At 41.1% G+C, this 243,499-nt stretch overlaps 12 protein-coding genes, 1 long non-coding RNA gene and 1 other non-coding gene across 24 annotated transcripts; 9 read left to right on the forward strand and 5 right to left on the reverse strand.

Annotated features, from left to right (window-relative positions):
* The first annotated feature begins 13,471 nt into the window (after window positions 1-13,471).
* On the forward strand, window positions 13,472-71,635 carry ripor3 (RIPOR family member 3). The gene is made up of 26 exons (XM_047582145.1): window positions 13,472-14,060; window positions 30,805-30,883; window positions 43,508-43,606; window positions 47,279-47,434; window positions 48,019-48,097; window positions 48,181-48,204; window positions 48,291-48,344; window positions 48,714-48,863; window positions 54,564-54,627; window positions 54,714-54,757; window positions 55,163-55,288; window positions 55,418-55,563; window positions 57,191-57,317; window positions 58,686-58,840; window positions 59,410-59,634; window positions 59,789-59,879; window positions 60,439-60,702; window positions 60,791-60,936; window positions 61,024-61,189; window positions 62,220-62,349; window positions 62,563-62,727; window positions 62,932-63,096; window positions 65,791-65,993; window positions 66,365-66,448; window positions 66,553-66,643; window positions 67,508-71,635. Exons 3-26 carry the CDS (start codon window positions 43,509-43,511, stop codon window positions 67,606-67,608), a joined length of 3,054 nt encoding a protein of 1,017 aa, XP_047438101.1. The 5' UTR covers window positions 13,472-14,060; window positions 30,805-30,883; window position 43,508; the 3' UTR covers window positions 67,609-71,635.
* Window positions 71,636-72,873: 1,238 nt separating this feature from the next.
* LOC125006249 lies at window positions 72,874-74,926 on the reverse strand. Its single transcript, XR_007112558.1, has 2 exons — window positions 74,803-74,926; window positions 72,874-73,025 (listed from the first exon to the last, which is right to left on the reverse strand). It is a non-coding gene; the product is annotated as an uncharacterized LOC125006249 (long non-coding RNA).
* Window positions 74,927-79,889: 4,963 nt separating this feature from the next.
* On the reverse strand, window positions 79,890-99,105 carry podxl2 (podocalyxin-like 2). 2 transcript variants are annotated; one of them, XM_047584214.1, is made up of 13 exons: window positions 98,733-99,105; window positions 92,186-92,529; window positions 91,056-91,401; window positions 90,153-90,262; window positions 89,139-89,352; window positions 88,421-88,582; window positions 88,076-88,320; window positions 87,904-87,978; window positions 86,281-86,437; window positions 85,482-85,543; window positions 84,696-84,875; window positions 83,369-83,572; window positions 79,890-83,278 (listed from the first exon to the last, which is right to left on the reverse strand). In XM_047584214.1, exons 1-13 carry the CDS (start codon window positions 98,761-98,763, stop codon window positions 83,219-83,221), a joined length of 2,190 nt encoding a protein of 729 aa, XP_047440170.1. In that variant the 5' UTR covers window positions 98,764-99,105; the 3' UTR covers window positions 79,890-83,218. The 2 variants fall into 2 exon arrangements, with proteins under 2 accessions (XP_047440170.1, XP_047440168.1); XM_047584212.1 differs by having other exon boundaries at window positions 88,067-88,320; window positions 98,733-99,104.
* Window positions 99,106-99,932: 827 nt separating this feature from the next.
* mcm2 (minichromosome maintenance complex component 2) lies at window positions 99,933-108,256 on the reverse strand. The gene is made up of 20 exons (XM_047584057.1): window positions 108,173-108,256; window positions 107,037-107,233; window positions 106,779-106,951; window positions 106,561-106,691; window positions 106,332-106,470; window positions 105,842-105,939; window positions 105,558-105,679; window positions 105,081-105,288; window positions 104,834-104,968; window positions 104,316-104,507; window positions 103,935-104,028; window positions 103,762-103,840; window positions 102,868-103,039; window positions 102,661-102,787; window positions 102,202-102,314; window positions 101,784-101,948; window positions 101,595-101,669; window positions 101,284-101,466; window positions 100,967-101,122; window positions 99,933-100,579 (listed from the first exon to the last, which is right to left on the reverse strand). The coding sequence occupies exons 1-20, from the start codon at window positions 108,176-108,178 to the stop codon at window positions 100,469-100,471; spliced, it is 2,676 nt and encodes an 891-aa protein (XP_047440013.1). The 5' UTR covers window positions 108,179-108,256; the 3' UTR covers window positions 99,933-100,468.
* Window positions 108,257-110,920: 2,664 nt separating this feature from the next.
* lmcd1 (LIM and cysteine-rich domains 1) lies at window positions 110,921-125,754 on the forward strand. 3 transcript variants are annotated; one of them, XM_047584231.1, is made up of 8 exons: window positions 110,921-110,970; window positions 111,059-111,251; window positions 117,698-117,792; window positions 118,544-118,799; window positions 120,762-120,911; window positions 121,535-121,780; window positions 122,260-122,478; window positions 123,775-125,754. In XM_047584231.1, exons 2-8 carry the CDS (start codon window positions 111,225-111,227, stop codon window positions 123,883-123,885), a joined length of 1,104 nt encoding a protein of 367 aa, XP_047440187.1. In that variant the 5' UTR covers window positions 110,921-110,970; window positions 111,059-111,224; the 3' UTR covers window positions 123,886-125,754. The 3 variants fall into 3 exon arrangements, with proteins under 3 accessions (XP_047440187.1, XP_047440188.1, XP_047440186.1); XM_047584232.1 differs by having other exon boundaries at window positions 110,946-111,251; window positions 122,263-122,478; XM_047584230.1 differs by having other exon boundaries at window positions 110,953-111,251.
* On the forward strand, window positions 117,342-117,413 carry trnat-ugu. The gene has a single exon. It is a non-coding gene; the product is annotated as a tRNA-Thr (tRNA).
* Window positions 125,755-128,593: 2,839 nt separating the features above from the next.
* LOC125007360 (monoacylglycerol lipase ABHD6-like) lies at window positions 128,594-139,137 on the forward strand. 2 transcript variants are annotated; one of them, XM_047584122.1, is made up of 9 exons: window positions 128,594-128,708; window positions 131,520-131,650; window positions 132,847-133,006; window positions 133,514-133,627; window positions 135,649-135,781; window positions 135,873-136,030; window positions 136,670-136,724; window positions 137,670-137,770; window positions 138,476-139,137. In XM_047584122.1, the coding sequence occupies exons 2-9, from the start codon at window positions 131,532-131,534 to the stop codon at window positions 138,653-138,655; spliced, it is 1,020 nt and encodes a 339-aa protein (XP_047440078.1). In that variant the 5' UTR covers window positions 128,594-128,708; window positions 131,520-131,531; the 3' UTR covers window positions 138,656-139,137. The 2 variants fall into 2 exon arrangements, with proteins under 2 accessions (XP_047440078.1, XP_047440079.1); XM_047584123.1 differs by lacking the exon at window positions 128,594-128,708 and adding an exon at window positions 128,711-128,732.
* Window positions 139,138-139,840: 703 nt separating this feature from the next.
* Window positions 139,841-145,470, forward strand: rpp14 (ribonuclease P/MRP 14 subunit). Of its 4 annotated transcripts, none has more exons than XM_047584076.1 (6): window positions 139,841-139,948; window positions 140,699-140,830; window positions 140,925-141,009; window positions 144,136-144,212; window positions 144,294-144,372; window positions 144,673-144,882. In XM_047584076.1, the coding sequence occupies exons 2-6, from the start codon at window positions 140,742-140,744 to the stop codon at window positions 144,727-144,729; spliced, it is 387 nt and encodes a 128-aa protein (XP_047440032.1). In that variant the 5' UTR covers window positions 139,841-139,948; window positions 140,699-140,741; the 3' UTR covers window positions 144,730-144,882. The 4 variants fall into 4 exon arrangements, with proteins under 4 accessions (XP_047440032.1, XP_047440031.1, XP_047440029.1 ...); XM_047584075.1 differs by lacking the exons at window positions 144,136-144,212; window positions 144,294-144,372; window positions 144,673-144,882 and adding exons at window positions 141,726-141,802; window positions 141,884-141,962; window positions 142,263-142,469; XM_047584073.1 differs by lacking the exons at window positions 139,841-139,948; window positions 140,699-140,830; window positions 140,925-141,009; ... (1 more) ...; window positions 144,294-144,372; window positions 144,673-144,882 and adding exons at window positions 141,729-141,802; window positions 141,884-141,962; window positions 142,263-143,060.
* An 869-nt stretch (window positions 145,471-146,339) lies between these two features.
* Window positions 146,340-165,125, forward strand: pxk (PX domain containing serine/threonine kinase). Its single transcript, XM_047583274.1, has 18 exons — window positions 146,340-146,711; window positions 149,149-149,199; window positions 149,655-149,702; window positions 150,658-150,844; window positions 151,063-151,140; window positions 151,733-151,806; window positions 153,068-153,142; window positions 154,751-154,855; window positions 155,204-155,305; window positions 155,386-155,547; window positions 155,645-155,762; window positions 155,870-155,948; window positions 157,044-157,092; window positions 157,182-157,259; window positions 158,701-158,787; window positions 158,894-158,957; window positions 160,092-160,187; window positions 163,863-165,125. The coding sequence occupies exons 1-18, from the start codon at window positions 146,610-146,612 to the stop codon at window positions 164,066-164,068; spliced, it is 1,761 nt and encodes a 586-aa protein (XP_047439230.1). The 5' UTR covers window positions 146,340-146,609; the 3' UTR covers window positions 164,069-165,125.
* Window positions 165,126-167,862: 2,737 nt separating this feature from the next.
* LOC125006943 (alpha-tectorin-like) lies at window positions 167,863-178,704 on the reverse strand. Its single transcript, XM_047583476.1, has 13 exons — window positions 178,630-178,704; window positions 177,491-177,590; window positions 175,647-175,884; window positions 175,098-175,254; window positions 174,772-174,865; window positions 174,471-174,533; window positions 173,767-173,969; window positions 173,012-173,149; window positions 172,372-172,562; window positions 172,138-172,289; window positions 170,400-170,645; window positions 169,285-169,447; window positions 167,863-168,693 (listed from the first exon to the last, which is right to left on the reverse strand). Exons 2-13 carry the CDS (start codon window positions 177,565-177,567, stop codon window positions 168,643-168,645), a joined length of 1,773 nt encoding a protein of 590 aa, XP_047439432.1. The 5' UTR covers window positions 177,568-177,590; window positions 178,630-178,704; the 3' UTR covers window positions 167,863-168,642.
* Window positions 178,705-180,269: 1,565 nt separating this feature from the next.
* pdhb (pyruvate dehydrogenase E1 subunit beta) lies at window positions 180,270-190,242 on the forward strand. The gene is made up of 11 exons (XM_047582247.1): window positions 180,270-180,368; window positions 180,465-180,524; window positions 181,917-182,024; window positions 183,353-183,415; window positions 183,569-183,604; window positions 184,483-184,673; window positions 185,316-185,410; window positions 186,026-186,136; window positions 187,402-187,493; window positions 188,420-188,561; window positions 189,251-190,242. Exons 1-11 carry the CDS (start codon window positions 180,330-180,332, stop codon window positions 189,394-189,396), a joined length of 1,083 nt encoding a protein of 360 aa, XP_047438203.1. The 5' UTR covers window positions 180,270-180,329; the 3' UTR covers window positions 189,397-190,242.
* A 90-nt stretch (window positions 190,243-190,332) lies between these two features.
* LOC125006309 lies at window positions 190,333-196,613 on the reverse strand. Its single transcript, XM_047582246.1, has 5 exons — window positions 195,606-196,613; window positions 193,923-194,084; window positions 193,665-193,843; window positions 193,316-193,556; window positions 190,333-192,928 (listed from the first exon to the last, which is right to left on the reverse strand). Exons 1-5 carry the CDS (start codon window positions 196,176-196,178, stop codon window positions 192,458-192,460), a joined length of 1,626 nt encoding a protein of 541 aa, XP_047438202.1. The 5' UTR covers window positions 196,179-196,613; the 3' UTR covers window positions 190,333-192,457.
* Window positions 196,614-198,482: 1,869 nt separating this feature from the next.
* kctd6a (potassium channel tetramerization domain containing 6a) lies at window positions 198,483-206,395 on the forward strand. Of its 3 annotated transcripts, none has more exons than XM_047582250.1 (6): window positions 198,483-198,617; window positions 200,375-200,640; window positions 201,381-201,506; window positions 203,031-203,283; window positions 205,308-205,466; window positions 205,566-206,395. In XM_047582250.1, the coding sequence occupies exons 2-6, from the start codon at window positions 200,621-200,623 to the stop codon at window positions 205,674-205,676; spliced, it is 669 nt and encodes a 222-aa protein (XP_047438206.1). In that variant the 5' UTR covers window positions 198,483-198,617; window positions 200,375-200,620; the 3' UTR covers window positions 205,677-206,395. The 3 variants fall into 3 exon arrangements, with proteins under 3 accessions (XP_047438206.1, XP_047438204.1, XP_047438205.1); XM_047582248.1 differs by having other exon boundaries at window positions 198,484-198,617; window positions 201,337-201,506; XM_047582249.1 differs by lacking the exon at window positions 200,375-200,640 and having other exon boundaries at window positions 198,490-198,617; window positions 201,337-201,506.
* An 8,294-nt stretch (window positions 206,396-214,689) lies between these two features.
* On the forward strand, window positions 214,690-231,986 carry ccdc71 (coiled-coil domain containing 71). Of its 2 annotated transcripts, XM_047584256.1 has the most exons (3): window positions 214,690-214,897; window positions 215,008-215,119; window positions 228,749-231,986. In XM_047584256.1, the coding sequence occupies exon 3, from the start codon at window positions 228,759-228,761 to the stop codon at window positions 229,830-229,832; it is 1,074 nt and encodes a 357-aa protein (XP_047440212.1). In that variant the 5' UTR covers window positions 214,690-214,897; window positions 215,008-215,119; window positions 228,749-228,758; the 3' UTR covers window positions 229,833-231,986. The 2 variants fall into 2 exon arrangements, with proteins under 2 accessions (XP_047440212.1, XP_047440211.1); XM_047584255.1 differs by lacking the exon at window positions 214,690-214,897 and having other exon boundaries at window positions 214,989-215,119.
* Window positions 231,987-243,499: the final 11,513 nt, after the last annotated feature.

The following is a 243,499-nucleotide window of genomic DNA, read 5'->3' on the forward strand; positions in this document are numbered from 1 at the left end:
TCATTGGATATATCCTGTAAAATACGCTGGTGAAAAGGGTAAGTACAGTTTTAATCATTTTAAAATGATGACTCAGTTTTTGTGTCTTATTGTGGTAAATGTAATTAATCAGATGAACTTTTTTTTTTTTTTTTTTACTTTTGCCATGTTTCACGAAAAAAAAATGTAAGTTTTTAGACACATCTACATGATGAATTAAATCTCAGTGCACAACCCCAACCTGGTTATCAGACAGTTTACTTACTGCAAGGTCTGTCTCCATAATATATACTGTATATAATACTATACTACTATATATAATATATACTGTATATAGATAATGTATATGTAAAAGAGAAAACAACAAAAAAAATAGGCAAACTGCAAATAGTTGAGAGTAAGATGAAAATAAGTAAATAACAAAAAGTTCCACATGAAGTTACTGATTGTTTTGATTTATTGTACAAGAATAATGTAGACTTTCAATTAGGGGTTGTACAGACTAGTCCTCTAGTTGGTTTGTTGACGTCAATGCTCTCCCATGACACTTTAAGCATCACGTCGACTAGTCACTGATCACGAAACAATGGACGACAACATGGACACCTCCAAGAAGATAGGAGAGGAGCCCAGAGGGTTATCACAGTAAACTAGCAGCAGTTCATCAAATGTGTGGAAATACTTCACTATAGATGAAGCCCACACTACTGTGACAGGCAGAATATGTAAGTCAGTCCTGAAATATAATACAAGTACCACTGCAATTCACACTCACCTGAAAGGCATCCGCTAACGCTAGAAGAAGAACGGTAGAAATCCTCTCAATTGACTAAATGTCCAAAACAATGATACTGGTCTACGGTGGGACTGCGGAGTTGAAATCCAACTAAACGTTTGTGTGATTCACATTCTGGGAATCATGAATATCTTGACAAAAGTTCATTTGCAATTATTGGACCCCAAACTGATGAAGAGATTCAGTAGCGACCTCTTACCTCCCATATCTGTTCTATGGTAAACTCAGCCTAGTGCTATTTATAAATATACATCATTATCATCATCATTTTGCATTCAATATCAAGTTATTCAAATAAAACACAGGTTCAGATATTTAGTTTTTTATTTCAAACATGTGCAACCATAGGGTGGCATAAACATATCTGAAATAAACATACCTAACCAGTACACATATACGTATATAGGCTATATATAATTGACAGATGAAGAAAATAATTGACAGATTCAAGTTAAAGTTTTAACTTTAAAGTTTTGAGTACTGACTGAAAGATGACTGCTGACTGAACATCTTCGGCCTCCATTTATAACTTTACTGAATTATGTTGCATACATTACATTACATTACATTAATGTGTTTTTCAAGAAATTTGAATTTGTTGGGGGAGATTTATATATATATATAAAAATGTCTAATCAACCATTTTTCCGTGCTACTGTGACAAAGACTTTTCCCATACGTGGGATAAACGAATGATGTCTTATGTCTTATATTTGATGACATTTAAAGTCTGATCCATGTGATTCAGAACCAGACGTCATTAAGACAAAACTGTTTATTAAATGACTGAGATAAGAAATGTCTCCCATCTCGACATTTTCAGCAGTATATTCAGTGTTTCACCATGATTTACCTCCACTGTCTAACCACTAATAAACTCCATTACACTAACTGTTATTATTGTGAGCGACATAAAAATCTTAAATTAGTTTTATGGCGTTCACAAACAACCTGCCCTCATATGCGTTCCCTTCTCGGTGAAACAAAAGAAGAGATTACCGACTCACAAAAACTGGCACAAAAATAACTGTTTTAAAATCCATCTACAGCTTTGCCTCATGTTGCATCATATGTGTGTGTGCGTGTGTGTGTGTGCAGTGTGATAATATCAAGTTGCAAGTTGGTTTTAACAGACCAGAAAATTTATGTACAGATAACACATATTAAAAAACTAAAAACACAATATCTATCTGTCTATCTGTCCATTTAACAAAGTGCCTCATACTCTTGTGTTATGATGAACAGCTTTTTAAACTGGTCTTTGTTTTACGTCTCTACGGGGAGAAGGGCCCTTAGCATTTGTGTTTTTTTCACTTCAAAAAAGTTGCTCTGTGCACAATAAGAAAATTAAATCATTAACTGAGCTTTAACTGAAGGCGACCGGCTCTTTGCTTAACAAACTACGAAACAATCTCATGCTCTCCTGTAAACAAATTTAAACAAACCCATATTCACAGCTAAAGACCAAGCCTTACCTTGACAGACTAATCCGCTGAGCACCGCTGACTGGCCTGTTTCCTTCACCGCTCTGCTCTCTTCTCTTTGCACATTTAGCCTTCTAAATAGAGTTCGGGTTTAGTCTTGACCGCATTGATGGTACGTTTCACACCATCTGGGTTGACCTACAGTAATTTCCACTGCTTAACCAACAGCCTTATCGATGTCATTCAGGACTTCCTCCGCTCTGCGTCTTGAAAGAATTGGTAGAAACTGCACTTCTCTATTTTATGTCCTGTTTACTGTCAGGTGCAAAACACTGGGGCCCTTTATTTAGATGAATTGAGCGATGTGAGAAGGTTTAATAAACAGAAGTCAAGTGCGTAATCGCTAATACCGTGTTCTTTTTGTGCAACAACAATGCCGATGTCAGTATTTGTTCATGTTTTGGACCTTTGTCTTATTTGAACTGGAGAACATGTGTAAACGTTCTGTAAACATTGAAATACTTTTCTGCTGCGGACATCTAATAATCACGCTTCGTGGGAGCTGGTAACTGAAACTGAAACACGCTGGAATAGTTGCGACGCGATACAACATGATGTATCGAATCTTAATTGTGTGCTACAGTAAGATTAACATCACATCAGCCTAAAAAAAAACAAAAAAAACCTCTCCTCCATTTGATGGTGGACAGCAGCTGTGAACAACAAACCCATAAACACACAACGAAGGACGTAACCAGAGTCCAGATATAGAAAGGGTTTGATGATTTCCATTTGTGAAGTGATTCCGTCGACTGATCCGCACGGAAAAACTGAGTCACTGCCTCGTGCGCATCTCGTGGAAACTTTGTGGATTAAGGCAAATTGCTGTTAAATGAAAGTAGCAGCATCTAACCGCGGCTGATCGACTCATCCGCACCAAGATTAAACGCGCGGCATCTGTACTGTAAACTCTACGACACACTGCTGCAAATGCTTCTGGCGTCCGTGCGTGCGCAATTAGCATGGCAGCTGTGGTACGTGTTAACCTGACTCCGTCTGATGTTTTTTTTTTACTAAATGATGTGCCATCCGCTGGAGGAGCGATGAGGCCAGCGCTGCGTCACGCATGTGAAAAGCTGTGGGGAATGTTAAGCACTGTCTTAACTTACGTCTTGATGCCTTTTTTGATTTATTAGCAGGAGAGGGCAACAGAAAAGGTTCTCGTGCGGCACCTTTTAGTATCATCTATCAAATGCAGACGCTGACATGCTGCTGTGCATCGCGCAGGCCTGGGTGCTTATCTTGGTTTTGGTTTTTGGATTACACGTGTTTCTCAACTGCAGTGCTTTTTACTTTAAGAGCTATTAGAGGTTTTACGAAGTTGTTTTCTTGTACTGCCTCCATTTATGTCCTGGGTTTTGCTGTCGAAAAGTTGTTCAGAAGAAGTTAGTTTAGAATCACCAGGCAGGATGCAACGGTTTATTTAAAAGTGAATTTGTCATTACAGTGGTTCGGTAATAGTAAAGAGCACCAGTATGCTAGTAGTTTTCTGCTAAATACAGACGTACTGTTTGCTGCGTATCGGAATTTAATTATAAAACAGTAATATTCTGTGAAATGGTTTTACACACTTAAAACCTAATTTACTGACAACCCTGTTGACAGTTGTATACTGTAAAGGCATTTACTGTAATTTATTGCAGGGTGTTTTTACAGTATAATATGGTAAAGCTGATTATAGTAGCACCATAAAGTTTACAGTAAATTACCGGCAACCATGCATGAGACACTTTGTCCACTTCAGACTCATTTAATAAGTGGTAGATTAGATCTGAAAAAGGCACGTTGAAAGTCGGATATGTACCATGAGATTCAAGGAAAGTATTGGTAAATTTTACACATGCAGTCTGGCGCGCTAGCCATAAAATGTCACCACAGAAGCATGAATATGATAATTGCTTTTGGTATAAAGGTAAATTATGTCCTTCAGCTATTGGCACAATCTCAAATGAGAACTCGAAGTCTTTCCTTGCTATAGAGCGCGTGACGTCACAGGCAGCAAGTCTCTATGGTTACGGCTACTGAGCGGCAAAAAGTGAAAGATGAGCGTGGAGATTAGCAGCATCAGTTTGATTGTGTGATTGACTGTACAAACAGATTTAAAAAGGTATGTTTTTACAGATATCTATTTTGGCGTAGTTACAGCCGACAGCAACTATTTCAGTTAAAATTTAAGTTAATTTAAGTCTATTTAAGTTAAATAAACACTAAAGAAATATTCCACTCTTCGTCATCCTTCTAACGTCCGGTCGGGCGGACAGTATTGTATGATCAATGTTACTTATCGGTAAAGCTCTTAGCCTTAGCATGTTTTATTTAGCTACACTTATCACAACTGAAATGACCTAAAACTAACTGAAACTGAGGCTAATCCACTTTTCCAAATCCATTCTACTTCGTATGGATCATTGTCGAATCCAGTTGTCCTTAATTTGATCTATATCTTGCTGTATTCGCTGCTACATTTCACCATGTTTTTGCCACTCAGGGGGTGACGTCAATGCATACCCTCTATAGATTATTCATAAACTGCATCAAATTCAGAGTTAAACTTCTGAATAAACTGCAGGATTTCCTGGAGTCTGAAAGGCTGCGTAGCTAAACTGGGTGGACGGGAATTAAAAAGAAACTAAAAGAATAAGAGTTTCTCAGAAATCAGGACACTGCTGTTGGCCTGAAATCAGCCTGATTTATCTCCAGCACGCACAGCAGTCACATAGACCTTGAAGTAATTCCACTGAAGCAAAGATGCTTTGCAACCAAGGACGTCCAGACTCATGGGTAATTTTGAAAACACGCATATTTTAGAGTTATTTTGGCTTCGTATAGCTTGTTACCCCCCCTCCATACAACAATTCAGACTGAATAAGCATTTGGGAAAAAAAAATGTCTGGTTACTGAGGGATGGGTGAATATGAAGTTTTTGGATTGTGCACGGACAATAAAACAAACCTCTCCAGAGCGAGTTTGTGAGCATAATCAAATTACTATTTAATGCTGGTGCAGTCCCCCGTCATCGCAATTTTAAATAAAAAAAAAACTTGGCACATGTGCTTGACTTGATTAAAATACATAATAAATAAACACATAAATAAACACAACGAGGATGTAAGGCACAAGAAACTAAGTCGTGACTAAGCAGGATCCAAGAGCACCGCGATTAGCAAATCTGTCAATCGATTAACGCAGTTTAATGCCAAAAAAAAGGCAGTTTTATCGGTTTTCTTTACATGCAGTGAAATGGTCTGTTGTTTCATCGTGGAATGTCTTTTACTTCGAGCATCACATATTCATACTTATTCTGAAATGCTTTGTCTCCAACTGAGAATAAATATTCCCTATACTGTATATAAGATCGGTATTTCACATGTGTAACAGGATGAAATCTGTTTTTGGGGAAGAATAAGTACAGACTCATCTCGGCGCCTGGAGAAAAGCTTTGAAGTGTTTCTAATCCGTTCAATTTAGCGGGACGGTGTTTGGCCAAGGAAGAGTTAAATTATTCTGCATCTGTTCCACGCACCCCCTGCAATCCCCGCAGATCCTGTCTACTCTCTCCTACTTTTCCTCCCTCCCTCCCGCTCCTATCCATCCCTCCTCCCCTCCTCTCCTCCTCTTCACCCTCCTTCCTTCCTCCAGCCGCTTGGCCCCGAGCCCAGAGAGAACTGGAAGACGGAACAGATTTTTTTTCACCCCCACCTCCAGAAAAAGAAAAAAGGAAAAAAAAAATCTTCAGATCTTGTGAGTTTTTGTTACTCAGCTGCAAAGTGTTGGTTTCCCTTTGAATTTCCTTTCTACTCTCGAAGCCGCCTCACCACGGCCTCCAACCGAAACACGAGAGGAAATAAACTACAATATGCGTCAGATTCTGCATCTTTGTGTGCAGGGAAGAGAAGCCCGTGAACTCGCTGGCCTCCCTTCCCACAGAGTCGCTGAGAATCACATGCATGGCCACACCGCACGCGCACATCGCTCATTAATAATCCATCCTATAGCGCTGAACCCCCACCCGCCTCTTCAACCGCTGCATCACCTGTGAAAACATCATTGTCTCTGATGCAAGTGATCAACGTCAGTGCTTCATCAAATGCGTGATTTATTAAAGATGATGAACTGAGGAGTTTAAAGGAAGGAAGGTTTTCATATAGATCAATGAAACACATCCCATTAACAGATTAAATCTTAATCTGCTCAAAACACAGATTTAAAAATCTGAGCGTACGATGTTTTTTTTTCTATTGTATGTTGATTTTAGCTATTAACTTGGTAGCTATGTGCATATGGTTTAAAACGGTGCAGATGATATATCTCATGACGTCTGTCAAATAGCTTATAAAATCCTTAAATTGCCGTGTGAGTGCCTTAAACCATGAATTTCTTGCCCTCCTTGGAATTTTGTTTAGGTTGCATTTTTTTTTTTTTTAAATGCAGTTTTCAGCTGCTTATTACTTGTCCAGTGCCTTTTCTTCTTCTCTTCACGCCTGCGTACAGTACTTGATACTGGATCCATCTCACCAGGGTCCCAACAGGGTAAAGGGGAGTTTCACAAGTGGCAGCAGATTCTAAAAATGGATGATAAATTAATAGGATCTAAACAAAACAATCTCACAAGACGTGTAGAAGTAGTGAGCTACTAAAAAAGAACTTCACCAAAGTTTCAGTAACCTGTTGCCTAAGATAAAGGAAAATCCGGGTTCCCTATGTGAGCTCTTAAAAAGAACCTAACATAAAACAGGTGGACAATCACACGTAACCTGTCCACCACACTCCACACAGTTGTTGAAGGAGGCTTTTAGACAGTTGCCCTGATGCTGACAGCGGTCTGATCTGTGGCTGCCGACACTAGGACACCAGACGAATGGGGGGAGACTGAAGGAAGATCAGGGGAGGAACCAGGAAGTCAGGAACTAATCTCAAATGGGAAGTCGTCCAGGTTTGTTGACATAAACGAGACAGTTCCTACAACTCTTCTGAGGGGTTGGTCTTAGCCACTCTTCTACATAAAATATTTAAAAACAAGCTCTGAGATAAAAGTACGTATTAAGGAGAGATTTGAAAGAGATCACAGAGTCAGCTGACCGGATCATTCCTCAGCCGTGGGGCCCTGACTTGAACGCCCTGTCAGTTTTTGTTTTCAGACCCTGGAACAGACAGAAGGTCTCTGCCTGAGGATCTGAACGTACGTGCTGACCTGTATGGTGTTAAAAGGTCAGCGAAGCACAAGGCAGACTATAAAGACCTTCGTGACCTGGTGCATCCCATTTGTACCCGGAATTTCCGTGTTCCGAGTTGGAATTTTCAACTGGAACGTCCCCCGGATTCCGGAGGCGGATTTTCTATTCAGAAAGTTGTAGATTTGTCAGTACCAAGGATTCTGAGTTACCAAGATGGCCGCCCCGTGTGTAAACAGTAGTTAGAGGCTCCTGAAATATTCCATTTATTAATACTTCTCATTAGTTTTTGTTGCACTAAATTGGTCGCACAGACAGTATTTTTCTACATACGTTCTGATGTAATTTAAGTTTTTCATGTGTTATATGGGAAACACAAGCCCATGTTGAGCTAACAACGCAACGCTAAAACCAATAGCCTGGTAAAACCACAACAGTGTGAAACACCATTGTGGCAAACTGTGATTAATAGTGTGTTTTTATTTCTACATTTACATTAAACAATTAAAACTTTTGAATATTTTTATAAATTTCCGCCTCGTGTGATCTTGTAAATAAAAACTGTTTGATTTACAATTAGTGTAACTTAAAGAGCTTAAATTTAGTTTAACACTAAAGCAATAATTTAAACTTTTTTTTTAAAAAAAAAAGCTTTAAATTCACTCTGTACTCAAAAAAAAGTAATTATTTAACACACCAAGTTATATTCAGACAACACAAGCGCTTTCATGGACACGGTCATCTAGCTTTCCGACTTCTGTTACTGGAAGGCAGATAACTTAGGTGTGACGTCATTCCCAGAGCCTGAGGTAAATGGAGCGCACCATGTGACACAGTGGGAGCTGGTGGAGATCAGCAAAAACTGGAGTGATGTGATCTATTTTCCTGGTTCTGGTTAAAAGCCTGTTTTTTTCACAAGTGGACTGATGCTGTTGCAGAGGGAACTAGGCAAGGGTTGAAATGAAGATGCCTTTATTTATATGGCATCGCACAATACGGACGGTCTCAGGATGCTTTAAGGTACCCTTAACCTAAAATCCCCACAATGATGAGCGCTATGGCAACAGCGGCAAGAAAAAACTCAGTTAAAAAAACTTGAAGTGTACTCAGCTCATACATGTCTGTGTAGAGAGGCACAAATGAATGAAGGACAAAGACAAGCAAATTAAAAACCATACACACAGTTTCCTATAAACATCATGACATTGATACCTGTGGGTGTCGTCTGACGCGCTGCTTCTCTGCCTGTGACCATCGGCCATCTCGACACCTCTTCCTCTCCCCCTGGTCGCCGACGCTTCATTCCAGATGTTTTGCATCTGCTTGTTTGTCCTCCAGCAGACTCAACCTCTGTTCATGCTGGAATTCTCATTTAGTGCAGCTTTACTGGTGGCTAACACAAATATGTGGAGCTTGAAGCTAAACCAATGGATGCTGCGAAAAACAAGCCCTTTTTCCTGTGAGTTGATTAAGTCGTGTTTTGACGTGACGTGTCACAGCAGATCAGTGATATTTCAAGAGAGGGTGAGGGGGGGCGGCGGCTTCTCAGCGGGACGTTCCTCAACGTCACCGTCAATTAGCATGGATGATTACGGGGAATATGCAGTTCCTGAAGCCAAAGAGTCATTAGGTTTAGATTTTGTGCTTCATCTGAGACTAAACAGCTAAAATTTGTGAAAACTGGCACCACGCAGGATTCGGACGATGGGTTTTTCTGTATTTGCATCTGCTTGGTTTGGTAGAGCGTGCTGCTAACGTGCTAGCGCTGCAGCGACGAGCTCTCACATTCAGATGCTAAAAATGTATGCATCCTGGCACCCAAAGTACACCGTATGTATTTTTAGTTAGCTGCCTGAGCTCCAAGCATCCCCCTCATGTCCTACTTTATTTTGAGTCACACCCCAGACCCATATTAGGGTGCTCATGTTATTAGGTTAGCTTAAAATTGAACATTTCTCATTTACGTGAGTTTGATAATAAGCTCTAAAACCTAATTGGTATGTGGCAGTTTTAGATTTCAAAGGTTGAGGGATCTTGACTGAACTCTTAAAAAATAAATAAATACGTAAAAATGCTCATTATCAGTTCACAACATGTGCTTTGCTTCAGCAAGACTTTCCGAGGCTGAACGTTTTGGACTGCTCTATTTTTACCTTGAAGCTTCTGGATATGTCGTCCTGCACGTCTCTCAGGTGTCAGGTGGGTAACAACAAACCATCATCTTTTCTTTTCTATTTTTTCACGTGCAGAAAAACTACAGTTTGCATGTGATGCACAAATCCGTGATCACTGAAAAGAGGGTTTCCCCCGAAGAGGAGGATTAAAAGTGGGGGTGCCAGGACGCTGTGCTTGTTGTTCATGTGTGAAGCCACACAGACGCAGCTTGGCCGCCGCAGTTCCCCTTTGGCAGCCATGTCGACTCCGCGGTCTGCTCCATGGCTGTTGCTATAGTAACTGATGCTGATCCGCCGAGCATTGGGCATCTCGCCCTGACACTGCCGTGAAGGACGTTGCAAATTATTCGCAGAGAGAGAGCAGCAAAATGATCGAGGAAGCGCAGTTTTTTTTTTTTTCTCAGTGAGATCCTGAACTCTGACCTGCCGAGCGCTTAGTGCATGTTGAAAGAGAGGAAAAAAAATGCCTTTTCCCTCTGATTCAGCGCAGCCATGTGAGAAGTTTTGATTTACTAAGGTTTGGCTCGGGTTCAGTGGAGCTTGGGATTTAGTTTTAGCTTCTCTGCACACACTGCATTTCAATTTTTCATTAAGTTTACTTAATACTTCTATTACGCAACATCCGGTGTAATTGTGGTTCCCCAACGTCTTCTTTTGCTCTTTGAAGTGTGCAAATGAAAAAGCAGTGATAACAGTATAGTAGACATTCATGCTGTGCACCGGATTTTTTAACGTGAGGTTAAAAACTTTGGATGTAAAAAAAAAAAAAAAGATCTTCACTTACTAGCATCACATTAACAGCAGAGGGCATCCTGCTACAGTGGTAGAGGACGTCTCTCTGCTCACACCAACACAGTTTAAGAGTCTAAATACATAAGAATTAACTTCATAGCTGACAAAACCCACGTGGTATTTTGTATTATTGTATTTTCATGGCATTGATTAGAAGATTAGCTTAACGTGTAGCTTTTGGAATTCATGGTTCACAGTCCATCGGGGAATAATTGCACTTTCCATGCATTTACTACAGTTTTCTCAACCAAACTTGCTTAATTCTGCTACATCCATATCTAGGAAAACACACAATATAGCACACAGGCTGACGTCCATGACAGACTTGTGTCAGGTGAGGTAAGAGGGCGGCTGAGTGAGAATCCAGAACATTTTTAAAATACTGTGTGGGACGATTTGGAGTTTTACCGTTTTCTTCCTGTCACACCGTGGCTCACAGACCCCAAGTTGGTGTCACCTTTCCTTCCACGCTACTCTTCTAGAGGAATGTTTTTTCCTCGTAAAGCTGGGAAGTTTGTGACCGCTCTAGGACACGGGGGGCCGCCGGCTGGACGACTGCATCTGCAGGAGATCTCCAGGGATGCTGGAGGTGTTGGTAAAATGTTGTGGCCAAATGTAGAAAACAGAGTTCTCCCACATTAGATATTAAGTCTGTGACAGATGTGGTGCCCATGTGTAAATAAGTGTGTAGTAATGAAACCTTGGTGTATGACTATAAAGGAATAAAAATAAATGTTTCAACCAATCTGTAATTCCTCTTGATGGGAGGCAGATGATATGTTAGTGGCATCAGTGCCTTTTGGAAGTGAGATGGACTGTTTTTATGAGCCTGTGCGTGTCCGTAAAGAGACCCGTGTGAATAGTTTGAAAAAGTGAACTCCAGGTAGATACATGTGGTTTGTAAATTTTAACGTGACGGGATTCACAGATCTCCTGAAACAACACAAGCAATGAGTAAACCTTCACCAAGCAAGTTAGACGACAACGGCACGAACTACACAAAACCGTCCTCGAATTAAGTCAAAGTGGTCCTCACAAAGATAGAAGCAGTCGCGTGCACACACACACACACACGCACACACACTCACAGAAATGCACAGTCAGCTGTTACAGCGTGTGCAGAGGGAGTGGAGGAGCAGAGGCCTCCAGATACACAGGATGCACTCATGTCTTACTCCTTATCTCTGCCTGCCATGTGTTTGCATGTGTGTGTGTGTGTGTGTGTGTGTGTGTGTGTGTGTGTGTGTGTGTGTGTGTGAGAGAGAGAGAGAGAGAGAGAGAATGGGCCAGCTGAAGTAAGGATCGGTATATGTTTCAGCATTTGCAAAGTGCTGATGATATATGTGGGTGTGTGTGGTATGTGCATGTGTACGGACCCACGGGTGCATTTGTGTAGGTGTGTATTACTGCGTCAAGAATATGAATGTTAAGCCCTCGTGGGTGTGTTTGTGAGTGACCAATCTTTCAAGTATATCAAATATATCAGGTTTTTTCATTCATGTGTGAATTTAGCTTTGCATGTTGTAGCCAGTGAGCCGCAAATCCTCTAAAACTTAGACAAGGTAAGTGTACTGGCCTAAGGTTTGGTTTCTATCTATCTATCTGAATTAAAATTTTCCCCAGGATAAGAGGGAACAAGTAAATACATCAGCACTGGCACCAGGCATTTAAAAAAATAATATTTTAAAGGCTGGTTAAATGTTACCTATCCACTTTTTATGGCCCATAGTTGTCAATTCCTACCTGAGTTTGCATTGCTAACTGTGATGACAAGTCGAGCAAAATATCATCTCACATTTTCGTGATCCAATTGATGATACCAATGCAAACAGAAAAAAGAGCCCTTTGAATGTTTAGAGCTCCTCGTTGTGTATTTACCCTCAGAAAAGTGCCCAGAATTGTTTTGGTCCAAAAAAAAAAACACCTATTAACGAGCTAAAACTAAAACCAAACACTCACTGGTGTCAGAGTCCCCACATCAGAGCTTCAGCCGGCAGAGCAGCAGGCCGATCTGGACGGTTTCACACAACAGCTTTTAGCTTAATTGGTTAAGTTCAAGGACTTCGGAGTATGCAGACTTCAGAAAGCTTCTGGACCCTTTTAACAACTCTGCATATTTCACTTTGTGCTCACAGGCTGCACATTTCTGTCAGATGGCTCTAATGTGGGAACGACCAAAACACACACTACAAAAACGAAAAAAAAAAAGCTCCGCACAGCTGGAGTGTTTACTCCACTCTGTTGTCCTGTAATGAGTCTTTACATAATTTCTTGGTGCTAAACATCACATTAACTGAATCTGAGAAACACGAATAAGTCGCGTGAGTTTTTGCTAATTAGGGAGAATGGACGCTTTAAAGATTTGTTGACATGCACAAAGCGTTAATATGAGGAGAAGGACCAATAATTAAAGAAACACTTTCTACAATGAAATGTGCTGTGTGATTTACGGCGGCCCCCTCCCAAACGATAATCCAAAAGATTTCACACTCTATTATCCTCTCGATGGATATTTACAAGCCTCTCCGCTCAGATCCAAGCGTATAGATGTGACGAGTCTCCTTTCAGTATGCAATGTTTGTTTTTACAAATGCATGGCCATCAATCAGGACGTAGGGCAGCGCTGTTACTGATGTATGTGGTCTGTGCCGGAGCCAAGTTCTTTAGTTTAAACCCAAACATGATACTCGCCAAGAGGAGCTGGGGGGAAGGGGGAAGAGAAAGAAAGGGACGGAAAAGGAGGAAGGGGGATCCTGAAACTTTTGCGTTTGCAAGGGAACACGAGGAGGAGAAGAAAGAGGAGTTAAAGAGGATGATTATGAAGCTTGGGAAATGAAGGGAGGGGAGAAAACGAAAGATCAGAGGTCAGGAAAGATGGGAAGAAAAGTATTTTAGGAGGGAGGAGGAAGGAGAGAATACCAAAAGCAGGGTAACATGGGAGGAAGTTAGGAGAAGACCACAGAGCAATTAATTCTCTACAATCTGAAAGAATGGCAGGAAAAGAAAGAAGGAAGGAAGGAACGAGTGGGAAAGGAGGAGGTGAGGGTGAAAGAAGGGAATCATAGAAAGGAAGATACAGAATAACAAGCTGAGACAAGGAGAGCAAGAGCTGGAGATCGAGCAAAATTAAAAGCAGGAGCGGCAAAGTGGAGATGGAGAGAAAGAGAAAGCGTCCCGAGTGTTTTAATTGAAGCTGACAGAATGAAAAAAAAGAGCAGATTGGAGGCTCTGAAAGAGGAGGAGAAAAACACAAAAAAATGGGAGTGGAGAAGAGGCTGAGGGGGAGAGAGCGGCGCAGAGGAGAGAGGAGAGACGGAGCTGACAGAGGAAGAGAGAGCGGAGAGATATGAGGAGAACTGAAGAGGAAGAAAGAGAAGAGAAGACGGGGGGAACTTAATTCACCGGTCGGTTTCAAGCTTCTCTGACGTTGCGGTGAAACCCTCGGGAGCTGCTGCTGCGGCTGCTTCTTCAAGACTGAACGCTATCAGGACCAAACAGGCAGCTGCCAAACCCACTGACACACACACACACACACACAAACACACACACACACACACACACACACACACACAAAGCTGTGTTGGATATGACTCGTCCGCTCAGGCAGTTTCGTGTGTTGGACTTGGACTGACAGTTAGGAATAACAGGTTCCCCGTCCTGCCAGGTAGGTTTAATACGCTTTAACGTCTGTAATGAATCAAATGGAGATGGAGCTGTATTGTGTCTCTTGTGGGGTTGGAACCCTTCATGTCCTCCACTTTGGTCAACAGCTCCAAAGCTTATTAATTAAATAGACAGTCATCACCGTGTTTTTCATATTTGCTGTGTTGCCTGCAATCATTGGAGATTTTACAGAAGGCCAAAAAGTGTACATTAGAAAGTCTCAGTTTATGATATTTCAGAGGAAAACTTCTCTGTTCATAGCTGCTTATATTAGAAGAGCCCAGTAGAGCTGCTTTTTAATGCTGTGTGAAATGTACCCTGGAAAGTTTGGCTTTCAGACAGGTGAGCATGAGTTTCCTTGGCTCCACCCGGCTTAATGGCTGAAAAGCCTTCTTCGAACACACACAAAGAGCTGGGCAGGGATGATGGTTTACCAGTTTCAGAGGCTGCTTGTTGAGTCAGTCTGTATTACAGTATTACAGTCATATCTGAGTGACATAAGTTGTTCTCCAGTTTATTTTCAGATCTTCAGTTTCAAAAAAAACAGCAGCAGCATGATTGTGCTTGTAGAAACTCTGGCTGAACTCAGTTCGACTTGTGATCGAGTTGTACATCATCTGTTTTAAGCTGTTGGTTCTTTTGCTCTTCTGTTTTTAACTTTAACAAAGCTAGGTTGCTAAGGTGTTTCCAACATGTCTAGGTGTTGATCTCTCATCTATTGTATACAGCGCGCTGGCACTCAAGCACTGTTCAGACTTGGTATTAGTGCGGCCTGATTGATGGAGTAAACATCATTCAGTAGAGGTGTGAACACACCCAAGATGCATTCAGAATCGGATATCCGATTACTCAAATCACATTTGGAGTTGAGCTGTGCTGCTTGTGACCACATTCCTTTTGTTGTGGGAACTAGAGTTTGCACGACTTTAGATTTTAATAATCTGTTATTTGATGAAAGTGAAGGTGACAACAACGAAATTTCTATTATGGACCTGAATACATATGCTGAGTACAGGCAGCTCATGTGCTACATACTGCGTGCTGCAGACATATATAGCCTGTATAAAACAGGCTGCAACTCAGCACCACCAATAGGATTTAATATTACTCCACAGCGTGATGTTAGTTAGTATAGCCATTATTATTTCTCTGAAGCGCTCTCTGTGTACTGCAGCTAAAGCGGTCTACTCTGGGGCGACATGATGCCTAAAGCGTCATGGTACAGCAATGAATTCGACAAACCTACTAGTCGACTAGTCTGTACAACCCCTAGTGGTAACACATGTCCTGGCCATTTATATTAAAAATATAAATAATGATTCTTTATTTTTTATCAATTTACATAATGCAATCACATCAATATTTGGTGTTACTACCCTTTGCCTTCAAACCAGCATCAGTTCTTATTGTTACACTTGCAAAAACTCAGGGATTTTGCAGGATTGTAGTCAGGTATATGATCCACCAATTATACCAAATAACATGATAACATGACACAGGTAAATACACTATGGCAAGACTGAGCACAGTAACAAGACACAAGGTAGTTGTACTGCATCAGCACAGTCTCTCCTAGACAAATATTTCAAAGCAGACTAGTGTTTCAAGATGTGATGTTCAAGTGCATTTGAAAAAGCACCAAGAAACAGGCAACGTTGAGGATCGTAGACTCAGTGGTCGGCCAAGAAAACCTAGTGCAGCAGATGAAAAACACATCATCTTATTTTCCTTCAAAATTGGAAGATGTCCAGCAGTGCCATCAGCTCAGTGGGACCCAAGTACACCCATCTACTGTCCAGAGAAGTCTGGCCCGAAGTGGTCTTCATGGAAGAAACAACACCTCTGACAAGTCCAAGAGACTCAACTATGCACGAAAACATAGAAACTGGAGTGCAGAAAAATGGCAGCAGATGTTCTGGTCAAAATGTGAAATATTTAACTGTAGCAGACAGCAATTTGTTCACAGAAGGGCTGGATAGTAGTACACTAATGGGTGTCTGCAGGCAACAGTGAAGCATAGCGGAGGTTCCTCCTTGAAAGTTTGGGGCTGAATTTGTGCAGATGGAGTTGGAGATTTGATCTGGATTAACGGTGTCCTCAATGATGAGAAATACAGGCAGATACTAATCCATCATGCGATACCACCAGGGAGGCGTATGATTGGCCCCAAATTAATTCTGCAGCATGACAAAACATACAGCCAAGGTCAATAAGAACTATCTTCAGCGTAAAGTAGAACAAGTCCTGGACGTGATGGCATGGCCTCCCACAGAGACCTGATCTCAACATCATGGAGTGTGTCTGGGATTACATGAAGAGACAGAAGGATTTGAGGAAGACTGTATCCACATCTGTGTTTAGTTCTCCAAGATGTTTGGAACAACCTACCAGCCGAGTTCCTTCAAAAACTGTGTGCAAGTACCTAGAAGAATTGATGCTGTCTTGAAGGCAAAGGGTGGTCACGCCAAGTGTTGATTTGATTTAGGTTTTTCTTCTGTTCATTCACTGCATTTTGTTAATTGATGAAAATAACTAAGTGAACTATTAACACTTTGATTTTTGAAATTGTTCTTAGTTCACAGCACTTTCGTTAGCCTACTAGCATAATTACCAAAGTCATACTTGAATGTGTTTAGAAACAAGAAAAAATGCGATTTTTAGTACGCCTTAGAATCTCAAGTGGGTTTTAGAGCAGACAAAGAAATATTTTTCCACTATGTCTCAAATTTTTAATTCCATTATACTCAAAATTACATCCTGAGGAGTTTTATTCTTCCTGGAACTTTTGGCCTCACATTAAACTGTTGAAACTGACTTTGATGTACAGGCTTTCTTCCAGAAGACGACTCTTCCTTTCATTTCATTCCCCTGCACCACTGTCAGGGATTCCCTTTTTTTCCAGTTTGGAGTGAAAATTCCTGTTTAAATCATTTCCAATGTCCAGAAAAAACATCATGTTCTTCCAGCAGTTATCCTCATAATCTCTTTTGCTCTTTGGTATTCTACCGCGTCCTGTCCCCTCTGTCCTCACTGTCTCTCCTCATCCTCTTCATCATTCGAGAGGAAGGAGGTTTCTGCTCCCAGAGTCAAAGCATCAGTTTCTCATGAACCCCCTCAGCGAGTGCAGCTTGAACTGACCAGATGCCAGAAAAAACATCAACTCATCAAGCTGGGTCAGAATCTGCTGCTGGCTCAGTCTGTGTCTCTATCTGTCCCTTAAGCTCCTCTCTGTCCCTTGTATCACTTTCTTTTCTTTCACCACTCATTTTTGTATCTTAAAGTTCCCTTGGTTCAGTGTGTGTGTGTGTGTTTGTGTGTGTTGGTCATTAGATGGGCTCAGCAGGAGGTCAGTGGTTCAATTGTGGCTGAATTTAAAAGCTAACACTTGTCACTGGGTAAAGTGTGTCTGAGGGGATCAAGCGACACCAACAATGGAAAAGCTTAAGAAAGCTCTTTGTTGTTCACTGAGTCTCTTCCACATTCACACTGATTCATGCTGATTGCTTCCGACTTCTCAACAATGGCTCCATTAGCAGCGAGGGTTCAGACGCATTATAACCATTACGAGATGAATAGTGTTTGTCTTGGTGCTCTAATGAGGCGTGCACATGTTTAGTATTGCTGCTGTCATGGCGGTTTTGTTACTTGTTGTATTGGAGGCCCCCCCTTTGCACTTTACACAAAATGCTTTTGAAAGGGGGGGATGAGAGGAGGAGGAGACTGAACGCGGGATTAAGAGGCCGACAAGTGTGTTTGTAGCAGTCAACTTTCTGAGACACGTGGAAAGGCAGGAAGTAAAAGGGATTTAGGACCAACCACTGCTGTTGCAATCTGAGTTGCTGCAACAAATAGTTACATTTCTGGGAAGGTGCCGTCAGGTTATGGCGTAAGGTCTGGATGCTGGAGCTACGATGTACCAGTGTATGATTCTAAGCTTTAGACCTTGGGTGTCAAACTCATTTCAGTTCAGGGGGGCACCTACGCCCCAATCTGATCTCCAACGGGCCGGACCAGTAATCTAACAGCATAATAACCTGTAAATAAAGACAACTCCAAATGTTTCCCTTTGTTTTGGTGCAAATAAGTAAATTATGCTTTTTTTTATATTTTTGGGCTCCAGTAGGGGGCGCAAATGGCTCTTGGCGATTAATATTAATGATTAAGGGAAGTAATCATTAATATCTATAAGTAGTTACAATGAGTAGTAAACCTCCCTGTCTCCAGTTACCAAAAGTTAAATTGCCTTATGAAGATACAGCCTCCAAAGTGGTTTGAAGGCTGGACGGCCAAGAGGCGGGACGTCCCATGGGCTCGTCCAATGAGAGCCAGGGATTTGACTCCACTGGATTTCACACCTAGTCTTTTTAAGGCTCCCGTTGTTTGGATTTTCTGGCGCTTTCCTGCGGTCAGGCTGTAGTGGAACCATGCAGGCCCCACTAACGCTTGTGGGCCCAACAATATATATATTTAACTAACTATCCTTCTACAAAACGTTTCATTAACCACCTGAAACTAAGTAATTTTGGTGTTTTTCGAGGGATTGGCGCCATCTGCTGTTTAGCTCTGGGTCTCAGCTGTTCTGTCCGCTGCTTTGAATTTGTGTGACCCCTAGTGGACAAATTAGGAATTAGTGCCAATTTTATTGATGAATTGCAGTTAAAAGGATACACCACCCCTATGTGAAATGTAGTCGCTCACTGTATTCCCCAGAGTTGGATGAGTGAGAAAATGTTTTTAAATCTGTCCAGGCGTCATCTAATCCAGCAGTGCAGCAGTTAGCATTAACTTAGCACAGACGCTGTAATGTAGAGTTGCCAATTAGCCAGTCGTTCGCAAAAATGATCTTCCTAATTACTTCTTGTGACCTGTACTTTCACGTCGAGCACATGCAAGTGCCACAAACAAACCTGGCACAACCATATCTAAAAGACAGATTTGAGTTTTAACTTTAAACATAGCTAAATGGCACACATGCTCCCGCATTAGTGAGCACATAACTGATGTAACCTTGGATGAATGGATGGTGATGGGAGCAAGCTGCACAGTTAGCTTCTCTTCTGCACTGACTTTAAAGTCAATAAGTTATTGTGGTGTGAGCGTGTTGTTTCAAAGAAAAACAAGACTCAAGTCACAGTTCACAAAATGAAATGATCTTAAAGGACTTGGGCAGATGCTAATGTGGAACGTTTAGTTTCAGTTCCACAGTTTTTATTTGTTAAATTTAATTCAGTCCAGGACACAGAAATCTGGAGCTTCTTCGTTTATCTCTTGCTGGCCGTAGTGTTGTCGTGTGGGGGGTTGCGTTTCTGTGCGTAGCAGTAGGAGTGCATGTGTGTGTGCCTGAAGTCTGTGTTGGATGAGTCATTTCTTGAAGAGGTGTGCTACAGTGCGTGTTTTACTCTGAGGTGCGCGCAGATTTACAACCTCTGTGATTTATAGCAACAAACTCATCCTGTCAACAAAGCAGTGCTATCCTCCAGTGGCTCCACTTCCATTTATTACCCTTAAAATCACAACCTGTGCTGTTTTCAATTAGTCACATGACGTCACCCAACAAAAACTTTTTCTGGACATGCGTGAGCTCACAGAAAGCTTATCTTGCCCCAGGCTCTGTGACCCCCAGGCCTGTGAACCCTCTGGAGGAATGATGAACTGAAAGAAAAATCCACAGCAAGATGAAATCCATCCCGGCTGCTCCGCATGAGAACGTTTCAGACCACACCGTCGGTTCGTGTCCTAATTGCGCCAAAAGATAGATCATTAAAGATGTTCATTTGCAAACAAATAACATTAAGCGCCGACCAAGGGAACCAATCCATTAGAACAGATGGAAGCACTATAGTGTGACTGATTAACAACAGCTCAGTGACATGTTACATTCTTTCCAGAAACATTTTTGGATGCGATGGAGCAAGTTTGGCCAAAAGAAAGTTGTGTGAATCCTGGCAGAGCTTCGACGTGAACTGACGAAAAAAAGCATTGTTGTAGTTGGTCGGTGGTTTGTCACCTGTGACGAAAAATTAACACATAAACCTCATTAATCTTTTAAGTTCGACGGTGCCTGAATATTATAGTGGCTGAAAGATGTCAATGTGGAGACGAGGCCAATGCATCCAGAGAGAGAAGACGCAATGTGAAGGTATATCTGGTACTGATGACCTTTGTGAAGCTTCGTATGTGGGCTACGTGGTTAAACGTCATGGTTTTGATGTGCTCATTGTTACAAAAAGCTGTAAAATCAGCAAAAGAGGGGCAGCAATGTGACGAAAACAGAAATGAGATTCTGGGACTTGTAGGAGTTGCATGCCTTCATATTTTTTTTTTTTTTTTTTTTTTTCGACTGTTATGTGGAGATAGTCAAATAGTAGATATCAGGTGGATTTCTGGATGGAAGTGTTTCCATTGTTCTGAAATATGTCTTTAGTTCTTGAAGTGGGAGTGAAGACAGAGCCAGTTTATTTTTCTTTTATTAATACATAAAGAGACTTTTGTATCAGGTCTCATGGGAACTTGAACAGAACAAAACAATTATAAAGAGATCTCTCTTCCTTCCTTCCTTTCTGTCTTTCTTTCTTTCTCTTTTGCTTTCTTCCTTACTCGCCATCTTTCTTTCTCCTAAACTCAACCTTCTCTCCTATTTCATGTCATAATTCACAGCAATAACGCAAGGGCGCTTTAAAAGTCAGGCTATAATTGTGTCCACTAATGTATGAATTGCTGATCTCATACACGCATTCGATATTATCACATGGCACATTTTTCTGCAGAGAAGTTAAACTATGTTTATGTTTGACAGTAAGATAATGAGTATTTTTCTTCCGTTGATGATGTTTATATGTAACTTATCTCTGCACATAGAAATAATATTAGTTATCAGATGGACCTGACAGCTTGTTTAGTGCACACAGACCAAGACATAGACAAATCTTCATTGCATTGGCCCAGCACAGTGTTGAAATATACAGAATTATATATATATTTCCTTCCAGACTTAATATTCACCCACACAACACAACACACCCACACAACACACACACACACACACCACGTGTCCTTCTATGTCCTTCCTTGTTTTGTCCCTGTACAGAACAGCTGTTTAATCAGGGTGCAGAACAAAGGGTCACATACAACATGCTATGAAATAATAGTGCAGAGAACCTGTGGAGCTGCCACTGTGCAAAATTCTTTCATATATACATGAGTATTTGAACAGATATGAACAGGATGTTCATGTGTTTTTAGGTGAAAAGATACTGAGTCCAGCATAAAGAGCAACAGTAGTTTGAACAGATATGAACAGTCACATCAGTTTAATGTCATAAATGTATTTTGTGTGGTTAAACAAATTATATATATATATATTTGTTAATGATGGCTAGTTAAACTTTCCTTTAGCAGTTTTGTAAAGCCCAATAATCATTATTGCTTTATGAGTGTAACTGGTTTCTTTAATTTTTACGTGCAGAAAGCATTTACAGCAGAGCGTATGCTTTTGCAGCAGCTGTACAACGCCAATCTGTGATTATAGGTGCACTGCTGCACAAAGCTTAGCTTGTGCTTGACGTCATAGTCACAGTATGGAGCGGCTGCTTATGTGCTATAGCTGCTATAAATCTGTCTTAGACGTTCATGCAGAGTGAGACCTGGTCCAGAGTGGATAATAATGCTTTTATTCTATGAAATGCGTGGCCTTAATACTAATTTCTTTATTTCCAGACTGCTGTCTGTCAGCTGTAAAAACTAACTGGCCAAGAAATTAGTTTTAATTTTATAATTTTTTTTATTTGGGATTCTGTCTCTGTATGATTATGCATTTTCCAAGAAGTATATAGTTTAAGAAACATTGCATTCACCAAAATGTAAAAATGAATCCTGAGTTCAATGCTTGTTTCACGTTCTGAGACGTGAATTTTTGCAGCAGTCAGTGTGTTTACATGCAGAGCTTAATCGAGCTATGCTCAAAATTCGACTTTCTCGCTACAATCCTTGTCCCAGTTTACATATAGCGCAAGAAAATCAAATAACTGTTGTCCTCTTCCACTCTTCCGCGCTATCCTTCAGACGGCTTTGTTTCTCTTCTTCTTCTTCTGCGATCAGCTTTCTTGGACGTGTTTGTTCCGGTTTCACATGCCAGCGCAGCGGTCGTGGAGCATGCGCACACGCATTATCCGATTGAAAACTCAGATTCAATCGCATTATCTGGGTGTCTCAATCGGACAATGAGAACTCCGATTTTAATCGGAGTAACGTGTTTACATGCACTTAAGTTCTCCTGTTATAGTCCGATTAAGGTAGATTAAGGATTAAGGTAATTCATTTTTTTTTTCACGTGCATGTAAACGCACTGAGTGAAGAACGAAGGACTACTGGACTTGTTTTAGGTTCCTCAATGACCCACTCATCTAAGAGGCTCCTTCAGCTAGAGCCTGTAAAATGAGCGGTGATTCGTCTTAAAGTCGTAAGTGATCTGAACTCACGGATCTCTCTTCTAACGTAGCAGTTCTCAAAGCGCTTTACAAATGCTTACAATTTCACACACGTCCTCACGCGTCAGTGTGTGCAACCTGCCATTTTGGAGCAACTCCTGGTTCAGTCCGTTTCCAGCAGCACTGTGTTGGCAAGTCTTAAGTCCATTTGCCTTTGTTTTAGATGTACTATGACGCAGAAGAATCTGAGACGTGTCTGTATGTACGACTTAAGTAAAACACCCATAAAACAAAATGCAATTACAAGTAAACTGCTGCACTCAAGACCATTGAGAAAGAAGTACAAATATATCCCAGTCAGGAGAGACTTATGTCTGAATGAGCAATGAAGATTAGATTTCATAACATACAAGAGGGAAAAATGTTGCAGTCTTTAGTGATTAGTCATAGATTTAAGGGGGGGAGCGGGTAAGACCGCTCTTAGTGTAGGAAACCCCCATGAGTCTATAGAGACTGATGGTGGTGATGAGAACAAGAGAATGTAGGAGCTGTAGATCATAGGTCCTCAACAGGGGGGTCCTGGACCCCTAGGGGTCCGTGGAGGTACTGCAGGAGGGTCGCAAAATCTTTGGTTGATTAAACTAAAAGAATCTTACTGCGACGACACACTGAAATGAAAACCACTCTATTATCACACACTCTTACTCTCTTACTGGTCGTGGTTGAGTTACTTTTACTTTAGGTAATGTCGTGTTTATTATAGAGCAGCGGTTCCCAGCTGTGGGGTTCCAAAGGGTCACATAATAAATCTGAGGGTTGGGAGGATTGTTACACAAACTTGTGTTCATATTCTGATCAGATCTTTCTCTAATATTTGGCTTACATGTATTCAAAAAGCCACTCTGAATGAAATAACCTGAAATAAATACACATACTCATGATTTTTGTTAATGTTCACTCTCTTGTGGCTAGTAAAACACGACCTCACACTCAGGGCACAATGTAACTCACACTTCAGTCCGAGTCTTGAGGTCAAACTAAGGGTGGTTTCTCCAGGCTTCACAACCCCCCTGAGTCCAGTCTGACACGACACACTGATCCTGCAACACTCCCCTAACTTCACCACTGACAGTCACTTAGGGTCGAAGGTCAAACCGATGTTGTGATCCCAGACAGGTCGGCAGTGTGCGTTCAAAATGCACCCCAGATACAACGCGGCGTCTACACATAATCCAAAACCCTGACGTTGTATTTCCACAGTATTGCCACTGAACCCGAATGCGCATTTGTGTTTACATGCATGTGTGCGTGTTCGGATGTAGGTTTGTCGATGGGTTTTATCATTTCCCAGCATGTGGTCTGCTCCCCCCCCATAGGAGCCGCAGACCTTCTTCTCTGTTCACTGCTGATAGAAGATAATGTGCTCCTCTGTGTCTGGCAGACGCGCGAAACACAACACGATGCTCCTGAGCTGAACTGTGAGCGCCGTTCCAAATTTAGGTTTGTTAAATTATGCACTCCAGTGTCACTGAGAACGGCTCGCGAGCTTTCGTCCAGCAGAAACACAGAAAGTAGCAGGCACCATAATAATAATTGATGAATGTGTGGGGGCAGAGCAACACCAGTGAGCAGGTGTTAATGATGATAGTAAAGATGAGCGGTGTGAGGACTTATTAGAATTATTAGAATTATTAGAATGGATCCAGATGGATGTGAATTACTCCTTGATTGTTTTTATGATGTATAGTGTACTCACATGAGAGGTCCAATTTTTATCCAATCTTTATGTACAAAATGATGCAGGACTGAACCATGGAAACTCCCTAAATTCATAATACAATCCCACGTGCTCAGTTTGAACCCCATGAATGTAAAACACCCTCTCTGACCAACCAAAAGCAGCTCATCTACTTTTCGTCTCCTGAGTTTGGCCGTCACGCATCTATCACCAAAGTATGAATACAATTCACATTTTTCACCCGCTCCACCGCTTCGAATCCACCAGGAGCTCCCAATTATGCTCACGAATGTTTGAGCGCCAGGTGCAAGAAGTCAGCCGTGCGTCTGCACTCATTGTAACAGGGGTACAGCTGTTTCATAACCAGTTTCCCAAAGCATCTGTTTTTGTTTTTTTGTTGTTGTTTTTTTTTACCTGCTGAGGTGAAAAGAGCCTGCTGAAACCTGGTGAACCTGGTCAAGCTTTCTATCTTCTCTGGTGAGCAAATTACAAATAACCAGTTTGAGGTTAAACGCATGAAAATGGTCGTGTCTGGATTTTCCTGAGCCAGGATGCCCCCCCCATCAGTGCCATTTGTCTAGGCAAAATGGTTGCGGCCTCGGGAGGCAGAACAAGAATTTCCATTTCACACTTGGATGGAGATCCAGATCGGCCAAATTCACACTACAGGGTCCTACATTGTGCCAAGTGAAGTCAATCGTGTAAAAGGGAAAACACAGCCAAAATGCTTCCCATATAAAGTATGAAGCTTATAAATCATTATATATATTTTTTTTCTCCCCGGAAAGTGGCCTCACAATAAGAAGAACGAGTTGCAAAATGCTACGATAATAAAAATGCTTTTTTTTTTTTTTTTTTTTTTGACATGCGGCTGATGTTTTTATCGACGCCTCCTACGGTCCAGTATTATGAATGCACACATTTTTAACTGCGGACCCCTGCTGCTGTGGCAGTAGTGCAGGGTTTGGGCCAGATTTTCCGAACGTTCACCTGCTGAGCCGCAGTGCGTCTCGTCTCGGTGAAGCCCTGCACGCTGGGCCACACGCCTCATATTTCTGCTCCATATGGGCACCAGCTAGTAATGCAAAGAAATACCTTGGCCAGTGGACAGAAATGCAAATACTAAAGCAATGTTTTGCAGAGATCGGGGGTTAAAGGAAGTTGAAAGGGCTTGTTGTTATAGTTTAGGTCTGAATATAAAATAGAGAATTCCCTAATCTCTGATTTCTTTAGGTAATCACCTCCATGTGTTCGTTCACTCCTGCTCCTGCATGTGTAGCTTCATGTGTGGATTCAAATTTATGGGGATTTCTGTGCTTTAGGATTTATCGCAGGTCCAGCTCTGAGAGAGCTATGTAGTTACTTAAAAGCAATAACTGTAAATGTAGCATTTGCATTTTAACAATCCGTCTTTTATGCAGTTGGAGTGATCAGCATCATCAGCAAATGATCCACTACTTGACTTCTGCGGCTGCTGATTGCGTCAGATTGGAGATGTCTGTACATTCATTTATAATTCATGGATCAAATTGTCCAATTAGAGGCAGTGAAAGTGTTGAACTCATAAATACCTCTCGATGTCCAGTCTGCGTGTCCTCCCTCGGCCTGCGTGGTGATTCTTGACTGGCCACTGAGTGTTGGGGCACGACCCAAACACAGGACGCGAGGGGAGGCAGGAGCAGGAAACACAATAACTTTAATGAAAACTTACAAAAATCAAACAAAAACAAAAAGCGCCGCAGGAGAGGCAGGTAATATCCAAAACACAAACTCAGAAACGGGTGAAATTCAATCAAAAGAAAGCAAAAACCGAGGTATGAGGAACTTGAGAAAACAGGCTGGAACACTAGGACACAGGTTACTGAGCAGACAACTTGACAAAGGGCAAAGAGGAAGACAAGAACACATGTGGGCCGAGGGGTGAACGAGGCACAGGTGAAACTAATGGTGGAGGAACACACAAGGAGAGACCTATCCTACAGTCAGAGGGACAGGACAAGAAACACAAAGACGATTACGAAATAAAAGCAGAAAATATGTTTTTATTTAAAGAATATCCAGAAAGTCCATACTATGACAAAATGTTTGTCTCTTTATGCGAGCCTTGTGTTAGGATACTGCATCCCTTCAACTCCAGGGGATAAATCATTATAGATGATGGATGAACAGTACTAACTGGATATTGTTAAATGTGTAAATCATGCATTTAAACTCTGATCTCTCGCTGCTCTAGTAGCTTTAAAGCGGAAAAAGCACAGGACGACGTCCACAGTGCTCAAAATTATTCACATCAACAGACACAGTAATTATATTAAACACCAGGTTCAACGAGAGGAAAGATGAGCTCACGTCTCTGTCTGCTGTTCAGTGATGGAGCTCCAGATTGTGGCCCAAAACAAGAGGCAGAGAAGAGATCAAATATGACAGGAACTCTTTATTAATCTTAACTGCGTTTGCACGCACTGAGCCACTACTGGATAATGCATTTATCGTGTCAGTATAATGGATGATCTTTGTATTTTCGACAAACAAATCAGTATTTTAAACACAAAGTGAATCCGAAGTTACAGCTGTGAGGCCCGCAAAGTGCATCCTTATGCTAATACCATCAGACTCAACGTGTGCAGGAATTTAAGAGCACGGTGCACAAACAGAATGCCTCAGAACAACAACACTGATTTTTCCTTACTGGTTCGTGTCCTGTTGTACTTCCTGTGGTCAACCTTTGATTGTTGGATTTTTTTTCTCCTTGTGTCTAATTGGTTTCACCAGCGTCTCATTAACCCCTCAGCCCATGTGTGTACGTACAGTCCTGTCTTTCCTCTTGTGAAGCTGTGAAGTTGAGTTACCTGCTCGTTCATGTGCTCCCAAGTGTTTCTTGCTCAGCTCCTCCTGGTTTCCTTATTTTTGTCGCGCCGCAGCACTCTTTGTAAGGTTCATTGAAGTTGTTATTTTCATGTCTTCATGAGGTGGTTTTTCAGACGTATCAATATTCATTATTACACAGGATAAGATGTTACAATGCCTCGTGCCAAGACCCGAGGGAAAACACATTTAGAAGCCCAGTCCGACTGAAAACCGACCAGCAGGCTAGCAGTCGGCTACCAGCTAGCAGCCAACAAGAAGACACCAGCTAACTAGCCTAGCCAATGGCAGTAGGCAGTATTTCGGCACATCATTGGGGTTTTCAAGTTAGGCCCTCGACACCTCAAGAAGACTTAACAGTGAGTTCCAGCGTCCTGGAGTCGCTCCCCTCCACGCTGCCCCCACACAACCGTGTGACTTTCATACGAGAGATTAGCTTAGCACTACTACTTACTACTAAAAGTGTATCACAGTGCAGTGGAAACACTTTTTCCGCATTTCCCTCTTTTAATTGTGAAGGACTGTAATGGAAACACAGCTAGTGAGAGGCTTTTAACGTCTTCAGGTTTCTTTATCGTTCAAATCATGCACCTATCTAATTTTTATATGTGTATATAAACATGGCGCTATGTGCTTTCGTTATTTTCCTCCCAACTGTAACTGGTACTACTAGCTGCTCTTTTAGTTCTCAAAGGCAGCTAATATTCACATCCAAACACATTTGCCTACGTGGAGCAATCTGTGTACAGGTAGTTTATCTATTGGTTTGTTAGTTTGTAGAACTTAATGAGTACACTTCCAAATCCAAACACTGGCTCACGTTCATGGAAAAAAAGACTAAATGTATAAATGTTACCACATCTGTTGGAACAGACTGTCCCCATCAGAATGAATCTTTTAACCACATTTTAAAGGGGTGGTGAAAAAGTTTGATAATCCATTCAACAGGGTAATATCAGCACCTCATCGGCGTGTAAACACATCCGTCATCCGATCGTTTTTCTCTGTTGAGAAAAAATTCTCTTCCTGAGCACGTTTGCCCCACGCGGGGTAAGGACGGGGCTGTGTGACTCGTTTCCAGGAGGAACAGAAACACAGAAAAAGCAAAACGATTAAGCCGCTGAAACGAGTGTTTAAAAAGATTAATGTAACTGGACTCGAAGTAGCAGCAATGTCTTCTAGAGACGAGGGAGACGAGAGAATAAATCTGGTGGCTCCAGGGCCGCGTTGCAAATTGTCCAACGTGAATTACGGTTTAGAGTTCTGGTTCTGGTCTTGTCATCAAAACTATTCTGATATACGACAACTTTAAATTCCTAACGAGCTTCCACTCAGTAGTAGAAATCATTTCCAGCCTATTTAACAGGACCCTCTGGTAATCATATCATAACATCTGCTGTGAACATCTTTTCTTCCAGGTTCTGTTGAACCTGTTAGCGTCTTATATCAGCCGACCTGATGTCTGCGGCACATGGACAGATCTGACCTGCAGCCCCGTCAGGCTCAACGCACTCCAGAGAGCCATCACTCTGGCAGAGGGAGTGCTGAATGAAAATGGAAAACTGTGACGATGTGCAGCTCGTGCAGTACTGGGCGCATTCTTCTTAGCTTAGCATGTTAGCGAGCTGAGGCTAAAGTGGGAGAACGTCATTTGTTTGGACAAAAGCTAAAGTACGGGACTTATTACGTACGACTTATTAGGGTTCATCTACGGGCTAACAGGATGTTTCATTAAAACAAGTAAATCAGATGATCCCAAAAGAAGCAGAAGTCATGTTTCGGTGGCAGTGAAAGTCAAACATTCTCCAGAGACATGCAGCGACAGTGGCTCAGAACGACTGTGCCCAATAATGTCGCACTTTCTGATTTATTTAAGGATTTATAAACTCTGTCAATGGATCTATTATAAACTGAGAGCAGCGTTTGGGTTGCCAGTTTGTGGATACTTCCTCTCCATCATGTCACTTGTCCTTTGAGCGTACTCATTCATTCATCTTTTATCCGCGAACCCATCAAAGAGCTGTTTCCGTGTGAAGGATTCGAAAAGTTAAAACATGCATTCTTCAGCCATAACTGATGTGTGCATCTATACTGCGAGTGCGTTTGATGTATGTGTGTGTTCAGCATGTTTAGGGCTCAGCTGAAGTGGTGCTGACAGCAGGACTGATGGAGGGAGGAGGCCGTGGAGAGTTTGCATGATTGCAAACCCAGAACTCTTCTACCTCCTCCTCCTCCTCGTTTCCTCCTCCACATGTCCCTCGCATCAGAGATTAAAAAAAAGAGAGAGAAAACATGAAGCTGACGGAAAGGCAAATAATAAAGGAAGTAGAATAATGTAGAGAGGGATGGTTCGGGTCTCTTATCTGTGTTAGTTTTTCCACTAGAGACGCGGTTAAAGGAGACGAATAAGAGAGGGAAGAAGGCGGAAGGAAAAACCGTGACTCCGTCTATTTTCCGCTCACAAGACAGGGGAACAGAGAGATGCTGAATGTCTGTGTTAGACGGAGACAAAAGAAACGCGTCCAGGAAGACAGATGGTGCCCAGACCGAATGTAAATCAGCCTTGGCTTGTAAATAAGACAGTAGAGAAGATGTAAATAGATTCAAACGGAGGAAAACACCGGCTCGCACCTGCTGCGTCTTTCTGCCAGAGTTTCTGAAAATGAATTCCCAACCAGGAAATTGAGTAAGTTCAAATTTTATTCAGCCTGACCGGATAAAGCAGGGGCTAGTTTACTGTCTGTACATGGTATTGTGCAATTGGTAAGAATCTATATACACAGATCAGGCATAACATTATGACCACCTTCCTATTATTGTGTAGGTGTGCGTGTGCCTCTAAACTGGTTGTCAGAAAATGGACATGGTCTTTCTGAGGGTGTCCTGTGGTATCTGGAAACAGGATGTTGTTAGTGGGGGGTCTTTGAGTCCTAGGGTTGAGGGGAGGGTCCTCTGTTTATCAGACCAGTTCCAGTGCATCCCAAAGATTTGACCAGTTTGGCATCCAGTGAATTTGGAGACCAGGTCAACACCTTGTGCTGTTTTTTAATTTTTTTTGTTGACCTTAGACTTTAATGATCCATAAGCAAAATTGCTTGGTCATAGTACCTTAGTTATTACAAAAAGATGAGCTGTTATAGAATATGGAATAAAAGAAGTTCTGTAACGTTCACTGTGGGAGCTGAGCTGAATCAGTCTGATGGAGATTGAGCTCCTCTGTCCCTCTAATGTTTGGTGTAGCGGATGGGATGGATTTGTCCGTAAGGGAGAGCAGTTTATCCAGTGTCCTCCTGTCCCTCACCGAGACAAATGACTCCGACTCCCTTTCGGATTAATTTGCTGATCCTGCTGATGCCTATTTTGCTGGTGCTACTCGACCAACAAACCACCGCAAAGTACAGGACACTCCCTACGACAGCCTGGTTGAAAAACACGTCGAAACACATTGAAAGACCTGAGCTTCCTGAGAAAGTAGAGTCTACTCACGCCCTTCCCGTACGACCATTTTTGTGTTTGTGTGTCTGTGTCAGGCTGCATCCTGCTGGGGATGGCGGCTGCCATCAAGGAGTGTCATTGCTGTGGGGTGGGGTTGTTTACTTCTCCTGACGGTGGTTTTCAGTGGTTTAATGTTGTGGCCGGTGTCTTTCAGTTTCACTTTTGCCTTTACTTTACAGCAGAAAACAACAACATTTCATCCTTGTTCCTTCTTGTTTCAGTGTGTTGCGTGAAGATGAAGTGACGGTGACGGCAACTTCACAGCTTGGATGTTTCCATCAGATGTAACAGAACAACAAAGTAAGAGCAGAAATGAAAACAGTTTGCCTAAGTTCGGATTCTGTACCAACACCCACAATAAAGCTCTTTGTCTCTTCACAATAAATACTCCCTGTATCTGAATGCCGCTGATGCTCTGTGAATTAAACACAAACAGCCTGGACTTTAAGAGTAATCCATATCTGGATGCCGAAAGTTATCATCTGCATTGCTCACATAGTTCCACCGTCCGCTGTTTATTGATCAACACAATCAGCTGAGTTCATCAAGATGCCAGCAGATGGACACTCAGTGTGTGTGTGTGTGTGTGTGTGTATCTGTGTTGGAGGCAGATGTTTTTCATCTTCTGGAGAAAAAGACGAGTGTGTCCGTGGACGTTGTTGTGTATGGGTTGGACAGTGCAGATGTTTGTATCTTTTGAGGACTTCTTTTGAGAAGCCAGGCAAGCGTGTGTGTGTGTGTGTGAGAGGAGAGCCCAGATGTTTGTGTGTCCTTAGGAAAACAGAGATGTGCGCTGTGTGCAAAAGAGTTCATGTCAATAGATTTAGGAGATTAAGTTACTTTAGAGTCTTTTAATCTTTGCTCTGGCTCGGCCTAAACACACAGGAACCCTGGATATCACTACATAACACAACACACAGCGGGGAGGGGGGGTGGGTGTGGGGGGATCGAACGACAGGCGGCAGGAGAGGAGAGGAGGGGGAGTCACAAATGAGAAAAGAGAGGAGTCTGTAGACAAAAACAGATCCATGAGAAAACAGAGAGTTTGATATAGTGTCGCTTACAAACAGAAGAAGATTAAAGTAAAAAATTCTTCTTTGCATTTGTGCAACATTTCAGCAGTAAATGTTGTTATTGTTATTTCAGTCATAGATAAGTTACTAATGTAACACCTCATTGTCATTTTAAGCTTGGTTATGCTTTTGCTCTCTGTACTCTACCTGTCCATGCATGAACCAATAGATAAGTCAGGGAAACAACAGGCTCTGGTTGCCTAGGTAACCCTCACGTATATCTGAAACGATTAAAACATGAAAACACTAATAGTTTATGGACGGAGCCGGCTCATCTCCAACAACCGCTCCTCCATCTCGCTGCTCCAAGCTCGCCATCAGCAAAGTGAATTTGGTCGTAGGAATCGAATTTGTGGAGGGAGTTTCCCAGTAGTAAACATCTGTGCCTGAATGATATGTCAGTGAACTGTATCAGACACTCTCATTGCTCGTTGCCAAGTAATTTTGGTTATCCTCGCTACAACTGACTGAATTTCATTAACCTTCCGTGTTCTCTCGTGGCCACATCATTGCTCGTCTCTTGTGTCCTTTAAGTTATTAGACCTTTAGCTGCTAGTACTATTATATGCTAATGATGGTGGTGAGTTGCAACCTGTTTTCATACAGGCTATACTTATCTACAGAACACAGTACGTAGCACATGAGCTATCTGTTCTCAGTATACGTATTCTGGTCAAGAACATGTTGCAAAGCATTACTTTTTACTGTGTTTTTATTGGTGACGTCATCAGAGGCTAGTCAGTGTCGACTTGACTTTCATCACTCAACGGACAACTTTATATACTTATATATATATACTTTATACGACTTTTATATCACCACTGGTTTAAAAGATATTCACAGTAAAATAACCTTAAAGGTTGAATTGTTAACAGCAATTAAGGCATTTGTTGTTGTAGGACTATCCCATTCCATGGAGAGATATTTTTTTCTTTCCTGAAACACTGGACATTGTAATGCTTCAGGAATACACAGCAAATACTGTGGAGTTAAACTTCTGGTGTTGGCGCAATTTTAACAAGAGTAGAGTTGTTGATGTTGAGGTTTTGCATACAGAGCACAAAACTGAGATGGGATCTGGGGAAGCATTTGGAGACGTATGTCAATGACCACACCTAAAGATGGTCACTTGCCTTCCAATAGTCCAGGTCAGATCTGAACATCTGAAGAGCCCCTAGGAAGCACATGACATTATGGAGGTCATGACCAAGTGGGGCTCTAAAACCCAGACAGGCACAGAGAGAACGTGCCTGTTATTATAGTATAAAAATACTATAAGGGCCACTAATGGCCTTCCACTGGATTGGCTGGGGGCTACACCGTAAGCATGAGCCTGGTGTCTTGAGGAGGCTGAGACCTCCACCTGCAGCCACAGTGGGCTGATCATCTGGCTGTTGGGTTGGACAGACCAGAGTCAGCGGAGGAGGTTGGACCTTTCAGCCCAACCTCCGCAACTATTAGTGACAATGAGAAACAGGACCTTTTTAAAAGCTCCTGCTGGCAAGTTCAAGTATGCTGATTTTGCTGTGTATAAACCCAGCAGTGATTTTTTTTCTTGGTAACATTTGTGTAATTTACACCTAAATCCCACAAACCTTTTATGAAACAGTGAAGACGTTTCAGGTCATTCACCTGGAAAGCAGGACCCATAAAATAAAGACATACCAAGATCTTCTAAAGGATCCTTCATCAAATTTTCCCATCACCCTGAATCCACTTCTCTCTTCCACTTCTTCCCTTCTTTGCTCTCCAAACTAAATCTAAACATTTTGACAGAGCAGACTGTTGAAAGCGGGTGTTAACAGACCTCGAACTCAGTGGTAATTCACTCACTTAAAACAACAATCGATCACATGACCCGAAAACAAAACCTCAGCATGTGGTCAAGACACAAGGGTCTGATTTTGCAAAAGAACATCAGCCACAGAGGATCATCAGATTGCGTAGCAGGCACGTTGGCAAGGAAACAGCCAAACACAGACTCTGTCAAGAGCGATGTACTTATTGTAATTATTTCTCCCTTCATCCTCTGATTGTGTGTGAGAAGTTGCGATCTTCTGGGTCAAAGCTTCACTATGCGAAGGGGTGGTATGACCCTCCCACTCTCCAAGCAGCTCAGCCTTACAGTTGGCTTCAAGGCGTTTGTAATGATAAAAGATAAACAGTAGAAGACAGTGATGCAACATTAAATTGAGAATACAGTAAGAAGGCCGTCTTTTAGGTGTTGCACGCTTTTTCAATTCATTTTTGTCACTAATAAAAACAGTAGAAATGAATGCTCTTCATCAATGACATCTATGTTCTTGTCATAAATAAATAAATATGCTGAGAAAAGACAGCTCATGTGCTACATACTGCGTGCTGCAGATATGTATAGCCTGTATAAAAACAGGCTGCAACTCAGCAACATCAATAGCATTTTTTTTTTAATAATACTCCGCTCCGTGTACTGCAGTTAAAGTTGTAATAAGTTTAACTATGAAATTCACCAGAAAATTGTTGATTTCTCTCTGACACCGCAAGGCGTTTGGTGAAGTTGTTCATTAACCTGCTGTTGAGAGAGTTTGTTCCTCTGCTAGCATTAGTGGATGCCTTTTAAGATGAATGTGCATTGCAGTAGTACATTTGTTGTATTTTAGGACTGACTGATACATTTGGCATGTCACAGTAGAATAGGCTTCATCTTTCATGAAGTATTTCCACACACTTGACAAACCGCTGCTAGTAACCTCCAGGTCTGAGCAATGAAGCCCATGCAGGAGTGTAAAAAACTGCAGTTCATCAAATGGCCATTTGAGGCTGGCTCCAAGAGGGAGCCCAACTTTACAGCATTATTAAACATTTTTACACCCTGGTACAAAAAACTCATTTGTTTATTTTTATGAAGGTTTAAAATTCAGCATAATTAAGGACGTTTCCGCCTTGAGGGACTGGCGGTAGCTTGAGCTAAGAGGAGTTGTGTGGGTGCATCTTAACATCCTGACCCTTATGTCCATATTTGGAGTATCAGAGTGTGAGCTCATCCAACATGGCGACTAGTACACTTCAGGCTTCATTTTCAAGGTTGAGAACCCAGTGGGTGATGTCACGATGGGTTTGTCCATAGTATATACAATCAGTGCTCCTCTCCTGTCTTCTAAGAGATCGTGTTGTTATTGATGATGTTTAAAGCATTATGGTACAGCTGTGAAGTTGACTAATGGACTAGCTGACTAGTCTGTACAACCCCTAGTGTTACCACAAGCTCTCTTAGGAATCTGGGTTTATGTTGTACTAGTTAGCTTTGCTGGCTAGGTGTCCAAGACCCGTGACATTTGTTGTTGCCAGACAGAAGTCATATAGTAATAGGAGTGTTTCATGTTGTCACTCAAAAGCATCTGGTAGTGTTAGCAACATAAGACAATGCTGAACAAATCTCCACTTCAGCCTTGAAGTGCAGTTCTATCTCTTAAAGACTTATGTGCGTGCATGTTCTTCCATCCAACATAGTTCTTCACCCTGAGGGACATGAGTCATCATGACCCCTAACACCTCCAAAATGAGCCTACCAATCACGAGTCTGTCAAGAAGTGCTGACCACGTGTCCACTGTGATTTAAAAACACAGAAACTACATAAATATAACAACGTTCTATTTCAAATATACAATAGTTAAATCCTCTAAATCCCTTCACACGCATACACACTCTTTCTCTCTTTCTCTCTTGTTTTGTTCAAGCATGTCTTTGAACCGATAATATATGACAACTAACTTCTCTGGCACAACAATGATCTGCAGAGATAGATTTACTCCTAAGACAATAAACGATGCTTTGTGGATTTCTGTTTACTTGGAAACTGGGCAGAATCCCAGAGAAGTAATTGAAAGCCCTCTTCTAATGATTACAATGATCTGTGAGCCGGAGAGGTTTGGATGTGAGCAGAGAGGGGCTGGTGGGAAGGTAAAAAAGACATATAAAAAACAGAGGGAGAAAAAGGAGAACATAAACTTGAAAGGGAAAACGAGAAACCATGTTTTCACTAAAGGTACGATGCAGGAGAGATTAGGACAAGGCTGCACATGTGCAAATAAGACCCCAGAGACACCCCCACACAAACAAGGAAACATGGAATGAGCCCATCAGGCCCAGAGGTACATGTGGTTGCTGGGCCCATCATCCATAAGTTTGAAGTGTGTGTTGATACATCTTGTTAGAAATTTAATAAAAGGGCTAGAAAAAGGGTCCAAAATGACCAATGTGACTGCTAAGAGACAATCCAACAAGTAGTTTCCCAAGAAACTCAAGACTTTAGACATGAGATCCCGTCTATGAGTTCTGATCAAGGTTTCTTCCTGTTCAACGACAGCCACCTTGGTACTTGGGGTGTTCAAGCATCTTGAAACTATTTTGATTGTTATCAACCCTATAAAATTGAAATGACTTGATCATTTTTTTTGGAAAGCACTGGTGTTCAAATAGAGGATATGCATTGACGTCACTGCTGCCTGGGGCCACGCCCCCCTGAGTGCCGCGAACTTGGTGAAATGTATCAGTAAAAACACAGAGACCGGGAAAATGTGGATTATCAGATCAAATTAAGCACAACTGGACTCAACAATGGTCCATACAAGCTAGTATGGATTTGGAAAAGTGGATTAGCCTCAGTTTCAGGTAGTTAAAGTTTGTTTTAGGTCATTTCAGTCATGATAAATGTAGCTAAACAAAAGATGCTAACGCTAAGAGCTTAACTGAGAAGAAACGTAAGCCATTTAAAACTGTAGCGTCTGACTGAACGTTAAAAGGAAGATGAGGAGTGAAGGCAAATATTGGTTTAGTGTTTTATTGTTATTGATTGTTGGAACTGAAATAGTTACTGTTCGCCATTTTACAATTTAGATGCTATTGAAGCCTATGATTCAAACTAATGCTGCTAATCTACATGTTCAACTGTCACTTTTTGCCACTCAGAGGCCGTAACCATGGAGACTTGGCTAGCTGTGACATCACGCGCACACCCTCTAGGACCAAAAACAATCCCCATCCCCAAAAAGGTCATTACACTTAAGTGGCAGAGATACCACATGGACTCCAGCATTGGAACTGAACAACATTGGTTGGATGTAATGATTATTTAAATAATCTATTGATAGGATGTGGCTCAGATGCCTCCAACTTTTGAGGATTTGGGGATTTAAACAGTTCTCACTTCCAAGCATGTCGCACTGAAGACCCTGAAGGCCCTGCTGCGACGGAGGGAAGGAACGAATCCTTGCCAAGCACAAACATGGAAGTGGAAATGAGGCTAATTATGGCGAGCAGAATGAAAGTGATAGCCAACGAGCCCACTGAAACCACATTTAAAACTCTGTCCCACCACCACACCCTGAGAGGGAGGGAGAGAAAGAATGAGGGGAGACGAGAGAGAGAAGAAAATGAATTCCTCCTGTTTGACTTTTACATGTTGTGGTGTGTGTGTGTGTGTGTGTGTTTGTCTGGCCTGGCCACAGAACTGTTAGCATACAGAGGTCTGCACATCATGTGTGGTGACAAAGACACACACAAGAACACACACAAACGAATGCATGTCAGACGCTTAAATGTTTACGTGCACACACACACACACACACACACACAGAGGCCCCAACCTCCCTCCTCTTCACCACATGGGACCTTGTAAATCACTTTCAGGTCAAGGCTAATTTTCTAAGACCAGATCTCCCCCTTGCTTTTTTACAGGCAACCGTCCCCCGAGGCACTGGACACACACACACACACACAAACACACACATCCACCTCCCCTCTCTGTTCCCCCCCGGTCAATTTTTTCGTCACCCTAGGAATGTGCCTCCCCAATTTCACATTCAAATCACATTCCAGATATTATTTATCATTCGTTCTGTCCATCAGTGAAGCCGGAAATTAGAACTTTTACTTTCTTATTTGTTAACGTCATTTTCAACTTTTTCTAACTCATTTCAAGCACACGCTCCACCAGCTGCAGCCAGAGCTCTGCACACCTCCTCCAGCCAATGAGCAGCTAATTAATCATCGGTGAAATCTGCTGGTGTGATGTCAAATGAAAAAGAGCTTCAACTAAACATTGAACACGAGCATTAAGTCAATGTACATACAGGCAAGAAATAAACGTATTTAGTGGACAACATCATTTTAATTCTTGATCAGTTAACCCAGGAAAAACACAAATACTTCAACCACACAGTCCAAAAATGAAGCGAAGGGTGAAAATGTCACCACAGTTCTGAAACATTTAGCCTTAAACTAGGAATAAAGATACCTGATTTCACTCCTCCGTACAATCCCAGCTGCAAATTATTAACACAGTGACGCAAAGTAATTTCTTTTCTTCTTTGGTTTGTCTGGTGGTTGACAAACTAACTTGGAGTTGCAGTACTGCCACCTACCACACTGGAATACGGACCATTAGAAGTATCTCAAGTAGGGGTGTGCGATACTGGGAATTTAGATATCAATCCGATACAGGGCTAGGATCCCAGATACCGATACTTTTTCTTGACACATCATGATCATTGAATAACTTCGTAATTGTCTTTAGTTGATTATGATTGCGATAAAATACAGGACAAATACTTAGGGGATAATCCTGTTTTTCTTAACTAATTACAATATAAAACAATTTAACATTATAAAATTTAAATAATTCCCCAACAACAACAGTAACAAGGTCAAAATAAGTAAACAATAAGTAAACAACAGTGTGCATCCCATGTAATTGTCTTTTTTAAGCTGGAATATGATTTATCTTGCAACTTGCGAGCCTTAAAAAACATAACCTAGACTTGAGAAAGCCAATAGCTTTGTCTTTAATTATTCTGACCTAACTGCTGTGACAATGCATTCATTCTTGTCCCTGACTGTCTCAGAGTGGGCATAAAATGCAGTAAGACATGTCGTGTGTCCGCAAGTGTTGGCATAAAAATAAAGACTCTTTCCAGCACCATAATATTCCATAATTATAATTAAGCGCGTCTGCATATTTCTGTCTTAGTTCTTGCTGTGACTGTATGTAGTTTTATGCCACTGGGCCCTGGTATGTCACTTGAAGTTTGTTTAGAACGTTTCCAAAACAACTTTGAAATCCTTCTGGAAGTTACAGGGAAATGCAGCGACTAGCTGCTCTCATGTGGAATGAAAGTTTAGGTTCTTCCATTAATGACACGTGTTGATGAACATATCTAAGACTGAGGAAAATATGAAGGTGACTTTATTTTAGACAGTTCTCCCTCGTAGCCCTCACTTCTCTCCGTCAAGTGTAACTTCTCCCTCATGTTTCTGCACCATTTCCATTTTTCCTGCCGATTCTCTGCGAGTGTAAACACTGGAGGCCTCTCTGCCCCTCAAACCGGGAGTCACTTCATCCAACTGTCTCTGCCGTGCATGTGTGTGTGTGTCTTTAACCATCTCATTTACAGAAGTCCAGGGCGCGTCAGGGTTTTAAACACCATCCAACTGGGACACTTCTGGTTTGTGTGTGCTTTAATAGTTTTCCACAGATGTTCAGGGTTCATATGTCTCTGCTGCTGCTTGCCGAGCTGTGTATCTTATTCACGATGATTCATTTTGCGTGTTTGTTGTTTGTGTTTCATTATGCTTCATCTTTTACTATCACGCTAACTACCACAGCTCTCCCTCCTCCTCTTCTGTGTAGGTTTATCCTTCTTTGCTTCGTTGTCGTATGTGGTGGGAGCTCGGTGGTTGGCAGAAAAAAACCCCAAATTTCTATCGAAAAATAGAAACAAGAAGAGATAACTCACTAATTTCTTTAAACGAAGCAAAAACAGACAAATACGGAGGCTCTGTGAGTACATTTTTCTCAAGGGAGTGAAACTAAAATAAGACAAATGGAGCAGCTGAAGCTTTTTACCAGTGAGTTTTGTGCAACGACAGGTTGAAAAATGGTGCCCGTACGACCTTAAACTGTAACAGAGACCAGCGGAGGCCGCGGAGCTGGATGTAATCCGACGGCAGACACAGACCATACGCTTGTTTAGCAGAGGGATGTGTGTCACATTCTTCACTAGTTACAGCTGGTTAAAGTGGCGTTCAGCCAGAGCCGAAGTATGTAATTCTGCTGCTGTCAGCTAAAATGACAGTGCTGATCCTTTGTTTGGCATGTCTTAAAGCCTACGCTGAGCATTTGTTAAGTTTATATTAAGAATCACACAGCTGTCATGTTTCAAGACTTTAACACCGAAGGCAAAGACGTCTGTGTACACTAGCAGCCGTCTACCATCACGGGGACAAAGTGGTGCTTTGAGCCGAACCCTAAGACATTCTAGTCAAGCGTGTAAATTATAAACGGTGTATCTGACAGTATAAAATGGGCTTGGCTTTCTTTTGTGGACACGGTGTCACAATCCAACTGTAAAGCTATGCAGGTTGCCCGTGTTGGTTGTAGACTTAGTGCATGTAAACTCTTGTGTTCTTCGTACGCTAAGCGTCAATCTCAAAGACTTTCATTCAAATAATGTCTGTTGAGTCATTACATATATCAGCGTTTGATTCAACACAATGGTAACTGAGCCGTTGATCCACTCACGAAAGTATATTTAAATACAATATTTGATTTACTGCTGTTTCAAAGTTCCTGGGGAAAGTTACTGCTAATGTAATCAATCTGAGTCTGAGTCCGTGTACACTTGGATTGTGAAACTGATTTCCGATTCACCAAATCAATAATTGGAGCTAAACACAAAATAATGCAGAGGAGGAAGCAAACGACACAGGATGACAAACTGAGACTTTACCCTGATGATACAGCCGGATGAAAACCAGAGCAGCTTGAAGCAAATGCCAATTTCATTCAGGTTCAGATATTTCACCCAAAGTTAAAAATGTGACAAAAGTCATTATAGATTGATCCTCTGGGAGCCATGGATGCTGTGAATCAGATCTTCCATCCGCTTTGCACAAAACAGAAGACAGAATCACTCTGATCTGATAGAACGTACGTCTGAGTTGCTCAGTGAAATTTGAAAACGGTCCAGTAGTTTGAGGAGATATGTGATGGCCGGTCAAGGCTGGCGTTGACATGATTCAAACTGTTTCTCCACTGAACTCCGGACTCAGCATTTTCATCAAAAACTGCTTAAAAACTAATCATGTTTCTATTTCGGCGCAGCCTATCGTCGTCATGAGACCGTCTGACCTTCAATTTTCCGATGATGCGCAACTCTGAATGAATAGGTCGGAAATGATAGCTGGAAAACAAAATTGTGGATATCCTTGTAAAACAAAAGAAACTTCCTCTGCAGGGACAAACTAAGTGCTAACTTGGCTGGTTCACAATGCTCAGACTGGGTTTTTCTCCGTCCTCGTCTGTTATGCGCGGTTGCTTGGTGACTTTATTTATTTTGGCATGAGGACCGCAGTGATTCTCAGATTCTAGGTCAAAACTGCAAACTAGGTTACTCCGAACTACTTATGCTGGCAGCAAACAGCGCCTCTGCCATGCTGCTGATTCAAGTCCAAGTCAAAGAGGAGCAGAATTGAGAGCGGACGACCTTGATGTAGTTTGTCTGCTGAAGTCGTTTGAAGCTCAACTTTAGAAAGAAAGAAATGATTTGTGGTGTTTTGTTGTTGTCATTAGCTTCAGACTACAATTTTTAGGGACCAGGTGCACATATCAAGAAGAGACAAACACCCAGTTATCGCCATCATTAGATGTAAATTAGAAAACAATCACATATTAAGCTATAAACTTTCTCATGCTAAAAGTTATAATCTAAGCTCTCGGTAAAACCAGCTACTATTACTTTACCATCGACTTCGCTGCCTCACCTTGAGACAAGCAAATATGTCTTTTTTAACTCTTTGGTTTTAACAGAAACACACATTCCTACCAAAAGTTTAACAACAGCTCCAGTATAAACTGTGGACAGTGGTTGATTGACAACCTGCGCTATTAACTTGCCAGAGAGAGAAACTCAGCTAGCTAACTAACTAACAAGCTAATGACTGTAAAGTGTTGATGCTGATTGATGAAGTAAATAGATCTGTGTTTGGTAACTTACAGCAGGGATGTGCGCATTGATCCACAAATCTATCAATACATCGTAGCCGTGTGTTTTTTAAGAATCAATTTTCAAATCAAAACATCGATACTAAGTAATACTTCTATGACACCGAATCTGTAATCAATTCTGAAAAAGTAAAAAAGGTGGGAGAAAAGGAGTGGAGGGAAGTAACCCCCACACCAGGCAACATCCAGGTACATACTGAAAATACATCAGTGCCCATCAAAGGAATATACATGTAGATCATAACAAAAACATAAAGAGTAAATGGGAAATGGTAGAGAACGTAGAATGTGACCTTTGTTGTCAAAGTTCAAGTTCTGTCAAGTTCTAACCTGAAGACCACTCTGTCTGGTGCAATCTGATCGAAAGGAAAAATATTGAATAGAAGAGTGAAGAAGTTTTTCTGAGAAACTTCTACATGTTCTAATATGAAGTGAAAACTAAACCAGGTGGAGTTTCTTTGCACTTGTTGGGACTTTTTGTTTTGTGTCATTTTTATCTTCACTGTCATAGACCCCTACTCAGAGGACGGGTACAAGGCCTAACTGTCTCATTGTAGCCCAGCTCAGTTTTGATTAGTTGCTTCATACTCATCGTGCAGTGACATGGTTCAGGGATCAGTTTGTAGCCCATGTCGCCAGCTGCCTTTGTGTTGCCACGCCATGAGTCTCAACACACCTTCAGACACTGTAGACAGGGAAGGGGCAGGAGAGAACAATACACATACAGTGACAAAGCTAACATGTTGACATAATGTCAGTGTTTTTAGCATTTAAGCACACTGACGTTGTTAATTAGCAACAAAAACTGAGCTAGACTGAGCTAATATACTGTTATACCATGGCATTTGTGGATTGTGGATATTTCAAGCATTTTGTCGCTTGAACAAATCACATGAATGATGGTTAGGGTTAGGGCTAAGACCTTAAGCTGCCGCACAACACAACTGCTGGATTACACAAACACTAATTGTACAATGCTAATCCAAAACCCTGGACAAACATGAGCATCCGTGCCCAATGGTGTATTAAGCCATCTAATAGTTGCAATAACAAAAAATAAAAAAGGGGAACATGTTATTGCAGGTACTAGAACCAGAGGGAACCGTGACTCTTGCAAACACTTATTTACCAATCCATACAGTCGTGGTAAAAAGGAAAAAACCTTGAGCATCTGTGATGTTTCTGTCTAATTCTAAATGTTGTACCAGCCTGTAGACCAACACTGACGTCCCACGATGCCAAGCGTGTGGATAAACCTCTGGTGCTCTGCCATAACATTTAAAATAATGGGCTGTAATAAATATATTGCTACCCTCCATCTGAAAACCAGTTTGTGGGCATATTTGTGGGTCTGTTTCAAGATGTTGCTTTCTTAATGTCCCCCAGAGAGGCTGGTGCTCTGTTTCCTATTGTGGATTCCCTGAGAGTAAGGGTGGTCCTGTTGATGTAAGTGTTTGCGTGACAACAGACAACAAGGTGAAAACAGACCAAATAGTCGATGAAATGTTAAGAAACAATGGAAAGACAATCTCTTTAAAAAAAACAACTCAGATTCCATATGTTTATATGAAATAAATGGCTTTGACAACCACTCAGACCCAACCGAATACCGATGTACTCCAAGTAACTCCTTTCTCATGAAACAACTCTGTACGGTCGGAATCTCAGAGCTCTGGCAAAGATGTTGTCAATAAAACAGGAGGATAATGAAATCTCTGGACGTCTTCAGGCCATCGTTTGAAACTGTTTAACATTTGAAAATGCAGATACAGATGTGGCTCTCTCTCTCTCTCTCTCTTGTGGGTCTGCAGGATGTCGGTGAAGCTGAGATTCGACTCTCCTTCAGACGGAGGCCTGGTTCACAGAAGCCGCTCGTTCACTGGGTTCAGCTCTCTGACCGGTCGTCAACGGTGAGTGACAGCACAGCTAGTCCGAGTCACCAGGACCAACTCTGGTGATACTTTCAGTCATAAACAACAAAGTGGAACCATCTAATGCACAGTGCTCACTGGTAGATGTTCACGCAGGTTTTAAATCAGTTAGTATATGAACATTGACACTTTTGTCTAATTTAGATCAGTGTGTGTCGAACCCATTTTAAGATAACAGCATAACAACCTTTAAGTAATGACAACTCCACATTCTTTTCCATTTTCACTTCTTTTCATTTAGTGCAAAGAAGAACACATACATTAGGAGAATGTTTACATTTAATAAACCACCCTACAACAAAAGTTAAATTTCTTTAGAAAAATAAGTGCAATTTGGGCACATTGAGGTCTGCTTTTTAGTCCTGGGTCTCAGTGTTGTGTTCTGTCCACCTTTCTGACAAAAAACAGTGGACAAATTAGGGATAACAGTCATTTTCATTAAAAAAAATGCAGTCAGTTTGCAAATTCATGCAGCTGTGGATTAGAGCCTCTGGTGGGCCGCTTTTGGCCTGAGGGCCGTATGTTTGACACCCGTGATTAAGATGGTTGAAGCAAAACAACATTTCAAACCTTAAACATAAACTTGCAACCTGAATGATTTACTATATTAGTTGTATTTGGACTTTCATACAAGAAGGATTCGTTCTAGGAACTACATTTACGGACTATAGTGGTTTGCTAAATGCTCATCCATTAAACGCTCTACTCACTGGGAAACACAGGGAGACTCCGCGCAGAAAGTTCCCAGTCGACCTGAGGATTCGAACCTGCCTTTTCGTGAAGCTAATCTAAACAGTTACAGGCTTCGGCTTAATATTTATCAAACAGACATGGCAGTGATCTCTAACTCTCAACATTACGCTCAGTTTAAACTAGTGTTTAGAGCTAGTTTTTGCCCGACGATAATGAGTCCCATGGCTCATTCACATCCCAACAACTTCTTCACACAGCCAAACAATACTGCTGTTTAAACCAACAAAACTAAACTCTGTTAGGTGTCAAATGTCTGAGGAATAATTTCCCAGGAGTCTCGTAGTTTCTGGATGAATGACAGGGAGCAGAAAATAAAGCAGACGTTTCAGCCCTGGCCTCTTGTTGACTGTGATAAGTCGCCCCTCTGGTGAAGTTGTTTTTCAAACAATAAAGGAGAACAAATAAAAATAAAAAACTGCCTTATATTTTGAGGAGGGAAATCCCTTCACCCTCAGACAAGCCTGTTCCTCGTTGAATGGCAGACAGTGAACGCACCGCAGGACTCTGAGATGTTATTCGTGAATGAAAGAAGACACAGGCTCACAAACACACAGATGCCAACTGCCAATCCCGTGAGAGGGAGCGGGAACAAAATGTTAAAAAAAAAAAGTTATCCACTTCCTGTGTATGTGTATAGATGTTTATTGTGTACACACACAACACACACATTCCTGAGCGTCTCCAGTGTTTTGACTTAATATAACACTGTGCGAGTGGTCTCGTGTGAATCGTCATTATGGAGCTTTGATGGTGAACAGGGAACACGACACAGACCAGCCGTAAACATGACACAAACACATCGCACACACTGACAAGGGCAACAAATATCACACGCCATGAAAGGCCTTTTATATCCATGTGTATAATTACAGAGGGCATTCATTCTTTGTGAAATAAAGCTGATAAAGCACTGGAGAGATGCGTGTGTTTGGGCGCAAACAAAAAAAGAAAAACATTTTCGTGGTAATATTTAACAGAAGTCAGGATTCAGATGCAAAGTGTTTTGGATTGTTGTTGAAATACTCTGAACAGTACCACCAATACTGATCCATCAAAACGTGAAATTTGTGTCTGTCATTAGCCTAGTTTGTTCTTTTTAAATGTGCTCTTTTGTTTTCAGTATCATTTTAATGCAGTAAAAAAGAGTGTTTTTTCATGGAGCTGAAACTTTTGTACTGAAAAGTGTCGTAATGACACTCAAACAAGTGTTGTAATTAAAAATAAAATCAATCACAATCTTGTGTTATTTTACTTCTCTTTTGCAATTTTATGTGTTTTTGCCAACCCTTACACTTTTTAAATGTCACATTTTTACATTATAAATTGTATTTCTAAATCATTTATATGAAATGACACTGTTTGCAGGTCGTAGGTTGCCGCTAGCTTGGCTATAACCATACAAATGACATGTTAATGAGTCATTCCTCTCAGGACAGTAAAACGCTGAGAGAAAGTTGAAAATGAAAACTAGTGACACAAAAACTGGGATTGGAAAAAGACAACTGAAATTCAATTCCGGCTTCTATTTTCAATGCCTATTGTCAATGTAAAGTTTTGAGCATCAGATAAGGTGACACACTGATCTGCAAAAGTAAACTGACTTTACTTACAGAATTAATGCTGTAACAACAAAGACTACTCTTGTTTGATCTTCGGGATAAAATGATGCAAAACGTTACCTTACCTTTTTAAGTAGATGTAGCACCGTATTTCTTATCTGTGCATGGCCGACTCACGGCTAAAACCCCTTTGCTAACGTTATAAGCTAACGGCTAATCGGTGTTAGCTCCGTAAGCTAACGTCACGTAGATGAAACAACGCATCTCAGTCATTTGCAAACGTTAGCTTGAAATTAAATTTGAATCAAGTATTTGAAAACAGCTTGATAACATTTGTTTCACACAAAAAGCTTTTTGAAGCCACTTGCTATTGTTAATTACAAATTACATAAAGAGTTATTTTAATCATTCATTTCTACAGCAATAAAAAACCTGAAAGACTCAGTTCTTACCTTAAAGGTCGTTCTCACACTTTTTCTAATTTCTTCTTTTGTGGAGCTGGTTGGTTGGTGAGATTTATTCAGAATTCAATCAGCTGGAGCAGAGTAAATACAACGAGCAGACAGTTTTCCGTGGGTCTTCATAAGAACATTTGTTGAGCCACTTACATAGAGCTCGTTAAAGAAAAAAATCAAAATGACTTGAATTCTGAACAAATGTAGACGAATTCAAAACATAATATATTCATGTCAGGAGACAAACTTTGTATTTTATTGTTATTATCACAGGCTTAATTATGTTAAAAATGCATATTATTAGATTGACTTTTTTCAGTGCAACAACATGTTTACTCTCAATGTATAAATCTGCAGCTGTTGAAGGAAGCTTTACTGTATAGCAACAAAGTCCTAAGATATATAGAAATATGGTCCACTAAACTTAACAAAGCAGCAGCACAACCCAAATCAGGTATTAAGAGTTTAAACACACATTGTCATTTGGTTCCGATGACATTGTAGTGTTTTTAAAGTACCGACCTAAAATCACAAGAAGGAAAACATGACCAGTTAGAACAGAGCTTCAATTTGAATTCATACGCATAATATGTCCATTTAAAAATATATTTCTCCAGCTCAAGTGATTGTCCTCCGTTTTAATCCAACGATATTTTCAATTAAATGATTTCAAAAATGTTCCTCTTGCATGATTTATTTACAGAATTCTCTTTGCACATGCTCAGAGGCACAAAGCAGATCAGAAACATTTATTTCGGCTTATTTATTTAACCTCAGGGTCCGCCTTGCCTCGGAAAGTCTCCATTTATTAGTTTAAGACCGGAGCGTGCTCTTTGCTGTTGGATAACCTACATGGATGATTAACTCTCTGACTCTGCTTTCAGGCCGTCTTCAGTCCGTAACTCTCTTCGCTCCAAAGCCATGGCAGGAGGCAAGTCTCCCAGGGTGCAACTCTCCCCCCGTAGAGCGTCCGCAGCTATCTGGTCTCTGCAGCCGGACCAGGTGGACAGAGTCTTCCAGGCGTTACGCAAAGGACTCAAGTACGTGCACCACCAATGAACTGCAATACTATAATAATGATAGTAACAAACTACAAGCAGCAAAGAAGGTACTCAAACCATCAAGATGATTATGTAAAAATATGCCATTAGAAGCATTGTGAGCCCAAAGTAAGTACTTATAGAATCTGGTTGTTAATATTAGTCCATGGTTACAGGATTTTATTACATTTTACAGCATTTATATAGCACTGACTTTAAATTACCCAGAAGCGAATAAAAGTTATTAATTCCAAACCTTTTAACCTTCTTATCAATCATGCATTGTAGGTTCTGTCTGAGTTAAAACGTTTGGGAACAACTGGTTTAAGGTTCCAGATGTTAATTGTGTACACAACCAGTGTCTATAGCTGTTATAACTGAGAATAAAAGTGCAACATGCTTTTCATATATGGTTCAATAGAAATGAACAGAAACTTTTCAGAAAATTCAAAGGTTACCAGTGTTTAAGTGAATATACTTGCGTTCATGGGCTTGAATTACTCCTGGTGAAGCTGCCTGCTGCTCGTCTGCTTTAAATGTTGTGACATTTCCATCACACGTGTTGCTGATGCGACTGCCTGCAGGGAGTATCTGGACGGTCACCAGGCAGAGATGGACTTCCTGTCCTCGCAGCAGAGAGAGACCAAGAGAAACTCCAGACTGGTGAGGAGACAGAGACCGAGAAAACTCTGTACGACTGTGTGCGTGTTACAATGGCAGTGACGATGCATTTTCTCTATTTTCAGGCCTTTCTCTATGATCTGGAGAAGGTAAGTCACGTTGAAGTGCTTTAACACGGATCCATACAGCACTAATGTCACCATAAAACTCATCATCAGATTATTTTCTTTCACAGGAGATGAGAGCGTTGGAGAGATACATACGAAGACTAGAATTTCAGATCAGCAAGGTAAAATGCTGCTTTATAGATTTTTGTATTGACTGCTGTTTCAGGTTTATCTGGGGTTAAGGGCAGAGGTGTCAAACATATGACTCATTTCCCAAAACCTGCCCGCCACAGGATCTAATCTGGTCAACGGCAAGAAGCTGCAAAAATTTAAACTGCATGTGGCCCCTGAAATAAAATGATCTCGACACTCCTGGTTTATTGGCTGCTAGCGGACGGAGACGACTGTCAAACATTTGAGAAACTGTTTTAATGATCCCTTCGTTTGGCGTTTTTCGAAGGGGAAGAATACATTTCATCTGTGTGCGCAGAGTTCAGGCGGCTTTTATCAGCTGATCTCATCGAAAAGGTTTCTGTGTTGTGTCTCTGCAGGTGGAGGAGCTGTACGAGACGTACTGCATTCAGTGGAGGTTGTGTCAGGGGGCGGTCAACATGAAGAGAGCCTTCTCCCTGTCCCCGTCCACCAGAGCCTCCAGAGAGAGTCTGCTGGAGCTCACCCGCAATCACAGGCACAGTCTGCAGGTACCCACGGGTCTGGCTGTGGGGGTCAACTGTACTGGGTCCCACAACTTTTTGATGGTTTAGACTTGGTTTTTTGGGTAAGAGTTAAGATTAGGTCATGGCTACGGATAGTGTTGAGATGTTTGGGATTATTGTGAGAAGCTAGGAGTGGCATCAAGTCAAGGGAACGTCCTCAAAAAGATAGAAACGAGTTTGAGAGTGTGCTGACTGTTCGAGAGTTACGACTTGGTTTTATGTTTGCATGAATTCTAACTGAAATGATTAGTTGTTCCAAATACATTTTGATTGTTTAGTAATCATTTCAGCCATACTTGAATGTATTTTTAGGCAGTTTGCATGCAAAGTTTACTCGAACTATTGATATAAAATGTCGGGTGGACTAAAGAGGAAAATAGCTCCAGAATTAGAAGACTATGCAGCAAATCTATACTTGAGTCCAGCACTTAAGAGTAAACAGACTGGCTAATGCAACACATTCGCTGCCCTGTCTCTCTGACCTTTTCTCAATGGGAATATTTTCTTATTACGTTACATTTAATAATAACCCAAACTTCATATAAACAGAACACCCTGCTCAGGTTACTGAGCCTGGTCCTGATATGTTTTAAATTTGAGCTCGTTGAGGAGTAAACACTGTGGTTCTCGCTGCAGACATGTGTGGAGATGAAACACAGCAGCTTTAAACTGTGTCAGTACATGAAATCGATCCACTGCACGATTTCGAGTCTGTGTGTTTATTTAAAACGAAACCGAGTACAATCAATTATTTTAGTTCCAAAACATCACGTGAAGACGGTAGTGTGTTTTTGCTGCACTTCTGGTGTTTTAAAACATATCTCTGGTGTGTGATCTGAACATGTGCGCAGCAGACGGAGGTCACGGAGGGCTTCAGCACAACCAAAAACAGTGTTGCACATGTCATCATGGACCGATTGATGAATGGTCCAGTGTCTGTGTTTAACATCGTTTCTCTGATCCTGCCCAGAGGATCAGTTTGCATTATTACATGTTTACAATCTGGTAACTCATTTGTTTATTTTTTTATTAAGGTTTACAATTAATTGCGTTCCCGCTTTGAGTGACAGTGGGTAGCCTGAGCTAACAGGTAGCGGACAGTTGGGTGGGCAGGTCTCAACACCCAGGCTGCTTTAGCTCCTCCCTAACACGACCCCATGTCCATATATGGAGTATCTGAGTGTGGGCGAAGTAAAGCTCATTCAACATGGCGAAAGTGGGCTCCGCCCACTTCAGGCTTCATTTTCGAGATTCCGAATCCAACCGATGACGTCCCGATGGGTTTCCCAACACTATTTAAAAAAGGAATGAAGTAATCCATCAAAGGATAAAAGAACTGACACCACTGACCATGGTCCCCTGACCCTAAATCCAATGGAACACCTCTGGGACATTGTGTTTCAGGTTGCAGGTTACCAGGTACTGGTCAATCAGGGGCTCAATCAGTGCGTTTACATGCACAGCTTAATTGAAATGCTCGAAATTTGACTTTCTCAACGCGGCCATTGTCTCAGTTTACATGCTGACGGTAACATGTCCTCCTCCTCCACACTAGTTGCCGATATGTGTCTTTTCAGCGGGTTGACACCACGTCCCCATTACGTCATATAATAAACAAGCACATTTCAAACAACAACCAGATGGATAATAGTACAGCTTTTTCAATCTCATCTGTAATGTGCGCGCTACTTTTGGTGCAGATAAGGTGCCCGTTATCCCTCAGACAGTTCTTCTACCAGCTCTGTTTACTATGTTTTTTGTTCCAGGGTCACACGCCTGTGCAGCGGTTGTGGAGCATGCACGCGCGCGTTGTCCAGTTAGAAGTCCAATTAAGGCGTATACATGCTGGAGAAAATCTATTTCCAATCGCATTATCTGGTGGCTCTGTGATTTTAGTCAGAGTAACGCGTTTACATGCACTTAAGTTGTCCAGTTAAAGTCCAATTAAGGCAATATATTTTTTTTTTTTTCACGTGCATGTACGCGTACTGAACCAGGCTGCATACAAGCATATGGCGGGTCATACAAACTACTGAGTATCATTTTGAGTTGCGGCACAGAAATTTCAGCTAAATTGACCAGCCTTTGATTTCCGGGGTGTCTTTGAATTCCGCCCTCTGTAGGTTGATAATTCACTTTCATCAAACGATGTAGCTTCCTTTCATTTCTAACACAATACCCAGTCTGTATCAGTACAGATATATTCAGGAGGATTCTTTTGTTTCCACTGAGATCGGACGTGTGTTCAGAGTGATCATTTAGTTTCTTTGAGCCATGTATAAAATTATCACTTACACTACCCTTTTCCACTTTTGATGTTATAAGAAAAAAAGAAAAAGAAAGTGATTCAAAGTTTTTGCTAACATCTCAACAGCCATCGGGCCCATTCCACTTTGATATATTGCATGCTTGTTCACTATAATATTTGCTATAATGACGTGCGAGTGGTGCATTTGATTTGTGCAGTAAACAAAATAAAACATTTATTCCTTCTCTGTTGAAGTGAGGAAAACCTCTATCTTTCTTTCATACGTCCTTGAGAGAATCTGTAAACTAAAGTCTGTAAATTAAAACAGACTCGTACCAAAAGTGGCAACCACTTATCTGTCATCAGCCCTGAGCGGAGGGCCAAGTCTCGCCTCTAATGGTCATAATGCGTCCAAATGAGATAATCTGGCATGCAAGCGATGGTCCCACAGTGATTTTTGTGTTTAAAGCCCGGGGGATAGGGGCCATTAACAGACAACTGAAGACTCTTTCATACCCTCTGACTGTCTGTGGTCCGTCTTTCTCAGGCTTTCGAAACATGTGTCAGCAGCTTCTTTTTCCTCTTTGCTCCTCATTTATTCACTTAGCGATCTTTTGATGTCTTTCACTATTTCACCCTTAAGGTTTTGAACCTCTGACGCAGTTTGTGACTGTTGTCTTTCTCAAGTTTGTTTTTAATTTTTCTGTCATACTTCTGAAGAAGGAATGACGTTGATAACAAAACGGGATGACCGCTGAGCCTTTCACACTGAGGTCAGCTCCTCTAGCAGTAACACTGGTGTCTGTGTGTGTGTCTCTAGACCACACACAGACTAGTTTCGAGGTTTATGGATGGATCCCCAATATGCTCCACATGGAACCCACTGGGGTTTAAGTGGTTTGCAGGAATTATACCGTAAATCTGTCAAAAAACAAAAGTGACCTTGTGGATTAAATTAGCGTTTTGTATAGTGACCTGTTAAAACTTCATTTCCAAATAAAATATGTTGGTCATACACATGTATGTGGGCCCTGCAAGGTTGTTTCTTTGTTTTTTGTTTTTTTACATTAATCATGACAAATAGACTTTTCAGATTGGGAAATTATAGCCGTAGCAATAGTGTGGCTAGATGAGAGAAAATAAAAATCATGTGTTGTTTATGGTTGTATTATTGTATACTGAATAACGGAATTCAGAGTTTGAGTAAAACCTATTGAAAACAATGTAATCTTTATGTAACTTCTGGTTTGCTTCTGAGTTTGGATTTTGATGGTAGAATGTTTCATCTCATTCATTCATTTAAAACGCTGACAAGTCTATTCTATTCATTCATCACCTACTATCATCTCTTGTTTGTGACCAGATGCATGAATGTATCTGCTTTCATCTATTTCCATTCTTCTCCTCTCTCTGTCCCATTTCACCTTATTTCTGTCCCTACCTGGCTGTGTAGTACTCAAGGTTTCTTTTCCTCACTTTAGAGCTTCCTTTAGAAGTTTCATACTTGTTTGTTGTTGCCATTACATAGATAAATAAACTGAATTAAACTGACACTATTTCTGAATGTCACCGACATAGTTTCAGTTGATGCGCCTCGATTATGTTTTTAAACACGGTGTTAACAAGCTCCTCAAGTGTTACAAATTCTTCAAGGCTCATAAATTGGCCACTTGGTTCTCAGTTTTGGTCTGTGCTGTGTGACCTCCTGCAGAATCAGCCCACACAGAAGGCGGCAGTCTGCTCGACACATGCCGCTTCATCTGCTGGTCTTCATGTTAGACTGTTCTTTGCCAGGAATTCATCACTTTGAGTCATTTTACTTTGGTGGAGTTTAGTTTAATGAATATACCATACAGGAAGTCTGTTTCATTGAAATGTTCCAGAGTGGAAATTTATAGTATAAGTTTATTTCATTCGGATAAAACACCATCTATCGCAACATCCACAGTTTAATCAATAATACACATCTGGTACATACAGTAAACATATTCCTATCTCTAGCACTCTGTAATATGTAAAAAAAAGTCCAAACACACAACAATATCTTTACCACCTGTGGGAGTCAGTTACTTAAAGGTCCCATATTATGCAAAATTCACTTTAGAAAGGTTTTCTAACAGTAATATGTGTATGAGGCCCCTGAAGTAAAATAAATAAATAAAATCTGTCACTTCCTTCACGTGCTTGCTGCACTTTTTAGTGAATGCGTGCTCAAACAGGCATATTTGAGATTTTTCCCTCCTTGACGTCATGAGGGGAAATATATACAAATGGCAAAGGTGCTAGCAACCGTAACAATTACCCTTACAGTTAGCGAAAGCTAGCGTTAGCCACATGGTAGCAACTGTAACAACACATACGAACAAAACAAGTAACATATTTTTTTAACTAACCATTCATAAACGTCCTGCTCTGAACTTCTACAGGGGTCTCTCCTTCTGGGTCGGGTTCTGGTTCAGACTGGTGAGGTCGAATGACAGCGTCTCTACCAGCCATAGTCATAAATCCACCGTAAACATTAGCGCATGGTAACGATGGTAACGTCAGAGAAAGAAGCGCCTCTTCCCGGAAGGGGCGTGGAGTAGGCGTGTGCAGACACAGCTTATTAGCATTTAAAGGTACAGACACGGAAGCAGCCTGTTCTCATTAGAGCTCACTAGAGATACGTTTTTTTTTGACTGGCTGAAATTCAGGTCCAAGGCTGAATTTGCGGTAATACACTAAACAATGATGTTGGACCTCTGACACCTATATGACATTGTTGAAAAAATTTATAATATGGGACCTTTCGAGAGCTGATATTTGGTGGTTTCTTCACTTTTATCCTCTGCTGTCAAGTGTGAAGTTGCCCTGCAGTGTGGATTTAATTGCTGGAAAGCATTGCTGGCATTCCTCAGGAGCTCCTGGCTCATTGTGTGAACTTGTTTTAATGGGCTGCACCAAGACTCCCAAACACCTGTTTATGTTCTTAACCAAACCACTACAACAGCGTCTATTCTACGAGGACCAGCAGCCAGTGAAACAGAGCTATATTAAAGTCAAAGATCCAAGTATCCAGAGGTGGAGGGATGGAATTATTCAGATAATTTGATGTACTAAAAGAACCAACCCAAAAAAGTCCACAACTTTAATCAAATCTTAGAAATTGAATGGCATGCGAACATTTAGTGAGAAGTACATATTTAATCTTTAATAAGCAGTGTTTTGTGATTTTCTGTATTTCTTATATAAAACTGACAATCATGTATTAAGTAAAACTGCCACATAAATAGATGAACAATACTCATACACAACTTCAGGTTTACTAATGCATATTCTTTAATAATATAGATATTTGCAGGATGCATGCTTGAAAGATCAGTATTCTGGATAAAAACCTTCAGAAAAAAAGTGTCCCAAGAAAAATATTACAAGTCTGTTTCTCCTTCACTCTGCAGGACATGTCAACCATGGAAGGAGATTTAGAAATCCTCCTTGGAGAGCTACACATCAAAATGAAGGGTACACACACACCCACCCACATTCCCAGAGCAGTGTGCAGGTTATCAGAGAAACTTAATCTTGCAAACATGTGTTTTCCCTCACAGGTCTGATCGGCTTCGCTCGACTCTGCCCTGGAGACCAGTACGAGGTGGGCTACTCTATTAAAAAGGAGAATTTCAACATTTGGGCCTCAAGAGCTTTAACCGAATCACAAGATAACATGCAACATGCTGAAACTTTTTGTCCTAGACTAATGATCACAAATCTGTGTCATGAACGTGTGGTTAGAAACAGAGCTAGCTGTTTAGTATTGAAGGCTGCGGAGGTTGATAGTGTACAACTGTTACCACAATTAAGTACTCTATTACAAGTGAAAACAAGAAAATATAAACATATATAAACAGTGTTTTTGAAATATCGAAATAAATCTTTAAAAGTCTTAGTTATCTCATTCCTTTATTGCCACCCCTCACCATCAGTTTGTATTATTTTCATTAGAAAAATGGCTGAGTTGTTGAATAAGTCATGGTCGATGCTATCATGTCTTGACCAGGTGGTGGTGCGGTTGGGCCGTCAGCGATGGAGGATCAGAGGAAAGATCGAATCAGACGACACTCAGTCCTGGGATGAAGAGGAGATGGTCTTCCTCCCACACATACACCACAACTTTGAGATTAAGGTCCGCACTTCTCAGCAGCTTCTAAATTAATGTTGAAAACTGAAATGAAGTATGTTTAACCCTGTGATATCTGGCTTATGTGAGTGCGTGCAACCGGTGTCTAATAATCCACTGAATCCCTTCTTTTAGGTGACAGAGGCGAAGGGTTTGGGTTGGCTGCTGGTTGGTATGGTAACGTGTGCCAGCGCAGACTTCTTCGTGGCGAGGCCGCAGCTGATGTTGGTGGACATCACGGAGCTGGGAACCATTAAACTGCAGCTGGAAGTCACCTGGAAGTACGGACACACACAAACACACACGCACAACTCACCCATGAGATATAAGCACAGAGAGTCTTCAGTAAACGTGTTCCGATGTGAAACTAAATAATAAGGTTTGACAGTATAACTCCACCCTGAATCTGTAAAAAATATGTGTGTTTACATGCCCTAAAACATCATGCACAAAGTGGTACCGCTCACTGTGGAACATCTCCTCTGCCAGAGACAGTTTTGCTGAATTCATGAAGCAGAAGAAGATGACCAAGACATAGCCATGTCTTGAAATAACTTGTTTGAATAAATCTTGGTTTGCTACCTCTGTGTTTTATTCCAGCCAAGTGTTTACATTGGTATTAGGAGCTGTTATTTTGCTATTGATCCGGGTTCTCTGTCTGAAGATTATTCCCGGGTGTTCTAGTCAGCAATTAATGACATTTTAACCACGTGACTTCTGGCTCAGAGCCGTTTCTTCCGTCGGTGGAAAGGATTTGACGGAAAGGCGAAGTAGGGTAGAGCGAAAGCCCAATAACTTGATGACATGATGTGGGAATATGTGTGGACAGCTGTGTTAGTATAAAAAATGGAAATGTCTTATGAAAATGTCAGAATTTTTGTCTTGACCCTTGACATTGTGGCCCCTCTTTCTCCCATCCTGCAGCCCCTCTGCCGTGTAGATATCAAGTTGCATGAATCACATGAATGACAGGTGCAGCTGGTCCACACGACCATCGGAAACCTTCCTCTCATGACGGAGTGAACAAATAAAAGATCTGCTGGCGTTTCTTTTCCCTCTCTTTTCTTTACTTCTCTTTCTGAAATAGTCAGACCAGGTACTTTACCTCACGTAAACATCTGCAAAACAAGGCCAGGCATCAAGCAACACCAAGCGCCGTTATCACACGAGTCGCCCTGCAGAATGTCGAGCTTTTATTTTCTTAATTCTCTTCCTCCGTCTCCCCTCTACCTCTAACCTGAGCCAGCTGTTGGCGAGCTGATTGAACACAGAGCTCACACCATACTCACACACGGCCGCGCACACTAACGCCATGACAGATCGCATTTCAGGCTCTGGAGAAGCCAGTTGGGGGACGTTTCATACGCTCTCCCTGGAAAGATTGAAAAATCACGCGCGAGCCTGCCAGACTCACAGTCGTGAAGCAAAACAAAAGAGCGATGTGGCCACGCACACAAATGAGTGGCATGTCGCAGGCTTCTTTTAAAAAATGTAAACTTTTAAAACAAATGTGACGGAGCTGATTAGGCAAAACCAAAAAATGCAGCTGTGAGCAGCAGACGACGGACACTTACTGGGTCGGAGCTCAGACTGATGGGAGAAGCTGACTTAGGAAAATAAATAAAACGTGTCTGGTGTGAATATCTGCAGGAACTCATACACATCGAGCATGACGCTATGCGTGCATGCACAAGTAGCAATGTCTCTCCCAAGACAGAAATGTCTTTTTATAGACACACTAAGGAAAAACAAAATGCCAACAGATGATTATTCTGCGTAGCTAAAACAAGCCATGGGAATCACGCTGATGTGACGCTGTGATGATGAAGTTGAAAGCAGATATTTGCGATGATATTTTCTGTTGTCTCTTAATGTTTCTAAGTGTTACGTGTGTATTGGCACTTGCAGCCCGTTTGACAGCGCTGAGAAGATGAGGCCTCTCTCTGTCAGCAAGCAGTCGGTGTCCAGCAGAAAGAGTTCAGTCTACAGCTGGACGGCACCGAGCACCCCGTCCTTCACAGAGAAATACTTTATAGTGAGTATACAAACATTTTTATTTGTCTCTCTATTGCACACGTACAACTGAAAGAGTTGGGACAAAGAAGTCGGACGTTATTTACTCTGTAATAGTATAATATACACCCACTTGCCACTTTATTAGGTACACCTGTTCAATTGATTGTTAAAAAAATAGCTAATCATGGCTGCAATTCAATGCATTTACTGATGTAGAGGTGATCAAGACAACTTGCTGAAGTTTGAACCGAGCATCAGAATGGCGAAGAAAGGGGATTTAAGTGACTTTGAACGTGGTATGGTTGTTGGTGCCAGACGGGCTGCTCTGAGTATTTCAGAAACTGCTGATCTACTGGGATTTTCACACGCAACCATCTCTAGGGTTTACAGAGAAAGGTCCGAAAAAGAGAAAATATCCAGTGAGCAGCAGTAGTGTGAACGAAAATGCCTTGTTGATGTGAGAGGTCAGAGGAGAATGAGCGGACTGGTTGGAGATGATAGAAAGGCAACAGTAACTCAAATAACCACTGGTTACAACCAAGAAATGCAGAATACCATCTCTGAACGCACAACAGCCTTGAAGAAGATGGACTAGAGCAGCAGAAGACCACACCGGGGCCACGCCTGTCAGCTAAGAACGGGAAACTGAGACTACAGTTGGCACAGGCTCAAAAAAAATGGACAATAGGAGATTGGAAAAATGTTGCTCCGGTCTGACGAGTCTTGATTTCAGCTATGACATTCGGATGGCAGGGTCAGAATTTGACATAAACAATATGAGAGCTTGGATCCACCCTGCTTTGTATCAACAGTTCAGGCTGGTGGTGTAACGGTGTGGGGGATATTTTCTTGAAACTTTGGGCCCCTTAGTACAAACTGAGCATGATTTAAATGCCACAGCCTTCCTGAGTATTGTTGCTGACCATGTCCATCCCTTTATGACCACAGTGTTCCCATCTTCTGACAGCTACTTCCAGCAGGATAATGCACCATGTCACAAAGCTCATATCATCTCAAACTGGTTTCTTGAACATGACAATGAGTTTACTGTACTCCAATGGCCTCCACAGTCACCAGATCTCAGTCCAATAGAGGAACCTTTGGGATGTGGTGGAATGGGAAATTAGATGTGCAGCCGACAAATCTGCTGCAACTGCGTGATGCTATCATGTCAATAAGGACCAAAAACTCTGAGGAATGTTTCCAACATCTGGTTGAAAGTATGTCATGAAGAATTAAGGCAGTTCTGAAGGCAAAAGCGGGTCCAGCCTTTTACTAGCAAGGTGTACCTAATAAAGTGTCCGGTGAGTGTATATACAAGCAAAGAAAGGAACATTAGGAGTCCCAGAGTGATGCACAGCTTCCTTTTTTCTTGTTTTCTCTTCAGTCGATGGTGCGTGAGCTGCAGGATCAGGAAGGTTCGCTCCCATCTCTGGTGTCTAAAGGCCGTCACAACAGAGGAGGCGTGTCTCTGCTCAGCTACCTGTCCAACCCTTCGCACACCTCCTTCACGTCCAGCCCTCATAGCCCTTACACCCCGAGGTATGTGAGGGACGCTATGCAGACAATACACGTTACCACAATTAGCAAGTAAATTTTAAATGCCATAATACGCAAAGTCTACATGGTATTAAATAATCCTAATACTTCCAGAACTTTTTGAGGGTTGTTGTTTACATCCAGGATCAATGACTTAATGTACACTTTCTTATATTGATTTGAAAAGGTTAAATTTTGCAAGATAAACCACTGGAAATGACAGATTCTTCTTGGGATCCTACTGAGGAGGTTAAATCTGTAGCAGTTTTATTGCTCTGTGTCAACAGTAAGTTATTCTGCTGCACAGAGTGTAAGAATACACTATGCAAAACTTGAGTAATAACTACAATGTGACTTTCAGACTTTTTACCCACCAATTAAGAATAAAATTAAATTGAAAAATAAGTTTTAATGTTCCACTTAAATAGGACAGTGGCAATAGAAAAGCTGCTATCAGCTCTTGTAGGCCAGCATGGTAAAACAAACATGAGCGTAAAGCAAAGCTGTAAAGTAAAAAAATGTGAATATAAATCATATTTATTTGTCTTGTGTGAAATGAATTTCCCACTTAGTCTCACGCGGGCTCACAGCTACCCCTCCAGCCACAGTCAAGGCACCAGTCTGGGAGGAAGCCAGACTCATCTGTCCCTGGGAGAGGAAGGATCTCTGGAGGAGGAGGAGCAGGACACGAGGAAGAGTATGGATGAGAAAGTGGGGGAGGAGAAGTGGGGAGGAGTGTTAGAGAGCCCCTCCTCTCCAGAAGACAGTGAAACCAGTTCCCCTGTGGCCTTACAGAGGTGAGGACACGTACACTTCTCCAAAAGTTTGGATTCTCATTCGATTCAGTGGCAACGTTTATCCAGACCTTTGACTGGTCATGTATGAATGTGGTAATGCTCGATGTTAATCATCCTGGAGAATTTTTGATGATGCTTCTGGCTTTTGACGCAGGTCGAGCACTCCAGACATCCTCAGGAAGAACACGGCCGGGGAACCAGACCCTGAGACAGATATTACAGCCCAGATTCAGGAAAATGTGCAGGTGAAAAGCACTTAAAGTGCATCAAGTTTTATACAAACATTTAGCATTCAACAGTGCATGATAGTAATAGTCTAGATAGACAGGAGACTGTATTTGAGGAGTGACATCGCTCAGACAGCAACAAAACAAAACCTTTTGATTTCTGTCTCTGCGTGGCCTGTAACTCCTCTGACACGTAATGACACTGGCTGCCAGGATTTGTTGTAAAGCTTCACATAAACAGCGAATTGAAAGAAAATCGAGTATATGAGTTTAAAGTTTCATTTTTACATTCTGCAGTCAGACATATCCAGTTATCTTAAATGAAGCCTAAGAACATCTGGTCCATATTACTTGTCTTTGATGGGAAGAAATAAAATTTAGTCAGTCTAATGCAGCATAATAACTTATTGAATTTCCTTGTTTTGGTCTTCTTATCATTTCTCCAGCTTTTGCTGTCTTCTCTCTGCTACTCTCTGTCATCCAGTCTTGTGTCTTCTGTTCGTAATTCTCTCTTGTTGTTGTAATTTTCCTCTCATTTCCTCCTCTCATCATTTAAACATCCCCATATTTGCTCCAGGACTCCCCAGATTGTGAGGTGGACGGTGCCTCGGCTTCGCCCACGCCCTCCGCTCAGCCTCCAGCTGTGTCCCCTTCCTCCCCCGCGGGAGCTGCCCTGGCTCAGGGAAAGCCGGGGGTGAGCGGTGTCCAGCGCAGGGCCCAGGCCCTCAGGCTGGGAGCCCTGATCGCAGAGCTGGAGAAAACACTGCAGGACCAGAGCTGCTCGGACAAGGAGCTAAGAGCCCTGGACCACCAGATACTGCACCTGGCAACCATACTCAAGGTACCTGTGTGTATTTATACACATCTATACACAGAACCACGTGTGGGCAAACACGATGTTAGCGGTTTCTATCTTTCGGTGGTTCCAGAATGACCTCTCCCTGCTGAGAGGCTCGTCATCAGAGGAGACTCTGGCCGTTGAGGAAGTCCTGGGCAGCTTTGACTTCCTGTCGCATGATTTTAATGCAGATGATGACGCTTCCTGTCTGGGCAGCATAAGACTAAAAGACAGCGGGTGAGACACCAAAGAGCAACTGACTTGGCACCAGCTTGTCGGGAAATAACTCATCTTCCTTTCTCTTTTTTCATTTTCATCAATCAGCATCAGTTCGTTCCAGCAGAGCACTCTGAGGAGCCTCGGCATCCTCTCTCAGGACAGCCAGTCAGCTTCTGAGGAAGAGCTGGTCATCACCCCGCTGACTTCTGGGAACTGGAGTCTAGACCAAGCTCTGGAGACTCACCTGGATATCTGTTGCATCCTGCTACAGGTACAGGACGTTCACAGTCTATGTCCTCGTTAGTTCTTTTTTTTTTTTTTTTTTTTGGATTAGACCGCACATCTCATGTCATCTGGAGTGTTATACTTGATACTGAAAAGAAAAATACATCAATCTTTTTGCATCTCGATCCCTGGCTGCTTGTTTTGAAAACACTTTCTTACCTTTTGAGCTTCTGAGAATTTTTATCAAATACCTGAAAGTGATGCAGACTTCTTTATACTTCTTCTACTATATTGTAAGGTGGGAAGAGAAACTGGGGTCCATGATACAAAGGGAATTATTGTATATTGCTTTAAAAAAAAACAGGTAACAAAATGAACATCCATCAGATGTAGAATTTACAGTAGTGGAGAAGGCAAATGGAAACACTTTAATAAAAACATGTTCTGGAAGTAAAGCATGAAACATATTAAATGTATTGGATCTGACTAGTGATTGCAACACAAATAAACTTGTAAACATATACAATAACATAAATAATATATAATTATTATTATATATAATATAACCAAATCTGATGATGGATTGTTGGCATTATGTGACTGTAACACTCACTCTTAGGTCATATTTGTAGCTGCATTTGTGATTCTGATCTTGCTTTTTCTCTCTCTTCCTTTTTGAATAAAAGTAGGAAATGACAGAAATCTAATAATGAGTATTATAAAAGTGGCAACCGTCCAGATATACGACTAATTCAAGATAAATTTCAACAAAACTCATATTACACACTAAATCTAGTTTCAACCTTTCTGACATTTTCAATTTATAGTGTAATCATGAAAAGTTAAGGTTATAGAAAACATATTTTTTTGAAAGTAACAGAAAGACATCTCACAAAAATAAAAATGGATTTTCAGTTCTAATAAATGATTGGAATTCGACTTATCTGTTGAATCTTGGGGACTTTGTGCTGTGTGAGCACACAGGAGCCACTAGATGGCAGCCAAAGCAGCATTTCCAGCCTGTGTGTAGTGTGTGTAATTCTAAATCAAACTGTTGCGCACAATTGTCTCCTCAGATGATGAAAGCGACCGACTTCGGCCCCTCTAGGAGGGAGCTGCTGGGGGAAATGTCTCTGCAAGCTGAAGTCCTGGACAGAGTCAGCTGTCTGCTGCTGGAGAAGAACGACAGCATCTCCGCACGAGACAGTTAGTGGAAAATCTTTTCATCTGTTATCTGAGACGACATCAAATCGTTTATAACAGGTTTAGCGAGACGATTTGAGTGAACCCAAACTGAGAAAACACACTTTATATCCGAGCAAAAGAATGAAAGAAAAAGTACCAATTGCTTTTTTTTTGTGTGTTGTCTCTTTTCTGTATAAAGGTAACCATAAAACTTTTGTGCTCTTCATCCTTCAGTCCTCCCTAAGGCCCAGAGAACGAGGGATGTGCTGCTGTTCTGGGGGGAGTGTGTAAACGACGGCAGCTCTCCTTTCTGTTGCCACGTCGACAGCTTCTCCAGAACGCTGAGGAAGCGTTACACACACAAGGTGAAGGCCAAGCAGCCCGGGCAGTCAGAGAAAGGTACGTAAGCACGTCACCACCTTAACACCCCTACACTCATGTATCTACGTCTTGTTGGAGGATGATGAGCATCAGTGTGTTACATCAAAGAGTCACATGGGAAACACAGAGACTCAAAGGCCAGGAGCAAACTGTAAATGTGTCAAACTGACTAATTCAGTCAGAGGCAATGCTTTGATTTGCCCCTTTCTCCGTCTTCTGCAGTGTTTTCTCAGCTCGTGCAGCAGGTCCAGACATCCTGCCGGGTGCTGCCCTGCTCTCGGCCGGTCTGCAGCCCGGAGAGAGTCACCCTCTTCCAGCTGTCAGTGTATCTGAAACGCTGGAGCTTCCAGGAGCTGGGAGAGCACATCTCCCGCCTCTCCAAAGAAGGTACTGTTAACAATTCAGAACCATGCAAATCAAGAAAATTATTTCAAATGTCGCATAATTAATTAATAATTACTTCTTTTTAAATTACATTTATTAAAACCTTCTATTGAATCAAATGTAGCAGTGCAACCATGTACAAATACTTCATTTGGAAAAGTCACATTCCTTTTTTATGAAATAATTGGAGCAACATGTATATATGTATATAAAAGTATTTATTATGCAAAAATGAAATCTTTTCTTCTGTGTTTAAAAACGTACTGAATATGTATATATGGTTTATACTGTTTAACGAGGGCTAAACCTTAACAATAAATATATATTGCTTGAAATGTCCCAGTGTCGACGCTGTAAGATAAATGTAGTGGAGTAAAAGGATAATATGTAGCATAAAACATTTCCAGATTTGTACATAAATACAGTATTTAAGTAAACCTTTCCACCACTGTCTTTACCAAATGTAAATGATTTGGAGTTTTATTTATTTATCGCAAAAAGTGCTGACAAATTCAATATTAAATGGCCGGGGTATGAGTTTAAATAAATAATTACATGTGATCACTTAAATATGCTCATAAACGTGTCCATTTCCCTTCACTTTATAGTGTAAGGTAGAGTGTGTCCTTATTCAGTCCTTTCCACTCATTAATATTAATTTAATTCAAGTAATTAAATAATATTTTTCAGGGCTTGTGCGACTTCAAATATTTGAGAGGAAACAATTATCGTATTGTGAGCGAACGTCTCTATGTTAATCAGTTATTAATAGTTACAGTTGGAATTTATGTTTGTTGTTGCAATTAAATCGTAACAATAAATAAATTCTCAGTTTTTTTTAGCTGGTCGTGAAATTCTGTGATTCAGTCGCTCACATCCTGTGCATCTCCTGGGGGCTAAGCCTCCCCTGCCCTTAAAACCTAGTGACGCCCCCTGGTAGAAACTGAGTTGTGCAAATAAAAGAAGCAGAACTCAAAACACAACGCGTGCTCCTCTGGTTCCAGCTTCCAAACAACCGTAGGACACTAAACATACAATATTTGTTTTATATGAATCCGACTAAACATCTTTTAATAGAGCTGACTTGGCAGCCGGTATTACGCATGACAGGCATCTCTGAAGTTTGTGTATGGCGCCACCAGTTGTGTATTTGAGGAATGCCGTGTTGTAATCGTTCCACTAGGCGGCTTTATGATCCGAAAACATTCCAGATATTTCAGCAGACTTATGGCATCTGGACCATCTGTTAACATTACATCCAAATGGTCTCGTCAAACAAACTGGGTGTGTTTTTCTTCTGCCGTATCTTTGTGAGGACAGTTGTGGGTTTTAAATCTTGCAAGAGCATTCATGGAACGCGAGGACTCTCAGATGAACTGTGTGAGGTTTCAGGCCTGGGTTTTAGGCTTCGGGTTAGAGTTGGTTCAAGTTAGAGCTGAGCAGTTCAGGTTAGCGCAGGGGCCTGGAAATAAGAATGAGAGTCCTCACAAATATAGAAGTACTGGGTTTGTGCAGCTGATGCTCCCAGTGAAGGATCAATAAAGCTTCAACAACCACATGATTCATGTTGGTGCCAAAATATGAAGATGAAATACTGAGGATACATCCTCCCTCACTGCCTCTCCGTCTTCACTTGGCCTCAGTAAACACATGTCATCTGTTATTAAACTGCTAAACGTTTGGTTTGCACGCCACGTACAAAACTGCCAAAATAACAACACAGTGTTTCTGTGCTTAATTTAATCCAGGATGTACAACGGCAGAAATAACTCTGGGTGGGTGAACTCAGCACGGCATAAGTCAGACAGAGAGTGCCAGAAAGATTAGATGTTTTTTACTATATATTCTATTTGGAGTTGTAGAAATGCTACATCTAATGTCCTAGTGCACAGGTCTTCAACAGACGGTCCGGGACCCCTAGAGGGTCCGTGGAGGTACTACAGGGGGGGTTGGATAATCTTTGGTTGTTTAGATGTTTTTATACATTTTTTAATTTTCCCCCACAAATTTAAATTTCTTTAAATATACATTAACATGAATCTAACATATTTTAGTAAGGCACAATATATAATGTGTATTTTATATTAATTTATTGTGTTTATGGCAGTTGCATAACCACCTTAATGTTGCAAGTATTTGAAATAAGAAAAATATTAGAACCTGTATATTATTTGAATAACTTAATATTGAACGAAAAAAATATGATAATAATAGTATTTACAAATAGCACTAGACCAAGTTTAATATAGAACACATAGTAGGTAGGGGGTCCCTACTTAATCTCTCCATCCAACGTTTGCGGGTCCTTGGCCTGAAAATCGTTGAAGACCCCTGTCCTAGTGCATCATAAACTGTTAATGTGTTGCACAGACAGAATTAAACTTTTTTTAAACCTAGATTTGTTTCCAAAGTCAAGAAATGTAAAGATGTCTCTTATACAATTCTGAAGAGATTTTTGAAGTTCCTTGATTATGCATTAAAGTTCATCTAGATAAAAATTTTACTGGGTGAAAAAAAAAATGTTTTCATCTTAAACACATTTCTGTTGCAAAGTTGGACAATTTAACATGGAGGTCTATGGGATGGACTCACCGTTGGAGCCAGCCTCTAGTGGTCGTTTGAGGAAGTGCTTTTTTTTCACACTTGGCTTTGGCTTCATTTTTCATCCATGACCCAATCATTCCTTGTGTCTTTCAGAGTACATCCTGTCCACCCTGAAGAGCCCCAAACGGAGGCGGGCTTTAAACAAACTACGGGGGCGGAGCATCTCGGAGCTCCTCCCACTAAGAGAAACCTTGCGGACTCTTGCCGACCTGCAGCTCGATTCCAACCACAGAGTCTGCAAAGCTGCCTCCAACTGCATCAGCAGAGCTTCCGGCTACAAGGCCTTCAGGAGCAAGGTACATCAAACCAAATACAGGATGCTTTTTCAGAGACTAGGAAACTTTTTTAAGAACTTTTACGTTGGCTCTTGCAGTGCACAACACTGACACTGTTAACATTTATTGACATAAATATTTAGACACAGAAATACATCCTACAAGAATATGAGATTTGAAGATCTACCACAAAAATCCAGTTAAAGCCGTCATTGTTTTGTGTTGTTTGTAGAAATTATATTTGTTTGGCTCAAAACTTTAGCTCATATGGTCTCTCAGTCTTCTCTGACACATCATCCATACATCCTCTTTCGTCTCGTCCACTTTTGCCACAACACACAACAACAAAAGTATCACCTCTCTTTTGTTTCTGTGTTCATCCTCTTCTCCAGGCATTGGTTTACTACACAGAGAGTCTGAAAAGCACTGACGTTCACATCCAGCACGGCTCCTGTTTGGCCCTTAAATGCCTCAGGGTGAGTAGCACGTATTGCACGAGCTCAGCAGACACGGCATCACTCACAGAAGCAGCTTTCAGCACGGTTTCATACACAATCCTCTGTCTGTTTGTGTTTGTCAGGCGGCAGAGAGCGTGGACCACATAGCAGATTTATGGAGATCAGAGGACGAAGATCTTCGAAGTGCGGCCAGAGAGACGGTCCTCTCCTTTGGTACAAACATGTCTTACTCTTCTTTCAGGAGCTCATCATTTATTAATTTATGTGGTTTTATTTTATTGTCTTTATATATTATTACCTGGGTGTGGTTATGGACAGTGATTTCAGCCTCCTGACACCTGACCTTTGGTTTGGTGTGCATTTTTAATTTCTCCATTTCTCTTTGTTTGGGATTAGTAGGACCTAAGGATAAAAATTAAACGAAAAATTAATCAGGAAGTAGTTTTTAGAAGAAAGAAAAATGTCCTCATGTGTGGACACAGGGATTAAACAAGTTTCAATTATAACATTTTTGAATCTTGATGATCAGCTGAAGAATGAAGCCACTGAAATGACCGTTATCATGTGTTTACACCAACTAGTATCTAGTTAAAAGGATAAAAGCTTAAATGAACCAGAATAAGCTGCCACAAACCTAAAACTCAATGTCCCCATATGAGGACGCAGGGTCTTAGGAGGTTAAAAACTGAACAATACAGTGGTTAAATCATTTTTTTCTAGCTGAGACTTTGATTCAATGTCAAGTCTTTCTTTTTAAAGATTTTGAAAGGGTCATCCGTGTTTTTATCTGATCTCATCCGCCGGACTAGTAGCATGTCAAGCTAGCAGTTTTTGCCTTTCATGCAAACAAGATCACATCTTCCGCGTCCAGTCCTCCCTTCACTGGCTCCCAATATGTTTTAGGACTGATTTTAAGATTTTAGCGTTTGCTTATAAATCACCTCTTCTTTGTCTTTAAGTGCTGACTTGTGTTTTATATATATTAACATGCTTTGACTCCTCTGTATAGAACTTTGGTCCACATTCTTTGTTTGTGCTTTGTGAATGTAGTGACATTTCCCTGTTGTGCGTCTGCAGGTAAAAAAGGACACCAGGCCTTCCAGAGGATGGACCAGCTGTACATTGAGATGGAGGAGGAAGCTTATCGTAACAAAGAGACTGAGATTACCATTCTATAGGAGACTATTGTGGATTTATAATAAACAGAGACCGTGAACACATCGACTCTCAAGGCCGGAGAAAAAATTCACGAACCTGAGCCATCTTACATTCTGGGAAACCTTGATTTTCTCATCAAAGAAGAATCTGATTCTTCTGCAACTCTGCAGATACCAAAGGAATGAAAGAATCAGAATTACTTTATTGATCCCAGGGGGAAATTGCTTAAGCAGAGGAGGATCCAATGATGGTGATTTTTCTCTGGAAGGATCTCTCGCTCACTGACGTTCGTCGATGATTTTTGCTCCAAGGCTCCGATATTTGCTTCGTCCTGCATTATGAGAACTTGAATTTATTTGCGTCAGCTATCTGGAGCTTTGTTTAAAGGAGATCTGCCGCAGTACCACTTATTATTTAACCTCATAAGACGATCTTGTGCAGCAGTCAGCAACCAGTCGGCATTGTTGTTTTATTTGAGAAATGAAGGATATATATGTTACATAATTATTATTATTTTACATGCCGCTGCAGTGTGGTTAAGAGAAACAATGAGGAGCAAATTATGAATATGAGGATTCGTGTTTCTTTTAGTTTGAATTTTTGTTTCAACAATAGTTTGAATAAATCCAAAATGGCTTCTGAAATATTTCCAGAAAGCAGCCAAAATGTCAAAGGGTTGTAGTCCAAACCGCTTTGGGAATCGTCATTTAAGAGATCTTCTTATTGTGTTAAGCTGTTGTTGTGTGGGAAAAAGTGGAAAGTGGAGCATCTGTGTGTTCGTGGCTGACGAGAGTGTGGATTGCCAGGGTTGATATTTGCAGTACATACAGTATGTGCATAGTTTTACTTTGAAAGAGGTAACAATCAATATGCAATGCAACAGGGGTCTTCAATGTTTTTCGGGCCAACGACCCCAAAAATTAGAGAGATTAAGTAGGGACCCCCTACCTACTCTATGTTCTTCTATAATAAACTCGGCCTAGTGCTACTTATAAATATACATTATAATCATCATTTTGCATTCAATATTATGCTATTCAAATAATGCACAGGTCCAAATATTCAATTTTTATTTCAAACATGTGCAACAGTAGGGTGACCGTGTCGGAAAATTGTGGGGGAAATTAAAAAAAAAAAAAAAAAAAAAAAATGTCTAATCAACCAAATATTTTGTGACCCTCCTGGAGCCCTACGCAATACAAAGTATAGCCATTTTATCACTTTATTTTATAGGACGAGGTCACTATATTACCCACAATGGTGCACTAGTGCATGACATGATGGTTTTAATGCAGGAAACACAAATGATCCAGTCTGATTTGACCATAAGGAAACCTTCACGTTAAACAAATATGCATGAGTGAAGAAAGAGGGAAAAAAGAAGTAAATGAATTACGAATTAAAAGCAAGGTATCTTATGTCCTTCAAAACAACAATAAATCTGATTTTTAGACAGCAAGTTCAGTTCAAATATCAGTTTATTCATTTTCACAAAACTTAAAAAAAGAAAAAGAAAAGTATTTAAAAACTCTCCTGTGCCAGTTTTTCTGGCTAAATTGGTGACCCTAACCCTTTAACAACAAATCGTGCAAACTCTGCAACAGGACTCCCTGCTATAAATCATACATCAAATCAAAGTTAAAATGTGAAATAACTGAGGTCTTTAAGAATTAAAATAAGAGTCGTTGCAATGTAAAACCAACAGACTTAAGTTCACATTATGGTGAGATTTATTTCCCAGTTACCGTCTTGTTTTTAGAGCAATCGCGTCTTAAAGCTGCTGCTGCTACTTGTGTCCAGGGCCGCTGCGAAGACGAGACGAAGCTGCAGGTTTGGTTTATTGGAAGTGTATGAATGTATGGACGGGTGTGGATATTGTGGTCATATTGTTTTTATCAGAGTTTCCATCAAGGGTGCTTTCTTCAAACTGCAAACAAGATCTCAAAAAGATGAGCACTCAGCATCAGTTTAAGTCTTAAGCCTCAATCAAAGGACTTAAAGTCAGGATAATCTGTGTGGGCGACGTCTGGAAGATGAAGAGATTTTATAAATAACTTGAAATCATGTTAATTGTGATAATAAAATGAGTTTGTATCATTAAAATGTTTTAGCCAATATTCTGATATCATTCTCTCCTTTTCAATCTACTCTACTGCGATCGCAGAAACAGAGACGGGTGCCGCCCTCTGTTGGCCGATCAGGTGAACTGACATCTGAGAAGTTCCCTGAACTGAGGATGCTTTCACTCACCACAGAGTAGATTTGGCTGCGGTTAAAATGACCTGCGACATCCATTACTGGGATATTTAAGGACTGTTTGTGAGGTCAATAAAATGTCCTGGGAAGATTTTTTTTTTTTTTTTTTTTTAAATCTAAAAAGCCTCATGATAACTCTTTCATCACAAATGTAAGAATTAAATCAACATTTTCAGCATACCAAGGCTCTCATGGTGGAAACCATGTCACGAATCAGCTCCACCGCGCCATTAAAATCTCATTACAGTGTTCAAATGTAGAGCAGCACGGGAAGAAAATGTAAGTGTTTTTTTTTTGTTTGTTTTTTTCTAAATAATCAGATGCTGAGTCAGATTAGCCCATAAAACCTAAAAATGTTGCATATCAACAAGAACCAGAGCCAGGTCTTAACTGGGTTCTCTGCATGTTCTGGTGTAGCCTCCTCCTGCACGAACAGGTGGTTCAGGATTTGAACTTTAAGAGGAAACATTTCAACATGTCAACATTCTTAGTTTTGACTGTGAAACTCTCGGAGTTAAAGACCGAACACCAATAATCTGCTCGTCTTTGGGAGTTTTTCCAGCTGCGGTATCGAGAAATGTTTTGGAAGAAGAAAGTAATGAAGGGATATAAGCAACATCAGCTGTGTTGGAACGGTAACGTTTGCTAATTTGCACTAAACTCAAAGGACCTGAGGCTGATGAGAGACGTAGTTGTGCAAATATTTGGTACAAAAGCTGGACTAAAAGTTACACAAAGTTGCTACCAGTCACCCTGAGAGGTACGTGAGTGAAAATCAATTCAATTTCTACCCAAATCAAAGTCCTTCATGTGTGACTGACAATATCTTAGTAAAACTAATACATGTTTAAATTTTAGGCAACGGAAATAATGGTTAAATAAAATAAAATAAAACCAATAAAACGTGTTTTAAAGAAATAATTTAAACCTATATAAACCTTTTTAGATAGCAGGGTGAGATCTAAGCTTGCAGGGGATGTTATTTTTTGTTGTTGTTCCTGGACTGTTTTTGTGTGATCTGGTCTGCTCTGCTCTGGGTGGGTGGTACATTTCTAAGTAACATCCACATGAATGCCAGGTCTAAAAGTTTCCTGCTAATCTCCTCGTAATTCTGCAGAATGACCAAAAAAACAAAAAACCAAAAAAAAAAAAACACAGATGGTGTCCAAAGTAAATTCTAATGCAAAACCTTTTACTCAGAAATGAAAATTCATTCCCCAAACACAGTTTTAATGTTTGATACAACACTGAATTCCACACGGTTTAACACGTTGAGAGGGAAAACTTTATTTAAATTAAAACCAAAGCAATCATGAAGCAGTGAGAAAGCACTGCGACGGGAGGCTGCACACACACGCACACACACACACACGCCAATAGGTACAGAACACCTCAGCTTGTGTCTGACAGCTAAATATAACACTTACAGCAGTGACACACAAGGAAACTCACACAACCAGAAAACTTCTGGGTCGATTTTCCCTCATTCCCTCAGTCAGCACTCTGCGCTTCTTATTGCTGCTGGAATCATCCCGTTTCCTTTTGGGTCACCGCTTTCGTTTTTTTTTTTGTTTTTTTTTACACTTACCAGCATGTCATGATCACAACAAATACACACCTATCTCACATTACACAAAAGTGTTTTTTCCATTCACCCTGCACGCAACCGCACATCCAGACTTTTCTACCCTTTGGATACTTTCAGCATTTTTTTATTTTAATTCATTAAAATGTGTGAACCTAACTTAAGGACAAACCAACCGCAAACCCATGCACGAGAAAAAGAAACTGGAAAAAAAAAAAAAAAAAAAAAAAAAGACAAAGTTGGGATTACGAGTCTGGTAGTAGGGGACATTCACACAGATCTGATGGGAAGGGGAGACGAGATGACGTGGAAAAGGGGGGCAGCTGCAGAGCACAGTGGGTCATAACGACAGGACAGTTCCTCAGCACTGTCGCACCGTTCAGAGGTGCGTTCGCGTGGCGCGCCGGCGACGGAGGAATTATTCACAGCATAGTCATTGATTGTCCAGTGTCAGTGTGCTCTCACTGCTGAGCGTTACGTGTGCAGGGCCACGGAGGCGTCCCAGTTTGGTCGCGTGGGACCGTCGTGGCGGCTCCTCACCGAGACGCCGGCTTTGTTTGTTACTTCGTAATACTGCATGGCCGCACGTGCAGTTTTTAAGAAGGGGTCTAAGTAAATTTTGGCAGTTTGCAGAGCGGAATATTTTCATTCTAAAACGATGTTTTGGGGGAAAAGTGAAGCCGCTCCTGGAAGTAAACGCGTCAGAGGGCGAGTCGGGAGCCGGAATACTTGAACACAGCGGTGACTTTGGGCCGATGTCACGTGTGGCGTACGCTATATATCATCTATTTGTCACTGAAATGCTGGAGTGAAATCAGCTGAAAGTGGATTTTTTTTTTTCTTTCTTCAGCACCGAGTTCACACGTTCACACGTTTTCCTTTTTGCATTTCAAGTTTTTTTTTTTCCTCGTTCCTTACAGCATGGCGAAACAGCATCCACAGTCCTTCGAAACTGGCTCCTCTCTTCTTCCGTCTTTGGCTGGGTCCCCTCCGCGCTCCCTTTCCGTCTTCTGTCAGCACCACCTCTTTAGCACTTTAGCCCCAAAGTGTGGTCCGTCCCCCGCTCACAGCATGGCAGTGTCTTTCTCCGGTAATTATCCAGTAACCCGTCACCCTTCACACCCCCCTCATGCCCCTCCGCATTATTCCTCTTCCTCCCTCTCTCCTAAGTCCCGACAATCGCTGGGTTGTGGGCAGCGTCCGGCAGAGCGGCATCCTGGCAGTGGTAGAGGAAGCAGTTACCCCAGCAGCTGTAGCAGATGAGGAAAAGGGCAGCCAGGAAGACCAAGGCACAGATGGTGCAGGGTTTCCTCTCCAGTAGGAAGCTGAGCAGGTAGAAGCCCATGAACATGGAGTGGTTGAACCACAGGGCTGGGTTCAGCGGTTTGGGGATGAGCAGCACAGGGAGCAGCCACTGTAGGCAATACATTGTCTCTTATTTTTGTCAGAACGAGGTCGGAGGAGGCTTTTTCGCGGAGCTGGTGCGGGTTCAGAGACGACAGCCTTCGGCGCACGGTCGGGTCGTCCTATCCCACGGAGCTGGGGCGATGCAGGAGGGAGTCAAAGCGGTCAGACGTCGCTGTCGTCAGGACATCTCTGTAGACGGCCAAGGCCGAGAGAAGAAAACAGTCTGAGGATTTCATATTATGAACATCGTGATAAACTCGGGTCAAAACATCACTACTGCCATCTATTGATGTGTATATTAAATGATCGAATGTGGATTAAGTGACAGAAATATAGAAACGTCCTAATGAAAAACTGAATGAAGTCGTGAACACTTATTTTAGCCCTAAAATTGACAAATATAAAATAGTAATTATGAACTTTCTGTTCATAGACTAATAAAGTAACAAGCAGTTTTACATCTAGATCAAACATCTTTACATCAGCTCTTGTTACTACAAGAAAATTAGGGATAGGCAAATAACGAACTCAGGCCATCTGCCTATTTATGACACTTTATGGACAACAGTTCAATCTGCCTGTTAGTTACACCCATGTTTCGTTCAACCTTTAGACTAAGATCACTTTGCATCGTTTGCCACCGACTTTGACAACTGATGTACAATTATTTATATTTAAGCATTCACATTTTTACCTCCACCACTGAACCTTATGCCCCCACCGCCACCAGTCAACTGCTTATCGTGCCAAATTGTGAATAACATTGACCTTAGAGCCACTCCTTCCATAGTCAAACAGCTGCAACTGCGAGTTGATTCAGCCGTCACACGCACACACGTAAATAATCTATTTTATACACAATGGCTTCAAGGATGCGGCTCAACATTTTATCCACACAACAACCCGGTTATGATTAGACCACAGCCCTTCTTAATGACAAAAGTAAACACTCAGACAAATGTTTTCATGATAACACCCCAGTACGGCCCTGGTGATAGTCTCTTATCTACTCTCTTATCCACAAGCTACGCATCAAACCAACTCAACCGTAACGTATCTAACCTCAACAACAAATCTTCAGATTAAGTAAACTGAATTAATCTGCAGTCATCTCGCCCTGAGTTTATCCAATTGTCTGCAGCTGGCTGAAGGACAAGTGCGAGAGTTACTGTCAGTGACAGCTGCTAGCATTTCCTGGCTGCCACATGATCATCCAAGTATGAAATAAGCTCATGATTTTAAAACTATGTCACTGGCAAACTAGATGGATTAAAGGGACACTTTGCATTTAAAGACAGCTGGGACAAAACTAGTTGAGTTGCAAGAGTAAAACTGTAGCTTGGTTAAATACATTGAAGGTTCCCCTTAGGGGAGATTAAGGAGACTGATCATTCTTAAAATTGGCAAGTTACCTACAGACAGCAAATTATCTACTGCATAGACACAAGAATAAACCAGATTTACAAATCTACCTACTTTATGAGATGAACACAAATGCGACATTAGTTATCGACCAATTTCAGCAGCGTGGAGGCCACTTGGTATTTTGGCTAATATTAGTACAGGAGCAACAAAGAATAAAATAAAAGGTGATATAATGTTAGAACATCTACTTCCGTAAAATACATCGCAGTGGGCGGTAACGGTTCTTATCTAGCTTATGAAAGTACAACGCTTTATAAATAATTCCTTCAACTCTCTGGTCTAACTCTCAGTTTGTGTCAAAATGTATTTTAGTTCGCTGTAGGAGTGCCTGTAAAGTGCCAACTTAGAGCGTAGGTTACCTTTAACATAACCCTCGTAGACAAAACAACAGCATGTACCAGAGGCTAACTAGGTAGCATAGCTGGAAAAACAAAAGATTTAGCCGATGTGTCGAACCGCCGACGTAAACAACACAGCACGTATTCGTAAAAAAATGAGTCAAGCTGAGTCGACATTCATCGGTAGAATATTGTGAACAAACCTGACATCTTTCGGGGTCATTCTCAGTAAGCCAGCTGCTCCATATCTGTCTCTCAGCTCCTGACACACTGCGCACGTAGCTAGCGAGCATTAGCCTTTAGCTAAAAGGACCCCTGCTGCAAAGCTGACGTTTAGGTGTCTATGCTCCGCCTGAATATATTTACCTTTACTTTAGCTGGGATTATGCACCAAAAAATGCTATTCAGTGCAATACAGTACAATTTTATTTATATAACGTCGGCATATTAAAGAGAGGGTGATATAATTTGAACTGGGAAACTAAATTTAAAACATGTCATGCCCACATAACATTAAAAACATTTTGTGGTTCTATATGTGGAGTTAAAGTATGGAACAGACTGAGAATTAGTAATGTCCAAGCATATGTAAGTAAGGAGTACAAACACATGGTGTACTCCAGGTATAGGGAAGAAGGGGAGTCTGAATATATCATATATAATATATATATATGTGAATAAAAGACACACACAATATAAAGTGTCTCTACATGCTTGACAAAATCCAGCCTGAAAGCTCAAGAGCAAGCCTGAAGGCGGTTTCTTCCTATCACTTTTGATAGGAAGAAACCTTGAGCATACCCCCGCTCATGTGAAGGGACCCATTTGCCAAAGGCCGGTTGGGCAGAGACGGTAAAGAGAAGGAGGAATTAGATAAACATACGTCTGTCATAGATACATACATCTGACTGAAGCAAACATGTAGAATCTCTTGATGATACAGATACAAGATATAGCTGATGATGAGGTAGGAGTGGATAACAACATTACATCATAGACATAGCAGTTTGAAAATGTTTAGATATGAATAAATACGTCAAAATCTATGAAATCTATGATAAATGAAAAGCTACAGGGATCTGTTCACAAGGGCTGTGGCAAAACAAACAAAAAAACTATTGGGCCCCTGCTGAACCCTCACCTACCGTCCCATGTGTACTGTCATGTCAGATTCAGTTAGTTCCCATTTACTACAGGAGATGGAGAGCAACCTCATTACATGCACAGAGGCAGTCCACCTTATCTGCTTGATAACAGCACTGCCTGGTTTGATATTCTGCAGGAATGTGATCTTGGTCTGATTAAGAATAAGAATTAAGGATTAATAGAGAATAGGCCAGAAGTCTTTGTACCCTTAAACCTCACTGAAGCCATGTTCCATTCTTCCCGAAAACTGTTTAAATTAATAGTTAATTTGTTATGGTGCAGCCCTTTGGTTCGCCAGGAACTACCAAGTTCATTTTGTATTACTCGGGTGTTTTTACCCATCGGAGCTTTAAGAAAGGTTCAGCAAAAACGTGTAAATAACACTCAGTCTAACCTAAAACAGGAAGTATAATACTGGTCACCACGGCTGGTATTTACATACAGATCACAACATGCCCACAGCCAGGTAGAGTAGAGGATAGCATGAAGGAGTTTCTGTAAACTCACTTGGAGACAGCAGTCGGTCAAGAAGACCTACGCACTCATTCACAAAATAATTAAGACTGCTCACCTGCAAGTCCATTTCAACAGGTCCACACACAAATCACGATCACAAGCCTCAGAGTTCCTGATTTGTGGAGGCGTATTTTTATTTGTCACCAACTTTTAGTTTGCTTTTGTTTATTTAATCCGACTGGCGTGTTTTTCTGAACCATCGCTAATCCACATCTGACGCACACACACACCAGTTGTGATGTCTAAAACAAGACTGGGATGCAATAGTCCTTAATAAGACTAGTGCAAGACAGTATAGTGAACATGTTTCCTTTGTAGAGGTAGAGAGAATTCCATTAATTATTCCAAAATGTAGAGAAAAATAAATCATACCAAGTTACCAAGTGTCCAAGACCTATAGGAAACTTCTATGTAAAATTAGTTTTCTCTTTAGCTAAGCCTCCAGGTATTTTGTTCCCAAACATCAAGTAAAATGAGAGAGAATGAGTCCTGCGGCTCCTACAGCAGGTGTTGAACTGTCTCCAGCCGACATGCAAGACTGATCTCAGGGTCACAGCAGAATTCCTGCTGATAGAAACACAAGACCACCTACACTCAACATGGGCGCTCCCACGTAAGCAGCGTTTTGCCTCATTCATTCACTAACGTCAGAGTGGAGATCAATAAGTAATAGGTTGTGCGTGTGTGCAAAGTCATGACGCACACACATAAAACAGAGCTGCTCTTTTTTTCTGGAGCAGCATCAGAGACAATAGATGTCAATGTCGGGTCTGACCACATCTAAAGATGGTCAGTTGTGATCCAATAGTCCAGATCGGAACTTAATGTCTGTAGACGCCCTAGGGAGCACATGACATTATGGAGGTCATGACCGAGCGGGGCTCTAAAACCCAGACAGGCACAGAGAGAACGTGCCTGTTATTATAGTATAAAAATACTATAAGGGCCACTAATGGCCTTCCACTGGATTGGCTGGGGGCTACACCGTGAGCATGAGCCTGGTGTCTTGAGGAGGCTGAGACCTCCACCCGCAGCCACAGTGGGCTGATCATCTGGCTGTTGGGTTGGACAGACCAGAGTCAGCGGAGGAGGTTGGACCTTTCAGCCCAACCTCCAAACTATTAGTGACAATGAGAAACAGGACCTATTTAAAAGCTCCTGCTGGTAAATTGATGATGTCATCATGACATTGGTGATGATGTCATGATGACATCATTGAGAATAGGGGAAAAAATGGCCACGCCCCTTGTTGTTCAGGTGTCATGACTACCACTTGGGAGGCTTGGTGTCCAATGAGGATCCTTCAGGATCTTAATGCTACCAAGGAACATGAGAGCACATGAAAATGACAGAAACAAACATGATGTGTCAGGTGATGAGAAATCGGCTACTGGACCAAGACCTTGCAGCAATGTCACGTTCAATTCTTAAAAGCAACATCTGAGCAATTGTTGAGGGATTTGGGCCCATCTTTAGGTGTGGCCAGATTTGGGGTAATCTCTTTCCGGAATATTTTCATCCCGCTACCTTAAACAGTCTATGGTCATGACCTTATAGTGCTGTGTCCAGTTCAAACAACATTGGCTGGTTTAAAATAAACCTCTAAGGGGCGTGACTATTAGCCACATTTGTTCTTGTTCTCAATGATGTCATCATAAATGTCATGATGACATCATCAAATCACCAGCAGGAGCTTTTAAATAGGTCCTGTTTCTCATTGTCACTAATAGTTTTGGGAGGTTGGACCTCCGCTGACTCTGGTCTGTCCAACCCAACAGCCAGATGATCAGCCCACTGTGGCTGCGGGTGGAGGTCTCAGCCTCCTCAAGACACCAGGCTCATGCTTACGGTGTAGCCCCCAGCCAATCCAGTGGAAGGCCATTAGTGGCCCTTATAGTATTTTTATACTATAATAACAGGCATGTTCTCTCTGTGCCTGTCTGGATTTTAGAGCCCCACTCGGTCATGACCTCCATAATGTCATGTGCTCCCTAGCGCCTCTTCAGACCTTGCATTAAGATCCGATCTGGACTATTGGATTGCAAGTGACCATCTTTAGGTGTAGTTAGACATTGACATACGTCTCCAAATGCTTCCCAAGATCCCATCTCAGTATTGTGCTCTGTATGCAAAACCTCAACATTATTAGATGTAGAATATTTTAACATCTATTGTCTCTAGCGGACCTCTATCGCTGCGTGTGTGTGTCATGACCTGGCACACACACACACAACTTATTATTTATTGATCTCCAGCCTGACCTTAATGACTGAATGAGGGAAAACGCTGCTTACGTAGGAGCACCCCTGTTGAGTAGATGCGGTCTTTAATCCAAATCAGGACTCAGTATGTTTACACGTACAGCTTAATCGAGCTATGCTCAGAGTTCATCATCAGCTGTAACAACTGTAATAGCCTACTTATGTTAACTGTGTAATTATCCATAAATTAGCATTTACTGACTTAATCATGGCTGATGTTAGCATTAGCTCGGTGTTCTGATACAGCACTGTACGGGACATGTGAGAACAGTCAATTTTAGCATCAAACATAACATTATACCACTTGTATTCACCACACAAAGCTTCCTCATCAGTAAAAGTCAGCCAGTAGTTCTCAGGATGACTGTCCACGTATGGGTATAATAAATAAATAAATTGACACCTAAGGTGAGATACCCAGGTTCAGAGTGAGAGTTAAATATGTTGCACTGACACTAATTATAAGTTACACAGTTAATTCCCCAGCACTCACACTTTAACACCAACTATTTGTCCTCAGAGAGTTATATATAACACTTATATATAACTCTACAAAGGGTATAATTAACTCGATTCTTGCTAAAGTTTTGCCACCAGAAATTTAACTCCACAGCATTTGCTGTGTAAATATAATGTGCCATAGATTCAGAGTAAGTAAAAATAAACTTGATAAAAAAATACATAGGTTTAAGAAGATTTTCTCACTGGTTAATCAACAAATAGATATTAGGGTTAATATAATAAGTAGTTTTAGCAGAAATTACAAACTTTTATTTCATCTTCTGAATGATAAATTTGTGTGTGTGTGTTTTTATTATTATTATTTATTTTTTTAATTCAGAGTGAGCTGTATAGTGATGTCCACATAACACTTTTAGTTGTTTTTCTTTAGTTCTTGTTATTTATGACGCCTCACTTCCTCCCATACAAGACACTGCAAAAAAAAAAGTGTAAAAAAACTGCAACATCATTCAAGACTCCACGTAGCCCTGCCATTGCATAAGTAATCTGCAATATCATTATATATTTTATACACAGATACCTGTAAATCATTCATTTTATTGTTTTTTATTATTTCCTTTTTTTCAGTTTATTATTTTTTCCAGGTCTGCTGTTGGATGAGTCTCTACTGCTGGTGTGCAGCTTTGAATAACAACAAAACTCTTAGCATTTTGTTTGTAGAATCAGGATGTAAGATGCAGTTATAGGGTTTCATAAAATGGAAACCGAAAAGGTCACTGTGTGCGTCTCAGACTTCTGTCTCACTCTGAGTCAGTAACTAAACTGCCTACACGACAAATTAATATTCTCTCTAATAATATTCTCCTTCGGCTCGTGACTTCAAGAATAAAGTAACGTCAAGCAAACACGTTTTCTTCAAACTTTATTTTTCACACTTAACGTATTACACTGACAACCAAAAAGCAAGATGTGATCAAAATGCAGACACAAAAAAGATCTGTAACGTAAGAGAGGCAATATACCCCCCCAAAATATAAGAATATGAAACCAACCAAATATTTAAAAGTTAAAAACTCTACGAAAAATCTTAACCTGTTTTCTTTGTACAAACAAAGGGTCATTAGTTTTTTTGCTACACCTGAATACCCATTGACTTGCATTAGCACTGCTGCTAACAAATGCAAAGATCCACGAGCTTCAGATTCTGAAAAAGAAAAACCTGTGTGAAATAATAATTTAAACGATTTCAGTTCAGTTTAAGCACAAAAACGCAACACAATTTTTCTCCAGCAAAGTATCTCATTCATGAAATAAAAGCAACATCAGCTGTAAGTTTTGTTATATCTGTGCTTACTGCAGTGCTGAAAGCTACATGCTCATCGATGCTGTCTCTCTGCAGACTGTCTCTGAATCTTGTGCTCTTAGGAACAGATCATTTACTCTGTAGGCGGTCATTTAAAGCATTTTCCGTAGATCCCCCCGTGTCCCAGTGTCTCCTGAACACTCGGCACATCCTGCTTAGCTGACAAAGTACATATCAATCAGCGGAGATTATAGTGAAGCCATACACAGTTATTGTTACATCGAGAAAAGTCAGAAGAAAAGAGCTAAAACGCAGGCTACATCTTGATGAAACACAGACGGGCGGTACTACCTGCGGCGGGAATGGAGGCTGACAATGCGGCGTCGACATCATCCCAATACAACAAAACAGAAAAAAAAAAAATAAAAAAAAATCGGTGCTCAATATCAATAGCAATAGTGATTGTCTGCCTCCATTCCTGCAGCAACTTGAGTCAGTGAGCAAAAATATCTTTAATATTTAGAACCTGTGAGTTCACCTGGACATCGGACAGCCAGACATGATCTGTGAAGGTCAGAAAAAGACCACAGTGACACGGATATGACTTTAGTGACACTTAAATTACCTTAGTGTCTCGGAATCAAACTTTTATGACATATTGTTGTCTACAAATTGTGTGACCATAACGACATCACCATCGTCTGCAGAAATGAACATGGTGACAGGATCTCAATGACCGAGAACATGAACATACACTGTGTGCACAATTATTAGACAAGACAGTATTCTGCTAATATATATATATGTACTGTATATAGTAAATATATTTGGTATGTATATTTGCCCACTCCAAGCTGTGTAAATGTATTAAGCATATCAGGTCTATTTGTCTAATCAGGGAGGGTGTGGCGAGATCCACCCCTTATATGAAGGTGTCTATAATTATTAGCAGCTTCATATCCGAAGGCAAAGTCTGCCAAAAAAAAAAAAAAATTACAAAAAAAAACAGATTTAACTCTTGACTCTGAAAAGTCAAACATTTTAAATAGTTTTTCACAGCAGAGGGACACGGCACTCTTGAAATTACCAAGATACTGAGACGTGACTATAGAACCATTAAATGCTTCTGTGCAAATAGTCAACAAGGTCACAAGAAAAAAAAGAAGAAGAAGAAGAAGAAGCAAATTAACTGCCAAAGATTTGAGAAGCCGCAAAAAGTCTGCCATAGCCAAAACTTTTACTTTCTTAAATATTCATGTTTGAGGTTAATTGAAACATTTTGGATTGAGCCGCAGCGTTGTAGTTGTTTTGTTTAATAATAAAATGAATCCTCAAATATACAATGCACCTAATAACTGTGCACACAGTGTATGAACTTAACGTGAGCGTGTTGAATCAGACATTTAAGTGTTATTTACCGTACTGACACGTGAGTCACTTGAACGTGACAACAGTGGCTCTGGAAATGACATGTGTGACTCAAACGACCGGAGACTAAAATAACGTGACTGTAGTGATCGGTTCCACTCAGCTGCTGTGACTCGGAACGTGAATTGGTCATGATCGTGGTGCACGGGGCGTAACTCCAGATTTGAACGTTTTGATTTGAGTCTTGAATGACCCAGACGTGACCACAGACCACTACAACAGCGACTCAGAATTTAAACTTCAACACTTCACCTTTGTATATTTTCATGCTTTTGACTTCTAAATGTTGCCCATAAGTGTCACAGCCTCAAGAATTAGCCACGGAGCGCACGGCAGCCATTCCAGCACTATTGGAAAAGAAAGCATATTAGGCTATAAGAGCACGTAAGTATAGCAATCACATGAGTAAACATCCTCAGCGGTTACGACCATTCCTATAAGCAAAATAGAGATATTTCAGTCACTGTATGTGATACATTTAACAGGATGCAGCATTTTAATGATGATAGTCACTATTTCCAAGAGGAATCGATAAAGTGCCAAAACCTTACTTTCAAAGTCGCAACAGGCTTTAACCTTCGCATCAGTAGTTTGGAGGAGTAGCTAAGAGGAGTCACTGCCGCCACTGTGGTCAGACATTAGGATATTATTAGGATAATTACTGATACATGATGGCACCTTGTAAAAATACTCCCATTCCTAATTTTACATTCACAATATCACCTTAAAGCACTAAAAGTAACTTTTTTTTTTAAATAATACATATTTCTGGATTATTATCACTGTAATTTTACCTCTGTACTGTATGTGCAGCTAATTCTGACTACTTTACATACTGTCAACATGTAAAATACTGATCTGACTGAGTAAAGAGTACAGTGTGTCTTTATGAAATGTAGTCAAATAGACAATTTATAATTTAGCAGAAAATAACTAAACGTACTTTGTGAAATTCGACTGCGATCAAAGTACACAATGTCTTCTTGGAATTAAATTAAATGTTAACGTACCCTCAAACATTTAAGGTGGAATAGCTCATGATTTGTCACTAGCTTAAGTTTAAATTGTCTTGTGCAGCCACGGTACAAAGAGCTAAAAGCGTAAGGCACACGAAACAGGAGTGGTTCATGGTTCATGGTGTTATCACATCACTTATGACCGAACATGGATTCTCAAGTATTTTGACGTCTTTGATAACACCCGGGAAGATTCCTACCTTTAGCTGAATTCAGGTTTGGCCCAGGAATAGATTTTCTTATGTAAACCCCCAATTTCTAATCTCCAAGATGGCGTCAGTGACTCCTCTGGTATTGCCCCCCCCCCCTCCCAGCCTCAGTCCTTCCTTAACTCAGATTTGTGACATCTGTCACTCAGACTTCATGCCTTATTCTCTCCCTCCTCTCAAATACGTTTTGTATTCTTCCTTTCCTTTCTCTTCTTCCACCACAGTCCTCTCGTCCACAGTCTGTCTACATAAAGACACGTCCTCTTCATCTTGGTCAATCAGAGGTGCGTGTCCTGCTCCTCTTCTTCCTCCTCAGTCGCCGCCTGATTGACGAACACCTGAAAAAATAAAGACGAGAGTCTGGACACCGTTGATGAACCGAATGAATTGTAAATCAGTCATCAATCGATCGTGTGTCATCCAGTCACCTGCCAGCGGCTGCCCTCCTCCCCCCCGCCTCCTTCTCCCCCTCCTCCTCCTCCTCCTCCTCCTCCTCCTCCTCCTCCACTTCCCGCCAGCCCGTTGGCGCTCGGCTTTTTCTCTCGCATCTCAGGGTGGGGGTCGTTGGTCACGTCCAGCGTGGGGTTGTCGTGGTAACCATTCTCCACAAAGTGGAGTTCCTCGGCGCGAAACTGTGGTTTAAAAAAGAGCAGCAAAGGATTATTTTACGTTAGTGTTCATTAGATCAAACAGGCTAGTCTTCGTCACTGATCACATGAAGGTGACAACATGGACGCCTCCGAGAAGACGGGCAAGGAGCCCGGTCGGCCGTTACATGCAAAATATGTAAGTCAGTCCTGAAATACAACAAAAAAATAGACATGGACTCAATATAAGATATACGGATTCAACCTACATGACCTTTCAGTAAGTTTTTTAAACCTTTTTTTGAAACACGTTTCCTGTAGCTGGGTCCTCTCCCTCTGTCAATCCTACTACAATCTGAACCGAGCAATGGAACTAAACTGGTTTTCGCTGCTTATGGAAGACAGAGTTTGCTCAGAGTCCAGGGTATCATGCAAAACCAACAACACAAAAACAGATGCATGCGCTCACCATCACACTTAGAACAATAACAATGATATGGCAGGAATACATTTAATGTGAAAGAAAACATTTCTCAGTATTTGTTTATATCTAAGTTAAATATGTAAAGTGGAAACCTGTTAAATTTCATTCTGCACGACCGAAAATATAGAAACTGGTGTTTAGTCACTTTCACGTTCATTAGGTCCATTAGATAAAACGAATGCATTACAAATGAACAGCCCTGCACTAAATCTTAGCTTCCCGACGGTCCACGACGGTGTTTCAACTGTGTGATTGTTTTTTCGAAGATATAGTTTGTTGTGCTGTTAAACTGGACTGAACTGAACATCAGAGTGTTTCGAACCCACTTAACAACATGTGTCAGCGCAACACAACACAGTCCATTAGCACTAAAAACCGCAACCTCCAAAATGAAGACACAGCTGAATCAGTTATTTGAATGAAAAGCTGAATATCATAACCTTCCTGAGGCTGAGATTTTAATGCAGGACTGTGATATTAGAATGCATTCGATCTCACTAGGGTACCTAATGAACTGGCAGGGGAGTGTGTGATTAAATATTGATGTTATAATGGAGGTGACTCAACATGCCATTATATATATATAAAAAAAAAAGTTTCCATCGACATGGAAGCTTTGGCTAGTTGGTTAGTTATATAAGAGAATGGACTGATGTGTGCGTGCAGATGCGTGCGTCGACCTACCGCTGTCTTAGTCCCGGGCAGCCGCCTCTGCCAGCAGATGTAAATGAACCCGGACGTGATGATGACCATGCAGACGGAGCCGATGATCACGAGAACCACAAAGAGTTTGCCGTAGTCGCTGCGCGTCTGGCTGGGCCGAGACTGACAGGTGCTGGCGGCGCTGTAGTTCTGGATGCCCACCTGAAGAGGCGCACACACACACACACACACACACAAAATCAATCAGTGGCATGACTGGATATTACAGGCCATCGGGCTACTGAATTATTGATTTTAACATATATCATCTCCACATATTGTTGACAATGTGACATTTACACACATCTTTTGCATCCTTGTACAACGCAAACAACATTTGCACATTCGAAGTGTCGTATATGTATATGTTGTCACTATATTCTACATCTTGTACCTTGTGCTCACTTATTTTCTGCTATTTTCGGCTGTTACATCTTAATGTTTTGTGCTTCATGTTTGTGCCTCTGCTAATTCCTTAGAGGATGTGAAATGTGTCATTGAACTGTTTGGTGAAGGTGGAGGAGATGCCTATGCTATTATTGTCTCATAAACATCCCTCTCCCTCCTGATCAAGTTGAAAAGTATGTATCTATATTTTTGAAGTGAAGACAATTTGAGCCCCATGACAGCAAACGTCAGAGAAAGCGAGAGTAGGGGACATTTAATAATAAATGACAACGTGAAAATGTTCTTGCTGAGTTGTAAATTTCCAGAAACTGGTGAAACCTGGCTTCATTTGTGAATTCAAACTGTTTGCGGACGTCGTACCCTATTGAGACTTTTCCTGATCTGTCCCAGCATCTCCAGCACGTCCTTGGTAGCTATCACTCCTGAAAGACACGTGTAAAGACAAGCGTGAGGCAACAACACAGTGAAGTGTCAGCGCGTGTGTTAGAGAACTAATTATGTTCAGAACATCCTGAATCAATCAGTCGGCATGCTCGCTGCTTGTTCAAGGTTTTCTGATTTTACACCTGACAGAGTTGCTAAAGAAAAGAGAAAAAAAAGTACGCTTGTGACGTCGAAACATCTATTTTTGTCCCGAGAAGGAAAGAATGTCAGACACCTGTCTGCTTTCTGCAAAAAATCGAATGTTTCAGGCTGCACCCATCAGAACTTCTTTCGGCTTACGAGGCGGCCTGGGTCATATTTTCTTACTGAAGTCGTGTCTTCTTACGATCATAGGTGCCCTATTGCCGAGGCACAACAGGCCCGACCCGAGAAAAACTAAAAATAGACTTATTGTCTGAGCTGCCCTCATTTACTCTGTAACTCAGCCTCCGAGGCTAGTTGCTAAAGGTTGTGCGGGGTTGGCTGTAGGCAGGAATAAATGGGAACTGGTTTTCCTGTAATATGGTGCAACTTAAAAAAATATTGGCACCGCTCACAGTTTTCTACATTTCCACAGAAAATTACTCAAAACATCAGCAGGTTTTCACACGAGTTCTAACAGTAGACAAAGAAAACCTGACCAACAACAACTGAAATGGAAATATTAAACTTGGGTATACTTGTGTTACGATCTTCACAAGTGTGTGTGTGTGTGTGTGTGTGTGTGTGTGTGTACCGTGCTCAGATGCCACGTTCATCAGCAGCTGGTGTTGCTGGTGTGTCGGCTTGCTGAGGTAGATTACCCATGATCCTTCAGGGCTGTTCATCCTACGAGCAAACACTCGCTCCATGATCTTCAACAAACGTACGCCTTGGTCTGCCCGAAACTCCTCCTGTCGCACAAACACACACACACACGTTTCCACGTCATCAGCTGACTTTCCGTGTGAACTTGCACAGAGTGACAACGTCTGCTCTAATAAAGAAGAGGAGAGGGGATGTGACGCCGCGGTCGCAGTGAGGGTTTGTGTTGCCGCCATGGCGACACGGCGCTTCCTCCCTCGCCATCGCGCACACAAAAATGACAAAGGACCTCCAGCAGTCTCGTCTTTGCAGCTTTAAAACAGACGTCCTTCTTCCCTCCTTGTCTTTCTCCGACAGCGTGGGAGGAAAGTCTGGCTCGTTCTTCAGTTAAAAAACGTTACACCCATTGAAATTTGTACTTCTGGGAGCTGGTAGGGAAAAAAAGCTTTTTGTTGTGTATGTACCTGTGCAATTATGACAACAATGTTTAATCTAAATCAGTGAATAGCTTCTGCATTAAAAAACTGGTTTCGAGGGCAAATAAAAACATGGGTCAGGCTATTGTGAAAGCATGTGGACTGAAGCATGTGACTGCCGCAGACAGAGAAGTATCTATCTATCTATCTATCTATCTATCTATCTATCTATCTATATATATGGACATCTTCAATTTGTTACTTTATCATCATGAATTATTATTATAAATAAATAAGAGAGCAGCACAAAATGACTTAATGATGGAGAAGTGATTTCTCAAATGTGAATTGATGATGAAGCCACATTTCAATAACATAACTGTAACTGTCTGATTTCAGTGTAACTCGTGAAAGTCAGAGGACGGACGGAGATTTCATGCGTGGGATCATTGTGCTTCGTGCCAGACTGGACCCTCTGACGGGCAGGGTTTTGGCCAGCGCGCCGTATGTTTGACACCCCAGTTTCAAACCGCTGCTTTGTGTGACTTCTTCTCGACGCAGTGGTAACCATGGTAACGTGGATGCGCGTTAGTACGTTTTCTAAAAACCGAGTTAAACTTTATAATGGACAAGAAAAACTTACTTTCTTGCAAAATGTTTCCAGCGTGAAACAACAAGCATTCGCTTCCCGAGTTCCCTCTGATTGAATCAACGCTGATCTTGTTTGGGAAAATGCATTGATCATCCTCCCGTTCAGTAAATACTGCGTGTCATGTTGTTTGTGAGTGCAAGGAGACAAATAGGGGTTAGTAACAGCCTGCTAACCATGCTCGCCCCTACAATACGCGTTTTCACCGGCACTATTTCTTGTTCCCACCTGGACTGACAGCAGCGCGGTGTCCCAGCTGTCTGAGTGCAGATATGTCTTGATCAATATGATAAAGTTAAATTTTGAGTCTCAAAGACTGAACTGTTACTGTTGATTTTATGTCTATTTCTGCACGTCTTACAGTTCTTCCATTTACTTCAGGTATGTTGATGGTCGGTGCTGACAGCCACTATTTTAATTTAAACACTTAAAGTGATTTAAAGCGATAAATGTGGCACCTTTGATTTGAATATCAACTCTCTGAACTTACGCATTTCAGGTTTTGCGTCATGTTCAGGATGACGTATCCTCGTCCGGTCAGCTCACTCCAGTCTACGCACACTACCTGAAAGGTGGAAAACAACAAAACAACGTGAATCACAGTAAACGTGAGATTGAGTCGACGTCAACCTCCTCTAAATGTGAGAGAGTACCTGGCGCACCTCCTCCAGCATGGAGTCACTGTAGGGCGGGAGGACCTCTGTGACCCCACCCCCCTTGACCTCTGACCTCCCGGTCTGCAGGGGCGTGGTCCTTTCCAGCCAATCCCAGGACGACTCGGGGACGCCGACCGTCGGGGAAGGATCCGCGCCGAGCGGGTTGACGTGCCGGGCTCTGGTTTCCTCCCTCGCCGCCTTTCTGCGTTCCTTCTCGTCCGCATCCTCGCTTCTGTCTTTCAGTCTGAATCCTGGACGGAGGAAAAGTTTTCCACGTATTTGTGTCTGATGATGCTGCAGATGCATACAGTTTCCACGTGAGATTCGTACCGGCCACTAGCTGCTGCTCACCTTTCAGCTCGTGCTCTTCCTCCACACTGGGCTGCAGAGGCTCCCTGCTGGGAGCCAAGCCAACCTCCGCCACAGTGGGATTCTGGGTGAATGCGTTCATGTGCGTCAGATCTGTTTCCTCCTCTTTCTCCTTCCTCTCCCTCTCGTCATCCTCAGGCAAATCTGAAGAAACAAGCAAGAGATAAAACACAAGCGGCGAACGCTTATAAATATTTATTGGAACGTTAAGTCTCTGCTGGAAACATCAGCGAAAATGAAGGGTTGGATCTGGATGTGCTTCATTACTGTGTTTCACAGGACAAATCACATGAGTGAGACCCTGAAGTGCTGAATAAGAAATACATATGTCCTGAATTAAATGGCCCAGAAGCAAGCTGGGAAATATAAAGTCATAGCCTGCAGATAAGCAGCTAAGCTAAGCTAAGCTTGAATAATGGAAAAGTAGCTATATTGGCTGTGTTTACAGGTAACAACATTTCCCTTCCAGCATCTCTAAAGTTTAATCCGTAGAGGAAAATGTTTTTTTCTACATGTAAATAATTCCCCCCTGAAACCACAAAGTTAGTATGTGTATGTACTGATGGACAGACGCAGGTTAATAGTTCCTTATCTGTGACTCGCTGCACAAATAATAAATCATCTCTAAATATTAAGTACAAACCAGACGGCTATGAAAGTAAAAGAACACAATGAAAGGATTAGATTAGCATTGATGTACCTTTCGTGTAACTTCCCAGCAGCCCAAAGTCTGTGCCCGTGTCGGTCTCAGGAGTGGCGGTTCCTTCGGCGTCTCCACCGGTTGCCGGGGCGGAGGAAGCGGCGGAGGACGAGGGACCAGCTGTGGGGACGGGGGAGCGAAGGATTCCGTAGCCGCTGGACTGGGCGTCTTCCTCCCCCTCTGCCTCCCACATCTCTTTTTCTGAAGGACTCACCTGCGTGGCAGACATTAAGTTAATGGGAGATCCTCAGTGGTACGCCGATCGGCCACAACATTAAAACCACTGACAGGAGAAGAAAATAACGGTGATCATCTTGTGACAACACAGTGTTCTGCTGTTTGACCCAAGGGCCCCCCACTGACGACAGTCTGCTGCTCAGAAGGCCCATGTCCATTCTTGATGAGCCACAGCTGTTTTGGAGCCACAATGGACAATTTGTGGACATTTGTCCAGGCAGTATCAAGCCACTGCTGATGGAGTCAATCTGTCAAAGACTAAAGTATTTCACGTATGTCAGTGGATGAACCCTGGATTACATCTAATTCACTTTGATCCTGTTGGCGTCAACCTGCAGACGATGACTTCTCCATGTTACGGTGCCATGGAACTTCAACACAGGAGTGATTTACTGCTGAACTCAGGATAATTAGCATCGGGACTTAAAGATAAGGGGGACAAATAACAGTTGGGGTCTGCTCGAAATGATCGAATGTCACATTTGTGACTTTTCTGGAAGGCTACTCACATTTTATGATCAATGAATGAGCTTTGTTTGTTTGCCTTTTTGGTATTTGTCACATTTAACAAACTTTGAAAGGCCAAAAGATTTTTATTAAAGGCAGAAATTGCTTGAAGGTGTCATTTCTCTTTTTATTTATTAATTCATTATCAAACCTACCAGCTGTTTGACTGTTTGATGTAGACTCACATATCTAACACTAGAGTTATTCTTCTTCTTCTTATTATTATTATTGTTGTTGTTATTATTATATGACACATTTCTCTCTCCTCACCTCCAGGACGGGGGAGGCACGATGCTCCTGAAGCCCGGAGTCGTGCACCTGAGCCGGGATGGAGACGCCGGGCTCCTCTGAGCTGGAGGCTTGTAACGACGGGCTGTAGCCTGGTTGAGACAAATAGACGTGTCAGAAACACATGGTTTTTGCTGCGAGCTTTCCTTGAGGCTTTGACAGTTCGCTTTTGTCAATGGGAGACACATGACAAGTTACTCTGTCGTTGTTGACGACCGGAATCTCAACTAATGAATGAGAGGCAATGCCCTAGCTCAGCGTCGTATTTAGTATCTAATGTTTCCTTAACAGAGGTGCATACATCGTTTGAATTAATGATGACGCTGCATAAAAACAAACTGAGAATCAGAGAAGTTAGTAGAATTTATCTTCAGGGAAACATGCATCTCTGGACTACATTTTTTGGCAGTTCATTCTATCAAAAACTACAAATGTCAAGCTGCTGGAGGCTCTAGAAGAAAGGTCGGGCGCTAAAAGAGTAATTAGGCTTCACCCTCTCAGAACCATTAAGGTCTGCACAAAATGTTACAAAATGTTAGAATAATCCACCAAACATTACGTGATTTAAATCCCTGGAGCCCTGCTGTGCTTCTTCTTTTTTCTACCCCTCTCTGCTGCATCTCCATGTGTACTCTGGTGATTTCACAGATGTCTGTCTGCCCAGACTCAAACTTTGCCTTTGCCAGAATCAGCATTCTAAGATCTTTAAGGTCTCCAGATGTGGGCCATCTTTCCTCGGTTTGCTACGGCTACGGTAGCAGATGTAATGTAATGTTTGCCCGGCAAAGAGCAGCGGCAGAGTTTTCAGAATGCAGAATTGGTTTCCCCCCAGGCAAACATTTAGACCCAGACGTCTACAGCTGCAGGGGGATGATGCATACTAACCGATCAGAGCATCCAGATCGGGTGTGGTGTGGTTGACCTCTAATGCATCTATTACATCTCGGTCATCGGCCCCTCCTCCCCTCTCGTCATTCTCCTCCGCGGCGTCTCCCCCTCTCCTCTCTCTGTCTTCCCCTGTGTCTCTCTCCCACTCCTCCTCGCCCCCTCTCCTCTCCCTGTCCTCTCCTCCCTCTTCTCCCCTGTCTCTGTCCTCTGTGTCCGTCCCGTAGAAGCCAGAGGACTCCTGGGAGGCGTCGCCAGCTCCTGGACCCCCGAGGAGCTCCGTCTCTGGGTCCGGATGTCCCCTGTAGCCCTCGGCGTCCTGGGGAACCGCCAGATGGACCATACGCTGGAAGTGGAAAGATATTTAGTCGTTTTTAAACGTCTTAAATGACAAGCCAGATACAAGAAATTGATGCGAGGAGCTAAATGTTTATAAAATGAAAAAAGAGACAGATCCAAAGACATTTTATTGTGTTTCAGCAGGACAGTAGGGGCCTTTGCATTTGAATTTTACAATACTTCAATTATTTAATTACTGTCATGATAAAATAAAATCTGGCATGTAGGTAAATGCAAAACAGGTCATTTGTAAGAGAATAAATGTGCATTACTGTTTAAATGCAATTTGCTTTCCCTCGTACTTCACCAGATCTTGTTTCTGTTTTATTATAGTTATTATCTATTGAGTTACCCATCAACATATCCATCATAACTGAACACAAATTCTGTGGTACTTCACAAACACTATGTACGTGGGCCTCAAGTCTCCAGGATCTACTCCCCAAAAGTTTTACTTATTTACTTATTTACCACTGACATAAGACTGAATAAACAGAAGGGAACACCTCAGTTAAGACAAAGGTTCAAACACATCACAAGAATAGAAAGGAGCCTACTTCAATCTGTAATTGTACTGTTTGTAATGGGATCACTTTTCTTTACTGTCTCGGTCATTTTAAAGCGAATTTCATAATTTCTCTATTGTGGGAGGTTGTAAAGACATTTTTCCATTAATCAGTTGTGAGGTGATATTTTTACTCTGTTACTGCGGCCACTGAACTCAGCGTTAGTGTAAAATTAGTTTCAACCTTGTCCAGCTCAAAGCACAGCACCTCAAACTCATCCCTCACCTCCATCTCGTCCTCCACATCCAGGCTTTCATCCACTGCCACATGAGTCCTGGCTGCACCCTGATGGGTGGACGGAGGCGCGCTCAGCTGAGAGGAGTTGACGGCCTCCGCCTTGGCCTGTGAACGGGTTGTTTCATGTATCTCTGGCCAACCCATGTCATGAACCAAGTGAGGCTGGGCTCTCACCAGCTCGTGGACAGAGTGGCGTTTGGTTCTGACTAATTCCTGGACGAACCGTGGCTGGGCTGGGCCTTCATTCTGGTAGACGCCGGCCACCGGGGCACCGAGAGGTATGACATGCTGGGACGAACCCAGCCTGAAGGCATCACAGCTGGCCAGAAGAGCTACGGGAGAGAGAAGACAAACACGCAGCATGTATATATGTCATTCTAGAGCAATTCTTTTGGTTTAAGTTAAATTTTATTCTTCTCCCTGAGGAACTGCTGTATTGAAATATGCTCTAGGATTGAAATAGAAACTAAAGAATAAAAGTTAAATTACATCTAAAACAAGCATTATATGTATAATCATGTATATATAATACATACGTACGCGACCAACTATTTTTAGTGGGAAATAGGGGAAAAACTATTGGCAATGGTTCACGTTTCTCTCCGTAACAAAATTTAATGACAAACCAAATATTTTTTGTAAACTCGGACGTGGTGAATGTAAATAATTCAAATGAATCTTAACTACATATTTTACATTGGTAACAATAAGCTATATAAGTTAATACTAATGTATGCAAAAGGATGGATGACAGATAATAGATGGACAAATCACAGGTAAGAATTAATGAAAAAAAGAACCCCAGAGGAAAAAAAAAAGGTTGAATGAAGTTGGAGATGAAATTAACTCCAACTAACTCCTGATTCACATTTACAGCAGTTATTGTTTTGTTACTCAGCACACTTTAATAAACAGGAGCCCAGGAAATAAGTGGAGGTAAGAGCACTGCGTCTTCTGCATTACACACTATAGTGATTTAGTTTACAGTTAAAACGCAGACGTCACAGAGCTCTTATCTGCCCTTGGAAAGTTACTGCAAGTGCTCTCACTGTGAAATTCAGTTCATGAAGAAAGCGAAGGCGCGTTTGAGGCAGCGTCTGTCAGTGGCAGCTGTCAATCATCCTGATGTCAAGTCCTGTTTTTCAAGTAACTACAGCAAAACTTAGCAGAAAAGTTTCACCATGCGTCAGCATTTTCTTAACTACCAAAAATGACGGAAGCTATATTTTGTACCTTACTGCTTTAGTTTAGCCCAAGTCCCATCCACTAACATGGAGGGGGTGGAGCTTATGACCTATACTGCAGCCAGCCACCAGGGGGAGCTCTACACGCTTTGGCTTCACTTTTGAGGAGCTGTCCACGTCTGCTACAGTCTATGGATCAGATGAGTCAAGTATGTCCTCAGTGCCTGGGTGTGTTCACACCTGTACTTTACACTGATAAGATTTGCTCATTTATTTGTGCGTGAAAGGTTCCAGTGTTACAAACTGACCTCTGTCTCTAAAACAACAAATGTCAGGGCAGATATAAATAATAACTTGTGTGTGTTTCCAGGGAGTGAGATAAACTGGATCCAAAATTTGTGTCTTTAAGTCTTTTCATGAGCTCAGCAGTGGCTGGATTTCTATTAGAGACCGCAGCGGTAATCTCTGACTCACGTGGCTTCATTCTGCTTTTATTATTAATTTATTGTCTCCCTGTAAAAGTACAATTTAAAACACTGCGCCTTTCATATAGGGTCGTTTAAGGCCAAGCTTCGTCATATCTTAAAGACCTCATAGTACGCACTGAATTGATGTACAAATAAAATTTAACAGCAGTAATGTATTAACCATTAAAAACCTGGTTCCTTAATCAGAAGGTGGAAGCACTAAAATCCCCTGCTCATCCTTTTAGTTGCTCATCTGCTAATCCGTCCAACATCCAATTTAATCAATTTCATTTCAGCAAACTTTTGGTTAATTTATCGATTCACTTAATCATCCCTCACCATCCATCACCAATCGATTGCTGAGAGGCAGAGCCCTCACTACAGTCGTCTTCATGTTTCCCATCCCCTGTCTGGGACCACAGATGGCTGTCTGACCTCGGGGGCTGACTGAGCAGATTACGACTTCATGGCCAACATGTCTGAAACAAGTCTGCAGGGCGTTAAGCTCTCCGACGCCACAACAATCCCCCATCGTCGCACAGATCCGCCAGCTCCCTCCTTCTGGCTCTTTTTAAGCATGAACCACGCCTTAATTGATTTTGAAACTTTCAAGCCAGCAATCCTTAACTATGCTTAACTTGAAGACTTTAATTAGGTGCATTAAATAAACATTAAACCCTTTACAGCAGCCATGAATAGGCAAATAGATACAGAGACCATAATATTTTTTATACCAGGTTGGAAAAGTTTCTGCTTTAAAATCTGCTTTTAAACATGAAGGTTTAATTATAATAATGCATTGGATTTATATACATTTATATAGCCTTTCCATTAGATGCTCAAAGTGCTTACATTTGAATACATTATGCATATAGTCAGTAGTAGGTGGTAAACTACCTCAGTAGTCACAGACTGACAGAAACATGGCTGCCAATTCACGCCAACGACCTCTCAGACCACCACCAAACATCTACTGCCGTAAAGATCATAGACAGTAAAAAAAGATGGCGCCCATGACAGCTCCTCAAAAGAGAAGCCAAAGCGTATGGAGCATTATAGGTCATAAGCTCCGCCCCCGTCTATGTTAGTGATTGACATCCCGGACTCTTTCTCCTATTGTGGCGCTCCTTGTAAAGCACTGTCTGTAACCAAGATAACAGTATGTGGCCTCTCCTCACCGATTTCTCAGTGAAAAGTCTATGGATCGTTTGTAATTCACCGTGCTGGTGCTGGTGTAGCTTTCCCCTTCGTCTCTTTCTCTTTACGGAAGGCTTCCTGATGCTGCGTTATCGTGCCATGCACCTCAGAGGAATAAGTGGGAACCCAGGCCAACAGCGAGTGACACCTCAAACACAGGCCACATAAAACCCTGTGCTCTTGTTACTGACCTCTGTTTACAGGGTAATTGATTTGTTCTAAATACAAAAAACTATTGATGGAGACCAAGGGCACTGGGTTTCTTTCAGGTTTTTGACAAAAAAAAAACAGCAGCCCTTGAGATCTTTGTCAGGACAACTAAAAAGTTCAATCTGACTACACACACACACACACACACACACACAAGCCTTTAGTAAAACCACAGATACAGGATGATAGATTCTGGTGAAATGGTCTTTTGAATGTGGGTATAAAAAGCAAAAATGGGCAACGAAAGAAAACCCTGTCACTCAAAGAGACCACACTCTAATTAATATATAACTTTAGGTATGGTTATTATTTAAACTGGTGAGTTATATATAAAATGGACTCCCATGTCAGTTGTGATGTATGGGAATATATATATATAGCTATAGACGTCATGACCTCGATTTTGGAGGCAGCCTCGTGTGCCCTTTCGAGGAAATGCAGTTGTCGCATTAGCTCAATTTATTAAACATGCTCATAAGTGAAGCCCAAAGATCTTGATCGCTCCCTGGTGGCTGGTTGCAGTATAAGTCATAAACCCCACCCCCTCAATGCTAGCAGATATGAGCTAGCCTGGTAGAGGAAAGAAGAATTTCACCAGCCACTATTCGAGCCAGAAAGTTTGTCTTGAACGGCTGGGAAACGATGAATGAACAGCAGGGTAATCATTCATGCCATCTGAGCCATCTGTGGAGTTGAAATTGTTTACAACAAAATGGCACTGAATGAATGCAAGACGCTACACTTATGCAGAGTTTTTGTTTTCTCTGCACATGCGTGATAATGAAATCCAAATAGCATATTCCCTTTTCTAACAGTGTTTTCTGTGTTAAGAGCAAAAAAAAAGATCTGTTCTGCAGTTATCTGTAACTAAACCATATTTTGAAGGTAGGATGATGTACGCTAACTTGTATTTATAAGCTAATGCTGACACGTAGCTAGCAACTAATATTATTTTTTCATCTTGAAAATTACAAGTAAGCCAAAGAGGGTTCAAGGGGTGGGTGTGCACACTTGGACAGGAGACACGAAGTACACAACATGCAAAGCTAAAAACGAGTAGAGCAAGATGGCAGCGGACACATCTGGGAAGTTTAGGCTTCATTTCGTGCGGCAGAACCAGTTGGTGACGCATTGTTAGCAACAGTCTATGAAAGAAATATCCTGGGACATGCTTATTGTTGCCATTGTTGCCATGATGAAGTAAATACTGCCAATAAAGACATGATACTAGACAGACGCCTCAACTCTGGTATCCAAAAAAACCTGGATAACTAAGAGTCTCTCTTACACCTCATGCCGAGTTTCACAACTACGCAATGACCCTGAAATCTTTGTCTCAAAAAGCAACTTTGCGGAGTAATTACTTTGGAAAAATCTGCCATCATCCTTCCAGGCGGAGGTACTGAACAGCTGAGTTAGCCTTATCAGCTTAACACAGATAAGCTCCATGCTGAGCTTAACAAGACAAAAAAATTCTTACTGAGTGTGGCTGGGAGCTCAAAATACACAAAGAAACAGTAGGAAAAACTGTTTCCCGATTTCCTGTGAACACACCGTCCGATGTTATACAAGAGTCTGACTAGTCTGTGATGCCTCACAACAATAAATCCTTTGAGACAAAGAGTTGCAGCGTTATTTACTCCTCTTGACAGGATGTGCAGTCATTTCTTCCAACACATCATCCAACGACCAGTGTGTCCCACATTTACAGACATGTATCCGGTCATATGTGGACTCAGGTGAGACAAACTGAACTTGACTCAGTCTTCAGGTTGAAATAGCTGCAGAGTAACATTAAAGGGAAGACATGAGTTGGCAAAAACTTGTTTACCAAAGTAAACCCGTGTGCTAAAGCACAGTGCATGGCCTAAATTATTCGGACTGGATCTCTCCATTACACCAAACCTAATTTCGTACTGTCCCAGTTGTTGTTGCGTGTAAGGAAAATAAATTATGAGGTGTTTTTATTTATGTTGTGGCTGCACAGTTTGCTTCTTGCTATGATGGGGTCATAGAGGAAACATCGAGTGGCTGTACTCTCCCTGCATGCAATATACACAGTATGTATAATGTATGCAGAATGCTTTCAGTTTCTGTTTCACATGTCTAATAAAATGTCATGTTAGATCTTTCACTGCAGTACAATATGTTCGACCCCCTTCCTCCCCTAGATCAGCTTATGATCATCTGGGACCCTCCCCCAAATCCCCTTCACCTCGATCGAGAGAGACACAATAGTTCCTCTCTTATCAGGCCTTGATGACATGCTAGTCTTTTTTTTTTTTTTTTGATTTTTTTGGTGGCACAAACACACATTTTCTACTTCCAAAGCTTATAAAAAAAACAAACTGCAGCGTTGGAAATGAGGATTCGTGTTTGTGTGTGTAGCCCCACAGACACACACACACACACACACACACACACACACACATGAATCTGCATATTTGACCAGAAACAGCTGGAATGTTTCTTCAAAGGAATCTGTGAATTCATGGGTGGGTAGATTCTGCACCGGTTCTGATGAAGATGATGATAAATTAAAAAAACAAACGTGATGGACACAGCCAGCCTCCATGACATAAACAATCAGCTACATATGCATTAACAAAAAAATCATTATAAAAAGTAATCAATCAAATCTATTCAAACATATAGTTATCGTGCGGCATGGAACAGTGACTCCATTGATTAGTCATCTATTTCAGGGGATCAATGAATGTCTTAAGTGATGTTTCCACCAAAAAATATTTTATATATTTTATGCATCTAACACAATAATCAGTAAAGAAGATATATTTTTCCTGTTACATTTCTGAATAGTTTTTGGATTTGTTGCTATTAGTCATAATAAACACAGCTCCTCTACTTGCAAATATTGGTTCAACACTTAATTGTTATTTATATCCACATTGATATAAAACTGCTGACAGCGCTGATCATTATAATTAAAACTTGTAGCTTGCTGAAGAATAATGATGATGATGATAATGATGATGATGATGATGATGATGATGATGATTATTTTAGTCATTAATTATGCCCAGCAGCTGGTTGTACCTGCTGCGTGTGTGTGTGTGTGTGTGTGTTTCGGACACTGCAGTGTGTGTCTGCTGATTGAAGTGCCTCCACTCCGCCAGCCTGCAAACGCTCTTCGCAGGATTTAACCTCACAGGTTCATCAAAATCAGACATCGGAGCGCACACCGCCGACTACACCCTGATTCATAACAATATTATATTCCGTTTTGCGGCACTCCGCACTCTTACACAGCATTTTAAAACATGCGTTTGTGAGTTTATCTTCCTGAGTGATGTTTTTCAAAGTCTCCAAAGATTTTTCTGCTTCATATTTTAATGGAAAGATTTGTGTTTTTTTGACACAGAAATGAGTCGTCTGTTTGTAACAATGTCAAATTATATATCTCTGATTGCGTGAATTGTGGGGATGTGTGTGTATTCGTATAAAAAGGGGACTCACCAGTCAGTGTGATATGGAGCAGGCCCGGCATGTCTGCTGCAGTGTTCCCCCTCCTCCGCTCTGATTTCAGCTGCAGATGCTCTCTGGATGTGAATGGAGGCCGTCAGGGAAACGCCGCTCTCATGGCCGCCTCATGTCCTGCCTGTGTGCGGGACAAGTGTCTCTGGTGTCCGTACAGACGGACAAAAAGTGGAGGGAGGGGGGGGACAGGCGGACAGACAGACTGTGCGTGTGCGGGCAGAGCTGCGGGTGAGTCCCAGCCTCTGATCTGCTGCACCACCAACGCTGGATATCACCGCCTGGAGGCTGCTCGCTGTTCCCTCCTCTGACCGCTAGATGTCGCCTCACCGATGCGTTCATGAGCCGCTCGTAAACCACTGCTTCCAAACATTCCGAGACTAATAGCACAGTTTTGACTAAGTAATGGTGCCACAGGGAAAATCTGAGGTTATTAAAAGATTTTGCAGTTTTGCTTCATTTCCATTATTACTCAAAAATAATAAAAATAAAAGTTGAAGACCAGTGTATATGAAAAACATTTGTAATCACTAATGTATAAATAATGTTTTAACCCATTGGGGAAGATTATTTTACGTAACAAAAACTAAAGTTTAATGTGTTTAAACGCATCTCAACAATCCATGATGGTTTAAAAGTAAAACTGCAATACACCCATAAAAAAGCAACTACATCAAAATATATATATATATATATATTTAATGTACTCTGTTTCAGAGAGACCATTTAGTCTTGTATTTAGCTGTAAATCAATTCTCCCTAGTTTAAAGGCCACTGTTGCTCCACTTGAATTAGTGTTGTGTCGCCACTATAAACTCTGATACGTGAACAGGAAGTGATCAGACCACCAACCTCAGGCTCATTCACGCTTTTTACAACAGTCCAAGTCTTAAAAACAAGTTTTATTTTGTTGTGAATATATTTGTAACTGTCACACTTTGTTATTTAACCTTATGTGCAGAATATGTTCATAGTACCTCAGTCATTGTATTGCGCACTCGCCTGTAAATATTATATCTGTACCATGCCTCTTATATACCACATGTACTCACTGTGCATGAACATGTATAATGTCGATAAAGTTAAATCTAATCTCTTGCATGTTTATTAAGTTGTTTCAAATGAAACATGTATGATTTGATCCGTGAAGGACAAGAGAGCAACCAGGCAAACGACACACAATTAACAAATACTCTTTTAATATCAAAACTGAGCTACAATCCAACACGAAGAGAACAGTGGCAATCTGGCGAAACATTTCCAAGCTTCGGATACATTTACAAAACAAAGTGAAAGGCTTCATCATCCAAAATTTACGGTCTGGTGGAATAATGGACACACTTAAGTGAAACAATAAATCGTGTCTCTTCAACAACATGTACATTTATTTACAATCTGACACGGCGAGGAGAAGGATCTTTTTCTTTTTTTCTTTTAAATAAAATATTGTTTTCCCTTCCTTACAGTCACCACAAATACCAGAAATAATGGACTGGAAACACTGATCTGTGACTGTTTGTTTCTGCTGGTACTTTCATTCTTTTAAACCAGGTCTGTGCAGCGTTTCAAGTGCCAACAACATTTATGTTTGTGAAGAAATGGCAGAAGAAGAAAATCAACAGTTTAGACCCAAACATTGACAACGTCTCACCCTGAACGTGACAGTAGTTGTCTTCTGATAAGACAGTTCGTTATTTCAGGGCAGTAAGAGGAGGCTCTTAGAACTGCTGCAGGATCAGCTTCTTCTTGCCGTCGTGGCTGAACCTGTTGGAGCGGAAAAGGTCGCTGTCGTAGAAGGCCGACAGGTTGTGGATGTTGATCTGTCTCGCCTGGAGGAGGAATAGGAGAAGAATAAATTAGATCTCTGCATCATTTTCCCTCAGATGCCACAGGTTTTACATTGTGGGGGGGTCAAACTAATTTTAGGACTAAACTTTTCCCCGTTATGAAAACGGTAAGTGAACTATCCTTTTACAGAAAAAAAGTGTTGTGTAATGTCCACAACACTGACTAAAACAGTTCGACCCCTAGTGGACAAATTAGGAATAACAGTTACTTTTATTAAAAAATTACAGTCTATGTCTTCTGTACATTTTCTGTACATGACCTCTAATGTTGGAAGCACAAGGCTTTAATGTTGTATCTTAACATACTACTACTTGTACCGTGACGATTAGCAAATCATCATTTTATCTGGCACGTTTATTTATCCGTACCTTCTCGTGCAGATCCTTCTCGGGGATCTCGATGGTGTCGTTCTGGACTCCGTATCTGTTGCGCTGGTAGGCAACCTGCTCGGCCACCAGCTGCTTGAGGATGAAGAGCAGCAGCTCGTTGTTGTCCCTGCGGAAGGCCAGGTAGCGGGAAAACGTCTGGAGGGAAACGCAGAGACAAGAGGATGTTCATATGACGCTTATTAATCATTTTCAAATCCCTTCAACACTGAAGAAACACTAAAATCGTGATTCCTAAGCGGGTTCATCCTCGCTCACTGAGAATTAGGAGTTCGACGTTTTGGAGAACAGCAACACACCTTCCTCATGCTCCTCATGACGCTGAACTTCTGCGTGTCGATGAAGCTCTCCAGCATGACCCTGATGGCCATGTTGACGTCGTCCTCCACAACGTAGTCCCTCAGGTGGATCTTGGCGTGGGCCTCAGCCATGCGGATCATGGACTCGATATGACGAACCGTGATGGGGATGCTGCCTGTGGCCTGTCAGCGAAAAGAAAGCAGAGTTGGGGATTTGCAGGGTAATCACAGACCACAGGCGTCACTACTAAACTCCTCAAACTTCTTCAACGACAGTTGAATTACTTCAACAAGCTGTTGAGGAGGCTCACCATTGATTCTTTGCGCAGGTCACTGTAGATGCGAGCCACCTTATCCTGGTCCATCTGGTTCAGTTTGGGGTGGATCTGCAGACGAGATGAACACATTTCATTACTCTAACGTGAATCGATGCCTCTAAAAATGATTTATTGAACTATTGTTCTTTCTAGCTACGCAAAAATAAAGTCCTGAGTTCGTACCCGCTCCTTAGCGTAGATGATGTACTTCCTCAGGAGGTCCTGGGGAATTGGCGGCACGTCGGACGTGTTGGGCAGAACCAACTCCTCTAAGGCCACGCCCCCTTCCTTGCTGCTGGGGTGATGCTTGATGTGTGAGCCGACCACGAAGCGCGCCAACATCTCATCCTGGTTGTAAAGAGAAAATTCACAAATCACAGAGGATCAGGACCAGTCTGAATGCACACTTCTAAGAAAACGTGACCATCCTGCTTTTATCAAATCACCACTTTATTTATATAGCACTCATTACTCATCTACTCGATATGTAGAATAGTGTATGTAGTGGCATAAGTGTGGAGCTGGTACTGGTCAGAGTGACAGATAGCAGCACAGTGACATTAACACCGTTCACTCCTGCAGCCGGACGCTAACTGCATACCTGCACGGGGTCGACGGTGTCACGCACAACACACAACACGTCAAAACGAGACACGATGGGCTCCGTCAGGTCCACGTTCTCGGCGAAGGTCAGGGAAGGGTCGTACCTGCCGCCTGTGAGGAAATGACAGATGAAGCCTTTGCGGGAGCTCAGAGGCAAACACGAAAGAACAAAGACGGTATATGCAACACGGTGCAATGCAAAAACCTGATCTGTGTGCTTAGAAATCAGCATTTACAGTATAAAAACAGACCAATATTCCAACGTTACACTGTTCTACATCTGGCTAAAAATCTTCTAGGAGTCCAAGGTGCTTGAAAAGTTTCTAACCCCAAACTTCTACCCACAGGCTGAAGGTACAGAAGTGTGAAATCCAGAACTTCTAGACTAAAGAACTGAAGTTTCTAATCACGAACTACCTCAACCGTACTGGACAAATAACACTGAACTTTGACACACCGATGGGGTTGGAGGCGGCGATGACGGTGCACCTGGCCTGCAGCGAGGTGACGATGCCGGCTTTAGAGATGGAGATGCTCTGCTGCTCCATGGCCTCGTGGATACTCGTCCTGTCTGCATCGTTCATCTGAGGGAGACACAAGTCCGGTTACATACATACATTCATACATAGAGGGCGTTCGTGGATCCACTTGGGTTTCCTCTCACCTTGTCGAACTCGTCGATCAGACAGACTCCTCGGTCGGCGAGCACCAGCGCTCCGGCCTCCAGCGTCCACTCGCGGCTCACGGGATGTCTCTGAACGTAAGCGGTCAAACCGACAGCAGAGGCCCCCTGACCTGTGGTGAACACGGCGCGGCTCGCCACCTTCTCCGCATACCTGCAGGTAAGTTATTTATTTTTAAATCTCTTCAAACAGGACTTTATTCTGCAGCACTTGAATTACACAAAGCAACTGTAGAGTTTCTTGAAGACATTTAATCCAAGTCTTCGGTTCTAACAGACTTGAGGAGAGTTAGAAAGGACAAATTTGTGGGTGTTCATCAGACACTCAGTTGACTTGTATCTGTTAATGACTAAATACTTAGTATAATGTCCACAGATGCCATCCAGTACATGAAGACAGTGAGCAGAGGCCTTAAAGAAGAACTGGTCACCGATTAAATACCCCAGGTATTGAAAAGTAGAAACTACCTCAATCTGGTGACTATTTTTTGTTTGTTTTCTTAACTTTATTGAACTTTAAGTGGTTAAAAACATAAATTTTATTCTATCAATATCAAGTGTTAGTTGCAACTGACAAAGATGTTCTTGTACTCTATCAAATGCATGTTTAAGATAAGCCTAAGTAGTGGTTGGTGTGATGCAATAAACAGTATCGTCAACTATATAATGTAAATGTCAGTGGTCCCAGAAGTGAACCTTGTGGGACCCCCTTATGAACTTGTGCTATAACTCAATAACACCCTCTAACTGTACAGGCTTTTGGATGCATCATGACCTAGATGAACGTGAGCCTCCACAGATACATGAAGCAAAGTTCAAGCATGTTTAAAATATCTAAGAAGAGTTAAAGCACAACTTAATTAACTTGACACGTACTTGAGGAACTGGGACTTGGCGGTTCCCGGGTCTCCACACAGAAGCACGTTAATGTCCCCACGCACCTTGTGTTTCCCACCTGGAGGAGAGAGTGGGGGAGTTTGTGAACCAGTGGGACGGCGACACACACACACACAGTTAATCCCTGGAGTTCACAGCTGAGAGTATTTTACCTGGATTCTTGGGTTCCCCTCCGAACAGCGACAGGGCCAGGGCTCTCTTGATGTCTTCGTGACCGTAGATAGAGGGGGCCATGCTGGCAAAGATCTGTAAACGTGAGAGTTATCAGAAGATGAAGAAGATAAACATAACTGAACCACTGTTGATAGAGATGGATACAAATAAAAGCAAATTTCCATCTTTGTCTTGATTAAATCGGTTAACCAGTATTCAGTTCTCAGCATAAAAAAATTGGAGCATAAATGTCAACATCTAGTCGGGCTAAAAATGTTCCTTTGTCACCTTGATATTAAATATTTTCTGATCTCATTGTCAGAAGCTGATTGTTACGACTACCATTATTTTCTGACGTGTGTTTGTGCCCGACTCCTCACCCTCTCTCCGATGCGTTCGTCCTTCGACAGGGCGACGATGGCCTTGACGTCTTCGTCAGTGAGCTCGGCCACGGCGACGCCCTGGTCTCTGCGGGTGATATGATTGGCCAGGATCAACGTGGCGAACACGGGGAAGCCGTTAGCCATGTTCAGAGAGCCGTCGTAGTTGTTGTGGTAGATGCCCGTCAGTTCCTGAGAGAAGTTTAAACAGAATGTAAGTAAAATGAAATATTGCTCAGATGTTAGGATTGACACCTTCTACTCCTGGTCAGTCGTCATTTTTTCTTTATTTTTACTATATTTAGATATTAGAAATTACAGTACGCAATCATAATTTACTTCCCTCATATCCTACACTGCATCAACATCCACCTTTATGTTCCGGTGGCTACATTTATTAAAAAATGTAACTTCTAAGACTTCAATAACACTGCTGGGCATTTTGAGAAAATAGATCCTCGTCCCAGATGGCTTTATTCATGTCGGAAGACAAAGGCATTCAATTTCTTTTAACTCACAATCTCGTCTCCTGGCTTGCAGCTGTCCACCAGGTCAGCGAGCAGGATGGCGTCTTTAGATCGAGGGAGGCGACCAGCGGCCACCTTACCGGGACTTTCCTGGATGGTGATCCTCTGGTAGTTCTGGTACACCGTCTGCAGGAGGGAGAGCGCTGGTTAATTAACCCGATAGGTTAAGTTCAAATAACCGGACAGATCACGTGCGGCTATCGCCCAAAGCCGAGTTTCCCCTGTGAGCTCCTCTCACCTCCTCCATGTTGATCTCGAAGGGTCCCTGGGACTGACACTCGGGACAGGAGCCCGGCTTCACCTCCTGGTTCTGGGACTGGAAGAAGGGCCCCAGCACGAAGTTACACTTGTTACAGTTGTACTTGACCATGCCGAGCTGGGGGAGGACGCTGGTGCAGCTGCTCACCACGCCGCTGGTTCGGATCAGCTGGTTCAGGTGGAGCTGCCTGAGGAGGACAGAAGAAACATAATAAGCTACTTCTTGTAATATAATCAGTTAACTTCACCACCACACAGACAAACTGTAGAAAACTTGTCAATTAAATCAAGTCCTTTTGTTTCTTTATTTTTTTTCCACCTTGAAACTGCAACATTATTAACATGTAGGGCCATTAAAGCAGAAATCTTGTTAATGAGATTTGCTTATTTAGTAAACTGGCTTCTTTGCTTTCCATTTTTTGTAAAGACAAATACATTAAACAGTAAAAAGCATCACCTGAGCGATCGGATCTCCTCGACCAGCGGCAGGTTGCAGATTCGGACGTGGATCTCGTGGGCAATGCGGTCGTATTTCGGGTACATGGCGAGCACCACTTCTTTAGCCGCTTCGTCGAAAACCTGAATAACAGTTGTTAAGAACACACGCTGGTTGGTTTCGATCACGGCACAGAAATCTCATTTAATGAGCTGTTACATATTTCATGAGACAAAGGAGAAAACATGGTTCTTGGCTTAATCTCAAGACTTTAATAAGACACAGGATGAAAGAAGTAAATTCACCTTCAGCATCTCAGTGGGAGCCTCTGGCAGGAAGTAAGCCAGGACGTGTTCTCTGGCAGCGAGGTCTTCGTAGTTTACAACCAAACTCTCTTTATTCTCTGAAAGTACAGATTAGGACACAGGTTATCCTTTAACTCCCATAACTCAAGATGTCTGCCTGGACCTTTTTTGCTTATTTTGACAATAAAAATGTCCTGTGATGAAGTTTTGCCCATTTTTCCAGAAGACCTGGAACCAGTTAACATTTACTGCACGTATAATGAACGTATAATTACAAATAATAATAATAACAACCTTCCAGGAGAGGAGCTGGTGCAATTACCACAATGACATGATAATGGCAGTAAACTCAACTAGCTGGAACTGCTGGAAATTTTCTGATAGCACCAACTGTGCCATAACTGCAGTAATCCAAAGGATTTATGAAACCAGGAATCAGTTAATTGACCTAATTTTCTTACACGTTCACAGTTTATAAAGACGATGGTACCTTTGCACATGTCGCTGATCTTCTCCTTGAAGACGTTGTGGCCGTTCTCGTCCACGTGCGTGCGCAGGAAGTTCTTGAAGCGGTTGTAGATCTCCAGCCGAGGAGCCGCCATGGACACCCACTCCCTCACGGTGTGACCCTGCAGGACAGGAAGTCGTTACAAGAGAAAGTCCACCAGAAAGAGTCGGGCCCCGAAAAGCTCCAGGAGATCCGTAATTTCGCTACAAACCTTCATGTCCTCCAGGTTCTCGATGCTTTCAATCATTTCCTCCTCTTCTCCGTCTGCGAGGCCCTCGGCAGCACGCTCGGCCAGTCGCCTCCTCCGAGCGGCCGGACGCTCGTCATCCTCGTCTTCGCTGTCTGCGCATCAACAAAATGATAATTCAGCCACCGTAACAAGTCCACCCACCCAGATTGGCGCCATTAAATATTAAATCACCCCCTCACCGTAGAGCAGGCCTCTCCTCAGCCGTCCACTGACTCCTTGCTCCCTGTCCCTCCTCCTCATCGCCTCCTCGGCAGCAGCTCTGGCCCCGGGCGACAGCTCCGACAGGTCCTCGTCATCCAGGTCCAAGCCTTCGGCCTCGTATTGATCCAGTGCCGGGATGGCACGGTAATCCCTGAACAAGGAGCGAGAGAGAGAGTTGTCATCGGTATGGAGTCCTAAAACACAAAATTAACGCGTCAGCTGAAATCCAGCCTCACCTCTCCATCCCGTCCCCAATCAGCTCCTCTCCGTCTCCTTCCTCCTCCTCCTCATCTACAGGCAGCTGTCCGTCGCCCAGCAGCCCCTCCGACTCATCCTCAAAGGGAGGCAGGTCTCGCCCGGGGCTGGAGGTCAGGTCTCCTCTCCTGGAGGCTCGGCTGGGGCTGGTGGCCATGTGGAACGACTCGGAGGAATCCTGTCAAAAATAAATAAATAAATAAATAAAAAAATATTTTCTATTTCCAAAAAAGCATGTGGCTGCCACTAATATCACAGGTATTTCGGTGTACATCCGGCCTTTATAAATCTAGGTTATGTGCTTTATTTGTTTATGAAATTAGCTGAACTTCGCCATGTTTTTTTGTTTACAGAAGTATCATAAACAAGAGCGTTTCCTGTTAAATGAACCAGTGCTTCCCTCAAGTAACTTCGAGACATTTATTCAAGTGCAGTTTGCAAGTTTCCAGTCAAGACAACTGACTACTTGCTCCCTGTATTCATTGCAGCACTGTAAGAGTGTTAAATGCAGTTCTTTAAAACAAATAATGGAAGCAGCAAATCTTATTGCAAGAAGAAAATGATAACATATTTACTGATTTATTATGACCCGAGCATTTCTGAGCAGATTTCTTCTATAGATTTATCCAGTTTAGAGGGTTTCTAACATATAACCTATTTAATTAAGAGGAGCACTCATTACTGAGTAATAGCGGCAGTTATTTTATGTCGCTCAGATGTCATTTTATAAACTTTTTGAACATTTTGATCTCATCTTCACGTAAGAGTCCAGAAGTAGCTCATCAGCCACATGGCAGCTTAAGTCTCCTTATACGAGCAAAACAGATACGATCGGATCAATAATTCAAATGGTTTGCAGTAGAACATATTTCTGATTAAACACAGATTCAAATTCGAAAAACATTTTAAATACATATTTCGAACACAAAAAGACAGAAAGTTAACCCTCTCCATCATTGTTGTCATCGAGACAAAAGCCTGGACGTCATTTACAAAGAAAACCTCAAACTACGAAACTAAAATTTTTTCTTTTTATCAAACTTCCTCCTCTTCCTTCTGTAGATGAATTAAACACAGCAGTGAAGCTTTTACTCTGTTTTTAATGGATTCAACTCACCGCCATTGCTGCTCGTGTGTTCCTGTGTCTCTTCTGAAAGACTCTTCTCCTTCTGCTGCTTCCTGCCGACAGTCGCTTTTTCGCGCGAAATTACCACGTGACACTCAAAGCCCGCGAAAAATCATTAATATTCAATGACGTTCAGCCTTCTCATTGGTGAATTCGTTTGAAAGGGGTGGGTTCTTCTGGAAGGGTGCGTTCGGTTTGGTGTAGAAAATTCGTCCAGGCTCGTTCAGTCGCCTCCACCGTGTGTCAGCGGTGCACGCCGCAAGATGAAACAAACGCAACTTTTGTTTTAGCTTAGAGAAGGGGCGGGGTTTATGACGTGTTCGTTTTTTCCCGGGAATACTTAGGCTGCGTTCATTTTCTCTTTCTCTGCTCCCTCTTATCCTCACTAGACAGAGAGGAAAGTGTTTTCTACTTAGTCGCTACTCTTTATTGTTTTTTAGATGAAGAAGTCAAAGTTTAATATTTGAAAACAACCTTAGTTGAACCAATGTGCTGCACAAGCAGAACAAGAATAAGAAGGAAAACAAAAGGAATATCATAATTATTAGAAAAGATCAGTCAGCGGTGGTATGATGGTACCTGATTTACTTGACAAAACATTATGTACACTAGTGAAAGCAAATGCATTCTAGTATAACAACCCTGCTCTAAGTCTTAGCTTCATGATCGTTGTAATGTTCAGTTTATGTTGAAACAGTGTCAGAAAGGTGGTAATTCACCTGGATGATCGTTATGGAGGATTTAATTAAACTCTAAAGTCCTGTGTTATTTAGCCCAGCCCACTGACTACAATGGCAAAATAATGGGAACACGTATCAGTTTAATACAATACATTTGAATGCAACTGTAGATCACAGTCTGCACCATGAAAACTGTTGAATTGACAGCCCTCTAAAACAAATACTGAATAACGTCCATTAAGCTTTTAGATTTAATGCTGGACTGTTATGTTAGAATGGATTCATTTTCACTAGTGTACCTAATAAACTGGCAAGGGAGGGTATGTTTGTTTTAAATTTACTTGAATATCAGCTTAAGTGTAGAATATTTGGGTAAATATATGTCATTTGTGACCAACTACAAGAAACAGGCAGCATAATGTCTCCATGGATGCAGCGAGTCGCTGAATAACGTCGTCCTGGTGCTTCTGTGTTTGCATTTTGAAAATATAAGTACGGTGAATAGCCTGTTATTTGTTTGTTTTTTTGCAATGGAAAATTGAATATCTTGTCAACTATGATTTCTGCGGAGTTCGTCTTCCTGTGTGCTAATTAAGTTAGAGAGTTACACTGTATTCTTGTGCAGAAGTGTTCCCGTTAGTGTTGCAGTAAAGTCCTCTGTAATGATAATATTAATATTAAACTTTTAATTCTAAGGTTCCACTAAGGAGATAACAACACCCCTCTTGGGGGCATTACAGCAGGGGACAAGGTGGGAGTTCGCTATAAAGTAGAACCAGAAGCATAAAAAACATTTAGCATTTGGATTGTTCTGTTGTTTTAGGGTAAGTGCAGCTTCAGTCTTAATCCTGCAAAAGTTTGTTTTGATTTTACGATGACAACCTGGTAGTTTTAACAGTTATTAAAGGTAAATTACAAATGCATGTCAAACTAAATCCTATCCGGAGAGTGGCTACGTTAATGCTAAATATTAGTACTAATAGGTAGCTTGTAGCCTATTTTTACCTTTTGGTTGAAGTACTGAATAGAAAGGTTGAAACCAAAGCTGCTACAGCAAAGGAGGAGATGAGAGAGAGATTAGCAAATAAAAATGCTATCATGCTATCATGTTTTTACACCAACTGGTATCTAGTTATGAGGATAAAAGTTTAAATGAAGCAGAATAAGCTGCCGCAAACCTAAAACTTAATGTCCCCATATGAGGACGGGGGGTCTCAGGAGGTTAATAATATATATCTCACCTCTTTACTTCTCGATAAAAAGAGTCGATGCTTCTGCCTTATTACCTCCGCAGCAACCCCTCATACTGTTACTGGCAGCACGTCTGCCACTGCACACAACATGCTGCTTTTGCCCACCCACCCTTGCACGTTTCTTCTCTTGCTCTTTAATTTTATGTGCTGCTCTTTGCCCTCCTAATTGCCCCTCTGGGATAAATAAAGTTTTTTTTGTGATTCATTCATTTTGATACATTGGTCTAGATCCTTCTGAGTCACACTGAAATGCCGCAGAATGGGAAGAGGAGGAGGTACTTCTGATATTTCTATTGGTCGAGGAGTTTTTCAGGCTCACTCTGATTGGCCGGCGGGGTGTGAGCAGGGAATCCCTCAGTGCTCTCTCAGTCTTTGTCTCAGATTAAAAACACAAACAGTCCATTCAAGGCCTCGCTGCCCAAGTTGAGAGTCGGGGACCAGCCAGATCAGGGCTGAAGCAACAGTTCTGATCTGCAGTTCTGCAGCAAACAGCAGGGGTCAGAGGAACAGCACAGCTCCTGTCTGCTGGACCTTAAATCTCAGTACTGCCAGTCTGCTGATACATGGTCTCCAGCTGAAACATTGCAAGTACCTGCAACATTTAACAAATTTGGGTGAATCCACTGCCCAGCAGGCTGTGAAGCTCTGTGAGAAACAAAGAGTTGGGAAGCAAATCCGTTTCCCTTCGGCGGCGTGTTGGAACAAAATCAGGAGGTGAAGAAACCTGCTCAGTTCATGTTGCAGAGGGTGGAGAAGGGGAGCTGGCAACTGAACAAATCAAGGGGGGAAGAGGGGGGAAAAAGGAGAAAAGGAAGGAAAACATAGACGGAGTTGACGGCGGCTGCAGGCGAGAAAGGTGAGTCTCAGTGGAAAGAATAAAAAACAAGTGGGGAGGAAAGAAAGACTGGAGACGTATAGAAGCGAGTTGGTGAAAGTCTAGACAGTTAAATTGCAGTGGGCAGCGGAGAGCCGGCAGCAGGAGCGACTGTGGGCGTGGAGAGAGGAAGTGCGGTCGACAGGAGGAGGAATTTAGTCTCATTGTTCTGGAAGAGCAGAGGCAGAGAGAGCCGAGGAGCCGAGGAGTCGACCCGCCGACAGACGCCGGACAACATGGACCTGAGCTCAGCCGTGGAGAAGGTAGGAACATCTGCATTTGTGCAACTCGTTCCAGATGTGGAGGTCAAGGGTCGAGAGGTCTTCTGGTCTAATATGATGAAGCATCTCCCGTTGGTGGAGGTCTGGAGAATAATTAGGAATAATTAGACTTTCCTGAGTTCAAGTGAACTTAATTTGCTTCTTATGTGTTTGAACAGACATTTTAAAATATCAGATTCAGTTCATAAGTCTGAAACGTTTTCCTTAAATCTCCCAGAAACATCAACATATCTTCACTAGAAGAAATAAGAATCAGTACTCTCAGTGTTAACGTTAATTTTACTCCACCTCATTCCTACAGCAGGTGCAAGAAGCAGTTAATTTAATGACAATTTCTCCTGCTCTTTGTGTTAGTTTATTGGTTTTATATTTATTTTGATTTGTTTATTGTTTTTTAGTCAGAGAGACTTCAAAAGTAGGAATTATGGTTTCTATATAGCATACAATGAAGTCATACGGTCATTTTATGAATGCAATTTCCAGATATTTGTCTATTATAACAGTGATACTGGACTCAAATAAGCTTCCGTTCGCTTTTATAACAATTACTCACTGAAAGCAAAAACGTTCTCTAACTTCCAGGTTGCACTTTTTCACCTCAGGCAGGTAACCACTGAAGAATATATATAAAAAAGACAAGATTTACTACAGTATAAATCTAACAAAAGAAGCAAATCTTTAAATTAAATATATTAAGTAAATATATACGATACAGAAAACAATGAAACTTCACTTTGATTGTCCCTCTCCAGTCCATTTGTGTACATGGTATAACAGTTGGACATCAGATATTATCGTGTTATTTATAATATTTAATCTTGTTTGCAGTTTGAGGTCCTGACAGGTGTTTTTTTTTTATTTGTTTTGTGCTGCAGTACCACAAACGGTCACTGGGAACAATTAGCAGCTTCATAATCCCGACACTAAATTCTAGTTGTTTTCCCAAACTAAACTCAGGACATTAGTTTGTTCCTTAAAAGATCATTTGGAGCACTCTCTAATTAACCTCTGTGAATAAGTGCTCTGACTCTGCTGCGCGGAATTTAAATCAGGCACAAGGGACTCGCAGGAAATGAGGCATGCATGTACCAGCCGTGATACGAGCGACGTCATCAGATCATGACTTAATTGTTTATGTCTTAAAGTATGAGGCGGTGATTCATCATTGTGTCTCAGCTTAGAGTAATTTTGAACGTAGTCATGCTCCTCCAACAAAAACCAGATCTATTAACTTTGTAGTAACTGACATTATTTTGTTTGGATTCAAATTTGTTAAACCACGTTCTTCTTAGGAGTCGTATTAATTCAAGTTAAAGTTGGCTTTATTCATTTCAATTTATTGAAAGAAGAAGAATGTCTAAATTAATTTCTTAAAATACCCCATGCAGTTCACTTCAAACAGGAGATTTCTAATTTTGTCAGGCTTTTGTCAGTTTCTCTGTCTCCTGCTCCTACTGCTCTGTCATTTAGCCTCTGACTGTCCGTCCAGAGGACACATCAATCTGAGACCGATAACCTGACAGATTGGTGTCACCTGTTCTGGGCTTGATCCCCATCTATATGCCCCCTGAGCTGGAAAAAGTGGCATCATCAGGATAGAAATAACCCTCAACCTCCACACACACACAATGGGTCGGTAGGGAGGCCCCTGTAACCAAATCACAAAACAAAGTTAAACAGCACTGCAGCTACCTACCCCAATTTCTATGAAGGGATACCAATTTTTTTGTCATATATGAAATTTTATGTTTTCATATGTAATAATAAAATAATAGGCAACTGTAAACCATTAGTATAAGCAAGCAATTAACCGTGCTTCTGAGAATGAGAAAGAATTTTGCATTAAACACAGTTCTTTAAAATCTTCACCGAAGAATAAGAAATGTGTTTTTTTCTGCAATGCCATAAAAAGCCACTGAGAATAATTGACAGCATCTTAATCCCACCTACTAATTTTTCTGTTTTCCCTAACACGGCATTAATGTTCTCAGTACCAGACCAGTTTGTTTTAAAAGGGTCTGCTTTCAGTAAACTTGAAGTAAACTCTAAATTCTTGAAAATACAGCCCATTTGTGGCGTTTCTGCTTTAAACAGAGAAGAACAACAGGAAATACAAAGGATGCCATGTGTCAAATCTCCCGGTTCTGATTCAGACTCAGAGCGGCGATTGCAGCGAGTCGAGCCGGACCCTGTGCGACCTCTAGCCCGTTATCGCGCGGCGTTTCCTGCACTTTCCTCTTGACATAGCCAACGTGTTTAGAATTACTCTGCGAGGCTCAGTCTGATCCACCTACGGCATACTCGCCTTATCTGCCTCCTAAATATAGAGCTGCCACACATTTCCCTCAGAAAGAGAGCGTTTTCTCGTTCATCATTTGCTGAAAGCTCTTATTTTGAGCTAATTATAATATGCCCCTCTTCAGTGTTGGTGGCTGTTTCTTCACTGTGAAAAATGGGAGGGGGGCAAGAACCTGCAGCTTAGAAATAAAGTAAATAAAGGAATAACATGAAATCCTTCACAGATGTGGATGTTTCTTCAAAGTTAGTAACATTTGTCTGTAGTTTAAAGTGAGATCATGGTTAACACGTGTCCACTTAGTGCCATAATAATAAACCCACGCTCCCTGTCAGTCAGTGTATTCCAGGGGGAAGTAATGAAGTTCTTCAGCTGTTTCTCTTCCAGCTGTCACCATTGTGACCTTTTCAACACCAGCCCATCAAACCTGTCTCTCTCTTCACACCTCTAAACACACTCATGCGTCTTCTGTCAAGTTGTAACGATGCTCTTCTCTCTTTTGTTGAGGTCTGGCAGGTCAGTGTGACTGACAATTAAGCCCATTAGTCACTTAAGGAATTAACGTAGCGCACATAAATCGGGTTTCAGGTGTCAAAGAAAATTCTGGGTGTTTTAGTTTCAGGCAAAGACAATGTTGGCTTTCGTTTTCAATATTTGTTTCAGAAATACACTTACTTTCTTGTTTAGAAATCATGGCATGTCTGAATACTTAATACGAAGCTACAGCAGCAGGAAGCCCAAGTCTGCCTTCCCGTACATCTGAAGATCTACTTAAGGGTACATCAAACCCACCATCAACGAAGGTCACCTGTGCCTGGACCAAAAAAGTTGGATTTCATCACACATTAAAGTACCAGCTGACACATAACTTTTATACCCTTGTAAAACAAAATAAGGCACCATGAATCTGCTGCAGAGTCGCCGTCATGGGCCCAACTAGCAGACTAGAGCACATGAAAAACTAATGTTCACAGACAGAACAGAACCATGGGTTTTGTGTGCCACAGGAAATTTTGTTTGTTGAATCAGTACAAAGCAGAGGTGAAAAAAAATGCAGTTTTATGAGGTACTTTTCAGTTTTCATTCTGAAACTTTAGTCTGTCATATAGGTACTTTCAGTTCCTTCTCAAGTTATAAAATAAATATTTCAAAGACCCAAATCTTAAAATTTAACATCTAGCTAGGATATGACTAGATTTAAACTTTCGAAATTAAAAAGTATTAATAAAAAATCAAATATTTGGTTTTCTGAGTCTAGCTGCTAGACAAGAAGCTGTCATTATGAAGTGGCTTAAACCAGACCTCTCTGGGTGACTGTAACAACATAATCATTGACATTTTCATAATGTAAACAATCACCTTCTCCCTGAAGTTGAAGTAAAGTAAACTTGAAATTTTCTTTATGGCAAAGCCACTCTATGCCTGTTTCAACATTGTGGAAAATGTTGAAAAGAAAGAAATATTTTTCTTAGGTTTTAAGTGCCAAGCTGCTCCTAGCTCCAGTCATGTGTAGCAGAGATTCAAGGAAGCTGCTGGTCCCACCCTTCTTTTGCTTTTACAATTCACAGATTAAACAAATATTATCTTTTGTGCTGGTATGTGGATCTGAACTGAAAAATGATCAAAGCTACCTAACTGTAACCTTATATTTAGTGTGCAGTAACGAGAGCAAGAGGCTGGTTTTCTCATCTAACTCTCAGTTGGAAAGAGTGAAAGAATGTATTTCCCAAACTGTCAACGTTGTCTTTATTTCAAACTTTGCGTCAGCTGATTTTATTTAGTCTTTTCCAGTCTCAATGTGACTTTCTTTACTCAAAACCATCAGTGCTGGAATCTGACAAATACGAAGAGAGGAGGCTGTTACCAAATTAGTTATAGTCACTATGTTTGTAAGAGTGTGTCTTTCTGTGTATTTTGAGCATATGACGTCTGAAAATGCCTCCCTTTAGAGAGATTGGTTTGTTAATACCTGGTGACGGATGGACATTTTGTTTTTCAGGCAGACAAAGACCAGCAGGTTGTTTCAGCAGGACAGTGGTCAGGTTTCCTGCCAGAGGCTTTAAAAACAGTCGGGCATTATCTCTGTTTAGCTGTGAGACACTTCGTACCAAACAGACGGTTCAAATTCAAAAGGTTAAATGTGGTTTAAGTGATGTCCCGCACATGACCCGAGTACACTAGCCAGAGTTCTGTCTGTATCATGACCAAATACAGGTCACCACACCACATGGTCAGTGCAATGTGTCTAAATAAACCGATTCTATGGCAAAACGGGCCCAAATCCACAGATGCACACAGGATGTAGCTAGCAACAAGTCTTAAATTACCTGATTTAGTGGACAAGCTGTGAAAAAAGAAGCTAAAGCTTATTCTCAGATTAACCCTGAACCTTAAACCCAAGTCTGAATCCTAAAGCAAACTGTGGTAGACAGTAAAGGTCGGCCATAGTGCTACTCAACACCAAATACCCAATACCTGGAGAAAAAAAAAATGATTGGACCACACCTGCCAGGACACAGTCAACCACTGTCTAAATTGACCTAGCTTAGCTGACTTCCTGGAAACAAACCCAAATCCTAACCTAAACATTATCCTAAAATTAACTCTAATCCCAAATCTGAACCCCAAAAAAGGCTTCTTAGAATTAAGCCAGAATACCCTCACTTTCTTTAAACGTTATCACATTAGAGACTGTCCTTTAACAAAACATTAAACTTATCACCACCGTTAACCTTTAGCATTCCTGACACTGAAAAAGCAACTTTGAAAAATACATTTACCAGACACCCAGTGCATGGTGTCACCTTGTCGTGACACACATCTACATCTGTTTGAATGGTTAGGGTTAAGGTTAGGATTTGTCAAGACAGTAATGGTGATGTCAATGGGTGGACCAATGAGATCATCCATCCTCAGTGTACGTGTATGTTATGTTTTCACTCCCTTACTCCCACACGGACTGAGAAATGTTCAAAACAACGATCCTTCTTTCTCATCCAACACTTCCCCACACACTGTCATTACTTTTTTGAGACTTTCATATTATTTTTTCATACACCACGTCTTCCCCATATTTGCTGTTATACCAGTATCTAATGTCCTTTGCTCCTATTTTTAACAGCAAAGTATTTTCTGGTGATCAAATCAAAATCCACATACCGGTACTTGTTTTTTCCAGGGCTTTCATTCAGTTCTGACAGCACTTATTGGCATAAGAGGTTGGGCAAAAGCTATATACAAAGCTACCATCATTAAAAAATCAGTTTGCAAGCTCTTTAATGAATGTTTTTCTGAGCTAAAGCTCACTTTGCAACAGCTCAGTTAGCTCAAGAGCTCAGTATGTCAGCAACATCCTCTAGCTTAGCCTGGTTATTTAGTCTGTTAGCAAGCTACTTAGTTTAGCTTGGTTGCTAATACAGCTCACTTAGATAGTGAAATTTTAGGTAGCTAAAATTCTCATTAAGGTGGGTCGAAAATCTCGCATCAACCCGCTATTTTAAGTATGAAACCAGTATTAATTAGCAACACATTTCCCCTAGTCTGTTTGCTAACAATTGTCTGAGCCTGCTAATTGCTCACTGTGGTAAAGAACTATGTCAGGGTGCAAGCTACTTTGTTTAGCCCTGGTGTTGACAGAATTCATGTTTTTTGGAGCCATTAATGATCAGACAGACAAAGATAATTTAATGCTGGTGTGATCAATAATCCCATTGGAAGTAATAAAACACAAAAATCAATAAGTGGAATTCTATACAAGTTATAATTTTGTTTTTGTGGGCGTGGTGGCCAAGTGGTAAGGCGTTGGTCTTGTAAACCAAAGATCATGGGTTCGATCCCCATCCATGCCTAACAGTTTGCTTGAATCTCTGTTGCCTTGTTTATAAAAACAGCTGTAAATCATGTATGCTACAGAGAGACACTTCCCAAAGAAGGATAAACATCCATACATATTAGTAACTATTTACTTGCATAATTTACCTGTATTTTCATCATATACTTGTTTAAATTTATGGTCTCACTCTTTGTTTGCTTATGATGTAGACACTTGAATGAGCTATAGGCTAAAACATAATCCATCCATCGTTAGTCACCATGTTGCTAACCCACACTACTTTCTTGTGTCTCCACTCAGATGTCTGTAAAGCAACGTGCAGGAGGAGAAAAAGGTGCAGTGAAGTGTCTTATATGTAAAGAGAGCTGCTCTGGATTTCAGCCACATTCTTGGAGGTACAGCTCCCCCTTTTTTCCACTTTTTTTTTATCTGCCTGAAAAACTAAACAAAAAGAAAAACAATGAAAGGAATGAAAGTTCCCCTGGTCTCCACCCTCTCTACTTTCTTTGATTCTCTGCTCTTTAAACAAATGTGTCAGCGGTTCCAGAATTGACTTAAGGTCAGACAGATGTGGGCTGCCGGATAGTGAAGAGTTTACAAGCTTAGAAAACACATGCACATTGTGAAAGGGTAGTTAGTTTGTTAGCTTAGCCTGGTTGCTAACAACTCTGAGTTAAAAAGCTTAGTTAGTCAGTTAGCAAGTTCGTTAGTTAGCTTAGCCTGGTACTAATAACTCACATAGTTAGCAACATCTTAGTTAGCTCTAGATCTCACTACGTTAGCAACATTATCACGTCAGCATCCTTTATCTTAGCCTGATTGCTAACAACACTGTGAGCTAAAGAGTTTACTTTGTCACTTTACTTTGTCAGTTATGATCAGTTAGCAAGCGCTTTAGCTTGGCCTTATCGTAGCATCTTCAAGTTTGTGTTCTATCAGCAAACTATCCGTGTTTGTAAAATGTAGAAATTTGCAGTGATAAGTACGTAAGTGGTGGTAACTAGTGTCTTCAGGCAAATTCAAACCACAATGATGCAACTTTACTTTGATTTCCAAACCAGTTTTCATACGCCCACTTAAGTAAAGAGTAGCCTAGTTAGGCAGTAAACAACCCATTCTGTCAACCATTGACTCTCCTCCCTCCAGGAAAGCCTGCATGACGTGCGGCTGCTGCATGGTCGACCACGCTCCTGGAAGCGACCTCGAGGATGACCAGCGAATGGGACGCCTGCTCGCAGACTCGCCGTACTGCCATTTGACAGCAAAGGTCAAAGGAGGTGGTGGCCTCCGCATGTACAAGAGAAACCGAATGATTGTGACAAATCCTGTGGTGTCACGCAAAGACCCAACCTTCAACACCACCACATACGACTGGGCCCCGGCCGGCCTCAACCAGAAACTGGTGAGCCAAGGTGTTACGTGACAAATTCCTGCTGTTTGTTATTCTAAACTGGAGATGTATCCAAAAAAAGAAAGATAACTGGACTTATAGGGTCTCGCCACTCACACAAGTAGCTTCCTCCAAAGAAGAGTAAAGAAAGACATCTATGTCAAACTGGAAAATCATTCACTGAACAGGAAAGTGAGATCTAATCTGCCAAAGAAGTTTCACCCCCATTCACATTTTGAGACTAGAACCTCAATCCTCAGTACATATGTGATAAATGCCTAAATATGCGATGGATGCAAATATAAATATATGTAAAACTAAATGTCATTTTTTTTTACCGTAAAGGGTTACCATTAGGCGTCAACCCTTTATTCACAGGTTTAGTTCAGTTTAGTTTAGTCTGGGTTATGCAGCCTTTACTTTAAACTATCTGGTTTCTATTAAATCAGACTCAAGTATGTCCAGACTTCACAGCCTGTAATTATAGTGATGACAGACATTACTGTGGCTGAACATGTAGAGACAGATCCAAATCCAGCGCTGTGACTGGTTTCCAGATGTTCCTCTAACAATCTTCAACAATGTGTTTGTTTCATCCATCACTTTTGTTTGCTTGCGTTTGCTTGTGCAACTCCAGACTGTTCGTCACTGCAGCGCAGGAATCTGACAACACTCTCATGTCTTACTGACAACACCTAGACGGTGTGACGATGATTCAAAACCTGCTTTCAACTGAGCTCAGGTTTTAGTTGTGGGAAATGTTTTCAAAATGAAACTTGATCTGCCGCACCGTGGACATTAACAGACAAATTCATAAATGGTCATATAAACGTCAACAGGCTGGAAACATCAGTCACATCACAAACAGCTGAGCAGAGATAAAATACCTCGGCAATGAAGTCGACTTTTTTAAAGCTGCGAGTGGAAACTGGTGAATCTCAGACTTGTTTTAAAGAGATTCTTTAAACACCTTTTTATATCTATATAGTAAATAATGAGTCAAAGATGATCAGACAGACAAATATAAAACACGCTTCCTGAACGAGATTCCTTTATTTGCCTTAGTGCTGTAGGTCAAATCAATATATAGAACTTTTAAGAACGTCAATTGTCATTGCTCACAAATTACAATCAAATTTTGTTTCGTTGTAACAGCTTCAGGTGTTTATAAATGCAATAAACCATCCGGTCCATTAACGTTTTAGCTTAATGAGTGGACAAGTAACTTAACACCATAATAATTTACAAATAGTAACAACTCCAAATGTTTCCCTTAGTTTTAGCGCAAATAAGTACATTATGGAAACATTTACCTTTAATGAACTACCTTTTTACAAAAGAATGTATGAAAAACATTCATTAAAAAGATGCAATTTGGGTCAGAGTGTCGTGCTATGTCCGCTACTCTGACTTAAATAGTGTGACTTTCAGTGGAAACAGGATAAATATCATTTATTTTTATTGGAAAATTACAGTTAATCTGCAAATTCAACCTGCGGAGCAGATTGGACCCTCTAGTGGTATAATTCTTTTAGGATAAACTTCGAACAGAAAAGAGATTTGCAATAACTTCATAGTGTTCTTCTTTTTGCAGCTATATAACACAGCCAAAAGTAAAACACTGCAGTTTTCTCCACCACATTACTTGGTAGAAATATGTGAAATTTTCTGATAATACATAAACTATATGGAAACTATTCATCTATTACTAACTATTCATAACTACACGTTCACATGTCATATTAAAACTTGTAAATATTGCAGATATTGCTTGCTACATTTGCATAAATATAGAAAAAGACAACACTGACAGCTGGGACTTGCCTGAATTTCCTTTGGAGGTGTTTTAAGGTCTAAGTAGATAATGCAGTGTGATTGAAGATGAAACATATTGGAAGTGAAGTATCCAAGAGTATGAATTTGTGCAAGTTACATCATCTGTTGTGAAACTAAAACTCAATCCGGTCCCTTTAGGCCATGCAGTACATGGAACTACTCCCAGAGAGTCAACGTCCGGTCTCTGGGACCCAAGGAGCGCTGGAGCGACGCAGGCAGCTCCTCAGCCAACTCCCTGATTATGATCAGGACCCCATGAAGTGTCAGAGCCTGGCCACAGAGGAGGAGGTAAACCATCCAGATGTACTACTTTTATATTATTACTTTTATATATGGATGTAAAACCATTACCAAAGGATGGATGCAGTTGGAGATGGATGTTTACGAGCATCAAGTCGTCATTAGAACATATTTTTTCAAGTCTTCACATTAACAAACTATAATTCTGGCAGGCCCTTCAGGTCATCCACATTATCCATTACACAAGTCATTTTTTCAACAACTGTTTACACACCAGAGACAGAAGTGTCCTCTGGTCCGATGAAACAAAAAGCTGAAGAATCAATTGTGCCTGGACCGGAGAAAGCCACGCTCATCGTGTTTACGAGGCTGCTGCATTTCATAAAATAGACTGCATCATAAGAAAGGGAGGTTATTTGAATTTACTGAAGCAACATCTCAAGACACCAGCCAAAAAGTTAAAGTGTGGTTGCAAACGGTCAACGACCCCAAGTATATCCCGAAGTTTTGGCAAAATAAAGTTTGCCAAAAGTTCTGGCAAAAAATTGAGGACGGAAGCTTCTTGCAAGAACTTATTGCAAGAAGCTTGAATGTTTGACCCAAGTGAAACTATTCAAAGGCAACACTACCAAACACTAAGTAAGTGTGACTTCTCCTACTTCTTCTTGTAGATTTCCACCATGCTGCTGTTTGTGAAGCAATACAAACAGGAGGTGCTGGGAGTGGGAGAAGTGGCTTTACCTGGTGAAGGTGACGCTCTGCAGGAAGCAGCCGTTCAGAGGACAGCAAAGGAGAGCAAGGATCGCGGCGACAAGAAGGACGCCGGCGAACACAAGGAACACAGCTTAACCAATAACAGCACCGCGTCCACTACCGCTTCCACAAATGGAACCGATGAGAACAAAAAGACGGAGCATGTAAGTAAAACAAGGTGCCTGACCCAGCTGAAGTTTAAAACACTTGAGAAAAACATGGTAGCGGCTGACGCTCTCAATGGGGCCTTTTGTTCTTCTCTTGGACTGTAAAAATGCCAGATAGCCTCGAGAAAAACATCAAATCAAAGAAAAAACACAAGACAGTCCAGTCCAGTTATTCTGGTTCAGCTATACCCTGTTAGAAGTGGAGATTTTCCCTTAGCTAAAAGTTTCCTACAATGCATACAGTCTTTTCTGCTCCTACATTTTGTTCTTAGAAAACATTTGATACCAAATGGGACAGCATTTTGATTGAGATGTTACATATTCCTGCCAGACTCTTCAGCTGAAACAACTGAAGTCTCTCCAGAGTGCCTCGCTATAATCTTTCTCCCTGCTTTTATTTAAACCGCGTGTCTCCTGGATCTAGAAACGCACATTTAGCTTTCGGGAATTTTGACTTTTCATGTTCTGTCCTCCAGCAGTGTGTCGGTTGCCATGGTGAGGTTGCCAAGGAGAGCCCAGCTGTTTATGCCGAGCGCGCAGGTTACCACGGCGCCCTGTGGCATCCCACTTGCTTTGTGTGCTCAGAGTGCGGCCAGGGTTTGGTAGACCTGGTCTACTTCTGGTCCAATCAGAAGCTGTACTGCGGGCGACACTACTGTCAGACGGTGTGGCCACGGTGCTCAGGCTGTGACGAGGTGAGACTTCAGTCCTTCACACTTCTTGTCTAACTTCTCACCGAGCCCATCGTCACGCCAAATTTTGATTTTGATTCATGACAAAATACCTGTTATACTAAAGAGATGCTAACAGCTGCTCAAAAGTGAGGCCACAGCATGTGGAGCTCCCCTGGTGGCTGGATGCAGTACAGGTCATAAAAGCCCTAGTGCTGTTTTATCTGATGATACGAAAACAGGAAATCAGTGACGTCCTGACTACTTCTCCATTAAGCCTGTCCTGTAGGAATGTGGCAGTAGGAAAATAAATATGTGCGTGCAGTGTGTAATCCAACATTTCTCTCTTCACAACATGATGCTGCTCATGTCCCTGTGATACTAGCATCTATTTGGACAATGGAAGGAAGTGGAGATGCGTCATCCCTTTTTCCTACAGCTTGTGTTGTCCTCCCTGACATTAGTTTTCCTGTCACAGAAGTTGGTTCACAACTTAAGTTGCAAATTAGTAGCAGCTTTTTAAGACATAAGACAACGTCTATTTAGACTTAGACTCAACTTTATTGATTCCTTTGGGATGACTCCCTCAGGGAAATTGTATTTCCAGAAATAAACAATGCACAATAAACGCTAAACTCTTAACAGAATAGCGGCGAATTATGTACAAAATATAATAAAAGACAGTATCAAATTTGAAATAATGAACAAAATATACAAGAATATACAGCACTCTGACAGTCAGTATACACAGTGTGAGCAAAGAATTTCAAGAATGCTAAAAAAATTGGAGTATTATATAACTGCTAGGCTCGGTGAACGTGGACATTCAGGTAGTTAATGATGATAGGCAGTGCAATCTGTAAGAAGGACAAAACAGGTCTCGGTTGTGAGTTATTGTTAACTCAGGCTGGTGTTGTTCAGCCTGATGACAGTGGGGATGAAGGAACCGTGGTAGTTCCTTCTTGCAAAGTATTAGCATGTATGGACAAGTGCAATTGTCAATGTCTAATTAATAAAAGTATCTTCCAGTTGCTATTTTATTTCTTTATGTTTCCTATTTTTTCAGTTATAAAACATGACCGTTGCATATATTTAAACGTCATATAATAGACTTTGTTAGGGCCCACACAGCCACTGCAGAAACATGGAAATCTATTAACTGCACAAAACCAGAGGTTGCAATTTTATATATTTTTATATATATTAGCTTTAATGAAATTTACAGAATACTGTAATATATCTCAGTCATGAGAATGTTTTTTCCAAATCTAATTTTTTCCTCACTTGTCTCCTTCCCCATTTCCTGTTGTCCTTCCTCAGCTGATCTTCTGCAAGTCTTTCCTCACAGCGAAAGATGGACGCACATGTCATCCTCATCATTACTGCTGCTGGAAGTGTGGGCAAAACCTGGATACGCCCTGTCAACACTGATGCCCGGGCACGAAATGCCACAGTCAACAAAATATGGTTTAAAAACAGAAGAAAGAAACAAAAAAAAACTGAATTAGGAGATAGTGAAGCAGCACCGAAGACAGAAAAGGTCAAACTATATCAATCATGTTCATTTTGACAGGTCGTTCAGCTTTCTTTACATAAAGCAAATTGAATAAGGGACAGCTAAATAATACGGGACAAGTAGAAAGTATTTAAATTGCATGCTCAGTTGACATATTAGTATTTTAACTGAGTCCTACAAAGACAAAGTGTCCAGCTGATTCACTGGTGTTTAAAATACTTTGGGCATTTAGCTGACACTGAAGTAATCAAAGACTTATTCAGTCGAGCCTACTGGTGTTTTGAGCCCGGAAGAAAATGTTTAGCTCATACAAAAGTGTTTAAAGTACTTAAAGGAGTATTTTGTTGATTTATGAGCACTTAAAGTACTGACAGTAACAGGAACCAGATGTTGTGGTTTCAGCCAGCGGCTTCATACAGAATCCCGGAGCTAAGAGTTTAACAAATAAGTATATAATTATAAAATGAGTGTATATGATCGAACTAGCTGAGTAAGATTAACGCAGAAATGCAGTTACTTGCTAGCTTACAAGTCCTTGTTAGTTTGGAAACTTAAAAAGGTCTTCAGCTGCAAGGGTTCATGCCAATACAGCAAACAACATCTGTTCAGGAATTGACTTTCCAGCTCAATAAGTAGATTCCTCCGGATTTATATTGTTTTATTCCAAAGTTTCTGTTTGATATACTTTGCATGCGTGTTGAACTTTCTTTGTTCATTTGAAAATAGCATGAATTTATATTCTCAACATTTGACGATGGTTTAGCAGCAAAGAGTCATGAAAATATTGAGACTTAAAAACAGGGTGGAGGACCGGAACACGACATGAAAACCTGATGTAGATTCATAGGTCTGTTTGATACTTGCATGATTTGTATTTTGAAGGGACGTACTTCAAAGCCCTTTTTATTTTTGAAGCATTTGGTGCCTTACAAGTTGTATTTTGCGCTAACAGATGAATCTATGTGCTTGTATAATGTCTGAAGCTTTTAGTGTCCTAACAGAATCTAGATTTTCTATAAGAAAATCCTATTTTTGTAATTCCACGGCAACAATGTGCCTTTTTCCCCCCAGTATTTTTTTGAAGAAAATTCCTGAAAATAATAAATTATTTTATGAAAATTACTTTTTTCCCCTCATTGCAGATTCTGTTAAAGAAAAGAATCCTGCCGAGGGGAAAATACTTTTTTGTGTTGCATGTTTTTCTTGTGTGTGTAAAGACATTGTTTTGCTTTCAGCTGAGATTTTTTCTTTTCTGGTTAAAATTAAATGCTTTAACTTAATAATAACACCAACATACTGAAGGAATATATCCCTTTACTGTATGTCAGGACTGGGTCTTCGTAGGGTTTGTGCGTCACCATTTTTTCCAGACAGAAATATTTTTATAAGTTGCGTTAAACTTCAGAAAACTGGACGAGCAGAAAGTCGTATTTCTAATTAATTATTTATAACAGTGGGTTTTAATACCCATCACTGTCTGATTTAACTAAATGCTAATACTGTCTGTAATTGTCTTTTTATTCCTGTTATTATGTTTTGTTTCAGTAAAACTGCACATGCAGTAGCATAAACCTTTAACTCCTTTTATGAACTTGCTGCTGCTAAATGCTGCTTCATGCTAGTTGTTTTCCTTATAAAGTTGTGTTTCTGATTAAAGATTACATTTTTTTTTTTTTTTTAAAACTTTGTCAATAATTTAACTTTTACAGAGAGGTTCAAAGCTACAAATTCCTGAGTGTATGTTCTCAAGTCATAAATAAAATGTAGCCTGGAAGAAAAGGTAATTGTGTCTCTGAGTGAAATGATGAACATGTATTTGTGTAAACTACGTCACAAATCTACAGTAAAGTCATAGTAGCTATGCATATTAGATCGTTGTGTGTTTAAGTTGCTGAAAAGGAGTTAGCCAGAAATGAAATGTGTGCTAGACAGAAGCTAATTAGCCGTATGTTTGCACTAAGAGCTAAAACAGAGCTAATGTTTTCGATTGTCAATAGTTTATGCACTGTTTAGTGTGAACATCAACTAAATAAATGATAATTTGTTAAGATTCTGACCTCAGATTCAGCGGTAATGTTAAGATGATGTCATAAAACCATTAAAAGATGAACAAGATGAAGATGAACAGAAGCTAATTAGGTGTTAGCCTAGCTTTATCAGTTATTAGCTGTGCACTCGCGAAATACACCTGGAGGATGTGTGTGAAGAAATTAGATATAAATTATAAACTCAAACTTTCTAAAACGTCAATTGGAAACAACATGGAGGAAAAAAAAAATTAGCCTTACAGCTCATGGAGCTTGATGCTATCTTCAATATTTCTATTATTTGCTATTTATAGGGATTCCCATTTAAATTTAATGCGTTTTTGTTCTAGAAACATACAGTGACTCCTAAAACTGAAACACAGTGGGTGCTTTTTTTTTTTTTTTTTTTTTTAAATAGGACATATCATGCTGATGTGTTTTGATGTTTTTTTTTGCCTCAAAATGATCACAGGTAGTGGGAAGAGATTTATCTGCTTATTGATGGTTTGAATAAAGGCTACAGTTTGACAGACGACGCTGTCTTGTCATAACAGATTCTTTAGTATATGATTTATTTTAAAAAAGTAACAAACAAGTTAAATGATTAAATCAAACATGAAAAATCTGTCTACTTATTCTAAGTTCCAATATCTAGCTTTATATATTACTAATATTTAGCTTTAATAAGCACAAATACCTCATGGCATACACTTTTTCCTTTTAATTTTTTCCCTGGCTTTACAGTTGTTGAAATCATCCCATTCCTCACTGACCTACTCCCAACAGGAATGTGAGGTATTCCCGTGGTTTCTGCGCCGACGTTCCCGGTCAGTTGCGTCACCTTCCTGAACCATGAAAGAAAAACGCGAAGAGGATATTTTTAGTTCCAGAGTGAGGCAATTTTGTTTGATCTGCAACGTTTTATGGCCTTTAATAGCATCATCCGCAATCTGGTTCTGGTTCTATACACAAATTATCCAACGTGAAATACCTAATATGGATAAAAAAAAAAAGGGATCTGTTTCTCATCCAGAGTAAGAAAAAAGTCTCATCCTGACTTTATGTGACACATCCACTGCAATCAACTTACTTAACAACACGTCAGGCTGCTGTTTTTAGGGAAAACTCTCAGCAGAAAGAATGTGTTAGTGACCAACTGGTGAACACAGTCCAGACACAGAGCTAAAATACACAGTGTTACTATGATCATCAGCTAATTAGCTTCATTTGCTAATAAATCGACATCAGATTAAGTGGCGATGATGAGAAATGAGCAATAATAAAAGTACAAAATGATTCTTAGTTACTGTTTAAAATATGAAGGTTTTAACTCTGCTAATCTGCACCATAATGACTCTGTTGGGGCAGTTTAACAGCAAGAAAATAACCAGTGATAAATAATTGCCACTCGCTGACTTTTTATAGACATCTGCATTCCACAGTTACTTGCACAATCCCTTGGGAAGATGAATTAATTATGCTCCAGCAGCATTTATTACGCTGATTCTCTGGGCGGTCTTTATGACCACCTGGAGCACTTTCCTCTGCGCTACTGTGCAGCTGCAGAACCACGCACTTTCCTCTGCGCTACTGTGCAGCTGCAGAACCACACACACACAGGCAGTAAAATAGTGTCCTCATCTACTCTTTAAGTCCTGTGGGTGTACACAGTGTCACACATAAACCATCTTACACTAAATAAAAGCAGCATCTGTAATAAATGTGCTTTGTACCCCAGTTCACTTTATGTTTTACCTGAACTAGCTGCACTTCATGCGGTACAGACAGAGTATGTGGCTCCCTCATGTGGCTGTATTCATTATTTTTGATTTCACTCATGAGATGAATTTCACCACCTGTCCTCTACTTTGTTCTCCCTCACAGCATGCACATGTCCTCTAATTTCTCACCTAATTTCTTCACTCTTACAACTTAAGCATTGTGTGCTAGCATGTCAGTAACTGTGTGTCCCTCCCTTCCTCCTCTTCCGTCTACTTGTGAGTGTCTCTGGCTTAAAGTTATGTGTTTCTGACCTGTGGGGCTTCATACTACTCATCTGTTGTTGTGGTCTCATCAGCCTGCCTATGATGCCTCTTATATTCAGTCAATATAGCAGCTAACTCACCTGTGGTAGAAGTTCTACTGTCACTATCAGTTTTATGGATCATGCAGTTATATCTATTATCTGTCTCTGAGCTGTATCTGGTAATTTGATTAGATTCTCCACTAGGGATATCAAACATATGACCCCGAGGGCAAAAACCGACACATGAGAGATGAATGTGTAAAGTGCAGCAATTACATAGAACACATTAACTGCACTTTTATTTTCAATAAAAGTGACTGCTTTTTTTAGTTTTTTAGTTGTGGACTTAACAACAAAATTTGGTCCAGTCAGCTTGAGATCAAATTGAGCTGTATGTGTCCCCTGAACTAAATGAGTTAAAAGGGAGTTCCTTCTTTGCTTTGGGGGCTTCAGGGTCTGTAAAGTTTCTAAATCAATCTATGTATCAGCTGTATAAATCAAAATGAATTGGACTGAACCACTTTACAGGATATTTCCGGCGGTACTTGAACGCAGCACAACCCACTGCGTCGTTTCCCCTTTAAGTGCAGATAAAAGGCTGTTGCGTAATTTGGGTGAAAGAGGAGCAGGAGTGGCCTGAACGAAGGGCAGCCGGTAGGGACAGATCCAAGAGGACGGTGGACAGGTGAGGTGTTCTGCGCGTGCACAGGTGATAGCTATACATACTGTACATAGACATGCGTTATACCTTTAAAATGAACGTCTTTACGCGTCTTTAGAGTCCGACCGTTTCTTTGAAACCTGCTGTGTGCATGTCAACGATCAAAGTTTAGATTACCCGCGGTGCACGGTAGTCTGACTTTTATTTGCGGATCCACCGTCAAAGCCTCAGTATAAATTTTAAAGTTTTCTCAACATTTTATTTTTACCTGGTTTCCGGTTTCTGCTAAGCTTTCATTCTTACTACTTATTTCCTGTAACAACCATGCCACTATGTTACAGTCACACACAGTGTTGTACGTTGTACAAAACTATTGCAAAGTGAAGTAGGATAAGATAAGATAAGATGAAACCTTCATTTAACCTCCTTAAGGTAAATGCACGTTGACACAGCAGCTTAGGGAGCATACATTAGGTAGCCTACATGTATTTCCAGCATTTAAATCCAACAGGAATCTTTGAGAGCATCTAAGAACCAAAACCAAAACATTGATGATTTAAGTGAATGTGAAGAAAAAAATATATATTAAACAGTATCCACGTTTTACATGTTTACCTAACCTGAACATTAAATGCGGGAAGTTTTTCATAACACCATCACCATCCGTGCACGGTTGGCTGAGCAGGAGGAAGTTTGGTCGTTGAGATGTGAAGGACATCACAGAGATAACTGCCGGTCGTTCTCGTTCTCAACCTGCTTTTCTGTAAAGTGTAATGTAATATAAAGCCTTCAGTTCGCCTTGCAACTGTGTTTCTAGACTTACTTGTATAGATGTAATTTTGCTGAATGCCGGCTTTTGTACAGAGATATTAAATCTCTGAGGTAGCCTACTCTTTTATGAAGTCACCATTTGAGAAAGGTTTGAGGACAGTGAGTCCTGGGGACTGGCTGTGGTAGCATTCCCTGTGTTTAGCTAGCAGTATGTTTGTGGAGCTTCAGATTTTTGACGTTGAAGTTTGGTTTCATAGTGTCATTGTCTGTTTTACCGTTACAGTTTCACACACTTCCCCTTGTTCTCTGTGAAGAAATATTCATCCACTGTGTTCGCTCATTTATCCACTCACTCACTGTGTTGCATTACTTTGATTCTGCCGCTTCTGACACCCCTGATATAGAATGAACAAAGTGTAAACCAACTTATCAACATGACTCAGGGGGAGGTCACAGCTGTACAACATTTATCTACTCCTTGTGTCCCAGTTTCCCAGAATGATCATTTCTTTTCACGCAGGTCCAGACATTTATGTACGTGTTTGCCAGGCAGAATATTCTGACCTGTTCTTTAGTGTCGACTTTGTGTGTTTGCGGAGCGTCAAAGACCTAGCAGTGTCGAAAGCCAACTGATTTTCATTGTCTGTTTTTAGCTCAAAAAGTTGCACCTGAACTAGAGATCTATGGATTTTTTAGGGCCGATACCGATAGTGATCAATTTTGGTTGATGGCCGATACCTGCTGCCTTATTCTCCCTCCATCTACATGATAAAAATGACACAATGGTAACAAATGTTACAAGTTTCAATTTAACCAAAACAAGAATTTTAGGGTCAGCAACGTATGTTTAGCTTGCAGGTAGTATTGATCTTACACCTTGGCTTTAACATCAACACATGTTCCTACCAAAAGCTTAACAACAGCGCAACAGCTCCAATATAAACTGTGGAACATGGTTGATTGACAACCTGCACTATGAACTTGCCAGAGAGAGGGTAAAAAAAACATCAGCTAGCAAACTCCTACTTAACAGCAACAGTAAAAGTTGTTAAAAATAAATACATAAATAATCAAAAGAAAAACTCTTATTTTTAAGGGTGCTCGATGCACCTATGAGTATGAGCATTTTCCAGCTTCTAGCTGCAGGTATTCTGACAGCAGGGGAAGGGCAATGCATGGGCTGTCCAATGTATGGGCTGTCCAATGCATGGGCTGTCCAATGTATGGGCTGTCCAGGTCCTCAGCGTCTCCAAATCTTGCCAGGAGAAAAAAAATATACAACGGCGAACACATCCATGTATTGGCCTATACTGACACCAATAAAAAATGGAAATACTGGGCTATTTCCCTCCTGGTCGATCTGTAATCTGAACACATCACAAAGACTGCAGTCAATGACCAACTAGCACCTACATTCTTGTACTTGCTCCATAAAAGCAGTTGGCGGTAGTCTGTATTCAACCATACAAAAAGTCGCCAACAGAGATCCAACTAGTGCTAACAGTGTACACACTGCAAAAAGTAGGACCAAACAGACACAAACAGACGGCCCAGCATAAACCTTGGCCGACCATTAATTGGTTTGTCACGACCCTTAAATTACTTGTGTTGATCTGTCGCCGAAATCTACAGGACATTTTAAACAATGCAACTCAGCAGCAGTTTTTAACTTTCTGGTCTTTTGATCTCCACCTGTCCATTTTTGTTGAGCAGGTTTTCTGTTTAACACGTTGAAACACAGGCTTAGAATAATTAGTGATGTAAACAGTTAAATCACAGGTATTTTTGTAGCCTCTGGTTAAGCCTTTTAAACTGAATGACTCGCGAGCGGCATGTTTGCACAATCCCAATTTGGATTACCATAGTTAGGTTACGGTTTGCACTGTTGCAAAAATTCCAATGAATTCCAAGGTTATTATACCCGTATAACACGTGTAAATAGCTGTATTCTAATGGTATTTTGGGAAAACATGGGCAAAAGCAAAAACAAAATGCCATGTTCTGTTTGTCCAGACATTTAGAAACTGAGCTGCATGAACTACAATTTTGGTCTTGTTTTTAAAGGAGTGTGCTGAGATGGAGCTGAGTGGGGCTAAAACGATAATACTAGCCGGAGGTGTTTTGCTTCTGCCTGTGCTCACCTTCGTCACCTCCTTCCTGTTTTGGCCTGGGATTCTCATCAGAGCCTACAACTGGTAAAGACACAAACCACACAGAAAGAGAACCAGTCAGAGTGGATATATTTTTTCCCTTTTGTGGTATTTATCTCATTCCACTAATAGTTTCTCTTATTTTAACACAAGGTATGAGTAGAAACAAAAGCACCTGTTTTGTCCAAAGCAACCAAACCACCCAACAGGCTTTCTTTAAATGTACTTTAACTGTCTCCAGAGGACAAAGCCTCACCCACGCTCCTTTGCGGGTGAGGCGTTGGGTTAATGCAAATAAAATACTAATCGTGATGGCTGCAAATTATATGATAACAATAATTTTGTGCCAAAGGTCACAGGTGTATTTACAATCTACTGCTCCCGTGCCACTTTTCTCCAACACACAATTATTTTATTACGACCTTTCCTCCTGGGCTTTTTCTGCACTTGAAATGAGAAAAGACAAGATAAACTTTATTGTCTGTCACAAGTGACAGAAACCCTGTGACAGGCTCATAAAAACATTTAAAGGACAACCATTATGATAACAAAAAGGAGCAGGATGTTAACAGCAGCATGAGTCTATTTATGTTTGTTAAGGGTGGTTATTGCAGAGGGGATAAAAGGTATTTTTAAAGATGTCTTTATGAACCACCATGCTGACTGCTTGCAGAATAATTGCGTTTTAACTCTCTTGAGCGGTCGCAGTGCTGAGTCACTGTCACATAATAGTGCGTTTGAATGTAGCACTGTGACAGGCGTATAAAATGAAGTTAGAAAACGCTGTAAAGTCATCACTCAAACTGAAATCAGGGACGTAATAGTACAGTAGCATAGTCTGTGTTAACGTTTTCATATATAACCTCTGTATTACTGATTATCACTATCTCTACTTATTGATAGAGTAGAAGAGACTTCTTTATGTAGCTCAAAATATAGAAGATGTTTGTTTTCCACCCCTGAGGTCAATCTTAATTAAAAAAAATAAAATAAAAAAGAAGGAAAATCTTATGAAACCTAATATGAAAAGAGTCATTATGAAATAAGAGGTTACACATAGATTCCCGAAATATGCTCATTTGCCGGATGTTTAAATGAATCATGAAATCTGATTTCATAATTTCATAATGACAAACAGAGCGCACTCTTGTCCGCTAGTGGGATTCTACTTTTGGAATTGACCTCCTTAAAGTGCTGCAGATAAGCTTTTTAAACAGTTTCGCTCTGGTCCTCGTCTGTAGGTACTGGCGTCGTCGGCTGGGGCTGGTGGTCCGCTACTCCCACAGCGGAAGTTACCGCTTCTGTTATTCAAGCCGCGGGACGCCGGGGGGCGCCGCGCCCTCACTGCTACTGCTGCACGGTTTCTCCGCCAGCAAGGACATGTGGCTGCCCCTCGTCAAGGTAACACGCAGCCCGACACGGACGGACGGACGGACGGAGTTTATCTCATTAGGTGCGCGCAGTTGTGACAAAGAAGAAGGTTGAGTGCAGAACAAAATGGAGATAGAAAAGATGACAGAAGACAAGTAGGAAGGATGAACTCTTTCCATGATATAGAGGGTTGGTTGCTGCAGCGTCAAGGTTTCACAGTTCTCAGCTAGCGCATTGCATCGTGGGAAATTAGCATCAATCAGGAGTGTACACTCAAAAGTAAAACATTTGTTCAGTCGGCGCTCTGAGAGTTTTATACTGACACTTATTTAAGCGGTGTAGAGTGTTTAATGGATTAGCATTTAGCAAAATAAAGGAATCCATTGATGTAGTTCCTGGAACAAATGTGTATAAAAGACAATAATAGACATAATAGTCTGTTCTGTGTAACAAACCATGTGGTCCATCAGATTAACTGAAATGTTCAGTAAAGATGTGGTGGCTCATGGGTCATGTTTTTTTTTTCCTGTCTTCTAGTACCTCCCTAGAGACCAGCATGTGGTGTGTGTGGACATGCCAGGACACAACGGCACGAGTCGCACCGGGGTCGAGGATTACAGCATCCACGGTCAGGTCAGCCGAATCAACCAGGTGTGTATCAGAGTAGTTTGCTCTTTCTGGTGTTTTCTGTGACGCCACTGTAGCAGTTCTACAGACTAGTCTGTTTTACTGCTGCGTCATGACGCTTTAAGCATCATGTCGACCAGCCACTGAACACGTGACAGTAACAACATGGACGCCTTCGAGAAGAGTGGAAATACTTCACTGAAGATGAAACCAATTCTACCGTGACATGCAAAATATGCATTAGCTGTAGCTGCAGTACACAGAGAAGGCTTCTCTGTGTACATGCCAACACGCTGTGAAGTATTATTGAATTCTATTGATGGTGCTGAGTTGCAGCCTATTTTTATACAGGCTATACATATCTGAAACACACAGTATGTAGCACATGAGCTGTATGTTCTCAGCATATGTATTCAGTCAAGAATATAGATTTTATTGTTGCAAAGCATTAGTTTCTACTGTGTTTTTATTAGTGTTGACTTGACGTTCATGACGTAACAGACGGCTTCAAAAAATCTGAAGATGTGAAACCCCCTACAACACGAAAATGAAAATGACTGTAGAGCTGAAGACCCAAGAAGTGAGTCTGGTAGTGAAACAAGAAAAAGTATTGATCTGATTGTGTGCACTGTCACCGTCCGTCCTCGAATATTCAGCGCACTCGTGATGCGTCGGCCTCATGACGGAGATCCGTGCAACATCAGTTAGTTTCAGTCTGCATCGCACACAACCTGAACCCTCGCTAAAACGAACCCTCTAAATGAGAGGACTGCATTTCATTTCACACCAATCCCTGACTCTTAGATTTACTTGTAGAAATAGTGTTACACCTGGTGCAATAGGTGTTATTTCAAGACAGGTCTTAAAATATCTCCTTTCTGTTCAGTCATCTTTGTATGACATAAACACCTCACTGTAATTAGTCTAAATCCAGTCTGTCTAGATAGAAAGATGGATACTTTATTAATCCCTAATGTGGCAGCAGGAATCTAGAGGCTCTCAGTGTATCACACATAATCTATAATATCAGAGAAATCTACAGTATATTCAAAATATTTATAAGAAAATCAAAAGGATTGTGTTAATGATTAATAATGAAAACAATTTGAATTGATTAACAAATAATTTCCAAAAATAATTATGTGATTTCACATACTGTTGTAAATAACAATTTTCATACTATAGACTTTACACATAACAATCGAGTAGGAACTAATGTCTACAGCATAGGTCTTCAACATGGGGTCCGCGACCCCTAGGAGATCTGTGGAGGTACTGCAAGGTGGTCGCAAAATCTTTGGTTGATAAGACATTGGCCGAGAGCCTATTCAGTCCGCAGGTGAAATCCAGAAACACGCAGCAATATTATATAGATACAGATATATGTAAGTTTATGTTTGTGGCAGGTGCATGACCACCCTACTGTGGCACATTTGAAATTTTAAAAAATGAACATTTCAACCTGTGTATTATTTGAATAGCCTAATACTGAATGAAAAATGATAATAATAATGTATATTTATAAATAGGCCGAGTTAAATGTAAAACACATATAGTAGGTAGGTAGGGGGTCCCTACTTAACCTCTCATCAGTTTAGGGGTCCTTGGCCTGAAAAACGTTGAAGACCTCTGATCTACAGCATCTCTAAAATGCTTGCCATTGAGCGCCCCCTTGTGGCGAGAGAAGGTGCAGCCCAGACAGACCAGGCCATGTCAAATAAATGAATAGTTATCACATAATTATTCTGTAATGTTGTATCTTAATTTCTCAGGGTATTCTATCATGTCCTCTCCTAACGACTGGTCCATGACTCTGTATTTGCAGACCTGTGGATCAGTTCATTCACAAACAGAACCACAAAATCCACAATACGGGTTCAGTTTCTTGAACTCTTGTAATCCCAGTGGGGTTTCTAGGTTTGGTAACATTGTGGACAACAACAGAAAGATGTGCTCGGAGACAGTTTCTTGTGTTATAAATGGAGACGATGCACAGAAGCCCCCGAGATGACATAGACAACCCCTCTCCATCTGTGTCTGTGCAGTTTGTGCAGAGCATCGGTATGGATAAAAGACCCTTCCACCTCGTCGGCACATCAATGGGTGGGAACGTTGCCGGTGTGTATGCTGCCCGTTACCCCGATCACCTGTGCAGTGTCTCCCTGTTGTGTCCAGCAGGTAAACTCAGCAGATGTCTGACCTCTTTGATGTTTGATGGTGATGAAGCAGGCGTAGTTGATGCTCCCTCCTCCTCCTCTCTGTCCTCCAGGCCTGGATCCCCCCGCGGACTCCGAGTTCATCAGACGCTTAAAGGAGCTCCAGGAGAGTGGGCAGGAGGGTTCGATCGCTCTCATTCCCTCCACTCAAGAGGAGCTGGAGTCCATGCTGAAACTCTGCTGTTACACGCCCCCCAAACTCCACCGACAGGTACAGGACTGTGCTCCCTGCAGCGGTGGATCCGGAAAACATGGGGGTGACAAGAGGTTTTAGCAGAGTGGGAGTTTGAGTCTCTGTAATTAAATCTTCATTTCCAGTTTGGCAAAAAATCACTATTTAGTTGCTAATAACACCAAAAGATAACAAGCTATCAGTCTGCTGAAGTCATGTTAAACCGAGAACGGTTTTGAATTTTATTTACAAAATATGGACTGAGCAATAAATACCCATACCCAAACAATTTAGTTGGACAAACAAATAAAAGGGAAAGACAAAGTGATTCCAATGTATCACTTAAGTAGTGACCATGACAGGAAAGGAGAAATACCCAAGACCCAGACTGTACATAACCTAGAAGATGCATATAACTCAAATGTACCTAAATGTATTGCACTTACATAACCTACTGTTGCACATAGCCCTCTTGCATGTGTGTGTAGGTGCACCAAACAACAAGCTGAAACAAGTCCAGTTGTCCTCTTTCACAGCTTTTGTTGTGTACTTGTGGGTTTTGATGTTTTTTAATAATGACCATGTTACTGGATCAGTACAACCCTGTTAATGCTCTACAGACAGTACCTGATGTTTTCATAACGTACGTAATGTGTGGGTGTCTGTTTGTGTTGCCAGATCCTGCGAGGTCTCCTTGACAACAGGATCCCAGACAACGGGTTCTACAGAGAGAGTGAGTCACTTCTTCTCTTCTTTACTCCTTCGCCGCTGTTCCTGTGTTATATCACCATGGCTATAGATTGTGATGACTGTTTTAAACTGTGTATGATCATTTCATGACCAGCAGTTTGGCGGGTGTAAATACATCCTCCATCTCCATGAGACAAGCACTTTCTTTTGACACTGTTTATGCCTTAAGTATAAATAACTTTGAGTGAGCTATCTGAAAATTCATCTCATGTACAGGAGAGAGAATGAAGAAACTTAAGTACAGAGATCAAAACATTTTTTGTATATTAGAGGTTTGTGAGGACTGACAACAGACTGTATAAAAAGTGGACGTCATGACCGCTTCCTGTAAGTGAAGCCAAAGCACGTGTAGCTCCCCCTAGTGGCTGCCTGCAGTATTAAATCTAAAACACATACACTTTAAATACATTTTTTTAACGATAATTTCTGCCATTTTAGGGGGTAATATAATGCTGATGAATGTTCAGGTGTCAATTTTTGTGAGAAGTTTTGTTTTATTCGGAGCTGCTGGAGATAGAGGAGGAGGAGGAGTGGAGTATTAATTAAATGAAAACACGGGAAACTAGCATCAGTTTGAACAATGGGAGGAAGTGATCGTCTATTTTTATACAGTGTGTGGGATTGACTAGCTTTTGGAGGCTGCCTCAAGTGGATATTTGAGGAACTGCAATTCACTTAATTGGCAAAAGGGATTTCACACAAAACTGAACATCAATCTTCCTCCTTTAAATTAAAACCAACTTGCTGTCAATTTGTGGAAACTAGGCAGAAAAAAGGCATGAGCGAAAATACATTGGTGAAGGAAGCTATGTTTATGACAACCTTCATTTAAATTTACCTTCCATGTAAACTATGTATATATAACCACACGTAGTACATTTTGCTGTAGTTTATTGACTGTGTTTGTACACTGTGTATTTGTGCGCAGTGTTCATGGAGGTCGCCGGGGAGAAGTCTCGTTACTCGCTGCAAGAAAACCTGCATCTGATCAAGCCGCCCCTGCAGGTGATCTGGGGAAAGGCAGACCAGGTAAATAAAAATCAACACAGCAATGTCATAAAGAAACTAGATATTTTTTTAATTTCTCCAATGTATTTGGGATTAGAAGGACCTAAGTATAAAAACTAAGCATCATCTTTAAACAGGAAGTAGTAGTTGTCCAATATATATATATATGACATCCTCATATGTGGACACTGGGATTATTTATTTATATTATAATAAAGTCACCCAATGTGTAACAAAATGTAAAACAGTTTATTTTAATAACTGAAGCTAACATCTTGATATTTAGCAAGTGTAACTTCTCAGTAGTTTAGCATGTTGTATGCAAACATTTGGTTATTGATACGAAACACAAGTCAACCTTGGTGGCTGTGTTTTCACAACTTATGGTCGACGTTACTACTTCAACACCAAATATTTTGTCTGAACAACCTCCCGTCCTATAAATAAGAGCACAAGCGTCTATTTGATGGCCCAAAGGACAAATGACTTCTTGCTGATTACAAATATTATTTCTGGCCAGCATTAACCAAAGTATGTCTCTAGCATGACTGCTACCTGTTGCTGCCTTAAAGTGCAAGTCAAGAGCTTGTGGTTATGACATGGGAAGTCATGTGCATGACTGATGAATTCTTAGAGGGACATGCATAAGGACTTTTCTCATGAACATGATCTGAGAGCACCGTAAATCTACACAGTGTCATTACGAGCTGCTCCTCTCTGTCTCAGGTGCTGGATGCTTCTGGGGCCACAGTGATTCAGAAGTCGCTGCCACACTGTCAGGTGGACCTACTGGACAACTGTGGTCACTCTGTGGTGTTGGAACGACCAAGAAAAGCCGCCAAGCTCATCATAGACTTCATGTCTGCGCAAGAAGTCAGCGACGAAAAGACAAAGAAACTTTCCTGAAGAAAAAGTTTACACTTAAAAAACACCGATCCCCAACCTCACAATGGAGGATGAAGATGATGTACAGTTATGAAGCTGTGGTGATTTCATAGATTGATAAAAGAGATTTATACAAAGATATTCCTGAAGTTTTTATGATGTTGGTTCACGCACAGTGTTACACAGGAGCTGCTCACAGTTTTAGACGTCAGGGTTATCTAATATCATTCCATGTTTGAATTTTGCACATTTTCTTTCAGAAAACTGTAGAAACCTGTATTACAGTCTTTCAGTGACTTTTTATGAGTAACATTTACGTCTGAGACAGAATATTTAACTTTACAAAAAAGTACAGTAACATTCAGAAAACACACAACTCACAAAACATGTAAGCCACTGAATGTCAATGATTTGTCTGATTTATGTGTGATTTTTATTAACTATGTGGATACTGCTAATTTGAACACCTTCATGGACTACAGGATTAAAACTGGTTTTACTGACTTTGACTGTTGACTTTTTTTTACTCAACTGAAGGAAAAAATATATTGAATATTTATTTGAATTCAGCCAAAACAGCAAAACTTTATAAGATATATATCTACAGCACGTGTACTATTGGCCCATCAGAAGTGCAAAGAATCAAAATAGAGAGGAGATAATGGCTGCACATTTTTATTGTCATTATTTCACATGAAGGATAAGACAATCCTTTATTTAACTCACAGTGGGGAAATTTGCAGTGTTGCAGCAACTGACAGTTTAATGGCTGTGTACACAGAAGATAAAAAAAGCAAACATTAAATAAGAAATGTTGAAATTTTGAATTTGTCCTGCAATACCTGAACGCAACACATTTCACCACTGTAGTGTAAGTGCAGATAAAAGAATGTTGCTGCTTATTTTGCTAGAATCAGTTTCTACATTAAGTCCCACCTCAACTTCACATTGTTTTTCTTTCAGACGTTATTACAATCCGTGAAAATCAATCAATATCTTAATGTTCCAATATTGTGCTTTGTTGGAGAGATTATCTTTCTAAATATTTGAAAGTCTGGCTTTTATTTAATTGCTTCTATCAATTGTCAAATGTTGCCATCAAATGAAGGCTATTAATTGACAAAAACAAATATGGACTCATCGTAATTCGTTGTTTTTCGGTATTTGTAACGGAGTGATACCTCTTGTTTTAGTCCCCTCCTCTTTCGTGTGTGCGCATGCGCCGGTGTGGAGGGGCGGAAGTGCGGGTTGAAAGTTTTCATGGACGCTTACAGCTTCTTGACACGCTTCCACTGGTCCACGCTGATGTTGCTGGTGAGTGAAATGCTTCTTCTTTAATTGTATATAATCTCAAATAACAGATAGAGTGTACTGGCTGTTAGTCGTTGAGCAGCTAGCATAGCTTAGGCTAGCGTCCTCACCCAGCTACTGTTTGACCTTATGTCGTAGTTTCATTCTGCAAAGGTTGAAGCTACAAGGTGTCTAATCCTGTTTACATAGAATTTCAGACGTGTGGAGTCTGCAAATAATATTGACAAAAATGTTGAAGTATTTACGTTTATTCTGGGTTTTAGCTGACTGTCTTGCTAACCAAGCTTATTGTTTTCTTTTTTGTGTGTATGTGTAAAAAATAACTGAAAAAAGAGGCTTTTATAATGTGAATTCAGTGTTTGTAAATTCTGTATGAACAGCAAGTTTGTATTTGTCCAGCTTAAACATTAATAACACCTTTAATTTTATTTCTTTGTTCACAGAAATTATCTTATTTATTAATACAGTCTATGGCTGCAACCTATTAGTGACTGATATGCTGATTATTTCCTTTTATTTATTTGTTTCTCAAACATACAGTCTTAGAAAATACATATGTATTACAAAAGAATTTGGAAAAATAATTTTGAGTTAAATTACATTAAATTGGCAGTAAAATAACAATATTTGTATCTTTGACTGTCACTGTGACAAAATAAAACATGTGAAGACGTCACGTTGGCTTTTATCGACCCTATAACAACAAACACGCTCCAACTGTTGACCTGTCGACCTGTTCTTTAATGTCTCCAGTGTTTTGCGGATGAGTGAACAGATCCACTGATGCTCCAGTAGAATGAGTCACGACGATAAGAAGGAAGAATTTGTTTACCAGCGGGTTGTGTTGAAGAACGCCTCGCCGTACCACTACTTGAAGGTCTGCCTGTAAGTGACCGTTTGTTTTGTGTTTCACTGTCTTTAATCAAGTCGAACACATCTGTCGCTCGCTCTAATACCAGGACGTTGTTTCTGTGTTTAGTGTACTGGAGGATGAGACAACCAGACTGAGTGCTGTAGAACTGAAGCAGTTCATCATCACGGGCCTGCACAGTCTGTATGGAGAGGTGAGATCATAGACATGGTCAACTCAAGTCATCCATTTCTTTGTAGCTGACAGTTGGTCACTCTTATGTATTTTCCCACCACAAACGTCTCAGATTGAAGCAAACAGCACATAAAAATATAGCTAGTGCATGATCCCTCCTGAGAAAACGCTTGTGGGTCTGGGTTCATCTGATGCTCCAAGCCACTATCACCTTGTCAATGTGTGTGTGTGCACTATGTAAATAAAAGACCATTAACTATTTATCTGCAAGATGAATTTGGTCGGCATTCACTGTGGTTCTTGATACCTATCCATACGTGCGTCATCAATATTAAGGTTTAATAGCAGGTGAAGCTACTGTATTAAACAAGGCAGCTCCTCTACTAAACAAGACAGATCAGTTGGAAGTTGCGTTGTAGCTTTAACCATTGTCATTTATCGAGCACAATTTACCCACCTTTTATTTGACTCTGCTAACCCTTAATAACCTGGAGGTGAAGCCATATACTTCACCCGAGTGACCCGGTCCTTCTTATGCTCTTCTGCATGTGGCTGAATGAGATAAAGTTTGGCTGAATTAATTAAACAAACTAACAGCAGGGGAATTAATAATGGAAATAATTATCTGCACACGATGTCTTGTTGTGTTTGAGGCTTTTTCTCTTTAGTAGGATGCCGCTGAACCGCTGAAGAGTTTTTTAATCTTCTTCATGAATTTCCGTACATGTGCTTCAGGTGGGAGCGGCGTTGACTTTTGACGTGTTGAAGTACAATGAAAACTCCCTGACCGCTCATCTTCGTGTGCACAGCAGGTGAGCTTCAGTCAACATCAGCGGCATCTCACACCATCTGTAACGAAGCTAACTTGCCTGTTTGTGCTTGTTTGTTTTCAGAGGTTTGGTGAAGCTGTGGAGCTCCCTGACTCTTCAGGGCTCCTACCAGGACCAGGCCTGTGCCTTCAGAGTGCTGCAGGTCAGTCAGGAAAGACCTCCTTCCTATCAGCCGCCCCTCCCACACACATACTGCCAAGAAGATTATCTGTGCTGTCAGCCACACATATAAAGAAATAGGGGTGAAATAGAGAAAAACACGCACCCATCGTCTGTCGCTGATTAGTTCTTGGTGTTGACTTAATTTCTTTTCACTTTCGTTTTGACATTCGACGGTCGTTTTGATTGAGTTTACACCAGTCAGCAGTCGTATGGATCCAGACGTATTCGTGCTTTACAAACAACTTGAATGTTAACGCTCGTCCTCTCTTGCTGCCTTCAGGTGTCTCCGTTCCTTCTAGCGCTCACGGGAAACAGTCGGGATCTGCAGCTCAACTGATCAGGATGAGCTTCTTATGGAAAAGACTCTCTTCCATCCCAGCGGCTCTTCCCCTCAGCCGGCTGCTCCACGTGGGCCAGCGAGCCTCTCTATCCAGAGCTTTCTTCGCCCGCGACCTGGAGCTGTTCGCCGAGCTGACCGGCGACACCAACCCCCTCCACCTGGACCCGGTCTACGCCAGCACCACTTCCTTCGAGAGGCCCATCGTGCACGGCGTCCTCATCAACGGCCTGATGTCGGCCGTGCTCGGCACCAAGATGCCCGGCCGCGGCTGCGTCTTCTTGTACCAGGAGATCCACTTCCCGGCGCCGCTCTACGTCGGGGAGGAGGTGCTGGCCGAGGCCGAGGTCCGCAAGATGAAGATGTCGTTTGCCTTCATCGCCGTGACGTGCTCGGTCAAGGACAAAGTGGTGATGAAAGGGGAGGTGATGGTGATGATGCCCGATGAGCAGCAGCAGCAGAAGGAGTGAGAACGGGAGGTGGTGGGGACGAAGGCCACGGTCAGATGATGTAGCTCTGCATCTCCCGAAACAGCTTTTCCACACAATGGAGTTTGACTATGAAAAAAGAAAAAGTCCTTATCGACGCAACAGAGACTTCAGTTAGCTGATAATTTATTGTTTAGTATTTTTAATTTGTCAGCTCTGCCCCGTTGTTTGAACATCGTGTGAAATGTTTTGTGAAGAACGAAACATGCAGTTATGTTTGGAATTTATTAAATCTGTTCGTGTTTTATTGTCATGAGTCTTCACTCATTTCTGTTACCTTTTTACTTTAATTGTTCAACTTTTGTGATTTTGACCCTACTGCAATGTAATTAAGTGAGAGTAACACTTAATTGTTGTGGCACCTGAGTAACGTTGGTTTCCACCTGCTGAGGACTGATATAGAGAGGTGTGTTTTATTTATTATTTCATTTTGGTTTATTTTGTAGGTGGGCTTGATGCTGTTGTTTTTAATAATCTTGTTAAATAATTTTATTGTAATAGAATGACCTTAAAATTTTTTTGCAAATAAATTAGAAAATGTTCTGCACCATTATGGCAATGATCTGTGGTTGAAGCATCTATAGATAATTTTTTACGGTTATTTAGATAGATAGATAGATAGATAGATAGATAGATAGATAGATAGATAGATAGATAGATAGATTACTTTATTTATTTAGATACTTTACTGATCCCACAAGGAAAGTCATTGTGATTTTCAAATAGAACTGAATCCAAAAAGTCAAAACAGGTCTTAAATGTCTCATCTCAACTATAAACACTGGTCCCCTAGTGGGTACACGCTGGACAAGTCTCCAGTCTATCACAGGGCTAACACAGAGGATCAGACAATTCGCCATTCACACTCACTCCTATGGCCAATTTAGAATCACCAAACTCCACACAGAGAGGCCCTGGTCGAACCAAGAGATGAGGCCTCAGTGATAACTACCACAACACCGTGCTACCCAGGTCTTAAATGTCTGCAATATAAAATATAAGATAAAATACATATATGTTTTATTTTATATATTTTTGTGTTTTTTTTGTTTGTTTTGTTTTTTAAAATCTCACTGATAGTCATATTCAGTTACTCCTCCAGACCAGCAGGCGGCGGTGACGCCTGTTCACGTGGTTTCCCAAAATCCAATGAGATAAAGTTTGGCTGAATTAATTAAACAAACTAACAGCAGGGGAATTAATAATGGAAATAATTATCTGCACACGACGTGTTGTTGTGTTTGAGGCTTTTTCTCTTTAGTAGGATGCCGCTGAACCGCTGAAGAGTTTTTTAATCTTCTTCATGAATTTCCGTACATGTGCTTCAGGTGGGAGCGGCGTTGACTTTTGACGTGTTGAAGTACGATGAAAACTCCCTGACCGCTCATCTTCGTGTGCACAGCAGGTGAGCTTCAGTCAACATCAGCGGCATCTCACACCATCTGTAACGAAGCTAACTTGCCTGTTTGTGCTTGTTTGTTTTCAGAGGTTTGGTAAAGCTGTGGAGCTCCCTGACTCTTCAGGGCTCCTACCAGGACCAGGCCTGTGCCTTCAGAGTGCTGCAGGTCAGTCAGGAAAGACCTCCTTCCTATCAGCCGCCCCTCCCACACACATACTGCCAAGAAGATTATCTGTGCTGTCAGCCACACATATAAAGAAATAGGGGTGAAATAGAGAAAAACACGCACCCATCGTCTGTCGCTGATTAGTTCTTGGTGTTGACTTAATTTTTTTTCACTTTCGTTTTGACATTCGACAGTCGTTTTGATTGAGTTTACACCAGTCAGCAGTCGTATGGATCCAGACGTATTCGTGCTTTACAAACAACTTGAATGTTAACGCTCGTCCTCTCTTGCTGCCTTCAGGTGTCTCCGTTCCTTCTAGCGCTCACGGGAAACAGTCGGGATCTGCAGCTCAACTGATCAGGATGAGCTTCTTATGGAAAAGACTCTCTTCCATCCCAGCGACTCTTCCCCTAAGCCGGCTGCTCCACGTGGGCCAGCGAGCCTCTCTATCCAGAGCTTTCTTCGCCCGCGACTTGGAGCTGTTCGCCAAGCTGACCGGCGACACCAACCCCCTCCACCTGGACCCGGTCTACGCCAGCACCACTTCCTTCGAGAGGCCCATCGTGCACGGCGTCCTCATCAACGGCCTGATGTCGGCCGTGCTCGGCACCAAGATGCCCGGCCGCGGCTGCGTCTTCTTGTACCAGGAGATCCACTTCCCGGCGCCGCTCTACGTCGGGGAGGAGGTGCTGGCCGAGGCCGAGGTCCGCAAGATGAAGATGTCGTTCGCCTTCATCGCCGTGACGTGCTCGGTCAAGGACAAGGTGGTGATGAAAGGGGAGGTGATGGTGATGATGCCCGATGAGCAGCAGCAGCAGAAGGAGTGAGAACGGGAGGTGGTGGGGACGAAGGCCACGGTCAGATGATGTAGCTCTGCATCTCCCGAAACAGCTTTTCCACACAATGGAGTTTGACTATGAAAAAAGAAAAGGTCCTTATCGACGCAACAGAGACTTCAGTTAGCTGATAATTTATTGTTTAGTATTTTTAATTTGTCAGCTCTGCCCCGTTGTTTGAACATCGTGTGAAATGTTTTGTGAAGAACGAAACATGCAGTTATGTTTGGAATTTATTAAATCTGTTCGTGTTTTATTGTCATGAGTCTTCACTCATTTCTGTTACCTTTTTACTTTAATTGTTCAACTTTTGTGATTTTGACCCTACTGCAATGTAATTAAGTGAGAGTAACACTTGAATTGTTGTGGCACCTGAGTAACGTTGGTTTCCACCTGCAGAGGACTGATATAGAGAGGTGTGTTTTATTTATTATTTCATTTTGGTTTATTTTGTAGGTGGGCTTGATGCTGTTGTTTTTAATAATCCAAATAAATAATTAAATAATAATAAATAATAATAAAGTTAAATAATTTTATTGTAATAGAATGACCTTAAAATTTTTTTGCAAATAAATTAGAAAATGTTCTGCACCATTATGGCAATGATCTGTGGTTGAAGCATCTATAGATAATTTTTTATGGTTATTTAGATAGATAGGTAGATAGATAGATAGATTACTTTACTTACTTTATTTATTTAGATACTTTACTGATCCCACAAGGAAAGTCATTGTGATTTTCAAATAGAACTGAATCCAAAAAGTCAAAACAGGTCTTAAATGTCTCATCTCAACTATAAACACTGGTCCCCTAGTGGGTACACGCTGGACAAGTCTCCAGTCTATCACAGGGCTAACACAGAGGATCAGACAATTCGCCATTCACACGCACTCCTATGGCCAATTTAGAATCACCAAACTCCACACAGAGAGGCCCTGGTCGAACCAAGAGGTGAGGCCTCAGTGATAACTACCACAACACCGTGCTACCCAGGTCTTAAATGTCTGCAATATAAAACATAAGATAAAATACATATATGTTTTATTTTATATATTTTTGTGTTTTTTTTGTTTGTTTTGTTTTTTAAAATCTCACTGATAGTCATATTCAGTTACTCCTCCAGACCAGCAGGCGGCGGTGACGCTTGTTCACGTGGTTTCCCAACATCCAATCAAATCCAATCAGCCTGGTGACGTCAGGTATGGGAGCTGCGCCATAGCTGCGCTTCCTGGTTACGGCGAATCAAAGCTAGCAGTTAGCTGGGGGCTAACTGGTTGGCTTCTCCCGGGGTGTTGGTGCTCATTCTCCGGCCAACGTGGCTCTGACACAAGTGTCTTTCCGGCGGCTTCAGTCAGCGACAGACGGACACTCGGTTCAGACTTTAGCCGTCATTCCTCCGGGATGTCTTTCCTGGAGAAGCCGACCCCCGGCAGGCTGCTGCTGGACGACACCGTACCCCTGACGGCGGTGATCGAAGCCAGCCAGAACCTGCAGTCTCACACGGTGAGTATTTCCTGGGACTGCTCCTAAGTTAACCGGTGACATTCTGCAGGCTCAGCGTTAAAACCATCACCGGGGTGTCCCTACACAAATCTCCCGGTGCCGCCGTGTCCATAATTTAGCAAAGTATTTTTTATGGGGGCGTTTATATGTCGATCGCTGCGTCACCGGTTCCATTAACGGACAGTTGTAAACGCTCCTCTCCTGTCAATTATCACAACAACCACAACCAGTCTCCGACAGTCAAAGTTAAATTTAAAAAATAAATATCCTCACTTTAAGTCAAATGACAGTCTCTCTACACGTATCATTTTGAAGGGTGTCGGACATTACACATTCTTTGTATTTCTCTCTCAGGTTAAGTAATTTCCTGGAAGCATTTCTACACCAAGTACAGATGATAAATAAAAAAATCTTTATCTTTTTTTATTATATGATTAGTGACAGAAAAGGTTGATATTTAAAGCATGACCTTTGCTATACAAATGCTTAAACCAAACCCCTGTAATAAAATGTTTATTGTTTATCCGCCATCCATTACTGTCTGCCAGTGTTAGTTTAAAATGTTGAAGTCTCAGTGGGAGTAGTGAAGCTTCGCTATGTAAACAATGCCGAACCAAACAGAATCAAACGATCGTTATCTGTGTGTGTTTGTAAACGTCTGCTCATTCATAAAAAAAAAAAAAACGTGCTGAAACACACAGGATGTAAAAAAAAAAGAAACGGTTTTTGAATTGAGTTTGGCGTTGCATGTTTCCCAACATAAATCCTCGACTTTACTTTACAGAGAAGTGCTCAGTGACTCGTGTGTTACAGTTAAAACGATGTGATGTGACCGTATAATGTAAAGCAAGACCGTGTCCGATAATGGGTGCAGGGGCAGAGCTGTTTGTTGTTGACAGATGAGATCAGCTGAGCTAGCCAGTTAGCTCAGCATGCTAATGTCAGGCATTGGCCTTGGTGTTGCTGCTGTTGGAGACATTATGAGCCACGGATGGATATGAAGTATTAACCCTTGTGTCTATTAATATTAACCCGGAATTTAAGAATTGTATTAATTATTTCACAAGATAAACAAAAGCAGCAGCTTCCACGTTGCAGAATACAACATATAAAACATGTGACCAGCTGCAACATTAATGCTGAACTGTGAGGGAAGAAACTTTAATGAACTTCCTTTTCCGTGGCAACATCACGATGACTCATTGAATTTAAAGCCTGATTAAAATTGATTTAAAGTCTCTCTGATATTTGTGTTTACTCGTATAATGACACAGTTCACTCAATTTATTTTTATTTAGTTTTGGTGTAGATGGTCGTCACGATCACGTTGCTGACTTAACTAATCGGATTGAGCCACTGTCATTCCCAAATTTAAAATATTCATCACTACGTGTAATGAAATAACATGAGGCAGGGGGTCGTGCGGCCTTGAAAACTGTGGCAGAGCGACATTGACTAAAACACTGCTTTTAATGTGCATCTGGCTGGAACCTGATCTGCTTAATAAGATCAATACTGGCGTGGAGGTTAAAGGTCGCTAGCTTGACGGGCTCAGTTCCAGATGAGTGGAGAGGCAAAAACGTTTGTTTGAGCACCTTTCTTTCAGCAGCAAGTCCGCGCTTTATGAAAGAAGATGAGATAAAAAAAAGGTCTGAATGGTTTTAAGTCCTCATTGACTGATCGCATTGTGTTACAGCAGCTGGACAGGAAGTGATTGCAGTTTGTTTGTGCAGAGACCTGTTAGTCTGTGAGCAGGACCTGGACTGTAAGAGGACTGAGAGGATTAGTTTAATGGAAAATTCCACGTTGTTTTCGTAACTGCGTTCATCATTCCCGTCGGTTGGGAAACTGTTTCATTCAGCAGCTCCATCCCTGATATCCGTTAACAGCGCGGCATGAAGAGACTCATCCACGTATGAGCTGAGTCACTTATTAGGAAATGAAACGGAAAGTAAACGCACTCCCCGTGCCTGCGTGTACACACAGGCCCTAACAATACCCTGAGTGGTTTATTTTCATTCATCTAATAACTTTGCTTTCTTCCTTTGAGCATAATAAACATTGAGACGGACTCTCAGAGCTGCGGGTGGAACAGTTTGATCTATGATTTGAACATTGGGACAGAAATGTTTAGTATTTTTATTATAACATGTTGAGGTCAAATTTACACTCTGATGAGAATAAGACCAGGATTTGGATTCAAAAGTTATAGAATTATGAGAGAAACATGTTACTTTACAAGCAAAGGTAATTTGTGTGTTTTTAATTACATCACCTTCAAGTTCATTCTCAGCTCTGCCTCTATTTTCATACTATTACCGTTAAAGTTACAACTGCATAAAAAGAAACTGTGACGTTATTTTATTTAACTAAAAGTTAATGTGATATTAGTTCTTTTCTTTTACATTTAAAATATTGTGTGGTCTCTGTCTCTCAGGAGTACATCATCCGAGTACAGAGGGGCGTGTCTTCAGACAACACCTGGCAGGTGAGCACAACCAATCACTACGTCTGTAATTAGTTTGTTTGGCAGAAATGTTTACATCATAAAAAACATCTTCAAGGGAGGGAACAAAGACACGCATGATCTTCATTTATGTGTTTATGTGTACCATTTCGAATTTAATTAAATTATATTTAAATTCATCACAACCTAGAAACTGTATGTTAAACTATTTGTAGTGTTGAGCCGTGGAATATAGAAGAACTATTTGTTGGGGGCATATCTGAAATAATAAATAATAAATTGAATATTATATCTATAGAGAGAGACTCAGTTTATTTCTTTATTGCCCTTTGAGGTTCTTATCTTCTCTTTAGAAGCTCGTTAGTCTCATAAAGTGTGGACTGTGTGTGGCTCACCTTATTTCCACTGTGTGTTTACAGTTCCACAAAGTGTGACCCTGAAACATATCAAGTGTTGACAGTTGTGTTTTCTTGCAGGTGATTCGGCGCTACAGCGACTTTGATGTCCTCAACAGCAGCTTAATGGTAAGTTTTACAATTTAAACCTGAGATAAGACAACAGTGAATGCTGCGTCACTGGGTTTAAGAAGAAAAAAAAAAAACTCAAGCAAAGCATTTTTAAATGGTGTCGTTTGTCTAGATAGTAAAAGTAGTAGCAGTCCGGTTGAAAGCAGATCTGTTGGTCTTACGGTGCACTTTTACACATACACCAGCTCAGTCTTGGCCAATCTTCTTCCTGTTTGGCAAAGCTCAGTGGTTGATTACGACAGGCTCAAGGCTTTGTTGCTTCAGTTTCCCAGAAGCCACTATTGTCCCTGTGAGAAGGCAGTGGTGCTGCTCAGCTGATATTGGAGTTGACTTAAAGGTTGTGCTGCATAGTTTTCACTAGAGCTTGTTCGAGAAGAAGGTTCGGAACAGGTCATGATCCAAAAGCAACATTTTTAAAACATAGTGTGTATGTAATCATGCATGCAGCGGGTCACTGGTGTTTATTGAAGATGTGACAGAAGACAAGAGCTTCTGAATTGAATTGTGTTTAGAGACAGATGAAGAAAAGATGAACAGACAGTGCCCAAAATATATTGTGAAACCATTATTTGGGTTTCCTCTTAATTTTATAAGAAAGCAGGGAAAGCTAAATATCGTCTTTTATTTGCCAAAAAGTGTCATTTGATATTAGCGCTTTACGGCCTTTTATCCGACTTTCATCGGCTTTGGTATGAGTGTCAGATTGTCCTTGTCGTGACCTATTTCAAGGTCAAATCCTACTTCCTGGATAACAGGAAGTTAGCAGTTTTTCTGCTGAGGTCTTGCCTCTTCATTTCCTGTTTTAGGGTCTCGCACAGACCTTGACCAGGTCTTCAGTCAGCACGCGAGAGGCCAAGTTCTTTCTGCATGATGGAGATTTTCATAGACAGTAGGTGAAGGGAGTAGTGTGAAATAAAAACTAAAAAGTAAAAGTACCTTTCTTCTTCTCTAGGTGTGTGGCATCAGTCTCCCTCTCCCTCCTAAGAAGCTGATCGGAAACATGGACAGGGAGTTCATAGCAGAGAGGCAAAGAGGGCTGCAAAACTATCTGGACTCTATTACCCAGCATCCACTGCTTTCGAGTTCGCTGACTGTCAAGAAGTTTCTTGACCCCAACAACTACTCTGCTAACTACACAGGTTTGTTTACTCATCTACTTTTTTTTTCATGCAACTTAACTTTACAGGCTCCTGCTTTTAAATGTGAATCATGTGGTATTTAAGTATTTTGAATTTTCAAGAGACATATCATGGTTCAGTGGATGTTTTTAAATTAATGTACTTAATCCACTCTGTATTTACTTTAAATATATAATTCTTTCTTGAGTTCATTAATGTTTGCTTTCTCATTCTTCCAGAGATCGCCCTGCAGCAGGTCTCCATGTTCTTCAGGTCAGATCCAAAGTGGGAGGTCCTGGAGCCTCTCAAAGACATCGGTAAGACTCACTTAGCACATTTAATGTGTGACTGTGTGCACAACTACTGGTCTTTTCATCATGTGTTCACCAACATAGATGTTGAATCTGGATCCTTTAAGAAAGGAAGCAGACTTTGTTCAATGAAGGACACGATGTAGCTGACTGGCTGATATCCTCAAACTGTCGCACTCTGTTCACATTTAGAGTATTGATTTTTCATCCTAGTATTAGAGTGCTTGATTAAAAAAACATTGATTTTCATCTCTCTTTTCCGGACAAGCACAGAGGGCGTTGTCGTAGCCTCTGTGGTCAGCAGTGATTTGATTTTTCTTCTCAAAATTAGTGAATAATAAGATTACGGGAACTATAATGTGGTAATATCCTCCATCATTTTACCAGATTGACAGTAAAATTTAGCTACAAATGAAATTATAATTTCAAACAAACTCAAAAGAAGTATCTGCTCCGAGAGAAGTTCTTAAGACGTTCTATCTATCTATCTATCTATCTATCTATCTATCTATCTATCTATCTATCTATCTATCTATCTATCTATCTGTCTATCTGTCTATCTGTCTGTCATGTTAAAGTCTTGCTGTTTGCTTTCCAGGCTGGAGGATCAGGAAGAAATATTTCTTAATCAAAAACAAAGAGCAGCCCAAAGAGAGATATCTGCTGAGCTGGGTGAGTGGAACTGGAGGACACCTCACTGTGTTTATTATTATTTAATCAGATTACCAACCTGTCTGCGTGGTGGAGCCTGCATGTACCGATAGTGACTCGGCTTTAAACGGTCTCGTTCTTTTAGTTTCCCTCCAGATTTGCGAGCACAGAGGCTCCTCCTCACAGATCAAGAAGGAAATTTATTTTCATGAGACGCTAACATCAAAGAGTGGCAAATTGCTGCATTGCTGATGTTGACACGCTGCATATCTATGTGTGAGAGAGACATGTTGATGATGATCTCAGGCTCACTTTTATGTTTTTCCGGTGCATTTGAGCCCTAGCTGTTGTTAGCCTAGCTACGGTAGCGAGCACAGACTTCTTCACATTTCACAGTCTCCAACCTGCTGATGTAAATACACCTAATGCGACTTCAAATGGACGAAGCGTTTCGCTGAAGCATAACCTCTATAAATTCACCGTCTGTAACAATCGCCCGGGTGATTTATTTCAGGAGCCAGTGGCTGAGTTCAGAAACGACTCGCAGAAAAATTAAGAGAATTCATCTGATGTCTTTCCAAATTAAATTCTCACAACATTTAAAGCTTTACTCAGTCAATACAAAAGTACTTGGATGGGTAAAGACGTAGAAAGTAGCAAGTAAAGCTTTGTTCTTCAGGAAGATCAGAATCCTGACAGACTTCACCCTGTGCAGAACAAATAGGATTTATCAAACTAATCTAAATCCAGTCAGACATAATTAATTGATGTGATTGTTTTCCTCCACTCAGGGAAAATAGCTGTGCTTTTATTTTATTTATTTTATTTTTTTTACTTATTGTTCGGCTCAGTGAACCGGCTTTGTTTTGGGTAAAGAAGTTTCCAGAACTACGAAAAGAATAATTCTATTATATAGGTGGAGAAATTGTTCATTCTGCAGTTACTCTAAGTCAAACTTCTATCGCCTATTTGTTTCTGTGCAAATTTAACCTGACAGATAAGATTATATTGGATCTTCACTTTTTAAAGTGAGTCTGTAATTCACTGAAATATAGCTCATAAAGTTAAAAGATGCTTCTGGATGGAAAGTACGTGACTGAAATCACGTGTATCCAGCTTGTGTTTTCCCAGAGCCGCGTGCCGTGTAAAGGGGGGTGGGGGGGGGTGGTCTGATTAAAACAACAGCTCCTTTAAAGCATTAAATAACATGCAGCTCTCACATGTCGCCTGGCTGGCTGAAATATAAACCTCTGACTCTGTGCGTGTGTTCTCCTGTGTGTAGGTGGGCCTGGGTCCTGATAAGTTCCTGTCGGACAAAGACCTGCAGTCGGCCATGAAGCTGCTCACCGGCCTCACTGTACGTACGCGCACCAACAAACACCAGAAACTGCACAAATCTCAGGGTGAAGCCATAAAAACAAAGCTAGAACAAGAGCAACTGGACTTATTTAAGTTTTCTTGAAGATGTATCGGCCATTTCTGATTTAGTCTTCAGACGAAAATGCTCTGTCAAGTCTTTGTCACGTTTTGATCATTTTTATATTTCATAATTTATCAAACCATAAGTCTTACATTTAGCCAAACTGCAACTAACAACATTAATTTTGTGATCTATTTTATATACTCGCTGTATACACACACTACAGTGGGGGTCTTCAACGTTTCTCAGACCAAGCGCGGACTGAAAGATAACAACTCCTGCCTCCGTTTATGAAATATGTTGGATTCCTGTTAATGTGTATTTAAACAAATTTAAATTTGGAGGAAAATTTTATAAAACTGATTAAAAAAAAATGTGATCTTTTATGTACAAATTTGATGTTGCTTCCCTATTGTGTGTCAGTAAATAGTCTGAAGGTAATAACTTCATGTATTACAAAACTCAGATGAGACTTATTTAACCAACAGACCATGTATTTTAAATGTTCGATATTCAAATAACATCTTATTATATCAAATAATTAACATTTCGCCATAGTTTTATCATCAGAAATTAGTCATAGCTCATCAACGTCTCGTCTTGGTCACAGAAAAAAATGGTCATTGATGAATATTTTTCTTCGTGTAAAAATGAACATTTATGGGGAGCTTAAATGTGTATTAGGGAAAATCTGTTAATGACCCAAATACTCACCTGCAATTAGAGGATGTCATTCAAATTAACCCAAGAGGTGTCTTGTTTTTCACTAACGTACAGATTTCACACCTGGATTTTAGAGCAGGCAGTAGAACTTGTTATAAACGGTGAAACGTCTTCAGGGAAACTCAACAGATCCAGTTAACGTTTTTAACTTAGAGTGACAACATTGATACAGATCCAGACACCTGAACAGACATATAATAATCCGCTTGGTCTTTGTCATCTATGAACTTTACATATTCTCAAATCAAGCTGCATCAACTGAGCTAGACAGAAATACACCACCGGTCAAAAGTTTTACAACAGCACGCTGTATCCTCTGGTATAGTTGGTCATGGCTTCATCCTTCAGCAAGATAATGACCCAAAACTTGAGCCCAGTCTCTAGACTTTAACCACATGGAGCTGGTTTGTGATGAACTGGAGAACAAAGCACACTACAAATGCCGCACATTTCTGGGAACTCCTGCAACGAAATTGGGAAGAAGAAATATTTGATTTTAGAAAGAAAGAATGTCACGAGTGTTTTCACGTGTTAAATCAGCCAAAGATGGTGATGAGTTGAAAGTTTAGATGTTTTGGGTTGTATATTAATTCTGTGTAAAATGAGACATTCAACTGCATACATTTGAATAATAATAATAATAAAAAATAATTTTCTCACCTAGCTACAAAAAACTATCAATTTTAAGTTTAAGTCTTAAACTTTCCTTAGCTCTTTATTAAAGACATTAGCACATAAACGCAATATTTTAAACATAAATATTAGTAGAGAAGCAGATCCCTGTTTTCGTCTGTAAATAATTAAACTCCTTCTCCTCCACAGACTCCGTATCTCTGTCCGTTGTTGTTCTCCAACACCAGTGAGTCGTCCGCTCTGCTCATCCGGCCGTTCAGTGAGAGCGGGTCTCTGAGAGATCACATCTGTAAGGTACTGTCTGTGTCTGTGTGTCTGATGCTTCAACGAAACCTCCACAGCAGCATCTGTACAAAATATGTAGAAAAGCTCCAGACAAATTGTGATTCGTGAATATAATGTACCACCGAAACAAAAAAAAAAGCACAACTTTGCTTCATCAAGTTGAAAAAACAAGGAGTTTGCGTTGCCTCGTTTCATGCGTTTTGCCGCCGCAGACAAATCAGAAATAAATTTAGGATGAAATTAACTTTGATTTGAGATGTGCACACTCAGCTCCTTTCCATCACATCCTTCCAGGTTCAGTGTCTCGGTCATTCTAGATAAATAAAAATGCTGACTCTTAACTCTCTCCTCCTCCAGGTGAAGCCCAAAGAGGGTTACCTGAAGAAGTACTGTAACCCGAAGAAGAGTCAGGGCCTGGAACTGTCGGACATCAAGCTGTACGGCCGTCAGATCCTAGAGGTACAGAAAACACCACACAGGCAAAGTCTTCAAACGCCTCACAGCTGCTACCAGATCAATATATGTTTGTACGTGTCCAGGCCCTGAAGCTCCTCCACGACGGCGGCTTATTTTACGGCCACCTGCACGCGTCCAACGTTATTGTGGACGAGGGCACGTGTCGGCTGTTAGACGTGGAGAACGGCATTCTGGGAGTTCCCTCAGCGCTTCGACCGTCCTTCACCCAGCTCAGGAAGATCAACGTACGTGAATGACATGAAAAAATACCTTTCTTTAATACTTGTCTAATGACTGTTTGAGGATCTATAAGGCAAAATGTGTGTGTTTCTCTGTCTGCAGACCGCAGAGAGCATCGACGTCTTCTGCTTCGGACATTTATTGTACGAGATGACGTACGGCCGCCCGCCAGACACCGTCCCCGTGGATCAGTTCCCCACAGTCCCCTACACAGCCGTGGGTCCGTACACACACACAGACATACACAATATATTTAGCTTGTGCGCACAGTCGCATGTCGTCTTTGTGCTTCTGACGGTTGATTTATTTCTGTGTGTGTGTGTTCAGAGTCGGTGCTCCAGTCCATTCTGTCCACAGAAGCCTGTAAGAGCGGGATGCCGACGGTGTCCGCGCTCATCCAGACGCCGTGAGTTCTTATGTTGTTTTTGAGTCATTCACAGACAGCGTGACAGAATAATCTCTGTGAAAGTTATTCAAGGTTTGATTTAAGATCCTTCTCCGCTAAATAAATCTGCACATTTCTCTCCGCATTGTCGCCCGAAAGCTCAAATTCAAAGCGTGCCACACAGCAGTGCACATTCAGAAAGTTTTCTCTACTTTGGGTCACTTTTGTTATGTTGTAGCCACGATTGTGAATTTTTTCTTTTAGAAATTCTTGCAAATTTGTTAAAAACGAAAACCTGAAATATCACATTCAGACCATTTGATCAGTTAGTATGAGCTCCACTGGCAGCAATTACAGCCTCAGGCCTATTCTATTATCACTTTATGATCACTGAGTGTAGATTAATGTGAAAAACAATGAATTTAAAATGACTGTAGCATCAGGCTGCAACATAGCAAACGTAAAACAGGTGAATGGGGTCTGAATACTTAATGGATGCGCTGTAAATTGTGTTACCTGTCTATGTTGCAATTGACCCGAAAGAAAGAGGCCCTTTAATGAATGTGGCGCTTTGTGTAATACACAGAGCAGGGATGACAATGTGCTGTGAAACCTTTGGACCTGGCATTCATGTGGATGTTACTTAGACATGTAGCACCCACATAGACCGTCATAACAATGACGCTCCTTGATGGCAGCAGGATGCAGCGTGACACAGACACACACACAAAAATAGTTTAGAAACAACTCAAAAAACATGCACCACAAGGCCCAAATTCATTAGATCCCAAACTGATGAAGTGTCTGTGGGTAGATCCACAGAGACCCCTCCCCTCAGTCCATAAGAACCGTTATATTATTGCTCTGATCACTACAAGAACCGACACTTTGAAAGTGTATGTGTGTCTCTGCTCCCTGTCATCTCAGGGCCAGCATGGTGCGTTTTGGGCTCGCAAGTGTAGAACAGTTACAAATGTTATTGAGGCTATTTAAATAAAATAATATAAATATTCAGTAAAACTTGAACTAAATAGAAAATAATTGTAAATACAATTTGCTGTTGGAAATGTCAGAAACAGGACTTTTTTTTTAAATATTATTTTGCTATTTTTGCAGCCTCTTCAGTGACGTCCACCTCCAGCACTCAGAAAAACTCCAGATCAAGGTGAGAGGCTCAGTTTGAAGTTGCTTCTGTTGTCCAGCTGCAAACATCATTCGGAAAGAAAAGTCACATGTGAACCGTCGCTCCTCCAGGTTCCCAGCAGGTTGAAGGAGGCTCTGAAGACGGCAAAGGAGAGTCTGGAGAAGAGACTGCACGAGGAGCAGAGACTGGTGGGTCAATATTCTCGCTGACTGAGCTCCAGTGGTATTTGATTTGTAGTTGCTGTGCATCCCTGTGCAGTATTTCGATGCCTGGAGGAGATCTTATTGCCATCCTGTCAAAACATTGCAGAGACATGATTAATGAAATGCTGTGGGAGCACAGCAGCCTGCAGAATTTCATCTCATTAAACCTCAAAAACACCTCATAGTGAAATTTATTTAAACTTGGCACAACGGTTTAGAATTAGGTGGTAAAACATGACGGTGTCCTTAAATCAACTCTTACATTTCAGGAGCATCTCATCAATATTTGTGTAAATGTGAAATAAACATTAAGTTGGACCCAAAAAGGTGAACAGAGTAGAATCTAGTGGTCAAAATTCAGACCTTTCAAAATGTCTTTTTTTGAAGTGACACAAGAATTCATACTCAAGTTTCACAGTTTGTGCTATCAAAGAAATTCAAACGTGTAAAAGCTTCAAAATGAAAAAAATCAACTTCACTGGGACATCACGATAGTAATAACAATAAAAAAACAACATGTTTTCAGAGATTGATGTAAACCGAAAAGTTAATGCAACTTCATGTAAATTAGACTGAAGTATTTTTCTGACATCGTCTATAATTTCATAACTGTATCAGAACGAAACAAGCGAGACGTTGTTCTATTGACGGCATTGAGCTGTTTTCAGGAATGTCTGGCTGACCTCACACGGTCCAGAACTCGCCGTGACATTTCAAAACATGTGATAATATTACATCAGTCTGGATGTAAAACTTGTAAAGATTTTTCTTGTTTCTTGTTTTTTGAGCGCACTGTTTCCTGTTTCCCCTCCCTGATATTCTCACTTGAAATCATCGAATCATTATCACTATTGTGTGTATGTCCCTTCTACAACGCTACAACGTTGCCACATGTTTTTCCCAGAAGTTTTTTTTTTAGGCTGCAGTCATAACGTCTCAAAAAAAAAAAAAAAACAAAGAAAGAAACATAAGAAAATCCCCACAGTCTGTTTCAAATCAGCAAATCTTGAGCAAATCAATCCAGTGAAGTTGCCTTTTAAAGTTGATTAAAGTGGATTATGGTGGATTTCTGCTCCACCTGGTGAGGACAAGAGGGACAGATAATGGTGAAACTCACAGCTTCTTATTAAACAGTTCATTAGTAAAACAGCCCATCAGTTGTTTGGATTATTAACCTTCACTTCAGTGGTAAGTGTCGGCCTCTCTCAGTTCTTCACTAACGTGAATGGAAGGTTAAATCCAGTCTGACTGAGCTGTGTTTCTTTCCACTCCCATGCCACCTCAACACTCTCCACTCTTTTATTTTTCTGTAATTTATTTAAGGATATAGACCCCGGTAATTAAACCGTCAGTTGGCGCATTTCGTCGCAAACATCTGTTTGTAGTCGGGTCGATAGTCGGAGGATAACGTTGTGTCTGATTTCAGCTCCACCAGCACAAGAGGCTGACGAGAGCTCAGTCTCACCACGGCTCCGAGGAGGAGAAGAAGAAGAGGAAGATCTTGGCGAGGAAGGTGAGCGGACATGAACACACATCATTGTCAGCTGCAGCTCCGGTTCAGAGGACACGTCGTCCTCCGTCTGTTTAGAAAGACTAAAATTGTGTTTTTGTCTTTGCAGAAGTCGAGACAGTCGGCGTATGAAAATGAAGAAGACGTCTCCATCAGAAACAACAATAACTCTGGTAGGTTTTTTTTTTTTTTTTTTTTTTACTCCCATTTAAACTGTAGCTAAAGTAAATTAATTGACTTTTGCGTTTGCTGAACAGCTAGAGTTGTTTTATTTATTTATATTTTTTATATGTCTGGTTAATCTGACAACATTTACAACAGCTGGTTACCCCATAAGCTGGTTAACTAAATAATTAACCAGGTAAACAGTGCGATAATTACTTAAGTCGTTTTACTGTATGTAGCTTATTTTTAGCCTGTTAGCTACAGTATGTAGACGATAAGTTAGCTGGTTTGGTGACTAGAGTATGGAAGCATTCACTTCAGCAAAAACATGTTTATTCTAATATTTCTTTCTGAGAAAAAATAATAAAAATTCTAATGCAGTAAATAAACCCTGTGCTCTCAGATGCAGTTCTGTTCATCTAACCACAGGGGGAAACAGTTGTTGTCTGTTTCTTAACATTGATTCATTAGTAAGTTACTGATCTCAGACTTCTTAGATGAACACGTACAAAAAAAAAATACTATCATCTTAAGGACTGAAGTATCTGTGTCTTAAAACGTCATCAGCTCATCCTTCCCTGAACAGCAGGTCTGCAGTGTTAACAGAACTTCATCTAAAAGAAAAACAGGATTGTTTCTCAGAAAAACAGAAATGTATCTTGTGAAAACAGAAAGCTAGGTTCAGTCTTAATTAGCTTGTGTGAGGTTGGTAGTTAGTTCAATCTTAGTCCTGGAGTATCTGTGCAGCACGAAATGAGTCCCAATAAGTAAAATTTGCATTTTGTTTCTTTTTTCTAAAAATCAGATATAATTATTGTATAAATGTGAATGTGTAAATGCTTTGTTTGCACACGTGTGCATCTGCTAAACAACGGTTAGCGTCTAGAAACCACCAGGCTATCACATTTAGTACGCTAACTGATTGAGAAAAGTAATGTAGGAAATGCTGACAGCATAAGAAAGAACAACATTTTCCTCGGACACTTCACGATATGACTAAGACTCTGTACAACCTGATTATAATATATTAAGTTACCACTGCCACCGATTCTGAAGATGTCACGAACACATGAAGGGTCTTTTCTCATAATCACATGAGTCTCTGAAGACGATGTCAATGAAAATGTTTGTTTTTTCTTCAGGATCCGGAGCCAGTTCCCCTCCCACATGCCCCTCCTCCCCCACCCCCCCATCCACCACAGGTATGAGCGTCCGTCCGTCCTCCCGTCCGTCCATCCGTCTGTCTTGTCTGTCTCTTCAGTTGTCTGTCTTCCTACCTGTTTTGAATCTCGCGTCCGTCTGTCCTTTCTCCCATTTGTCCGTCTGCCCGTGTGTGAAACTCTCAGACCGACTTAATAGCGCCCCCTGTGGCGGGAACCTGTCGGGGCAGCATCTCCACAGTTAACCCTGACATTTAAATCTGTGTGGTGATGAGGACTAATCAATAATCAATAACTGGACACCTGTGTCTCTGTCTGTCTCTTCACCTCTTCTCTCGCCACGTGACTCTCAGATAGGTATCTGTCGCTGTCCAACTCACTTTGTTGTGTCTCTAGGTAACTGAACACAGGGTGGGAAACGTGGATGTGTCACAAACACAACGATGTTTCCTTACCCTTAAACTCACTCGACTCTTACCTCTCATCCTCTTTCTCTCTCCCCTCTATCCTCTCCTCTCCTCTCCTCTCCTCTCCTCTCCTCTCCTCTCTTTTCCTCTCTTTACTCCTCTCCTCTCCTCTCCTCCTCTCCTCTCCTCTCCCTTCTCCTCTCTCTCCTCCTTCTCCTCTCCTCTCCTCCTCTCTCTCTCTCCTCTTTTTCTCCTCTCCTCTCCTCTCTTTTCCTCTCTTTCCTCTCCTCTCCTCTCCTCTCCTCTCCTCTCCTCTCCTCTCCTCTCCTCTCCTCTCCTCTCCTCTCCTCTCCTCTCCTCTCTTTTCCTCTCTTTACTCCTCTCCTCTCCTCTCCTCTCCTCTCCTCTCCTCTCCTCTCCTCTCCTCTCCTCTCCTCTCCTCTCTTATCCCTGCTCTTCTGTCCTCCTCTCCTCTCTTGTCCTCTTCTCTCCTCCCCTTGCCTTTTTGTCCTCTCCTCTCCCTCCTTGTCCCTGGTGATGCTCTGTAAATGCCGACTGGTCCACTGAACAGATAACCGTCATCTCCCTCTTTCTCTTTCTCTCTCCTACTTGTGCCGTCTCCGCCATAGAGCATGCTCCATTCTGACCGTGTCGTTGGGTAAAGTAAAAGATTTATAATGTTGATGATGTTGATGATGGTGATGAAGGTCTCTGCTGGTTTTTAAAGCTGTCGTACACCCTGGCTTCCCGGCAAGCTCCTGGTCACAAAGACCCATTGAGGACAGACACAGTAGATTGTTATTATTACTAGTATTATGTCATACAAAGCTATTCATGTATATATATTTTGGGTCTTGCCCTGGGACAATTGGGCAGCACATGGAGCGGTCAGGGATTGAACCATCAACCCTGAAGAACAGCCAGCCACATTAAACTTCAATTCATTCATGTTTCATCACGAGTTCATAGTTGAAATATATTTTCTTTAAATGCTAGAAACGCATGTAGCGGTCAGACAGGGTGTACGCACATCTTTACAAAAAAAAACCTTCACAATCTGCAATGATTTCCAAACCTCACGACAGTCCAGCTCCTTCCTGCTGTTTTCATTGGAGATTGTGATCCGTCTGCCTGGTCAGTCTGTTCCAGCATGTTTGTCCGTCTCTCTGTTTTGTTTGTTTCGTCTCGTTTCGTTCATTTGTTTGGGATGGGATAGGATGTCACACGTTTTCCTCCCCCTGCCTCATAGAGCTTCTTTTACTTATGACCAAATGCTTCAATAGATTATTTTGAAGGATTTTCATATTAATAGATTTAATATCTATCTATCTATCTATCTATCTATCTATATATTATATATATATATATATATTATAGATAGATAGATAGATAGATAGATAGATAGATTTAGTTTATTTAATTTTATTCAGATCAATATTCAGATCATTCTTTTGCGACAAATATCTTAAATATCCTTTTTTTTTTAAAAAAAATGTTTGAGCAACGTTGAATTTATCAAACCTGTCTGAGAACAAAAATACAGTCTTAACCGGTCCAACCGCTCCCAGTGTCACTTAGTTTTGGGTCCAAACATTTCATCAGCTTTCTCAGCTCACAGCGGAAACGGTTTCAGCAGCAGCTTCCAAGTCGGCCTCAGATATTCCACTGTTTTTTATCCGTGATAACACATAATTAACACGGTGCAGAGTTAAACAATGAAAAGTATTTACTGCTTAAATATGAGAGATGGCGCCTTTGTAATTCACACAGCAGATACACGTCTGTTCACACTTGACTCTAAGAAGCTTAATGACGTTTTTTAACTGTACACAATAAATCCACAATAAAGAGCAGTTTTCATTTTAACAGTGCTTCAAACTGAAGCTGCTGCTGAAAGTGTTTCAGTCCATTTAAATTCATTCTGAGAAATCCTCGATGAATTACGGGACCAGATGTTATATGAGTTTTGTTGTTTTGTATAGTGTCGTGTGTAAACTGTGCGTCGCATAGATGAGATTTGGATAAGATCAGATACAGATCTGAGCTCCGCAAACGACCAAAAATAAAACATCTGATTATTGCATGAAAGAAAATCCCCAAGAGTCAACGTGGCAGACAAACGTAATGAAAGTTTTCGTTCTGGAGAAAACCTCTGCACACACCAGTGGGTTATCAGTGTTCACCGAGACCAAACAGTGTTAATCCCGCTGAGTGAAGCACACTGGTTTCTCCAGGTCTGGCTGTCATCCGTCAGGCTGGCGGATGCCCTTTCATTACGTTGCACGCGAACCCACATTCCTTCGGAGGCGGCCTCCGATCACAGCTGTGGCCTCTGCTTCGCCCACGCGTCCCAGCTCCCCAGCGTGTTTTGCTTCTTTGCCTCAAATCCCTGGACTTCTCTCGGTTTCTTTGGGTCCGACTGCATCAGGCTCAGATTCAAATCACCATCAGTTCACTCTCTCTCCCCGCTGCTACAACCACAAGTCCCAGGGTGCATTGCTTTAGGAATCGTCTAATCGGCTTATTTATGTCAGAGGATGAGGAACCGGATCTGAACATTACATCACCATGGAAACAGCAGCTGAGGCTCAAGGGTAATGAAGTAATATTATACATAATGGAAAAAGGACAGAAGAAAGCTTAGAAAACTGAAGACTCTGCCTCAGCAAACAACCCCTCGCCTACATAACCTCAAACTGCTCCGTGCTTCGAGTCGCACGTTGAACTGATGGTGGCTTGAGTTCAGCCTGAACGCTGATCTGCAGGTGCTGCTTTCACAAAGATAAACAGAACGCACAGCTCGGAATATGAAACCAGGTCTACTGTTTCATTAGAAATGAGTTGTGACTGATGATTCAGAGCAACTTCAATTCATTTTATCCTCAAAGTCACTCATAAATAAATGTGGTAGTAGCCTAAAAATAAGCATGCTGCAATAACAAACATAATAACAACTTATTTATTTAACTTTAACAAATTTGCCTTTTATTATTTTTTAAGGAAAAGGAGAAACTCATTTGTTTTTGGTATTTTTTTTATTATAAAAAGTCACATTATTAACATTTTTAATGTGGAATCCAACCGTCGTTACCTCTAAATGATCCATTTATCAGTAATCGATTACTGATTGATTGATTACTGTTCTCTATTTGTCAGACTGGTGAATCTTTGTTCTGAAAAGTCAAAGCTGATTAGTCCAGTCTGAGAGTAAAACCAGTTTTTACTTTATCTTTGTGCAAACAGCTCCTGATCAAACATAATGTCACCACAGAGCCTTGGTGTTGTCCTCTCACACTTCTCCCTGTCGTTATTCTCTCACATCCAGGATCCCACGCTGCTGCTGCTGCTGCTGCTCCTCCTCCTCCCCCCCCGCCGCCTCCTCCTCCTCCTCCAATGCTGGACTCTCCTCCTCCTCCTCCTCCTCCTCCTCTGTCCTCCTCCTCTGACGGAGCGGGAGGAGGTCGCGCCGCCTTGCTGAGCTCCATCCAGGGCTTCAGTAAGGGCAAACTGAAGAAAGCCAAAACCGTCGACCGCAGCAAACCAATCATCTGACCCCGTTTCCCCGCAACCGTGGAAACCATTGCTACGGCAACCGGACCAGTTCTGCACTGTGGTCTGGACCTCCCTGAGATGTGAAAGAAATATGACTGACACTCATACACAAAAAAAAATTACAAGTACCATTTTAGTTTTTGGATTTCTCTTGCTTTTTTTAATTTTTTTTTTTTTTATTATTATTTTAATCCATTGCTGTGGATGGAGAGAGGAGAGGACGGGCGGGAACCGGTGTCTTTGAATCACTCTGGACAATCTTAGGCACCTGAGGGTTTGTCTTCATCGAGTTGCTTTGTCTCCAGGCTAAAAAGCCGGGGAAACTTCAAGTGAATGTGGGGAGCTTTTCTTCTGTTGGATCTTCTGCTTATTTCTGAAGCGGCTGAACATTTGGGAAATGAAATTCTGCTGCCTTCTGTGGATTCTTTATGGATTCTGGAGTTTAATTTTCTGGATCCCGTTTTCTGACTTTCCTTCTTTTGAAATCACCTCTGAGCTTTGGGCTCGATTCCCTGCGAAACTAAAATATCATCAGTGAGTCATTTCCTTGTGTCCTTGTGCATTGAAGGTTAGAAAACTCATTTTAAGACAAATCAAGATGCATAACTTGAGAGGAGAGTTTTTTTTTTTTATTGCAGTTAAAAAAAAACAGCAGTTGCACAAGATTCCTTTGTTTTCCTTAACAGTACACAAGAAAGATGGAAATCCTTCTGCGTTTTCTTGTTCAGCTTTGCAAGCATGAATCTTTTGATCTAGATTAACAATTTAACTTTTTTTTTTTTTTTTTTTCTGGCCAAACACGTGCGAGCGAATGGTTTGCACGAGCGCAAAAATTAAGAGCAGCACACACTTCTACAAAGCAGCTAGATACGAAGCAACGACACAAGCATCTTCGTCCACCTGTTCGTTTGCACACGTTGTATTTGCACATTGCGCGGTGGGAAAGTTTCTGCAAAATCTAAATATGATAAAGAACGGTGGAGACGGACGATGCTGTAAACTTGATCTTCGACAGGAGCCGATTCAATCACCTCATCTTCTACAAAGGTTTGAAGCAGAAATGTCTCGCGGCTCGTGCCACTCACGTAGCGCGTGAAAACAGTAGATCGTTAAAATTACCGCATTTCTGGTAATTTCTTTTACAATCTTCAGTCGGGCAGAGTCTGTCTAAATAAATGTAAATATTCTGAATTTAAATGTTCTAACCCGAGGCAAGAATTCAGGTTGTGCACAAGATGATTTGTGATGCTGAAGTTCAGTTTAGTTGCCGATCAGAGGAGCAAACTTCCGCAAACCTCCGCAGTGATGTGCAGCTGACCTCCGACAGTTTTCGGGTTCCCTAATTAATCTGAGATGAAGCATTTCTCCACCAGTTACTGCAGCAGGAAAATATTACCTGGGGTTTTATTTGAGAGAACACTGCCCTTCAAATGTTTAAAGATGCTTTTGTGTTTTTTTGTTTTTTCGCCCATCCACTTTAAATGCTTAATGACGTCACTGCTGATCAGTTTTCATAATCACTGTTCAGCGTCTGAAGGAGCCCTTTAGTGCATTAGGATCGACAATCTGGGTGCATCTTTTCAGACCTTAAATTTTTTCCTTCCTTGATTAATTGATTGAACACACGTCGGCTCGTCACTGCTGCAGCACAACAACACAGACAGTAACACTAACGTCTACAGAGCTCAGTTTATCCAGCGTCCAGAGTTATTTTCAGATCCTGACCGTTTTAAAGTGTTTTAATTCAGTTTTGTTTTAATGTTTGTCGTCCAGAGATTTACTTTTGTTTTTTTGTGCCATATGGGTCCTTGCACCTGGAAATCTGAATGTTTATTTTATTATCCTGTGTGACATTATGATGCTCTGCCTCGCGAGGACGCCAACGCTTCAGCACACATGATGATTAATGGGATTATTATTTTACAGTAATCTCTTTTGTTTGACTTTGTTTGATCCTTACGCACAGATAATAATCTCAATCACTGAAATAATAGTGAACAACAACAATAATAATATGAGTGGGATTAAATGTCAGTGAAGAGAACAACAAGAAAGTTTCTGAGGTCCTCACAGACTTCTACTCCAGTGTTGTGCAGAAAAACCCAGAGGAGTTTCTAAAAGGAACTTGTTGTGTCAAGAGATTCACTATTCCTCATAAAGGAACAGTTCAGGGTAGGCAAAAATCCTTGTTTGTTAAATTTTCAGCTGCAGTTAGAAGTTAGTTTGAAGACGACTCTTCTGAAGAAAAATGTGGAATTATTTCTCTAAGAATCCCATTTTTCTCCAAGCAGGAAGCTCCACACGACGTCCTGGGTAAACGGAAGAAGTGAAACTGTCTTGATTCTCCTTTCTCCACCTGTGCATTAATCCCACTCACCTGATGTCACCCGACATGGTGCGTGCTGAAGTGTTGAGCTGATTTTGTTGTGAATCCTGATCACGACAGACCACGACAAGTCTTAGCGCTCTGAGGTGTTCCTCTGAATAACTGCTCTATGCTCAGACCATGTTTTATTATTCAGTGCAATCCGGTCCAATGCAAATGGTCATTGAAATGTACCTGAATGTGTCTCTGCAGCACTTTAGACGAGCGGAGAGCCGCTCCAGAGGTGCGTTTGTGTTCTTAGAAACAGAAGAAAATGAGGCAGCGCTGGATTACAAGTATGCTGGTGGAAAAAAAAACACTTTCCAATGTCACTTACAATTGATGCAGCTTTCAAAAAGAAATATAATATTGAGCAAGGCTGCCGTGATGAAATGATACCTGTATCAATAAACCTTTGAATAAAAAAATGTGATACGTGTTATTGAATGTGCTACGAAACAAAACAAATCAAAAACTACAATACAACACTCAGTAAAGTTGTATTTTTTCATGTAAAAACTGATGACATGTTTAAATTTATATGAGTGACTCTATGCTGCTGGACGCTGAAATACACCTTCAGACAAGTAATGACGTCGCTTTGGTTGCAATGTGCTACACTCTGACAGCAAACAGAGACGAACAAATGAAACAGAAATATCATTCAGGAAAAGGAGCCAATATTACATATCTGTGAGGTGCAAAACTAAGTGAACGCTCAGGATTAAAAGTTAATTTCAAGGCCATTTGTTCAGAAGTGTTTCCAAAACTGTCGTTCAGTTCCTTGTTTAGTTTTTTTTAAAACCTGGGATTTGTCTCAGTCTGGTCTGTACGAGCTCCTCAGAAAGTTCCTCTATCTGTGCCATCACTTCAGCAAAGTGAAGATCAGACTGAGACAAATTCCTGACTGTTTTTTTTTAACTGAACGACACCTGAGTGTCTTCACATTGACTGAAAAGACTTACGAAAAGGTGAACTTGAAATTAACCTCTAATCCTAGAAGTTTACTTTACTTTTGCAACTCACAGATGTGAAATATCGGATAATTTTCCTGTATAAACAAATACACAAACATAATATTTATGCTGAATTTGTTCTAGTGGGTTCTTTTTCTCTGCTTTTAGGATTAGCATTGATATTTTGAGCAACTCTTATGCAGAGATGTAGAAAATTCAGAAAGTCACAAAAACCTTTAAGCTGAACTAGATGTTCACATTTTGTTTAAATTTTTTATAAAAATGACTACAACACTTTATATTTATGCAGCTGTACTTATAGTACATTGTATGCAGTGTAGGTGGCACTGTTGTAGCGTGTGTGCGTTATCGTAAGCAGTCAGGAACAGATGAATCAGTGAAAGGACTCAAACTCAAGTTTCTTTTTTACCCACATTCTGTTTGTTTTGTTTTTTCATGCATAGAAACGATAGTAAAGTGATACAGCACATCTCAGCATCATTAACTCTTTATAGGAGACCGACTGAAATTCAAAATTTCAACCACTGACCTTATTACTTTTGTGACATTTAAAAAAAATAATAATAATTTTCATGTTGGAAATCAGTGTCAATGAAGTTACCATATATGGTTCATGTGCCTTAAGTGGTAAAAAAAAAAAATTAATCATGTATTTATACCATTAGATCATAAGTGCTGATTCAAGCACATTAGACAACATTAGGAGACTTCTTCATGGTACCTAATAAATCAGTTAAATCACTCAGTGTTCATACAGAGGTGGATGTTGTAGACCACATGATTTGAGCTGAGAATGTTTCCCTGATCGTCTCTGATTGGTTGGTGAAAACCACATGCTTCTAAACCTCATTGAGAGGCACAAGGACACAATTTAAAATGGTACCAAATATGGTTCTGCGCCCTATAAAGGGTTATGGACACAGTTTGAGCTCAGTTGTCTGTATTTGAAGGTAGAATAAATTTGACTTGACTGTTACATAAACCAGCTACTTTTCAGAGCAGGAAGAGTTTCCCTCAATGAACCACAGCGAACTCATGAACTGACCTGTTTTTATTACCTGATTAGCCCCAATCCAGCAGTCGGTGAAAAACAACGATGGAAAATGGAAAGCGAAAAGTATTGGGTGAAATCCTAAGGTTAACTTAGCATAAAGACTGAAAGCAGGGGGAAACTGCGAGCTTAGCTGTATCAAAGACAACAGGTCATATTTTATCTGGTTTGTTTGAGCCATTTAAGAATTTCTGCTGGGCAAAGGATGGGAGGATCCAGACTCTTCTTGTACCTAATCAGAGACATCACAGAGGACAATCTGTTAACAGCAGAAACATTTATCTTTTATTTCATTATTATTTTATGAAGTTTCTTTTTTGGTGTTTTGTCCAATTTGGGTTGTACTACCTCTTCAATGTAATTGCATTTCACTTGTTCTTATTAACATGAACACGTGCAGCTGAAGCTCATTTTCAGGGTCTTACCTAAGTACCCCAGGACATAATGATGATGGTTGAGTCTTCAGGCTCATATTGAGGCAGAGATCTGCGTTTCCTGGCGTTTGAGCTGCAGGTCTAGATGATTATGGACAAAGGCAGAGTTCGTCAGTTCAGTCGAATATTCTGGTTCTAACCTCTGTTTAATCTGGATGCATGATTTTTTTTATGTGTGCCGTTGTGGCTTAATGGGAGGAAACCAGAAGGCTCTTATTGCAACAGATTAATGCCCACATTTTTGGACTTTGATATAGTACAGCTGCAATGTTTGTCTGTTTGTCTAAACACATTTGGTCCAGCCCCAGTCTGACTGAGCTGGAAACCGATGTTCAGCTTTAATGAAGAACTTGCATCATTTATGTGTGTGAGGGTTGTCCGGCTCTTACCGGGGTGCACGTGTCGTTCTTTATGAGACAGAGTTTCAGTCTGCAGTGCAGGTAAACACGACCGGTTTTCCCGGTGAACTGGAACATGTTAAAGGAGAAGTAGTTGAATGCTCCCTCTCCGTTGCTCTCCACCAGTACGTTTTCATCAGCAGGGTTTGCACAGCTGCACAGGAACACAAAGACACACACACAGATAAATTGTCACCAGGTAAATTAATCTGGGCTTCAATTATCAAATCTGAAAACAGCATCAACTACTCAATGAAACCAGAATAAATTGAAATATCTAATCAAATGAGCTTCCTAAAGTGTTTTTGTGTGTGTATCTGTGTATCTGTGTCAGGCTGCATCCTGCTGGGGTCATATGGTGTCATTACTATGGGGTGGGAGTGCCTTGTCTGGTCTGAAAGCCAGGTCAAGATGTTTCCTATAAAAACACTGAATTGTCATAAGATGCTCAGTGTTATTCACTTCTCCTGTCAGTGGTTTTAATATTGTGGCAGATTGGTGTATGTGCTGCCACAAGAAATTAAATTTAAAACAACACTGACAGTCTTTCAGTCAAAAATGATTCAACTCTCGCTGCAAATTAGGGTTGTTGTCAAAATGTACTAACTAGCAGCTATTTGCAATTTAAATAGAGTAATACAGCTATTATTAAAGTGGTTTCTCCAAAGCAACACAAAATGCCACTTTTAATATCTAAATTATCTCTAAATTAGTCAACCGCTGCCACTGAGTAGAATTCCTCATAAGAGCACACTTCAGCAAATAAGATGTGGTTTCAAGCACAAACACTCAAGGGTTTCATTAGTTGTTATTTATATCAGTGCACTGATTAGTGTGTTCCTTTCATATTTTTTGAGCAGTGTATCTCATGTACATATTTACACTTGTATATTCTATTTGCCCTTTGACACCGTATATAATATATATACATTTAATATTGCCCCATATTTTCCTATTTGCGTATATTGTAATCCATCCATTAATTAGTCTTGGCCACTGAACAAGTTTAATTTAACAAGGCAACATCTTATAACATATATGACCTCATTCAAGTCGTGACTCATGCGTGTGCACCAGCTGGATTATTAGTTCAGTGTGGTTCTCACCCAGACATGATGAGGTCGTATCTCAGAGTCGCACTGACTGAAGGTTCGTTGGTTGCGAAGCAGGAGTCTGTTACCAGAGCGACGGTCTTATTATCCAGGCCGTGCGTCATCATCTCGAACCAGACCCTCTGGTTCAGCTGGAGCACGGTGTTTGAATCCACAGCCTGGGTACGGCCTGCGTCGGTGTAGGCCGCCATGGTCAGAGTGTAGTTCCAAACTCCGGTTGTGACATATTGGACAGAAGTACTGGACAATGTAAACACACAGACAAGAACACACATTAGTTGGCATTTGAAGTGCAGACTTTCAGGTTTTCATTTAAGTTGAAATCCCACTTTTATTTGTCTGAATCTAAGCAGAAAACATATGTCTCTATACACTTAAGAATTTATCTGGCTACCTTGTCACTCCATATAATACTAGCGACCCACTGCCTCTGGAAGCATGTTTTTCAGGAGATGTGGTGAGCTTTGGATCATGAGCCGTATCAAGCCTTCTTCAAGGCTCACATTTTTATTTTTTTCAGAAAAGTCTAATCTGTTGTTTCTATTTTTGAGGCTGATTAATGGTTTGCACCTTGTGGTGAATCCTCTGTATTCACTCTCATTAAGTCTTCACTGGGGCAGATGTTATGACGTGGTTTTCTTCACCGTGGAAATTATCCTGTTATCATCCACCACTGTTGTCTTCCGTGGACGTGCAGACTTTTTGAAATTGATGGTCTGTTGTAATTTCACTCCTTTAACTGCAGGTTGTGAGCTCACAGCAAGAACTTCCAAATGCAAATGCCACACCTGGAATAACCAACTACTTATTTCATAGCTCTTCAACAGGAGGGTCTGTGACCCCTAGGGGGTCCACAAAGGTACTGCAGGGGTGTCACAAAATCTTTGGTTGATTAGACATTTATATATATATATATATATTTTTTTTTTAATTTTCCCACACAAATTTAAATTTCTTTAAATAAACATGATATGTGAAGGTAAAACTTCATTGTTATAGTATGTTAAACATGTCACTTTGGCCTAGATATTGTTATTTTATTTTTATAGTCAAAACAGGGTCTACAAGGTTGGCTGAATAGACTGACTGTCGCAACAGATGGTGATAACCAGTGGTTGACCTCTAAATTCTCACCTTATATATTCCTCCTGGCATGAGGGGCTGGTAGAATGGTTCTGGCTCTGAATGCATGAACAGCTGTTACCATTTCTCCTGATCAGTAAACCTTATTTCACTACAAGTCATCTGAGTCTTCTGTGTCATTTCCACCAACTTCATATTTCCACAACACTATTAACATTTTAGGAAAAGGATAAGTGGAGGCAGAAGATCGATCAGTCTGCACTTCACTCATTCAGGGATACAGGAGCTCCCTCAGTAGTGCATCTTTTAGAGTGCTACAGTAGCCAAGACCAATAATGTATAGTTATAAACAGCACAAGGCCAAATCTAATGTAGAGCACATATAGTAGGTAGGGGGTCCCTACTTAATGTCTCCATCTGTTTGGGAGTCCCTGGCCTGAAAAACGTTGAAGACCCCCGACTTGCTTAATACTCTAGATATGCCCATCTCATCTCATTTCATGTTATCGTTTCATCTAGTTTCAGCTGTGCACTACCCACAGATGTCAAATAAATGTAAAGGAAAGTGGAAGTACAAACTGGTATAACACATCAAATTTGTCCTTCAGCACAGTAAGTCTATTAAAAAAAAAAAAAAAAACAGACCTACCTACTGCTGCTGCCTGGTATGATTTTGAGGGCCATTGCAAAATCGATGATTGTCTCTGGTAGGAAAAAAGGACAGACGAGGTCCAACAACTCTGCGCCGGTCGCCCCCACCAGGATGCTATTCTTGTTGATGATTTCGCTGTCGTCGTTCATCTGCAGAATCAGAAAGAGTCTGACATTTTCTTAGACACTCGCTTCTAATGAGAGTCAACAAGTGAGAGGTAGAGCCACGCACCCTTATCATCGTACCACAAGGCTTAGAGCTGCTGTCAAAGCTAAAGGTCACCATGTGGGTGTCGTCGTCCATCTCGCCTCTGCAGGTCGTGTCGTAGAGGTGTAAGTCCGAGTAGAGGATGCCTTTATCTTCCAAGAGACATCCAACCAGAGCGACCGAATGAGAGGAGCCATTGCAGACCACGGGATCCCCTGAACGTACGACCGAAAGTGAAAACACAGATCCAGCACTGATATGAATAACACAGGAAAAAATATATATGTGTATATATATATTTTATATGAAGGACAAAGGACCAGTCAGAAAAGGAGCAAAGGACGACATCTATGTCACAATGGAAAATCTTCTCTGAACAGGGGAGATTGACTGAGATATTATCTGCCATCAATTAACGGCGGAGTCTGAACATCTGTCCCCAAGAAGTTTCAACAGCAGTTCATACCTTGAGACAGTAGACTCATTGGACAAAGACGACAGGGTCAAACAATCTCCTCCAACGACATGTGAGCATCAAGTTTCTGAACTTAAAATGGATCTGAATGGTGTAAAGGTCCCATATTTTTGGGAAGGCTTTTAGGGAATGTATGTTTGGGGTTTGATTTTCCCCTTTGGAGACACAAGTGACCGTTGGGAACCCTACCCAGACTGTTTTCAGATGTGTACGTTGAGGCAAATATGGTCCGACAGTAGCAACGGGTTTCACCAGTGACGCTGTTCTTGCCGCAGAACTCATGAGAACTGCAGTATCGGTCCTGACAGAAAGCCTGAGGGCCAGCAGCTACAGAAAAACACAGATGATACAAACTTAAGGAAAACTTGAGAAAACTTCTTGAGGTTAAACTGATACAGTCAGATGTTGACAGCACAACTGATGCTAAAATGTACTAAAATGTTGCTTAGAAATCAGTATAAATTACCTTCATGTTAATTTCAAACTGTTTGGTATTTCAATTTAATTCAAGCCCCACAAGATTTTGCTGCATAAAGTAGTTCTTTTTTCTCTAAATTGAGAACTGGTTATACTCCTGCAAAGATCTGCAGAGCCAATACCATCGTAGCGACTTGAGGCTAACAGTTTTGCTAGCTAGTGAGTGGGTAACTCATGTATGTATGAAATGCAGAGGTATAATGAAAGGAATGAGACGGACTGAAATATATTAATTCGCCACCTACCCACACCATTTCTCAAAATGTTGTCAAACAGGTCAAACTTTGTTAACTAGTATTTTTCCAATTACGAGGTTAATAGAGGGCATCTCTCATGAACATAGTGTTTCCTGTTTGAAGGCAACATGATAGCCTTCTTCTAATCTGGATTAAATGAACCTTTTTAATCTCACGTCTTCTTTAGATACAGTACATCAACTCAATAATAACATGAAAGGACAGACGTACAGCAGTTGGCCTTTGACCTCCAGCCGTCCAGGGCGTCATCACTGTACAGGCTGCATGCTCTGGAATAGGCCTCCAGAAACTGACAGTTGAGGTCGTCCACAGCGGGATATTTGCACAAAGTGTCGGTGCAGGCAGCGACGTACGGCTCTGGCTTTATGTGGCTGTGACAAGCTGCAAAGGGCGTTTCCTTCATGAGATTACAGCTGTAACAGTACAGAGAAAGAACAGGGGAGATTAAGTGATGGAGTCCAGCATCTTTTTATTAATGAATGCTGAATATAAAAGAGCTTTTACAGCAGCACATTATAACGACAACATAAAGGCTGAACCTGGTTTACCGGAACATAAGAGAGGAAGATATTTCCCCCCCGGCTTTACTGACAACCCTGAATTAATTCTATAAGAGAAGATAAGCAAATGCTGCTTCTCACATCGATTCCATGGTTCATCTGTTCAAACACTTATTTGACCAGCTGGTTGTTTTCCTACCTCCATGTTCCTGTCCCTTCTGGAAACTCCTCATCTGATGTTTACAGATCAAGTGTTGTCATGGTTATTAGGAGCTGATGTTTTCCTACTGTGAAGTGTTTACGTCACCCCCCTATCTATCTATCTATCTATCTATCTATCTATCTATCTATCTATCTATCTATCTATCTATCTATCTATCTATCTATCTATCTATCAGGTGTGTCTCTGCTCACCGTTGAGTCATTGTGTTGCAATCGATCGTACAGTTAGTGGCATCTCTGTGGAGCGTCTCACAGCTAGTGGGGGAGCAAACACAGGAAAAACAGGATAAGCCATAAATTAACACAACTAAACACGGAGAGGCAGGCAAGGTATGAAAATGACTAACGATAAAATAAATGATGCCATTTGTACATTGGTCTGTGACATAATTGTAATTTATTTATAATTCAAGTAATTTCGATAAGTCATTCCACATCCACCGTTAATATGTTAAAATTGGTTCAAATTTGTGAATGAGACTTGAGATAATACCTGTCAGGACTGTAGTCAGAGAGCCTCACGTCCCTTAAAGACACACTGGAGTTGCCACACAAACCCTCGACAGATGGATCTTCTCCACTCGGACCTGATCAGTTTCAGGAAAAAAATGTGATCAACAAACTAGCAGCACGCTAAAAGACAACAAGTAATTTATGTGTTGATAAAAAAAAACAAAAAAACACAACATTACCACAAATCTTTGAACTTTCCAGTAAAACCTTTTCAAAACAGATTACGTACAAACAGTTTTCTCTCGCTTTTGTCTCTAAGAATCCTCCAACATGTTATGTATTGATCTTGGATTTAGTGTTCCCCACCTGTAATGTGTATCTGTGCAGTGTAGCCATCAAAGAAGACAGACACGGTGTGGTTGAGTTGGGACATCTTGGCTGTCACGCCGGTCAAGTCCTTTGAGAGCTGCACACCATGAACCAGCTGAGCTGTGGCGTTGAGCGTCATCACGGTGTCGTCCAGCTGCAACACATGAGAAGAAAAAATGGGAATAAATATTCATAACCTAAAGGATTTATCAGTTAATGCCACTGGTGTGTTTTATGTTGTCCTGACGGTACATTTGCTGTCATCAAGGGGAGAAATTCATGTATTTAAGAACACAGGTTATCTACTATGTGATAATTATTTGATGAATTGTGTTTTATTATGGTAAACAAATAGGTTAGACAATCAATCCACAGGTTTTCTTCACTAGACCACGTGCGCGTGTGCAGATCAATTTTGTTGTTGCCTGATTTGCTTACAATATCATTTATGATTAAAGTATTTATCAGGATGCAGAAAAACTGTGCGAACCAACGACTATAGGATGCCATATTTACAGGTTCTAACTCTAACTCGAGCGATCTTACCAGGACCCTGCCGCCTTGTTCCAGATTAATATGACTAACACTTGATTTGTCCAGCCGCAGGATCACGCTGTCCAAAAAACTGACGTCTTTGCGGTGGCGTTCCTTAAAGTTTGCAAACACTTGGAAGTCTGGGATCGAGGGGGTCCTCATCAGAGTGTATGCACAGCGGTCCTGGACAGAGGTAAGCTGGCCGTGGACGTCAACGACAGCGGGGCCGGTCACAGTGCACAGGGCGCACCTGGTGGAGGTGGGAAAGGACGTGAAAACAGTTTTGGTAAAGACGGACAATTTAATCCATAAAATCCACAAATCAGAATCCACAAATCTACAGTTAGCTTGGGAACAAATGGAGGAGATTTAAGGCGACCGTTACCCTCCACAGGAGTGGTCGACCAACAAAGGTCACTCCAACAGAAAGAAACATAATAGTCTGAGAGGTCACTGAGGATCCAAGTTTAACTTCTAAGCAACTAAAGGCCTCTCTCCCATTGGCTAATGTTAATGTTCATGAATCCAGAGTGATGAGGACAAAGACACTTCTCTCCAAAAAGAACATTTTTGACATTTCATCAACTTCATGTGGATGAGCCAGAACACTATTGGGAAGGTGCCCACTTGAAAACCTCAATGATGTGCTGCATACTGCCTACTGGTGTTGGTTAGGCTAGTTAGCTAGTGTCTTCTTGTTGGATGCTAGTTGGTAGCTGACTGCTAACCTGCTGGGGAGCGTACCTATGTTCCCCAGGTCCCTAACCCTAACCCTAACACTTTTTTTAAAAAATGGTCCTATGTTCCCCAGTCACATACAAAGCGGGGAACATTGGGATGATCCTGCCTGGTCGTTTTTTCAGTCGGACTGAACTTCTAAATGTGTTTTGCTTCTGATCTTGGCACGAGAGACTGTAACATCTTATCCTGTGTAACAGTGAATGTTTGGTTCAAACGAGAGGTGGCAAGTTTGGAGATGAAACAACACTGCATGGGGTGTGGTCCTTGCTTGGGCTTGTTTTGCTGTATCTCAGCCAGAATCTCTCTGCCTTGTCATCAAAGAAAATGTCAGGACATCCGTCCATGAACTGAATCTGAAGAGAAACTGCAGCAAGAGCGATGAACACAAGAACACAAGTCTTGCTACTAAAAAAAGAACAGTTAAATAAGAGTAAAATGAGCGTACTGGAACAGCCCAGTCAAAATCCTGACTTTAATCCAATGGAAATGTTGTAGAAGGACCTGAAGCAAACAGTTCATATGAGGAAACCCTCCAACAACTCAGAACTGAAGTGGTTCTGTTCTGAAGATTGGACTAAAATCGTCCAAGCTGCTGTAGAAAACACATCAGAAGGGGGTCACATCAGATGCAGAAAACAAGGGGTCACTTTGTTTTACAGCTCGTAGATATGACCAAACGATTAATTTTATTGAATAAATAAATGTACAGCTATAATATTTCTGTTTCGTTTCTTTGATTGGATTCTCTTCGTCTACTTTCAGGACTTGTGTGAAAATCTGCTGATGTTTTGCATCATTTTTATGCAGAAATGTAGAAGATTCTGAGAGGTGCAAACATGTAGCCTTAGACCCAGAGCTTTTTCTGGGGTCACTCAGGGTTTGAGGTGTGTGGACGATGTGACGGTGCTCGGCAACGTTTTATTTTCTATGCCTGTGAATGTGAGAGACTTCAGCCATGTCGTCAACAGCCAGTTATATTAAATGTGGTTTACTCAAATTCTTTCTTTTAATCCAATAACTTGTGAGATGGAGATGAGATTTCATTCACACGAAACTAAACTGACGGAGATGAGATTTCATTCAAACTAATTCTTATTGAATTCACACATATTTACTGGTTATCTCCTCGGCAGAGCTGCATGGAGCTGCTACAACGGACGACTGCAGTCAAGTAGAGCAGCAGGCGGAGCATTTTGGAGGAGACAAGTGTAGCCGCTGGAAGAGACAAATTCACAGTGATTACAAAGTACTACACAATGCAGAGAACAAACAGACACAACAAGCAACATATTTGGCATAGAGGTTATTTTGCACAGATAAGTAAAATAATAATTTCTAAAAGCTGGACAAACAGCTTTCTTACCACATTCATCAGGAAGCTAAAACTCTTAAGGGTAAAATAAAACTCATAAATCTATCTACAGAAACTTTTTTTTAACCGGTTAAGATTTAGTTTAGTTACTCGTGTCCCCTCTGGGTCTCTGTAGCACAGATTACTGCAGATAGTTTTCCACCTTCGTCTGCCACTACGGAGTAATTTGAAGACGAGAGTGTCACTAAGAAGATGTCTTCAAAGGTTATTTACTTATGTGAAAAATGTGCCCTGCACTGTTCACATCTGTGTCTCTGAGGAAAAACACAAAACAAAGTTTCACAAATTTCTCCCTCCTTCTTTTGAATTAAAAGCCAGAAAAATGGGGGGAAAAAAACTTATTGCAAGAAGCTGTTGCAAGATTTTCAAAAAATGCATAATTTCCCGAGAAATCACAAAAGTACAAATATTTTTCTAATTTCTTGTTTTTTTTAGCACCCATCAATCTTGTAAATACAAACTGATCTCCTCCGAGCACAAACAAGCACAGTATAGTTCAGTATAACACAGAATATTTTAAAAGTCAAATAGATCCATATCATACAATAGAAAATTGTTAATAAAAAATCAAATGTGGATGACTACACTTATTAAAATTAGTCTCACTATATAGAAAAGAGAATAATCAATTCCAATCATATTCTGATGACTCAAAAGAGCAGTGTTTGCTATTTCACACTTAATGGTTATTTAATTATACTTTTTAATCGACTTGGACAATTCCTCACACCGCTCCCCCCACACTGACAGTGCTGTGATGATCTTCAGGCTTCTGTTTGCGAGTATTTAGGTTTCTGCATTTGCACAGTTCTTTCCTCATTTTATCTGTCCAGCTGTTCATTTAAGAAGTAGAATATAAAGATGAAAACAAGGCTCTCTTACCCTCAGAAAGTGGAAGCTGATGTCTGCGTCTGTGCACATTCGTTGTTGTCCTTCTGCGTCCTTTTTTTGTGTGTCTCTGAATGACATAAGAATGTGAGTTGAATGAGGTGTTGGAGCCAAAAAAAGAACACACACGCGCTCACGCGCACACATTCTAAATTACTGTCATTGTCAATGTTCAAGCATGAATAAATCTGTTAAATCTTTAAAATTATTAATGCACAGATTGATACTGAGATTCTCATTTTACTTTTGGAATACGTGGGTCGTACCCAAATGTTGAATACTTTCAAACGCCCTCTTTAAGCATATAATGTTAAGTAATCATCATCATCATCATCATAATAATAATAATAATAACGATAATAATATTATTAATAATAATAATAAAGAAGGTCTGTGACCATTTAAAACATATATCTGGGATCTCTACTTCAGTCTCCAACCTTTTGAACATACTTGTGTGAGCGTGTGTCCATATAGTATTTAATTTTTAGCTTCTAGGCTGAAATTCCAGAGCACACTGAAAACATATTCTACCACAGTGGTCAAATTCTTGTATGCAAATGTCCAAATAGCCTCTCAGAATGTAGCTGAACTGGATACACAACCTATTGATGATGAAGGTTATACAAGTGCTTTATAGTTATAGTTTATAGTGGACTATCTTGGGTTATCTAAAAGCTTCACTAAATAAAGAAAAAGTAACTGAATCAGTATTTTTGCCTAGTTTGGTGATATGCTAACCTCCAAAATTCATAAATGTCTCCGAGATCACTGAGAATAAAAATAAGAATAATAAACCACACTGTTAAGGAACACATTCATTCATTTCCATGAGAAAGGTCAGCAAGTGCCTCTGCAAATATTCAGAGTCACTGTTGATGAAGCAGCAAGTGAGATTGTGGATATTTTTGGCGTAAAAACTATATGTTGGCAGAATTATTTAGCTGGTTAGCTGTACACTTCGCTGTACACAAGCTTATTTACAATTCTTATTGTTGAGTTGCCTGTATTTTATGGTAGGAGATTGTTTTCTGGACAGAATATTTGTTATCTGCTATGATTAGCTAGCTAAATACTAGCTTGCTGGAGAAGTGGCCGTCTTACACTGTTTTTAAAGAATCAAACAATTAATCAAAAGTAAATCTACTGCAAAAATTAACACATAGAGCAAATTTCGACAGAAACCATGTTGGATTTTTGCACTTTCTTTTGTTTGGTTTTCAATGCAATTTATTTTTGTATGTTGGTGTAAGGCTGAAAAGCCAGATAAAATAAAATAAAATAAAATAAAATAAAATAAAATAAAATAAAATAAAATAAAGAACTTTAGATTTCCAAAACCTGCCATATATGTTCAGTTAGTTACTGGGGTTTCAAATAAAAAAGGCCTTACATGTCATTGGCAAATAAATATCTAAACAATCTCTTCAGTATTTTTACATTTGTGAGACGTAACATTTGTTCTATTTCAAAGTTTGCCTGCATTTCCTTTCCTTACATGATGTCTGCTCTGGTTGTCCTTGGATTTCTTTTCTTTTTTTCTGATTCTTCCGCCTCGTTTTCCTCCGGACGTCCTGTCATTGGCTCTGCGTAATGACGTATACCGAACCACATACAACCTGCAGCTTTGATTGGAGGAAGTTCCCGATGCCACTGGAGACCCCGCCCACTCTCCGGCAGAGGACAGGTTCAAGATGGCGACGTCCCTGAGGTGCTTCCTCCGCATTGGAAAGGTACGGGATCATTGCTCAAAAACACGCATTTCTGACACAGTTTTGTGTTTGTTGAAGAGCAGTATAAGTAATATGTCTCTCTGCATCTTTCTGCAGAATGCCGTGTCTGCTGTACGGGTGCGGGGATTTCACAAAAGCTCTCCGGCCGCTGTGCAGGTCAGTGCTAACAGCTAGCAGGTTAACTGTAGCTAAAGTAAAAGTAAATGTTGTCATGCAATTTTAAATATAGATTGTAAGAACAAAGTAAAACTCTATTAGTCACGTCTTTCTGGCCAAACAAGCTATTATAATTTAAGTTTTACGGTGCGTGTCGTTGTCCCGTCATTGAGAAGGGATGCGGGTTGTCACATCATGACAAACCCTCCCAACAGATGACAGTAGTTGGCGGTTGTTTGGCTAAATCTACTCTCTAAAATAGTCTAAAAATAAATGCGTCTAGTCTGCAGGCGCTTTATTCAGTGGTAAGCAGTGGGAACATTTAGAAAGATGGTTCAGTATTTGGTTAAAAATGACTGCCTGAAGCTGTGCTTTACATTTTAAAAGGGAAAAGGTGGAGCGATCAAAACATGCGAGAAAAGGAAAATAATATGTAAGATGTTAATACTTAAATAACATGAGAAAAATTGTGCTTGTGAATGATCAATTCTTATTTGAGAAATTGTATTTGAGACCAATAACTACTAATGAGTTTCAAGGAGGTTATATATAAATGTCTAATATTAGGAAAGAAACAGATGGAGGAAGAGATTCGTTATTTTGGGGTCAGATTAATGTGTGATTGTAATAGAGCAAATAATATTTGTATATTTCAATATTTGAACAAACTAGTTGCAGGTTTTATTTATTTACTTATTGTATTTATTCATTTGACCCATATTGGTTTTAGGTTTTACATCAAGATCAGCCTTTTTTTCTGACTTCCACTTACTTTTCCTTACCTTATCGGCTCATATTTATTTACTCCTTTTATATGTGCACATGCTTTAATTGTATATTTACATGTTAAGTGTTAAACATTTGAATAGTGCCTACAGATAGAGCTGCCAAACATCAGGAATACATTTTTTTTTTCTTGTGACTAGTTTTTATTTTTATCTAATAAAATTCTGAGATTCAGTGCCTGTACTGTTGACATGTTGATAGAGACCTCTGCATATAGAGGTATAAGTAGAAATATCATGTTATATTTTGTGCTATTATTCTTTTAGCTTGTTATGTCAAAATACGAACTCCCTCGATCATGACCGATGCTGCATAACATAAAAATAAGAAACTCTAACAGAGCTACAATTATCACTAATTATCTTCTAATTAATCAAAAAGATGCACTCATGCAATAATTCGTCTAATAAATCGTGCAGATGTCATTGGAAACTAAACTACCTCTACAGCTGGGACAAAACAAATGAATGCAATACTTAATTGTAGCAATCTGTATAAAATCTAAGTGGGAAAATAAGAAAGGTTTGACATGGAAAAGACATGAGGATGACGTTGAGATGTCCATAATGAGTCTGTGTTCACTACAGTGTTGTTTGTCGTCCTCAGGTGACCGTCCGTGATGCCCTCAACCAGGCGTTGGACGAGGAGCTGGAGAGGGACGAGCGGGTGTTCCTGATGGGTGAGGAGGTGGCTCAGTACGACGGAGCCTACAAGGTGAGTAGGCGCTCAGTAGAGCACGGGAGATGAGGACCACTTTGATGTTAATATGATTCTGATGCAAGTTCAAGTGTCCATTTGTCTGATAAGTGTCATTATAGTTATTTCATGCTATAAAAGCGGGATGTAACATCATGATAACAGTTACCATGACAACCGCTCCATAAAGCGGTCCCATAGGAGTAAGAAAAAATAAATAAATACGTGCAGTGTATCATCAACATTTATTTGTAATGCAGTGGATTAACTAAGGATGGACCATTTTACTGTGATGATGAGCAAATACTATAGAATAATCCCACACTAGTAGTAAAAGAAGTTTGCATTAACCCAGTGCTAGTACTGGCTACTGATGTGGAAATCTAGGGGCCATTTACAGCTCAGAGATCAAATAAATCAATCAGTAAGTGTTATCAAGATGAAATGAAGAAACAGGGACAATTACGGTTTAATTTATTTTGACATATTTGTTCTTTTTAAAACACATTTAAACTGCTATGTCTGCAATGTGAATAGCAGTGCGACCAGCAACCATAATGGTTGTTGTCTGCTTGGAACATTTTTTTCTCTTATTCATAAAGTTCAAATTGGGGACATTTTTGTGGACAGCTGTGGACAGGGACTGTCCCCAGAAATCAGGGACGTCTGGTCACCCCCCCCAAAAAAACCCAAACCATCAACATAACACCTTTTATTTGGCACAAGTCTTCTCGTTCAGGCTGCTTCACTTCTTGGACCTTTCCATCTTCACCACGCCTCACAGTGGCACAGTTGTACCATGTGTGTTTAGAAGCACTACACTGAAAATGGTCCAGTCTGAAACTGTCTCGTGGCGCAACGTTCCAAATGTTGTGTAATCAAAAATGCCAGTATATTAAACATCCATATTGTAACAAAAAAAAAAAAAAAAAACAGGCATTTGGTACAAAACGCTATACCGCCCACCCCTAGTAGCCAGTTATTCAATTCTCTCCACTGCATGTAAACTGGGACAAGGACCACATGCCGAAAGTCAAATTAAGCTGTGCATGTGAGTGTGACCAATCGGAGGAAGTGGAGACACCTTGTCCATATTGTTCTACGGTCTATGGTGTCATCTTTATCTGTCATTTCTGTTTGTAAAACCTGATCCTCTCCAAATGAACAGCAGAGATCTCAGAACAGTGATGTCAATAAAAATAAGTCTTGTTCAGACACTCAGACTCTTCAAATGTAAATGGAACAGCTGATGCTTTGGAAGAAGGTCGGGCAGAAGAAAGAAATAAAACAATGTTCCCTAGAGTTTGGCCTCATTGTGACGATGACATGTATGTGTGTGTGTGCAGGTGAGCAGGGGCCTGTGGAAGAAATATGGAGACAAACGCGTCATGGACACTCCGATCTCAGAGGTGAGACTCTTTAACGTGTTGTCCTGTTGTTCACAAACCTTCATTTCATTTCATTTCATTCCAAGAGTGTCTGTCAGTGTCAGCACAGTTCAATAACATTTATTGTGAGGAAAACATTTGTGCCCCGGTTCACACGATGTCTCTTTGGTGCAGATGGGGTTCGCCGGCATCGCAGTGGGATCCGCCATGGTGAGTTCAGTCTATGTCAACACATTACCTCAACACACAAGCTGTCCTAACAGCACAATGATAAAGCTGGTTATCAGCCACTGGCCTTCAGTTGACTCTCAGTCAATGATATCACGTGATATCATATATAGTTCTTGTCAGTTAATTAACCTGCTTTGTATCAAACCCCAAAACCAAACTAAACACAGCTTGTGTTCAAAAACACACCAGATCTTAATAATTATGTGTGTTCGTATGAGGTGTCAAGATTACAAGAGACCAAACTGTTTTGCCTGAAACTTTGGAACTACAGATGTGATCCAGATGTTTGTTTTCCTTTTCAAACATCCTGCTCGATAAATGCTCTCTAGTTTGTTAGGTAAGAAATGTTCTCTATAAAAAAAAGAGCACAATATATAATCTGATATTGAATTGAGAGCATTAATGAGTAATTTCTTCACACGTGACATTAATACAGACTTCAAACTAAGGTCAGGAATATATTAACCCTTTATCACCTGAGCTTCTAAATGACGGACTGTATGACCTTTCTGCTTATTTTGTCTACAGAGACGTTGGTTTATTTCTAGAATACCTGCAACTTTCAATATCTGGCTATTATTTACAATTTACTCCACACTATAAGGGTGTAATAATCTTTCGGGAGAGGCACGGGTGAAATTAGCGTCATGACACCATATAAAGGGCAACGTCTCATCTTTCAGAAACCATTAGAATTTTCTCACAAACTGTAGCGTAATTACGGTAATCCTAAGAGAGCTTGCACAAACAAACACAAACATACCTTTGGTTTTAAACCGAAGGTATCGCTGGTGTTTAAACCAGGTTTATAAACCAGACCTATCATCACTAACATCTGTGTGTTGTTTCTCCCTTAGGCCGGCCTCAGGCCCATCTGTGAATTCATGACCTTTAACTTCTCCATGCAAGCCATCGACCAGGTCATCAACTCTGCAGCAAAGACCTACTACATGTCAGCCGGTCTGCAGTCGGTCCCCATCGTCTTCAGAGGACCCAACGGAGCGTCGGCAGGCGTTGCTGCTCAGCACTCGCAGTGCTTCGCTGCGTGGTGAGTTCATTGACACCCAATACTGAGTGTGAATATTTAACATGATGTATCCTGTCTTAATTTGGTGAATACACAAGCAATCAAAAATTACCTCATCCACGGTAATAGTGCTGTATTGTAATAGTGCTGGTGTCAGTCAGTGCGTTTACATACACAGATTAATCGAGTTATGCTCGAAATTCAACATTTCTGAATGCGGTTCTTGTCCCAGATTACATGCAATGGAGAAAAACTAATAGCTGATGGGAACATGTCCTCCTCCTCCACACTAGGTGGCGATATCTGTCTTGTCAGTGGGTCGTACATGTGGTAAACAGCATTTCAAACAACAACAAGATGGAAAAAAGTTCAGCTTTTATAATTTCGTATGTAATGTGCGCGCTTGGATGTTTTTGTTTCGGGGTCATATGTCAGTTGTCCAGTTAAAGTCTGATTAAGGTGTATACATGCCGGAGAAAATCGATTTCCAATCGCATTATCTAGGTGTCTTAACCGGATAAGGAGAACTACGATTTCAGTCGGAGTAACGTGTTTACATGCACCTAAATTGTCCAGTTAAAGTCGGATTAAGTCAATAACTTGTTTGTTTGTTTTTTCACGTGCATGTAAACGCACTGAGTGTGGTTGTTGATCTGTCTGCAGGTATGCTCACTGTCCAGGTCTGAAGGTTGTGAGTCCCTGGAACGCAGAAGATGCCAAGGGCCTCCTGAAAGCAGCCATCAGAGACGACAACCCTGGTGAGAGTCAATATTGCAGCAGGTTTTAAAGGTTTTAGAGGAAAAGATGTGCATGATGCTCTGGTTTTCAAATGAAACGTTTGACTAGGGATGTCCCAATCCCACAGTCCAATCCTACACTTCCTCCCCTGGAGATCCCTAAAGTCTTAGTTTGGTCTTCCTCATTTTCTCCTAGATGTGAAAGGGTTCAGCTTAATAATTAGTTAATGTTGTGTGGAGAGGGTAGCTTGTACCTTGGCTCCAGAAAACCTGTGTTTTCTACTCCAGAGAAGTTCTCGTCATCATTAAAACTCTCTGGAATATATGTCTTTTTGACGCTGTCTCCAGGAAACCTTTCTTTTAAATGCAGTGTTCAGTGTTTGGTAGTGTTACTATTGTCTGACTGACTTGTAACTAAAATAAATAAATACATAAGATCAGGTCTGGCTGAAGCCTGATACCAATTCAATCTGATCGTTTAAGAAATGCCTGGATCGGCTCTGATACCGATGGGGACAGCCTTAGTGTAAACTAAATGAAAACGTACATCCAACATGTTCTACTCCAGCAGTGCGAGGTTTCTCCAGCCTGTCCTACTGTTTAAACACCCTGACAGTGAACGTGTGTTTGTTTCAGTGGTGTTCCTGGAGAACGAGCTGATGTACGGCGTTGCCTTCGAGATGTCGGAGGAGTCGATGTCTAAAGACTTCACCATTCCCATCGGCAAAGCAAAGATTGAGAGACAAGGTGAGGCCGACGGACTGGACTCTAATCCATCAGTCAGACCTGTAAAACATCTAAAGAGCTGTTTTCGGTCTTCTTGAAATTATTTCGTCTGCGGGAGCAAAACCTGTCACACAGGCTTAAGAAACTCCCGATGGTCAAACTGTCTGAACAAAACACTGCAACAAGCTGAAGGACTAATTACACAGTAAAAACAGTCTCATTATCTACAAGTGAGGCTAAAAAGCAAAGCTAATAATTGGTTTAAAATGTAGAGGACTGAGTTATTTTCCCTCAGTTCCAAAACAGAGGGAATATTCTCACACCAAAAAATTATTTAACTTATAGCTATATGATGTACAGACCCTCAGCGTTACTATTATGTGCAGCCTTTTATATACACAGTCACTTATTTTTAGGAGCTCAGGTGTAGTTGGACAAATAAATCAAACAAATAATCACCAATAAAATCAACTAATTAAAAGAAAACTGACTCCAAGCCTTTTACCTGAAGAAATATCCCAGCTCTGCCCACAAAACATGTTTTGAGTCAGTTTTGCATTTACCTTTAAATGTTAAAAATTAAAGATGTAACTTCTACAACTTTCCTCTAATTTGAATACTCTTAAATTAAAGCGGACAGTCGACTCTTTAAGTCCATGCTCGTTACGTAACTGTAACGTTAACAAACAGCTTAAGTAAACAAAACACAGCAGTGTACAGATGAATTCAGTACTTGTTCCTGAGTAACATTTGGAATAAATATTTATATAAGTAAATATATTTGGAAGAAATACCAAGGCCTGCAGTATTTAAGCTTTTTCACGTATTCTCTGAAGTAACGAGACATTAATCAGTCGTGATGTTTAGAGTAAGAACAGATGCATCATAGAAATGTACATTTAAGGCATTCGAGGACTAGAGTACAGATGTGAACATAAAAAGAACCAAAATGTTGAATGTTGGTGCGGAAATCCTTGTTTGTTTCATTTTAAAGTGCTAATAAGTTCATTTAAAAACAGTTTAGTAATTTGGTTAGTAGTTCAACTCTTGTTTTCAGTTTTTATAGCTGACGATACATTTCACAGTGGTCCCAGCATTCAGCAGTAAGTGTTATCAGTGACAAATATCCCACACGTAGAATCAAACAGAGGCTGAATAGACGGCTGTAATGCTCTGCGGAAAAATAATATAATTGTCGGGGTTTGTGTATATTTTCGAGGAAACGAAGGCGAGGCTAATGTAAAAGCGTCACTCAAATCTTTGTTCTTCTCCTCTTTGTGTTTCAGGCAATCACGTCACCTTGGTTTCCCACTCTCGGTATGTGGGTCACTGTCTGGATGCTGCCGCCGTCCTCGCAAAGGAGGGGGTCGAGTGTGAGGTAATGACCGACGCTCGGGGTTGTACAGACTAGTCGGTTTGTCGACTAGTCACTGATGATGATACATGATAATACATGTATACATCCAACATTATCACACATGATAGTAACAACCAGGAGTCCAGTGGGCCATTGTAGCAAACTAGCAGCGGTTCATCAAATGTGTGGAAATACTTCACTAAAGATGGAGTTCATTCGACCATGACATGCAAAATAACAGCGATTAATGACCTAAGATTCTAGCTGAGTTGCAGCCTGTTTTTATACAGTCTATACACCTCTGCAGCACACAGTATGTAGCACGTGAGCTGTCTGTTCTCAGCGTTTGTATTCAGGTCAAGAATATAGAGTTAATTGTTGCAAAGCATTACTTTCTACTGTATTTTTATTAGACTTTATCACAAAAAATTACTTTATCACAGTAGCTTTGTTGCACATAAAAGTAACACTAAAATAAGATAAGATTAAAATAAAATAAAAAATAATTATTATCTAGTAAAATACAATAAACACTGTAATCAAAACATTTTCAGAATTAGCATTATGAATAAATGGCAAAACGGTGTCCAAGGTGATGCGGTTGTTTGGTCAGTTGCATAGCAACAGTGACATGGATCTTGTTGAAAGGTGTTTCCTTGTTGCTGAGGGAGGGGTGTTAATGCCAGCTCATACGTACTGTGGTCCGTATGAACCAGGTCTCCAAATGACTTCTCACAACACACTCCCTCTGGCTCCCATCAAGCCCACACACTCCATCCGTTCTGCTGCCAAAGACCTCACGTTCCCCATGAGCACGGCCTCATCAGTGACTTGTTGGTGTTGACTTCAATAAAATATGAACTTGTGCAACCCCTAATGGAAACACACACGTGATCTGTGCTCAGGTCAGCAGCCTGTTAACCGCTTCCTGTGTGTGTTTGCATCAGGTGATCAACCTTCGGACCATCCGTCCTATGGATGTGGAAAGCATTGAGGCCAGCGTGGTGAAGACCAACCACCTGGTGACAGTGGAGGGTGGCTGGCCTCAGTTTGGTGTCGGAGCCGAGATCTGTGCCAGGATCATGGAAGGTGACCAACACTCTCTCACACATAAACACACGTTTACATCCTGGCTGTTTCATTGATGGCTTTTGTACATAAATGAATGTTCTTCATGGGTTCATTCAGATTCAAGAACCAAATTCTTGTGATAAGTGATTTGAAAGGTTTAATGATGGGCGTGATCTGGCCGCATCGGTAGTGTATTTTTAAAACATTGCGACTTCCAAACGGTACATTATATTCTCATACTCTCATTCAAGAAATTAAATGGGACTGTCAGCCCAGCCTTAATAATCTGCAGTGCCTAGAGGATCAAGTATAATCTTCATTTTTGACAATAACTTAAAGAACTTTCAAAGTGGAAACAGATTTCTGGCAATTTAATGAAGTAGAAATATTTCATGTAAAATAAGTGATAGTATTAATTCTTCCTCTTGGTAAAACATGATGCTGCCACCACCATGTTTCACCATGTATTTGGTGTCCACTAACAAAAGTAGCTCCATATTGGTTCAATAAATTCTTCTTAAAACAGTCAGATTATATTGACCATCACTTAATTTTCCTTTACCGCAACGAGTTGTTGCTTCAATTAATGTCACAGAGAACAAACGGTGTGAGACAGGACTACCGTTCTGGAGAGAAGAATGCGCTGCTTGAATGGATGTGTAGTTTGGAGGTGATTTAAATTACATGCTCTCCCTGCTTGTTTTCAGGTCCGGCCTTCAACTACCTGGATGCTCCGGTTACCAGGGTAACAGGCGTCGACATCCCCATGCCATACGCCAAAATCCTAGAGGACCACAGCATCCCTCAGATCAAAGACATCATCTTCGCCGTCAAAAAAACCCTCAACGTCTGAGACCCTCTCGTTCACACTAGACTATTGAAATGTCGGTAAAATATTAGAACCATGTATAAAATACAGCCAAAATGTTCTTTTCCTCTAAAACAATAATCCTTCAGATTGTTAAGTTTCCGGCCAGATGTTGGTCAATCAAACGCACAACAACAGAGAGTTAAGTTGAACTGGTTATGAAGTTGACTGAACTCTGTTTATCTGTAGCTCTGGCTGCTTTCTTCACTTCCACTTTCAAAATAAAAGCTTTAAGCTTTATCTTGTAGGCTCATTTTCTGTGCTCATGAGGATGTTTAAGAATGACTAAAAAAAAAAAATCTATATTTTATTAAATTTTATTTTTCCCACTAAAGATATTTAGTAAATTCGGTTTTGCCCTTTCTTAGTTTTGTCGGTCAAAGCTTAAATTCTTATTTATTGGGAATCTCTCAACTTCAGATTCCATTTTGTTAAAGGTTTTATTTAAACCCTTTGTTTTTGCCTTTTCACAACTAAATTTAATGTCTCCAAACTACTCCATCAAGACACATCTGGCGAAGACCATTTCAGACCCTCCAAATGTCAAACCTGCACTTATATTTTCAGGCTGATTTAAATGTGAAACTCTTTGCAGTTGTTGTCGGTAATAAACTTCCACATGTTTCTAACCACCAGAACACACCACATTCAGACTATTAACCTAATTCCTGACTCTGACTCAAGTTCGTCTCCACTTAAGCAGCAGTGAAGAAGAAGAAGAAGAAGAATGACCCAGAGAATGGGAATATTTATTGTAGCTGCAGCAGCTTTGTGGATGTTTTGTTGCTGTAAATGACTGTTACGGAAAATAAAAACCTGTCAGTCCCTTAATGCTTTGTTCTTTTACAACACAATCGGTTTTATTCCTCTCCATCGGATAAATCAATAATGCCCCGAATCAATAAAAGAAAAGAGTCGATGAACCCTTAAACATTTTTAATGGTGGACTTCGTTTTTTCAGCCCGACTCTGATGTTCTGCACCAGACTCGCAACACAGCATCACAGTCATCCTGAACTCAAGACATAGAAAATAAAAAAAAAACATTTACCACTGAAAGAAACTCGAAAACAGGAAAAACAAAAAAAAAATCCTCATAACTAAAAGTATATTACAGTCTACTGGTCCATCTTTGTTCTGACCATGGGAGAGAAAGGTTCAGACAAACAATGAGATATTTCAGCGTACACAACAGAAAGGCTGTTTAAACTGTGGGCCATTGATTTTGTAATAATCTCAGAAAGAATTAAACTGGTACCAATTATAGTCACAGAACTAGAAATGAATATTAGCCGACTTGCTGTGCTTTTACTAAAAGATAGTAAATCAAAGCAAACAAAAACAACTAGAATTGGTACCAAATAAAACTTTTTTTTAAAGAAATTATGAGTGAATCACGCTGAAGTTATGGACCATAAAATGAAGGGGAAAAAGAAAAGTTCTTAATTCTTAGACTGAACATTTTTGGCATTTTCCCTGAAGAGCTCATGAATTAATCGCCCCCTATAAGGATTATTTTTTTTAATACATGGCTCCCGGAAACCAAACACACGTGCACTTCCATCTGTTTCAATTGCCATGTTGCAGCATGTGAACAAACCTGCAACTGTCTTAACGCACCAATTGTTCTTTGACACGAACGCAAGAGGCACAAAGGATGCATCAAGCAAAGCATACCGAGTCTTCAATCTCTTTTGTGGGGTGTGCTAAAGCCAACAAACAGGTAGAACAAGCAATGCCATAAACACCAGGTCCTTTTTTCACACAGTTCACTGAAACGGCCCCGACAGTTCAGTCATCACAGTGTTCTGTATAAAATAAAATAAAATAAAATCAAGCTGTTTTATATTCCTGTGACTTCCTGTCCGCGAACCCAAACTAGAGGAGCTATTAGCTTAAACAACAAACAAAAAACAAAACGTAACCTTTTCACCTCCTAACTTTTCAACATTTAAATGAGGTGTTTATCCCTTCATACTTTTTGCGATCTAGAGTTTGAAGTACCAACGTCGTCTCGATGTTTATTTGTGTTTGCCTCACACTTGCAGACTCAGAATAAGCTGGTGCCTCTAGAGGACAAGCAGTAATATAGACAACAACAAATGAATAATATTACGAGGGGGGTAACAGCGGTTATTCAACAGGAAAAAGACCTCAGTGTTATGAGAGTAAAGTTTACAGGACACAAGCTGCAACATTTTGATATAAAGTCCTACTTTTATGTGAATACGCTTAAGTCTGTGACGGTTTTGAGAACGTTCATTCATGAATTCTTAAAGTCACAGACATGAAACTAATTGGATGATGTGTGTGAGTCTATTACTGGATGTGATTTAAGGCGCAGGAGCCTTTAAATGCAGTTTTTAAAAGTGTGATTACTATTTATTTTCTCCTCAATACAGAGCAGAAAATATTCCCTAGTGAACTGAAAAAAAGAAAAAAAACATTCATCATTTTTTTAATACTAACACAACATTCAAACTTCTTCCTGAAGACCTTTACTCTCATAACTTCTTTAATTACAACTTTATTCCCATAATGAGTTAATTTCTTCTGGAAACGTGTGGCTTGATTTTAATATTATTCCCATAGATTAACTTGTATAGTTGACACCAAATTACTTTAGGTTTTTTTCTATATTTTTGGACAAATTATGAGACAACAATGTGGCTTGTGAAGAAAAATCTATTCTTGAAGCCGCCTCCGTTAGATATGGAAGCAGGGCGTCGGTGAATCTGGGAAGCCTACAACTGCGAGGTGTTAAAAGAAAATCCACTGTGAGTGTTTTACTGTTGGTCTCAGTCTCACTGGAGTGATTCAGTCTTTCTCTGGGCTCAAATGGACAAACTTCTGCCTCAAACTGATTATTTCTTTAATAAAATAGAAACAAAAAATTCAAGTAAAGCTCTCGTCAGTTTCCCTCAGCACTTACTGAACTCCTACGATTCCCAGAATGCCTTTGAACCCAGTGGACAGAGAGCAGGACCCCGGGCAGCTCTATGCTCGGAGGCGGGGCTGGTTGAGTCCGAGGGGAAGAGCCCGTCCTCTCAGAGCGCCGACAGGTCGGACCGTCCGACCTCCGAGTGTCCCTTCAGCAGGCCCAGCCTCACCACCACCACCCTCCTCTTCTTCTCCTCCGACCCTTCTTCGTCCTCATCATCCTCCTCCACCTCTCTCTCCTTTGCTTTCCGCTTCCCTCTCTCCTTCTTCTGCTTCTTCGCCTTCTTCTTCCTCCTCTTCTTCTCCACTTTCTCCTCCGCTGCGTGATCTACTTCCTCCTCGTCCTCTTCTTCTTCTTGCACCCCATCCTGCACTTCTTGCTCTTCCACTTCTTCCTCTTCTGCCATCACCATTTCCTCTTCCTCCTCCTCTTCTTCCTCCTCCTCATCCTCGTCATCTTCTTCTTCCTCCTCCTCCTCCTCTTCAGTATCTGCATCCTCCACGTCCGTCATCACTTCTCCCATCCCTTCTTTCATTTGTTCCTGTTTAAGCGAACCCAGTTCTCCATCTTGTGATGTCTGACAGGAACAGAAAATGAAGTTTAGATATTTAATAGCTGCTCTAGCGCCCCCGTGCGGCCAGAAACAATCACTGCACACTAGTAAATTAAACTAAACTTGAAGTCATTCACAAATATTTACCAGTAATTTTAAAAAACATCACCTGCAGCTTTGTTTTGCACACCGTATTTACTGGCAGGTGGTTCTATGTTTGGTGATTTGATGAGAGTTGATGTTAAAATTTTTGCATTTGATTCACATTCTTGTTTGTAAAAAAATATAAAAGCACAAATAACCATGACAAACACAAACTTCTGGTGTTGTGAATTATGCAAATACATAAAAATCTATGAGATCTGGCTGACCCGAGGCACATAAACACACGCAGCCGATACCGACACTCACCATGTCCTTGCCGTTTCGCAACCGGTGCAGCAGTAACCTGACGGTGTCTTTGTTCTGGCACAGCCCCATGGTGTTCAGGATGTCGAGGGCAGTGCCGGAGCAGCCCTGCAGCCGCAGCTCGGCCCCCAGGGCGGCCTGCAGGAAGTTGTTCTTCCAGATGTTCCTGGTGAAGAGCGGGATGGAAAGCGCCACCACGGCCCGGCGTTCCAGGAGCGTGAAGGCCTGCTCCTCCGTCAGCTGACTGCCAGAAAAACAAAAGACGATCAGCTCAACTATCTGGTCAGATGCGGATTCAGAGACAAATGACAGTCTCCTGGAAGTGAAGACTGAAATGGAGCTATCTGGTTACTGGTTGCTTTTGTAGAGCGCGTTGACGTCGGGGAACAGTGAGCGGAGACAGGTGACGACGAGCGGGGCTTTGTCCTGGGCCCAGTTCAGACATCGCCGCCAGGGGAAGGACGACAGCGGTTTCCTGCCCGACACTTTCTGGTGGAAGGGACTGTCGGGCAACCGTGACAGCACCTTCATCTGCAGCACCAACAGCATAATGCATGATAAGATAGAGACTTAACGCAGGAGATCATGAATGCACAGCCTCCACCCTCACCTCTTCTTTCAGCTGTTTCCTCCAGAACTCCATCATCGGCTTCCGAGCACCTTTAGCCGACCAGAGCATCTGGAAAGCAGCCTTGTAGCTGGACTTGCTCACGAGCAGCGCGGCTTTGCTTTTCTTCCCCATCCTGCGGCCCATCATCTTCTTGTCTCTCACCTGTGGTTAGAGCCACAAAAAAATATTTACATGTTTATAAAACACGACCATGCCCTCACATCAGCCACAACCTCTAATACTATACACCCAACAGCCACAACATTACAACCAGTAACTGGAGAAGTAAATAACACTGATCATATTATGACAATTCAATGTTCTGCTGATAAACGTTTGGACCTTGTGGATTCATGTGGATGTACTATACATATATATATATATATATATATATACATATATATATATAGATATGTACCAACCACCTAGACCAGACCAGAACAGACAATCCCACCCAATAACACTTTTTGATGGCGGCCACCATCCCGAGCAGGATGCAGCCTGACACAAACACACTCACAAAAATGGTTTCAGAATAACTAAAAAAAAACTGTAAAACAGCACAAAGTGTCGACCTAGTGTCCAGATTCACTAGATCCCACTCTGATGAAGTATCTGTGGGATGATCGGCAGAGGCCCCTCCCCTCAACCTATAGGACCTAAAGGCCCCCACTAACAACATCCTGTTTACAGACACCACAGGCCCCCCCTCAGAAGGACCATGTCCATTCCCTGATGAGTCACAACTGTTTTGGAGGCTCAAGAGAGACCTACACAATGTTATGCAGATGGTCATAATGTTATGCCTGACTGGTGTATAATGACTTTCATGTTATGTACATGTTATGTATTGTGTAGAAATAATTCTACAATTTTGGAGTAGGTTGTTTTTTTTTTTTTTCACTGATCAGCCATGACACCTGTCCACTGCTGATATCACAGCAAAGACTGTAGTTCTTTAAAATGCTGACGAAAATCGGCAAGTCAACCAAAATCTTTTACCGAAGTACGGCTGACAGCGTCACCATCACCTCGATCACTGTGCGGTTTGGGTACTACACTTGTGATTGAAAGCTGCACAAATCATCTCCACAGGACGTTTACAGGAGCAGGTTTAACAGGAGAGCCCACAACACAACCTCTTCATATTCCTGTGTGTGAAACCAAGGGCAAATAGACTCACTTCCCCATTACTCGTGTTGTCGGTATCTGTGGCACAAGGTACAGGGCACTTTCTAAAGTCAGATTTTTAGTTTTTAATTTAAAAGCACAACTTTAACATTCCACTGGGTCGTATATAGGACAGCAGTAGCTTTCTGATAAAAGCTAATATAGGATTAACCTACACAGCTTTTAATTGTGTACCAACTTTGACTACTTAAGAACAATTCCGTTTAGCGTGATTGTTATTCTTTTGTGACAGAAACTTCAGAGGAGTCCTGGCTTTCAAAAGAGATCAAGACCATGCATGAGCTCCAAAACCTTCATGAACAACATTCAATTTACTTTGGGTTTTGTTATTTTTATATTTTATTTTGTTCCTTGAATGTTTGTATGTCTTACTTATGTGGTGTTGATAAGGGATACTTGCAAAGTAATAATGTCATTGTATCCGTCTTAGCTGTTATTTTTTACTGAGCATATGACTATAAATATGTTGAATCATGAAAGTCATACACACACCTGTTTGGTCGCAGGCGGCTTCAGCCACAGAGACCGCTTCCCGCTCTGCTTGCGCTTACATTTGCTCCTGATGACCTGGGCGCAGGTCTCGCACAGGAAAGACTTGTCGTGGACCACCGCTCCGGGGAAAGCCCACTGTACCGTCTCGGGCGTGGTGAAGGTGTACACCGCCCGCCGGTTGAATGACCGGCCCTGCCGCTCAAACTCCAGCCTGCAGCAGGAGCAGTTGTTGTCCTCCGGCCGCTTCGAGCGACGGCGACCAACGCGCGGCGGAGCGGTGGACGCGTGTGCGGCAACTTCAGGGATTGTTAGATGTTGGGGGTTCGCTTCTGTCTCAGCATCTGCATTATTCCTCCCGGGGCAGTCCACCTCTGCCCCTACGATTGGGTCCGGAAGCTCCACCGGCTGCACCGGGACGCCCCGTTCAGGCTCGACCGGTGTGCGGGAGGCGGGCGCCTCGGTTGAAGTAAGGTCACCGTCCACAGCGTGCGCGTAGTCGTGCTCGTTTGAGTCCGGTGAAGGACCAGCTTCTTCGTCGTTCCCCGCGTTGGTCTCTGCGTTTTCACTCGCCATGATGACCGCCAAGTGTTTGAGACAGACGAGGAAAATACGCAGGAATTAAAAACTCTGTGGGAGCTCCGGTTACAGAGCAGCAGGCTAACCGTGCTAGCTAATAGCCGCAACAAAGTTAAACTGCTCCGAGCGCTCCTAGCAACGCGTGCGGAAAAGTTAGTTTGATAGTTTAAGGCAGCGCACTAAATATAAAGACGGGGTTTCAGTAGAAATATCACCGGAGCATCTGGAAATACAGAAGAGATGTGACCAACCGGATGCAGCCTCTAATAAACAAAACAGTTTCCGTGTTTCGGTAAATAGACTGCTCCTTGACTGCGCCCCCGTGCGGCGGGAGGTACTCACTACACGTCCCGACTGTAAATTAAAAAAAAAAAAAAGAAGAAGAAGAAGAAGAGAAAAATAGTTTATTCATCCCCTGGGGGAAATTCGCGTGTCCAATAGCTTATGTAAAAAACATACACAGACATAAACACAACACACCAACAAAATCAACAGAATCAGCAGTGCAAAAGAGAAGGAAAACTGGAAGTATGTATAAGACTGTACTGACATGTATTAACATGTAAAACCATGTACAATTGATCAATTTACAAGTGAGTGATTATTATCTAATAGACGGTTTTCAAGATTAGTAGACTGAATGTACTATAATAAAACAGATAAATGTGATTCTGTTTTTTTCCGTCTTTTAAAGACCAAACTAGACCACGGACAGCTTGACCTCCTCAAACTGTCCGTGGTCTAGTTTGTCCCTCAGGTCATAACACTCTACAGTGCTTCCCTGAGAGGAACCAACTGGACTGTGATTATGCACCGCCAAAAAAAAAGGTCACCCACTCTAAGATTTTGTTCAAAATGGAAAAAAAGTATACACTTACTGTCTGGTATAGTACAATTAATCTAAGCAATGCTACAAATCACTGGGCTAGTTATTTACATTTAGAATAATATATTATGCTATTGATCAAAACATCACAAGGATCACCTTGTGATTCTGCAGAAGAACAGAAGTGGAAACCCTCAGCCTCAATAGTGTGCCCTCTTTTCTCCAGTAGGCCTCTGTATATGTCAGTCTCATATGAGTAACTTAAGTAAAGTAAAAGAGAGAACACAATGAAACCAAAAAATGAGCATGAGTAATCTCATACTGAAAGGTTGAACAAATACAAACAGTATGTATGGAAAGATAACATCATTTTTTTTTAGCTTACTTTCTGAATGGAATGGAAAAATAGAGGTGAAATCAGACTTGGATCAACAACTGGGATCTCTCTAATATGCTAGTCTGTGGGGGAAGTTCTTTTATTGTAATGACTGAGGTAACTTAGTAATAGACAGATGTTTTAATATGTCTAGTTTTCAGTTTCAGTACCTGAGTGTGTTTGGCACCAGGCTCCTGTTTCCCAGTCTGTCAGCCACCAGCCATCTTTCTTACAGGGTCTGCAGATGCCACAACAGCTTCCGTGTTGATAGTCACCACTCCAACTCCAAAATCAAAACACACACCTCTAGACAGTAACTTACAAGGGTCCCACATGAGTATTTTACGGCCATAACTGGACATAGGTTATTTTAGTGTCTTGTTTCCCCCAAAATAAAATCCATGTTAATCATGAAGTCAGAAATAAATGTATACATTTTTTTTTTTTTTTTTATCTATAAAGAATACTGTACATTAGCAAGTAATGGCATGATACTCTCTGAATACAATGAAGAAAATACAAGTAAATTTTGTTATATGGCACTGAGACTTCTTCGTCTACCTTCAAAGGCTGTACACAAGAAAACCTTTAGTGGTGGCTGGACAGGTCCATCGGCCCTTAATCTGGAGATGTCTAAAACAAGAAAAAACTCTGTACGACACCTCAACCATGTCATCAAACATCAACAAGTTTTAATACTGGAACAAATCCTGATGTTTGATGTTAGTTCATGTCCTTTTAGTGGTTAAAATTATTTCCCATCAACATTTAGCTGTTGTTTTTTCTTTTAACTATTTAAAAATAATAATAATGATAATAATTTATTAACAACTCTGTAATGTTCAAGCAGCAGCCAGATATTTGTGCACTTTTCTTGCACTCTTTTTGTTGTTCTTTTTGTCTGTCGCTTTAAAAAGCGACAGATTTTGTCTCTGTGTTAGCCCTGCGGTAGACTAGCGACTTGTGCAGGGTGTACGCCCATAGATATACGTATATAGGTTTATGTGTACATAGACACACTGGTGAGTGTGATAAATCTGTTTTTTTCGCACCTTTCAAAGAGCGATTCTTATTTTGTGAGATTTTATTTTGACGGGTCTTACCGGAAGTCCTCTTCATTTTCCGGTTTTAATCATGGACGCCGCAGGACGGGTTAGCTAGTTTAGCTGGCAGCTCTTATCTCCAGCTCTGATTCGTGTTGAGGCAGCTGGTAGCAGGGATGGACCCGTTATAGGTAAGACCGGACTTTATTAATGTTTTATCTAATCTGAAAGTGACGGTGTTAATGAATTATTTACGTGTACGCAGTGCTAACTACGTAGCAACATCTAACTCTAGCCAGACTGACAGTTTTTCTTCAGTCTCTGGTGCTGATAATACTGCAACTAAAACACCATCTCTGTTTCTGTCAAGTTTATAACTGTCTCGTTTGGGGACCTATGTGACGTTTTCACATCACAACCTGTAAATATTATAAATAAAATGCAAAGTAAAGTTCAGCTAATTTGTATAATTAAATCTTCCATTTGATTATAATTAATTCATATTAGGAATAAAGGTCTTTAAAGGTTATTTACCTGTAAGCCTTTTTTTTTTTTTAATAATTAAACTCGTGCAATATCACTTAGTAAAATACATAGTATGAAAACACTCATTACGCAGGTCATGAAAAACATAATGAATCCTCTTTTAAACCCCTTGTGTTCAGTGTTGCTTAACTAAACTCCTGGTACACAGTTTTGTTTACATCCCCCGACGTGTGCTTTTAGATCTCTTTTGGAGTTAACTGGAGGGTTCTTTTGTCTCCACGGTGTAATTGTAGCCAGGAATACTAATTTACATTACAGCCACTTGAGAAACATTCACTCCACTCAGATGATCTCTGTTTCACTAGACTACTCACACCAGTTGCCTGGACATCCACAGAATAAGTCAGTCACTTTCAAGCAGGGCTGGACATTGCTACTGATTTTCTGATTCACAAGCTCCAAATTAGATTCAACTTCAATTCACTTTGAGATGTATCCGTTTCAAAACAGCTGTACTTTGTTATGAAAGAAATTTGTAGTATTTCTACAGTATTTTATCTCTAGTTTTACATCTTTCATGTTTGTTGACTCTTGTGCAGATCTTTTAAGTCTCAAAATGTTCGCAAATGTGTTTTACATGTAAATCCATAAGTGAGACAGCAAACCAAACTGTCAAAAATGCAGCTTATACCGTCATCTGTCCACTGCATGATAATGGATCTTTTGAAGTATTATTTTGCATTGTTTGCTAAAAACAATTCCTTGGTTGCTTTGTTGATTACCCGCCTCTCTAGAAGAGGAAAGGAGCAAAATCTAGGAGGAGAGTTGATCTCTAGTAATTTGTCATAATTGCATAATTGCAGAGTTCGACATCTTGACCTTACACCCCAACATCCTTCCAAATTTTAATTTATCATACACACTTGCATACATAATTCTAAAAAAAGCTGCAAATCAAATAAATACATAAATTTATCCTAACACAAACCACAGCTTTGTGTTAGGAGAAAGATGGTAGCTTATTTGCAGTTTAATTTTTACTATACAAATTACGGAAATGACTGATTCACATGGGATCAAGATCACAGACGACCTCCACAATTATTAGAAATTAAAAAGTAAAACTAACACTGTGCAAATGGGGCTTCAGACAGGAGTAGTAAAAACTCTTTATGGTATTATTGAGACACTGTATAAAGTTAACTTATCATTAATACACATGTGCTTTGCTTATTCTAACTTTTTAATCAAAATGTCCATTAAAAAAAAAAAAAAAGGCTCTTGAGTTGTTGAATAATTCAGTGACGCTGATTCAGAGCTGGAAACAGCTGCTTCCTGCTGGTTGCTTAAACCACTGCGCTCGAAACTGAAGTGGCAGACCGGGAAACCAGTCGCAGAGAGTTTCATTCATCTGTTTTGGACGGTTCATTCATTTCTAAAATTTCTGAAACGGCGTCCACAGCTCCTCCTCTGTCTCACTGGCTGATGGTGTGTGGACACATCAGGGGATACGGGACTATTCGGACCACGGCTGGTCCGGGCTGCGTTTTGATGTCTGGGCTGCAACATATCTCCATGGCAACCGTCTGACAAGCCGCTCACCCTCTTTGTTGCATGTGTTGATGGAAACATGGAAACGGTCTCTTGCGACAGTCTGAACTGAAGGGAGACGGCACGAGACACGTTGGCCGAGGGCTGCACATGGAGAATGGAGACCTGGGTCACATGGTGTGTGTGTGTGTGTGTGTGTGTGTGTGTTATTCATGGACATTTATCTGTTTATATTGTCACATTGTGGGACTTGACCTCCTTTTGTGGACAAGAACAAGTCCACGTGATGTAAAACATTAAGATTTACTGGGTTAGGGAGGTGGTGTTTACAGATCGAGTCTTTGACTCTTAAACCCTTTAACACTTAAACCTGAAAATGTCCATCTGGACTTTTTTGTTTACGCTGACTTTACAAAGGTCAGAAAATGTCCTGTGAGCAAATGCTTTCGCCCATTTTTTTTCTCAGAATGCCGTGGAAAGTTTACTGTACGTTATGATAGTGTAATAACTTTCCAGAAGGGGCGCAAGTGAAATGGTAATGGTAATGACACCATGTTGGCAGCAAAGCGCAGCGTCTCAGCTTTCATAAACCGTGACGTAATTACAGTAATCCTAATGCACTTGCGAAAATGTGCAGCCGGGCATCACATTTGGTTTTAAAGCATTATTGTAAGTGGATTCAGGGAGATTTGAATTTACTTTTTCTCACCTGATAAACAGTATTTTTCAAAATATTTTTACAAAAGGGCGTATGGTCGGTGTAAGCCCCAGTAACACCCTAAGAAATCCGACTTTTTCGAGGTCCAGGCTATGCATTTGTTTGTGATGAGAAAGAATTTTTAGCTCTCCGCTTGCTGTTCCTGCTGTGTCCAGATGGGAGAGCCAGTGACTCTGAATGTGGGCGGCTGTGTTTACAGCACGTCTCTGTCTACGCTGCAGCGATACCCAGACTCCATGCTGGGAGCCATGTTCAGAGGAAACTTTCCCACCGTCAGGGACGCACACGGAAACTACTTCATCGACCGCGACGGCCCGCTGTTTCGGTAAAACGTGCAGATACGATGGCACACACATTACTCTCTCTCTAAGTCTCTTTGTGTCTGTCTATGTGTCTGTCTCTGTCTGCTGATGTGATGGCACATATATTAATATCCATTGTGTTTCTTATTCTCCTTCTTCCCTAAAAAATGCTACTACAAAGTGGATCAATCACAAGTCTTGCAGTCTGTGTCACTGTGATGCATAGTTACATTTCTGGGGAGGTACACGTCAGGCTACGTAGTTAGGGTCTGTGTAGGGTCTATGTTGCTATCGTAGCTATGCGTCAAATTGCTGCAGAGGTATAAACCATGCATTAGTATTTCCGGTTGCTTTAAAAAAACAAACAAAAAAAAAAAACACGTTTTCTTCCGCCAAAAGCCTACGCAATCTACTAGTTTGCTACTACACAACGTATTTCTGTGGCTCGTTTAGCCTCCAGCTAAGCCCCACCCACTAAAAATTTTTATCATGCATACTGAAACAAAAGGGGTCTATTTATGGACGATGCATCCCCAATTTCTTGCACTGGCCAAACTGATGCTACGGTCTGAGAGTGGATGAGCTGCGATATTGATGACCTGACTTCATTTCCCCCACACTCACTCACGTTTTCGTATAATACTAAGCTCTGCTCTATCTCTACCACTTACAAAGAAATATTGGATTATACACTGTACTTATTCCTTTATTTATTCCTACTCACCTCTCACCGTCCTACGGGCCGTTTCACAGAGCGGTTGTCATGGCAACTGGTAGTCATGGCGATATCGCATCCTGTTTCTATAGCGTATATAACTCAAATGAAACTTATTAGAAAAATTAACACTTGAGTATTTATCAGCATAATATTAACTGCCTAAAATGACAGAAACCGTCTGTGGAAAAAAATGGATGTGTATTTTAGTTTGGCCCAAGTCCCATCTACCAACATAGAGGGGGTGGAGCTCATGACCTATACTGCAGCCAGTCACCAGGGGGAGCTCTACTTACTTTGACTTCACTTTGGAGAAGCTGTTCCATTATGCTTAATTTGATACCATTTTAAACATTTATATTTCTGTAATAAAGTTGCACATTTTAACATGTAGATTTGTGGGGACTGAGACACTTTTAGAACCAGCCTCAAGTGGCCAGTTAAAGAACTGCAGATTTTTGCAATTACATAGCAGAATTTTTAGTGGAGAACTTGGACTCTCATCAAGTTTCACCTGCTGTTTATCTGTACTCACCCCACTCTTAAAACATGCGTTAGTTTTACTCTTTTTTTGGAATTAAATTTAAGTTTGTGCCACAGTTTATACTCACAGTTTGTGAGTATCCTATCCTTTCATGTTTGTTTGTTGTTTGACAATAGGCAATAATAACGTATTCTTACATATTACATTATTAACATATGAGGTTTGAACAAGACGGACAATTAAAAAAAAACATTCAGACATTAAGATTTCCCTCTCTCCTCTTGACTAGAACAGAACTGTCCGCTCTGCAGTTTGAACTCATCCGTCCCTCACTTCCTGCTGTTTCAGCTACATCCTCAACTTCCTGCGGACATCGGAGCTGACACTTCCGTGTGACTTCAAGGAGACAGAGTTGCTCAGAAAGGAGGCCGACTTCTATCAGATCGAGCCCCTGATCCAGTGCCTGGGAGAGCCCAAGCCTCTGCTGCTCTACCCGACCGACTCCTACGAGGAGGTGGTGGAGCTGTCCAGCACCAGGAAGCTCTCCAAGTACTCCAACCCCGTCGCAGTCATCATCACCCAGCTTACAATCACCACCAAGGTCAGTGCAAGCTGGAGACGTCCCCAACAAGTTTAATTTTTGTCCTAAACCTTGTAGATTCCTTTTCTCGTCTTCCTTGTCCTTCTCCTAAATGACTGGATTCTGTCCAATAAATAGATATATCAAACTTAATGTAGTGTGGAGGGGGTAGTTCATACCTTGGTTCCAGAAAACCTGTGTTGTCTACTTCAGATGGTCATCCAACGCTATAAACTCCCTATCCCTTTCTCCTTGACACTGTCACCAGGAAACATTTCTCTTCTTTTAAATGAAGTCTCCAGTGTTTGTTGTGGCCTAAGTGGACAACATGGATTCTGTTTCATGATTATTTTTTGTATTAAGTTGGTATTACTGAATGATGATCCCCCACTACCTTCTCACCAAACATCCATGTTGCATAAATTCCAAATTTCAGTCTGACCTGCTCAATTTTTCAGGGTAAATTTCTTCAACGAGCAGATATGATTAGTCACAGGATTCAGGGTCATCTTGTTCTTCTTCTTAGATTACCACTAAAACAGAAGAAGAAGACATGTTGATGGTACAGGGATGTGATTTGGTTTATTGCAGCCCTTAAAATAAACCATAAAATATCAGGCTTTGCTGGAACCTGATATGATCATTTTAAAAATGTCTGAATTGGCTCCCATACCAATCTTGACATCCCTAGTATAAAAACTTCTGGTTGGATTTGTAATAACTATTCTGTGAATGGAGACCGCTGAGATTGCTATTTTATTTTCTTGCTGCTTCTATCTCTGGATTTCTCTCTTTTCATGGAGCAGTGGAACAACCAGCAAAAACATTAATATTTCAACAAATGAGAAGTTAGGTTTTATGGCAAAACTGAGACAAGCCTTTATGCTCTTTTTGGTCAGCAGTGGTTTTGGTCTTTAAGACCATTTTAGCCCAGTCTCTTTCTTACGGTGGAGTCATGAACACTGACCTCAAGGCAAGTGAGGCCTGCAGTTCTTTGGATGTTGTTGTAGGCTCTTTTGTGACCTCTTGGATGAGTTGTCGCTGTGCTCTTGGCGTGATTTTAGTTGGTTGGCTGCTCCTGGGAAGGTTCACCACTGTTCCACGTTTTTTCCATTTGTGAATAATGGCTCTCACTGTGGTTCACTGGAGTCCCAAAGCTTTAGAAATGGCTTTATAACCTTTTCCAGACTGATGGATCTCAGTTACTTTCTTTCTCATTTGTTCCTTTGGATCTCGGCAAGATGTCTAGCTTTAGATTTTTTTTCTTCTTTATAATAAAATGCTTCATTTAAAAATTGCAATTTGCGTTTACTTGTGTTATCTTTGTCTTATATTTAAATTTGTCTGATGATCTGAAACATTTAGGTGTGACAAACATGCAAAAAAAATAAGAAATCATGAACACTTTTTCACACCACTGTATGCGAACACATTGTTTTTAGTTTTTCATGCATTTGTGTCTTCCAGGCTGGTTTACTGTAATTGATCACTGCCTGGCTCCAAGTAGCTCTTTAAAAAGCCTCCCGTTCATACAAAATGCTGCAACAAGAACATTGATGGGAATTGGCGAGAGGGATCATGTTACTGCTGTTTTAGCTTCTTTTCATTAGCTCCCTGTTATATACAGAATAGAATTTAAAATCCTCCTCCTCGTTACGCAAAGGCCTTGCTAGCACCATCATATCTGAAAGACCTCAGAGTACAATATCACTTTAACAGATCTCTTTGATCTCAAAGTGCAGGCTTACTTATGATTCCTAGATTTAAAAAAGTAAAATGGGAAGTAGGAACCAGTTCCTAGTTTAAGTTTGAGAGGCAGGCACCCTCTCTTCTTCTAAGGTCAGACTTAACACTTTCTTTTTTGATGAAGCTTATAGTTGGGGCTGGATCAGGCACCGCTGAACCATCCCTTAGTTATGCTGGCCTAGGCCTAGGCTGCAGAGTGATGGTGCACTGAGCTCCTAATCTAATCTCTTATCTAATTTCTCTCTCTATTACATTTCAAACAGTCACATGACTCCTTTTGTTTTTCTTTCTTTCTTTAGGTCCATGCAGTGTTGGAGGCCATCTCCTGCAGTTTCACAAAGTGGAACAAACACATGATGGACACCAGAGACTACCAGGTGTCCTTCACCTTCGGACCATGTGACCACCAACAGGAAGTCAGCCTGCGTGTCCACCTGCTCGACTTCATCTCCAAAGCTGTGCGTGGATTTTGTCTCATCGTTAAAATTGTGCATCATCTATTAAACACATAATTCATGTGGTGAGTTTATTCAGTCATTGTTTCCTTCTGTTTTCAGGGTTTCACAATTCGCAATACGCGTGTTCACCACATGAGTGAACGAGCCAACGAGAACACGGTGGAACATCACTGGACGTTTTGTCGCCGAGCTCGCAAAGTCAACGACTGACAGATGAGCAGCAGGATGGACTTGGGTCTTCAGACAAAGGCTGAAGAGTTTTTTTAATTTTTTTTTTCTTGATGGTTTTGTCGTCTTGTATTTGTTTTGCACTCTTTGACGTGACATTTTGAATAATTTGTTCAATCTGTGATGTCACAAAAGCACATACACACACACACATATATATATATATACTGACTGACACTACATATATATATATATATATATATATATACATGCTTGGATGGATTTTAACTTGACTTTGTCTTTGAAACTATACGTTCAAACATTTCTGGACAGTCTTCAGTCAATCTTAAAGCTACAGGAGCATCTAAGGAGCTTCTAACATTGTGGCAATAGTTTTTTTTTTTTTTTGGCCTCTCAGAACCAGGTATATCCAGCACCTTTGAGATGAATTGGAATCCAGAAGACGGATCTGTCACTTCACTCGCTGCTAGACATGGACATCACTGGTGCTCTTGTTGCTGAACAAGAAGGAATTCTTAAATCCTTCAACTTCGGAAACATGGTGGCAACCTGCTCATCATTTGGAATCATGTTATCATATGTGGCTGGAATATTTTGTGTATGTAAAGGAAACTATAAAACATCCTAAGAAATGTGTCATAACCATAGACAAACAAAACTTTATACTGTCTGTGGTTATAACTCAAAGTCTATGATTAAATGTTGGTTGTAAATAAACATTAAAGGTCTAATTTGTAAAATTTTAGTGACTCCGATTTGTTGGTAAGAGGTTGTGTGTGGACTGTTTTGCAGTTTGATTTTGTGTTTGGGTGTGCAGGTTGTGGTTCAGTCCTGTACCCTCAATACCCATCACCTACCAGGGTCTGTATCCTCACCTCACACCTTCCTTTCCAGGGAGAGAGGTAGCTCAGACACCTGACTGACACAATTGTGTATTTTGGTGGATAGCAATAAAAAGGGATAAGCTAATGGTTAATGTGGTGGCAGCATGGAGGGGTGTGATTCCAGGATGCTGGAACTCACTGTTAAGCCTTCTTGAGGTGTCGTGGGCCATACTTAACGAAACACTGGTGAAGGAAAGTGTCCACTTGAAAACCCCAATGATGTGCCGCATATTGCTTACTGCTGTTGGCGAGGCTAGTTAGCTGGTGTCTTCTTGTAGCCAGCTGGTAGCTGACTGCTAGAATGCTGGTCGGTTTTCAGGTCAACATGCCACCATATGGGTCAACTGTATGCCAAACAAGGTCAGGCAGGAGTGAGGCAAAAACCACTCAGGACAGTCATACACTCATAAGGAAAGAAAAATAAAGCCTCCCGTTTATACGAATAGAATAATGCCCAAAATAATCAACACAACAACCGGGTGAACATCAAGCCTGAAGCCAGCATGGCAGGGAGCACCCAGCTCACTGGCCTGCTTGCAGAACAGTAAAGGACATCGTTCAGCCTATAGAACCTTACCAGGGTCCCTGAAGAGGCCCAACCAGCTGCCACACAAACATCCTCTAAGGGACCCCCCTTGAAAAGTGCCCAAAAGTTAACTATCCTCCTGGTGGAGTGGGCCACAGCCCCCCTGGGGGCAGCAGCTCCAGCGGCATCATAGACCAGGGCTATGGTCCGGACAACCCAACAGGCCAAGCACTGCTTGGACAGGGCATGGCCTCACCTGGCACCCCCAAAGCAGACAAAGAGCTGGTCCATAACCCTAACGGAAGCAGTACAGGCGATGTATGCCCTTAAGGACCGAACTGGACAGAGTAAGTGCAACCAAGCGGGCTCCACAGAGTCATGGGATGAAGGATGAATGGGCTCCAAAACCTTTGGCCTTACCATGAGGGAGGACCAAGGGAGAACCTTCGGCAAGAAGGCTTGGAAGGAGTGAAATGGCAGAGCCATCCACCCCCGGTGTCCCCACCGGACCCACTATGGAATATCACAGCAGACAATGGGAGGTCTCTTGTGAGGCAAAGAGGTCTACCTGAGTTTGCGAACAGTGCCGAAATGGTGTCCTCAGTCAGATCAAGACATGCTTCCCCTGTATTAACGGTTGGAAATACACCAAGGCCTGATACACTGCCTCTGCTTTGAGCAAGTTGCTGTGAGTCCCTCTCCAAAAGGGACCACACTGGCCATGGGCTGGGTGGTTCTCCCATACTGCCCCCCAGCCTGTCTCTGATGCATCCATTGTTATGGTTACTCTGGAGCACACTGGACCCAGTGCAACACGGAAGACAAATTGAAGACAGCGTAACAACCCTCCAGCTATCCTCGAGGGGGTTCACCTTGAGCATGGCAAGCCAACACTGCAGGGGCCGCATGTGAAGCAAACCCAGTGGCACCACCTGAGACCCTGCTGCAATGAGGCCCAATAGCCTCCAGTCACACTCCACTGTGACGTGCTTGCCCACAGGCAACTGTGACAAGCCGTCCATCAGCACTGCTGTCCTCTTTATGGTCAGGACAGCTCTCATCAGGTTCGAATCCAGAACCAAACCTAGATATTCCCTTTGCACTGGAACAAGGCAACTCTTCTCCCTGTTCCAAGGCCAGGCTCGAGGTGACTCAACACCTTCACAATGTCGAGCCGGGCCTGATGCTCTGTCGGTGAGCAAATTAACCACTCATCCAGGTAATTCAAGTTAAGAATACCTTTGCGATGAAGAGGGGCCAATGCCACCTCCATGCTCTTTGTGAAGGTGCAAGGAGACAAGGACAGGCCAAACAGGTGGACTGTATACTCGTATGCGTTGTCCTGGAAGAAAAAACGCCTTTGTTTATCGGAATGTGGAAGTATGCATCATGCAGGTACACTGTAGTGAACCAGTCCCCACAGCGTATGGATGACTGAGGGCTTGACAGACGAACAATGCGAAAAGGGAGGCGCTTCAGGAAGCCCGTGAAGAGGTATCCCCAACTCCAGAGAGAGACTCCTCCTCGGACTGGGGGTCATCCAGATCTTCGAATTCGAAATTGTCAGAGGCTGTCACAGAAAGAACATCATGCAGAGATCATGCATTCCATGTGGATGCTGAGTGAGTATAAGCACCCGTACCGGCTGCCACAGTTGCACAATCTCCACCTCCCTCCCGGAATGCCTTGTCTTCCGGGTGTGCTGCAGCGGATCACACACCACTCGCATCTCCCTCGCATCCTGCTGACCCAGGTCAAGCGAAGGAGAGGCAATCCCAGTCGTCATGCGACATGGCAAAGACTGCCCACCAGAATCCGTGTGGAACACAGCCTCAGGTAGTGTACAACCTGATGGATGCAGCGACTCCTCTCGGCTCCAAATACGCAAGTGAAGCAAGGCTTCTTTCTGCCTTCGAAATGGCAAGTGACACACTCACCTGTGTCCCCATAGACACAATAGAGCATTTCTAGCAAGTTACTCATCTAGATACTCTCTTTACACAGGTCTATTATAATAATATTATTATTTATTTTTTAATTAATTAATTCTGTACATTTTCTGATTACATTGTTTATCTTATTTGACTGGATAACACATAGTAATACTAATATTATTTTATCTTTCTATTTACTTGTGGTTTTTTAAGAATGTTTCTTTTATGTGCAACTAAGCTACTGTGACCAAGTAATTTCCCTTGTGGATCATTAAAGTCTAAGTCTAAAAAGTCTACTCGTTTTCCTTACAAAGAGTGCCTGGATCGTCTGTGTAAGGGTCATTTTATGTGTTACGTGTCACTTTTACTGCTGAACTCTCACATATTACACAAAGTTTGCTCCAGTAGATTTTGTTGTGCCGTGTTGTGCTTGTTTTTCCTGTGTGTTCACTCTGTTTCCTTCCTGTTTGCTTCTGTTTGTCTGTGCTCGGAGGACAACCTCTGCAAAGGACAACCTCTGCAAAACTTTTTTCTTCTAAAAACTACAACTACATTGTAGTTTTATTCTTCATCTAGATACAAACTAGATTGTCAACTACTAGATAATCTACCAACATAACTACAGTAAACATCAGACTGTGGATTGTTGCGTTGTGTCCATGATTGACAGTAATAGATCGATGATTCATTCAGTCAAGTATTTTTCTCCTATTTTTTTCCAAACTGTTTGCAAAATGATTCTGCAAAGCTAACCAGTTACTATATCAGGTAATTAGTATTCAGGTATCAGAGTGGAGATTGGGATTGGCTCCTAAATCTATTTTTTCTTCTTCTAATGTTTGTGGTATTTTGCTTGAAGCTGTAAAGGAACTGAGGGTTTACAAACCGGAAAATGAGAAAAGCAAAAATTATTCCCTCCCTCTTGAGATGTGAGCAGAGGAGACAAGTAAGTCGAAGCAATTGGTGTTAACAAAATGAGAGGCTGTGAATTAGCTAAGTCATTTTAAGCCAGCATTGATAAATAACCATGTGCTCCATCACATTTCCATTTTTGACGTAATATTTAATTCACATATCACATAGTGCCTCCGGTAAGTCTTCTCGGTCCTCTTTCCACATGATACATTTAAAGAATTGTCATTAGATGCGGGGTTGTTGCATAATTGTGAATTTTAAAATTTTATTACAGATGTGAACCACTGGAGTTCTTTTGTTTTGGAGGAACCTGCACCAGAGATGTCATATTTTAGGAGAACCTATCCAAGATAAAAAACCTAACTTCTTTTTGAAATGTTTTCCAAAATCCAGTCTTCAAAAGATCACTGGAGATAAGAAATGGCTTCTACCATTAGGTAGAACAGGGGCATCAAACTCACTTCAGTTCAGGGGGCCACATACAGTCCAATTTGATCTCAAGCCGGTCAGACCAGAAACATAACAGCATAATAACCTGTAAATAACAAAAACTTTCTTTGTTCCCTTTGTTTTAGTGCAGTGAAGTACAAGTAAATATTTACGCTTTATGAACTATTTATTAACAAAACATTTAATGAACATAAAAGCAATTTTGGTACATTGCTGGGTCACAGTATTGAGTAAAAATTCTACTCTAACTAAAATAGTGGCCTCTCATGGATTTACTTTTTTTTAAAATTAGCGGTTACTTTTATTGTCTTCTGTGTCATTTCCACACTCACACTGCCCAGACTTTGCCCTACTTTTGATAAAGTACAACTGTGCTTTGTACGGTTTTTCCACTAAAAGGTGTTTTGCGAATGAGTTATAACTCGTGCAAAGTCTCGTTTCGCAATATCCCATAACGCAAGACTTCACTTTGAGGAATATGGACTTCAAATGAACTGGTCACATGACCCCCTGCTTCATCTTGATGCTACACTTTTACATCGATACGTCTGCAAAAAGCCACCTCATGAGAGCTTAAAAATGTTTTATCGTTTTTCGAAATGTAGGTGTTTCCATTACCATTTTTTTTTTTTTGCGATATTTAGATTTTGTGCATTTGTAGGGGTAATGGAAACACAGTAAGTGTGAATCAGACCTGGAGAAATGCAAACCCAACAGTGGGTGGTCTTTACAAACTTGAAGCCCAATCAAATGCTTTGATTGCATCATTGACACCCACTGACTTCAAAGCTGCATGAAAAACACAGCCCCCGCTTTCTTTGGCTGGCATAAGTGTGTTAACTCAACAGGGATCCTGACAGGCTTCGGTTAAAAAAAGTTGCTGTGTTGTCCAATCAAATATATTGGACACATATTTAGTTATTTATTGCGAACATTCAAAAGAAAAGAAATGCATCAAATGTATATACAATTGAAAAACAAACAGAAGACAGACTTCCAATATATTACTTCCAATAAGTAACTTAAACTACTGGCAACATTCACATTCCTACTGGACTGCTTAGAACTATATTTCTACTTCTATGAAGAATGAAATTATTATCAATGTGAAGTCATGACTCACCAGGTTTTGTGACTTAAAAGCTTTAAAACTCACAGATGTATCCCTGGAACAAACCTTTTTTCATTGCAACACTGCTCTGTAAGACATAATGACACGTAATGTCTGAAATGTTCCTTCATGATTTTAGCTCTTGTACAAAGTATTTTTTAGTGCATGTTATTCTGTAAAGATGACATCTTTGATCATCGGAAAGTCTTTGATTCAGCCGGCGCTATCTCAGTATCTCCCCTCCCACCTGTTCTCTCAGCATGAATCTTTATGACTTTGGTAATCCCCTCACTTTTCATCTCTCGTCACCAGCTGCCCAACATCAACTTCTACAACACTTCAGTTATTGACAGTAAATGAGACTGGATGAATTTCTCACAGTCTCAGCTACTTCAAAACTAATGCTTAAAATCTGTGTCCTATCTTGGCGCTAAACTAAAAATGTTAGCATATTGAACTATTACTCAAACTCTTTGCTGGTCCTGAATGCAGCTTTCCACTGTTTTCTAGTCCCTGCTCTTGAGCACAGCCATGTGCTGTTCAGCATTGTCACAGAAGGTATTGCGGGTGAGAGAAAGGCATTTAAGTTAGCTAGCTGGCATCAATAACAACAATATAACAAAAATAACAGTTGACCAAAAATGGAAGAACCAACAAACTCAAGATAACATTTCAAAAACAGAAAACGAGGGGACGGGTGCCTGTTTGATATGCAACAAAACAGCTGCTGCAATGAAAGAGTGTAATGTACAACGACACCATGAAACCAAAATCAAGAAGAAACTAGCAAGAGGTTTTGGTCCTCACAGAGCACAGTCTCCAGCCAGAGGAGACTGTGTCCAAAAGTTTTTATCCAGGGTGGATGAAGCTAGCCGGGCATAGCCAGAGTCTGGGGACACTCGATTGGGACTTGATTTATGGAGTGTATTTCAATGGATACTGAGAAAAGAATACCTTTGAGTGCAATTGATTAAGGCGTTCTCAACAAATGCCTTAATCACTATTAACTCTTTGTCCTTTAAAGTTATTTCCCTGTCTTTTGACGTGGCAGTGAACTCTGAACAGTTTCCTGCTTTGTGAACAAATTCAATATTGCATAAAGCAATATTTTTCAGCCACAAACATTAACTACGATCTCTCCTTAGACGGTTTATGGGAAAATGGCAAATACCAATCAACAACTTTCACAGCAGAATGACTGACATGCTACAGTCTGTTTTTGTCTTTGGTAGTGCCAAAAGCAGAAGCATACTAGAGGATGATGATGGAAGTGAAGATGGATGCAATGGTACAGGCGTACATGTACACCATCATTATCTTTGGCCTCTGTTGTTCTTTTTTGGTTAGAAACCTGCAAAACTTACAGTTGAGGGCCAGGGTTATGGTGGTTCCCAGGGAGTAGAAAGGACTCTATTGTGTTGATTGGAGGGCGATAACATGACAGGAGGAAGTGGGAGTTGGGTTACCAAGTGGCAACTTCCGGTTCTGAGCAATGAAGCACATGCGGAAGTGCAAAAACTTGCAGTTCATCAAGTGGCTGCTTTAGGCTGGCTCCAAAGGATAGCAAATTCCCATAGACCCCCCATGCTAAAACTTTACAACTTTACAGAATTATTAAGCATGTTTACAGCCTGGTACATAAAAAAAAAAAAAAAAAAAGATTTTGGTCTCAATAGTTTATTTGACTATTCTTGAAAACTGCTCGGGGGTACATTTCTGTCTATCTCATTGATTTATTTTTTATTAAGGTTTAAGATTCTGCATAATTAAGGGCATTCCAGCTTTGAGTGACCGGCGGTAGCCTGAGCTAACAGGCAGCAGACAGTTGGGTGGGTCTCAGTGTCTGACGTGACACCCATATCCATATTTAGAGTATCTGAGTGTTGCACAGAGTAAAGCTCACCCAACATGGTGACTACGGGCTCCGCCCCTTTGGGCTTCATTTTCGAGGCTCAGAATCCAAGGGTTTGTTCATAGTATAGTCAGTGGGTTGTGCCTGTATCTCCTCTGATATCACAGCAGTAGTTTGAGTGGTGACTAGTCACCAAATTAGACTCATTCCCATCAAAGATGAGATCATTGAGGGTGGTATCATCCATAAACGTCAGGATGACTGGAGGTGACACTCTAAAGGAAGAGGAGGCACATAGTTACAACCAAGATGCAGCCACCAATCAGTCTCCAATCAGTCAAGAAGTCAGGCGCAATCAATGCCGGCTTCTCTAGCTTGTCCTGCAACAGGGTCACGATAATGGTACTGAAGACCAAGCTATGATCACTACCTCGACCCTGGCTTCCTGTGGAGTCCAGGTGCTACAAGGACTCCATGAAAATGTTGTGAAATGATGGGGGAGGGGACATCTGAAGTGGGTGGATGTGAAGAGGCCCAGCCCCTTGCTGTGACAGGAGAAGGAGGAGCCAGTAGACTGCTGCCAGATGGTGAGGTGGGGGATGGTGACAGGATTGCTCCATTGTTAAAGAGAAGTCAAACTCATTCAGACTCATCAGTGGATTGCAGGACTTTGAAACTGTGGCCACTTTCACACGTACCAAAACAATCCTCTTTTCTTCGGTTTCTTCCGGTTGGTGTCATTTTGAGAATTTCTTAAGGTCAAACCATTGCAAAACATTATGTAGTTGTAGGCTGTAATACCTATCCCTAGGCCTATGGGTGGCACTGTTTCTGCTACAGAACTCAGCCAAAAAAAAAAAAAAAAAAAAAAAGAAGCGGGCCCCATATACGAACTTACAGTCCGGAACAGTCCGGAAACCTTTTCAGCCCATTATAGTTTCTTTTTTTCACACATATGAAAAAAAGAAACCGCAGAGTCTCCATTTGTCTTTTTCATCCTGGGACCTTGATTCAAAAAGTTGCACTCCCAGATCTGTCAAGGCGGTCGGCAGAAACGTGCAAGACGACACGACAGTCTATGGCAGGGTTGTCTGACTCATCTTAGTTCAAAGAGCCCAATTTTATGCCCTTCCCTTTGTTGTAATGCAGAGAAGTACATTATGATTTTTTTTTTTTTACATTTCCTTTCAGAAACTATATCATAGACAACCAAAGAAACTACAATTTTAGCACATTGCTGTTTTATTTCAGTATCATGTAGCAACTCTTGCTAAGACGGTTCGCCTCCTAGTGGAAAAAATAGGAACTCTCTTACTTTCTTCCATTTATTGAAAAATTGCAGTCTTCTTGGTCACTTTTGCACTTTGGCTCGCAGACTGTATAAAGATTTTTTTCGTTACTGTTTTTTTAAGAGGTTAAGCCGCAAACAAAACAAAATATGCATAAGCCCCGCCCAGGCATGACGTACACAGACTGGGCGGGGCCTATTCATAATTGAATAACTTAATTTACGCACCATGAAGTATTATTAATGTTGTTATTTGCTTTCTTTGGGGGGTTTGGTTTGAAGGTAAGAATATTTTTCAGTCTCTTTCCTTGCGTCCGTTCCCCACCCCCACTCTTCCTCCGACGGGGTTAACAGAACCCGCCCCCTCTCCTCTCTCTCTCTCTCCCCGGCAGCCTCCGCCTCTCTTCCCTGGTCTGTCATCCACACCGCTGTTGTTGCAGCCATTTTACCGTGGAGCGTCGGCGCAGCGGCAACCGGAGGATGCCGAGACACCCCCGTTAAAAGGTAATCCCGCTTCCCGCCTCCCTCCGGGGGCGCTTTCATTTCTGTCAGTAACCTTTACGTTGCGACGCGGGTTGTGGTGGGGTGTCTGGGCGAGCTGAGGCCAGGCCGGTCGCGGGGGGGCCGAGGGAGCCTCAACAACTCGTAGCTGATCAGACAGAGGAAAGATAGCTGGCAGTTCACAAGTCCTTGTGGAAAAATGGCGACGTCTTTCCTGAAACCTTTAAAGTTGTAACGGAGCTTCTTCGTGGCTTCTACGGTAGTGTGTGCTTCGCCCAAGTTGAAAGCAACGTCCACTAAATCGGACTGAGTCTTATTGGCGCGTTCCGAAAAGGGGGCGCTCGTGAGCTGCTTTACGGTCAACGAATGCGTACGCGTTGAGGCATAGTTACTTATTGGCTAGTCAGTTTTTAGCGTTATTAACCCGTTTTCTAACAAACTATTGAAACCACTTGGGGGTCTTTGTTCATTTCAGTAAAAGAAACATCAGTTCATCTCTTTTGTTAGCTTTGTTTGTTGGTTTAAGTTGTAATCTTGTCGCCCTGACATTTCTGTGGTTTACACTGGTGTACGCTTTTCTTTTTATTGGAATCGCAGAAATCACTTGGTTTCTTTGTGGTATATGTTCTTGCAACACAGATCGTTTAGCTATTTACTAAGCGATATCTTCACAGAACTTAGAACTGGAGAAACAATTAGATGTAATTATTAGGCTTTTACGAGAATTTGTGCTATTCCCGAATTGAAAGCAACATCCACTAAGTCAGAAGGCGTCCTATTGGTGCGTTCTGAAAAGGGGGCGCTTGTGAGCTGCTTTACGGTCAAGGTATGCGTACTCATTGTAGCATAGTTACTTATTGGCTAGTCTGTTTTTAACGTCACTGACCAATTTTTCTAACAAACTATCGAAACCATTGGGAGTTCTTTGTTCAGTTCATAAAAGAAACATCAGTTTACTTCTTTTGTTAGCTGTGTTTGTTGGTTTAACTTGCAATTCTGTCGTGCTGACAGAGAGGTGCTTTACTTCATGTCATTTCTATCGTTTAGACTGGTGTACATGCTTTTTTTTAAAGTGAATTGCGACAATCACTCGGTTTCTTTGTGGTCTATGTTCTTGCAACCAACACAGGCCATTTAGCTGTTTACTAAGAGATATCTTGACAGTGCTCACTACAGAGCTTAGAACTGGGGAAGCAGTTAAATATAATTATTATATTTATATTATCTTTTACGAGGATATGTGCTTTTCCCAAATTGAGCGCAACATACACGAAATCAGAAGGAGTCCTATTGGTGTGTTCTGTAAAGGAGGTGCTTGTGAGCTGCTTTTATGGTCATTGTATACACATCGTAGCATAGTTACTTATTGTCTAGTCTGTTTTGGGCCTTAGTGACCCATTTTTCTAACAAAATATTGAAACCATTTGGGGTTCTTTGCTCATTTTAGTAAAAGAAACATCAGTTTACCTCTTTTGTTAGCTGCGTTTGTTGGTTGTAATCTGGTAGCGCCAATGTAGAGAGCCTCTAAAGCACTGGTGTTTCTTTTGAATGAAATGCCATGGCAACTCATGTTCTTGTATGTTCTTGTAACCAATGTGCACCAGTGCTAGTTATTGGCTAGCCTGCTTTTAGTGTAACAAATTTTGGACAGACTATGACACCATTCGGTTTCTTTGTTTTTGTCAATGAAATAAACAACAGTTTGCCTCTCTTGGAAGTTTAACTTGAAATCTTGTGCCAGTGACATAGGGAGTGTTTTACTTGTGTAAGCGCTTCTTTCTAAAGGAATCGCTGCAATCTTCACAGTGCAAGCTACAGAGGCCAAAAATCATGAAAACAATTGGCTTATACATGAAGAAGTGATTGGCCCGAGTTGAAAGCAGTGTGTAATAAATTAGACTAATAAGCAAATTGATGCAGAAGCTACAGCGACTACACAGACCAAAGCACTGTAACTGACATGAAGAGAACTATGTACGGTGGTGATGCAGATTGCTGTGATGGTCCGTTTGGTAGAAGTGTGCTTCTGCTTTAGTATTTCCGGTTGTTTCTCCATCTCTACTGACATCTCTTTCTAATTGATTGTTTTGGACTAACAAATAAGACAACCGCTGCGACTAGTGTATGGGCAGCGTTTTTACAGAGTAAGCCAGATTGACGTGCGAGTAGGTTGTGGTGTCTATGTCCTGCGGTACTTTAAAAGAGCCTTCAGTCCTATTGGCACAAACTACAAGTTCATTTTTCGCAAGCACCTGACACCACACTTTTGTTCAGCTACAGTTAAATACTGATGTTATTTATATTCATATGTTTAAGATAAATCATTTTCCATGATAGTCGTGCTTGGGTGCTTCGATGCCACCAAAGGACTTATAAACACTGCTGTCTTTTTTTATAGTGTCCTTCTTGTCACCACTTAAAAACACACCAAAGTTAAAGAGCTCTCTGACTTAGGTGATGACACAGTACAAAAAGCATGTGAATGCACTGGCGTAATACTGGGATGAAAAACCTTTTCATTTTTTATAACACAATGGCTGTAAAAGATTGAATACCTTTTCCACGGCAGTGCCCATTTACTGCACCAATACCAGGAATTCATCATTCGAAGAATTTATATTGGCACCTTTTTATACATGGCAAACAGACACAATCTGGTACCTCAGATGCAAACTTGCTATGCCCTAAAAACAAGCCAGGCTTCGGCAGAAATCTTTGCAATACAATGATAAGTAAAATAACAAACTTAACCGTTTGGACTGTTATGTGTCCACTGTTTTACAGATAACATTTGCAATGTGTCTCATGATGAGCATGAGAAGTTGTAGTAATGCAATTTGGCCACCATGGCAAACTTTGCTGCACAGCCGTCGTTGTTGGTCTCGTGTGGTGCCAGTAATCAACCCTGCTGCTAATTCTTCGAAGTGGGCAAATGATTCTTTCCATTTCAGAAAGACAGCTGTGAAATTATTGCCATTGTTATTGTATCGTTTTACTTCAAATCAGTTTACTTTCTCGTTACCTATCATGTTTTATTTGCATGATATCATTTGTTAAGTCTGTGGGCTGAGTGAGAATACTGAAGTGAGGCTGAGCAACTTCACAATCCAATGTTGCTCATGGTGGCTTGATTTCAAGGTGGTCTAGTCCGCTTATGACCACCTTTTTTTCAGCAACGTTAACACACATGATGTCCTGGCCACATCAAATGTATGATGCCAGTGCTTCGAGTTATTTGGCCCCTCAACCCAATACCGATCTTTAATAATCAGTGTCTGCTAGTCAAAATCCGTGATTTTTGGCAGCTTGGCTAGCCACCCACCACTGAAACAGCAAAAGAAGTTGTTGTCTTTTTCTCAGCTTTGACTACCCAACCACTGAGGGCAAAGATGTGTGATGCCAGGGAGATGCGGTTTTGGTTTATTGCAGACCTAAAATAAAAAGATAAGACTTGGCTGAATCCCAATTATGAGCCAATCATTTTAAAAAAAACCCACTGACACTGATCTCCTGTTACCAATAGGGACTTTCCTAGCTTCAAGTGAAGTACAGTTACAGATGAAATGGTGGTCTGTTCTCTGTTTGTGATAACAAATACAGTTTTGATGTGTGTGTGATCAATAATGATTGGCAGCACTGCAGCAAACCGTGGAGAGAGCAAGACGGGATGTATTTTCACACAGTGGTTCAGTTCATTTGATTGGACAGCAGGTCCACCTCCATTCAAATGTTCCTAGTGAAGATTCGTCTGTCCATCTAATGGCACAGAACTCTGTCTATACATCAAATTAATATGAAAAATTACATAAATATATATAAATGACAAAACGGGACACAAACAAAGCATTTTCAGATATATTCTACTTCTGTGTGATTGATCAGAGTGAAGTCCCTGCAGATGGCGCTAATATGTTAACATGTTACCATGGTTGCCATGTAATCACCACTAACGATGTTGTGATTGCCAACTGAACAGTTGAAATGGATTTATTAGTCGTGTAGCCTTTGAGTTTCTGTTACTTCTTGGCTCACTTGGCCCTTTTGATGCCACTTTGACAAGATAAGACTGCATTATAAGGGCCAGATAGGTGGATTCTCAGACCACTCCCTCTGTTTAGTGATGGTTGTTCCAGTTTGGTGTACACTGTCTGGCCAAAAAAAGTCACCACATGGATTTAATTTAGCAACTAGGTATGAGCCTCCTATTGGATAATTAGTGCATGGGTGATTCATTTCAGCTGGTGACAGGTTATTTAACCCCAACTGGTGCAATAAGTAGCTTCTCATTTCTTACATAACCATGATGAAAGACGCATCCTGTTGTCGTGGAAAAGATGTGCAGAACCTACTAAAATTGGGTTAAGAACTGTTGTTAACAACTGATTGATCGTGATTGGCGATCACTTAAATGTTTGGTGAATCAAATCGAAGAAAAGCAACGGTAGAACTTAAGGCTATGTTTAATAGTGAAAGTAAACGCATTTCCACATGTACAATATAAAGGGAACTCAAGGGATTGGGACTGAACAGCTGTGTAGCCTTAAGAAAACCACTAATTAAGGAGGCTAATCGGTAAAAAAAAAAGGCTTGAGGTTGCTAGGGAGCATAAAGACTGGTCACTGGAGCAATAGAAGAAGGTCATGTGGTCTGATGAGTCCAGATTTAACTTGTTTCAGAGTGATGGGGCATCAGGCTAAGAAGAGAGGCAGATGAAGTCATGCGCCCGTCATGTCTACTGTGCAAGCCTGTGGGTGCAGTGCTATGGTCCGGGGTGGCTGCAGTTGCTCAGGTCTAGGTTCAGCAACATTATCCCAAACAATGAGGTCAGCTGACTACCCGTATACTGAATGACCAGGTTATTCCATCAATGGGTTTTTTTCCCTGATATCACTGGCATATACCAAGATGACAGTGCCAGGATTCATGTGAACGAGAGCTTCAGAGAGCATGAGACATCATCCTCACACATGGATTGGCCAGCACAGACCTTAACCCCATTGAGAATCTTTAGCTGGATTTCCATACATGCCCCACCTCCACACCGCCCCGCACCGCCCACTTTAAATCGCTGTTTCCATTGCTAGAAGATGGGCAGAACGAGGCCGATGGGATGCTTTTCTGGGTGCTTTTTGGTATCTCCTCTGTGGTCAGGCTGAAGTAGGTGAATTGGGGCTGAAATGACCATGTTTTTTGGAGAGGTGTGGGGCGGTGTGGAGGTAAGCCATATATGGAAATCCGACTTTTGGGATGTGCTGCACCGTGGTCCGATTCTCCCATCATCAATATAAAGCTAATGGCTGTTCAACGAAATAATTTTGGTGGCAATTATTATTTTTTTGGCCAGGCAGTGTAGATGGCTCCACATTTTATGTATCGATCTGCTGTTACATAAACGTGTGTATCATTACCTTCAGAAGAATGTCCCTTGTCAGTCGTAGGTGAAAGGCTGATCTTTGCTCCTGGTTGTTTTGTTTCTCCAATGTACCACCCGACACAGTCCTTGTTGTGCGCTCCTCTCTACATTAGATGGGATGTGGATTTTAAGAGAAAGAAAATTGCATTAACTGTAAAGGCAGACTTTCTTGACTTCAGAATTTATCAAGCTCCATCTCTGTTACATCATTGATAAACTAACGCAGTTCTTTTGGAAGCTGTAAAACTCGGTCCACCATGTTTTACAGATGATGTTATGTGCTTCAGATTATGAGCCATGCCAAAACTCCTACACTGCGTTCTCTTCTTTTAGCTTTCGAATGGTTGCACCTTGTGGTTCCCTTTCTATATATAATCTTGTGAAGTCTTATCTTTATAGCAATCTCTTTATCGTAGACTTGAATAAGTCAGTCCTCGTCACTTGGCTGAATGGTGTGAAGGTTGATTTGTTTTTTATAATGGAAAGTATCTTGAGATCATCCAGTGCTGTAGTCTACTGTGGGTGTCCAAGGCCTTGTATGTTGCCAGGGCCTTCATTGCTAAGTGTTGATTTGGCCACTCCTAATGTTCCTGGCTTCTCATGATGAATTTGTTTTATTTTTGCATACAGAGCTTGAACAATGATGTAGCAGGTTCACAGTAACTGTTTCCAATTGTAAACGCCACGATTTGAATCAACTCTAGAACTTTTACTTCCTGACTTGATTGAGAACACTTTTGCAGGGACAGGAAAGACTTGTAATTCCAAAATTGTTTTCTCAATTGCAATGTGAATTTGGAAGGGAAATGTACACTGTAAAATAAAGCAAACTGCAATTTATGCCCATATTCTTTATATACCATATAGGGCACATAAGGGATGAATTGGGACTGGCGTCAGCTTCCAAGGAAGAACGCAACATGGCACCATGGAGGTTTTTGTTGTCATCAAAAAGCAGTTTAAGCAAAGGCATTATTCCTGTTTTCTCTCTACACTGTATTGATTGTCCCCGCTAAATGCATCTTCTCGCTACACTAATGAAGCGTCAACCTCAGCTGGTGTCCGCCTGATTGCTGCTCCTTTCTCCACTTCATAAAATATATATTGGCAAGTGGCAGATTTTAAGCAGCATCTAAAGAATCCCCATTGATTCCCAGAAGTAGAGTTCAGTAATACAGGTTAAAACTATGGCCATTGTGATTTAAGGTTAAACTGACTTTATTGGTCAAGGTCTCAGCGGCCTCACAAAATGTATTTTTGGTCATAAATCAACTGGTGAGTATGATGGGTGTTTGATGTCTAAAAACCCCGCCAGTTTTATTGAGGACATAGGAGGAGGTCACTTACGCAGGCTCAGGAAAGTCAGGTATGCCGATGTTTTTCAGGACATCATCAAGTACTTTGCTTATCCAATTACAGAATTACCAAAATTCTGTACTTAACTTGAGATCTGGAATGTATTTGCAAAAAAGGCCAAAAAATAATCTCTACATGCAAAAATCCAAGGCAAGAAGAAGGCTCAAAGACCTTAACCCCAAAACAAATATGAAGTCAACCATTGAAGTGCCAATTTGCTTATGTTATGCTTTAACAACCATGCAGCTTATCCCAGCAGTCACTGGGCGACAGGCGGTGTACCCCCTGGACAGGACCCAGTGTACTTCAGATTGGAATATCACGTCGTGGCTTTTTCGGTCTCGTATTGAAAATGTTTGGGAATGGCGGCCACCATTGTTTCAGAGTGTCTGTTTGTTTATGAGTGTGTTTGTTGAAAATGGAAAAGTTATTTGTGTCATTGATTAAATGGGCATGGTGTTGTTGTAGTAGCTAGTATACTGAACAGCTCAGGACAAATGCATGTACCTCTGTGTTCCCCATTGTCTGGGTTGGCTTCATGTCAGCGTCAATAACTAACCTTGTTAATGCTGTAACATTCCTGCGTTAAATGTCCAGAGAAAAACAATCGGCCAACTGAAAATAACAATGCAATTATGAGTATCCACATGGTTGATAATCCTATGTTTTGGGTCATCGCATAGCTTAGTATAAATGGTCCCATTACAGGGCACCGCTCTGGCAGCAGGGGCCAAATAGCGAGTTCATTGTCAAAGCATATGTGTAACTATTAAGTTGGAAATCAAATTAATAGTTAAATTATAACTACAATCAAAATTACAGATCAGTAGTAAATTTTGAAGAATGTGGAATTCTGCACAGTATAGTGTGTGGCAACTTTGAGTTCTGTGCAACGTTAAAAAAGACCAGCTTATAAATGCAGAAGCATTTATTCAAAAGATTATGGATGGAAACACACACGAGATTCAGCGAATGGCAAATGGTGAGTGAGAGAGTTGTGTTTGCGTGTGTGTCCTGCCTTTGTTCTGCTTTTGTGTTCAATGTGCAGGATGTGATACAGGACAGAGAAGTCTGCTAAGTGGAAGATTTAACTCTACCCTGCTCATGTCTGGTTGTGTCTTTGATCGTAAAGGTCCCGTTAGTTCACATGTCAGACTTTGTGTCTGTGTGAAACTCAACGCACTCATCAAGTAAGTGGTGTGGTGCAGTTACTTACCCAGAACTTAACTATAAAAAAAAATCCCAACAATAATATTTAGAGACTAACCAAAATAAACACATATATAGAGAACGTAGTCAAGCAGATCATTTGTGCACAGTCACTGTCTAAACTGTCTTTTTCCAGTTGCTTACCAAATAGTTGTTCTCTTTTTCTTGTAGAGATGCAGGTTGGAGGAAATTGATTGTCTCTTTGTTGTCTATAAGCATCTCAGCTCCAACTCCAGCCGTTCCTCCTTTAGTTGGTAAAACTAATAAACCATGAAGCAGGTAGACGCTGCGTCATATCTGCAGCTCGTTGCACACCATTGATGGTGCGTTCACAACCAAGTGGGAATTGGCAGGCTCTCGCGTCGCTGCCGAAAGGATCTGCCTAGAGATGACATCTTCCGTGGTCAACGAGGCATCACAGTGGCGGTGGTGCGCTCTGGTTTAATGTCTCTGGGTCAGGGGGCAGTCCAGGTGTAGCACTACCTAAAAGGACTGGCCAAGATTCGTACTTGCTTTACTGAAATGTAAAATCCTAAAAATTACAGCTTCCTAAGCACTCATAAGTTATTTCTAAAGAAAGGATATTTTTCAGTGCCGGACACGGTTTGCACCGAACAAAAGGAGATTGATGCACGTCATAAATAATCTCCATTAAAATGGCAATTAAGTTAATTTGTCTTACAAATTTTGCTGACTAGTCCGGTGCTGGGTGTCTAATTTGCATTTTGAGACTCCGTATGGGCACCACGGAGAATATTATTATAACATTATTATTAATACCTGGTGTTTATGCACAGAGCTGTGCTCAAATATCATCCTCCAGATACAGATCACATCCTAATACCAGGTGGAGAAACGGTGTAATGAAGAGAACTAATTCAAATCCCTCTCGCTGTCCGCCAGCAGCAGTTACTTGGTGATGGTACAGCTTCTCATGAATGGGTCCGATTGAATCAGATTGTAATTTTTAAATGTCCAGAGAGCTCCTTGTTCAGCTCTGTCAATGCTGGATAAATTTTCTTTTCAACGCTAAACTGATTAAACTGCTAAATAAACTAATTAGCAGTTTGTTACGCAATAGAGATGCCAACTCATCCTTGCCTTTTTTTTGATGAGAGATGAGCAGAACAAGGTTTGTAATTTAATACTTGAGGTGGAAAATGACCAGCTGTCACCAGGTGAATGCTGTGATCATATAGTTGAGAAGTTCTCTACCAGGCACCTAATTAACATCTGCAGGTTCAGTGTTACTCCTGTGGGACGTTTTACTGCTGTTTCACAGCGCTGCTAATGGCTTTATACCTAATTGCTCTCCAGCTGAAACCAAAATCATTTACTTAGCACCAGGTAATGCAACAATCTTTATTTGGTTTTATTTTGTCGTCTCCAGCTGCTGCCATTCCTCCGACTTGCTGTGGTCTGGCATAACTCAGACATGCAGGCGACTCGGTTCAGGAAACTGCGACACAGAGAAGTGGTCAGAGTTTGGGCGACAACAGAAGGAGCATTAATCTTGATTTACAATTTAGACATTTCGCATACAGTTGAGGAAAACACAGATTCAACCAGACTTGCTTGTTGGTCAAGTTACACAAATAACACTTTAATATAAAGGTTTTTGGACCAGGTCAGAGTGTTCTTAGTACATTTTACAGAATTATTCTCTGAGAATCTCTTTTCATATGCAAGCAACATCTGTATTGTTAACAATAACAGTAATATCGTTAATCGAAACCTAATTCAGAATCAGATTGATTCAGGAAATCAGTGGCGATAACCAGCTTTATTGATTACACAGGAAGCTGATTCGCTTCCTTGACCTTGGTTGAGCCTTCAGAGGAAATATCTCGTTGTCGATTGATTCAATTAGGTCTGATGTTTGCTGTTAGATAGCCTTTTCCCCCTGGTGGATAAAATGCTTAGCTGGGGATTAGACTCCTGCATCCATTAAAATGGAGAATAAAGTGGTGACAAAAACAGTGACTTGGATGCAGCTGTCCCGCGTACTCTAAGTAGACTGATAAAACAACACATAAAGGACCTTTTTGGTGTAGTTATTATGAGCCAGTATTGAGACTTGCACAGGTCTGCAACATTCATTGCAGGTTCTCAGTAAGAGCCACGCTTGAATGAAACGAAACATCCCACCACTGTAGCACAGCCGCTATGTACGAGCAACCCAACGTAACTTCTGACTTTCCAACCTCAGAACCACAAAAAACTGCGTCACAATTTGGACTATTACTGTGAGTTTTGTTTGTTGAGTTCATGTCTGAAAAACGTAGCAATGACTCGCAGGCACTGGCCAATAAAGACTCATTTGAGCAGAATGGCTAATGGCTAACATGACAATGCTGCTTTCCTGTGCACATGTGGACTGAGGATGTGCCGGTTGTTATCGTGGTCGATCCAGGCATTCGGGCTTTAGCTATGCCGGATTTTTTGTAGTAATTTATTTTAGGTCTCCGATAAACCAAAACCACGTCCACGATGCATCAAAATCTCATCTTTGTTGGCTAGGCAACAACTGCTGCTTCCTTTTTGGTGACGGTTGGCTAGTGTCAAAGCGAAAGTGGCGAAACGTGTCAGCTTTAGTACCCTGGAAGTACCCTTGTAAATTGTGCAGTGTGGATGTTTGGCGAAGTAGTAGGAGATCGGCCTCGTTTCCAATTAAAATCGGTGCTGTCTTCACTAATTAATGACAAAGTAGAAAACAAGGTAGTTTCTACTTATGTTTGCGCTGCATAAATCTTAACCGCAGTGATAAATAGTGTCATTAGGTAAAACTTTTGGTTTGAAAGGCTTTCTTCATTTCGTTTAATAGGACAAGTTCTCTTTATCATTAAAGGCTCTAGGAAAATAATTATTTAACTACCTAGAACATTGAGTCACTAAAAAAATCTTTTCAAACTGCTGTGTGTGTGTTTATCAGATGGAAGTGATCACTGACCTCCGGCTCTTTGTGTTCTGTATTGTTTGGATGAAAGTAGTGTTCTGAAGACACTGCAGATGTGAGTCCTTCATTTTTGCCTTTAAATGCAAAAAACAAAAAACAAAACCTCAGTTGAGTTCTCTTAGTAGACTTGGCACAAAAGCTGCTCATGGGTTACTGTCTGTAAACATGACATGAGACAATGCAAGTCTTGACATTAAAGATCTAAAATGGCCGCTTGCACACAGGATAAATATGTTGGTCTGAATTATTAATGACTCATTTTCCAAACATAAAAAATGTCAAAGCAACATTTCTACCCGCTGACAACCAGCTTGTAACTAATTAACTGTTCTTGTTTTTTTGTGTCACAAATAAAAAAGATTAAAGGTCTGTTTCTCTTCCACAAGTCTCAAATTACCACACCAAGATTTTATTCTAATTTTTTATTTATTTTTGGGGGGGTGGAAGTGGATCCCAGACCGTTGCTTTGGTCCCGGTTGAGATGGCAGCCAATGAGGCTTGGTTTAGATGAAGGGTATTAAATGTGGAGAACTGATGCAGCAACTGAAAATGTCGTTGCAGTGGCCTTTTGCTCGTCAGCTTACAGTCATTCTCTCAGCAGATGTCGACGTTTAGATTCTTTATATTTGCCCTGTTACCGTCCGGCTGTTTTACTGAGTTCATGATTCTTTAACAAGACATCTCACGATGCGTGCAGCAGCAGAACAATGCTATTCTGGACCACGTTTAATGAGGAGCAAAGGGGGTCAGGGTGTCTGCTGAAAATGAAACACAAATATTACACTGTTTGTTCAGGAAAAACGAGTTCATTTCAAGGCGAAATTAGAGTGAATCTGTTCAGAAGTGTTTTGAATCGATGTAAAGAGACTCGGGTTGTTGTTCAGTTCCTCGTTTACTTAAAAATCTTGCATTTGTCTCAGTTCGATCTTCACAACACATGCCTTTGTTAAGTGTCTTGACACAATTAGTATTATCGAAGCTATATGAATAAAGCCGTTCATCAAGAAAGGTTACAAAACCATCTCTAAAGAATTTGGAATCGGCAAATCTAGTCATGTTGGCACCAAATGAGGAAGATTTAAGGCGACTGTTACGATCCACAGGACTGTTCAACCAACAAGGATCATTCCAGAAGAAAGAAGCATAAAAGTCTGAGGTCACAAAGGAACCCAGTGTAACTGAAGGCCTCTCTCACAATGGCTAATGTTCAGGAAATCCAAAGTCCTGAGTTAAATCCAGTAGAAACGTTGTGGAAGAACCTGATGCAAACAACATCTGAGAACTGAAGTGGTTGTGAGGAATGAGCTGAAATTCTGTAGACCACTGATCCGGAAACATTTAGTTGCTGTTGCGGTCACGGCAGATAAAGAAAATGGCCTCACTTAGTTTACGCACACATATGAACAAATGAATCATTTTCTTCAATAAATGAGTACACAACTAAAATAATTTAGATTCATGCGTTCGATTGGCTTCTCTTTGTCTACATCCAGGATTTCTATGAGAATATTTTGAGGTTTTGATTTGTTTTTAAGCAGAAATGTAGAAATTTCTCAATGGCACGACAACGTTTAAGTGGCAGAAAACAAAACCAAACATTATAGCCTGTGAGCTGATGGCAGCATTCTCTCTAATGTTGTTTAGTTTCATTTTCATATGAACTGCTTCCTGTTACAGTTTCATCCCCCAGTTTTTGTAGACCAGTCATGCAATGTGGTCTCCTAATAATTGCAACATTTAATTCTTTTATCATTTACCATTTATCATTTCCACTGGTTAATAGCATCTTAGGTTATCTTCAAAGGTCACTGTGGGTTTTCTCGAATCCACCGTCGCTGTTGAAGAAAACTTGAGGTAGACTGTAGGGGCAGATATTAGCCTATACCTCCTTAATTCAACATGTAAGCTAGGTTCTTGGAATCTACTGGAGTCTCACTGAAGCCATAATTAACATACAGAGGCTGGACATTGCCTTCTTTCCAAAAAACATCATTATTCTTGGAAATACCTGTGTTTTCACCATACCATACCTTACCCTGCCTTCAAAAACTCATGTCTTGCTGAGCTTTAACCACACCTTGACCTCCCTGTAGTACTACAGTTATTTCTATATCGTTTTCCTTCTACATTGAAAAAAAAAAACATACACAAACATCAACAGCACAATGTTCATTCTATTTTACAACAAATGTATTGACTGCATACACTTAGGCCACACATAAGCACTTTTGAGGTGTTGCCTGTGTGTAACTTCATTCACAACGTCATTCATCAGTCAAACTGCCTATGTCCTGATCCCCTCTGTCAGACTACAGTTTTTAAATTTTTAAGATAGTGTTAGTTCATTATGAATCTCAAATCTTTATTTTTTCCTCAACATTACCTACCACTCCCTGAGGTTGAGTTGCAGTGGGGCCTCGATACGTAGGAGTGATTTATTACCACAAAGAAATGATTTGCTCAGCAATGTTACAACCCAACACAGTGTGGGACTAGCAAGACAGATGAAACTTTACCTTTTAATTTTATATACGTTGCTAATTTCCTCTATTGTTTTGAAATGAATGAAACAGTATGAGGTAAAATAAATGGTTGAATAACAGTAAGGACTAAAACCCAATGTCCTCATGGATTTGTTTCTTTTTGTGATTTCAGTTTTAACTGAATGCTATACGTGTTTTTTTTCCCCCCCCGACAGGATTAGAAACATGGCTGACACGTCACGAGGTCCCGTGATCGGTCGGCCATTGGCGTTCACCAACGAGGAGCGGAGGGCTGTCCACTCCTGGTCCCGGATCTCATCCGCAGGACACAATGTCCTCTTGGACGCCCTGAAGATCCTTAGCCCGGTGTCCCACGACATTTCCAGCACCGAGGAACTTGTCACCTTCCTGCAGGAGTTGAGCGAGGAGGGCCACAAGCCCACCGTGCTGCGCAGCAAGGACGTGTACGGTTACCGCTCCTGCTTAAACCAGCCCCTGACGCAGGACATGCTGAAGCCAGCTAGCAGGAACACCAAACCCACTGCCAAGAGAAGGGGCAAAAGACATCTACCCAAGAAGAGGGAAGTGCACCCGTCCTGGAACCCCTCTGAGAGGAGCAACCCCAGGATTCAAGGAGTACGGCCTCCAGAGCTGTTGGTGGACCATCGGACCATCATCTGCAGCAGGACACCTAGTCACACAATAGAGGATGCGCAGTCGCAGGCGAATGTGCAGCCATGCCTCAGACTGACCAACATTGAAGGTCTATCTGGCTTCCACACAGCCAGACTCCAGATCCACACTACCTGGGACTCATCTGTGGAGGAACCATCCATCGATTTTTCTCCGCAAAAGCACCCTCCCACTCTTTCAGGAATACCTTTGCAGCCTTCTCAGAACGGTGGGGGGGCGCCCACCAAAGCAGTGGCCTTGTTCAGTCAGAAGAGCCTGTCCTGCCCCGTCCGATTCGACGGCGCCCTCATCGGAGATTCTGCCCCGGTCTTCTACGCTAACGGTCGGGCGTTCCCACAGACTCACACGGAGTTGACCAGCAACGGCTGGAGGGGCAACGGCCTCCACAGAGACGTTCAGGGTCCCAAGGAACTGAACAACCAGACCCGGCAGAGAAATAACTGGAAGGACAAGAAGGGTTTTAGGTGGAAAGTAATAAAGGTGGATGACTCTCGCTCTGTGGCGGAGGCCTGCAGGAAAGCGCAGAAGATCCTGCAGGTCAATCTTTCTCCAGTGATTCAGATCCAACCTCTCAACCACGTCCTGAGGGACTTCAGATTCAAGTGACAAGTGATAGTCCCTCCCAAACACACAGGTTTCCTTTTAGCAGATGTTCGTGTGACGCATGTCATCATCTTCCACCTGGCTGAGTCTCTGTGTTCATAGCAGATGTCTTATTTGGGTTTCTGTGATTGCTGCTGCGTGCTGGAGATAGAAATTAGTCTTGTTCATGGACGTTCTGGTTCCTGACAGGGCGCCTCCAAATGAAATACATTTGAAGTTAGGTGTTGCTTTCCTTAGCAGAGTGGGAATGACTATTGGCCAAAATGCTGGTACATTGTGCTGGTTAACTTATACTACGCTTACTGCAACATCACTCTACTCTAAGTTGTCTAGATGCTAAGTGAGACAGAGCATTCACTGTGTTCACTAAGGGGTAGACGGTTCCCTCTTTGCCTAACGAAGTGCAGGCATGTTTGGGTTGCAGTTGTTTCAAGAGTATTTAAAACCAATTTGAAGTGGAGCAAATATAAGTATTTTTTATTTTAAACAGCACACTCACTCGTGTGTTGTTGTGCGACAACAGCATCCCGTTGGATGTCTGGGTGACGACTAGTTTCCGGTGTCAAGCAGATGTGGCGGTTGGTTGGTTGGTTTCAGCAAAAGAAGAGGAAAAAATGAAGGGAAAGGTGTTCAGTTTGTCTTCCTTTTTTTTTTGTTTTTAAGTATTTTTGTGTTGAAATCCGAGAAGGTTCTGTGAGCAAGAGCAGAGGGGAATCAAATATGACCCACAAAGAGATAAATTAGTTCTTCACAAAAGAGGGATAAGATGTATTACAGAAATCAAATTTGAATTGTGAGAAACATCTCACAATTCCATGAATTCTGACGTCAGTTTTCTCACAGTTGATCTCGGACTCATGTTTTGGCGAATATAATTTGAGAATATATCCTTGTAGTTGCCATCATCATCAGGACTTAAAGATCTTTCACAGGGGATCGAAAAGTAAAACGCGCGTCCTTTTATCTGCTGGTTTAATTCTACCCGATATGTTTTTGTCATTATTATTAATTTTTTCCTCCACGTAGAGAATGAAAATCTGTCAAGTGTTAACAGTCCTGGTTTGACACGTTTGTTTATCTGACTTAAACACAGATTGATGGGAATTTGTCAAGCTACAGGGCATTCCCTCGGCTTTGTTGAGGTCACGAGTTGCATCCCCCCAATATTATCTGTATAGTTTCTTGAACATCTCAGTTAGATGAAACTCAGTCATCTCGATTGTTTCCTGTTACTGAACTCAAACGTCCTTCATGTAGTTTTGTTCTGAAGTTTAGAAAATATTTGAAACATTTACGAATTTCTTTGAATCCACACTGGTTTTTGCTAAAGGTGCTAATTTTGCCAAGTTGGTGCTGAATCAAAAAAAATGGCAAATGAAAAGACTAGTTTAGTTTGGTGCATTTAAGAATAGTGACTTCCTGTGAGGGAGTGATGGCGCTGCTGTTCCCTGCAGGTTTGGTTGAGCACGCCATGTCTGTGCTTTCCAAAAAACAAAACAAAACAAAAAAAACTCCTGTTAGGAACCACCTGAATCCATTTTCACGCTCAGCAAAACCATATTCCATGGCACAATCATTCAGAAATTATCACTGAACATCTTTGGTTCGTTGTCTACTCCTTGGCTTTTAGTGATCTCAAGATAATTAACAACAGAGACGGTCAGTGGACAGAGTTAATTTTTAAAATAATAAACTGCATTTCTGTTTTGTTTAAATAAAAAAAAAAAAAAGGATAAATATTGACTGATTTGATCTCCAGATGTCTTGAGGTAAAAAAACAAAGCCACTCTTGCAACAGTAAAGGAAGACAATGTTTCAAAACTGTAAACAATTACATTTTAAACTGGATTTACTAAAACATCTGCTTCATGTTTAAATGCTGTGAGTCTGTAAAGGGGCGCATGGAGAACAGAACCAGTGAGACCAGTTTGAGCAGTGGATGATGAGCTTTTCCACGTCTCTGCTCTGGTGACATTTGCATTTTGAAAAGGTCTGTTTCCGTGCGCCCCCCCCATCTGTCTCTGCACACAGTCATGTTCAAGCCCTTTTTCTAGATCCTCTTTCTGTTAGTCTTGTTTGTGCAACACTTGTATAATATTGTATTTCCTACATGATCTTTGAAAACATTTTTGTTCAATAAAACCGATTTGAAAACAACGGTTTGTTTATTTTGTTGGTGAAACGTGTGTGAACGTATTGGCACTGCTCAGCTGGTACAGTAGAATATGTCAGACTAAGAAAGTGTCATTTCATCACTGTGTGTTGGCGAAAAGCCTGTGCACACAATGTAGAAACTATTGTGACATTGAGATCTAATGGGTAAGTTTTATTTTATCTGGGAAATATAATAATTGATGGTGACAGTTGCTAATGAGTTAATCTCTAATCTAAGTTTTGAACTACAAGACAAAAAAAAAAAATGTTTTACTAACTTTTGTGTTGACTATTTGTTTAGTGTTATTACACTGGCCGTATGGTTTCAAAATGCCACGATAGAAGCGAGAAAGTGACTACAATTCCCAAAGTGCATTTTGGCGTGACTCAAATTTTTGCACATTTTAAAGTCAAACATTTAAGGCTATATGTCCGTAAATTGACAAAGTAATTCACTAAATATAATTTAACAAAACTAACTTGAAATAATAAGATGACCATTAGCAACAATAAGTATTTTCTTAGTCATTTGTTGTGGAAGAAGGTGTTTCAATGTCACTTCAATGCCAGGTGATATTAGTTGGTTTTCACCATCAATTATGCCAAATGAATGAACCCTGAGCTCACGTATGTGTGTGTATATTAGCCCTCCATCACGTCCCGGGCTGATCCTAAAGCCTACTTACGGTGGGACATGCCTGAAACTCCTCCAACAGGAGTTGTTTGAGAGGCATGCTTAGCAGATGGACAAATCACCTCAACTGACTCCTCAACGTGGAGGAGCCGTGGTTCTACTCTGAGCTCCTCTTCTGTGTCCAAGCTCCTTACCCTATCTCTAAGGCGTGAGCGACCTTATTCATGACCTTGTTCTTTTGGTCATTACCCAAAGTTCATGGTAAGGGTTCGAATGTAGATCAACTGGTAAATTGTGAGAGTAAAGGTAGCTCTCTCTTCACCACAACAGACCAGTTAAGCACCCGCATCACTGCAGGCGCCACTCCAATCCGACTGTTGATCTCCTGCTCCATCCTACCCCTCACTCGTGAACAAAATCCCAAGATAATTGAACTCCTCCACTTGAGGCAGGGCCTCCTCCTTGACCTGAAGTGGGCTATCCGCCTCTGGAGGTCGTAGTTCGATGAAGAGGACCATATCATCTGCGAAAAGCATGGACGAGAACCTCCGATCACCGAACCGAACACCTTCCAAACCTGGGTGCGCCTAGAAATTCTGTCTGTGAAAGTTATAAACAGAAACGGTGACAAAGGACCGCCCTGGCGGAGTCCAACCCTTATCTGGAACAAGTCTGACACGAACCAAACTCACACTCCTTTGGATAAGGGACTGAATGGCCCTCAGCAACAAGCCATCCACCCCATATTCCCAGAACATCCCCCACAGGATTCCTCTGGGGACATGGTCATAAGCCTTCTCCAAATCCACAAAACACACGTGGACCCGTTGGGCAAATTCCCATTTCCTCTCCAGGACCCTAGTGAGGGTAAAGAGCTGGTCGATGGTTCCACACCCAGGACAAAAGCTGATAATTGTTCCTCCTTGATCAGAGGTTCAACTATCGTTTTTCCCGTCTGTCTGCACTTGTCCACATAGTTAAACACCACAGGGTGTCAACGTTATATAAGATTGATGCAGTTATATTCTTGCGGCTGAATATTTTATTGTTTCACTGGCACTCCCTGGAGTGAGTTTGTTGATCTTTGTTGAATGGAATGACCTCAATACCTCACCTCAGCAAACAGAGGTGGAGAACAAAGGACAGAGAAGATGTGGTGTTGGTAAGAACTGGTGGAGTGTGCTTTCCAAGTCATCTCACTCAGGAGTGAGCAGATCCAGAGGATTTCTGTGTAGATCTCTGAAGAGATGGGAAGGTCCAGGAGGGTAAGAGTGTCCCAATAGAGGAGCTAAGTCAACGACTGGGCACAGTGATAGAGTGGAAAGAGTCCAGCCCTTATTAGGCCGGACTCATCAATTCTTCTTGATGTGACCCACGCACAAGCTGGCAGGTGACACAACACATGCATGTGGGCATTCCCTAAATATGAGTGAGACCATCACCAGGGCCCAGAGTCAGGTCAGGAGACCCAGTCCCCAAAGAACCATCACAGTCATAGGGCACACTACAGCCCCGGTGTACAGGTGACGGCAATCACCCCCAGACCGCCCAGGTGAGCACAAACCGGAGCAGGCCAGGAAGACACCCACAAGCAGGCTCACCTACATAGCAAGGCTCTGCACACGAGTTTGCGTTAATGCAGGAGCTTCTCCATCAATTAATGTTGAAGCATAAACTGCGGGTAACTACTATGGTGTGATCTATTTATACTTGTCCGCTCCTCAGTCCATTTTAAAGAGTGAGCTTTGTAAAAATTCCCCCAAATGCTAGTTGGCGCTGTGTCTTTTTTAACAGTTGGGTTTATTTTTGCTCCTACTAGGTGCTTCACTTTCTACTTCCTGCTTCACTTTTCACCTTCATTTTTTCTCAATGTACTCCATCTTTTTGATCCAGAACAATCAACTGAAAATTGCAGAGATGGTGAAGCAGCCTAAAAATACTAAATCGGAATCATTTCATAGTTTCGCCTACTGGCGAGGTTCACGTCAGGCTATGGTGTTAGGGTACGTGTCAAATTGATGCAGAAGCCTAAACCGCCTATAACTCTACATATTCACCTCATGTAATGTGTGCAGATATATGAATATGCAAATCACACCCTGCTCCTATCTCTAGTAAAGCCTCTGTGAAACTAATTTGCTCACTTTTTCATTTAGCCACCCGTAGCAAGATCTGGGGGAGAACAAATTATACATGCACACTTTATATGCTTGTATGAGAATGGTTATGTATTTTATATGAAGTCCTCTGTAACATTAGAAAGGTAACGATAACAGATAACATGAATCCTTGACTGGGACAAGGTGATATCTTCTTTTTTTATTCAAATTCACTAACTCCAGAAAAAACATTACTGCAAACTGCCATTTATCAGGATTTTGGGTGTGTTGTACTACTTGTTACATACATGCTGAGAGTATGTGCAGATAAGATGTGAGCGATATGTTGTGTATAAGTGCGTCTAAATAACAATGCAACTTTTGTAAGATGCTTGCACAATGAACACAGACAACTTCATGTACCCAAGTAGTATAAACTTGAATAAAATACAAATATTTGAAGAAAGAGCTAGAGAAAAAAGAGTGAATAACCCTTTAATACCTTCGCCTCAAAATATCCACCTTTGCTTACTTTGACTGCATGTTCTAAGAATGTAATAATCTTCTCTTTATTTTGTTGCTTTTTTAAATACTGGTAAATGTCTTCATCGGCTGTGCTCTTTAATTATTGTTAGGATAATGTCTGTCTTAATCTGCACTTTTACCTTTTCACTAGTGGCAATTTTGATTTTGGAATTCTGTAACACAGTAGCAAGTGAGAGAGGGGGCCACAGCACCTGACAACGACTACTGGTGACGACAAAATTGCAGCCGAATACTGCCATCACACAAACAATGCCAATCTGACGACATATATCATCATATCAACAGCGCCACCAAATGACAGTGTTCAAGATCTCACTATATCGAATACTCAAGATCGAAAACAATAACGTGACAACAATAAAAAACACAATGCACGGCTCATGGCATGAATGGCGCACACCCCATACACAGCAATCAATATACAAAGTCAACATGCACATTATACTACAGCCAAACAGCCATTTCAGCTCCACATAGGTGAACACCTCTGTGAGGTTGTGTCCTACATATCCACACACGTATCACTAGTTATTTATTAGACAAATTCCTTTATGAATTAAGCAATTTGTAAACTACACGATCAATTCCATTCAGATTAAAAATAATGATGCCCCCTGATGCCCCATCACTCTGGAACAGGGTAAATCTTGACTCATCTGGTCACATAACCTTCTTCCATTGCTTCAGAGTCCAATCTTTATGCTCCCTAAAGCCATTTTTCCGGTTAGCCTCAGTGATTAGTGGTTTTCTTAAGGCTACATAGCTGTTCAGTTTCAATCCCTTGAGTTCTGTTCGCATTGTACGCGTGGAAATGCTCTGCCTTATTAAACATAGCCCTGACAGTTCTTTTACCCTTCTCAACCAGACTAGCATCTTTTTCAAAACCACAGGATGTGTCTTTCCACATGGTTGTTTAAGAAATGAGAAGCTACTCATTACATCAGTTGGGGTTAAATCAAGCAGAGGCACTGTGTTGGGATTTGACTTTAACTAAATTAAAAGTAATATGAACAGTGTTGACTCACTATGTTGATCCTCAATAGTGAATAAAGTGAATGATGCTTAAGGAGTGTATCTTTTGATTTCATACTGATGTGATGTAATAAAAACAGGAAACATCTGGCTGAAGGGTGGAGTCGAATGGAGAACTGAGACTTGTGCCTACCATTTTCTATATACGCTATGAACAAACCCATCGTGACGTAACCCCTTGGATTCTAAACCTCGAAAATGAAGTGGGCGGAGCCTGCGGTCATCATGTTGGTTGTTCTTTACTCCACCCACACTCGGATACTCCAAATATGGATATGGGAGTTGTGTTGGGGTGGAGCTAAAGCAGCCTGAACGTTGAAACCCGCCCACCCAACTCTGTGCTACCAGGTTAGCTCGTTATCCGAGGTGCTAGCAGCCGGGACTCGCTCCCGGTTTGATGCCATTTGTCAAAATCATCAAAACATCAACACTAAAGTTAACATATCTGGGTTATAATAAAAATCAGTGATGTAGTGATGACTTTCAAAGTGTTCTCTGCCCAGATGAGAAGTCCCGATAGTCCAGTTCTTCATCTCACATAAAACATCTGGATCACCTGAATTTTACACAAACAAATAGACATATAAAATAATGTATGTGTTATATGTATAGAATGTGTATGTGTACAGAATATTATTACACATATTCACATTTTGGTTTCTAGATCTTAATTTACAATACCGTCTAACTTAAACTACTTACATATAACCTTGTTTCAACTTCTAGACTAATGTTATGTCCGTACTGTAATATAACATTAATGTTTTAATATAACTGAACACAGCTCAACACTTTATACCAAACCGAACCAAGTTAACATTGATCGGATGAACCAAGTAATGTGAATGAGACATTAATGTTTCCTACTTTACGTGGTGAATTGATATTTCCCAAACTGACACACTTTATAAGTATTATTAATTATTTGATTGATAGACTCCCATTAGCCTGGCTGACAAACTGGAGCCTCGCTGGAAGGCTAGCCTAAGGCTAATTCATTAGCTGGCTAATTTAATTAGATAGTTAACTTCAGCTACCAGACTAGCTATATTGGGCACTGACACCGACCACAAAAATAATCTCCATATCTCCAAATTCACTTACCGGATGGTCTTGTAGGAGGAGCAGCAAAGCAGACAGCTATTATTTATTTAAAATGATCCAAAATGGCCAAAACCTCAAAGGTTGTCATAAGCTCAGGTGAGGACTAGCAGAGAGACCCATACTTCACCTGTCACTCAAAGCTTTTTAACATGGGTGTCTATGGGGATTTACTACTTTTTGCAACCAGCCTCAAGTGGCCACTCGATGAACTGCAATTTTTTGCACTTCCGCATGGGCTTCATCGCTCAGACCCAGAGGTTGCTGCTTGGTGCCTACATGTCTCAAGGACATGTTAGGACATGTTAGGACAAGTCCTAGACATGTTAGGATATATCCAAACTCTGATTAATATGTCATGAGTGTAAAATCCTTATTGTTGGTTAGTCATGATGATGTCATAAAAGTAGATTGTCTTTGAGATTTGGAAGTATAAAAGATGAAATGCAGAAGCGCATTTTGGGGATTTTTATGTGGTGCTATTTAGGTTGTCCTCTTAGGTGAGAAGACATACTGGATCTGAGTGAGGACTTTCTTTTTTTTCCCCCAAAAAAATTGAAACAACATCCACTGGGAACTTCCTTACCTCACCACCCATCCACTGACTCATTGCAGCAGCAGGGGATCAGATGTGGTTACATTATCCGTGTGGATCACTCGACACCCCTCCCCAAAAAGATTTCGGATAGAATTCTCCCTTCTCCACCCGAGGAGCTCATAAGTAATCTTTCTCTTAGAGAATTTTTGGCAAAATTTGAATTTGAACATTTTTAATTGATTTTACAACAGAGTCTGTCTGGTTTTACAGTTTTGGATTATTCAATTGATTTTGGGGCTGATGATCTGCTTGAGCTGAACCTGCAAATAAAATCTGATTTCTAAAATTTCATAATTTTCTCAATAATATTTTTCCCCCTATGGCAGTAAAACTCTAGGGAAATTTTGTATGCTCCTACACCTAGCTCTTGCGGTCACGCTAGTTTTTGAGTCCAGTTCAACTTTTATGTCCCTAGGGCTTTTGAGCCTTGCCTTTTAAATTTTCGCCCTGGCAAGTGCAAGATTCATGAGGGCAGGGGTCTTCAACGTTTTCCAGGTCACGGATCCCCAAACTGAGAGAGATTAAGTAGGGATCCCTACCTACTATATGTGTTCTAGTTTAAAACTCAGCCTTGTACATTGTTAGTAGTACCATTTTGCCTTCAATATTAAGCTATCCCTTATCACTTTACTAAAATATGGTGGACTCATTTAATGTGTATTTACAGAAATGGAGAAAATATATATAAATGTCTAATCAACCAAAGATTTTACAACCTCCCTACAGTACTTATGCAGACACCCTAGGGGTTGCAGACCCCTTGTTTAAGACCTATGCATTAGGATTAACCTACCAGAACTGATGGGACTCTCCATCAGGCCTCCCTGATCAGTAGCACCGGAGGTGAGAGGTAGTGGGCCAGACATCAGGATTAAAGGTGGTTAGAAGCCCCGCCCTCAGTTTACGAATCGTTCTCACACACTTCAGAGAGTAACAACCTTGTGGAAGAGACACTAGTGAAATTACCGCTATGAAACCATATCAGATGTAAAATGCAACGTCTGCTTTCAGAAACCAATACCACAAACCGTGACATATACATACATGTGCCATCATTGACGCATTCGGTTTTAATCGGTTAATAAAAATGTCTTCCATGATCGTTACGTGTAAACAAGAAAAGTGTCATCTGAAGCATTAAATCCGACCAAGTTTCATCAGACAGGAGGTCAGATGTAAACAGGCAAGGTTGCTTTTAAATTAAGTCTTCAGCCAAAAACCAGAAGGCTTGCTGCGGCGGAGGTCAGGGTCTTGTCCCCTTTCACCCTCCAACACCCAGCCCCCCACTCGCGCCAATCGCCCATAGCACCACCTTTCAAAGCAAGCCCATTTCCAAGCTGCTCCGCTCTGCAGCCAGTGCTGCAGCTCAGCTCTTTGTGTGTTGGGGGGAAGGGAGCTCAGCAGGCGGGGGAACAGCCGGAACAGTAACCTCCTCAACAGCTCGCTCTCCACGTTGGAAAGGTTACCTCGTCACTGATATTCCAATCTCAGTAGGGCTTGAATGCGTTATTGCTGCACGATTTACCTCGTGTGCTCTGCCTCCCGTGCCGTCAAACCAATAAACTGTCAGGCAGCAGAGGGAGGAGGTCAGGGTGGTGTTTTATGTCTCGGCAGCCTAGAAGGAAAGCTATTTAAAGTGAAGGTCTACCGAGAGCGGAAGCGTTTGGGGTTTTTCGGTGTGAGTCTGCTACAGACGATACAAAATAACAACATCCTTCCTCCCTCTTCTTCTTCTTCTTTGAGGAGAATCAAAAAGAGGAAGAAGGAGGAGAAACAAAGCGGCTCCTTTAATCATTGCCAACTTAGTTGCTCCTGCACAGAAAACAGAAAAATAAAATAAAAACACGACGGCAGTCTAAATAAAACGGTTAATCTGTCCACATAGACGAGGGAAAATGTGAATTTTGATCAAAGACACACGTCAAACACAACCAGACTGACTCTGGTTTTGACGTAAGCATCAGTTCTGGTATCAAAGAAACAAAGAAGAAGCCAAGAGGAGATCATAACCAGCAGCAGGATCAGGATCAGACAAACCTTTGCCATTGAAAGTCACTAAAACCAGATGTAGACTCACTTAGATGTCAAACAGATTGTACTGTGAGGCAGGAGCAACCACCACCAGGACTCAAACTAACATTACTGCATGCTTTTTTAATTAGAAGCTATGCTAGTCACACATTGATTTATTATTATCATGAAATGTATTATGGCCCTGTTCAGACTTCACATTAACATCCGATGAGTGCAGTCAGATCCCGAGTAGCAAACTTTTAGTGCACAACCTGCCATGAAAATGTCTCACATGTCTTCAGCCATCCTCAAATCAGATCTCTGTTTAACACAAACAAACACCGACATAATTTGAGGCGCATTAGTATATTTTAACAGCTGCTGTGTCTAATGGATCAGAACCACAAACACAAGCTGTTTGTTGTGTGTGTGTGTGTGTTATGACTTGAGGAGATGATCCATATTTTGGAACAAGTCTGTTGTCTATTTGACCTAAAATCAGATTATGACATGAACTTTGAAAACTTTAGGTCTAATATGAAAGTCAATCTAGATGTGATTGAAATCTAACTAAGATGAAATATTTTAAGTCAATGCTTGTTTTTTGTCTACAAAGATAATTTTTCTTACTCTGCAGCTTATGGGATTTTTAGTGTTTGGCTAGCTTAAGCTGTTTTGTTCCTATTATAACTTGATGTTGAGATTTTCTTACTGGTTAATACTTAAAATAAAAACTAACATAATTTTGAAGGTTTCAGGTGAACACAGGCAAGTGTAGACTAGATATTATATGTATTTTCTATTTGTAAGTCACACTGTATTTATGGTTTGCATCCCCACTGTGTACATGTGTCATGCGTCCTTCCTTTGCATCTAGACAAGTGTACTTGTTTATGTGTGGCTGTACTGGTTTTAACATATATACACTATTTTGCCAAAAGTATTCACTCCACTGCCTTTACACACATATGAATTTAAGTGACATCCCATTCCTAATCCAATGGATTTAATATGATTTCAGCCCACGCTTTGCAGCTATAACAGCTTCAGATCTTCTGGGAAGGTTTTCCACAAGGTGTAGGTGTGTTTATGGGAATTTTTTTATTCTTCCAGAAGTGCATTTGTGAGATCAGACACCCATGTTGGATGAGGAAGTCTTGGCTCTAATTCATCCCAAAGGTGCTCTATCATGTTGAGGTCAGGACTCCGTGCTGACCATTCAAGTTCTTCCACACCAAACTCACTCATCCATGTCGTTGGGAGCATGGAATTGTCCAAAATCTCTTGGTATGCTGAAACATTCAGAGTTCCTTTCACTGGAACTAAGGGGCCAAGTCCAGCTTCTGAAAAACAACCCCACGCCTCCCTCCACCAAACTTCACACTTAGCACAATGCAGTCAGAAAGTAGCGTTACCTTGGCAACCTCCAAACTCAGATTAGTGACCCTGCGCTGTCATTTTACATGGTCTGAGTTGCTGTTGTTCCCAATCGCTTCCACTAACAGTTGACTGTGGGATATTAAGTAGTGAGTAAATTTCACAACTGCACTTGTTGAACAGGTGGCATCCTATCACAGTACCACACTGGAACTCATTGAGATCCTGAGAGAGACCCATCCTTTCACAAAGGTTTGTAGACGCAGTCTCATGCCTAGGTGCTTTATTTTATACATCTGTGGCCATGGACGTGATTGGAAACCCTGATATCAGTTATTTGGATGGGTGAGTGAATACTATTTTATATTGTTTATTGTCCCACTTTATAAGTGTAGGAGAACATTTTATTTCTCCCCTGATCCACCAGGAGGGGTCACTTCGTTGGACAGTCCATAATGGACAGGGCTGTTGTTGTTTCCCTTGCAGATTTCTGAGACCATAAAACAAAGCCATAAAACAACCTCTTAAGCACATTTCTGTGCCAACGAACAAGGATTTAAGACTTTTCTCCCATTTATGTGCAATCCACATTCAGCCACCAAAGATAAGAACAACCAGACTAACAGGCGTCTTGGACCACCTGTGGCAGATAAAGATCATAAATTATTCAGAACTGCAAGATCTCTCTCTGACTAGAACTACGAACTATGAAGTGTACATTTGTAACCAAAATTACAATGTTTAATCTATACTCGGCTGGTGATTTGCGTCAAAAACTAGTTTTGTTTGTTTTTCTAGCTTCGGTGGAGCCATACTGCCATCCAGAGGCTGGCTAAAGAAATGTTTGTGGAATGTAATTTAACAAGTAACTAAGCGAGACTTATTTAATACTATTGAAATAAAAGCATTCATGTGTAAATCAACGAAAGGCGCGAAGACCAGTTTCGCAACAAAGGGACACGCCCTGCAGAGACATGGTAGCTCCTTAATCCAGTTCTCTCTTGGCTCAGTTGGTTTTTTTACTTTTATCTTGAAGTTTTGTTGCTAGCCAGTTGGCATGTTTAAGTTTTATTTTTTAAATTGTACAAAGTAAAAGCTGAATTTTATTTTAACTGTCAAGACAGTCACTCATTAATAATATTTTTGTAGATATTTTCGACCGGCCGTCGGAAGTATTTTTCCAATTTCCTTATCGACAACCACTTTTTCATACGTAAGAGACTCTGCTACGCGGCAACTTCGTAATTGCCACCTGGTCTACGTAACACTGAGGAAAACTCCACTGTAACCTGGACCTGGATGACTGTCCATCAAACTGCTCTCAACGCTTCGGTACCACTGGTTTCCCCGACAATACCGCTGTTTAAAGATCAAGTCAAGCTCACCAGGACAGCATTTGGTCCCCGATCAAATTGTTCGGCGCGGCATCCAAGGAGTCATCCCATAAGTAGACCGTCATCTTCATATTTGAGGAGAGTTGATGCGTGATGATAATAAACCTTAACAAAACTAAATAATTAATTTATAAAATGAGGTGCAGTTGCGTCCTCATTTTCGTTCATACTTCTCACTTCGTTAAACTCATTTAAGTATTCTCATCATTTTCCATCGTTTATTATTTACTTTTCACCATTTAGTAAATAAACCACATATTTCACTTACGTCATTGTCAGAAAGGTCCTTATGAGCTAGAAATAGATGATCCCTGTACTGAAAGCTGACGCCTCAGATATGATGAGATCGATTATTTACTAATAATTAATATTGATCCCATATTAATTGATTAATTCTTACAGGATACAGTGTATGCCTGTAGGTGGTGCCCCTTTCGACGAGTGCAGTTATTAGACTTAAGTTTCATAATTTGATTCCCCTACTTAAGATCATAATTAAATATTCCCCTTGTATCAGCGCAAATCTGTTCTATTGGCTTATTTTAAGTAATATACACACATATGTACACTGTATTTGTTGTTTTTGCAGTGAGGCAGAATAGCCTGAAATTATACTCAAGTAAGAGTAACGTTACTTCAAATATTACTTGAGTAAAAATGTATTTGATGAAAATAATCCTCAAGAACTGAGTAACCATTTGACTGTAATGTCTTATTTTTAC

The sequence above is a fragment of the Mugil cephalus genome, chromosome 4 (genome assembly GCF_022458985.1).
Source record: "Mugil cephalus isolate CIBA_MC_2020 chromosome 4, CIBA_Mcephalus_1.1, whole genome shotgun sequence".
In the NCBI taxonomy this organism is placed as follows: Eukaryota; Metazoa; Chordata; class Actinopteri; order Mugiliformes; family Mugilidae; genus Mugil; species Mugil cephalus.

Coding starts and splice junctions, on each gene's coding strand:
- ripor3 (XM_047582145.1), top strand. CDS start 43,509: ATGTCGGTGAAGCTGAGATTCGACTCTCCTTCAGACGGAGGCCTGGTT. Junction 54,628..54,713: donor GCTACACATCAAAATGAAGG/GTACACACACAC, acceptor TTTCCCTCACAG/GTCTGATCGGCTTCGCTCGA. Junction 55,289..55,417: donor ACCACAACTTTGAGATTAAG/GTCCGCACTTCT, acceptor CCCTTCTTTTAG/GTGACAGAGGCGAAGGGTTT.
- podxl2 (XM_047584212.1), bottom strand. CDS start 98,763: ATGCCGGGCCTGCTCCATATCACACTGACTG. Junction 86,438..87,903: donor TGACGCAAAACCTGAAATGC/GTAAGTTCAGAG, acceptor TTTGTGCGACAG/GAGGAGTTTCGGGCAGACCA. Junction 85,544..86,280: donor GAACGTGGCATCTGAGCACG/GTACACACACAC, acceptor CGTGTCTTTCAG/GAGTGATAGCTACCAAGGAC.
- mcm2 (XM_047584057.1), bottom strand. Junction 102,788..102,867: donor TGATCGACGAGTTCGACAAG/GTGAGAGGAAAC, acceptor TGTCTCCCTCAG/ATGAACGATGCAGACAGGAC. Junction 101,949..102,201: donor ACACCGTCGACCCCGTGCAG/GTATGCAGTTAG, acceptor CTTTACAACCAG/GATGAGATGTTGGCGCGCTT.
- lmcd1 (XM_047584231.1), top strand. CDS start 111,225: ATGGACCTGAGCTCAGCCGTGGAGAAG. Junction 111,252..117,697: donor TGAGCTCAGCCGTGGAGAAG/GTAGGAACATCT, acceptor GTCTCCACTCAG/ATGTCTGTAAAGCAACGTGC. Junction 121,781..122,259: donor AGAACAAAAAGACGGAGCAT/GTAAGTAAAACA, acceptor TCTGTCCTCCAG/CAGTGTGTCGGTTGCCATGG.
- LOC125007360 (XM_047584122.1), top strand. CDS start 131,532: ATGGAGCTGAGTGGGGCTAAAACGATAATACTAGCCGGAGGTGTTTTG. Junction 133,007..133,513: donor TGTGGCTGCCCCTCGTCAAG/GTAACACGCAGC, acceptor CCTGTCTTCTAG/TACCTCCCTAGAGACCAGCA. Junction 133,628..135,648: donor AGGTCAGCCGAATCAACCAG/GTGTGTATCAGA, acceptor GTGTCTGTGCAG/TTTGTGCAGAGCATCGGTAT.
- rpp14 (XM_047584073.1), top strand. CDS start 142,325: ATGAGCTTCTTATGGAAAAGACTCTCTTCCATCCCAGCGGCTCTTCCC.
- pxk (XM_047583274.1), top strand. CDS start 146,610: ATGTCTTTCCTGGAGAAGCCGACCCCCGGCAGGCTGCTGCTGGACGAC. Junction 149,200..149,654: donor CTTCAGACAACACCTGGCAG/GTGAGCACAACC, acceptor GTTTTCTTGCAG/GTGATTCGGCGCTACAGCGA. Junction 151,807..153,067: donor AGAGATATCTGCTGAGCTGG/GTGAGTGGAACT, acceptor TCCTGTGTGTAG/GTGGGCCTGGGTCCTGATAA.
- LOC125006943 (XM_047583476.1), bottom strand. CDS start 177,567: ATGCTCCGCCTGCTGCTCTACTTGACTGCAGTCGTCCGTTGTAGCAGC. Junction 172,290..172,371: donor CTTGTGGTACGATGATAAGG/GTGCGTGGCTCT, acceptor CTGATTCTGCAG/ATGAACGACGACAGCGAAAT. Junction 170,646..172,137: donor ATACCAGGCAGCAGCAGTAG/GTAGGTCTGTTT, acceptor TACATTGTCCAG/TACTTCTGTCCAATATGTCA.
- pdhb (XM_047582247.1), top strand. CDS start 180,330: ATGGCGACGTCCCTGAGGTGCTTCCTCCGCATTGGAAAG. Junction 180,369..180,464: donor GCTTCCTCCGCATTGGAAAG/GTACGGGATCAT, acceptor ATCTTTCTGCAG/AATGCCGTGTCTGCTGTACG. Junction 182,025..183,352: donor AGTACGACGGAGCCTACAAG/GTGAGTAGGCGC, acceptor GTGTGTGTGCAG/GTGAGCAGGGGCCTGTGGAA.
- LOC125006309 (XM_047582246.1), bottom strand. CDS start 196,178: ATGGCGAGTGAAAACGCAGAGACCAACGCGGGGAACGACGAAGAAGCT. Junction 193,557..193,664: donor GCGCTCTACAAAAGCAACCA/GTAACCAGATAG, acceptor TTTTTCTGGCAG/TCAGCTGACGGAGGAGCAGG. Junction 192,929..193,315: donor TGCGAAACGGCAAGGACATG/GTGAGTGTCGGT, acceptor TGTTCCTGTCAG/ACATCACAAGATGGAGAACT.
- kctd6a (XM_047582248.1), top strand. CDS start 200,614: ATGGAGAATGGAGACCTGGGTCACATG. Junction 201,507..203,030: donor CGCGACGGCCCGCTGTTTCG/GTAAAACGTGCA, acceptor CTGCTGTTTCAG/CTACATCCTCAACTTCCTGC. Junction 205,467..205,565: donor TCGACTTCATCTCCAAAGCT/GTGCGTGGATTT, acceptor TTCTGTTTTCAG/GGTTTCACAATTCGCAATAC.
- ccdc71 (XM_047584256.1), top strand. CDS start 228,759: ATGGCTGACACGTCACGAGGTCCCGTGATCGGTCGGCCATTGGCGTTC.